At 42.4% G+C, this 288358-nt stretch overlaps 2 protein-coding genes across 12 annotated transcripts in view; one reads left to right on the top strand and one right to left on the bottom strand.

Annotated features, from left to right (window-relative positions):
* Positions 1-26209, bottom strand: part of atp6v1h (ATPase H+ transporting V1 subunit H) — a 127030-nt gene extending 100821 nt beyond the window's left edge. For both annotated transcript variants that reach the window (XM_048529381.1, XM_048529382.1), the window contains exons 1-4: positions 26069-26209; positions 7165-7316; positions 5871-5970; positions 3435-3524 (exon numbers count right to left, since the gene is read on the bottom strand). In XM_048529381.1, the coding sequence (XP_048385338.1) occupies positions 3435-3524; positions 5871-5970; positions 7165-7268 (294 nt within the window). In that variant the 5' untranslated portion in view covers positions 7269-7316; positions 26069-26209. The remainder of the gene's footprint in view (positions 1-3434; positions 3525-5870; positions 5971-7164; positions 7317-26068) is intronic.
* Positions 26210-56929: 30720 nt separating this feature from the next.
* LOC125451881 (regulator of G-protein signaling 20-like) lies at positions 56930-284107 on the top strand. Of its 10 annotated transcripts, XM_059646350.1 has the most exons (6): positions 56930-57179; positions 224485-224633; positions 246588-246674; positions 263566-263800; positions 266615-266702; positions 283221-283329. In XM_059646350.1, exons 1-5 carry the CDS (start codon positions 57063-57065, stop codon positions 266669-266671), a joined length of 645 nt encoding a protein of 214 aa, XP_059502333.1. In that variant the 5' UTR covers positions 56930-57062; the 3' UTR covers positions 266672-266702; positions 283221-283329. The 10 variants fall into 10 exon arrangements, with proteins under 10 accessions (XP_059502333.1, XP_059502329.1, XP_048385553.2 ...); XM_059646346.1 differs by lacking the exon at positions 266615-266702 and having other exon boundaries at positions 56936-57179; positions 246600-246674; positions 283221-284107; XM_048529596.2 differs by lacking the exon at positions 266615-266702 and having other exon boundaries at positions 56937-57179; positions 283221-284107.
* The last annotated feature ends 4251 nt before the right edge of the window (positions 284108-288358 follow it).

Raw genomic sequence — 288358 nt, 5'->3', positions numbered from 1 at the left:
AACTTGGTCAAAAAAAAAACTTAATATTGAACAACCCAGTCATCAATGCTCACTACAGAAGAGAATTCCACAGACTAACTACCTTCAAAAAACCTCACCTCAGTTTTACAAGTTATTATTCTATGTGCCCTAGTTCTAAGCTCCCTAAAGAGAGGGAACATCCTCTCAGGACACCTTGTCAAAATCTTATTGAAAAATAAGATCACCTTTCATTCTTCTAAATCCCAATGGGTGAGGCCCCAATCTGCTCAGAATTTTAAGATAGCTCCTTCATCTCAGGAATCAAGTGAATGAATCTCATCTGACCTGATCCTAATACAATTATCATCTGCTTAAATAAGGAGGCCAGAGCTGCACACAATACTCCATTATATAGTCTAAGCAAAGTCCAGAATAGCTTTACAAGCAATGTGATGTGATTTTGCCTGTAAAGAACACAAATCATTGGTTTTCTTCCTACCCATTTGATGGGCCCCATGCAGATGAAGCAGTGTGATCTGGGTGTCCTGGTAAATGAATCAAAGTCCTACAGTTCTACTCCTATCAAACAATATTCTGCTTTTCAAGTCTTCCACCCAAAACAAGTGCATGTCATCACATTTTGGTAAGTGATGCACATTTACCCACTCACTTAAACCTCTTTGCTTCCCTAATGCCACTTGACAACATTTCCACCCATCTCTATCATCAGCAAATTCAGCTTCCACATATTCAGTTACTTCATCCAAATCACAGAAATAGATTGTAAATTGTGTAGACTTCAGCACTGATCTCTATGAGTAACTTTTCTAAACTGATAGTGATACATTTGACAGTTAACTGATTATGAATAGATGATTATGTACACTTACTCTATTTGGACAAATAATTTACTCTAACCAGAGCTGGTTTTCTCAGTACCACACAAGTAGCATTATAAAAGGGACTTCTCCAGTTTAAGTTCTGCAAGTCCCAGACTAAAGCAAGGCTTTTAATAAGGCCTCAAGTGGAGGCACAGCTGGGCCTAATTTAAAAAAGTCAGCTAAAACTGGATCCTCATCAAGTCAACTAGACCTTATGTTTTAGGCATATAAGTCTAGTTAACTGTATTGTAAGTCACAGTAAGTTAGGTAATTAATGGACAGAGGAGAAAGACAAACAGGTGCTCTGTGAATTTTGCTTTCTCTAGATTTTACTATCCTTAACAATAGATTTTTCCAGGCTACAGAGAAGCAACTAGCAATTGGTGAGTATTACGCAAGAGATTAAGGTTAATTCCACATCCAAGTTTCAACACAACGTAGCAACCAGCAGTGAGGTTAATGAGCTGTATAAAAACACTGGTAATTATTCCATTCAATCACGTATTTGGAGTAGCTCCTCAGAGCACACTAAGGATGACAGGACAGGAGACATGTCATAGTTACAACATGCAAGAGCTTCTGGGTGGGAGTTTGGTCCAAAGCAAAGACAGTTGAACTTTGAATCCTTTCCGCTCAGTTTGTGGGCTGGAGGCTGAATGGGAAAAGTTACCTGGATTCTTTGTACCAGGGGACAGTCACATTTCTTAGGGATGGGTTGTCAGATTGGATTACTGTTCAGGGAAGGAGAGAGTGACATGAGCAAGGCAGGTGAAAGGGACAGAGGGCACGACCACAGGTGCCTTAGCTTTTGAAACTGGATACAGGTTGGAGGTTATTGGCAAAAAAGCTAGATGCTAGATGAGCTAACTGACCATGCATACAAAATATCTTGATGGAAGACAGAGTAAGAAGCAACAAAAAAGTGGTAGTCAAGGAAAATATACTGAGGGGAATTGACACCATTCTTTGAAAAGTACTTAAGTTCTGACTCTGTCATCTGCCTGGTGGCAGGATTCAGGACATGGTAGAACTAGAGAGAATTGGGTCAGCCTAGTCCATGCAAACACCGGACATAAGATAAGAAAGGAGGTTCTGCTTGGTCAGAATGAGGAGCCAGGTGCCAAAATAAGCAGTAAGACTGAGGATCATCTTTGGAATACCTAAGCCATGGTTAGCACTGCTGCCTCACAGCGCCAGGGACCTGGGTTCAATGCCACCCTCAGGCAACTGAGTGTTGAGATTGCACATGGGTGTCCTCTGGGTGCTCCAGTTTCCTCCCATAGCCCAAACATGGGTGGGCTAGGTGGATTGACCATGGAACATTGCCTATAGTGTTGAGGGGGTATATAGATTATGTGGGTTATAGGGGGAAAATGGATCTGGGTGAGACGCTCAGAATTGGTGTGGACTTGTTGGGCCCAAAAAAAAGGCCTGTTTCCACACTGTAGGGATTGTATGATTCCTCATTGCCATTTTTAATTTTCCCAGCGCCAAAGTTACACTAAAAAGGATCAGATTAGTGTGACTCAAGGACAGGTGTGGGAGAAGTGGTTTCTGGTTTGTGCAGCACTAGCACAGTACTAGCCAAAGTGTGATCAAACTCCATCTGAACCATCCTTAAGCCATTGTTCTTAAACTATATATTATGAAAGTAGAGATGTTTCAAACAAAGATGGATCAAATTGCAGAAGACATAACAAATCAAAGCCAAAAGAGAAAGGTATTAATTCAGGAAAAGATATACCCTGGCAAGGAAGATCAGAGTACAAATCTAATTAAACTAGTTGATTAGAATTTCTTTAAAAAAGGTAAAACTGAAGGACTGTCTGAATGGATGTATCATTTGAAATAAGAACAGGTGAACCAGAGCACAGATACAAGTACAGTAATAGCCATTACAGGGACAAGAAGAGTACCGGATGTTTAGGAAAGACAAAGCTAGGAATAAACAGAGCAGGAGCTCTGTCAATGGTGGTATTTGCACTTGAGAACAATGGCAAATTCAGGCAAATAAAATGCACAAGCAGTTCAGGTACGATTGAGAATTAAAGGCAAGTCACTTGGAGGGAACAGAGTATAATTATTTAATTAAGTAGTAATAATCTACACTGTTTTAGTCATTCATGGGATGTGGGCACCATTGGCTGGATCAGTGCTTACTGCCCATAGGTAGGTGGTGGCGAGATGCTTGTGTACAGCATTGGTCTCCATAAGGATAGGAATATATTCAAGGCAATTTAGAGAAGGATCACCAGATAATGTCTTAATTCAAGGGTTATTTTTATGAGGAACGGTTGAACAGATCATCATCTACGCACCTAAAGTTCAGAATACAAAGAGGTGACTTGCTTGAACTGAGATCCTGAGGTGTCTTCACAAGATCGGAAACATCCTCTCTGCATCTACTACAGGACAGCACAGAACTAAAGATCACTGTTTACAAATCAAGGGTCACCCCTTTAAGACAAATTTCTTGTAACCTCTTAAGGGTCACGAGTCTTTGGATCACTTCCTGAACATTTGGGGACTCTGCTTGTGCAATATTTTGAAAAAAGGCATTGCTCAAAACACATCCAGCAATAGTAAACATACCTGTAGCATGTCATCAATCATGGTCAGAATGTACTGCACTGTTTGCTCCTTGGATATGTGGGCCATCAAGTTCAAAAAGGTTTTGGCACACTAAAAAAACATTTATAAATCTTTACACACAGTTTTAACTGGATTCAAAAAATTGAAGTAGTACTTTCACTTGTACACCACTGAAAATACATCTAAACCACATAAACAGTGAGTGTGCATTCCTCCCAAAATACAATTCATGGTAGCCCCAATGACATTGCACCAATCATGAACCAAGTCTGGCTTCAGTTATGAACTTAAGATTCTTCATCCCAAACATCAAGACCTTTGGAAAGGACAGAATCACAGCTATTTATACAGTAATAATAGCAAAAATGAACTTATTTTCCTAATAGAAAATGGAACGCTCATGAATGTTTTGAAATCCACAAGGGCAAAGAGGGATATCTGTGTACTTTGGTAGTGTGAAAGGCTCCAAAATTGTGTATTGCCCAAGCTGCCTTCCATTTTTTCCATGTTCCTCAAAAGTTACAACTTTTAAACAAATGAAATAAAAACAAATAAGTGTAACTTTTATATGGAGGTCGTGTGCACACAGTGGTAATGGCCTTGCCAAAGTTAGAAGGTCCAGGTTTAACGCTCACTCAAGGGGCTTGATGACCAAGGAAGGTGTATTTATGATACAAGCAAACAGTTGGTATTATACCTCAAATTCTGGTCAGCTACATAATTCCCACACTCGAGAGAAAAAAAAACACTTTTGAACCACTGCCATTACAATTCATGGTTCCTAGTATTAGGATGTAGATAAGTGTGTAGTAGTTTGCTAGGAACAAAAACAAAAGGTTGCTGGGAAAGCTCAGCCAGTCTGCCAGCATCTGCTGAGGAGAAAAAAGTTAGTGTTTCAGGTCCTGTTTGACAGTACAGAAACCCAAGTATTGTTTTAAAAAAGTTTGCCCAAAGCCTTTTCTCTTGCACTTATCAGGTCAATTCACAAGGAGTTACCAAAGTAGGGGGGGGGGGGACTTTCTACGATAGAAAGAGGAGACTGCTGACTAGTTGGCAAATAAACTTTGCCCATTACAATGCTCTGACAAATTTATTTGTAGTTTATGACAACTCATACTTAACTGCTAAAACTTTAAAATTTTAATCCAGCTGGGTCATTTGTGGGGGTCAGGTTTCCGTCAACAGAACATTTCTAACCTGCTGAGGCACATTCAAGACCAGCTTCTTGGTGGAGATCACAACACTGAGGATCAGAATTGCCTTCAGACTGAGATCCGAAGGTGGATTTTTACATGTTAAACAAGAAAAAAATTGGCAGTTTTCAAAGTCAGACAATTTCTGCATGTTCTAAGGTGAGAAGATTTTTAAGCCTGTAATTAAAAGCAATTGTAATCATCCAGACCATGTTAACTAAAATATTTCAATGAAACTCAAATTCATTCCTCAGCAGCACAACACAGTTTTAGAAGTAGTCTACTAAATGCAATTCTTGTACTAAGTGACATCAACAATTTAATTGCCATTCCTGAGTGCACAAAAATTTACATCAAAACAGTAGAGCACAGAAACAGGCCAATTTTGGAATTAGATTCATAGTGCTAGATCCAGGTTAATTGCTGAAAAACATTGTTAAGCATTTACAGAAATAGTAGGAGCTGCTATTGCTGGAGAATCTGAGATAACAAGGGGGAGAGCTGGATGAACACAGCAGGCCAAGCTAACGTTTTGGGTCTAGACCCTTCTTCAGAAGTGGGGGATGGGAAGGGAAGGGGGCTCTGAAATAAACAGAGGGAGGGGGGGGGGGAAGACAGATGGCAGATAGAAGATGGATAAAAAAGGAAAAGATAGGTGGAGAAGAGACAGACAGGTCAAAGAGGCAAGGTTGGAGCCAGTAAAAGGTGAATGTAGGTGGAATTGCAGGAAGTGGGGAAAGAGTGGGGGGGGGAAATAGGTCAGTCCAGGGAGGACAGGCAGGTCAAGGAGGCAGGATGAGGCTAGTGGGTAGGAGGAGATGGGGGGGTGGGAGGAATGGTTAGGGAGGCAGGGGCAAGGTGGGCTGGTTTTGGGATGTGGTTGGGAGGGGAGATTTTGAAGCTTGTGAAGTACACATTGCAGCCCAAGGGTGTGTCAGAGCTCCCAAGCGAAATATAGGTTGCTGTTCCTACAACCTTCAGGCTGCACCATTGTTTTATTGTTTGAAAACAATAGATACGAAGGCAGGGAAACTTAAGAAAATTTTACATAAAAAGGGGAAATTCACTACAGCACAGCAAAGAACTCCTGATAAAATTTCTGCTATTAAACAGCATTATCAAAAAGGTTACTGGATTACCAATTATAAATATATTCTACTCAATGCATGAAAATCATCTGCTTTAACAAGTCCAAACATTAAAATTTTAAAACAGAAAGTAAATACACAATTTCAGAATTTACCTGGTGGCCTTCATTATCCAGTATCCGTTGTTTATCTTCCAAATGAGCTGCTTCAAACTTCTTAATGAAGTCACAATCTTCACCTGAAATCATCTGGCCTCTTAGGAAAAAAAGCACAAAGTGTCAGCAATTAATGCTCTGAATTATTAACATGCAATGTTAAGATCCCTGTGTAGATCAATAAAGATAAATTCATACTTCCAGCTAAGTGAGATGAAAGGTTTTGCTTTTTAAAAAGTAATGCTTATAGCATCAAATAACCAAAAATGTTATTGTGTACCAGAAACATTCACTTTAAACTACAGAATTAAAATTTAGTCCCAATCACTCTCCCCAGAGTAACAAACTTTGTTAAAAAACAATTGTGCTCCTGAGATGCTGCTTGGCCTGCTGTGTTCATCCAGCCTCACATTTTGTTGTCTTGGATTCTCCAGCATCTGCAGTTCCCATTATCTCTAAAAAACAATTCAGTTATGCCCAACTTCCAGTGGGTCATTTCTTTCGTACTTCCATAAATGAGTTTACTTCTAACCCCAGACTGTGGCAGTTACACCACAAAATTACTTCCTAGTACAAGCTAGACAAATCTTCAAACTTCAAAACACAAGCTGGGTCTTTAAATTGAAAGATAGCTCCCACCTGCTCTGAAAAAGAAAAGAGACAAGCATTTTCCTTGTCCAAGATATAAATCTCACTTGTCCTATATTCTAATTCATCTGGCCTAAATCCCTTTCTTACCTCATTGAAGTTGGCTTCCCCCTCAGATAATTCTTATTTTGGATTGTTCATTATCTTTTTCAACAGCCAATCTGAATCTTATGATATCATGATCAGTCATTTAAACATATTACTGACTCAGTTACTTCTTCCATCTCAGTCAAGTCTACCAGTGCATCCTTTCTTATTACACCACATTACTGTACCTTTTTAAACTTTCCCAGAAAATTTAATACTTTTGCATCCTTCCCATTTACTGGTGGTCTATAGGCTACATAAGCAATGAAATAAGTTTTTTTTGTTCCATGGCTTGAGCCAGAATCTGACACCTGTGACATGCTTCTTCACCAGAACTGCAACACTGTTCTTAAAGTCAATAGCAACATCACCTTTCCAGCTGGTCATCCTCCCCTAACTTTCCTGAACACCACGTATCCAGGAATTTGTAACACCTAGTCACTCCTATTGTACCAGGTTTCTGATAGCAATCTGCACCTCTCCTTCATAATTTTTAAATTTGATGCTTTTGTCCATAGTGGACACTGTGAATTAAATTAAATCATTTCTTTATACTCACTGAAGGTAGGACTGCCAGTTAACTTTATTTGCTCGAACTTCTGCAGCCTTTGCAGCAATAATATTGGTAGGAACTGCAGCATCCACAGCACCTCTGATGTCCATCTTGGCCAAAGTTATAGTGGATGCTTCAATAGCTTAGAAGACCAAACACTAGAAGAAAGCATGAATAATTTCACTGAGAGCAGTCAGTGTCTCTAGATTATCATCCAGCAAAGTAACTAGTTATTGGAAAGATATTTCCAATTATTGAACAGTAGGTCCACAACAAATTTCACTGCTTGGATTGATGTTACAGAGGAAAACTTAAATATCATGGTCAACACTTAAGAAAGCATTCTGTATATCTACAGTGTCAAGTAGATTTCCTTTGCTTTAACAGAATGGGCAAAGCAAATTATACTTTCATTTATATTCAATGCAAAAGCAGTTAGCAGCACTGTTCAAGTTATTGTAAGCCATCTAAATAATTATGTTGAAGTATAAGATCACAAACAGAACAATAAAAAGGTACCCTATTTAATTTGAGCTCAAGTAATTTTAAACATTCCAAAGCATTAGAAATTTGGAAAGTGTTCTGCAGTTACATTTACTACGGTTGTCAGTGTACTAGTTAAAGACAAATGTATCATAAAAGTCAAGTACACCACCCCAGCCCCCACAACAAAATTAACAACACAAGTCATTCAACATTTGGATTAGCATTCAACACACTGGAACAAGGCTGCAAACTAATATGATTAGGTTAATTTAGCATGGCTAATCCACCTAACTGGTGCATCTTTGGACTGAAGCACCTGGCAGAAACTGACAGACACAGGGAGAATGTCTGAGTCTGCAGTCGCCAGTGGGTGGAATCAAACCTGGGTGCCTGGTACTGTGAGGAAGCAGTGATAACCACTGAGCCATCATACCACCCTATTACCTAAGGTTAACTTTCTTCCAAAGTTAAAAAGTGGGATCTGTAAGTTGCAAACTAAGGGATGCTGATTGGGAACACTGTCAGACACTGCAGACTCAATGTAAACATCCAAGATGTTTCTCAATTCAAGGCACTGTCGACAATCACCTAGCATCACAGACAAGAGGTGAAAAGTGTGACTTTTATTGTCCACCTGTCTCATCTGTAACAATAAGGTGTAATTTTTTTTCCCCCGCCTGTAATAGTTGGTGACATGTTCCCAAAACACTGGTTGTGAAGTCAAATAGGGGGGGAGAGAGAGCGAGAGAGCGGGGCGAGAGAGAGCGAGAGAGCGAGAGAGCGGGGGGGGCGAGAGCGGGGGGGGCGAGAGCGGGGGGGGCGAGAGCGGGGGGGGCGAGAGCGGGGGGGGCGAGAGCGGGGGGGGCGAGAGCGGGGGGGGCGAGAGCGGGGGGGGCGAGAGCGGGGGGGGCGAGAGCGGGGGGGGCGAGAGCGGGGGGGGCGAGAGCGGGGGGGGCGAGAGCGGGCGGGGCGAGAGCGGGCGGGGCGAGAGCGGGCGGGGCGAGAGCGGGCGGGGCGAGAGCGGGCGGGGCGAGAGCGGGCGGGGCGAGAGCGGGCGGGGCGAGAGCGGGCGGGGCGAGAGCGGGCGGGGCGAGAGCGGGCGGGGCGAGAGCGGGCGGGGCGAGAGCGGGCGGGGCGAGAGCGGGCGGGGCGAGAGCGGGCGGGGCGAGAGCGGGCGGGGCGAGAGCGGGCGGGGCGAGAGCGGGCGGGGCGAGAGCGGGCGGGGCGAGAGCGGGCGGGGCGAGAGCGGGCGGGGCGAGAGCGGGCGGGGCGAGAGCGGGCGGGGCGAGAGCGGGCGGGGCGAGAGCGGGCGGGGCGAGAGCGGGCGGGGCGAGAGCGGGCGGGGCGAGAGCGGGCGGGGCGAGAGCGGGCGGGGCGAGAGCGGGCGGGGCGAGAGCGGGCGGGGCGAGAGCGGGCGGGGCGAGAGCGGGCGGGGCGAGAGCGGGCGGGGCGAGAGCGGGCGGGGCGAGAGCGGGCGGGGCGAGAGCGGGCGGGGCGAGAGCGGGCGGGGCGAGAGCGGGCGGGGCGAGAGCGGGCGGGGCGAGAGCGGGCGGGGCGAGAGCGGGCGGGGCGAGAGCGGGCGGGGCGAGAGCGGGCGGGGCGAGAGCGGGCGGGGCGAGAGCGGGCGGGGCGAGAGCGGGCGGGGCGAGAGCGGGCGGGGCGAGAGCGGGCGGGGCGAGAGCGGGCGGGGCGAGAGCGGGCGGGGCGAGAGCGGGCGGGGCGAGAGCGGGCGGGGCGAGAGCGGGCGGGGCGAGAGCGGGCGGGGCGAGAGCGGGCGGGGCGAGAGCGGGCGGGGCGAGAGCGGGCGGGGCGAGAGCGGGCGGGGCGAGAGCGGGCGGGGCGAGAGCGGGCGGGGCGAGAGCGGGCGGGGCGAGAGCGGGCGGGGCGAGAGCGGGCGGGGCGAGAGCGGGCGGGGCGAGAGCGGGCGGGGCGAGAGCGGGCGGGGCGAGAGCGGGCGGGGCGAGAGCGGGCGGGGCGAGAGCGGGCGGGGCGAGAGCGGGCGGGGCGAGAGCGGGCGGGGCGAGAGCGGGCGGGGCGAGAGCGGGCGGGGCGAGAGCGGGCGGGGCGAGAGCGGGCGGGGCGAGAGCGGGCGGGGCGAGAGCGGGCGGGGCGAGAGCGGGCGGGGCGAGAGCGGGCGGGGCGAGAGCGGGCGGGGCGAGAGCGGGCGGGGCGAGAGCGGGCGGGGCGAGAGCGGGCGGGGCGAGAGCGGGCGGGGCGAGAGCGGGCGGGGCGAGAGCGGGCGGGGCGAGAGCGGGCGGGGCGAGAGCGGGCGGGGCGAGAGCGGGCGGGGCGAGAGCGGGCGGGGCGAGAGCGGGCGGGGCGAGAGCGGGCGGGGCGAGAGCGGGCGGGGCGAGAGCGGGCGGGGCGAGAGCGGGCGGGGCGAGAGCGGGCGGGGCGAGAGCGGGCGGGGCGAGAGCGGGCGGGGCGAGAGCGGGCGGGGCGAGAGCGGGCGGGGCGAGAGCGGGCGGGGCGAGAGCGGGCGGGGCGAGAGCGGGCGGGGCGAGAGCGGGCGGGGCGAGAGCGGGCGGGGCGAGAGCGGGCGGGGCGAGAGCGGGCGGGGCGAGAGCGGGCGGGGCGAGAGCGGGCGGGGCGAGAGCGGGCGGGGCGAGAGCGGGCGGGGCGAGAGCGGGCGGGGCGAGAGCGGGCGGGGCGAGAGCGGGCGGGGCGAGAGCGGGCGGGGCGAGAGCGGGCGGGGCGAGAGCGGGCGGGGCGAGAGCGGGCGGGGCGAGAGCGGGCGGGGCGAGAGCGGGCGGGGCGAGAGCGGGCGGGGCGAGAGCGGGCGGGGCGAGAGCGGGCGGGGCGAGAGCGGGCGGGGCGAGAGCGAGCGGGGCGAGAGCGAGCGGGGCGAGAGCGAGCGGGGCGAGAGCGAGCGGGGCGAGAGAGAGCGGGGCGAGAGAGAGCGGGGCGAGAGAGAGCGGGGCGAGAGCGAGCGGGGCGAGAGAGAGCGGGGCGAGAGAGAGCGGGGCGAGAGAGAGCGGGGCGAGAGAGAGCGGGGCGAGAGAGAGCGGGGCGAGAGAGAGCGGGGCGAGAGAGAGCGGGGCGAGAGAGAGCGGGGCGAGAGAGAGCGGGGGGGCGAGAGAGGGGGGGGGCGAGAGAGGGGGGGGGCGAGAGAGGGGGGGGGCGAGAGAGGGGGGGGGCGAGAGAGGGGGGGGCGAGAGAGGGGGGGGGCGAGAGAGGGGGGGGGCGAGAGAGGGGGGGGGCGAGAGGGGGGGGGGCGAGAGGGGGGGGGGGCGAGAGGGGGGGGGGCGAGAGGGGGGGGGGCGAGAGGGGGGGGGGCGAGAGGGGGGGGGGGCGAGAGGGGGGGGGGCGAGAGGGGGGGGGGCGAGAGGGGGGGGGGGCGAGAGGGGGGGGGGGCGAGAGGGGGGGGGGGCGAGAGGGGGGGGGGCGAGAGGGGGGGGGGCGAGAGGGGGGGGGGCGAGAGGGGGGGGGGCGAGAGGGGGGGGGGCGAGAGGGGGGGGGGCGAGAGGGGGGGGGGGCGAGAGGGGGGGGGGGCGAGAGGGGGGGGGGCGAGAGGGGGGGGGGCGAGAGGGGGGGGGGCGAGAGGGGGGGGGGCGAGAGGGGGGGGGGCGAGAGGGGGGGGGGCGAGAGGGGGGGGGGCGAGAGGGGGGGGGGCGAGAGGGGGGGGGGCGAGAGGGGGGGGGGCGAGAGGGGGGGGGGCGAGAGGGGGGGGGGCGAGAGGGGGGGGGGCGAGAGGGGGGGGGGGCGAGAGGGGGGGGGGCGAGAGGGGGGGGGGGCGAGAGGGGGGGGGGCGAGAGGGGGGGGGGCGAGAGGGGGGGGGGCGAGAGGGGGGGGGGCGAGAGGGGGGGGGGCGAGAGGGGGGGGGGCGAGAGGGGGGGGGGGCGAGAGGGGGGGGGGCGAGAGGGGGGGGGGCGAGAGGGGGGGGGGCGAGAGGGGGGGGGGCGAGAGGGGGGGGGGCGAGAGGGGGGGGGGCGAGAGGGGGGGGGGCGAGAGGGGGGGGGGCGAGAGGGGGGGGGGCGAGAGGGGGGGGGCGAGAGGGGGGGGGCGAGAGGGGGGGGGCGAGAGGGAGGGGGGCGAGGGGGAGGGGGGCGAGGGGGAGGGGGGCGAGGGGGAGGGGGGCGAGGGGGAGGGGGGCGAGGGGGAGGGGGGCGAGGGGGAGGGGGGCGAGGGGGAGGGGGGCGAGGGGGAGGGGGGCGAGGGGGAGGGGGGCGAGGGGGAGGGGGGCGAGGGGGAGGGGGGCGAGGGGGAGGGGGGCGAGGGGGGCGAGAGGGAGGAGCGGGGGGGGAGAGGAGGAGCGGGGGGGGGGGGAAGAGGAGGAGCGGGGGGGGGGGAAGAGGAGGAGCGGGGGGGGGGGAAGAGGAGGAGCGGGGGGGGGGGAAGAGGAGGAGCGGGGGGGGGGGAAGAGGAGGAGCGGGGGGGGGGGAAGAGGAGGAGCGGGGGGGGGGAAGAGGAGGAGCGGGGGGGGGGAAGAGGAGGAGCGGGGGGGGGGAAGAGGAGGAGCGGGGGGGGGGAAGAGGAGGAGCGGGGGGGGGAAGAGGAGGAGCGGGGGGGGGGAAGAGGAGGAGCGGGGGGGGGGAAGAGGAGGAGCGGGGGGGGGGGGAAGAGGAGGAGCGGGGGGGGGGAAGAGGAGGAGCGGGGGGGGAAGAGAGGGAGGAGGGGGGGGGAAGAGAGGGAGGAGGGGGGGGGAAGAGAGGGAGGAGGGGGGGGGAAGAGAGGGAGGAGGGGGGGGGAAGAGAGGGAGGAGGGGGGGGGACAGAGAGGAGGGGGGGGAGGGAGGGAGGAGCAGGAAGGAGGTAGGGAATGGCCTAGTGGTATTAATTGCTGATGACTGTTCAAACAAGAACTCAGCTAATTTCATGGAATCCCTACAGCATGGAAACAGGCTCTTCAGCCCAACAAGTCCACACAGACCCTCAGAGCATCCCACCCACCTAATCCACTCATCCTTCAACACTACAGGCAATATCGCATAGCCAATCCACCTATACTGTGCATCTTTGGATTGTGGAAGGAAACCAGAGCACCCGGAGGAAACCCATGTAGACACAGGGAGACAATGTTCTGGGAGCCCAGGCTCAAATTCCACTACAGATCATGGAATTTGAATCTGATTTTACTAAAAAAAAATCTGGAACTAAGACTCTACTAACAACCACAAAATAATAGTCAATTGTTACCCTAGACATAAAATGATTCGGAGGAAGGTGTAGGTGGTCTGATCAAGTTTGCAGATGACACTAAGATTGGTGGAGTAGCAGATAGTGAAAGGGGACTGTCAGAAATTACAGCAGCATATAGACAGACTGGAGACTTGGGCAGATAGAGTTCAATCCAGGCAAATGCAAGGTGATGCATTTTGGAAGATCTAATTCAAGGGCAAACTATGCAGTAAATGGAAAAGTCCTAGGGAAAATTGATGAACAGAGATCCGATGGTGGCAACGCAGGTCAATAGGGTAGGCAAAAAGGCATACAGCATGCTTTCCTTCATTGGACAGGGCATTGAGTACAAGAGTTGTTAGGTCATGTTACAGTTCTAACAGATTTTGGTTCAGCCACATTTAGAGTAATGCATACGGCTCTGGTCACCACATTACCAAAAAGGATGTGGGTGCTTTGGAGAGGGTGCAGAGGAGGTTCACCAGGATGCTGCCTGGTATGGAGGAAACTAGCTAAGAGGTTGAGTAGATTATGATTATTTTCATTAGAAAGACAGAGATTGAGGGGGGAATCTAATTTGAGGTCTACAAAATCATGAGGGGTATAGACAGCATGGATAGCAAGAATTCCCCCAAGTGGGGGACTCAATTATTAGGGGTCAGGAGTTCAAAGTGAGGAGGAAACATTAAGGGAGATATGCATGGAAAGTTCTTTACACAGAGGGTGGTGGGTGCCTGGAACATGTTGCCAGCAGAGGTGGTAGATGCAGACATGTTAGCGTCTTTTAAGATATATTTGGACAGGTACATGGATGGGCACGGAGCAAATGGACACAGACCCTTAGAGGGATGACAGGTTAGAGAGGATCTTGATTGGCACAGGCTTGGAGGGCTGAAGGGCCTGTTCCTGTGCTGTAAATTTTTTGTTCTTTATCAGAAAAACCCATCTGGTTCACTCATGTCCTTCAGCAAAGGAAATCAACCATCCTCATCTGGTCTGGCCTACATGTGACTCCAGACCCACAATGTGGTTGATTCTCAGTTTCTCTGAAAGGTGTGGCAAGCCATTCCGTTGTACTAATCACTAGAAAAGGTCTCAAAGAAATGAAAACAGACGGATGACCTGGCATCAACCTAGGAACTACAAGAGACAAGCGGCAGAACCCACCCTGTCGACTCTGTGAAGTTCTCCTTTCTAACATGAGGGATACTGCCAAAATTGTAAGTTCTCTCAGACCATTCAAGCAACAGCTTGACAGTCAAACTCATGGAATGATACCTACACCATCCCTGGTGATGTCCTGTCCCACTGGCAGGCAGACCCAGTGGTACAGTCTGTTGGGAGTTGTGCTCAATATTGGCTTTGGACCTCAGGAAGGCTCAACTTCAGGTTAAACATGGATAAGGAAACTTCCTACTATTAGTCCTCCCTCAGCTGAGGAATTCATACTCCATGCTGAACACCACTTACAGAAAGCACCGAGGATGGCAAGGGCATAAAGTGTACTCTGGGTAGAGGATTTCAACATCCATTATGAGTGGTTTGGCAGCTGTCCTACTGTTGGTGTTCTAAAGGGCTTGGCTGTTGACTGGATCTGTGGCAGGTGGTGAGGGAACCAACAAGGAGAAACATACTTGACCACATCCTTACTAATCTGCCAGGTGTAGATGCATCTGTCCATTACAGTATTGCTAACTGTCTCCACAGGTCTGTATGGTGGGCACTAAGTCATGCTTTCACATTGAAAAAACCTCCATCATGTCTTGTGGCAGTATCACTGCACTAAAGCGGGGCAGACTTTGAATGGATCTACCAAATCAAGACTGGGCATTCATGAGACGCTATGGGCCATCAACAGCACAATCTGTAACTTCAGAGTCTGGCATATCCACCATTCAACTTATATCAAGCCAGGAGATGAGCACTAAGTCAATACAGCGTGCAAGAGGGCATGCCAGGTGTAGCACCAGACATACCTAAAAAATGGGGCATCAACCTGATGAAGCCAAACATGTGTGACAAGAGCAAGTAATCCCACAACCAATGGATCAGATCTATGCTCTGCAGTCCTGCCACATCCAGTTGTGAATGGCAGACAGACAGAATTGAACAACTCACTGGAGGAAGCTCCATAACATATCCCCATCCTCAACAACAGTAGAGCCCAGCAAAGTGCAAAAAGATAAGGCTGAGGCTTTCACAGCAATCTTCAGCCAGAAGTGCCCTGAAGATGATCCATTTCAGCCTCTTCCAGTAGTTCCTAGCATTATAGATACTAGCCTCCAGCCAATTAAATGCACTCCACATGAAAAAAACCGAGAAACAATTAGCAACACTGGATAATACAAAGACTTGGGGCCCTGACAACATTCCAGCAATAGTACTGAAGACTTACGCTCCAGAGCTTGCCACTCCCCCAGCCAAGCTGTTCCACTACACAAAGCTGGCATCTACGCGGCAATGTAGAAATTTGCCCAGTTGTGTCCTGGAGAGAAAAAGCAGGACAAATCCAACCTGGCAAATTACCAATTAGTCTATTCTCGATCAAATTGATGTAAGAAATCAGTAATGCTATTAAGCAGCACCTGCTCAAATGAAAAGCAGTTTGGGTTCTGCCAGCATCATTCAGCTCCTGTCTCATTCCAGAGATGAGGCAAGAGCGACAGCCCTTGACCATCATAAGTGCATTCGACAAGAGTGTGGCAAACTCCCCAGTGGTTAGAGTCATACTTGGCACAAAGATGGCTATGGTTGCTGGAGTTCTTCAGGGTAATAATCTTCAGCTGCTTCAGTGACCTTCCCTCTATTATAAAAAGGTCAGGCAGTTACATATTGTTCAGCACCATTTGAGACTGCTTCTGTATCTGAGGAGTCGATGGTCAAATGCAACAAGATCTGGATAATATCCAGGCTTGGGCTGACAAGTGGCAAGTAAATGTTGACACTACACAAATGCCAGAGATCAATCACACCAACATCTATTGACATTCAAAGGTGCTTCCATCACTGAATCCTTCACTAACAATATCTGGGGTTATCATTGACTAAAAAACTCAACCAGACTCACCACAAGTAGCTACAAGAGTAAGAGGTGAGAAATAACCCACTTCCTAGGATGGTGACGGTGACCATGAGGGGGCATAGCTTTAAATTGAGGGGTGAAAGACATAGGACAGATGTCAGAGGTAGAGGTAGTTTCTTTGCTCGGAGTAGTAAGGGAATGGAACACTTTGCCTGCAACAGTAGTAGATTTGCCAACTTTAGGTACATTTAAGTAGTCATTGGATAAGCATATGGACGTACATGGAATAGTGTAGGTTAGATGGGCTTCAGATTGAAGTGCCGACCTGTCATACCATCGAGGGCCGAAGGGCCTGTACTGTTGTATGTTCTTGACTCCCCAAAGCCTGTCGATCACCTACAAAGGCAAAGTGTGACGGAATACTCCCCCACTTGCCTGGTGGAGTGAAGCTCAGTAAAACGCAAAGGGTTTGACACCATCCAGGACAAAAGCAGCCCACTTGATTAGCACCACGTTCACAAGCATACACCCCTCCACTGATGCTCAGTAGCAGTGAGAATCATTTACAAGATGCGCTACAGAAATTCACTAAAGATCCGCAGTATCTTCCAGACCCATGACCTATCTAGAAGGGCAGCACGTGCACAGAAACAACACCACCTTCAAGTCGCCATCCAAGCCATTCATCATCCTGACTGGGAAATATATCACTTTATCATCACTAAGTTGAAATCTTGGAATTCCCTCAAATGACATGGTGGGTCAGCCCACAGCAGATGGACTGCAGTGGTTAAAGAAATCAGCTCACCACCACCTTCAAGGGCAGCTAGAGATGGAAAGTAAATGCTTGCCAGTCAACAGTGCCCACATTCCACAAATGAAGTGAATATTGAAAAAATTCAATATTAAAACAAAGTAGGATTTATTACTGCATTCAAGACATAGGTAAAGATCATGACATATTCCAAGACATACTGAAGAGAAAGGAAAGGTGAGAAGTTGCAAACTGTTTTAAAAAAAGATATCAGAACTACTTTCTGTGAAGTAGAGAATCCAATAAGTCAATGTCCGGTTCTATTAGTTGATTGCACAAATCATTTTGCAGTTAAATGGCTAATGAAGGTACAGGAGTTGTATGAAAATGGGAACTTGCTCACTTCAGTCTTTTCTGGAATTAGACACTTTGTGATATTGGCATCAGAGGCAGGTGATTAGCTAAAGCAGGTGCTTCTTACTGTTTTGGTGTTACTGGAAGACTCAAACACAAGTCAAAGCTGTAGAGTTAATGAAGGCCAAAAAAAAAATCACATAGCTGAGTGTCTCAGACTGAAGATCCAGTTGTAAGGTAGTTTTGTTCTCTTGTCAGAAACCATTGTAATTTATATCAGTTAACTCTGGAAACGTCTGCACCAAAAGTCGATCGGTTTTATGGTCTCTTGTTCATAACTGGCTGATGCAGACCTCATCTACTAGTCCTTTAAAACATGAAACAGACCCTTCAGCTCACTATATCTGCGCTGATAGTGTTATTCTCAACTGATCCCATCTGCCCATACACCTGTCAATGCTTCCTGAACTTTACTATCATATCTGCTTTTGCCACCTTCCTTGGCAGGATGTTCCAAGCACTTACCACCCTGCGTAAGCAAAAAAAAAAACACTTTTCCATTCTCACCTTAAAGCTACGCCTATGTGATATTTCCAACATGGGAAAGAGACTGACCTCCCACCCTAACAATGCTTCTCAATTTTATATACTTCTATCAGGTTGCCAGTCACCCCCCAATGCTGTAGCAACAATAAAAGGTTTGTCCAACCTCTTTACAACAAATACACTCCAACACATGCAACTTTCAGTAAACCTCTTCTGCAAAGCCTCCACATCTTTCCAACCAGAACAGCATGCAGTACTCCAAATACGGCCTGACAAAAATCTTATACAGTTGCAATATAACTCACCAACTTTTATAGTTCATGCACCCAGTGACAAAGGCAGGGATTCCATAACATAATTAACTCAGGCAGCACAGTAGCTCAGTGTGAAGCTGGGTGAACACAGCAGGCCAAGCAGCATTTCAGGAGCACAAAAGCTGACGTTTCAGGCCTAGACCCTTCATTAGAGCCTCTGATGAAGAGCGTAGGCCCGAACTGTCAGCTTTTGTGCTCCTGGGATGCTGCTTGGCCTGCTGTGTTCATCCAGCTCCACGCTTTGTTATCTTGGATTCTCCAGCATCTGCAGTTCACATTATCTCAGCGGTTAGCACTGCTCGCTCAGCACCAGGGACTCTGGGTCACCCAAGGTTGGAATTGAACATCTGTTTGGAGTGTGTACATTTTCATGTCTGTGCATTTCATCCAGCTGCTCCAGTTTCCTCCCACAGTCCAAAGATGTGTGGATTAGGTAGATATGCCATGGTAGATTGTCCATAGCATCCAGGGATGTGCAGGCTGGGTGGGTTAGCCATGGTAAGTGTGCTCTTACAGTGATAGGGTATGCTCTTCAAAGGGTTGGTGTGAACTTAATAGGCAAATGGCCTCTTTCCATACTGCAGGGATTCTATGCTTCTACAGACCTTCTTTACTAAATTCCAATTTTTGTGTCATCTCTAAAACATGGACCACACACATTTGCATTTACATGTTACAGATAACCATCAAGTGTTTCTCTGGAACACAATGCAAGGAATTCCACATTTCAGGAAGTAATGGCTTTTCACTAACTTGGTAAATTATTTGAAATTGTCAACATACTCAAGTTCAACAGCAGCCAATTCAAAAATCTGACAACAGCCCATTAAACATTTAAAAGTTGCTTAAATGATTTTGTAAGGAATTTAAAGATTCCTATTTTGTACTCAAGGCATTACAACAAGCCAATAATTAACAAGACCTATAGAAGTTAAAACAAGAGGACAAAGATTCTTTCTAGTCTACTCCATATAATCCTGCACTAACGCTTTATCAAGAATTTAGGCAAACATAAAACTGTCTAACATTTGAGAAGATTTACAGCTTGGATTGTGGATGATGTTGTAGATATGCTCATTGAGCCAGTGGATTTGGTTGTAAACGTTTCATCACCCTGCTAGGTAACATCCTCAGTGTGCCTCTGTTGAGGCATCAGTGTTCTGTCCTGCTCGTTATTTATATGCTGCTGTTTGCTGGGGTGTTTGCTATTACTTGCAGTTTTGTTTCTTACTGGTTTGTACAAAGGTTCCAGTTCTGCGTTTATTGACAGAATTCTGGTTGGAATACCAGGCCTCCAGGAATTCCCTGGGGTCTCTGTTTGGCTTGTGTGATTATCAACCCATTGTCCCAGTCAAGTTAATGCCCCTTGATGTTGGTATGTGGTGAGACAAGTGAGAATTAGTCATGTCTCTTTGTGGCTAGTTGGTGTTCATGTATGCATTAGTCAATTCTCTTGTTTGCCGCTATGGTGTTTCTCAGTCCTTGCATGGTATTTTGTATATTACCCCAGTTTTGCTGGTTTTTGGAATGGGATCATTTAAGTTTGTCAGTAGCTGTTGGTTTGTGGGCTACTGATATCTAGGGGTTTGAGTAGTCTTGTGGTCACCTCTGAAATGTCCTTGAAATATGGTAAGATGGTTAGTGAGTCCAGTCGTGGTGTCTTCCTGTTGTGGTCTGAGGTAAAGCAGGATTGAGATATTCAGATATCTGTTTCTTTTCAAGTCTCTGTATAAGTGCTCCTGTTCTGCTTTGTGCAGTTCTGGATGGCTGCAATGAGTTGTGGCTCAAAGAACAAAGAAAATTACAGCACAGGAACAGACCCCTCAGCCCTCAAAGGCTGTGCCAATCGAGATCCTCTGTTTACACCTGTCATTTTCTAAAGGGTCTGTATCCCTTTGCTCCCTGCCCATCCACGTACCGGTCAGGGATCAATCTTAACAGACATTATCGTGTCTGCATCTACCACCTCCACTGACATGTTCCAGATACCCACCACCCTCTGCGTAAAGAGCTTTCCTCCTCTCACTTGGAACTCATGACCCCTAGTAATTGAGTCACCCACTCTGGGTGAGAGCTTCTTGCTATCCACCTTGTTTATACCCCGCATGGATTTTGTCAACCTCAATCAGCAACACCAGCCCCCCCCACCCCCCCTGCAATTTCCATCCTTCTAATGAAAATAATCCTAATCTACTCAATCTTTCTTCATAGCTAGTACCCTCCATACTAGGCAACATCCTGGTGAAGATAGCCAGAGACTTTTCCCCAGGGCAGGATTGACTGTCATGAGGGGTCATAGTTTTAAGGTGTTAGGAGGAAGGTTCTTCACCCACAGAGAAAAGTGAGCACATGGAATTGTTTACCTGTGGTAGTTGTGGAAGTGAAGTCATTATGACATTTAAGCGATTGCTGGACATGCACATCAGTGAATTGAGGGGAATGTAGGTGAGGTTATTTTATTTTTGGATTAGGATTCGTGGGCCGAAGGGCCTGTACTGTGCTGTACTTTTCTATGTTCTATGAACCTCCTCTGAACCCTGTCCAAAGCAGCCACATCCTTTTGTTAATGTGGCGACCAGAACTATATGCAATATTCCAAATGTGGCCGAACCAAAGTCTTATACAACTGTCAAAATGTGGGCTCGTTTAAATAGCATCCTAATGTACCTCTATTTGTGGGTATTAGGGTGATTGCTAGTGTAATTGAGTATCTGGTCTGAATGTGTGGCTATACACACACTAGTCTGGAGTTCTTTTTTTTGGCATTCCACCGTTATGTCCAGGAAAGGTAATCAGTTGTTCTTTACTTGTGAATTTTTTTTCCTCTCGGTAAGGATGTTGTTTCTGTCAGTGGGTTTTCTAGTTTTGTGCATTTAATAACCACAAAAAGGTGTAATCTACATATTAGACCCAAACTTTGGATTGTATAGTGGGGAGCCCTGTCCGTTCTAACCTTTGCATTACTACTTCTGCAAATCAGTCCTGATATTGGGGATCCTACTGGATTCTGTTGATTTGTTTGTATAAGCTATTGTTGAAAGTGAAGTGGGTTGAGGCACAAATCTAACAGTTTCATGGTGGTGTCCTTAATGATAAGGTTGGTATCCTGCTTACTGGATTCGTCCAGTAGTGCAGCAATAGTTTCTTTGGCTAGGTTGCCGTTTATGGGTGTTAATAGTGCTGTGACAAAGGATATCATCGTGATGAGAAGCAGTAAAGTTTAGAACCAACTTTGTTTTGTTGGGAGCAACCTAGTCCTTGGGTCCAATATGGATCACACTAAACTGAAAGAAGCCCATCGACATGTAAACATCCTTACCAGGATAAGACTCACAAAAGCAGGAGGAGAGGAGAGAACAACCAACTACTTTTCCTGGACATAAATGATAACACAAAAACATGGAACTCCAGACTAGCGTGTATAAAAAGACCACACATATGGACCAAATACTCAATTGCACTAGCAACCAAAGCAGAACAGTAGCACTTACACAAAGTCTTCAAAAGAAACGGATACTGAAAAAGCACACAGTCTGCCATTACCTCCAAGACAGATCACAACAGGAAGATAACACAACCAGACAATTGAGTCACCCTACCATACCCAAAACCAGCAAGACTGGTAATATACAAAATACCATGCAAGGATTGAGAGAAACACCACATAGGCTAAACCAGAAAGGAACTGACGATACATATACATGAACACCAACTAGCCACCAAGAGACGCAACTAATTGTTAATTGTCTCATTACACATGGACAACAAGAGACATTACTTTGAAATGACATCAATAATTGCACAAGTCAAACAAAGACACACCAGAGGATTCTTGAAGGCCTGGTATTCCAACCGAAACTCCATCAACGAACATACAGAATTAGACCACTGTGTGCAAACTACTGAAAAACAAAACCAGAAATAATACCAATCATCCCAGAAAACCCAGGCATATAAGTAACAAGCAGGACTGAGTACCAATGCTTCACTGACGATGTTACCTAGCAGGGTGACGAAACATTTGCAACCAAACCCACCAGCTCAGCGAGCAGGTCTAGAACCTCGTCCACAACCTGAGCTGTAAAATCTTCAAACTTTAATGCCCTACATTTGTAAAATGTTGCAGTGAAGTGTAAAATTGCATTTATTCAATGAAGGAGACAGACAAAAGGCAGTAAACTACAAACTAAATTACTTAGCAGTCACAGAGAACATGTCAGAACCATAAAACTGAAGTTACAATGGCAGAGCAATTAAAGCTGAGGCAAACTAGAAACTGGCATCCCTGCTTTCAAAGCAACGGCTCATCCATTAGAGACAAACATTTAAGATGGAGACTTTTTGGTCACATAGGGTCATGAATTTTTGGAATGTTCTTCCATGGCGGAACCATTGCCTATGGATATTTTTAAGGCATAAATACATTGATACACAAGGGGGTGAAAGGTGGAATAAGCAGATCAAATCATGATCTTATTGAATAGCAGAGCAGGCTTGAGAGCCAAAAAGGCTACTTGGCTCCATGACAACATAGCCTGCTCTAAGCTGTCCTTAACCTAGACTTTGAGGCTATTGTTGCCTAAAAGTTGCTGACAAGCCAGAGATGTAGCCACTGTACAATTTGAGTAACATTTACAAAATTTTAATCAAAAGAGTTATGCAAAGTAGTTTTGTTTTTCATAAACTGGACATTTTATTAAACATGTCAGTTGCAACTCAAGTTCAATTTCAGGATTGACAGCATAGAAATAAAGGCCAGGCGTTAAAGCAGTATGGTGGTAGTAGTCTACTGGATGACACATATTTGCCCCAGGAAAATATGAAAGACCAAATAGCACCATTTTGAACAATAATGAGGAAATCCCTGAATCCCATCCACTATTAATCCCTCATTCCTCACTCAGGAATCTATCACATTGCTTCTGGCAGCTTGCATGCAAGTTGGTCTACATTACTGACTACTCTAACACACATTGATTTACTACACATTTTGGAACACCTTGTTATTACGAATGCTGTTCGCTAAATAGAGGTCTTTCTGTATTGCTATTTAGTGGGAGATTTTCTAGTCTTTTCTCTAAATTCAAAGTTTGGAACTCTGGCCTAAACCTCTCTCACACAGCACATCTAAATGCAGTTTCTAGGTTTTCAATTTCAGCAATATCAGACTTGATAATACAGACTTGCACAATGGGAAGTACCACATCCACACCGCTTCCCTTCCAGGAAGGAATTTGATAATGTTTGCCCTTTGTCATATTGACGAAGCAGAGTTTTGGTGGGGCTTGCTTTTTCAAGTTAGCCTGAAGTATTTATTTTGTGATTGACTGACCATGAATAATCCCTTCACTGCAAAATTGGTGATGTTGCCATAGTGCTTAAATTTTACTGTTTCATTAGTGTTTATATATTATTTCAGATAAACAATAACCACTAGTCAAGGGAGTGATAGGCAAAAATCATTTTTGCTCCTACCATTTTATCAACAGATGCACAAAAAAGTGGATAATGTTCACAAGCATACTAATGTCAAAAAAAATAAAATCACATAACTAGGCATAAGCAAGTCAGCTCCACAAGCCTGCTCTGCCATTCAATAAGGTCATGGCTGATCTCAAAAACAAATCTCAACTCCACGTTGCTGTCTGCTGTTCATAACCCTTTAACTAGTTAATCAAAATATCTGTTGTCTCCTTAGGTGTCCCAGCCTCCCCTGCACTCTAGTAGTGAATTCCAGATTTGTGACCATTTCAGAGCGGTCATAACTAACATCTTATTACCTAAAACTGATCTTGTCTCATTCTTCTAAACTCGATACAGTAATCAGTATAACAGCTCAATCGCTCCTCGTTAGATAAACCCCTCATCTCTGGAATCAGTCTAGTGATCCTTCTCTGAGCTGCCTCCAATGTGATCCTTCCAGTAGTAAGAGAACCAAAATTTTCACAATACCCCAGGTGCAGTCTCACTCATGTCTTGTGACATTGCAGTACCATTTCTTTATATTTACACTCTATTGCTATAGCCAAAAAAAGTCAAAATTCTAAGTCTTCCTTATTAGCTGCTGTGCCTGCATATTAGTTTTTTTGGCAATTCATGCACAAGGACACCCAAATCCCTCTACAAAGCACTGAAAAATTCTCCATTTAGGTAATAAAATTGCCTTTTGATTCCTGACAAGAATGGATGACTGCACATTTAGCGACATGAAATTTCATTTCCAATTTTTGGCCCATTCATCCTAACCTATCCACAATCATTTGTAAGTTTATTTTCTCATTGCACTTACTTTCCCCACCTATTTTAGTATCATGTGTAAATGTGGTTACAGTACTTCCTAACTTGGCATCTAAAAAAAAACACTAATATACAGATTGTAAGTAGCTGTGGCCCCTAAAACCCTGTGTCACACCATTAGTTCCTTATTACCAGCTGGGAAAAAACCTCTGCTGCTTTCTGTTCATTAGGCAGTTTTCTGTCCAAGTTAATGGATCACCCTAATACCATGAGATATTAGCTTGTGTACTAACATTATCAAATGCACATTCATCATATCCAGATAATTCTCAATCACAGTCAGTCAGTCAAACAAAAAGCAATTGGATAATCAGCACTTGCAATGGGCCATACCTGGCTAACATTGCTTTGGAGTGTAGCATAACCCACCATATTCAATGTGCATAATTCTCAGCATTCCTATTAAAGGATGGTAGAGTTCTCAAAGAAGAATCAAAAAAGAAACAGTGAAGAAAGGCTGGAAATGAGCAATTTAAACTCTTTATAAATGAGTTTCAGTTTCTTTTTTGGTGGACTGCAACAAATCATGGAACCATCAGTATAATGAGGAAATCTTCCCTACACCAGATACAATCATCCTAACTTCAGAGATTAAAAAGAACTGGTGACCTTATGTAAATGACAATACAGCACTGTTGCCAAAATACCACTAGATATTTCAGCTCAAAGAAAGTGGGTTTTAGCAAGTTAAGAGAAGCAAAAACATGAGCAGCTCAGCAACTGCGGGCCTGGAGTGGCATTCAAGGTGAAGGGAAAGGAGTTGGAGTCCTTGTTACTTCAGAATCACCGAACCAAAACAGGAAATCATTTGGCCCATGATAATAAAATATGAGGCTGGACGAACACAGCAGGCCAAGCAGCATCTCAGGAGCACAAAAGCTGACGTTTCGGGCCTAGACCCTTCATCAGAGAGGGGGATGGGGAGAGGGAACTGGAATAAATAGGGAGAGAGGGGGAGGCGGACTGAAGATGGCGAGTAAAGAAGATAGGTAGGGAGGGGATAGGTCAGTCCAGGGAAGATGGACAGGTTAAGGAGGTGGGATAAGGTTAGTAGGTAGATGGGGGTGCAGCTTGGGGTGGGAGGAAGGGATGGGTGAGAGGAAGAACCGGTTAGGGAGGTAGAGACAGGTTGGACTGGTTTTGGGATGCAGTGGGTGGGAAGAGCTGGGCTGGTTGTGTGGTGCAGTGGGGGGAGGGGACAAACTGGGCTGGTTTAGGGATGCAGTAGGGGAAGGGGAGATTTTGAAACTGGTGAAGTCCACATTGATACCATATGGCTGCAGGGTTCCCAGGTGGAATATGAGTTGCTGTTCCTGCAACCTTCAGGTGGCATTGACCTGTCCATCTTCCCTGGACTGACCTATCCCCTCCCTACCTATCTTCTTTACTCGCCATCTTCAGTCCGCCTCCCCCTCTCTCCCTATTTATTCCAGTTCCCTCTCCCCATCCCCCTCTCTGATGAAGGGTCTAGGCCCGAAACGTCAGCTTTTGTGCTCCTGAGATGCTGCTTGGCCTGCTGTGTTCATCCAGCCTCACATTTTATTATCTTGGAATTCTCCAGCATCTGCAGTTCCCATTATCTCTGAAATCATTTGGCCCATTGCGGCTACGTTGCCTCCTCAACCAGGCGTCATTACCTACTGCCAATCTCCAATTTTTCTCACCATAACCATGCACACTGTTTCTATCCAGATGATAGAAACACTGACATGGGTTGGTGGGGGAGGCGGGCAGAGAAAAAGGAAGAGCGGTGGCAGAAGAGACGGGACCTGGGCTGGTACAGACAGCCAACAGCAGCTGAGGTTGGGAGCAATAGGGTCTGGGCTGATACAGGTACTAACAAGGAGTCGGGTGATAAGTCCCAGGCTGGTGCAGGCTCCAGCAGCGAGTGGAGTTATGGCACACAGACACAGACACAGACACAGACAGGAGGTACTGGGCCCGGATTGGTACAGACACTAACGGCTGCGGTATGATCAATAACAATCCACACGGAAATGGAGACGAACTAGTTACATACCAAGAACAAGCAGCAACTCCAGCATCGACGGACCTCAGTAGACCAATTTGAGCTAGCGAAGCTAATACCTTCCGCCGAATCTCATCTACGGGATCCCGAGCAGTAGCTGTTACACACTACAAGACTACTCTGTCATGTGACGGGTCATATGATTGTCTCACGTGATCCTGCAGTTCTTAAAGGAGCAGGCGCATGTTAGATTATGAGTTGAAGGATGCTGAGACGGAGGATTCCTGGACAGAACACGTTAAGGTCTTGTTTTCTCGCCACAGGTGCTGTCAGACCTGCTGGGTTTCTCCAGTAATTTATGTTACTTGTTTCCGATCTCCAGAATCCGCAGCTCTTTGTTTTATGTTGTGCACCTGTATTCTCATCATTTCTCAAGTCATCTAAAGTGTTCTTGAAAGGTTCATTCATCCAATTATTTACAGATTGGGATGCCACATTTTGTCCAATCCACGTGACCAGAAATGGTGTGGAGCTGGATGAACACAGCAGGCCAAGCAGCATCTCAGGAGCAATAAGGTCTGGGCTGATACAGGTACTAACAAGGAGTCGGGTGATAAGTCCCAGGCTGGTGCAGGGAGGATGTTCCTGGTGGCCTAGACCCTTCATCAGAGCAGACCCTTCATCACCCTCCGATGAAGGGTCTAGGCCCGAAACGTCAGCTTTTGTGCTCCTGAGATGCTGCTTGGCCTGCTGTGTTCATCCAGCTCCACATTTTGTTATCTTGGATTCTACAGCATCTGCAGTTCCCATTATCACTGACCAGAAATGGTGGTGGGAGCGAGTTTTGAGAAGATTTGTAGCTCAGGTTGAGGTTCTGGATGTGAGTTTGCTCGCTGAGCTGGAAGGTTAGTTTTCAGACATTTCGTCACCATTCTAGGTAACATCTTCAGTGAGCCTCCGATGAAGCTTCCTCGGAGGCTCACTGATGATGTTACCTAGAATGGTGACGAAACGTCTGAAAACTAACCTTCCAGCTCAGCGAGCAAACTCACATCAATGGTGGTGGGAGCTAAGAATCTTAAAGTTTTTTTTTTAACAGGCATGTCACAAATGGATTCCCTCAACCCATTGTGGCTGATTAAACATAGAAACATAGAAGATAGGAGCATGAGGAGGCCATTTGGACCTTTGACCCTGCTGTGCTATTCATCACAATCATGGCTGATCCTCCAAACTCATTGGCCTAAACCTGCTTACACTGCATAACCTTTGATCCCAGTTGGCCCAAGTGTTATATCCAGCTGCCTCTTGAATATATTCAATGTTTTGTCATTAACTACTTGCTGTGGTAATGATTTCCACAGGCTCACTGCTCTGGGTGACGCAACGTCTCCTTATCTCCATCCTAATTGGGTTACCCCAAATCCTCAGATTGTGACCCTGGCTCTGAACACAGCAACCACCAGGAACATCCTCCCTGCATCTACCCTGTCTAGTCCTGTTAGAATTTTATAAGTCTCTATGAGATTTCCCCTTCATTCATCTGAACTCCAGCAAAAACAATCCTAATCCCGTCAATCCCTTCACATTGGTCCTGTCATCCCCAGAATCAGCCTGATAAATCTTTGCTGCCCTCCGAAGAGCAAGAGGATCCTTCCTCAGAAAAGGAGGCCCAAAGTCTTTATAGTTTGTTAGTTTGTTCACAGCAACCATAAGTGACGCCATTCAACAGATCATATCTATGCAAGTCTAGGAAATAAATAATCATTTAGTTACCACATCCTGCTGTTGACTTTGTAGCAGAACATTTTCATTTAATTTACAGAATCTGCAATTCCACCACTCTTCAGACAGCGCCTTCTGTTAATAGCTGAAGGAACAGGAGTGGTATTGAATTGCTATGGATTAATGATTGCTGCTCTTTCAGCCAAACGGAAAGTTGGAAAACTGGATCATTCTTGCAGGCATTGAGAATGCCTTAAAAGATCATTATTTGGGTGTGAGCTGTTCACAATATGTATCCATGATTTGGAGATGGGGATAAAATAATATTTCCCAATTTGTAGATGATAAGAATATGAGTGGAAATGTATGTTGTGAGGAAGATTCGGTCCATCAAGCTGGTCTCGCCATTCAATATGATCATGGCTGATCGAAGAATTCTTGTCTTTTACCCACCCCATATCTCTGTACACCATCTGTAATCAGAAATTTATCAATCTTGCCCTAAAACATACCAAAAGATTGAGCTCCTACAACCCTCTGAGTAAAAAAAATTCTGATGTAAGTTCTAAGTTGCACTCCCCCTTATTTGTAAATTGTATTCCCTTGTCTCCCTAACTTGGAAAAACATTTTGCTTGCATCTATCTTATCTGTCCCTTTCATTACTTATATGCTTCTAGAAAACACAAGCCAAGTTTACCCAATCTCTCTTAATAGAACAGCCCCACCATTCTCAGAAACAAGTCTGGTGAACTTTATTGCGCTTCCTTTGAAGCAGTAATATCTCTCCTAATGTGGTTATACCAAAATCGCAAACAATACATCGGTGCAATCTAACCAAGCTTTCATAAAATTGATGCAAGACCTCACTATTTCCGTACTCGAATCCCCTTGCAATAAACACTAGTATTCCATTAGCCTTCCTAATAACGTACATGTTGGTCTTCAATGAATTATTGACACCTAGATTTGTTTGTACCTTGCCTTTTACCAATTTCTTAAAGAAATATTCTGCGCTTATGTTGCTCATATCAAAGTGGATAACTTCATATTTTCCAAATTATACTCCATCTGTCAATGTTTTTGCCCATTCTCTAAGCATGTCCAAATCCTCCTGAAGACATTTTAGATCTTCCTGACAAGACACAATCCCACTTATCAATTGCAAATCTCCATCCCTAAATCATTGATATATATTGACCACAGCTGGGACCCAAATACTGATTCCTAAGGCAGCCCCACTTCTCACAGCCTGTGTGAGAATGTTCTATTTTTTCCTTCTGTGTTTGCTACCTGTAAGCCAGTCATTCATCCATGACAGTGCATTACTTCCTATCACATGTGCTTTACATATTCCTAACCAGTGTCCAGTTGGGGACTTTGTTCTTATACTCTGAATAATACTAACCATGGGCAGAATTTTCTGTACCAAACAGCAGGAGGATTTCTACATGGGGAAAGATTGGGTTTTCTTGACCAAATACATTCTTTTCAGTTCATTGTGTATGTCTTTAGGGATAAAATGCCAAAATTAACGCACAATACGTTCTCAAATCTGCCAGGAACTTCTGGGCTCTAATTATCTGCTGCCATTGTTAAAGGCTCCTGAACAGGACTTCATTTTCTGTAACTCAGGAATATTACTCAACATCTGTTCATCACTCCCACCCTCCCTTGGAGACGAGAGATCAGGCTCCATACTTTAGCAATGCTTCCCTAGAATTTTCATGATGTCCAAGGTGTCCATGAGGGCAGGGAACTGCTTTAGCCAATGAATGGCAATAATGTGCCATCCCAAATGATGAAGGCAAACCAGATAGAGGTGGCTGTAGGGGGTTTGCATCTTTGTGTGGCTCAAAAGAAACTGGCCCCAATGCCACAAAAGGAAGAATGATCAGCTGCATTTTGTCAGTGTACATACCACTGTCTATTCAATCCTTCGTTCTCCTATGTAAGTGAGCTAACATTATAAGATTCCAACTGCAGAGAACAGTCACACAAGAATTTGGGTGCCATGTATGTCCATTGTCAATTGCAGCCATCGGTGCAGCACAATGGACAGCATGGTGGTATTGCCTCTCACACTTCTGCTGTTCACACTTAATACATAGAAGTAGCTGCAGCTTTCAGAACTTCACATTACTATCAAGTCAGATGGACTGATAGCATTTCAGAATTGGAAGCTAATGACATAGATAATGGTATCAAAAAAGTATTAGCTCTCATCTATAAAATTTATCAAAAAACTGATTTATTGACTGCCTATGAAGCATGGTCAGATTTGTCAAATTCTAAAATAGTGAAGATAGTTCTGTAGAAGAGTACATGTTCGAATTCATTTGATATGTAAGACTGTAGAAATTCTATTCCAAAAGGTCAGATGTGGGGATGCTTCTGTTGTGGAGAATGACCAGGAGACGTAGAGAATTTTTCAAGAAGTTAAACTTCTATTTCCAAATAAAAGCTGTGATAATCAGAAAATGGTTTCCCAATCACCCCCGATCCTTGGGGCTTGTTATCTTTTATACCTTTTCAGTTATCGTGCTCTTTCTCAGGTTATCAGCAGAACCAATTGTGTTAATTAGCATTATCTCTCCAAGCTATTCATCTGCTGAATCATTTCTGCTACAATTATTTCTCAACTGTGTTAATCAGTGTTATCTCTCCAAGCTATTCATCTGCTGAATCATTTCTGCTACAATTATTTCTCAACTGTGTTAATCAGTGTTATCTCTCCAAGCTATTCATCTGCTGAATCATTTCTGCTACAATTATTTCTCAACTGTGTTAATCAGTGTTATCTCTCCAAACTATTCATCTGCTGAATCATCTCTGGTACAATTATTTCTCAACTTATTAAACTATGATTATTTTCTGCTGCAATGGTCTCCCACTCCGCACCTAATCTATTACAATAGGTCATCATGGCCTTCAGTATTTGATATTACATATCACATGATGGTACTATCCTAATCACACTGTGCCACCATTGTTCCAATACACCCGGTACCACCTAATGCAATACAATACCACCTAATCTATTACATTATGTCATTATGGCCGTCAACCTATTTACCTTTATGTCACATGATTTGACTTGACTAACCTACTCTTCCTGTCTTCCATTCATATATAGTTAATTTGTTCTACTTAATTTGTTCTGTGTAGCCTTATGTCATTATCTTATTGCTTTGTATGTTTCATTTTATTTTCCATACTTCCTGTTGTTTTTACAGTGTTTAGCATTACTCCTCAGATACTGAAGCAATCCATGTTTAAACCAGCAAGACCTGGATAATATCCAGGCTTGAACCGACAAATATCAAGTAATATTTGTGCCACAGAAGTGCCAGGCAATGACATCCTCAACAAAAGAAAATCCAAACATTGTCCATTGACATTCAATGGCATTGCTGATGCTAAATCTCCCACTATCAACACTCTGCGGGTTACTATTAACCACAGATTGAACTGGATTAAGCATATTATATCACACAGTGTCTACCAAAGCAAGCCAAAGTTTAGAAATCTTGCAGTAAATACCTCATCTCCTGTTTCTCCAAAGCCTATCCACTATCTACAAAGACAAGCCAGCAGTCTGATGAAATATTCTCCACTTATTCAGGTTGTTGCAGCTCCGACAAGTCTCAAGAAATGTAACACTATCCAGGGAAAGCAGATTGAAGTGTGCACCACCCACAAGATGAGCTGCAGAAAGTCACTAAGGTTCCTTTGACTATATTTTCCAAACCCATGACCAATAGAAGGACAAGGACAGCATATATATGGAAACACCATCAACTGCAAGTTCAATTCCAACTTATTCACCATCCTGACTTGTAAATATAACTGCCAAATCTTCAGTGTCACCGGGACACCGGGACGAAATTCTGAAATTCCCTCGCTAATGGCATTGTAGGTCTACCATTTGAACTGTAGTGGTTCAAGAAGTCTGCTCTCCATGTCCTCCACAAGGGCAAATAGGATCAGCAAGAATTGTTGGCCCAGTCAGTGATGCCCTCATCTCACAGCTGAATTTTTAACACCTTAATTTGTGCCAGCATACAAGTTATTAGACAGTGCAAAACATTGAGGTTAGATTGACTTGTAATTTTGATAGGTTTTAAATTTTCAGATGAAAACTCTGCTGGAATAAATGTTGGAAACATTAAAAATAATTGCTCACGAAAAGATCTCTTGCCAGCAACATTCACGGCACAAATGGAGCAATCAGCAATATATGGAGAACACAAGATTGACTGGCTGACCAGACTGACTAAATTCAGGCTAATGGTGACAGTACAAAAATAGAATTTTAATTGAGAGAAATTAAACTAAAACTTTTTTGTCAATTTTGAGTAGCAAAGAGAATTTCAGGCTTAGAACAAAATAATGCTAGGGTAACAAAAGCTCCTAAACAGCCGAAGTAACAAGCAGTTAAAAAAAAATTGTCTTCAAAATATTTACCCTATTATGTTAATAACACTTTAATTTCTTTAGAGGTTTGCTATTTTAAAGGAACGCAATCATGTTCAGATTGTGTAAATTGCAAACTCACAGAGCTTTCCACCATTATAACTTTGGTGTTTTATGTATTGAGTTTCGTCTGCATTCTTTTCATTGATTGGCTTCTTATTAACAAACATTTCACTGGATATTACATCTGTGTTAATTAAATTACTTATTTGAGCTATTTTACAGTGAATGACTATTCATTTTAAAGATTTTAGTATGTTATCATCCCCAAATCTGAAACTGATGGAGCTCAAATTCTTTAACTTTGTTCCAAACTTTATTACTCAGAGACAAGATGACATTTCACCAATTTATGCCATACATGTTACTTATATTCTTTGTCAAATATTAGGGGCAGGTCATATAGTAATAGAGTCATAGATATATACTTGTACTTGGATGGGAAACTGCCTAGGAATAGGCTTGTGTTGGCACAGTGGTTCAGTGGTTAGCACTGCTGCCTCACAGTGCCAGGGAATGGGTTTGATTCGACCCTCAGGCTTCTGTCTGTGTGGAGTTTGCACACTCTCCCTGTGTCTGCATGGGCTTTCTCCAGGCGATCCGGTTTCCTCCCACAGTCCAAAGATGTACAGGTTAGGTGGATTGGCCATGCTAAATCGCCTGCAGTGTTCAGAGATGAGTAGTGTATGTGGATTATAGGGAGATGGGTCTGGGTCAGATGCTCTGAGGGTCAGTGTGGACTTGTTGGGCCGAAGGGCCTGTTTCCATGCTGTAGGGATTCTATAATATGATATACTGCACAGAAACAGACCCTTCATTCTAATTTGTTTAAGCCGACCAGGACCAGATGTCCAGGTTCATGCTGGTCTGGTATTTCCTCCACAACCTTGCTCCAACATTATGCCAACATTTGGCACATACCCTTCTAAACTCTTTCTATTCATATATCCATCCAGATGCTTTTTAAATGTTGTAATTCTACCAGCATCCACCACTTCCTCTGGCAGCTCATTCCATAGACACACCACCCTCTGTGTGAAAAAGTTAACCCTTAGGTCCCTTTTTAAATCTTTCCCCTCTCACCTTAAACCTGTGCTCTCTAGTTCTGGGGCCTTCTACCCCAGAGAAAAGCCATTTTCTATTTATCCTATCCATGGCCTTCATGATTTTACAAAACTTTATAAGGTCAAACCCCCCTCAGCCTCCGACACTCCTGGGAAAATAACCCCAGACTATTCAGCACCTCCCCATAGCTTAAACCCTCTAATCCTGGCAACATCCTCATAAACCCTTTCTGAACCCTTTCAAGTTTCACAACATCCTTCCCCTCAGATGGTTTCCAAAACTGAATGCAGTATTCCAAAAGTGGTCTAACCAATGTCCTGTACAGCTGTAACATGACCTCCCAACTCCTATACTCAATGCACTGATCAGTAAAGCAAGTATACCAAAAACCTTCATTATCTTGTTTACCTGTAACTCCACTTTCAAGGAACTATGAACCTGCACTCCAAGGTCTCTTTCTTCAGCAACCTTGCCAAGACCTTACCGTTAAGTGTATAAGTGCCATCCTGATTTGTCTTTCCAAAATGCAGCACCTCGTATTTATCTAAAGTAAATTGTGTCCACCAGTCTTGGGCCAATTGGCCCATTTGATCAATATCCCATTGATCTCTGAGACAACATTCTTCACTGTCTACTACATCTCCAATTTTGGTGTCACCTGCAAACTTACTAACCATACCTCCTATGTTCACATTCAAATCATTGATATAAATGCTGAAAAGCATGAACCCAACACCAAACCTTATGGTACATCGCTGGTCACAGGCCCCCAGTCCAAAGAGCGAACCTCCACCATCATTTTCTGAAGAAGGGTGTAGAGACCCAAAACATCGGCTTCCCCACTTCTCTGATGCTGCTTGGCCTTCTGTTTTCAAACAGCTCCACACCTTGTTATGTCCACACTCCCTCTGTCTTCTACCTTTGAGCCTGTTTTGTATACAAATAGCTAGTTCTCCCACTATTTTGTGTGATCTGACCCCGCTAACCAGCCTGCCATGAGGAACTTGTCCCCCACTCTGCTCTCAATCCTCTTCATTACTTGTTTTTAAAAAAGGAAATAAAGTTAATGAGGCACAATGTCACACGCACAAGTCCATGTTGACTCTCCCTCATCAGCCCTTGCCTTTCTAAATACATGTAAATCCTGTCCCTCAGGATTCCCTCCATCAATTTGCCCACTACTGATGTCACGCTCACTGGTCTGTAGTTCCCTAGGTTTTCCTTACCACCTTTCTTAAATAGTGGCAGCATGTTAGACAACCTCCAGTCTTCTGGCACCTCATCTGTGGTGAGCGATGATACAAATATCTCAGCAAGGGGCCCAGCAATCACTTCCCTAGCCTCCCAGAGAGTTCTGGGGTACACCTGATCTGGTCCTGGGGATTTATTTACCTTTTTGTATTTTAAGACATCCAGTACCTCCTCTTTTGTAATTTGGGCACCCTTTTCAAGATATTGCTATTCATTTCTCCAAGTTCTCTAGCTTTCACTTCCTTCTCAACAGTAAACACTGATGTAAATAGTCATATAGTATCTCCCTCATCTGCTGCGGTTCTACACATAAGTTTAGTCAATTCTATTTCCAAATTTTGACAAAAAGGATTTTGTGAAGTTCTATTGCAGATGTATCAAAAGGTGTTGAAACTTTGAAGAAATCTGAAAATGTGTCAGATGCCTTCTCCCTTCCAACTCCTCCCAAGGTGCCTTCTAAAGGTCTGATATCCAGTGCTGTGTCCCGACTGGAGCAAGGTTGTAGAGGAAACACCAGGCCAGAATGAACCTAGACATTTAGTCTTATGGGTAACTCTTTAGTGTCATCAAATTTCTCCATTAATGCTTTTTTTTACTGACATTGTTTTTTGAATGCAAGTTCCTGATTATGAACAGTGCCTGTTCACAGTTTCCCTGGGAAAATGTTTCCCTTTTCTGTTGAAGGGTCTAGGCCCGAAACATCAGCTTGTGCGCTCCTAAGATGCCGCTTGGCCTGCAGTGTTCATCCAGCTCCATATTTTGTTATCTCAGATTCTCCAGCAGATGCAATTCCCATATCACTGGAAAATCTGTTGTTTTGATTTCTTCCTTTATGGTAAATGTCAGTTGAAGGTAATGACTGATCATTTCCTTACAAGATTAAAATAACTCTATGAGTGTCAGTACCCCATCCACAAGTCACCCTTTTAGAGTACAGATTGCATGACACTAACTCCTGCCAGGTCAGAGCCAGTTCCCAGAGTGAATAGAAACTCTGATACTGCTGTTTATTTTGGACCAGGTTAACAGACACATTCACAGAACTGATTCTATGAGTTTCACCTGTCTGACCTCATTCCAATCACTATATCCCAGCTCCTCTACATCCTGGGATATAGGCCCATTCTGCTTTTTGGAGCTTCTGCTGAGGCATTTTCAAACTAGATCCAGTTATTTCAACTCTACCTTGGATATTGGTAGTGTGTACCAGACCATAGCCAGCCTCTTGCATCCACAGTGTCTTGGTTGAAATTCATCATCTTCTTTAGGCAGTATTGGTATTTAGGCTGTGACATCTGCCACGTCCATCTTGTCCTCAGAGATTTCTTTGATGGAATTGGTGGGGGAAAGAACCCATCGGTTCTGAGAGCCTTGCTGGGTAGTCTGAGGGGCTGGGTAAGTTTTGCCCCTTCAATATTTGCAAGGTTGCAGCTTTCACATGGTCGATATGCTTGTTCAGGATTGCCTCTCTTACCCGAACTTTGTGCATGATGAGACTTGATTTTGTGTCTACTGTGCATCTTAATGGCAGGGCCATTCCTGTGGTTTTGACACCAAACTTTACCCCTGAAGTAAACTGCCTTTCTCGCTTAGAGGAGTCTTTAGGTGTTCCTCATGCCATTTCACCTTCCTACCCAGGTCCAGGAAAATCAGATTTAGCCCGGTAGGTAGTCTTCTTGCCAATATCAATTCGGTTGCAGCTGTCCCTATAGTTGCATGAGGGTTGGTCCTATAATAAAACAGAAACTGAGGCAGTTTGGTATCAATAAAGCTGTAGGCTATTGATGTAAGCCCGTCTTCAAAGTTTGGACTACATTTTCCACTAGACAATTAGACAATGCCTGGTAGGGATTGCCCTTACATGCTCAATGCCATTCAATTTTAGGGGATACTCAAATTCTGTGCTGGTAAAAGATGGTCCATTGTCCCAGAGTCTGTGTATTGCAAAAGATGCTCATAATTTTTCAAATGTCATCCCTGTGTTTGACGAATGAACTCCATGACATCCAACCACTTTGAATGAGTGTCTACAATGACCAAAAACATAGAGCCCATGAAAGGACAGGCACGGTCAATGTGTAATCGAGTCCAGGAGGAGCTGCTAATGGTAATTTCTGTCCTTTTTGGCACTGTGGGCATTGCTCAACTAACATGTTGTCATCCAATCCTGGCTACCAGACATAACTTCTCGTCAACATCTTCATTTTGGAAACATCTGGATGACTGTGTTGGAGTTCAGTCTAAAGAATGGGAGGGGGATTTGAAATGATTCGCGACTGGGAGGTGCAGTTGTTTATTGTGAACCGAATGTAGGTGTTCTGCAAAACGGTCCCCAAGCCTCTGCTTGGTTTCTCCAAAGTAGAGGAAGCCACACTGGTTACTTTTACCTCACAGTAGGTTAGACTTCTAATAACTGAAAAAGCTGCAGGTCAATAAGTTGTCAGAAGAATTATTCATGGCTTTTCATCTGTCCCCAATGTCATTTGTGTGAAAAAATATATGCTTTCCACAATAACAAAGTGTGGAGCTGGATGAACACAGAAGGCCAAGCAGCATCTTAGGAGCACTTTGTTATCTTGAATTCTCCAGCATCTGCAGTTCCCATTATCTGTATACATGCTTTCCATATACTGGATCCAATCTTTGGCAACAAAATGGACTGAGTCAAGCTTTCTAAATAGCGGAATGATGCCAGAAATGCTTACCTAACTCAAAGACAACCATTGCAAGCAAATCTGTTCAGAGACATGTTTTTCCTCTCATCATCACCGAAATAACGCCACAAAGCCCAATATCCCATCACCAAGTCACCCTTTATTTACACGTGTAGAGCACATCACTGACCCATTTAGCCTAAAGCCAGCTCCTAGAGTGAACAGAATCCCTGGCAGTCCTGTTAATATATCTGTCAGCCAGGGCTCCCTGATTGGACTAGGTTAACAGCCTTAATCATGAAACTCATATTCTGTGAGGCCCACCTCGCTGATCTTTTTCCAGTAATTGCAATTATCATTATCAGCTTTGCAGAGCTCACATTGCTTCTGATCACTTGCTTTCTTCCGATATAACTGAGTTCATGTTGACTTTGTTACACTTTGTAAGCCTATCACACTCCTTTCTTTAGGAACTCTTACTGATTGGATATTTTCTACCTTTCTCATTTACCATAATTTTGTTTTTGTTTTGCATTTTTGTTTGCTTCTTTCTTTCAATCTAATGTTGCTATATACCTCTCTTTTTAATTCTCCTTGTTTGACTTTTCTGGCAAAATAGAGCTGTTGTACTTTCAAGATATAAATTATATCTGTATTACATTGAAGTATTGTTTGAACAACAGCCACTTATCTGCTGTCGTTTTGCTGGAGTTGTAACTCTCATTTTTTCAAAGTCGTCATGTCATTCTTCATCAAGTCAATATCAAATTACAAGCTTTTTTTGAAATAATAATCACTAACATGTCCTGTTACACGCAGAATGTGTAGAAGCCGTTAGTCCATATTTTGACTAGAATAATAATCCTTGGCTTTCAGGTTCTCCCTGTTTTTAAATGAACTTTGCTCATTTTCCAAACAATTCTCTGATGTTATTGACAGGATATTAAAATGTAAATTAGTAGTTGTCTGTATATTATCCATAAATTTATACTGAAAACATTACAACTAATAATGTCTGAAATGATTCAGAATTATAAGTTTGGAAAAGACCAACATTTCATCAAACATGAGCATGTACAAAAATTGCATCAACTTCTTTTGAAAAGGGAAGCTTTCATTTCAGGATGCTTTTTCAGACAAAGTTATATGTTATGACTACCTTTACTATAAATCTAACAAATCGCCATTCCTTTTCTGACAAAGCTGTCAGAATTCTATAACCAAATGGGACAAATTTTGATTAGCCATGGAAGAACCTGAGGTGATTGAGGAAGGGCTGGATTCCATCACGCAAAAATTTGGGGCAACTGTGAAAGGATTAGGTCTGGATGGCCATGTCAGGGTAGGTGTGGTCATGGAAGAGTTGGAGGTTTTATATTTTTGTGTTTGGATTTCACAATTCAAGTCACTAACTCAAGTCAACAACTCTAAATTTTGTCTAATAACAGATTAATGCAGTTTAATCTGGAATGTCTGTTTCTCATGACATTGAAGTCAGCCCTACTTAAAACTGTAACTGTAACGTTTGTGTCTGTAATTAATTAAATTTGTTCAACCAAAACCAGGAATATTTTCTTCCAGTCGCATTCTAAACATATTTCAAATATTAAAATCAAAGCAGTTGTTAAAAGCTACAGTTTATGTTTGAGAATAGGTGACCTGCATATGTTCTAGTGTCATAAAGAACCATAATATACTTGACATTATTGTGTTTTATGCATTAATTAAAACTAAAGCTAGTGACTCTACTTAAAATTGATTGGCAAATAGAATTTAAATATTAATTCTGCTTTCATAAGTGCTGATTGAAAAAAAAATCAGCGTAATTTGAACTACGCAAGGAAGAAGAATATTGTTTTGAAATGAGAGAGGAGAGGAAAAAATGAATTGTGAGTAAGAGGACTTGGTGAAGACTTGTGTCAGTTCGATCTAAATGGCAGAATAGAAGAAAAAGAATAATTCTTATAAGGGAGCACATGTGTTATATTTTGAGAACCTCACTTTATTCATTATTGCCAACTACAGAAACCGGGATCTTTACTTAATATGGCAGATTGTCAAGTCAGTTTATCCAACATGAGAAAATGGCAACATAAAATAAAACAAAATTTTGGAATTGTAGTTAGCTTTATAATGTAGAAAATACAGTGGATTATTCATTTGTTACAACTCAAGAAAATCAGTTTCAGAGCTAGGAGGAGTTGTTTTCTGGGAATGTACAGATAATAGTGTTAGCGATCAATTCTTCTGGCTCAAGCTTCTTGGCCATCAGGCAGTTCCTCTTCGTTTATAAACTTCTGGCTGCATCTGTTGTTTTGGACATAGTTACCCTGATTCAGTTACAGGTTTATGGATTTCTTGCTTGATTATTCACTTTTACAAAATGTGCGACAGTCAGTAACACAAGTTTTAGATATATGATATCCTTAGAGAAATGGAGCAGTGATGCCTGGAGCCCAAGATAGGTTAAATAATGAACAATGTGTGGCTGAAGTTAATGATGTGTCGGGGTGTTGGGGCTTTCTCCATGTTGCATGACACAAGAGTTGCAAGAATCACAAAGGTACTACATGATTGGAATAACAAGAAAATGATAGAAAACCAAAAGCAACATTGAAGAAATAACAATTCAGAAGGAAAATGGTTTGAAAAAAGAATTAGAATCTCGAATGACTAGAAGTAGCCATGAATTTGAAATCTTGTCATCCAGCTCAAATCAAAATAACAATTCAGAAGGAAAATGGTTTGAAAAAAGAATTAGAATCTCGAATGACTAGAAGTAGCCATGAATTTGAAATCTTGTCATCCAGCTCAAATCCAGGAGTTAAATATTTAGTTGGAAATGATAAGGTCTTTGAAACAGGACACATAAGAAAAAAAAAAGTAAAGACTCTGAAAATAGGAGAAAAAAAACCTTAGAAAAGAATTACAAGGTACTACATGCCTTTAATCAAGTTTAGAAATTTAATCTAAATTTCACAATGAATCTTTTATAGTCAATCTATAAAATGTAATGGAATCAAGCCTTAACTCCTAACTTTAACACAGAAAGTGGTTAAGTAGTCATGTGGGATACTTGCCTTTATAATTCGAGGCATTGTGATTAACAGCAGGGAGATAATGCTGGAATAGTACAGAATATTTGTTAAGCCACTAATTAACAGTACAAGATACTAGTTACAGTATTGTGTGCATTTCTGGAATCCATGTTATAGGAGGGATGTGATTGCACTGGAGAGGGTGCAGAATAGATTTATCAGGATGTTGTCTGGGCTGGAGTTATGAAGAGAAATTAGATAGACAGGGTTGTTTGCCTTGAAGCAGAGGAGAGAGAGGAGGGATGTGATCGAAAAGTGCAGTAGGCATAGTTGAGGTAAACTGGAAAAGACTTTCATCTTTATGGAGGGAAACAATGGCCAGGAGACATACATTTAAGGTAAGGAGCAGAAGGTTTAAGGGATATGTGGAAAATACTTTTCTTCCAGACAGTGGTGGAAATCTGGAACTCACTGCATATGAGAGTGGTAGAAGCAGAAACCCTCAAAACTTTTAAGTATTTAAATGTGCACTTGTGATGCCGAGGCATACAAGGCTATGGTCCAAGTGCTGGAAAATGGAATTAGAATAGAACAGAAATATAGCTGAGAGGAGGTCAGGACTGACAGCTTAACATTGAGGAGTATAGATGGAATAGGATGGATAGAAGGGGAGACAAGAGAGGAGGGAGAGTGTCATTTTTGATTAAGAAAAATTCTACAGCTGTACTTCTTCAAATTTGGTTTATTATTGTCACATATACCTAAGCACAGTGAAAAGTTTTGTTTTGCATTCAGTACTGGCAGATCATACCATACAATATGCATTCGGATAATAGACCAGAACAAGGACTACAATGTTACATTTGCAGAAAAGGTGCACAGAGTGAGATCAACATTTAAATTTAAGATTTGAGATGCCCATGTAGAGCATTTGTACTTGGAGGCGATATTCCTGAGGGCTCATCCGGTGAAGCTATATGAGTGGAACTAAGAATTATGAATGGGTTAATTACTTTGATGGGAGTATGCAAAAGCACAAATTGAGGATAAAGTATGTTGAAAGATCATAGTTAGCTGTAAGAATAATAGGGATGTGATAGTAGCAGATTGTAACTTTACAAACAGATTGGGACTGTCATTGCGTTAAGGACTTTGACGGGGAGGAATTTCAGTGTGTTCAAGAAATCCTTCTCGATAAATAAAAAGATGGCTTGAGTAGAGAAGCTGCAAAAATTGACTTCCTCTTGTGAAATAAGGCAAGGCAAGTGTCTGAAGTGTTAGTAGGAAAGCATTTTGGGATCAGTGACCATAATTCTACCAGTTAAAGTTCTAAATTGGGGCAAGGCCAATTTTGAAGATATTAAACAGGAACTTTCGAAAGTTGTCGGGGGAAGCTGTTTGCAGGTAAGGTACATCTGGCGAGTGAAGGGTTTCAAAGCAAGATAACAAGAGTTCAGGGCCAGCATGTTTCCTGTTAGTGTGAAGGCAAGGCAGGAATAGAAAACACTAGATGACTAGAGATATCGAAGCTTATGTCAAGAAAAAGAAGGAGGCATATGTCAGGTACAGACAGCTGGGATTGAGTGAATCCCTTGAGGAGTGTAGCGAGTGTAGGAGTACACTTCAGAGGAAAAACAGAAGGAGAAAAAGGGGACAAGAGATAGCTTTTTATGGTAGAATAAAGGAGGATCCAAAGATATTCTACTAGTATATTAAGGGCAAAAGAGTGACTAGGCAGAGAATTGAGACCCATAAAGTTAAACGAGACCTGTCCATGTGCGAAACCACAGGAGATGGGTGAGGTCCCAAATGAACATTTCTTGTGAGTATTTACCATGAGGAAAGACATGGGAGTTAGGAACACTGGGAAATAAATAATAATATCTTGGAAAGAGTCCACATTACAGAAGAGAAGGTGCTGGAAGTCTTAAAATGTATAAAGGTAAACAAAACCCTGGGATCTGATCAAGTGTGTTGCAGGACATTGCAATTGTGAAGGTGTGGAATTTGCTTAATGTTGGATCTGATGTTATTGTCTTTAAATACCATTTTCCTCATTCAACCAAAATCTGCATTAGTACACAGTAGGCAGTGTTGGATCTCTTCATCGCCAGTTGTTTTGGCTGACAGGATACTCCTGAGATGTTAGAAATGGTCAACATTCTCTCAGGCTCCCCATGAACCTTGATAATTGGGAAATTACTCCCGAATGCCAGGCCAGGTTAATGGAGGACTTTCATCCTGCAGATGTTCAGAGTGAAACCCATGTTCTCATATGCATCCATAAAGGTGCTGACAATGGTCTGAAAGACATTTTCCAAAACTGCACATATGCATGTGCCATCTGCATGCTGCAGCTTGATGACACCAGCTAGGGTGGCTTTAGTTTTGGCTTGGAGGTGGCAGAGATTGAATAGTTTTCCACTGATTTTGTATGTTTGCTCTACTCCAGCAGGGAGCTTATTGGCAGTGAGTTGAGGCATTTCATCATGATAGATTGTGAGCAGTTTTGGAGCCATGGCACAACCCTCTTTGACACAGGTCTGAATGGGAAATGGGTTGGTAGTAGAGCCAGTCATCATTACTGCAGCTTTCAAATTATCATACAGCAAGCAAAGGGTGATGACAATCATGCAACCAAAGCACAGAAGGATAATTCACAATGCTCCCTGACTGATGGTGTCAAAGGTCTTTATAAGGTTGAAGCAGGCAATATACAGGGGCAGGTTCTTTTCTCTAAAATACTCCTGAAGCTGTCATGCAGTGAAAATCATATTCATTGAGCCCCTCTTTAGCCAAAAGCCACATTGTGAATCCAGGAGGAGTTCCTCAGCCATAGCAAGGGGACAGTTGAGGAGGACCTTGATGATGACTTTTCCAATGATCGGCAGTAAGGAGATTCCTCTGTAGTTACAACTGTTGGACTATAAAATTATTGGGGTACCCAAAATTATTGGGTAATTTTATAACAACCCCTCAATCCAGAGTTTTAATAAGCCCCAAACAACATTGTGCAATCATTGGTGAACATCCCCATTTCCAATCTAATGTTGGAGGCAAGGTCATTGTTGCAGCAGCTGAAAATGGTTGAGGCTAGGACACTACCTGAGGAACTCCTGCAGAGTGTCCTGAAGCTGAGGTGATTGCCTCCAACAACCACAGCTATCTTCCCATATGTCAGATATGATTCCAACCAGTGAAGGGTTTGTCCCTTGATAAGCATTGATTTCAATGTTGTGAAATGTCCTTGAAGTCTCATTGATTTGAATGAGGCCTTAATGTCAAGTGTTGTCTCTCTCACCTCATCTGCGAAATTCAGCTCTTTCATCCAAGTTTGAACCAAGTCTGTAATAAGGTCAGGAGCTAAGTAGTCCTAGCAGAACCCAAACTGGGCATCTGAGTTTGTTATTGAACAAGTAATTGCTGAACAGGTGCTGCTTGATAGCACTATTGATAAAACCTTTCACAACTTCACTGATGATCGAGAATGGAGTGATGTGACCGTAGTTTGTAAGAAACAAAAACAGAAGTTGCTGGGAAAGCTCTGAAAGTCTGGCAGCATCTGTGAAGAATTGCCGGAGTTAACATTTTTGGCTCTAGTGACCCTTCCTTTGTTCTGAGGAAGGGTCACCAATCCCGAAAATGTTAACTCTGGCTTTTCTTCACAGATGCTGCCAGACCTGCAGAGCTTTCCAAGCAACTTCTGATTTTGTTCCTGATTTACAGCATCTGCAGTTGAATTCAGTATTTGCAAAGATGTTATTTGCCATTTTGATATCAAATTCTAATTCAAAAATGTTTTTGGAGAGAGACAACCTTTATGTTCACAAAATCTCCTGATTCAGTTGCCAATTATTTGTGCTGTTTCAATTGGCTCCATAGTTGTCATGATTGTGAACCCAAAGAATGATTGGTTGCATCATAATGTGCAACAAATTGATGGCAATGTTGTTGCTAAGGGAACATTTATTATTTAGAACAAGATTTCTTCAGTAGTCAGACGTTAATCTAAGGTCACGTTCAGCAATATTCAAATGAAAGAAAAATTTATCTGCGTGTATGGTGCAATAGATTTTACATAAATTAATAAAAAAATGGGTTTACAATATTTTCACATACAGTGGAAAGTATAGAGGGGATGTCAGAGGCAGGTTCTTTACGCAGAGAGTTGTGAGAGCATGGAATGCGTTGCCAGCAGCAGTTGTGGAAGCAAGGTCATTGGGGTCATTTAAGAGACTGCTGGACATGCATATGGTCACAGAAATTTGAGGGTGCATCCATGAGGATCAATGGTCGGCACAACATTGTGGGCTGAAGGGCCTGTTCTGTGCTGTACTGTTCTATGTTCTATGTTCTATGTTCTATCACACAGAGGATTTTTTTTCTCAAAGAGAATAAAAATTATTCCAGTGAAAATTGCTTATGACAAGTATCATTTCGTAGAGCTGCATAGTGTGATCCACAAATTAAACCAGGCAGATTTATGTAATGTAGCAAATATACTTATTGGTGCATAGATTTCTCCAGACAACATAAGTTGGAGACATTTGTAAAAGTAAATGGCTGGCGTGGCCTTTGTTTAAATAAATTGTGTAATCTAGCCCTAACTGTAGTCTCAATTGGTTTCTTGTAATTACTGCTGATACAAATTAAGGGGATTGTGACTTAAAGTGACTTGTTCACAGTAACATTTTCAAGGATCCTTGGCCTCTGCTTCAAAAACAAGATCATGGTAATTTAGATCATTTTTGATAAATATTTCAGAATTTTCCAGGCTGGATGCTTTCCCCCTTCTACCATTTGTTCATTGTGATGTTTGGTAATCATTTTCCAAGGTTCTATAGATTCAGGATCAGTTCCTGCGGACTGGAGGGTGGCTGATGTTGTCCCACTTTTCAAGAAAGGAGGGAGAGAGAAAACAGGAAATTATAGACCAGTTAGCCTGACATCAGTGGTGGGAAAGATGCTGGGGCCAATTATAAAAGATGAAATTACGACTCATTTGGATAGCAGTAACAGGATAGGTCAGAGTCAGCGTGGATTTACGAAGGGGAAATTGTGCTTGACTAAACTTCTGGAATTTTTTGAGGATGTATCTATGAAGATAGACAAGGGAGAACCGGTGGATGTAGTATAACTGGACTTTCAGAAAGCCTTTGATAAAGTCCCACATAGGAGATTGGTGAGCAAAATTAAGGCATATGGTATTGGGGGCAAAATACTGACTTGGATTGAAAATTGGCTGGCTGACAGGAAGCAAAGAGTAGTGATTATTTCGGAATGGCAGGCAGTGACCAGTGGGGTACCACAAGGTTCGGTGCTGGGACCGCAGCTGTTTACGATATACATTAATGATGTAGATGAAGGCATTAAAAATAATATTAGCAAATTTGCAGATGACACAAAGCTGGGTGGCAGTGTGAAATGTGAGGAGAATGTGATGAGAATACAGGGTGACTTGGACAGGCTAGGTGAGTGGACGGATGCATGGAAGATGCAGTTTAATGTGGATAAATGTGTGGTTATCCACTTTGGTGGCAAGAACAGGAAGGCAGATTACTATCTCAATGGAGTCAAGTTAGGTAAAGGGGAAGTACAATGAGATCTAGGTGTTCTTGTACATCAGTCAATGAAAGCAAACATGCAGGTACAGCAGGCAGTGAAGAAAGCTAATGGCATGCTGGCCTTCATACAAGAGGAATTGAGTATAGGAGCAAGGAGGTCCTTCTGCAGCTGTAGAGGGCCCTGGTGAGACCGCACCTGGAGTATTGTGTGCAGTTTTGATCTCCAAATTAGAGGAAGGATATTCTTCCTATTGAGGGAGTGCAGCATAGGCTCACAAGATCATTTCCCAGAATGGTGGGACTATCATATGTTGAAAGATTGGAGCGACTGGGCTTGTATACACTTGAGTTTAGAAGGATGAGAGGGGATCTGATTGAGACATATATGACACTCTGGAGGCAGGAAGCATGTTTCCGCTGTTGGGTGAGTCCAGAACCAGAGGACACAGTTTAAAAATAAGGGGTAGACCATTTAGAATAGAGTTGAGGAAAAACTTCTTCACCCATAGAGTGGTGAATATGTGGAATGCTCTGCCCCAGAAGGCAGTGGAGGCCAACTCTCTGGATAATTTCAAGAAAGAGATGGATAGAGCTCTTAAAGATAGTGGAATCAAGGGTTATGGGGATAAGGCAGGAATAGGATACTGATTGTGGATGATCAGCCATGATCATAATGAATGGTGGTGCTGGCTCGAAGGACCAAATGGCCTACTCCAGCACCTATTGTCTATTGTCTATTGTAATGTATCAATTGTATTATCTTCCTCTAACTTGTTCAAATTCTGAGTGCAATAACATCAGCCCAGTTTTAAACAGTTGTAAACAAAAACAAATTAACATGCACTCCAAATGTGTTACCATTTTAGGCAAAGCAAAGAAATGTTTTAAGTTTTGCCTGCTTAAGTAAGCTTGGGAGAAGGCTACTCAACTTAATCTTGACTGAACGTAATAATTTATGATCTTTGAGAATGTCATCTTAATGTTGCACCATTTTAATAAGAGTTTCAGATTGAACGTGAAATACACTTCCATGTATTAAGTATGACTAAAGCTCAAGAAACATAGCTTGCTGTCTGATTACTGATCACACCAATCCTTGCTGAATTAGAGTGCTACTTTGGAATCTTTTCAGGAGAAGGCTCTCCCAATATTAGCTCAATAAGCTATTGTCCCTCTGGGATCCTGAGATGATTTTGTAAAGTAATCTATCACAACACTACCATATAAACCCATATTTTGGATTAATGTACAATAATTATTGTCACTTTGAAGGCTAAGCCTGAAGACAATTCTTGACTCGCCTTCTCCGAGGCCATGAACCCAAACTCAAGGTGTGGCATCAAACCATGCAATAAAAATGGTGGCAACCATGGAATTCACAGGCCACAAACTCAAGGCTACAGTGAAAATCAAGAAACAGTCCTGGAAGGTCAAAGAATTTAAAATATATTGTCAATACAGTTCCAAGGCCAGCCACCAGCCAGAAAAGCCACAAAGCTGAAGAATTACTATCAAGGAAACATCTCCAAACAGAAGACTTTGCCAGAGAAAACCCCAGTACTATAAATCACTAAGAAACTTTTACAGCAAGGATCAGGAGAAAAAAAGCTTTTTAGAAACCAGTTCGAACAGTAAAAGCTCAATGCCTGCTAAAGAGAAAAGTCCAAATTGAGTTTACATGAAAAGATACCAAACACAAGACAACCAAAGCAAATTTGATTTCTTGAGGAAAGGACCAGAACATTTAAGTTCTACCTAACCATCCAAGCTCAGGAGAAGAATTATAACAGTGTGTTAACTAATATCAATATAACAATATCAGGAGTAAAAAATCTTTATTACAATTATAAATTTCAGAGACCTAACAATGATAGTATTGAAATCAATGTCAAATTCAAAACTTTATTCGAAACTTAATACTTTTATCAATTTTATTAATTAAACAATAAAAAGCTAGATAAAGAAAAAGAATGTGTGTCTAATCATGTAGGGTTAAACACAATACAAAAAACCTCTGACACGGCATGATCTGCTGTCAGAGCAGCTGTATCTGATAAAGTCAGAAAAAATCATTGAGTCTTACTGAGTGAAGCCATTTTGAGAATATTTCACCCACAGATCTTTTCAATAATCTTCAGCCATCTTGAAAAAGACAGCATTTTTCTTCATCTCTCTGAAAACCCCATATCAGTAAAAGGTAACCAAATTTTATGCTGAAAACGGTGTATAAAACAAGTAATTTCTTGGCTTTTGGCTTTAGTGCTACAAAAAATAAAGATTCAACCACAAGTTTTCTCCTTTTTTGGCCTTTGTGGGGATGTGGGCATTACTGGCTTGCCAGCATTTATTGTTCATCCCTAGTTATTTTGAGAAGGTGCTGGTTAGCTGCCTTCTTGAACTTCTGCTGTAGGTAGAGGCATGATGTCATTCAGGAGCAAATTCCAGGATTTTGACCCAGCAACAGTGAAAGAACAGTGATATATTTCCAACCCAGACTGGTCAGTGGTTTGAAAGGGAAATTGGAAGGGCTGATGTTCCCATGTAACTGCTGCCTTTGTGTTTCAAGTTTGGAATGGTCTGTTTAAGGTAGTTTGCAGCTGCTGGAGCATTAGTGGTGGAGGGAGTGGATGTTTTTGGATGAGGTACCAACCCAATGAGCTGTACCTTCAAGCAGCTGACCCCAATCCAATTTTGCAATTCCTGCCTAATACTGTTGAAGTTAGCCTTCCCCCATTATAGCACTTTTACCCAAGGACTAGTCTTATCTTTTTCCATAGCTACCATAAAGCTTCCAGAATCATGGTCACTGTTTTGAAGATGGTCCCCCATAGAAACTTTGATTATCTGGCCTACCTCATTCCCCAACACAAGGTCAAACATGGCCCCTTGCTGCACTGTATTATATTGTTTCAAGAATCTCTCCTGGGTGTAGCTAACAAATTCTGCTCCATCTACATTCCTGCAAGAATATGATTCCCAAATCCTAATTCCTCCGTCTTTGCCGCATCTGCTCCCAAGATGCGCTCCAATCCTGAACATCCCAGATGTCCTCTTATTTGGAGGACCATAACGGCACCCTTAGGTGGTCAAAAATACTCTCGGCTGTATCTCTTGTGTCTCCAGCACCTCTACCCTCTGGGACAGCAAGGTGGCACAGTGGTTAGTGCTGCTGCCTCACAGTGCCAGGGAGCGGGGTTTGATTTCAGCCTCAGGTGACTGTCTGTGTAGAGTTTGCACATTCTCCCCATGTCTGCTTGGGTTTCCTCTGGAAGCTCCGGTTTCCTCCCACAGTCCAAAGATGTGCAGGTTAGGTGGATTGACCATGCTAAATTGCCCATAGGATGGTAGAAGGTGTATATTAGGTGGGTCATAGGGTGATGGGTCTGGGTGGGACACTCTGAGGTTCAGTGTGGACTTGTTGGGCCAAAGGGCCTGTTTCCACACTGTAGGGATTCTATGATTCTACCCCTTCCCTTCAATAAAAACAAAGAATCCCCCTTGTCCTCACATATTACCTCACTAACCTTCGTATTCAAAGTATCATTCTACACCACTTCTGTCACCTACAATCTGACCCCACAACCAAAGATATATTTGCCTCCCACCCCTACTGCCTTCCGTAGGGACCGCTCTCTTTGTGACTCCCTCATCCACTCCACACTTCCCACTAGCCCAACCACCACCAGCACTTTTCCCTGCAACCATTGGAAATTCTACACCTGCCCCTATGTCTAACCCCTCACCTCCATCCAAGGCACTAAACAAACTTTTCACATCAGTCAGAGGTTCACCTGCACATCCATCAATGTGGTCTATTGCATCTGCTGCTGCTCCCGATGTGGCCTCCTCTACATCGGTGAGTCCAAGCAGAGGCTCAGAGACCATTTTGTAAAGTACCTGCACTCTGTTCACAGCAAGCGACAACACCTTCCAGTCTCGAACTATTTCAACTGCCCCTCTCATTCCCTGGACGATATGTCATCCTGGGCCTCCTCCAGTGTCACAATGATGCCACCTGGAAACTGGAAGAGCAGCATCTCACAGTCCACCTTGGGAGCCTACAACCAAATAGCCTAAATGTGGACTTTACCAGATTCAAACTCTCCTCACCCCCAGCCTCTTCCCATGACCAACCTTCCTCCTCATGCCTGCCTCCTTGACCTGATACAATCTGTCTGTCTTCTCTCCCATCTATCCACTCCTTCCACCTCACTGACTAATCCCCACAACTACCTACCTGCACTCACCTATTACCATCCCACCTACCTTCCCCAGCCCCACCCCTCCTCTGTATTTATTTCTGAGCTCCCTTTCCCCGTGCCCATTTCTGAAGAAGAGTCCAGGAAATGCCAACTTTCCTGCTTCTCTGATGCTACCTGGCCTGTTGTGTTCATCCAACTCTGCACTGCGTTATCTAGATATTGACCAGATGTTGTTTCATCTGGGCATGGACTGCTTCAGTGTCTGAGGAATCATGAATGGTGCTGGACATTGTGCAAAACTTGGAACATATCCCCTGTTATGATGGGGGGAAAGTTATTGACGAAGCAACTGAAGATGTCTGGGTTTAAGATGGTGCCCTAGATAGTACCCTGAGAAATTTCTGTAGAGATGTTTTGGAGCTGAGATAGCTGACCTTCAACAACCACAACTGTCTTCCGTTAGGCTAGATGTGACTCCAACCAGCAGAGAGTTTGTCCTGAGTCCCATTGATTCCAGTTTTTTTTAAGGGTCTGGAAGCCACACTTAGCCTTGATGTCAAGAGCTGTCACTTTCACCTCACCTCTGGAATTCAGCTCTTTTGTCCATGTTTGAACCAAGGTTTTAATGAAGTCTGGAGCTGAGTAGCCCTGGCATAACCAAACTGGGCATCACTGAGCAGGTTATTGCTGAGTAGTGCTGCTTGATAGCATCGATGATGTCACCTTCTAACACTTCACTGATGATCAAAAGTAATCTGTTGGAGCTGGGTTGGATTTATCCTACTATTTGTGTATAGGACATAACTGGGCAAATTTCAACATGGTGAGGAAGATGCCAGTCTTGTAACTTGAATTGGGATGTGGAAAATTCTAGAACCTTAATCAACAAAGAATACAAGAAGGCAACAAAATGAGAAATCATAATCCAAACAATATTCTTCCAAATCAAGAACATAATTGGCAACTTCAAGTGGCTAACAATAATTAAACAATGCAAGTTCACTTTTACCAATCTTTCCACCTGAAAAAATTATACTTCCTAATCGATTTTGAGAGATTAATATGATCAGCAGAGGAAAACCCCAATTTCCAAAATTTCAGACACCTTCAGGACTGGGCACAAAATCAAATGCAGAACAGGTCAGCATGCTTCTTTTTGCTACAGGAAAGACATCAGATCTTACCTTATGTCAAAGACAGATCAATAAATAAAAGCTTATGGTTGATATCATTGTCATGACAAAAGCACTTCTAGAACAAACACAACACTGATGTCACCATCCTTCAATCGTAGATTCCAATGTCTAAGAAAGTCAGTAGGTGGTTTAATTGACAACTTTCTATCTAAACTATGTACCTGTGGAAACTTGCAATAAGAGCTCATTTGTGACAGAAATGTCTTTGGCCTATCAGATAAATCTTCTCATATCAAAATAAGATGTAGCTTTTAATCCCAGGCAACATCCTAGTGAACCTGCCACCTTCAGAGCAATCAGGTGCTTCCTTTACTGTGGTGAGCAGAACTGCACTCAGCAATTAATCAGTGACACAATCAATGTTTTCAGAAGTTGCAATAAGATTTCTTTGCTCCGAGATTCCACGGCCCAGGTAACCAATTTCGGCCTTCAATGTTAACAAATCGTTTTTTTTGTATCAGAATCCCCATCCTTATGGAAAGTTGTGCCTGATGAATGGGGTGAATATTTGAGTTATTCTTTTTACTAACAATGCGTACTGAATCTACACTTATCTTCTTCAAAATATTGCCAATTCATAGCTAGGCTTTTAAGTCTTCTGGGCTTCCTTTAACCCGTCCTTTGGAGCTTTCCCTCCCTGAGGCCCACTATTCAAGGTCATTTGAATAGCCTGTCTTCAGATTCTTCCTTCTTTCTTCTCAGCAACATCTTCCAAGTCTTCACAATGTTCTGTTTTCACAGTCTTCAATTTTCAGCTTTAGGTGTCATTTTAATTTTAGATACTAGTTCTGAAGGCTTTTAGTTCCCCCTCAGTGTCACCATTGTTAGACTCCTCTCTTCACAAACTCATTTACAGTCACTTTTCCCTTACTGTTAAGTTGAGTTTTTTGTTTATTTGTTCATTGGGTGTGGGCATCACTCACAAGACCAGCATTTGTTTATCCCTATTGCCCAAACAGCAGTTAAGAGTCAACTATATTGCTATGGCTTGGTGTCACTTGTAGGCCACACTAGACAAGGTAAAAAATTTCCTTCCCTAAAGGATATTAGTGAACCAGATGGGGTTTGACATCAACAATGATTACGTGGTTATCATGAGACTATTTCTTTAATTTCAGATTTTATTGTATTCAAATTTCACAAAATGCTATTAAACGATACAAACCCTTAGGCCTCTTTGCTTAATACCAATTAACCCATTCTGCTTGATGGGTAATGGATGGAGCTTGTTGTTTTTGTTTAGGAATTGGAGGTACTGAGTGCTGAATTCATCTGCATAATTTCAACATCGCAATACAGTGATGGATGAGGCACCCTCAGCCCATCGAGCCATTCATCTGTGATACGTTTCAGTTTTGGGGGAGCACTGTGGAAGCATTAATTGTAGTGAGTGTCAGGAATCTCAAGACCATTCAGCCTGGGTACACTTAAGCATATCATGACAAAAACTGTGTTAAACTCACATGCCCTGGCATTCTAAAATTTTTAAATTGGGATTCTGGGAAACGATAAAGTTCATGCACACAGTCTCAATGGTTTCAATGCATTTAAAAATGCTCAAAGTTTGTACCTTTAAGGGAGTGAACAAAATATTGAAATTAGACAAATTTACAAAGAGGTACTTCAAATATCTGGATTGAGTTATCAAGTAACATTTTTTAAAAAATGAGAAAGAACGAATGAAGGATGTTGTGCCTGAATCTAACAGAAATGTTTGACATTTGTTTTAAAATGTTGTAAGATTATATTCCATGGACTACAAATCTCTGCAGATCTCTGGAATTAAATATGGTGGTAATAGTTAAAATACAAAACTAGATGAAATGAAGTAATTAGGGTGGAGACTGGTGGCAGAAGACAAAAAGCATTAGGATAGTGGATTGAAATTACCATTGAGGTTTAAATGCATGTCAGTGAAAAGAAAGTTTAGGTGAGAGCACCAAACTGATAGCTTTCTCTTGGTGATGTTTGTGTCCTTGTCTTTTGTTTTAAGAGAACTGATTTGGTGATCAAACCATGACCTGAGACACCGGGACCATGCGTGGAGAGATAAGGAAAAACCTTACAGATCATTTGATAAACTCATGTGGTAGTTAAGAATGCATGACATGGTCTTGGGAAACCAATGTAAGTGTGCAAAAGTAAATGTTACCTCGAAGGTAACAAACATGAGATGGTAAAAAACATGGTCTAAAGAATGGGTCTCAGACATGTACACCTAGTTGACAAAAGGATTAATGTGGTTTGAAAGAGCACTAAAACATAGTATAAACAATAAGGCACTGACATAAAATCCATAGTGAAACTGACTTTAAACAATCAAAGTAGTATTAGTGAAAAAATATAAAAAGAATTACAAGCAAAATAAAAATGTCTGATTGGTCATTATGTCAAAATGTCAGAATTGAAAGAATATGGATTCTGGAAGGAACAATGGTGGCCTGAGTGAAAGGGTCCATCAGATGGCAATAAAAGGCCCCAACTTCAGCATTTATATGATGCATGTACGCCAGTGTTTAAACCAGTAGGTGAACTTGTAATGTGTTAGGAAAGTTAGTGCATGTGAAAGAAGGTGGAGCTAAGACTCAAGTGATGTTGGAGTCTGTGGTAAGGGAACATGACGAAAAATAAAAGATGTGAAGCTTAAGTTGAAGATAAAACCTGATGAACATTAAGAATTGTATTGTTTGATACCATGTAGATTATAGCTCTAAGGTGATATCTGCATTTGGAGGTAGTTACCACTCTATGGTCCAGTCATTCATAAAATTTGCAAGGAGGGGAACATATTGGAGCAGTATACTGAAGTCAGATGCAGATGAGGAGAGCTGGAGAAAGTTTGAGGCCATGAGTGATGTATTCTTACTGTTATTGGGTGAAGTGTTCTGTGGATGGGGAACTGGGGGATGAAGAAAAGCACACATATTAAGAAACATGAATCAGGAACATATGGAATTTTAGAACAAATTATGTAAATAGATTAACTGAAAAGTATGTAAATGCTACTCTAGTCACCTCAATCAGGTGGTACAACTTGCTGGTTCTGTCACAACTGACAATTAAATCTGCCTGTTAACCTTAAAAGAATCCCGAATGAAGTGTCCCAAGCTCTTTTCTGCTTCAGATTTCTGAAGTTTTTGTCCATTTCGAAAATAGTCTATGTTTCTACTCTTTCTATCAAAGTGCATAGCCTCACATTTGCCCACCCTATATTCCATCTGCAAGTTATTACCTCGGTCTCCAAGCATTTTCATGTCCCTCTTTAGCATCCCTGTTTTCTCAACACTACCTGTACATCTGACAATCTTTGGGTCGTCTACAAGGCACTGGCTGCCATCTTGGGAAAGACCCCTTTATCCCTCACTCTGCCCCTGCTGCCAGTCAACTTATCTTCTATCTATGACAGTATCTTGCCCCTAACACCATGGGCTCTTGTCTTGTTTATCAATCACCTGGTACGGCACCTTGCCAATTTACCTGCTATTGACAGTCAGTTATCTGTTATATTCAAGCAGTGGTGAGAATATTATAATATGTTTAAAGCTACATTTTATTTTATAAGACGAACATAACTGGTGGCCTTTTAAAATGGTTGTCACAAACCACTTGTCCTCTGGAACTACAAGTTGGCTAAATATCTGGGACCTTTCAAAATGTCGATTCCTATCAGATCTAGTTATTTTTCAGGAAGTGCTAAAAGCACTTTTATTGTGTCAAGATGCAGTTGTTACATGACCAAAACCCTTGAATCACAATAAGCCTTTTTATGACAAGTCTTGCTTGCTGCAGATAGCACAGCAACAGGGAGACAAAAGAGGCAGCTTTCCATGGATACATAGCTTTTAATAGCTAGATAGCATACATGTCTGATAGCCTGTGAAACACAAAGAAAAGAATAAGGAGCTTTAACTCACTCTCCAATGCTTGTTGTGCCTAATATGCCTAAATGCGTAAGTCCCCACTGACTATTCATCTACCATCACAGCTGTTGAGCACAGTGGTTCAATTTCAAACTTCACTTCAGACAAACAGCATTTTGACTGCAAGCTACTGACCTTCAGTGTTACCACAATTCTTTTTGGATCTATCCTACTGCTCTTGAAACTATCCCTGAGCCCCAACTATGCAGCACCAATAGGCTTTGCAGCAATACAGTTTAACTGGAGCACTTTTCTGCACTGAGCTTCCTTTATGCTTTCTCTCTTTACCATGGTCTCCAATATTAAAGTAAAAGTTTGTAGGAAAGATGCATTTGGAGATTCCCTCAAAACTGCCTGGTCCTATTCTTTCTGGTAGTTACTCCCTCCCTCCCTGTCTGCATTTCCTTAAGTTGCAGGTTGACCACATCCTGAAACAGATTGTCTACAAAACTCAGTCTCATGAATGCACAATACCATTGACAGCTGCTGCTCAAGTTCTAAAGCCAGGAGTTTGAGTTCTTCCAGCTGAAGGCACCTTCTGCACAATGGTCACCAGGCCACCAGGAGTATCTAAGATTTCCCATAATAGCACTGAGCTCCCCTGAAATATCTGCACTAGCCAACTCTTTTTGACATTCAGTGGTATTAACCTTGTTGAGTACACAGTTACGATCATTCCAGAGATACCATTGACCAGAGACTCAACTGAAGCTGCCTTCTAAAAATGTTGGCTATGACCGCGGTTAGAGGTTAATAGTCCCACGGAGTAACTCACGGCCTGACTTCTCAAAGCCTGTCTATCATCTACAGGGCACAAATTAGGTATGTGATGGAGTACACTCCACTTGCTTGGAAGACATTCAACTTCAACCATGTAGAAGACGTTTGACATATCCTGGGCAAAGCAGCTCACTTGATTGCCCCACCCACAACCTTTAACATTCACTCCACCACTGATGCGGACTGATTATAGTGTTTATCACATAATATGCACCTAGGCTCCTTCAACATCATTTTTGATACCTATAATCTCTACCACCAAAAAAGGACAGGGCTAGCAGATGGGAGCATCACCATCCTAACTTGGAACTATATCACATTCTTGCACTGTCGCTAGGTCAAAATCTGGAACTCCCTCCCTAACAGAACTGTGAGTATATATAGAATCAAATGGGCTAAAAGAGTTTCAAGAAGAAGCTAGCTAATGACTTCTCAACAGCAATTAGGAATTAACAACTAGCATCATCCACATTCTACAAAAGATTAAAGAAAATTAAGAAATGTGGATCTTTTTAAAATCAAATGACGTACAGTCCTCCTTTGTTTGCCTGAAAAAGTTATTATCCCTTTGCTATGCGAAATGATATTAATAGAAGTTAATTTTAGCTGGTATGTTAAATTTAGAAGAAACATGCCATGTGCAGTAAGCTGAATACCTTCAATTCTACTCAAAGGATTATCACTTAGATGAGACCATCTGTTCTTTAGAATGTACTAATACTAACACAAGGTATTACAGTGCAGAAATGGAGTACAGCCATGGATAAGCAGATTACAACTACATCATTTTACTGTCTAGAACTGTGACTAAAAATGAAGACAGTCTACGAAAGCTCAAATATATAGATTCAGATGGTGGATTATAGTTTATTATTTTATTTATCTCCAACTAAAGAGCTGCACGAAATAGGAAATAATTTGTAATCTTGGAGTACAATTCTAATGTGCATTGGATAAGCACAATTTCATTGATGGTAGATAATCCTATTTTGCCACTTCAATTATAAATGGTTTGTGTAGATTCAGCTTTGACAGATATGAACTTTCTCTCAGAGTAAAGAATATACAAATGGCTATCTATAAATGAACATTAATGTCAAAGTATAGCATAAACAAAGTGTCTTCTTATCAATCAAAATCTTATCTGGAGACCAGGAATACTTTTAACTTTCCTCAATGTGGAAAAGATTCTTCATTCGAGTCAGAGCTCATCACTATGCTGAAGGTTGCCAAGCAACAGAAATTATCCAAATCGAACGTGAGCAAAGAAATGAAGGGCTATGGCAACTTAAGGTAAGTGTTGAGTACGGCCACTTAAATAATCCAGCAGTGAGATGCTTTCAGTCAATAACATTTAAGTGATTTGTACATGATAAAGTTTTTTTTGACATAGTTATGTAGTCTATTTTATTTCAACCCAGTAAAATTAACAATCCATGCAATATTTTACATTTGCATTTGCAGACTTCTTTGTGACTAATATATGCGTAATTTACCAGAAAAAGGAAAACATAGTGAGCTGTAATAAATTGTGGCCTAGTAGATGAGATGTTATTGGTCTGGTGGCTATTTAGTGTTAAACTTTTCTTTCAAAATTGCGTTAGTAAAAATACACAACTAAAGTAGTGGTGTAATGTGGATAGAAAAATCTAACAATGTTTATCTGGGTTTAGTTCTACTCTGAGCATTCTTCCTGATCCTAAGTGACTTAGGAAATAGAACTGTTCATTTATTCAAACCTTCTTGTGGTTGATCTTGAAAATTACACATTTGAGGAAGTAACAGTAAAATGAAGCTTTTACTTTGGGTCACACTTGACATTAATGAACCTAATGAATGTACATCACAACAGCGATAGAATTTGGAAATATAGATGGGGTTAAAACTTCAGATAATATCGCTAGTGTTTATATACAGCAGCAGAACTATGCTTGTTACATACAATCACCAGATGGAATATTATGCAGCTGATAACATAGTCTTAGTATTGGAAATTGTTCATTGATCCTGTCTGCATCCAAATAAGTTGACTTTCCATGAACGTGAAATAATACAATATTGACAGTACTATGAAATTCAAAGATAGGAAAATGTCTGCTAACAGCCCTTACAAAACCAACATTTTTGTTATGTTGAAGGCTGTAAATTTGAAGTTTATTTACAAGATTTGGCATTTGATGATCCTAAAGAATTGGCAGCAAGGCAGATGCTCATGCAAGGAATCAAGGAGCATTTACAAAGTTATTAGATTTTCATACACCATTCAATTTCTGTGCTTCCGAATTTGATAAACAAACGGCACATAATTTATGTTGCAATTTAAAAGGTTCATGAGAAATCCATCAGCAATTTCAGTGAGTTCTTGACCGTAAGCCAAAAATTATCATGAACCGTGTAGCAAATTAAGCGCAAAAGCTTTGGAGCATCCTACCGAAAAAGTTCATTTTTATTGCTCACATGCAGCATAAGTTTCATGCTTAGATACAATCCATTATTTGGTACACATTATGTTGAGTAGTTTTTTTATTCACTCCTGCGGTGATATGCACTAATTTTGCTTTTAATGTAAGAGCATCATAGATTAAGATAATTGGCCCATTGGAATTCCTTCCTTTGGTACATTTTGTTTTTTGTACTATGTGATTGAAGTAATCCTTTGACATTTTCATTTACATTATAGTTGCTCTACCACTGATTAACTACCTCTCTGTGACTAAAATATTTTGCAAATTTATTTTATCACAGCTTTCCTTCATATAATTACATGTCAAATGATATTGTTATACAATAATAATACCATATTACTTTCTATTGTTTTGTAACATTATTGTTCTTCTTTTAAATTATATTTGACAGTTGTTTGAGAGCAACTTCAAAATCTCACTGATAAATTTTCATCTTCATCTTTGTATTAGCATAGTTGGTGTCGCTGGGTTGGGGTGCAACTTACAGTGCCTTTGTATACGTCCTGCCTCACTTTTATTCTGAGTATTTCAACCATTCTGCTTCAGATCCGTCACACCACTACACTCTTCAAGAAGTAAATTTGAAATCTAATGTATTTCTCTGCAACTTAGTCTCTTAAAAGTTATTTTTTTGAGAAGATTGGTAGTTCTGGTTGAAGATGAGGTTGTAGACTTGCTTGCCAAACCGGTGTGTTTGATTGCAGATATTTCGTCACCCTACTAGGTAACATCATCAGTGTGCCTCCAGTGAAATGTTGGTGTTCTATCCCGCTTGTTAGTTATACGCTTCGATTTGCTGGGGTAGTTGGCATCACTTCCAGTTTTGTTTTCCTGTGGTTTGCATATTGGGCCCAGTTCAATGTGTTTGTTGATGGAGTTCGGGTTGGAATGCCAGGTCTCCATGAATTCCATGGCATGTCTCGACTTGGCTTGTGCTATAACAAATGTGTAGTCTCAGTCGAACTCGTGACCTTCTTTGTCCATGTGTATTGAGACCAGTGAGAATTGGTCTTGTCTCTTGGTGGCTAGTTAGTATTCATGTATTCTTACTGCCAATTTTCTTCCTGTTTGGCCTATGTAATATTTCTCATAGTTCTTGCATGGTATTTGGTATATTACGTTAGTTTTATTGGTTGTGGGTATGGGATCCTTTATGTTCATCAACAGCTGTCGCAGGGTGTTCGTTGATTTGTGCGCTACTGTGATATCTAGGGGCCTGAGTAATCTTGTGGTCATTGCTGATATGTTTCTGATGTACTGTAGGGTGACAAGTGTGTCCGGCCATGTTGTATCTTCTTGTTGTGGTCTGTAGTGAAGGTAAGGGTAGATTGTGCTTTTAAAGCTTCATATAAGTGCCCCTGCACTGCTTTGCATGATTCTGGGTTGCTGCGGTGTGTTGTAGCTCATTTGAATAACATCCTGACGCAGGTCCATTTTTGGGCATTGGAGGAATTGCTGGTGTAATTAAATATCTGGTCCATATGTGTCGTCTTTCTGTATGCACTAGTCTGGAGTTCTCAGTTGTTCTTATGCTCTACCATTATGTCTAGGAAGGATAGTCAGTTATTATTCTCTTCTTCTTTGGTGAATTTTATTTCTGTGAGGAAGTTGTTTATGTGTCGGTGGGTTTCTTCTAGTCTTGTGCATTTGATAATCATGAAGGTGTCATCTACATTGAGGACCCAGAGTTTGGGTTGTATTGTAGGGAGTCTTCACTGGCCTAATTAGTAGTATCAAAAGCAACACAGAAGTGGCTACAAAGCATGTTCAAAATTTTATTCTTTGTTATCAGAAGGAGCAGGATTCTGATTCACTCCTCCAGTAATTCAGTATAGACTCTTTTTGGCTTGGGGTTAACCAGCACACCATTTCCTTCTTCAACTTTGGCATTGCCTCATTCCACCCCTATCCTAGAAACCCGGCAGCTACCTAAGCCAGCCTCAATTCATTATGCTTTCACTGCTCTAATCAGTGAAACTTTTTTCAAATGAGCTCATCAGTTTATCCCAATCAACACAGAAGTTAAATTCCCCCTTTAAAAGAAGACTGTATTTATGCACTCTTCTTTGCATTTATGCATTCTGCCAGTTCACTGCTTAGGGTACTTATACATAATGTTAATGAAAATCTTAACTCCTTTTCTATTTCTTAATTTAACTCATCAACTCTCTGCTGTCTGTTTACCTCTTGTTATGCCCTTTCTTACCAGTGAAGTAATTTCATCATTAACTGTCAAGATCATTTCTTCATCTTTTATCTTCGTCCTATCCTTCCTGCAAATGTTATAACCTGGTATGTATGGCATGTAGCCCTAACCATATCTCAGTAACCATTACAGTGTTGTGCTATTTAAGTTGAAATTGTGTATCCAAGTCATCTAATTTGTTCTTTCCAGATACTTTTAGTCAACTTGTTTTAGACATTTTATGACACACCTCAGGAATAGGAAGGACTTGAATCCAGGCCTTCCAGCTACCAATGCACTACAAGAGCCCTTTTACAAGGTGAAAGTCAAGGATGTGATTTGAACTTGTACTCTTAGGAAAGTGCCAGAATTCACCAGGCTTCAGCAAGGCAAGACATGAAACTTTTGAATCTAATGCCTTAGACCACTAAGCTATCTTAACAATTTGTTCTTCATACATTGGGTCTTTGTAAAAAGTACTCTTATTTTACCAACATACCCTAACCTTTGTTGCTCCAACTTTTCTCTCTCAAATTCTTTATTACTTGTCAATGATTCAATTACATTGAATCTTTTAGTTTTCCCTTTACCTCCAGAGTTAACATACAATTCCTGAATGTTATATCACTCACTTCCTTTACTGATGAAGGGCCTAGGCCTGTAAGATCAGCTTTTGTGCTCCTAAGATGCTGCTTGGTCTGCTGTGTTCTTCCAGCTCCACACTTTGTTATCTCAGATTCTCCAGCACCTGCAGTTCCCATTATCTTTCTCACTTCCTTTTTGTTTGTTTTGGAATTTTCTGGCTCAAAACTTCCCCACAAGTTGTGAGTTTAACATATTAACTGTCATTTTCCCCCATAGTCTTGCTATTTTTGTTTTTTTCAAGTTTGCATTCCGATTGAAAGTTACCATCAACCATACAGAGCATCAGTTTATAGAAAAAATGTAGAACTGCTCTTATCATATATGCGTGTTACATTTAATCACTGCATATTTCCAACTACTTTTATTGTCTCAGAACATTATAAATAAAGGAAATGCAGCTTGAGCTCCAAGAAAAGTATTCAGCCTGAGATATTTGATTCTTTGATCAAAGTAGATTTTTCTTCGGTAATGTCTCATAATGATAGTTTACTTTTGATCTTTAAGCACCATACTCAGCTATGTTCTTTCAAATTATATTATGACTAAATAATTTGTTTCTGAAAATCTTATGCAGTTCATCAAAATTGAATATTTAATTTGTTCTTAGCTATTATTGTCCATATATTTCCACTCCTGGTTACCAATAAATGCAGTTCTTCTTTAAGAGAACATCGCTCAAAAGAAAAATAAATCAGTTTTGCAAAGAGGAACATTCTGCCTTCTTCTGGCCTCCATTATGTTGTATGATTGCCAGCATAATTCCTGTGTATTTCTTGCTAAACGTTGTAATATGTCTTCTTGGCAACAATTTTGTAAAATAGTAAGTAGATTTCGGCTGGGAATCTTAATTTATCGCCAGCCAATTTTCATTAATCACAGTTATTCTATTTGAATGGTAAGAATGTTCTATTATTGGCCACACTATTTCTAACTGTATTATTATACTGTAGGACTGGATGTTATTTCTAAGTGCATTATTATACTGTAGGACTGGGTATCATTTCTAATTGCAATATTATACTATAGGACTGGGTGCCAAATTGTATAGGATTGGTGGCAGAAGGAATGGTGGTAGTCATAGAGAGGTGACTGATTTCAAGAGTTATTTCAAGAGTTATACGGTGATGGATGGGCACTGTATTGTTTTGTGTTCGGTGGTCATAAAAGGTGTGGATGCACATGTCCTCGAAGAAAGCAGGGCTGAGGGTCAGTCTCAAGCCAAAACTGTATTGAAACTGCAACACCCAATATGGGAGAAGATTTTTGAATCGCTGGAGGACATGATATCTTTTGGCTGCCTGAATTAGGAGTCCTGTGGATGGAGAACCATTTTCAGCTTAGATCCATTCCCTAGTACCACATCATTCAGAACTCAAAAGCATGGCAATTCAACAAGATCCGAGATAGTCATGATGCCATAGTACAACATGGGCTGACTATCAATTCATGATGTCTGTGGTCCAGATACAGCCAAACAGGTGGAAAAAAGTAGATAACATGCCCAGGTGTCAGAAGTCAGCCATATCAAGAAGTGCAAACTCAGTAATGCTGGCTGGGACAGAGAATGGGGTCAAGGGTCACAAGTGAGGTGAGGGAAGGAGAATTGTTGGTGGTAAGTCATGGTTAGACTAGATCAGCTTAAAATGTTTCTGTTCTAAGCTCCCTAATAGGAAACTAATTATTGTGATGCAACGCTTCACTGACAGACTTTAAGTACATGGCCAATGCAAACCATTTCCATGCACCTAACTCTTGTGCACAATGAGCTGTCTGTGGCACCATACAGATGCCTGTCCATGTTGCTCATTCTGGCTGGGGACGAAGCCAAAGAAGGAAAAATAATAGATCTTAGGCTTGGGAAGGGCAACATGTAGCAAGTTTAGAGGGTAAAGCTCAAAGACAATGATGACAACATGCACCAGGAAACTGTATTCAGAGTTCTCCTGAAACTAACAGTACAATGGTACAGAAGTACATTGTCTTTCTTCTGGCCATATTGCAGTTGAAGATGAGCCTCCTTAGGAGGATTTGGTGCAGAAATAGCAAGCACAGGATACAGACAAGCCTGCAGATGTATAAGATGCAAACAAGGACCACATGAGAAGCATTGACCAGAAGTAAAGTCTACATGGGTTACTACAGCTCCTCCAACTAACAATCAATGCAGAATAAGCCTCAAGGTGTGCTAGAAGGTTGTCTGCTGCATATGACAAGCGTACCCCAAGACTCATGGGATCATCTAATCCAACTGGCTTTGAAAATTGTAGTGGTCTTGAACTTGAAAAGTGGCTCATTCCAAAAATCTATTGTGGATTTGTACAGAATTTCCTAGTAAGCAATGCACAAGTGCTTATTATCCTCCTTTGATCTATCCTGTTTAAGACTTATGAGGATTTTGTACGTTTCAACCACGATGCTGCTTTCTCTTCTAACTTCCAGAAGATACAACCCTAACCTGCCTAAACTTTCTTCTTAAGGATTATCTCTGCTGGCTCAGTGACTCAAAGATAAATAAATTAAATTATTTGTCCTTTAATTTCAATGTGACCTAGTAATACAACTAACTTGCCAATGCAAGTTCTTATAAGTTGCACATTGTGAAAAGCTCAACTTGAATGATAAATACAAACATGAGAAGAATTGCAGTTTGTTACAATCATTTGATAATCATCTCCTTAGCAAACACCGAAGATATGAATATTGTCTAACATAAGAGTAATTTAACTAGCGAGGATCAAACAATAAATTAAAATCAAGTTAAATTTGCGCAGCAGAAAGTTCAGTAATACAGTAGTTTAAGGTATTGGGCTTATAATGATAATTGACTAGCAATCCAAAATTTCACTATAATTGACAATTTGGGTGCAAATAACACTCAATCTGCATTAGCTCTCTAAATTGATTTTATGGTTCAATTTCCAGATAAAGTTATTTTCATAATCAAAAATATAAAATCTTACGTCAAACAGTCCAACTTGACAGTGTTTCACAACATACATAATTTTCTTCCATTAAGGGCATTCTTTAAGGTTTTGGAGTAGATTTGTAGCTCTGGTTGTACATGTTGTGAATGGTTGGCTCGCCGAGCTGGTTTCTTGTTCCACAGACATTTTGTTGCCCTGCTGGGTAACATCATCAGTGCGGCTTCTGATGAAGCGCTGTTGTGTTTTCCTGCCTGGATTTTAAACTCTGGAGTCCATTGAGCTGGATTACCTCACTTCCGGTTTTCCTTCTATGTGTTGAGTTCTATGTGTTTGTTGATGGCTTTCTTCCTGGAGTACCAGGCTTCAGGGAACTCACATGTTTGTCTCTGCTTTGTTTGTCCCAGGGTCTTGGTGTTGTCCCAATCAAATTGGTGGTTCTTCTTATCCATGTGGTTAGAGACGAGTGAGTATTGGTCGTGTCTTTTGTACCAATCGGTGTTTGTGTGTCCTTGTTGTTAATTCCCTGTTTGTCCAATGTAGTGTTTTTCACAGTCTCTGCAGGGAACCTTGTATATGACATTGATCCTGTCCCTAGTGGGTCGGGGATCTTTGGTTTGGGTGAGCAGTTGTCATAAGGTTGGTGTGGCTTTGTGTGCTACTCTGGCTCCCTCTGGTCGTAGGAGTCTTGTGGTTAGTTCCGAGGTGTTCCTGATGTAAGGTAGCATGATGAGTGTGTCGGGACATGTAGTATCTTCCTGGTGTTGTTTGTGTAATAGACATCTGCTGACCCAGTATTTTGGATATCCATTGTCTTTGAATACCTGGAAGGGGTATTACCTTCTTCTCGGCATAATTCTGTGCCACAGCGGTGTGTTGTTGCCCATTTAAATAATGTTCACGCACAACTTCATTTGTGTGTATTAGTATGATTACCATTGAAGTTCAGTACTTGGCCAGAGTGTGTGATTTTTCTGTGCACTTTTAGAACATAGAACATAGAACATAGAACATAGAACAGTACAGCACAGAACAAGCCCTTCAGCCCACAATGTTGTGCCGACCATTGATCCTCATGTATGCACCCTCAAATTTCTGTGACCATATACATGTCCAGCAGTCTCTTAAATGACCCCAATGACCTTGCTTCCACAACTGCTGCTGGCAACGCATTCCATACTCTCACAACTCTCTGCGTAAAGAACCTGCCTCTGACATCCCCTCTATACTTTCCACCAACCAGCTTAAAACTGTGACCCCTCGTGCTAGCCATTTCTGCCCTGGGAAATAGTCTCTGGCTATCAACTCTATCTATGCCACTCATTATCTTGTATACCTCAATTAGGTCCCCTCTCCTCCTCCTTTTCTCCAATGAAAAGAGACCGAGCTCAGTCAACCTCTCTTCATAAGATAAGCCCTCCAGTCCAGGCAGCATCCTGGTAAACCTCCTCTGAACCCTCTCCAAAGCATCCACATCTTTCCTATAATAGGGCGCCCAGAACTGGACGCAGTATTCCAAGTGCGGTCTAACCAAAGTTTTATAGAGCTGCAACAAGATCTCACGACTCTTAAACTCAATCCCCCTGTTAATGAAAGCCAAAACACCATATGCTTTCTTAACAACCCTGTCCACTTGGGTGGCCATTTTAAGGGATCTATGTATCTGCACACCAAGATCCCTCTGTTCCTCCACGCTGCCAAGAATCCTATCCTTAATCCTGTACTCAGCTTTCAAATTCGACCTTCCAAAATGCATCACCTCGCATTTATCCAGGTTGAACTCCATCTGCCACCTTTCAGCCCATCTCTGCATCCTGTCAATGTCCCGCTGCAGCCTACAACAGCCCTCTACACTGTCAACGACACCTCCGACCTTTGTGTCGTCTGCAAACTTGCTGACCCATCCTTCAATCCCCTCATCCAAGTCATTAATAAAAATTACAAACAGTAGAGGCCCAAGGACAGAGCCCTGTGGAACCCCACTCACCACTGACTTCCAGGCAGAATATTTTCCTTCTACTACCACTCGCTGTCTTCTGTTGGCCAGCCAATTCTGTATCCAAGCAGCTAAGTTCCCCTGTATCCCATTCCTCCTGACCTTCTGAATGAGCCTACCATGGGGAACCTTATCAAATGCCTTACTGAAGTCCATCACGTTCAAGTAGATTGCAGGAACATAAACTACACTACATAGAACAGAGACTTCACTGCCCTCATCCAAACTTTTGTTTGGAATTGCCCATTTGTCCTGCATTCCAATCTGCATTTTTGGTATACACAAGTGTATTTTCTTAAATTTATCATATGATGTACAAACATACATGTTAAAAGCAGGAGTAGGCCATTCAGTTCGTCATTCTTGCTCTACTAATTAGATCATAATTCTCCTGACGGTGATCAAATCCAGATACCTGGCTCCAGCTAATAACCTTTCACACCCTTGCTTAATGAGGGTCTATTCAAGTCTGCTTTAAAGAAAGCTGAGGAGAGGTGTCAAGGGACTTGAGAATATCCAATGTGGTACTGTTATTCAAAAAGGAAGAAAGCAATAAGCCAGAAAACTATAGGCTACTCAGTACAAATTGAGTGCTGGTGAGTCTATTGGAAGCAATTCCAAGCTTCAGAATTAGTCTGTACTTGGAGAGATAGGGATTAATAAAGAACAGTCAGCATCATTTTATTAAGGGGAGGTCATGTCTGATCAACTTGACCGAAACGTTTGAGGAACTGATGAGGTCTGTGGATGAGGGCAGTGAAGTCTCTGTTCTATGTAGTGTAGTTTATGTTCCTGCAATCTACTTGAATGTCAGCAAGGCTTTTGATATAATCCTGCATGGGAGACTGAAAGCAAAGACAAGAACCCTTGGGATCCAAGGAAATTTGGCTAATTAGATCCAGAATAGTCTGAGTGGCAGGAAGCAAAGGGTGTTATTATGATTCAAAGCCTGTGCCCAGTAGGGTTCCACAGGGGATCATTGTTGGAACCTTTGCTGTATGTGGTATACATAATTGATTTTGCACATGACACAAAAATTTGTGGAGCGCTGAGTAGTGAGGCTGACAGGCATAGATTACAAGGATACTGACAGACTGGTTAGATAGGCTGATGTCAAGTGGAATTCAATCAGGATAAGTGTGAGATGATGCACTTGGGCAGCATAGACAAAGCAGGGTAATACATGATACACAGAAAACACTGAGGATCAGAGGGGTCTTGGTGTTGATGTCTATCAGTCCTTTAAGGTAGATAAAGAGGTAAAGAAGGCTTATGAGACACTTGCCTTTATTACAATCATAGAATCTTATAGTGTGTAAATAGGCCACTTAATCCATAAGTCCACATCAGCCGTCTGAAGAACATTCCACCCTATCCTCATAAACCCACATTTACCATCACTAATCCACCTAGCCTGCATATGCCTAGTTACTACGGACAATTTAAAACGGTCAATCTATCTAACCTGCACATCTTTGGACCGAGGCATTAGCTGGGGCAGAAACTTAAAGATCAGGGATGTTATGTGAGTGAGCCTTCTCTGGACTACCTCCAATGCCAACATACCTTTCTTTCAATAACGAGAATAAAACTATTCACAGTATTTCAGTAGTGGTCTGATTAGTGACTTGTATAATTCGAGCAAAACACACCTATTGTTATACTCCATTCCCTTTGAAATAAAGGGGTGGCATGTGGCTCAGTGGTTAGCACTGCAGCCTCACAGCACCAGGGACCCAGGTTCAATTCCAGCTTCAGGTAACTGTCTGCATGGAAGTTAGCACATTCTCCCCATGTTGCATGGGTTTCCTCCAGGTGCTCCAGTTTCCTCCCACAGTCCAAAGATATGCAGGCTAGGTGGATCAGCCATGCTAAATTGCCCATGGTGAGTGGGTTATAGGGGGATGGGTCTGCTCATCAACTGCTAAATCTTTCTGCAGTCTTTCTCCACTTAAATAACATTCAACTTCTCTATTCTTCCTGCCAAAGTGCATAACATCATATTTTTCCACATTATCAATCTACCAACTCTTTTCCCCATTCATTTAATCTGGCTATATACCTCTGCAGACTCCTTGTGTCATCCTCACCACCTACCTTCCCAGCTATTTTTGTCATGTACAAACTAAACTATACAGATTCACTTCCCTCATCTAAGTCATTGATATACATTGCAAATAATTGTGGCCCCAGCACTGGTTTCCTGTGATACACCACTAATTACAGGCTCCCATTCAGAAAATGTCCCTTTATTGCAACTCTCTGTCAATCCTCTATCCATATCAATATACCGCTTCCAACACAATGGGGTCCTATTAAATAGCCTAACACGTAATACAGTCAACGCTTCCTCTTTATCTATGCTCCTTGTAAACTAATCATAGAATTTTAATACAATTGTCAAGCATGATTTCCCCTTCATAAAGCCATGCTGACTCTGCTTGATTATATTATGTATTTCTATTTGTCAGATCAAAGCTCCAGCAATTTGCTCAGTGCCATTTTCCTGGTGATTATAATTTTCCTGAATTGTTTCCTCCTTTCTATTTTCTAATTTACAACTGTTTATGGGGTATTTGCATATTGTACAGTGAAAATCATTGCAAAGTACTTGCTAAATTCATATGTCACCTCCGTATTTTCCACCATTAATTCCCTAGATTCACCTTTGACTGGAAAAATACTTACTATGTTACGTCTTTCCCTTTTATAAATATTCCTCAGAGTTCTTAAGATTGAACCTTATGTTTCTTTACTTTAAGCAAGTTGAATCAAGTTTTACAGCTGTTTTATTGCTACAAGGTCTCTCTCCATATTGTACCAAACTTGCTTCTTCAACAAACTACTCTACTCCTATTCTATCCATCATATCCAATTACAGACCCATCTTACTTTGCACTGTTTCTGAAACCTTACCAGGATATCTTGGAATTAGCCAGTACAGCTTGATGGCAGAACTTCCTCTTCCACTAGGCCAAGGACTGGAGGTCAATGACACAAACCATGCTATTCTTCATCAAGATTGCCACCGGAATTAGAACAGTCTCAGCCATCTGAAGGCAAAGTTCAGGCAGAAGGTCAATGACTTTCTCCACTCTATCAGCATCTGTACCACCATTGACTTTCTGATACCTCACACTCACTCTACCTTTATTACTATACCCATGTCTCACCAAGGATCAAACTCTACCACTCTCACTACTGGCTGCAACATTTTTCTTCAGTTCCATTTGCCCACTCTAACCCTGACACCACTTACCCTGCATGCCCTCTGTCAGGTAACCCACTTTTTTGAGATGCCTGTATGGAAACTAATAGCTATGCCACTCACTTTCATCTTGTGCGATATCTGGCTCTCTCGGTCTAGCAGAACAGCCCCACCAGTGCAGAATGTGTCAAGACCACTGGCGAATTCCCTGATATTTGTCTCCTCATCCCTAATGTGCAGAACAACGTAAATGTGACAAATCCAAGTGGCTGACAGATGTTGATGGACCTGTATCAGATGCTGCCCATGACTTATAGCACTGGGACTCCCAGCAAAGGTTATACCCCTTGACTTGACTGAAGCCTGCCAATAAGCATGATGAAATTCCATTCTTTGTGTCTGCACTAACTGCATTGTAAGACAGACACAACATGATCTGGTAGCCCTGACTGAGGGGAGAAAATGCACAAGGCAATGCAATTAATGCAAAGCAGAGTTGTTGTGAGCATCCAGATTGGCTGAGAGTGAGTGAGCACTATGATAGTGAGTGAAGAGCCCAGAGATACAGTTTGGCCCAGCCCATCAGTTGGGTGCATGTCTCTGAGCGCATAATGACCTCGCTGCAGCATTGCAATGATAGTAACAAGTACAACCTGAGGTTCAACATTTAAGTGCAGAAATGCACTCATTTTATGAGTGTACATAGCCACACCAAGTTCTGACCACAGCCTAAAATGTAAGTGGCTGTGGTACTATTGTGCAATGGTGTAGCATTAACAGCATGATATAGCTGTCAACCAATCAGTACACATAATACATGTGGTGCTGAGGCTTGAATGCAAATCATCCAGTTTGACATCCCTCTGCACAGGCACAATTCTACTGAGAAATGTCCCTTTGAGTGTCACCAAGTGTACAGTGACACCTGCACTTATGGAGCACAGGAGATTGTTCATCTTCTACCTGCGCTGGATGCAGGTTCTTTTGTGTACCCCAGTAGTCCTGACCTGTACTGCCACATTAATCCAGGCCCTTGGTCTGACAGGAGACTTTGCTGCATTCCCTGGGAAAGAAGACTACTCTTGTATAAGACAAAAGCCATCGCTGAAACACAAGACCAGTTTTTGCCTGCTCTGAGCAATTGGGGTGCAGTGGTAGGATTTGGGTGATAAGCACAGGTTCTAATGAGCCTGAAAGTCAGTTGTGAATATTGGGCTGTCTGGGTGCCTTCAAATATGGCCTTGATCATCAACCTTAGTAGGTTGTTATGGGAATGAGAATCTTTTTCTCACCCGGTCCCTTAAAATTCAACATTTAATTCAGGCAACAACTGCAGAAGTTGTAACCACTAACATGGTCAATGCCAGTCTTAGACTCTGTCATAAAATATTCCATCTTAAATCTCTCCTCTAGCAGTCGACAGACCTGAATTTCATTCTGTCAAATTGTGATAGCAGGCCAGGGCATGCTGGCTTTTAGGCCTTGAAATTTTCCATTCTGGGGACAAGACCTTTTCAGTTTCAACATGTAGCTGAAATGTGAGGTATAATTAAGCTACATCACAGTTACTTCCATTCTGTTTCTGCCTGAGCAGTTTTATTCCTCTCCCCATTCTTATTTGGTATGCTATAGGCTGGATTTACACAACATGCACTCCCTTGTATATTTTTCAGTGCTGAATCAATAATTTATTGCAGTTTCAATATAATCAAATAGACTTTTATGCAAACATTGATCTGTCTATAGCTCCAGTGACATTGGATCTGAGCAGGAGAATTTGACACAAAATACCACAAGCAGATCAATTGGTGCAAAAAATATTATACTACACTCACTACAACTTAAGGGCCATTTTCTACCTTTTTTTCATTTATTTTAATATCTTTCAGAAGAATATTCAACCTAACAAATTAGTGAAATTTCCTCTCATTACATATTTCATTTAGAAAAATGTCAATATATTAATTGGTGACATTTTAATTATTTTCCCTCTTGTCATTGAAATGTTAGAGGCTGGGTGACCTTTTAGACATTCATAAAATCAAGAGGAACATGGATAGGTTGAACAACCAAGATCTTTTTCCTAGGGTAGGGGAGTCCAAACTAGAGGGCATAGGTTTTTAGTTGAGAGGGGAAAGATTTAAAAAGGATAGAGGGGCAATATGTTCACACAGAGGGTGGTGCATGAATGGAATGAGCTGGCCAGAGGAAGTATTGGAGACAGTTACTATTACAACATTTAAAAAATGTCTGGATGGATATATGAATAGGAAAGGTTTAAAGAAATATCGGCCAAATGCTGCAAATGGACTAGGTCAGATTGTCTTGTTGCTGGAGATCAGTTGAATAGAATGGTCTGTTTCTGTGCTGTACAACTCAATGACTTAAAAAGGTAATCAAAATTGGAATCAGTTTGTTATAACACATAGTAAGTGCTGTTGAATGAACATACTGAAACTGTCAAGTCTTAATCTTTTGCAAGAAATAGCCTTGCAATCTGGAAGAGCTTTGGCAATGTGTATGTTTATGGTGCTATACTGTTTATCCTTTAGTTAGTAATTCCCGGCAGCCACTGAAATTATTGTTACAATAATAATTGATTGATGCAATAAATTCTTTGTTATTCTGTTCTTCTTGAATTGTTTATTGGATTATGATGAACAGCAGTATTAAAGACATGAATCAGTTATCATTTGAACATTAAATAAACGTGCAGTTTATAAAAATTATTAAAATTCTGGAACTTCGAAAGAGATTTCGCATCGAATACCACATTGCATGATAAATCGATGTTTTCAGTCATTGAAGAAATGGGTTTCATAATGAGATGAACTACACCAGACCTCCTCAAAATATTTTTAGAAGATGGCATAAAACTTAACGTTTTCTATGTTTTAAGCTAAAGGTAAAGTGCCATGTTCCAGATCCAATATGACTGGTCAAACTACTTGACACAAAGTAAAAACACAATTTATTTTGATGCTATAGTTAAAATAGAACCAAAGAAAGAGGAATTCAGTTAACTCTATTAGAAAACTTAACAGCAAATAGACACAGTAACTATTACTTATTAACCATTCCACAAAGTAGCATCCCATAAAACATGCTTTGGCAAAAATGCAAATTGAGAAAAATAGGTTTTATCTTAGATGCAATCTAACAGCTGAGGAAGAGAACTCCTAGCTTTTGGATTTAATTGAAAGAGGGAAAAATAATTTCCATGTCTCCAAACCCCAAATAACAACTGTTTCAAACTAAACATAAAAAAACTTTTAAAAACCTAGAAATCCCAGTCTGTGAAAACTGGCCACACCCATCGAGGCTGCTTCTATTGTTCCAACCTTTGAAAATAATACACAAAGCGTCAGTAGCTGTTTATTCTTGTGCTTTTAGTCGACTGTTTATTGCCTCTGCTTTACAACCTTTCTTCAAAAAGAAACAGGACAAAGTAGCCACAGCATCATTACATAACAGCTCACTCTCTGTCCTTCAACTCTGAACCTCTGACTTGAATTGAGCCCAGACAATTAGAAGACAAAGATTTTAAAAGAACTTAGGCCAAATTCTTGTGTTACATCCCTGGTATAGGACTATTCAAAATTTGATATTAAATATGAAATTTAGAACAAAGATGGAGCCACTGGTGCTATTGCAAAACAATAAGGGGGGAGTTTTAATATGGAGGAGTTTATGAGTTTGAGATCTGTCTAAATCGATGGCATGTCAAAAATACAACTCCAATCTCATTATTTTCAGATTTCACATCAGCAATCAGTTAGTACATGTATAACTCTCTCAGGAGAAGTAAGTAGCAATTAATACATATTAATCATGCAGTTAGGGCTACAGTAGGGCAGATTTTGGCATTTATTGTGCAATCTACCTCCAATTTCCTAAAAGTTAGTAGTAAAAGCAAAGTGAGAGCACAACAATAAAAAAAAACTCAGGAAAATATGGCACGGCACATTTAGTATCCACAACTATTTATATACAATATTTATTTATTTATTTGCAATTGTTCAAGTGTGTTCATCAAAATTTTGCCGATGTTAGAGGATTCTTCCATATTTTAAAAAGACTTGATCTACACTTTGGAGATTTGATCTATCAGATCAGTGTCAGGGCGTCTTATGGTGGTTTAGATTGGACTGTAGAAAATTACCATGATAAGCAGAAACAGCAGCAGCATCAGCAACCTACTGGTTACAGACTTGAAGCTCCATGGGAGACAGGCGAACAGCAAAGAAAATTAAGGAAAAGAATGAACCAACGGACTGAGGAATGAAAATGCAACTCACAAGGAAGTGTACCTGATAGACAAGATCTACAGGCCAAAGGATTGGTTTCCTTGACATGTTGGCGCTGTGGTCTAGCAAAGGGCTCAAGAAGTCATATCAGGAATGGTAGACACTTTCTGCCTACTACCAGCTGGATCTGTTGATCATTTTTACCATTGGCTGTCAAAGTTATCCACTTCCCTAAACATTTTTGACAGACCATTCCATGGGTTTGCTAGAGATAAATACAGAACCTCCCAGTCAACAGCTTAGAAATAGACAAGAGTGCATTTCTCTGAGTTGGCCCAACACGTCAACATTGGATAAAGACAAAATCACTTCTTTGTGTTTCTTTTAATTGTGTGCTGAAATGAGAAGTGTTTTAAAATTTGGGGTTGTAAGGATTGTTGCGTGATTTTAAAGCAAGTTACTTGCTCCTCATTGTGCACTCAGTTTTCACGGCTGTGGGTTACAGCAATGGTTGCAGATGAAGGGTTGTGGACAAATGGCCCTTTGGTTTTGGTTGTGATTGGTTTGTGAAACAGTGACTGCAGAAAAACACCCTTTATACCTGAATAAATCCTGCTTATATTTCATTCATCTGTTGATCACATAGTAATCAAATTGTGCAGGGTAAAACTCTCCAGTCAGAGATCCTCTGTTCACCAGTTTCTGTTCCTTTCTCTCTCCCACTCCATTTTTCAGTGTTTTCACACCCCAACCCCTTAACTGTTTTTAACGTCAACTCGTTAACTCTAACCTGAAGAAAGGAGTCGCCTCCAGTGACTGGGAAGGAGCTGAGCATGTGGGCCTGTCCAGCAATGGCAGTGGAGTTAGCACAGGCCCAAGCAACAGTGAGGCCACGTACCCGGGGCATCATGGGAGCCAAGTTGAGGACAGATGAGTGATGGAGGTTGGCTTTGATGGGCTCTGGAGCAGTGTTTTTCGAAGTGGCGGCTGAGTCAGTCAGTTGGCTTGTAAGGCCTGGAGTGGAGGTCTCAATTTCCACATGGAGTAGGGTCCCGGCAGCGGCATGGCACAGACTGGTGTAGCCCGGAGCAGGACAACCTCAGTGGCATAGTATGCGCTAGAAATCCCGGAGCAGGACCCTAGCAGTGGTATAGTAATGAAGAAGGAAAGTTGGACTAAGTTATCTTTCTTTATTTTATTCTGTGAATGACACTTATGTACGAGGGATGGTGCACACTTATCACAGCATTTTATTTTGAAATAACCAGGTATAGAGCTGAATAAACACAGCAGGCTGAGCAGCATCAGAGGAGCAGGAAAACTGACATTTTGGGTCTAGATTCTTCTTCAGATTTTCTGAAGAAGGGTCTAGACCCGAAACGTCAGCTTTCCTGCTCCTTCGATGCTGCTTGGCCTGCTGTGTTCATCCAGCTCTATACCTTGTTACGTCAGATTCTCCAGCATCTGCAGTTCCTACTATCTCTGAAATGATTTTATTTTGAATGTATGTGATAATTAAGGATATTCTGTCTTCTTCAAATAAGAATTTGACAGAGCTTCACTCATTTTCAATTCTAACACTTTTGAATAAAATTTATTACATGTTTTTTTATGACTTTGCTAAACTGCAATACAATTTTTGTTAGTTGATGTGTTTTTTACTCTGAAGTCCATTTGTTCCTCTACTTCATTTGGACTTGCGCCTTACAAATAATAATTACCTCTCTATTCTTTCTGTCAAAATGTCCCACTTTACATTATTCTATTCTGTACTTCATTTGCCAATTTATTGTCTAATTCTCCAACTTTATTACTATTCTCCTTTAAGTAATTATCCTGTTGATTCCTAATGACCCTGTTTCCGTTAAACCTTTTTTAATGATGTGTCTGCAACATATTTTTCTATTTTTCATTATATTCCTTGAAAATTTAGTTTCATAGGTTCTCTTTTCCTTCACAATTGTTTTATTTTGACTTCTCTCCTTATCTCCTGCATACAATGTATTCTCTGCTGCCTATAAACTTAACGAATGTTTCTCTACTTGTATATTTGTTCATGTTATTTCACAAGTGTCTTGTTGGTTCTTTCCTTTCGGTGCCCAATGCTCTGTGAAACACCTCTGTAGACATTGTCCACTACAGACGGTTCTGGTCTATATCATTGTTTACCAATATAATTTCCCACTTTATTTTCCCCAAGCTCTGTCCTCAGGCCAAAAAATCAGTTCTTCTAGAATATAAGACCATAAAACCATAGACGTAAGACCGGAATAAGGCCATTTGGCTGGTCAAGACTGTTCTGCCATTTAATAGGATCATGGCTGATCTGATATTCCTCACATCTCCTTTCCTTTTCTTTCCCTGTAACCTTGATTCCAGGACTAACCAAGAATCTACCAATCTTGGCCCCAAATATACACAAGGACTCTACTCCACAGCTCTTTGCAGCAAGGAATTCACAGCCCTTTAAAAGAAGGCAATTCTCCGCATCTCAGTTTTACATCAGTGCCCCTTATTCTGAGACTCTGCCCTCTGGTCCTGGAATCTCCTGTGAAGGAAAACCTCCTCTAGTATTTACCCTATCAAACCCCTTAAGAATCTCAAATATTAACCTGGTTTACATTTGTCCTTATGTTTTAACATCTTAAAAGTATGTTATATTATGATCACTGTTGTCTTGATTTTCCCTTACTTCTATTTCTCTTATCTGCTCTGGTTCATTCCCTATTATCGGATCCAACAATGAATTCTCTGTAGACAAAAAAGGAGGCTGGAAGAACAAAGCAAGCCAGGCAGCATCTAAAGGAAAGGAGAAGTTAACATTTTGGGTATCACCCTTCTTCAAGATTGGATTTGGTGGTAGGGAGTTGCGGATAAAGGTGGGGGGATGGGATTAGCAGAATGATAGGTGGACTGCTCTTATATTGGTTTAGAAAGGAAAGCTTGTAGAAACTCTGTTCCCTTTGACCTGATTCTTCTGTCCAATTGATACTACGGTGAGTGAAATATCTCATGCTTATTATTCTATGTGGTTTTTTAAAATTCAATTTCATAATTTGTTTATGGATTTCTTCCTCCATTTTCCTTCCACTAATGGATATGCTGTAGACTATGCTGATTAACATGATGGATCTTTATTATCTTAAATCTTGGTGTATATTTTTCTTATTTAGTCTTGCTGTTAGTTGCACCCCATTAAGCAACTGCTGTTACATTATTTCAGGTAAATATAACAACTTCACCTCCATTTTTCCCCTTCCCATATTCCTACAATGTTTAATTCTCAATCCAGATTTTTCTATAATCATGCTTCAGAAAACCCTTTTGTGTATAGTCCATCCTACTGCATTATTGACTCCAGCTGTTTTATCGCAGGCAATGTGGTTATTACTGTGCAGTTATTTCAAATATTGTTAATGACATTTTCTTTCTTTATCTCGGCTATGCTTTTAGATTCATCTTTAATTCTATGTATTCCCTTACCATTAATGCCCTCCTTTACTTTATTCTTTTCTAAATTCTCCCAACCCATTCTGTTTATATTTAGACTGCTCTTCCATACTTTACTAGTTCATAGACTTTGCCACCTCAATACTTTTTGCTAGGACAGGGATTGCATCCTAGCTCAGGGAGGTTTCATCCGAACAGTACATCTCTTTCCTGTCCCAGAGCTGGTGAAAATGTCCCATGAAAAGGAAACCAGCTTCCCACAACATACTTGCTGATACCCAAAACCTTTGTGAATTTGTACATGGTTTGGCCAATATCTTGAAATCATGCATTTTACTTTAGAGTATAACTGCTAATAGTCCTCTCTGTTCTTACCTGTGTTGGTAGTGCTGCTGATGTTCACATATCTCCACAAAGATTGGTGAGAGGGTGGGAACATGATGGTGCTCTATCCCATTGTTTTAGTGCCTTTAAACCTGTTCCCATGGGACCACCAAGAATCAATTCAATTAATCAGCCATACTGGCCACTTTATGAAGAAATGTTATGTTAGTTGTAAAATATTAATTCTGTTTTTCTCTTAATAGACACTGTCAGACTTTTTCAATTTTTCCATAACATTCTATTTCTATTTCAGAAATCCAACATTTTCTGCATTCTGCTTTCCTAATATGCCTTGTCTTGTTAACATACTCCTTTGTCTAATTTGCCTTGTGCTTTTGCGCAATGACAAAGCCAAATAAAAACAGATATTGGATAAAATTTGCTGGCTGCACAAAGGGAAATCCATCCATTGCTTTGGAATCAATAGAAATCTTGCGGAGGTTATCTTCTGAAATTCATTTATAAGATATGGGTATCGGTAATTTAGGGTAGCAGTTATTGCTGATCCCTAGCTGTTCAGAGGATAAGAGTCAACCACATTGCTGTGGGTCTAGATTCACATATGGGCCAGATCAGGTAAGGGTTGCAAATTTCTTCTCTAAAGGACATTAGCAGACCAGATGTTTTTTTTTCTGATAATCAATAAAGATTTTTTTGGTCATCTTAGCACCCTTAATTCCAGATTTTCATTGAATTCAAATCCCACCATGTGCCATGGTGGGTTTCACACCCAGATCCTCAGAACATAACCTGGTTCTCTGAATTAATAGTCTAGAAATAATGCCACTTGGCCATCAACATCTCAATTGGGCACCTGGCTTTCCTCTTTTAGGTTTCCTGACTTGGCACTGCCAGAAATCTAGTGCAGGAAGAATGTCCTGTATTTGAGAGCTATTACCAAGCATTATTACCAAGCCTCCATTGATGTAGAATACAAGGTAGAAACACTCTCATGCTGTGGGCTTACATATCAGGCTATTCGTGAATGTTCATCCATGTCGTGTGGCCCCTGCTGGCTAAACATCACTGGGACAGCTTTCAGTGCATTTATTTGGCCTCTGGACAAGAAGGCCTTCACTGAGCTTTCCCACCCTTTCCTAATTTAAAGGTAGCAGATCTCAACATTGCACTTTCCCACCAAACCACACACCTCCCTACCCCAGACCTAATTCCACAAGGCAGAAGAAGAATATTAAATTCAGCCCAATGCCTTCACCTTCAGTAATATTATTATTTGTTTACATCTTTGAAGCTGTAACTATGCCAATGTATTCCAATTTTAGACCAAATTCTACTTTTGCAAGGTTTGTATCATCGAATGATTTTGCCAGCTGGAAATAATTGCAAATCACTCAATGGTATGCTCAAAACGTAACATCAAATGGATGTGGGGAAGGTGTAGTGTGGCAATAAAATTGCAGTATCATTTTCAAAAATTGGGGTAAGTTAATCAGGAAATAATGGTTCTTCCATTTGCTTATTTAATACAAATTATTTATGTTGTTCTTCAAGGATACTGTTAATCACTGCTGTAGGTTTTCCTTTTGACACAGTCTATGTATCCAATTGTGGGCACTGAGTTACTACAAATCCTATAGAACAAAAATGTGAAGTCGGAAATGGCATAGTAACCTAATAGGACATGGCGTAATGATGTTGCTCATGCATAATGTCGGGACCAAAGCATCACATTCATTTCTATATGACTCAATGCTGATAGACATGCTGAGCATCTTCTGTTTTTATTCCTATACACTGAAGGACTAGCAAAGGAATTTCTCAGCATCACGGTCAGATGTTTATTCATTTATTTGTTCATTTCCTTTGCAGCTTTCAAAAATGTAAATCACAAACATTTAAAAAGTGCCTAGTTGTGAACTGAAATTTATGAATGTCATTACATTGAATATATAGAATCACTCAATCAGGAATCTTGACAAATAGTTCTATCCCTCAATTTAGCGTAAAGAATACTAACAAGGTTTTTTATAAGGATTCATTGAATGAGTAGGCCTATAAGATTAGGAAACACATTTGTTTTCTCTTGTATAATTTTTGGAAATCACTGAACCCTCTTAAGGATGCATTTTATAGTGGATAAAACAACATTTTTAGGGTTTAAATATTGTCTAAAATGCCAGCTGCCATCCAAAATATTTTGCTCTTCTCATTCTAACTGGCAATCATTTCCAGTTTTGTCATATGTCTGTTCAAGTGTCCATTACTGGCAGTTTTAATTAGAACTCAGAACATGGAACAGTGCAGCACTGTACAGACTCTGCTCAGGACATGCCTAGTGTGAAACTCTATGATTGCCTAAACTCAACTGCTGTTCCCCACCTTTGGACAGGTAAGGGAATCCACTTCCAATTAGATGCCCTTTAGCTCCCTAGCTCCAATTGCCCCAGTTTCTAATGACATAGCCAGTTGCAGTGCCTATTTGAAGTCCAGTTGGGCTTCAGCGAGTAAGTTCTCCTGCATGGTTACATCATCAATCCCACACACCAAATAGTCTCTCCGCATCTCATTCAGGGTTAACCCAAAATCACATGCCTCTACCTGTCATCTCAACCTTACTAAAAATCCATGGTTCTCTAACAGCCAAATAAAACCAATAGTGTCTCAGAATTAAAGGAAGTTTGGGGTCATAATATTCTTTGTCCAACTCTGCCAAGTCTTGGAAGGTTTTACTGTCTGGTCCTCTGGGAAATTTAAGCCGCTTATAACCGAAAATGCTGCAGGTCCACAAGCAGTCAGAAGAAAATTCAATGTCAAGTGTCTAAAAAAAAACTGCATACTGGGACCAGAGTTCGACAGCATGATCAAATGTGTCACGCTTCCCAAGCTGGGGCAGCACAGTGGCTCAGTGGTTAGCACTGTAGCCTCACAGCGCCAGGGACCTGGGTTCGATTCCAGCCTTGGGCAACTGTCTGTGTGGAGTTTGCACATTCTTCCCATGTCTGCATGGGCTTTCTCCCAGTGCTCCGGTTTCCTCCCACAGTCCAAAGATGTGCAGGCTAGGTGGATCGGCCATGCTAAATTGCCTGTCGTGTTCAGGTGTGTGTGGGTTATGGGAGGGATGGGTCTGGGTGGGATGCTCCAAGGGGTAGTGTGGACTTGTTGGGCCAAAGGGCCTGTTTCCACACTGGAGGGAATCTAATCTAATCAAGGCACGATACCACAAATGCTTACGTAACTCCAAAATGACTGTTGCAAGTAAATATTCTCCAGGCTCAGCCTGTTTTCCCCCATCACCATTGAAATAACTGCACACTTTATATACCTGTGCACACTACACTGGCTGTAGTCAGCCAGCTTGGAGTCAAGTCCCAGAACTGAGGAATTTTAAATCTCCTGTGTACATTGGTCAGCCAGGGCTTTTCTGATTAGTAGAAACATTAACAAAGTTTAACAGACAGTTATTCAGACAAATGAACAAGCATAGAGAGATATGGAACATATGTGGGCAGTTGGGATTAGTTTAGAATAGCTTCATGCCTTGTGCAGACATTGTGAGCTGAACAGCCTATTCCTGTGCTGTTCTATGTTCTCTTTACTGCAGATGCAGTTTGATCTATGAACAAATTCAACAAATTATTCAACAGCAGTGAAATTAGACTCATATCTTGCAGAAGGTTTCTGGTGCATCCACTGGTCACTCAATTGGGGTGGCACGTTGGCTCAGTGGTTAGCACTGCAGCCTCACAGTGCCAGGGACCCAGGTTCAATTCCAGCCTCAGGCAACTGTCTGTGTGGAGCTTGCAAATTCTCCCTGCGTCTGCATGGGTTTCGTCCAGGTGCTCCAGTTTCCTCCCACAGTCCAAAGATGTGCAGGCTAAGTGGATCGGCCATGCTAATTTGCCCATGGTGTTCAGGGGTATGTGGGGTATGTGGGGTATAGGGGGATGGGTCTGGGTGGGATGCTTCAAGGGGTGGTGTGGACTATGTTGGGCTGAAGGGCCTGTTTCCACACTGTAGGTAATCCAATCAAGTATAGAACATAGAACATAGAACAGTACAGCACAGAACAGGCCCTTCAGCCCACAATGTTGTGCCGACCATTGATCCTCATGTACGCACCCTCAAATTTCTGTGACCATATACATGTCCAGCAGTCTCTTAAATGACCCCAATGACCTTGCTTCCACAACTGCTGCTGGCAACGCATTCCATGCTCTCACAACTCTCTGCGTAAAGAACCTGCCTCTGACATCCCCTCTATACTTTCCACCAACCAGCTTAAAACTATGACCCCTCGTGCTAGCCATTTCTGCCCTGGGAAATAGTCTCTGGCTATCAACTCTATCTATGCCTCTCATTATCTTGTATACCTCAATTAGGTAAAACCTTCATTATGTTATCAACATAGAGAGAATGCTTTGTAAATGTATCTGGCACTACCACTGTGCCAGGTGAACACATTCCAAACAGATCTAGCAACTCAAAATCATGCATGCATGAGGCACTGTGGGCCATCAGCAGCAGCAGAACTATATTCAACCATAATCTGCACCCTAATGGTCTGACATATCCTCCAATCTGCCAATGTCATCCAACTAGGAGATCAATCCTGGTTCAATGAAGTGCACAGGAGGGCTTGTCAGGAATAGCAAAATGCAAGGCAAAAACACATGACTGCTTGCCTGGCAAACAATGGAAACAGCATGTAACAGAAAAAAAAACGAAGCAATCTCCAACTAATGGATCAAATCTAAGCTCTACAGTCAGGGAGTCATAAAGTTATACAGCATGGAAACAGACCCTTCAATTCAATTCATCCACACCAATGAGATATCCGAACTTAAACTAATCCTATTTGCCAGCTTTTGGCCCATATCAGTCTAAACTCTTCCTATTCAAGTACACATCCAGATGCCTTTTGAATATTGTAATTATGCTCCTCTGGCAGCTCGTTCCAAACATACACCACCTTCTGTATGAAAATATTTCACCTCAGGTCCCTTTTAAATATTTTGCCTGTCACCTTAAATGGATGCCCTCTAGTTTTGGATTCCCCTAAGCTGAGAAACAAAAATTGGTTATTCATCCTTTCCATGTCCTCATGATTTTATAAACCTCTATGAGGTTACCTCTCAACCTCTGACACTCCAGAGGGAAAAAACTCCTGCCTATTCAGCCCGTCCCATAGCTCAAACCCTCCAATCCTAGCAACACTGTTATTTTCATCATGAATGTGATGATCAATTAAGCAATGCTCAAGACAAGACTGAAGTATTTAAAACCATTGTCAAGTGGGTAATCCATCTTGTCCTCCATCTTAGCTCCTCCAAATCACAGCTGCCAGCCTTCAGCCAATTTAATTCATTCCATATAATATAAAGAAATGGCTAAAGGCACTGGATACTAAAAATTATATTGAAGACCTGTGCTCCAGAACTAGTTGTGGCCCAAGCCAAACTGTTTTAGAACAGTTTCCAAAGTAGTATCTACCTGGCAATGTGGAAAATTGCCCATATATGACCTGTACACAAAAAACAGCATGAGTACAACCCAGTCAATTTACTACTTCAGAGTATTCTAAATTGTCAGCAGATTGAAGGAAGGTGTCATCAACAGGGCTATTAAGCAACAATTACTCAGCAATTATCTGTTCACTTGTGTTCAAATTTGGCTTCACCAGGGCCACTTGGTTCCTTACCTCATCGTAGCCTTGGTTAAGACAAAGGCACAACAGCTGAACTCCAGAAGTGAGATGAGGTGTCTGCCTTTCTAATCAAAGCTGCATTTGACTGAGTGTAGCAACAAGGAGCCCTAGGAAAATTGAGGTCAGTGGAAATCAGTGAAAACTCTTCACCAATTATGGTTGTACCTACCACAAAAAAAAATCATAGTTGTTGCAGGACAATTGTTGAAATCATCTCAGTCCTAGGACATTTGTGCAGAAGTTCCTCAGGGTAGTTTTCAACCACCTTCAGCTGCTTCATTAATGATCTTTCTCATAATGTCAGTGGCAGAGACATTCATCAATGGTTGCACACCATCATCACTATTTGTGACTCCTCAAATTTTGAAGTAATCTATGTTCATAAACAACAGTATTTGGACAACGTCCAGGTTCTGGCTGACATCTGGCAGGTAACATAAGTGGCAGGTAATGGCTGTCTCCAACAAAGAGAGATTATTAACTACCTCCTCACATTCAATGACATTACCATTTCTGAATCTGACTAGTGGCTACAAGAACAGAATGGGGCTAGGATCCCTGCATGAATAGCTCACCTCCTAATTCATCAAAACCTATCCATATTCCACAAGTCAGGAGTATGATGGAATGCTCTCCATTTGTCTGGATGAGTGCAGCTTTGACGAAGCTCAACTTGATCCTGGGTAAAGTAGCTCACTTTATTGGCAACCCATCCACCACCTCCAATATTCATTCCCTAAACCACCAATACAAAATACGTTTACAAAATGCCTTGTAGCAGTTCACGAAAGTTCTTCCAACAGCATCTTCCACGTTGTATGGATATTACTATGAGTAGCACTGTGCAAGAAAATGCAAGAATGTCAGAAAATGGGATTGGCTCCTGGAAATATTAAGCAATTCTTCTTTCCTTCCTACCTGGAGTCTTGGATCCTATTGGTGCATTGGCTCTGTGTTTAGGGGACCACGTATCTGCTCCTTCTATCATTTCCAAGGTTCATGTCACATCGTTGCTGCAAACCCTCGAATCCCTCTGCAGATCCCAAATTAAGAGCAAGAGATCCAGGAAACAACCTTCCCAGGTTTCCGTTCCATTCCTGTGGTCACTGGAACTTTTAAAAATCCAATTGTTTGTGAGCTCCTGTAATCCACGCCATGATGTTTTTTAATCATTCCTGATGAAATGGGTGTTATCTCAAACACTTGCAATTTTCTGGGAGATACTGGACATTTAATTTTAATGCAGCTTATCTGGAAAAGACTGTTACCATAGTCCACCCATTGGGAAATCAATTTAACAGTAGTGCTCCATTCTGGCAGGGATGAAGAGCATAAAATTTTGTCCACGGTTAAAGTACTGACTTGTATTGCCACCTTCTGACAAACTGAGATGACTGCATGACAAATTAATTACAGTAAGATTCTACGACATCTTCTGATCTTAATCATGACCATCATAATTTCCAAGTACAGTTTAATATAAATATCAAATGCATTTGTAAGGTACAAATGTAAATGCACATCACTTGTGATAAATATTCACTATTTTTCAACTTCTGTGGTTGCAAATTTCAATTCATTCTAGGAATGTTCATGTTCTATGTATCTCATCATCTATCATTTGAGAATTCCATATTTTATTGAAAGATTGTCTTTGTTTTCATTGTTAATTATTTGATCGTAGTCACCAAATAAAAATAACATTGGTGAGAGGGGTCTTTTAGCTGTGACTCCTGTTGTGTTCACTTTGTTTATAAATGCCTGAACACGTATAATCTTCTCAAATATGTAACTAAATATTATAAACAAGTTAGCCTTTTAAAGCTCATTAAATATGAAGTTTTGTCTTCACAGAAGGAATTATGCACTTTAAAATGTTAATGCTGCTTGGCATTGATGCAATGTCGGTTTGGTGAAACAATAACTCAGCATCTGCTTTTTCCCACCAGAAAATGGGTATCAATTTCATACAATACACAGACACAGGAAATAGGTAACATTTGAATGAATCATATGCTATATATTTATAGTTCATTGTAGATTGGTGTTCAATACCTTGAATGAAACACTAAGAATTTAATCTGGGTTGCAACACATCTGATTTCAAGGAGAAGATTCCAAAAGATTTGCGTAATTAAAATTTGTTTCAACTGGGGTGGCATTGGATGGAACAAAATCACTCATTCATTCAAATCAACAGAATGAAAATTAGAAAGGCTTTCTAATGGGTAGCGATGACTACCTGGGTGAAGGAGATATATGACTAAATCGTGGGCATTGAGGGCCAAAGGGGCTGTACCGCACTGTAATGTTGTATTTGTGGGTGTGGTGGCAGGTGACAGCATGTTTTGAGAAGATTTGTAGCTCAGGTTGAGGTTCTGGATGTGAGATTGCTCGCTGAGCTGGAAGGTTTGTTCCCAGGCGTTTCGTCACCTTTTTTTGTTTATTTGAAAAAATATACTTTATTCATAAGATGTACAAAAAATAAAACATTTATACATCTACCCAGTCATGTAAGCCACTCCGGTTTACCCAGGGGGTACGTACACCAACTAAAGGAAAAAAAACAAACAAAGAAGAAAAAAAATAAAGCAAAGAAAATGCCCCAGCAGTCGTCACCCCGCACAGTCCCAGTTGGCCCCCTGACCAGTTGGGGAAGGCACCAGCTGGGCCCAGTAACCAGACAGGGCCCTTTTTTCTATTCTGGACGAGGGGTTTCATACCGTGGTCTTTCCCCACTGCGCCTTGGCGGCGGCTGCCCCAAGCTTTAGCGCGTTCCTCAGCACATAGTCCTGGACCTTGGAGTGCGCCAGTCTGCAACATTCGGTCGGGGTCAGTTCTTTCAGCTGGCAGACCAGCAAGTTGCGGGCAGGCCAAAGAGCGTCTTTCACCGCATTGATGGTCCTCCAGGCGCAGTTGATGTTGGTCTCTGTGTGCGTTCCGGGAAACAGCCCGTAGAGCACGGAGTCCCCCGTCATGGAGCTGCTCGGGACGAACCTCGACAAATACCATTGCATCCCCCTCCAGACCTTCTGCGCATAGGCACACTCCAGAAGGAGGTGATCGACAGTCTCGTCCCCCCTGCAGCCGCCTCGAGGGCAGCGTGCAGTGGCGCAGAGATTCCGGGCATGCATAAAGGATCACACTGGCAGACCCCCTCTCACCGCCAGCTAAGCAATGTCCTTGTGCTTGTTTGAAAGCTCTGGCGATGAGGCATTCTGCCAAACGACTTTGGCAGTCTGCATGGGGAACCACATGACGTGATCCACCCTCTCCTTTTCCCAAAGGGTCGCGAGGATTCTACGTGCTGACCACTGCCTGATGGCCTTGTGGTCAAAGGTGTTTCCTTTCAAAAATTTCTCCACGAAGGACAGGTGGTACGGAACGGTCCAACTACTCAGAGCGTTCCGCGGCAACGAGGCCACGCCCGTCCTTCGCAACACCGGGGACAGGTAGAACCTCAGGAAGTTGTGACACTTGGTGTTTGCATACTGAGGATCTACACACAGCTTGATGCAGCCGCACACAAAGGTAGCCGTCAGGGCGAGGGTGGCGTTCGGTACGCCCTTTCCCCCATTTTCCAGGTCTTTGTACATGGTGTCCCTGCGAACCAGGTCCATCCTTGACCCCCAAATGAAGTGGAAGATGGCCCGGCTGACCACAGCGGCGCAGGTCCAGGGAATAGGCCAGGCCTGTGCCACATACAACAGTACGGAAAGCCACTCGTACCTGACAACCAGGTTCTTACCCGCGATGGAGGGGGACCGGAGCGTCCACCTGCCCAGCTTCTGCTTCAATTTGGTGATACGCTCCTCCCAAGTCTGAGTGCACGCCACAGCTCCACCAAACCAAACACCCAGCACCTTCAGGTAGTCTGTCCTGACGGTGAAGGGGATGAAGGAGCAGTCGTCCCAGTTCCCGAAGAACATGACCTCGCTCTTACCCCTATTGACTTTGGCACCCGAGACCAGTTCAAACTGGCCGCAGATGTCCAACAGCCTACTCACCGACCGACGATCGGTGCAGAAGACGGCGACATCGTCCACGTACAGGGAGGTCTTGACCTGAAGGCCTCCACTGCCTGGGATACTCATGCCCTTCAGGCTCATGTCCTTCCTGATGGATGCAGCGAAGGGCTCCACACAGCACACGAACAAGGCAGGAGAGAGCGGGCAGCCCTGCCTGACTCCAGATCTGATGGGAAAACTGTCAGATTCCCACCCGTTGATTAAGACTGCACTAACGATGATGGCGTAGAGCAGCCGGATCCAATTGCGGATGCCCTCCCCGAACCCCAATGTGGAGAGGACCTCCCTCATGTAATAATGAGACCCCCTGTCGAAGGCCTTCTCCTGGTCCAGGCTGACGAGGCAGGTGTCCATCCGCCTGTCCTGTACATAGGCGATTGTATCCCTGATGAGCGTGAGGCTGTCAGCGATCTTCCTGCCCGGCACAGCACAGGTTTGGTCAGGGTGAATCACTGACTCCAGGACAGACCTGACCCGGTTGGCTATGACCTTAGCCAGGATTTTGTAGTCCACGTTCAATAGTGAAATGGGACACCAATTGTTAATTTCTTCCCTCTCCCCCTTCCTCTTGTAAATGAGGATGATGATGCCCTTCATCATGGACTTGCACATTTGCCCTGCCCAAAGCGCACTATCGTACACCTCCAGCAGGTCCTGGCCAACCTGGTCCCACAGAACGGAATACAGCTTGACCGGTAAGCCGTTGCTCCCGGGAGTCCTATTCCTCTCCAAGGACTAGAGGGCTCTGGTCAGCTCATCCAGGGATATCGGCCGGTCCAGCCACTCCCTCGTGCCATTGTCCAAGACCTCCGTGATAGACGACAGGAATGACTTGGAGGCCGTGCTGTCCGTGGGCTTCGTGTCGTACAGTCCGGCATAGAAGGATCTGCTGATCCTCAAAATATCTGGCCGAGACGTCGTCACCAAGCCATCGTCCTCCTTCTAAGCACAGAGCTCTCTTTGTGCACCTTCTGAAAGAAGAAACACGAGCACTTCTCGTCCTGCTCCACGGAGCGGACCCTTGGCTGGAAGATTATCCTGGAGGCCTCCGCGGCAAAGAGCGAGGCTTGCTGGCCCCTCACCTCATGGAGGTCCTCCATGACATCGACCCCCATCAACTGCAGAAGGAGCAGGTTCTGCACCCTTTTCTGGAGTCACGACAGCTTTCCCCGCCTCTCTCTCGCCTTCTGAACACCCTTGAGGACAAAGAACCTCTTGATGTTCTCCTTCACCGTCTCCCACCAGTCGCCCGGAGACTCAAAGAGGGGTTTCACGGTTCTCCAACCGGCGTACTCCCTCTTAAGCTCCTCTACGTTCTCTGGGGTCAACAGAGTCAAGTTGAGCTTCCACGTCCCCCTGCTGGGCGGCTGGTCATCCTGTAAGTGACAGTCGGCCAGCAGGAGGCAGTGGTCAGAGAAGAACACCGGCTCGATGCCGGTGGACCTGACCGACAGCGCCCATGACACAAACAGGAAGTCTATCCTTGAGCGAATAGACCCGTCTGGCTGCGACCAGGTGTACCTCCACTGCGCTCCGTCTCCGGGGCGCTGAAGACGTCGAGCAGCTTGGCATCCTTCACCGTGCCCATCAGGAATCTGGACGTGACGTCCAGTTGACTCCCCCCACCCGCTGTCCCCACGCCGGATCTTCCATTTGCATCGATGATGCAGTTGAAGTCTCCGCCTAGGATGACCGGCCTGGAGGTAGCCAGCAGGGGTGGAAGCCGCTGCAGGACGGCCAACCGCTCATTCCATACTGCTGGGCGTACACGTTGATCAGCCTCAGGGGAGCATTCCTGTAGATGACGTCAGCCACTAGGAGGCACCCCACCCCAACCCACCACCACCTGAACTTGAGAGGTGGTGAAGTCGCGCCCCCGCAGCAGAATAGCCAGACCCGAGGAGCGACAGTCATTACTCCCCAACCAAATCGAAGGCCCACAGGTCCAGGCGCCGGAACATTTCCCGTACCTGCTGAGGTGCGGTATCCCGCACTCCTGCAGAAACAGGAGGTTCGCCTTGATGGTGGTCAGGTAGGCCAACGTGGACACACATCTTGCGGTTGACTTGACGCTGCATGCATTAATGCTCGCAACTCGTACCCCCATTGTGGGCAGTGACCGCAGTACCCTCCCCAAGTCCAAGGTCCAGCCCCTCCATCTGTCCCTTCATGCCCATTGCCCAGGCTAACTGCTGGACGCTCTCCGGGCTCAGGAAACCGTCCGTGCTGCCTTCCGGGTGGCATCCTCCCGTCAGGGGTGTGGAGGCAGGAGGGTCCGGCTCCCGGTCAGGCTGGGGACGTGCTGTTTCCTCCTTCCCGCCTGGAAGTTCTGGGGGGCCCTCCAGTGCCCCAGCGGCACTTGACTGGGTGTCGGAGGGAGCCTCAGGACGCCTCACGTCACCTGGAAGCGGGGTGCTGCTTTCCTTCTCCCTCGAGATTTTTAACTTCTGCTTCGGGTGGGCCCTCTCCGAATCCCCCTCATCAGAGGAGCTCTTATAGCCCCCCTGTAGCTGCCTCTTCCCGCCTGATGGTTGCAGTTCCTGGCCCCGTCGACGCACCTTCCTCCTCGCTTTCCGGACTGTTGTCCACTCCCCTGGGTCGCCTGTCGCTGCCTCCATCGACTCCGGGTTGTCGGGAGGGAGCGGAGCCAGCAGGGGTGCTTTGCTGGCCTCGGGCCCATCCTGCGGGGCTGGGCCCTCCTGCGCAGCCTGGCCCTCCTGCTCATTAGTGAGGTCCTTACTGGGCCCTGGTGCCTTCCTCTCCTCCGGGGGGGCTAGCCCCGCATTTCCCCTGCCGGCGACCTGGGCGCAGGTGGTCCCCCGCTGCGGGCATGCCCTATAGAGGTGGCCCGCTTCCCCGCAAAGGTTGCAGCTTTTCTCTTGTGGGCAATCCTTTGCAAGGTGTCCCTCCTCCCTGCAGTTCCTGCAGATGGTGGCTTTGCAGTCGGCCGCCACGTGACCTGACCTACCACAGGCATGGCAGACTTTAGGTTGCCCTGCATAGGTCAGGTAGCCCTTGCTCCCGCCGATCGCAAAGCTGGACGGTGGGTGTACGACATTCCCGTCCGCACCCATCCTCAGCATCACCTTGACCTGCCTCTTACTCGTCCAGATGCCAAAGGGGTCCATGATGTCAGTTAAGTCCCCTTCCACCTTCACGTACCTTCCAAGGAAGGTCAGGACATCAACTGCTGGCACATGCGGGTTGTACATATGTACAGTCACCATACGGCTCCTCTGCGCTGGCATCACAAACAGCGGGACAGCGGTCAATACAGAGAGGGGGCACTCACCTCCTTTCTCCTTAAAAACCTCCAGGAAGCGCTCGCAAAGCTTGGCACTCCTGAAGGTCACGTCATAAAAACCTCCTCCGGGGAAATCCTGCAGGCAGTAAATGTCCGCAGCAGCGAACCCACAACAGTCCAACAGGACCCTCTTCACGAAGAAGGTGCGGTCCACAGGTGCACCTTCATCCACCTTCTTTACGGAAACACGGATGGTGTTCCGGACCCCCTGACCTGGGGCACGAGCACTTGCCGCAGCCATCGTTGCAGGTTGGCTGCTCCCCTAAACCAGCGTTAGGCCGAAGCCAGCATTAAGATCCACTGGTCGCAAGGGTGCACAGCCAACCCGATGTCCTCCTTTCACCTCCAAGACAGGACTCTCCTCCTCTCGGTCCACAAGAGAGTGGTTCTTTATTTTGTTCCAGATGTAAGCTGGTTCACTGAGCTTGAAGGTTTGTTCCCAGATGTTTTGTCACCATTCTAGGTAACATCACCAGTGAGCCTCCGACGAAGCACTGGTGTTATGTACCGCATTCTATTTATCTGTTTAGGTTTCCTTGGGTTGGTGATGTCATTTCCTGCATTGGTGATGTCATTTCCTGTTCTAGCTCCAGTGGGGCGAGAAGAGCTCCTCTGACAAGGGAGATTTGGAGAGGGCCTGCCCAATGCAGAAGGTAAAGATCTCAAGGGAGAAGGAAAGCAGCACCCTGCTTCCAGGTGACGGGATGTGTCCTGAGGCTCCCTCTGACACCCAGTCACGCGCCGCTGGGGCACTGGAGGGCCCCCCGGAACTTCCAGGCGGGAAGGAGAAAACAGCGAGTCCCCAGCCTGACCCAGAGCCGGACACTCCTGCCTCCGTACCCGCGACGGGGGGATGCCACCCAGAAGGCAGCATGGATGGTTTCCTGAGCCCGGAGAGCGTCTAGCAGTTAGCCCGGGCAATGGGCGTGAAGGGACAGATGGAGGGGCTGGACCTTGGACTTGGGGAGGGTACTGCGGTCACTGCCCACAATGGGGGTACGAGTTGTGAGCATTAATGTGCGCAGCGACAAGTCCACCGCATCATGTGTGTCCACGTTGGCCTACCTGACCACCGTCAAGGCGGAACTCCTGTTTCTGCAGGTGTGCGGGATACCGCACCTCAGCAGGTACGGGAAATGGTCTGGCGCCTGCACCTGTGGGCCTTTGATTTGGTCGGGGGGTAACGACTGTCGCTCCTCGGGTCTGGCTATTCTGCTGCGGGGGCGCGACTTCACCACCTCTCAAGTTCAGGTGGTGGTGGGTTGGGGTGGGGTGCCTCCTAGTGGCTGACGTCATCTACAGGAATGCTCCCCTGAGGCTGATCAATGTGTACGCCCCAGCAGTACGGAGTGAGCGGTTGGCCGTCCTGCAGCGGCTTCCACCCCTGCTGGCAACGTCCAGGCCGGTCATCCTAGGCGGAGACTTCAACTGCATCATCGATGCAGATGGAAGATCCAGCGTGGGGACAGCAGGTGGGGGGAGTCAACTGGACGTCACGTCCAGATTCCTGATGGGCACAGTGAAGGACGCCAAGCTGCTCGACGTCTTCAGTGCCCCTGCAGACGGAGTGCAGCGGAGGTACACCTGGTCGCAGCCAGACGGGTCTATTCGCTCAAGGATAGACTTCCTGTTTGTGTCACGGGCGTTCTCGGTCAGGTCCACAGCGTCGAGCCGGTGTTCTTCTCTGACCACTACCTCCTGCTGGCCGACTGTCACTTACAGGACGACCAGCCGGCCGGCAAGGGGTCGTGGAAGCTCAACTTGACTCTGTTGACCCCAGAGAACGTAGAGGAGCTTAAGAGGGAGTACGCCGGTTGGAGAACCGTGAAACCCCTCTTTGAGTCTCCGGGCGACTGGTGGGAGACGGTGAAGGAGAACATCAAGAGGTTCTTTGTCCTCAAGGGTGTTCAGAGGGCGAGAGAGAGGCGGGGAAAGCTGTCGCGACTCCAGAAAAGGGTGCAGAACCTGCTCCTTCTGCAGTTGATGGGGGTCGATGTCACGGAGGACCTCCGTGAGGTGAGGGGCCAGCAAGCCTCGCTCTTTGCCGCGGAGGCCTCCAGGATAATCTTCCGGCCCAGGGTCCACTCCGTGGAGCAGGACGAGATGTGCTCGCGTTCCTTCTTTCAGAAGGTGCACAAAGAGTGCTCTGTGCTTAGCCGGCTGAAGGAGGATGATGGCTCGGTGACGTCGTCTCGGCCCGACATTTTGAGGATCAGCAGATCCTTCTATGCCGGACTGTACGACACGAAGCCCACGGACAGCACGGCCTCCAAGTCATTCCTGTCGTCTATCATGGAGGTCTTAGACAACGGCACGAGGGAGTGGCTGGACCGGCCGATATCCCTGGACGAGCTGACCAGAGCCCTCAAGTCCTTGGAGAGAAATAAGACTCCCGGGAGCGACGACTTACCGGCCGAGCTGTATTCCGCTCTGTGGGACCAGGATGGCCAGGACCTGCTGGAGGTGTACGATAGTGCGCTTTGGGCAGGGCAAATGTGCAAGTCCATGGGAAGGGCATCATCATCCTCATTTACAAGAGGAAGGGGGAGAGGGAAGAAATTAAGAATTGGTGTCCCATTTCACTATTGAATGTGGACTACAAAATCCTGGCTAAGGTCATAGCCAACCGGGTCAGGTCTGTCCTCGAGTCAGTGATTCACCCTGACCAAACCTGTGCTGTGCCGGGCAGGAAGATCGCTGAGGGCCTTGTGCTCATCAGGGATACGATCGCCTACGTGCAGGACAGACGGGTGGACACCTGCCTCGTCAGCCTGGACCAGGAAAAGGCCTTCGACAGGGTCTCTCATGCTTACATGAGGGACGTCCTCTCCAAGTTGGGGTTCGGGGAGGGCATCTGCAATTGGATCTGGCTGCTCTACAGCAACGTCGTTAGCGCAGTCTCGATCAACGGATGGGAATCGGACAGTTTTCCCATCAGATCTGGAGTCAGGCAGGGTTGCCCGCTCTCTCCTGCCCTGTTCGTGTGCTGTGTGGAGCCCTTCGCTGCATCCTTCAGAAAGGACATGAGCCTGAAGGGCGTGAGTATCCCAGGCAGTGGAGGTCTTCAGGTCAAGACCTCCCTGTACATGGACGATGTCGCCGTCTCATGCACCGATCGTCGGTCGGTGAGTCGGCTGTTGGACATCTGCGGCTAGTTTGAACTGGTCTCGGGTGCCAAAGTCAATAGGGGTAAGAGCAAGGTCATGTTCTTCGGGAACTGGGACGACTGCTCCTTCAACCCCTTCACCGTCAGGACAGACTACCTGAAGGTGCTGGGTGTTTGGTTTGGTGGAGCTGGGAGGAGCGTATCACCAAATTGAAGCAGAAGCTGGGCAGGTGGACACTCCAGTCCCTCTCCATCGCGGGTAAGAACCTGGTTGTCAGGTGCGAGGGGCTTTCCGTACTGTTGTATGTGGTGCAGGCCTGGCCTATTCCCTGGACCGGCACCGCTGTGGTCAGCTGGGCCATCTTGCACTTCATTTGGGGGTCGAGGATGGACCGGGTCCGCAGGGACACCATGGAAAATGGGGGAAAGGGCGTACTGAACGCCACCCTCGCCCTGATGACTAACTTTGTGTGCAGCTGCATCAAGCTGTGCGTAGATCCTCAGTACGCAAACACCAAGTGTCACTACTTACTGAGGTTCTACCTGTCCCCGGTGTTGCGAAGGATGGGCCTGGCCTTGTTGCCGCGGAACGCTCCGAGTAGTTGGACCGTCCCGTACCACCTGTCCTTCGTGGAGAAATTTTTGAAGGGAATCACCTTTGACCACAAGGCCGTCAGGCAGTGGTCAGCACGTAGTATCCTCGAGACCCTTTGGGAAAAGGAGAGGGTGGATCCCGTCCTGTGGTTCCACACGCAGACTGTCAAAGTCGCCAGAACTTTCAAACAAGCACAAGGACATTGCTTAGCTGGCGGTGAGAGGGGCTCTGCCAATGAGATCCTTTATGCATGCCCGGAATCTCTGCGCCACCGCACGCTGCCCTCGAGGCGGCTGCAGGGGGGACGAGACTGTCGATCACCTCCTTCTGGAGTGTGCCTATGCGCAGAAGGTCTGGAGGGGGATGCAATGGTATTTGTCGAGGTTCGTCCCGTGCAGCTCCATGACGGGGGACTCCGTGCTCTACGGGCTGTTTCCCGGAACGCACACAGAGACCAACATCAACTGCGCCTGGAGGACCATCAATGCGGTGAAAGACACTCTTTGGTCTGCCTGCAGAAAGAACTGACCCCGACTGAATGTTGCAGACTGGCGCACTCCAAGGTCCAGGACTATGTGCTGAGGGACGCGCTAAAGCTTGGGGCAGCCGCCGCCAAGGCGCGGTGGGTAAACACCACGGTATGAAACCCCTCGTCCAGAATAGTAAAAAGGGTCCTATCTGGTCACTGGGCCCCGCTGGCGCCTTCCCCAACTGGTCAGGGGGCCAACTGGGACTGTGCGGGGTGACGACTGCTGGGGTATTTTCTTTGCTTTGTTTTTTTTTTCTTCTTTGTTTGTTTTTTTCCTTTAGTTGGTGTACGTACCCCCTGGGTAACCCGGAGTGGCTTGCATGACTGGGTAGGTATATAAATGTTTTATTTTTTGTACATCTTATGAATAAAGTATATTTTGTCAAATTTAAAAAAAGTGACGAAACATCTGAAAACCAACCTTCCAGCTCACCGAGCAATCTCACATCCAGGTTACTGTTAATTGGATGGGTGAGTGGGAAATAGGGGACCCTAATCACATCCCACCTCTATCCCAATTGAATCTAGAATGGGAAGATCCTTGGCCCTTCCTCTCCCACCAACCATCCATTATACTAGATACTGTACACCCTCTCAAGGACCTCATCCATCACCACTGGCAGACAGGGTGTGTGCCATGTAGGAAGTATAGCAAGCAAGTTGGAACTTCTAGAGAGTCAGGGTGGTGGTAGGCAGAGGTGAGTGTAGTGGCCATCAACAGGGGAGGTGTTTAAGAGGCTGAAAGGTCTGAAGGTGTATAAATCACCCAGAACATATGGACAAAATCCAGAGTACAAAAGAAGATAGCTGAAGAGATTGTGGCATTGGTGGTGATCTTTCAGGAATCATTAGAGTCAGAATGGTCCCAGAGAACTGGAAAATGGCTAATGTAACACCCTTATATAAGAATGGAAGGAGGAGGAAGACAGGAAACTATAGGCCAGACAGCCTGACCGCAGTCATTGGCAAGATTTCAGAGTCTATTATTAAGGATGAGACAGCAGCATTCTTGAAAGCGCACAGTAAAACAGGGCTGAGTCAGCTCATCTTCGTCCAGATGCAGTCCTGCCTGACAAATTGCTAGAATTTTTTGAAGCAGTAATGTTGAAGTTAAACAAAGGAGAGCCAGTAAACATGATGGACGGTGGTTCTGATATAACGCGATAGTTCCATTCTCATGCGATCTTACATTTAAAGAAAATTGCGCAATACATGACATTTGAACTGATGGCGACTCAATCACAGTGTAGCCGATACAGGTAGAGAAATTTCACGTTCTAAAAATAGCATTCTATAATTTTTCAAATGCATTAAAACCAATTCATTTTGAAGAAGCAAGCATTATATCAGAACTGACTGTATTGGGATTTCCATCACCTTTGACAAGGTGATGCACAGGAGTTTCTGAATAAGATGAGAGCCCATGGTTTTAGGGGAAAGCTGCTAGCATGGATAGAGGAATGGCTGACTGGCAGAAGGCACAGGATGGAAACTTTATTCCCGATCCAATCATTTCTTTAATACCTATAACCTACAGTTTTAACCTTGATTTAGTTATACTTCTTTGAGTAAAATAAATTGAATTAACTTTATCGCTACAATCTTTGTAGTATTGCAAAACATTGCTTACATCGAGGCCTCCTCCAATTGTTCCCAGCACTACAGGTAACAATCTTCAATCAATTTGATTCACTTCATTTGACATCAAGAAGCATTTGAAGGCATGGATAGTACATAAGCTATAGACCCTGATAATATTCTATCAACAGCACTGAAGGCTTGAGATCCAGAACTTGCCACTCCCCCAGCCAAACTCTTCCAATACAGTTACAATATTGGCATCTACATGACAATGTGGAAAATTGCCCAGGGGTGCCCTGGTTGGTCAAATCCAACCCAGTCAAATACCACCTAATCAGTCTACTCTCAATCATCATTAAAGTGATAGAAGGTGTCATCAACAGCGATTCAAGCAGTGCCTGTCCAGCAAAACCTGCTCAGTGTTGTCCAGTTTGGGTTCAGCCAGGGCCATTCAGTTCCTGACCTCATTACAGCCTTGCTTCAAACATCGGTAAAAGAGCTGAATTCCAGAAGTGAGGTGAATGTGACAGTCCTTAGCATCAAAGCTGTTTAAACCGAGTGTAGCAAAAGTCTAATCAATGGGTAACAGGGACAAACATTCTGCTGGCTAGAGTCACAACAGGCATGCAGGAAGATGGTTGTGTTTGTTGGAGGTCAGTCATCTCAGCTCCAAGACATGTCTGCAGGAGTTCTTTAAGGCAGTATCCTACGCTTAACCATCTTTAACTGCTTCATCAATGACCTTCCCTCCATCATAAGGTCAGAAATGGGGATGTTCACTGATGATTGTACAATATTCAGCATCATTCATGACGCCTCATATGCTAAAGCAGTCTATCTTCAAATGCAACAAAGTCTGAACAAAATGCGGCTTGGGCTGACAAGTGACATTCATGCCACAGAAATGCCAGGCTATGATCACCTCCAATAGCTAACAATCTAACCACTGCTCCCTGACATTCAATGGTGTTATCATAACTGAATTCCTCTCTATCAGCAGGGGGGGTGGGGATTACCATTGACCAGAAAATCAACTGGACCCACCACATAAACACAATGGCTAGGAATACTGTGATGAGTAAATCACATCCTAGCTTCTCAAAGCCTGTCCACCATCTACACGGCACAAGTCAGGAGTGTAATGGAATAACACACCCCACTTGCCTGGATGTGAGTGTAGCTCCAACAACAGTCAAGAAGTTTGACACCATCCATAACAAAGCCGTTTGATTGACACAACATCAACAAACATCCACACCCCCCATAACTGCCACTCAGTTGCAACAGTGTGTGCTATCTACAAGATGCACTGCAGATATTCAGCAAATATCTTCAGATAGCACCCAAAAGCCATGGCCACTTCCATCTAGAAGGACAAGAGTAGCTGACCATCACCACCTACAAGTTTCCATCCAAGCCACTCACCATCCTGATTTGGAAATATATCACATTTTCTTCAGTGTCACTGAGTCAAATTCCTGGAATTCCCTCCCAAATGGGATTGCAGCTGTACAAGAATGAATGAATGATGATTTACAGTCACTTGTACTCATCAATGAACAACACAGTATGATATGGAAAGCTTCAATTGTTACCACGATATGATGCCATCAAGTATTTCAAGGATAAAAAGACAAAGCTGAAAGAAAGTCCACCTTTGTCCCAAGCCCTGAGCCAGCCAACCACAAATGTTCATGCTCGTCTTTGCACCAGACCTACCAACGTTTGAGTTGCCACTCTACAGGTGTCATCTCTTCATTGCTGGGCCCTACCTGCCAATGGGCCACTGATAGGCCACTGATCCCAGGTCCTGTGCTAGACCCAGACTCCGCCTGCAACCAAGAGTGTCTGGCTCTGCTCCTCCTTCACCAATGCCTGGAGTCCCTGCTCCGGCCCACCACAACTAGGATTCTCTGGCTCCTCTAACAGACCAGGCTGCCACCTCACCAAGATCCCTGCTCCAGCTGCTCCCTTCTAAGATGGCACTCCTTCCACCACTGATGTCAGGAAGAAGACAAAGCAAAAGAAAAACAAAAAGAGAAAGAAATTAAGTAGATAAGAAGATTAAGGAAAGAAGGTAGGAAGTGGCTGCCTGAAGCAGGCAGGCCCAGGAGCCCAGAAGCTGCCTACCTTGCCGGCGCCACCATCTGAGATCTGTAGGCAGCTCACCACCACCTTCTCAAGGCTAGCGAGGGACAATAAATTCTGGTGCTATGTTGCTGAGGTCCTACCCTATTAAGGTTCCACTAACTGATTCTTCAAAAGTTTATTTCAGAATTGAAGGTGCATGTTTAATTTAGAGTTGTGATTTACCTCCTGCCTGGCATAGCTGGCAAAATTTGACCACAACTTTATGTAATCCTACCCCAGAGAAAGGCTTTAATGTTTTAGCCTATGTTTCCTGAATACCCACATGACATGCCACAGTAATTCAGTGAGCCACTCAGACGCCGAAGCAGATCATGATCATATTCAGAAAGACCTGGGCCAAATCCAGCTTTAGGTTGAGAAATGGCAAATGATATTATTATCACAGAAGTATCAGGCAATGATTATGCCAAGCAAGAGAGAATCTAACAATTTCCCCTTGGTATTTAGTGGCATCATCATCGCTGAATCATCTACAATAAACATCTTGGAGTTGCCATTCATCAAAAACTGAATTGGGCCAGCTATTTAGTACATGGTTGCGGGACAACATGGATTGAGACCCGAATCTTGAAAGGAGCAGGACACTAATGAATGACAGGAATACAGTTAAAGGTGGTATTATAGCAATAGAGAAGAAGACCTAAGTTCAGGAAACCAAGATGTTGACATAGTTTGAATAAAAATAATCAATTATAAAGGCAAGGAGTCACTTGTGGGACTGGTGTGGAGGTCCCTTAACAACAACCACATAATAACATAAATCAGAAAGAAAGAAATAATGAAATCGTGTCATTTATACATCAAATGGGAAGGTCAGATGAACAAAGTCTAGATGAAGAGTTTACAGAATGCTTTCAAGATAGTTTCTTAAGGCAATGCATTCAGAGCCAATTAGAGACCAGATAACACTAGATACTCTGAGGAAAGGTCACTGGACCCGAAATGTTAACTCTGTTTTCTCCTCCACTGATGCTGCCAGGCCTGCTGAGTTTTTCCGGCAACTTTGTTTCTGTTCCTGATTTACAGCATCCGCAGTTCTTTTAGTTTTTAACACTTGATGTATTATTGTGCAATGTGATACATTAAGTTCTCACAGTGAAGATGCCCTTCGGTAATGGAGATCATGATATAACCAAATTTCATATTCAGTTTGAATAAGATTATTCAGCTGACAATATTTGAAAATATTTAAAGGGCATATACGAGGGAGTGAAAGCAAAGCTGGCTAAAGTGATTTGGCAAATTAGCTTTTACAAGGATAGGTCACTATAGATGTTGTGACAGACATTTAAACAATATTTCACAATATGCAGAATATTCCAATCAATATAAAAGCTTTTAAGGAACAGACCTAACATCCATGGCAAGTGAGAAATGTTAAACATAGTATTAAACTTAAAGAAAAAGCATATAATTGTGAAAAGGCTGGTGAAAGTCAGAAAAAAGAACAGAATATTAAAAATACAAACAAGGACCAAAAAAAAGCTAAGAAGAAAAATTAGAGTACAAGAGAAAGCTAACCAGAAACACAAAAACAAATAGTGAGTTTCCATCAATGTTTAAAAAATAAGTTAACAAAGTTAACAAACATTGGTCTGATAGAAAATCAGACCCGAGAATTAAGAATGAACAATAAGGACATGGCAGGTGAATTGAACAGGAAGTTTGCATCAATCTTCACTATAAATTAACATCCCAAAGCAGTAATAAATTGACAAATGGAAAGGGAGAAGAATATCAATGAAATCACAATCACCAAAGAAGTGGTCCTGAGTTAATTTTTGAAACAGTTTATCAGTGGCCTGGGTCTGAATGGATTTCATGCTCAGGGCTTAAACAAAGTAATTAATGAGATAATTAATGCATTGGCTTTAATTTGCAAAACTTCTTTAATTCAGGGTTAATCCCATCAGTTTTGAAGATAGAGATTGTAACTCCGTTAGTTAAAAAAGGGGACTGAATGCAAAAACTACAAGCCAGTTATCTTAGCATCTGTCTCAGATAAAATATTAGAAACTATTGTAAAAGAAGTTATAGCAGTGCACTTGAATACGTTCAAGGTGAATAGGCAGAGTCAATATGAAGGTGCAGGTTTAACTGAGACTTGACGTTGTCCTACTAACTGACATGTATGACCTGTACAAGTACTCAACTGACAGGACATGGTTCATGGTATCCCACAGGGATCTCTGTTAAGACCTCAATTATTCACAATATTCATTGACAACTTGGATTATTGTATACAAAGTCAAATATCCAAATTTGCTAACAAAACCAAATTGGGCAGCATTGTACATATTGCTGACAACAACATAAAATTCCAACAGGATATTGATAGAGTAGGTGAATGGACAAAGCTGTGGAAGGTGGATGTTAATATAAGCAAATGTGAGGCTCTCCATTTCAAACTGAAAGAGGATAGATCAGTGTACTGTTTGAGAAGGTATAAAGTTAAATACAGTGGATGTCCAATGGGATATGAGGGCTCAGTAACTCTTTAAAATGCCATGAACAGATGCAGAAAATACTCAAGAAGTTTAATGGAATGCTGGCCTTCATAGCTAAAGGTCTGGAGTATAAGAATGTCCCTGTTATGCTGTAGTTAGACAAACCCCTAGTTAGACCCTACTTAGAGTACTGTGGAAAGATCTGGGGACCATACCCTAGGAAGAATATTTTAGTCCTGAAAGAAGGCCAACATAGGTTTACAAGACTGATACCTGGACTTCAGGAGTTAAGTTCCGAGGAGGGCTTTGACAAATTCTCTAGAATTTCAATGGTTGAAGGGTGATTTAATTGAAGTCTTCAGGGCATTAACAAGGAAAGACAGCGTAGATAAAAATAAACTATTTCTACTGGTTGAAGGGTCTAGAACCATGGAGCATAGTCAAACAATTAGGGCCAAGCAATTGAGATGAAATGTTAGAAAGTACTCCTACATGCAAAAAGTAGTGGAGGGATTGGAACTCTTCCCTCAAATGGCTGTCAGCACTAATTCAATTGTTAAATTTAAATCTGAGATAAACTATTTTTAATTAAGCAACATTTTCAAGGGCTGTGGGCCCAAGGCAAGTATATAGAATTACACAGCAGGTCATCCATAATCTTATAAATTGCCAGAACAGACTTTATGGGCTGAATGGCCTACTTTTGTTCCTATGTTCTAATGTGGCATGCAAAATTCGATTATATCTTTATGTAATCCTGCCCAATGGAAAGATTTTAATATTTTAGCCTGTGTTTTCTGAATACCCCTAGAGACCTGCCATTGTAATTTATTGACCCACTGAGACACTGAAGCAGGTCATGTTCACATTCAGAAAGACCTGGACAACATTCAGGATTGAGTTGATAAGTGGCTTCACAAGTATCAAGCAAGAAAAAAATCTAACAATAGCCCTTTGATATTTAATGGCAAGGTCAACTTAGTTTTATGAAAGGGCAATCATGTTTGATCAATCTATTGCAGTTCTTTGAGCAAGTAACATATTAGATTAGATTGCCTACAGTGTGGAAACAGGCCCTTCAGCCCATCAAGTCCACACTGCCCCTTGAAGCATCCCACCCAGATCCATCCCCCTATAACCCACACACCCCTGAACTCTACAGGCAATTTAGCATGGCCAATCCACCTAGCCTGCACATCTTTGGACCATGGGAGGAAACCAGAGCACCTGGAGGAAACCCACGCAGACACAGGGAGAATGTGCAAACTCCACACAGACGGTTGCTCGAGGCTGGAATCAAACCCGGGTCCTTGGCACTGTGAGGCTGCAGTGCTAACCACTGAGCCACTGTGCCGCCCAGTTCTGCATGTTTTACATAAAGATGGACCAATGGATGTACTGCACTTAGATTTCTAGAAGGCATTTGATAGGATGCCACATCAAAGGTTATTGTGGAAAAATAAAGGTTGCAGTGTAGGGGCAGCATGAATAAAACATTTACTGGTTAATAGGAAGCTAAAACTAGGTGTAATTTTTTTTTAAGTTTCAAAAGATATAACAAGTAGTGTACTGCAGGGATTGGTGCTTAAGCCTCAACTATTTTACAATTTTATATAAATGATTTTGGTGAAGGTATGTAAGGTATGGCTGCCAAGTCTGCTGGTGACGCAAAGATAGGTCGGAAAGAGAGTTGTGAAGAGAATGTAAAGAGAATCCAAAAGGAATTGATTGGTTCAGTGAGTAGAAAATAATGCAGAAAATAGTTTATAAATCTGGAAAGTATGCAATTGTCCATTTTGATAGAGGAATAAGTAGGAAGCATTTATCTAAATGGGAAGAGAAAGAGTTTGTAAAGCTTTTATATGCTGAGGGAACTGGCTACCCTATAGCATAAATCATGAAGGGTTAGTATACAGCTATAGTAAATAATTTGGAAAGTTAATAGAATGTTGTAATTTATCGCAAGGGAAATTGAATACAAAAATAAGGAACTGGTGAGACCCCATCTGTGCACAGTACTGATCACCTGATTTAAGGAAGGATGCCAATGAAGAAAAGACAGCTGAAATAAATTTTACTCAACTATGTACCTGGAATGAGTAGGTCGTTTCATGAGGAAACGTTGGACAGACTATTCTGTATCCACTGGAGTTCAGAAGAGTAAGAAATGATTTGTTTGAACATATAAAGCCATGAGGTATCTTGACAGGGTGAATGTGGTGAGGATGTTTTCTGAAATGGAAAAATCTAGAACTAGGGGGTCACTTTCAAAATTAGAGGCCAAAACTGAAACTGAGATTAAGTGATTCTTTTTTTCTTAGAGGGTTATATCTTTAGAACAGCCTTCCTGAAATGGTGGTAGAAATGCAGAGGGAGACAGAAACTTTATTACGAAGCTGTCAAAAGGTTATCAAGATGGCAGATAGAGTTGATAGCCAGAGACTATTTCCCAGGGCAGAAATGGCTAGCACGAGGGGTCATAGTTTTAAGCTGGTTGGTGGAAAGTATAGAGGGGATGTCAGAGGCAGGTTCTTTACGCAGAGAGTTGTGAGAGCATGGAATGCGTTGCCAGCAGCAGTTGTGGAAGCAAGATCATTGGGGTCATTTAAGAGACTGCTGGACATGTATATGGTCACAGAAATTTGAGGGTGCATACATGAGGATCAATGGTCGGCACAACATTGTGGGCTGAAGGGCCTGTTCTGTGCTGTACTGTTCTATGTTCTATGTTCTATGTTCTATGTTCTATGGCAGGAATGACAGTTTGAGGTTGCAAGCAGATCAGCCATGACAGAACAGGCTCAAGCAGCTGAATGGCCTATTTCTGTTTCTGATTCATATGATCACGTGTATGTTTCTATAAATATTGTGGCTAAATGAAAAGGTCAGAACCTGGGGATTCAGCAGAAAGAAACTCAACCCCTTACTTTTAAGTAAAGTCTGAAATTACTGCAGATGTTGGAGTCAGAAACAAAAGCCGAAATTGCTGGAAAAGCTCAGCAAATCTGGCAGCATCTGTGGACAGAAATCACAGTTAACATTTTGGGTCTAGTGACCCTACCTCACAGCTAACTGTAGCTAGGAAAATGTTGGTTTATATGCAGAAAATAGGGTTGGAGGAGAGACTACGGAATAAACGATGGATGGAGTTGGAGCCCAAAGAGAGAAGAATAGTTGGACAGACACAGATGTGGATAGCAATCAGGCTGTGACTGTGAATAGCTATTGTATATGTCTTTAGACTGTGGGAAGAAACCAAAGCACCCAGCAGAAACCCATTTGGGTGCACTGAAAGTGTACAAACTCCTCAGAGATAGTCACCCAATGATGGAATTCAACTCAGGTCCCTAGCACAATGAGGTAGCAGCGCTAACCACTGATCCACCACACTATCCAAGCTAACAAAGTGTGAAGCTGTATGAACACAGCAGGCCAAGCAGCATCTCAGGAGCACAAAAGCTGACGTTTCGGGCCTAGACCCTTCATCCTCTCTGATGAAGGGTCTAGGCCCGAAACGTCAGCTTTTGTGCTCCTGAGATGCTGCTTGGCCTGCTGTGTTCATCCAGCTTCACACTTTGTTATCTTGGATTCTCCAGCATCTGCAGTTCCCATTATCACTTACACTATCCAAGCTATCAGGCTTCAAGGTGGCTACAGGCCATCCTTGTTGGCCATTAGATCTGAGGAAAACTTTCAAACATCTTCATGATACATGTTAATAATTTCTTATATGATGGTACTTCAAATTTGTGAGATATGTTATTCATAAGATTAAATTATAATTCACATTTGGGAGTCAGGCTTGTCAAACTTTTAAATTAAATCAACAGTACTATTTAGTGAATGTTATGACTCATAAATCACATTAGACCATTACAGAAAGGTCCAAAGACGAGACCGAGGAGTCATAAACCTGTTTAAATCAGTTAAACTGCTTGTATACTGAGATTAGACCAGATACCAATTTTGATGTATTGGACTTAAAAACTGAAACACCCCCGAGAATGTTTTAAAGGAAAATGTAACGTGGAGAATGTTACATCTGGAAGAATGCATTCTTAAGCTCGTGTTTTTAGGTAACATTAGGAACATGACACTAGTTACTTCTTAGTGATGGCTGACATGTGAAACTTTCCCACGGGTATACTATTACAATTAGTTTCAGAATATTTCCAATCAATAAGAACAGGAATTGTTGCCCTTTGGCTTGGGAAGCTAAGAGAAGAAAAAGGGTTATTCAAAGGACCCTGGCTCCCATGTCATTAACTCTTGTAGAAGTAGTAGATGTAGCTACAATTTACCACACAGTGTAAGTGAGATTTTGTACAAAGGGCATACTGAAAATAGTATACCATTGATTATTATTTTGAGAAGTTTTCCTTGTGCGATAAGGTATACTTTTAAGTCTGAGTGAGAAAAATTAGGGACTTTCTTTGCTGGCTTCAACAAATGTTGAAGAGAAAGAAACGGAGTTAGCAACAACTTAATTTTACAAAAAAAGGAATGTACGATGGAATTGTTCAGTCCTAAATGTAAACTTTGCATAGAATATGAAGGCTTTTTATGTGAATTGATCTGAAATTTTGCTTGTGTATATCAACTTTCATTTTCATTATAATTTGACAGATGACATATAACATGGGAAAATGTGAGGTTAAAATGTGAGAGTTCCCACTTTAAGACCAAGGTGAGGAGAATGTTTTTCTTTCTGAGGCCATTAGTCTTTGGAATTCTCTTCTCCAGAAAGCATTGGAGGCAGAGTTATTGAATATTTTTTAAGGTTGAGGTAGATAATTTTTTGACTGCTGAGGAATTCAAAGAATACAGGGGCTATACAGCAAAGTAAACTTGGAACTATGCTGAATGGCTTACTCCTGCTCCTAATTTGCATGTTTGTATGTTTGAAGGCTATCTAATTTTACCCCACTGTAGGTACATGAAATAACTGCACAGAGGCCATTGTCCTGTCACCAAATCACCCCTTATTTACTAGAGCACAATACACTGTCTGTGGCCAACCAGCTCGGAGTCAGTCCTCAAATTAGGACATTCTAATCTCCTGATTTTTTTTAATATTGTTTCAGATTTATTTTATCTCTCATATCTAATGCATATTGTCTTTTCAGATGTCTAAAAGCCACATCACTGGGCAAAACATATTGATTGGCTGAAATCACAGTTACCTGTTTTGATGGGAAAATGAACCAATAAAGAAGAAGAAACCAGTCACAAAATAATGGACGCAAATTGCACAAAAATGAATTTTTCCAAGATTAATTTTCAAGATTGGTTTTGCTGCTTACTATCCAATACACCTAAAGCTACATTCATAAATGTACCAAGATGTTGTCAAAAATCATGCCCCGTGTCAACTAATTGAAATAACTGTACAAAGGCCAAGTCCCATCACCAAATCACCCTTTATTTACTAGTACCAGAGGCCAGACAGCTCAGAGTCAGTCTTCAGCTGAGGAGATTCTAATCTCCTGATTATATTGGTCAGCCAAGGCTTTCTTGATTGGCCCAGGTTAACAATCCCAAACAAGAACCTCATAGTTAACATGGTCCACATGGTTCCTATCATAACACGCTTCCCGCCAAGTATGGGAATGTAGGCCCATTCTTTTGTTTGTAGTTTCTCTTGCAATACTTTTGCCTCAGATGCAGTTCCTCCGACTCAGTCTCAGGCACAAGTGGCATGTACCAGACTGTGGTCCATCTCTCACACCCAGAGAGTATCAGAAGAGTCTCCTCCTCTTCTTTCAGTGGAAATAGTATCAAGGCTCCATGCATTTCATACTCTACTAGGCAGAGGGGGAGCACTTGCAGTTTCTGCCAAGCCTTCGGGCTGTTCTGAGGAGCCATGTATGTTTTGCTCCTGCCCCATTTGCAAGGTAACGGCTTTCAGTTCATCCATGTGTTTACTCTGGACAGTATCACTTATTCAAACTTTAAGAACATGACCTCGCATCCACCTCACCTTGTACCCATACACGGCCATTCCATGGTCCCAGCACCAAACTTCATCCTCTGAATTAAATTGTGTCCCTTGCTCGGAGGAGGCATTTGGCTGGCATTGGTGTTCCTGCCACTGTTTCACCTCCTTGCCGGGTCTGGAAATATCAAGTGTAACCCAGTGCAGAATCTTCTCCCCATCAGCAAGTCTGCTGGAGCTGTCCCTGTTGTTGCACGTCAGGAGGTCCTACAAGAGAACAGGAACTGGGACAGTTTTGTCTCAATTGACATTGTAGGCTGCTTCTTTAAGCCTGCCTTCAATGTTTGGACTGCTCTTTCTGCTAGATCATTGGACAATGGATGTTATGGAGCTGTCCTTATGGACCAAATGCAATTGGACTTTAAGAAATGTTCAAATTCCCTGCTGGTAAATGACGTCCCATTACTACTGGGAGTCCATGTATCGTGGACAATGGTCACAGTTTCTCAATCTCATCTTTAAGTTCACTGAATGAACCCTATGCACATCCAACCACTTTGAATGGGTATCTGCAATGACCAGGAACATCGAGCCCATGGAAGGAGAGGGATAGTCGATATGCAACCAAGTCCAGGGTTTACCCATCCATTCCCATGAATATGGGGACACTGTTGATGGCAACACTAGTGCTTGTTGACACCATGGGCAATGCCCCACCAATACAGGTATGTCAGCATCCAACCCTGGCCATCAGAGATAGTTTCTTGCTAGTGTCTTCATCTTGGAAACCCCTGGGTGACCCTGGTGGAGTTTAGCTAGTATCTGGTGGTGACCTTTACTTGAAACAATTACCTTTGTCCCCCACAGTAATATGCCATCCTCTATGGTTATCTGGTCTCACCAGGTCCAGAAAAGTTTCAATCCTGGTTGCAATGGTCCTTCTATCTCTCCATTACCACCAATTGTTTCAGTTTCGCTAGGACAGGATCTTTTTGTGTCCACAATCGGACATTGTCCATGGTGATTGGAAGGGTGTCCAGAATGCTTAAAACTAAAATGGACTCTTCCAAGCGAGGCACCACTGGTCAAGTATCTGCCAGGGAGAAGTGGGTCAAGGCATCTGCATTATTCACTTGGCTATCTGGGCTGCATTCTAAATTGTGCTTGTGTGCGCTGAGAATAAGGGCCCAATGTTGAATTCTATCGGGAGCTACAGATGGCATTGACTTGTCTTCCTTCAGTAGCCTTGGCAGGGGTTTTTGATCGTTACTTTGACAAATTCTCATTTGTAAAGATACTGGTGGAAATTTCTCACACCAAAGATGACTACAAAACCTTCCTTCTCTATCTCAGCATACATCTATTTGGCATCTGCCAAAGTCCAGGAAGCATATCCTATTGGGTGTTTCTCTCTGTTGGGCCACCAGTGAGCCAACTCTATCCCAATACCATGGGGAGGCAGTGCATGTCAACACTACTTCTCACTTCAGATTGTAGTGGGCCGACACCTTTGATGACAATGGCTGCTTTTTCACTTCTCTAAAGGCTGCTTCTTGTCTTCACAATCATTTCCAAGGCTGACCTTTTTCTAATAGTAGGTGTAAGGATGCCAAGATAGAGGCCAGGTTACACATGAATTCTCCATAATATTCACTAACCCAAGGAAAGACCAAAGATCTGGCACAGACGTGGGAGTCAGGGCTCCTTTGATGGACCTCCCTTTCTCTTCCAACTCATGTAACCTGGTTTTGTCAACTCTGTAACCCAAGTAGGTCACTTGGGGAACCTGGAACACACATTTTTCTGAGCTATGATGTACGCCTGCCTGGGAGAAACATTTAACCACTATGTCCAAATTCTCCAAGTGCTCTTTATTGGTCTTCCCTGTTGAAGTATGTGATACTATCTAGAACAAACACATTATTCTTACATCATCCAGATAAATGGAAGCCTGGGTAACCCTTGCAAAATGTTCTCCATGGTCAACTGGAAAAGATTATAGGTTGATGATACGCCAAATGGTAGTCACATATATTGATGTAAACCCTTGGGTATTATTTGTAGTATACTTCTGGGACTCCTCATCCAGTCACAAGTCAGGTGGATGTGGCCCATGTCCAGCTTCATAAAAGACAGCTCCCCTGCCGAGTTTGCATATAAGTCCTCTATGTGAGCGATGCGGTATTTATTCACAAAAGCAAACTGAGTTGTCAGGCTTCACAATTGGTATAACCGGTGCTGCCAATTCTGCAAACTGCACTGTTTGATGATTCCTTTGCTCTCCAGCCTCCTGATTTCCGCCTCTACTTTTGCCCACAAGGCAAATGGCATGGAGTGGACATTGTGAAATCTCAGAATTCCATGTTGGTCAATGTGTAAAGTGGCTTCAGCCCCTTTATAATCCCAAGCCATTCTTAAAAAAAATCCTGGGTATTTCACCAGGTCTTCACTGAGGCAGCCATTTTCCAATTGAAAAGTGCTGCTCCAATTAAGGTGAATCTTTCTCAAGAAATTCCACTCCAATAGGCTTGAGCCCGAGCCTTTTCCTAATAACAGCGGTAACTGTACAACTGCTTCTCATTAGACACCAGAACCAGAGCCAAAAATCTAATTTGCAATGATTCCCCCATGCTTGTTCACAATCTGGCTGAGGTCTTGCGCAAGCTGAAACGTTGAAGTCCTGTCCGAATCTTGTTAATGACAGATTCTGCAACCACAAATGCTACTGCTCTGGTATCAATTTCCATGGGAACTGGGTGACCATTCAACCAAACATTAGTTCTAATTGTCTCCAATTTGGGTGTCACTAAGCAATTTAATTGTTCCATCCACAAGAGTTTTCCAGGGTTTGCACTCCTGGGTACAGGCCTCCGAGTTTTCCTACTCAGTTTAGGCCCTATAGGGGTCATTTGCTGTCTCAAGTCTGCATACCAGCAGCAACTACAACAGCTCACAGGCCCTGATCCTGAAGAACTGTTTAGCCATTTCGCTGAGGCTCAGCTTTGTTGTGGGGTTCTGTGTGCGTTGGCTTATGGTCCCTCTGCTCAGGGCAGACCCTGCATGAGGCTCTGCAGTTGCCTACACTCAAGCGGTGTTCCCAAAATCAATTGGATAGATAAGGGTGTCCACTTCCATTGGGATGTCCTTTAGCTCTCATGCTCTACTTGCCCCATTTTCTAATGACAAGGTCAGTTTGAGTGCTTGTTTGAAGTCCAGTTGGACGTCAGCTAGTAGATGCTTCTGCATGGTCCCGTCGTTAAACCCACAAATGGTCTCTCAGCATCTCATTCAGGGCTAATTCAAAATCACATGCCTCTGCCAGCCATTGTAAACTCATCAGAAATCCTAATATGGATTTCCCTGATTCTCTAACAGCTGAATAAAACCAATAGTGTCTCAGGATTAGCGGAGGTTTGGTGTCATAATATTCCTTAACCAGTTCTCTCAAGTCATGGAAAGTTTTATTGTCTGGCGCCTCTGGGAAGGTAAAGCCCCTTATAATCGATAATGGTGCAGGTCCACATGCAGTCAGAAGGATTACTTGTTGCTTTTCATTTGCCCCTATGTTATTTGCCCAGAAGAAACAGCATGTCCTTTTGATATATTGTGCCCCATTTTCAACAGCAGATCAAAACAGTCAAGCTTCCCAAATAGAGGCATGATGCCAGAAATGCTTACTCAACTCCAAAATGACAGTTGCACATCCTGCTTTCTGTTGTCGCCACTGAAATAACCACAGAGGCCGCTGTCCCATCACCAAGTCACCCTTTATTTACTAGTACACAGTATACTGGCTGTGGTCAGTCAGCTTGGAGTCAGCCCTCAATTTCAGAGATTCTAATCTCCTGGTTATATTTTTTTTCACTCAGTCCATCCTTGAAGCTTGGTCCACTTGCAGAAACACAGCAGACTCCCTGGGGCTCAGTCTACACTTGAAGATACGGCCCACCCATGGAGGGTCTGTCTACCCACAGAGGCCTGGTCCACCCACAGAGGTCTAGCCCACTCACAGAAACATGGTACACTCACAAAGGCACAGCTGACTCATGGAGGCTTAGTCCAGATACAAAAGGATGAAAACATGCAAAAGTAAAGTGCAAATATCATTGCGCGAGGAGCAATCCTTCATCCCAAGTCATCTTTGCTACGGTTCCAAAAATAATAATACACTGGTTGGAACCACCCAGTTTAAAAAAGCAGTTGCCCACTGAGAATTAAAATCCAGCACTAACATTGGCTGTGAACCAGCCAGCCTGGTAATCAGTTCTCAAAAAGTGAAAAAAAAACACAGCCTTATGCAAGCCAGCTCAGAATCAGTCCTCCTCTGAGGAGATTCTAATCTCCTGGTTATGTTTCTTTCTTTTCACTACTACCATGCAGCAGTAGTGCTTATTTTCCCCACCTGTGTGTGCAGGTGTGAGACACAGATTAAAAAAAAATCAGGCGTGCAAATAACTTTATTAATATTACACTACTAAAGAATCAGTATCAAGTAAAGCCCCTACAGGCAAAGCCTAGGTGAAAGAAAAAGTAAGGGGCAAGGTAGGGATCAAATCAAAATGGAATTGGAGGGGGACATAAGGCACTTTACACCCTGTGGTGCTTACCTCTCCTGAAAGGTATCAGGTGTATTGGTAAACACTGCATGTTCCTTCTCCAGGGACACCTGGGCATCAATGTAGCTAAGGAAAATGGGCAGGCAGTTGGATCTCCTGATTATATTGGTCAGCCAAGGCTTTCCTGAAAATTAAAACCCCAATCAAGAACCTTGTATTTTAATGAGGTCCACCTGATTCCAATCACTACAGTTCAAACATGCTATTGGAATGATTAAGAATTATAAAACGTTAAGTGAATGGAGAGAAGATTAAATGTAAGAAGTAGGGAGCAGGGAAAACCTTTTCATACAATGGATTGTGAGGCATTACCTGAGTTAGTAATCAACACAAAAATAGTATCAATTGTTCAGTAAACTAATTGAAATACAGAGTTAGAAATGATCATTGGAACTGAGTGAACACAAGGAGTTAGTGCTACTGCTTATGTGGAGGGTGAATACAGATTTAGATTGTTTAGGCCAAAGGAAAGATTCCATTAAAATTCTTTGAGCTGTGAATCATATTTCACAAAAGGGGTGGAATGGCACTAACTGCTCAAGTCATGTCTCTCAAGATTGCCTATTCTTCTTTTGCTAGCATTTCCTTTCTGGAATAATAGAGACTTTCTCCTCTTGATGCTATCTGTGACAACATGAACTCTATGACATCCTTGGAAGATCTTTTGGTTCTGGGCTTTGCAGATGATTTTGTTTCTTTTCCTTTTATATTAGAATTGCTATTTGTGCTGTAGCACCTGACCTTTGAACTGTTGCAGCTGTATCCAACATTACTTACTTTCAATAGCAGAAAATCAGTCAGGAACGGGGTTCCTACTACAAATATTAAACTCAAACTTCCTTTGTAAATTAGCATTCTGGCCAGACTGAGTAGCAAGATCACATGGAAAATGAAAATGTTAACCCATTATTTCTTCAACAAAAGAATACAATTGTTTTCATTTGTCAGTGTATTTAGAATAGGTTTATGGATATACTAGGAATTATAGCCACCAGGTGGCACTAGTACTTGCTATTGTTTTGCTATTTAGAAGTCAAATACAATTACCTTTCAGTTCCCAAACAGATGTCTTCACAATTCATGATTTCTGAGAATATGTTTTTTAAACAAATTGTTATGAAGTAAAGAAGATTTTTTCTTTCATTAAATAGCAACTTTACATCAGTGAAATAATAATCAATTACTTTCTAATGCGCTTTTAGGAATAGAAATACTTAACATGCAATCACCAGTGTTTATTAATCTGCCGTGATAAAAAAACAAGATAAAGTTCAATCGAAACAACATATGTTGTGGGATACATTGCACCACATTGAAATTACTCTGTAGCGATCTTGTTGTAGCTATAGGATAGCTTCCCCAGCTTGGAACTTTGAACAGTTGGAGTGAACAATTAGAATTTGACGTCGGTGTCAGAAACAGCCTTCAGAAAATTGCACTCATTAAAATTCATGGGTAACAAAGACCTCTGGTTCAAGTTTTTGATGCTTGCAAAGTAAAGGAAACTATCGTTTTATCTGAGATGAGTTCAAATTCTCAGATCTATGCCTGCATCTAACATGCCTGAGTTGATCAGTTCTGATCCCGGAAGAATTTTTGCAGGCTACTTCATTTTAATAAACAGAGCAAGCAATGGTCCATATTAGCAAAACCTGGGCACAGGTCCTTATTGGAAGCTCTAAAAGGATGCAACAGTTACATTCTTAGGCTTTCGCTCTATTAGACTTTTCAGTTCTAGTATCTATATTACAATTAAGAATCAATCTTGGTAGCAGTGAGAGCCACATGCATCTCCTCCTGGTCTATCCTTCAAATGGAGCTGAGTGTATACATGGCTAGTGATTGAGCAGTCTGAGATATTAACTGACAAGAACATCTCTGAATAATTTGGGGATCTTAATTTGTGGCCCAGTGAGAAGAGTGTAAAGAACCGTGTAATATTATATGGGAGACAGAGAAACTGGAACTCGCTCACATGCTTTGGATTGTAAAACTCCAGGATACGTGTAACATCACTGACATTTTCCCTGCCCAGAGGTTAGCTTAATTGACAGGCTCGGTTACCAGTCAGTTATTGGATTAGAAGTGACAGAAATATATGAGTGTAAAAGCTGACCATTTTCTGGGGGCAGAGTTTCTATCCTGAGGTGGTTCAAACCCTTACCCTGGAGCTAGATATCTGGTTTGGTCAGTGATCTCACTTTTAGCGAAGGTCAATTAATTTCAAGAGTGGAAGGAGGAACCAGTGAGAGATCAATTATTATCTTTGACTGGAAACCAGGTCCATTTCTAGGTAAAAAGAATGTTTGAAGACTGGAATAATCAGAGTATAGTGGGAAGTGAGTGTTAAATGAGTGAAAATTAAGGGATTGGGGAAGGTTGGAGAACCATAGAGAGTCATGCGGTCTGAGGTCTGGAGTTCTCACAGAGGTGGTAGAGGATGGGAATCAGAGCCCTAGGGCCACGCAGGGAAATTTGCAAAGATTGGAACCGTTGATGATAAGTTGTCTAATCATAGGGAGGGTACGGCAAGACGGGTCCACAGGATCCAGTAGTTATTCTTGCATAGACTTGCCTTTCTGTAGTTGCTGTTTTCCAAGCTTTGAGAAACACAAAAAAAAACTGTAGATTCTGTAAATCAGAAACAAAAGCAGAAATTGCTGGAAAAGCTTAGCATTTCTGGCAACATCAAAGTTAATATTTTGGGTTCACTTACCCATCTTCAGAACTGATGATAAAAGATTGGTAAAAAGAAAAGGTTGGTATTTATGCAGAAGAATGGGGTAGGGGAGATGGAGGAGAATAAACAACAGGTGGAGATAGAGGACAAAGAGAGAGAAAAACAGTTGTGTAGACAAAAACAGAAGTTGCTGAAAAAGCTCAGCAGATCTGGCAGCATTTGAGAAGAGAGATCAGAGTTAACATTTCAGCTCTGGTAACCCTTCCTCAGAACAGGCAAAGAAGAGGGTAAAGATCAACCTGGGAGAATGAATAGCTACCATTGGGAACTATTAGGAGCTTACAATTGGTTGTGTGTGGTATCAGCCCATGTGATGACAAGGCCTGGTGTATGGGTTGGTGTAAGAATATGGGACAAGATGTTCAGGCCTTAAAATTATCAACTTGATATTAAGTCCTGCAGAGTTTGCCAGCCAGAAACTGAAGTCCTTTTCTTCCAGCTTGTACTGAGCTTGGCTAGAGCTCTGCAGCAAACCTGATGCAGAGATGTTGGCCAGGGAACTCATTGTCTGATGAAGTGACTGGTAACTGCTAGCTCAAGGTCTTTTTTGCAGACAGACTAAAGGTGATCTGCAAAATAGTCACCCAGTCTATGCTTCATTTCTCCAATGCAGAGAAGACCACATTGTGAGCAGCAAATATAGTAGGCTAGATTGAGTGAAGCGCAGGTAAAGTGCTGCTTCGCCTGGAAAGTGTGTCTGGGGCATCGGATGGTGAAGAGGGAGGAAGTAAACAGTCAGGTCTTATACTTTCTGCAATTGCAGATAAGGTGCTGTGGGAATGTGGAGACATGTTGGGGGTGAAGAAGGGTAAATCATGGTATCTCAGAGAGAACGGTACTTGTGGAAAGCTAACAAGGGAGGGGAGGGTAACATTTGTTTCATGTTGGCATCTCGCTGGAGGTGGCAAAAATGACGGCTAATGATCCTTTGGATGTGGATGGTGGTGGAATGAATAAGTCACCCTTCTAAAGGAGTGACGTTGTTAAACTTAAGAGGTTGCAGGAAAATTTACAAGCATGTTGACAGGAAATTAGTTATAGAGAGAGGTTTAATAGGCTGGGACTTTTTAACCTGGAATGTCAGTGACTGAGGGGTGACCTTATTGAGGTTCATAAAATCATGAGGGGCATGGTTAGGGTGAATAGCCAAGGTCTAAGGTGGGCAGTCCAAAACTAAAAGGCGTAGATTTAAGGAAAAAGAGAAAGATTTTAAAAGAACCTGAGGGGTAACTTTATTATGTAAAGGGTGGTGTCTGTATGAAATGAGCTGCCAGAAGCAGTGGTGGAAGCGGGTACAATTGCAGCATGTAAAGTGCATCTGGATGGGTATATGAATTAGAAGGGCCAAATGCTGGCAAATAGGATTAAGTCAGATTGCGATGTCTGGTCAGCACAGACGAATAGAACCGAAGACTCTGTTTCTGTGCTGTATGCCTATAACAAGGAAGACCCTATTGCTGTTGTGGGGGAAAGAGAGGGAGTGAGGGCCAATGAGCTGAGATGTGTCAGACCTGGCTGAGGGCCCTGTCAACTACAGTGCCAGAAAATCTTTGCTTGATGAAGATGGTGGGCATTTCAGCAACCCTATTGTCTAAACTGGCATCATCAGAACAGATGTGATCGAGAAAGAAGAACTGGAAGAATGGAGTAGAGCCTTTACAGGAAGCTGAGTGTGAGGATGTATAGTGAAGGTAGCTATGGGAGTCAGTTGGTTTGTAGTGGATCTTGGTGGCGAGGCTATCTCCAGAAATAGACAGCTTGAAGAAGACAAGGGAGGAGTCTGCGATGGACCATATGAAGGTGAGAGCAGGATGGAAATTGGGAGCAAAAGAAATAAACGTTTCCAATTCCGTACAAGAGAGGCAAGCAGCACCGATGGTGTCATTGAAATACAGGAAAAAGAGTTGTGGATAGACGCCAGTGTAGACTGCATCGAGGAATGTTCCACCTACTCCACAAAGGAACAGGAATAACTGTGGCTCATGCAAGTATCCATGGCCACACTCTTGACCTGAAGAAATTAAAATCAGTTAAAGGAGAAGTCATCCAGAGTGAGGACGAGCTCAGCCTGACAGAAGAGGATGGTGATGGATGGACATGGTTCCGGCCTCTTCTTCCAGGAAGACGTGGAGAACCCTGAGACCATCCTAATGGGGGGCAGATGTTCAAAGAGGTTGTGTGTCCATGGTAAAGAGAAGGCGGCTAGACCCCATAAACTGGAAATTCTGAAACTGACATAAAGAATCAGAGAAGCTGCGGATGTAAGTGGGAAGGGGCTGGACAAGGGGAGAAAAAAAAAACCATGAGGTAGGAAGGGATGAGTTCAATAGGCCAGGAGCAGGCAGAAACAATGGATCTGCCTGAGCAGTCCTGGTTGTGAATTTTGGGAAGGAGGTAGAAGCAAGCTGTGTGGGTTTGGAAGTCTATGAGCTTAGAGGTAGTGGTGGGAGATCACCCCATGAAATTAGGTAAGTGACCATTTTGGGCATAATAGACTGGTGTTCCATATTGGGGTTGTGGTCCAAGGGGAGATAGGAGGTGGTATCTGAGAGCTGGCACTCATTCGCAGCAATGTCAAGGTCAGTCCATCAGCAACAAAGCAACAAACTTGTCGGCTGACTGGATTACAAAGTTAGGGTTGGATCTGAGAGCATAGAGTGCAATCAATTCAAGGAAGTTACGCTGGAATGGGTAAGAGGGCCAGAGAAATTGAGGCAACCTATGACATGTCGACAGTTCTTAATTAATAGATTAAGTGCAGGTAAAAGGCCTGAGGGAGGGATCCAGGTGGAGGAAGACTGTTGGAGGTGGGTGACAGGGTCTGTGGGGTAGGGAAAGGAATCTTGTCCGAAGAAATGGGTACAGAGGTGAACGTTTGTCCTCACTCTCAATTCACTTTCTTCGGGTCAAAGGGTGACTATGGGAAACTGCACGGGCCCCAGTCATGCCTATTTCTTTCAGGGGAACATTCCTTGATCCAGTCCTACTTTTGCCCCTACCACAACTCTTTCTCCAGTAAATCAATAACATCATCGATGTCGCTTCCCTCATTCATTGACAAGATGAGAGCATCACTGGTTTGGTAGCATTTATTGTCCATTGCTAATTGGCCAAATGGCAGTTAAGAGTCAACCACATTGCTGTAGGTCTAGAGTCACGTATAGGCCAGACCAGGTAAGGATGGCAGTTGCCTTCCCTAAAGGACATTCGTGAACCAGATGGGTTTTTCTGATAATCAACAATATATTCATGGGTCATCATCAGATTACTAATTCCAGATATTTATTGAACTCAAATTCCACCATCTGCCGTGGTGGGAGTCAAACCCGGGTGTCCAGAATGCTATCTGGGTCTCCGGAGTAACAGTGCATTGATAACACTACGAGGTTATTACCTCCCTTCTTGTCTGAAATTGGAAAAGTTTATCTAATTGGCTTCGAATTTCCACCTGCTCTCAACTTCACCTGGTCCCTTTCTGACTCTTCCCTTCCCTTCCTCCTCTGTTTCCAGCTTCCTATAAAGAATCTATTTTATTTTCCCAGTTCCTCCATCTCTGTTGAATCTGTTCTGATGATGCCAACTTCAACAAGGGCCACCTTACATCCACATTCTTCCTCAACCTTGGATTCTCCTGCACCATGGTTGATAGGGCCCTCAGCTGAGTCTGACCCATGCCCCACACTTTGGCTGATTTTTTCCCCCCACAACAGCGATAGGGTCATCATTGTCCTCACTCACCATCCCACCAACATCCAGACCCAGAGGATCATTAGCTGTCATTTCTGCCATCTCCAATGGGATACCACCACCAAATGCATATTCTCCTCCCCTTCCTTATCAGCCTTCTGCAGGGACCATTACCTTTGGGGCACCCTGGTCCATTCCTCTTAAACTCCCAACGTGCCCCACAGCCCTACAGCACCTTCTCCTGCAATTGCAGAAGGTGTAAACCTACCTGTTTACTTCGTCTGTCTTCGCTAGCGAAGTCCAGTGCGAGTTGGAAGAGTAGCACCTCATTTCTCACTTGGGGAACTCTGCTGCCTTGTGGACTTAATATTAAGTTCATCAACTGTAGAGCTTGAGGCATCCTCTCCCATTTCCTGACCCCAACTCCCACAATCCAGGGTTTGTTATCATGTGGGCTGTTCTACACACATTGTTGCTCCTGGTAGTTCCCATCAGCAGCTATTCATTCAACATACTGATCTTTGCCCGCTCATTTGTCCGTCCAACTCTTTTTCTCTCTCTTAGGGTTCTATCGCTACCTATGGTTTACTCCTTCTCCCTCCCCCATCCCTTCTTCTGCATATTTACAAACCTTTTTTGAGCTACCATCAGTCCTGAAGAAAGCTCAGTGGACCCGAAATCTCAACTCTGATTTCTCTCTAGGGACGCTGCCAGACATGCCGATTTCATTTTCCAGCGCTTTTTGCTTCTGTTTGAGATACAAAGCTGTCTAGAATTAAATAAGAAATGATGAATAAAAATTCAGCATAAAGCAGTCTCATATTTATGTTGCCAATCTGCCATCTGGGAGCATATTGGCTGTCCAATCCTCCATCTCCTGTCTATTAAACCAAGAAATGGGCAGATAAGAGTGATGTGTGGATATATGATTTGGATTGTGGGCACATTGAATTCCCACTTGATCCAGTCTAAAATATGTTTTGTTAGGATAAATGCCCTAATATAAGATTGTTATTTGATTAATATGTCGGGCAGTGCTCCCACATTGGACACCAGTCATGTTCACGAACTTTGCAGAGCCAATAAGGTTAGAATTGACTGAGCCTTTCCCTGGATTATTGCTGATGTGTCCACCTGATTTTTTTTTGTCATGATTTCATACAGTAACAAAGTGTAGCAGGTCATTGGGTGGCTGGAATGTAGATGAATGAGAGGTGACGTCCCTGAAGCACAAGGTGCTGAAGGGGCATGATCTTGAATATAATGGCATGTGTTTTCAAAGTTGTGGATCTTTTCCTAATCTAAGAGCATGGAAGAGAGCCATATCAATCACTCTGAGAGTCTACAGGATACATGTAAAATCCTTTCATACCCATCACCCCATCAGTTGGTTCTTAGGACTGAAAGCATGGAAAAAAAAGGCTACGGAGGACCTGAAGCTGTCTTCATGTACCCTTCCTCACATGTGACAGGGCAGTGCCAAGAGGCAATGAGGGGGAGGTGGAGCCACATAAGCCCTCAGAAATCTCCTCTCAGAACGCAACGGAGGGCGCAGGGCCCTCTACCTCCATCCTGCCTTCCTTCTGTCCTCCCCAACCTTGGAGGATTAAGTTAGGAGGGATCACATGATTCCAAAGCAGTTTCCAGATTGCAGAGATGTTACAAATGATTGAAAGATCATGCCGTGCACTCAAGTAAAACATTACGTATGTCTATTCACTAACATATAACCGTTAGCTCAGATTTTCATACTGTCTTTTGTAACTTGAACATAGAACATATGCACTAAGAAGAACTAAAATGGTCCATATTTATTATATAATAGTTAGAAATGACATATTTTCACTGCTTTTGTTTTTCTTGTGGCCACATGAAATATATTCATTTCAACTTCACTTTTCCAGGCAAACTGCTCATTTAGTGGGATTAGTTAGAATGATGTCAAGCTTATGTTGGCCTTAGATAATCAGTGTTATGTCGCACTTTTTGGATGTGAGATAATCCTGCTTTGGTTGAAACCAAACTGGGAAGGTTATTGCTGCCAATGTTTCCCCACTGAAAAAACTTTCCCTTTATCTTCGTTGGGATAAGATTGAGCTGCAAACAGGAAAGAAGAAGCTGGTGCATATGTTTGTTCTTCTGCTTTGCCTGTGTAGTATAATTCTGCTTATTGAAATGTATTGTTATTATTATTCATATTCTGCATGTGGGTAAATATTGATTTTATCAGACCAAGGCTCAGGCTATAAATTTAAGATTAAATGATTTAATAGCTAGGCCTGTAAATGAACAGATGTCAGCGTGCTTCCAGTAGTAACAACCTTTACAGGCCTTACAGAGTGAATGCAGCGAAAAATTGTACTGTACTACCTATCAATACAAGATTCATCTTTGAAACACAATTGTTCAGATTTTATGTGGTGAAATATCAGTGTATAACTCAATATGTCTCCTAGCTTCTGATCAACTGCTAATAGAAAATGTTAACCATGAATAAATAATTCAATGCTTTGTGAAAATACTGAAACCAAGAATGTTGAATGTGTTTTTTCATCGACATTGGATGTGCAGTTTAACAATTGCAGGGCATGTTTCAATTGACAGACCTCAATTGATCAGTGCTCAGCACTTTGACGTTTTTAGACATGTCTCCACTATTTAAGTACAATTTTAAAAACAGTGGCCTTCCTGAACTGTACATGAATATTGCCAGCAAAAAAAAATCACAGTAGTTGAGTATTCTATCCAATGGCTCTCAAACATTTTTCTTTGTTTACCACTTAATTAGGACAAACCTGGTATGATTTACTTGGAGCAAAAGAACCCATGAACCATTTGTTCTATCTATCACTTGCCACTACAAAAAAACTCAACAGCATTAACTGGAAGAATGGCAGTGCTTTTGATAAGACACTATTCAAGTGATGTCTTATTCAGTCTCATACCAGACTCCAAACTCAGCTGGTCCCTCACCTTGTTTCTGCCACACTTATTGAAAACTTGATCTTGGAAACAGGTCATTTTGATTTAAAAAGCAGCATTGCTGTTGTTTGGATTTATGGCAATTTTTGCCTCACATGCAAGAGCTGGTCAGATTGGTTGATACCAGGTAGCTGATGAGGAATCAGTTTTTGGTCAGTTATCTTATTGGGAGATTGATCATTGTGTTGCACATCAGAAACTTGTATGTTGGACCATTTCACAGAACACACCTGGAAAATTGTTGCCTATGTAACTCATACAACCTGAATTCTGAGACTTCTATCTTCCTGCCTATCCTTGGGAAAGTTTACAAACTGCATGTTCATCAAGGCGGAAAATTTTAATTGATGGCTCATAGAGTCATAGAGCTTTTACAGCATGAAAACATGCCTCTTGGCTCACATGTCCATGCTAGTCTTCAAACTTCCAAGCATTTTAATTCGATTTACCAACACAATTCCCATAGCCTTGTAGGCTCTACTGCTTCAGGTGTTCATCGGATTGGTTCTTAAATATCTGGAGGTTTCCTGCCTGCGCCACCCTTCTGGCAGTGAGTTCCAAATACCCACAAACCTCTAGTGAAAAACATTTTCCTCAACTCTCCTCTAAACATCCTCCTCCTTACTTTAAATCTGTGTCCCATTGTAATTGACTCTTCTACTGAAGAGACAAGTCTCTCCCTGTCTATGCTCCTGACAATTTTGTATGCTTCAATCGAAGGCCCCTCAGCCTTCTCCACTCTGACAAAAACAGCCTCCATCCTATTTAGTTTCTCTTCGTAGCTAAACACTCCAGCCCAGACAGTGTCCTGGTGAATCCCTTCTGCTCATTTTCTAGTGCAATTACATCTTTCCTACAGTGAGCCAGAATTTCACCCAGTATTTGATTTGATTTGATTTATTATTGTCACTTACAAAGATATGCTGAAAAGTATTGTTCCATTTGCAAATCAGGCAAATCATAACTTACATAAGCACATCAGGGTAATAGAGCAGAATTCAGAATATAGTGTTACAGCTACAGAGAAGGTACAGAGAAAGGTCAACTCTAATATACGAGAGGTCCATTCATACGTCTGATAACAGTAGAAAAGAAGCTGTTCTCGAATCTGTTGGTATGTATTTTAAACTTTTGTATATGCTGGATGGAAGATGATGGAAGAAAGTATCACTGGGGTGGGAGGGGTCATTGATTTGCTGGTTGCTTTCCCAAGCTAGCGAGAAGTCTAGAGGAGTCAGCAGAAGGAAGGCTGGTTTTCATGATGGTCTGGGCTGCATTCACAACTCTCTTATTTCCTGTAGTCTTGGGCATAATTGTTGCTATGCCCAGCTAAGATGCATATGGATAGGACGTTTTCTATAGTACATCTATCAAAATTGGTAAGAGTCATTGTGGACGTGCCTAATTTCTGTAGCCTTCTGAAAAAGTATGTTTTTTTTTACTGTAGTGTCAACACGGATAGACCAGGACAGGTTGTTGGTGATATTTACTCCTAGGAACTTGAAGCTCTCAACCACCTCTACCACAGCATCATTGGTACAGATGGGTGTATCCTCAACTCCACTTCTTGAAGCTCCTTCATTTTGCCAACAGTGAAGAAGAGTGCTGTATTTTCACCATACCACTAAGCCCTCTATCTCTTTCTTATGCTCTGTCTCATCATTGTTTGAGACACAACCCACTATGGCAGCAAATTTGTAAATGGAGTTACAGCTAAATTTGGCCATAGTTATAGAAAGGCACTGAGTGCACAGCCTCGTGGGCACTAGTGTTGAGAATTATTGTGGAGAAAGTGTTGTCACCTATCCTTAACAATTATGGTCTGCAGGTCAGGAAGTTGAGGATCCAGAATGCACAGGGGCTTCATTTGGGGTCTAATCAATGTTACATATAGCACCAGCAGAATGTCTTTGCTCTTGTATTCATTCTTGTATTATGGAGGGATGTATCCCATATGTTTTCTTAACAACCTGTCCTACTACCTTCAAGGATCTATGGTCATTATTATTAGTTTTTAAAGGAAGTCTTAATGAGAGTGAAGAGGGGAATCAGTAGATGCATTGTATTTGGACTTCCAGAAAACAAGATACCTCGCAAAAGGTAAAGTCAAAAGGTAAAAGACCATGGTATTGAAGATGGTACAAAGGCATGTATAGAGAATTAGCTGATGCCAGGAAAAAGTGAATTGGGATAAGAGATGTTTCTCAGGTTGACAGACTATAACCAGTGAAGTTTCACAGGAAGAAAGGCAGGGCTAGTGGTCTGAAGTGTATTTGTTTTAATTAATTAAAGCGAGTTTATTTTAATACTAGGTATAACAGGTAAGGCTGATGAGATTGGAATCTGGTTTAGTACATGGGACTACAATGTAGTAACCATTGCAGAAACTTAGTTGAGAAAAGAGCAGGACTGGCAGCTCATCATTCCAGGGTTTAGATGTTTCAGCCAAATCAGATGGGCGTATAAAAGGGGTGGGGGATCTGCAATACTGATTGAGGAAAAGTCACAGCTGTACTAAGGGAGGACATCAAAGAAGGTTCATCTAGTGAAGCCACATGGTTAGAATTTAGGAATAAGACCTCCCAATAACCAGTAGGAGATAGTGGAATGGGCAGGTAAGTAGGTCATGGAAAGACATCAAAACAACAGAGTTGTTGTTGTTGTTAATTTTAACTTCGTCAATATCAACTGGGACTCTCTGATTGCCAGGTGCATAGATGGGACAGAATTTGTCAGGTGCTAAATTGGGGGAAGGTTAATTACAAAAGTATTAGTTTGGGGAAATTAGAACAGGACAGCTGAGGCTAAATTCAAACCTGGGATGTCAGAGTATTTTAAAGGACAATTGACTAGAGTTCAGGACCAGCACATTCCTCAGAGTATTCAAGATTAGGATGGCAAGATTTGGGAACATTTGGGTGACAAGATAGTATTTGAACTTTAGTCAAAAAGAGAAAGGAAGCATATGTAATGGTTAGGAAACTGAAACCAAACTAGGCCCTTGATAGGTACAAAGAAAGCAAAAAAAGATCTTAAACAAGGAATTAAGAGGGCTCAAAAGGACTATGAAATATCCTTGGAATGTAGAAATAAGGAGAATCCCAAAACATTTCATACATATATTAGGAGCATGAGGGTAACTAGGTAAAGGGTAGGTCCACTCAAGGACAAAGGCAGAAATTTACATGTGGAGCCAGAGAAAGTGGGTCAGATTCTTAGTATGTTGCATTGATATTCATCAAGGAAAAGGGCATGAACGATGGTAAGATTAGAGGGTGTCTTGCAAAACGTTAAGTTAGATAAATCCCAGGGCCAAATGGGATCTATCTCAGGATACTGAAGGAAACAATAGAGAAGATTTCTTGGGCCTTCATAAGGACTTTTGTATCCTTTTTGACATAGATGATATCCCAGAGGAGAGGAGAATAGCCAAAGTTATTCCTTTGTCTGAGAATGCAACAGGGATAATCCAGGAAATTATAGGTCAATGAATCTTACATCAGTGGTAGGGAAATTATTGGAGAAGTTTCTTAGAGTCAGGATTTATTTGTATTTACAGAAGAATGGACTTATTAGGGATAGTCGCCATGGTTTTATGCAGTTGAGGTCTTATCTTACAAACTTGCTTGAGATTTTTTTGGAAAAGTGATGAAAATGGTTGATGAGAGGCAGGCAGTGGAAGTAGTCTACAAGTATTGAATGAAAGAATTTAGGGCCCTTCATGATAAGCTGGTCCAGAAGATTAAATTGCAGGAAATCCATTGTGACCTGGCAAGTTGGATACATAATTGGGTCAGTCATAGATGACTGAGGGTAGTTATGGATGGGAATTTTTCTGCCTGTAACTCTATGACCCACAGTTTTCCCTAAGGATCAGTGTGGAACATCTGTTGCTTGTAATATATCTAAATGATTTGAATGAAAATGTAGGTGGTCTAATTAGTAAGTTTGCAGAGGCCACAAAAGTTACTGCAGTTATGAATGGTGAGGAGGGTTGCAAAGGATATAGCAGGATATAGATCAGTTAGAACGTTTGACAGAGAAATGTCAGATGGATTTTAATCCAGATAAGTGTGAGATGATACATTTTGGGAGGTCAATTGCAATTTTAAAGTATATAGTAAATGGCAGGACCCTTCAGTTAGGCCACATTTGGTGGAATGTAAGCACCACTGGCTGGCTAGCATGTATTTCCTGTCCCTAGTTGCTCTTGAGAAAGTGGTGGTAAGCTGCCTTCTTGAATTGCTTCAGTCCACCTGCTGTAGGTTGACCAATGTTCAGCAGGGACTTCTGGGATTTTGACCCAGCAACATTGAAGAAGTAGTGACATATTTCCAAGTTAGGATGGTGAGTGGCTCAGAGGGGAATTTGCAGGTGGTGGTGTTCCCACGTATTGGCTGTCCTTGCCTTTCCAAATTGAAATGGCCTTGGGTTGGAAAGGTGCTGTCTGAAGATCATTGGCGAATTTGGTATTTTGTCCTGCTCTAGTCACCATGCTAAAGGAAGGATGTGGAAGATTTGGAGAGAGTGCAAAGAGGATGCTGCTTGAATTGGAATGCATTCGTTATAAGGAGAGGTAAAAAGCTTGGATTGTTTTCATGACAGAGTCAGAGGCTGGGAGGTGACCTGTTAGAAAGGTAGAAATATGAAATATTTGATGGCATAGGCTTAACAGGAGAGGGAAAATGTTTAAAAAGAGATGTGTGATTCTAGTTTTTTACACTGGCGTAGCCCGGAACGTGCTGCTAGGAGAGGTGGTAGAAACAGGTAGGTTTAAGTTTAAGAGGAAGTTAGATAGACACATAAACAGCAGGGAAGGCAGGGATACAAACCATTTGAATGCAGGTGGGATTAGTTTAGAATGATATCATGATCAGCACAGATATGGTGGTCTGAAGGACCTGTTCCTGTGCTGTACTGTTCTATATTCTACATTATCGTACACAGGGATCAGTGCTAGGACTGCACCTGTTTACAATATATATGTATGACTTTGAGGAAGGAAATGAATATACTGTAGCCAAATTTTCAGACGCACAAAAATATTTGGAAAGGCAAATTGTTAGAGCAGTACAGAGTAATTACGAAGAGATACCGTTCAGTGAGTGGATAAGAAGTTGGCAAATGCATTATATTATAGGAGAATGTGAAGTGATTCACTTTGGAAAGGAGAACAAAAGAAGAAAGTGTTATTTAAGTGGGCAAAAACTGCAGAAATCTAACACAAAAGATCTTGGGAGTCACTTGCACACAAAACATCGAAAGCTGGCAAATAGTTGCAACACATTTTCAGGAAGGCTAATGGAATGTTGGCCCTTACTTCAAGGGGATCACAGTATAGGAAACAAGAAGTCTTAATGTAACTGTACAACATGTGGGCCAGACCACATCTGAAATACCATGGCCAGTTTTGGTCACTTTATTTAAGGAAAGATATCACCTTATTGGAGGCAGGTCAGCGAAAGTTCATCAGGATGATTTCTGGTATGAAGGGATTGTTTCATGTGCAAAGGTTAAACATCTTTGGGACTCTACTCATTGAAGAGATATGATCTCAATGGAATGTACAGATTTTTTAAGGGCTTGACTGTGAAACTACTGAGAGATGTCTCCATGGGACAGTCCAGGACCAGAGGGCATAAACATATAATGAAGACATGGAAATTTAAGAATAACTTGAGAAGGAATTTCTCCTCTCAGAGGGTTGTGAGTCTTTGACACTCCTTGTCAAGGTGAACTTTGGGGACAGAGTCCTTGTGCATATATAAGGCTGAGATGGATAGATTCTTGGTCAGTAGGGTAATCAAGGGTTAAGCAGAAAATTGGACTTGAGGAATACTGGTCCAGCTGTGGTGATGTTGATTAGTAGGAGTGTTTCAAGGCACTGAAAAGCCTACTCCTGTTCCTATTTCATATGCTATTATGGTTTTATGTAAATGTACATCAAGGCCCGTCTCATCCTCCATGCTTCCTTGGATCCTACAATTAAACAATGATTCCTTTGCCTGGCTAGTCTTCCCAAAACATATCATCTTACATTTTTCAGGATTAAATTCCATTTTCCACTGCCCAGCCCATCTGACCAGCCTATACGTAATGTCCTTTAGTTGAGGGCTTTCTTTGTCTCCACTTATCATCCCACAAATTTTGATGCTGTCTGAAAACTTACCAATCACACCTCCTACATTCATGTCTAGATTATTATGTGCACAACATACTGCAAGAAACCCGGCACCAAACCCAGTGGCATACCACTGGACACAGGCTTCCAGTTCCAAAAATATCTTTAATTCATCACCGTCTACATCTCACCAATATGATTCATTATGATTGTTTATGGAAACTTTTGGCATGTAAAGTAGTGAAGGTACAAAATTTGCTTTTGCTCTCAGAAAACAATTTCTCGCATTATGCATTATCCTTGGAAAATATTCTGATTTAAGGTAACTTCCCAATGGTGATCCCAGTTTCCACTAACGTGTCTTTTACCTTACCTTCTATGCTACTTGATTCTGTAATGGTATTTATCTGTTGTCCGCATAGACTTTTCTCTTCCCTGTTATAATACATTTTCTAAACACTACCTACTGATTGAAATGTGAGATGTGGCTATTATGGTAAAATCCTATGAATATTTTGTTCCTTTTCTCAGGGCCCTGTGTCTTGGGATGAAAGTAAAGTACCTGCAATGTTGCCATGTTGTCCTGCAAATATGAATATTTCTGTGGTAAGCCAGTCTTTGATATTGCCTTAATTGGAAGCACTTCAGCTTTTCTACTGGAACAGAATTCTGATACCATTGGGTGGTATGAGGCTGAGTCACATGAAAACAGAAAAGTCCTTAAATCCCTGAAACTGAATCAATTAAATATCATTTACAGCCTCAGAAACTGATCCATTTACCTTTCAATGGAAGATAGTTGGGGTTGTTAGAGGTCAGTAATCTCAGCGCCAGGACACCTCTGCAAGAGTTCCTCAGAGTAGTGTCTTAGGCCATACCCATCTTCAACTGCTTCATCAATGACTTTCCTTGCATCATAAGATCAGAAGCGGGAATGATTGCTGATGATTGCACAATGTTCAGCACTATTCATGATTCCTCAAATACTCAAGCAGTCCATGATCAAATGCAATAAGAACTGGACAATATCTAGACTTGTGACATTTGCACAACACAATTGCCAGGCAATGAAAATCTCCGATAAGAGGCAATCTAACCACTATCCCTTGACATTCAATGAAGTTACCACGACCAAATCTCCCCACTATCAACATCCCAGGGGTTACCATTAACCAGAAACTCAACTTGACTCACCAAATAAATGCAATGGCTACGAGAACAAGTCAGAGACGAGGAATACTGTGATGTGTAACTCACTTCCTTTCTCCCCAAAGGCTGTCCACTATCTACGAGGTACAAGTCAGGACTGTAATGGAATACTCCCCACTTGCCTGGATAGATGCAGTAACAGTAACACTCAAGAAGTTTGACATTATCCAGGACAAAGCAGCCCATTTGATTGGCAACACATCCACAAACATCCATTCCCTCCTCCACTGACACTCAGTAGCAGCAATGTGTACAATCGATAAGATGCATTGCAGAAACTCACCAAAGATCATTAGTTCATTAGTACCTTCCAAACTCACAACCACTTCTATCAAGAAGGATAAAGACAGCCAATACATGGGAACACCACCTACACCCCCTCCAAATCACTCACTGTCCTGGCTTGGAAATAATCACTATCACTGCATCAAATTCCTGGAACTCCCTTCCTAAGGTCATCATGGGTCAACATATCGCACGTGGACAGCAGCAATTCAAGAAGACAACTCACCATCACCTTGTCAAGGACAATAAATTTTGATCAGCCAGCAATGCCCACATTCTATGAATAAATAAAAACACTGATAAAAGGAAGTGTATTGTGATTGTCACAGACCTATCATCATAGCTACATGACATCAGTAGAACAGTTTGTTGATCAAGTGCACCCAGTATAGTAATTTTTCACAGATTCCACAGCGATCAACTCTACTAACAACTCCTCTGGTAATAATGCAGCTCATATCAATGAGTATTAGGCCCTGCATAACATCAAAGCTCTGGCTGACATGTGGCAGGTAACATTCAAGGCACTTAAGTGCCCAGTAATGACAATATCCAACAAACAGGCCTGACCAACTCTCTTTGACTTTGAAAAGTAACATAATTGCTGATTCCCATGCCATTTACGTTTCTGAGATCACAACTAACCAAAGGTTTAACGAGACAAACCCTATTGACAATGTTGGTACAATTAGCTGTCTAGAAGTTGAATAATCTGCAACAAGCACAATGGCTGTGTGATCCTTAAGTGGTTCTCCACAATTTACAAGGCCATTGTCAGAAGTCTTTTAGAATAACCCCAACTTTCCTGGATGGATTAGCTGTAAGAAGACATAAGAAGCTAAACAGTATCCAGGATAGTGTACATTTTTTTGTTATGATCCTAGCTCGTAGGTTACTTAATAGTTTTTTTTTGTTGTTGGCTAACAGTGATAGCCACTGAAACATAGTCACACAAGGTTGCAGATATTCACTAACACAGAACGTAAGTTTATTACATAAAAGAAGAAATAAAAAAGAAAGCTGTACACATACAGAAGAACAATTGCAAAGACTTAACAAACATCAAAACAGAATTTCAACCATTTCATCCATTTCAGACTCTCAAATTTTATGAAATATCACTCCTGTTTTAGCTTTTACAAATCTTTACTTAACGACATTTTCAACTTTCTTTCCCTTGGACTGCTGAGGCCTTATTTTTTAATAATTCCTTTCCATTGGTATGAATATTTTGCAATTGCAATCGCTTAAACTTTTTCAGTTTTCACAATTTGAATATTGCTATCCAATTTGTCCTGACTTGCAAGCTTCACAAACAAAAAACCACTTCTGCCAAGGTGACTGGTTGCCCTGAACTGAACTGAAAAATTTTGTTTTCCTTCCAGAAGAAAATGTGTAATCTTCTGCACTGGATTTGAATTCTTTGTGGCTGAAACATTGAACCTTCTCTTCTTAAGTCAAACTAAATGAATTGCCTTAATGCACTTACTCTGACTTGCTAACCCAACAGTATAAGCATTCCATCCATTAATACCACAACGGATTCTCCCAAGTTCTCAATTTCAATCATATGCTTTCTTGGAACTGTTAATATTAAGGTTTCTATTTGAATGTGACTTTCTAACCATTAAAACAAAAACATTCACGGAATGTATCTAAATCTGTCTGTCTCAATTTTGAAATCCAAATCTAAAATCATTATAGATGTATTAGACACCTCTTATCACAACTTGATTGATAATCCAATTATTGGATACAATATCCATTCCCTTCATCATCAGCAGACAGTAATTCCAGAGTGCAGCTGCAGACAGCAATATAGCAACTTTCTATGTTATTTCTCCAGTGCCTCTCAAATGTAAAACATTGATTATCATGAAAGTCAAAAGAATGCTTACAAGTTCATTTCATGTCACATACTAACCTCTCCTGGACTCATATTACAGTTTCATCAATGACACTGGATCATAATCCATGAGCTCCCAACTAAAATATGAAGTACAAAAAAATTTGAATACAGATACAAATAGTGAATAGGAAGACAATTGCGATGTGAACTTTTAATGCAGAGGAAATTAACATAACATTAAAAAGTGTAAAAGCAGTGAAGGTTTGCAACAAGTTTACATTACCACATGGGAACATTGGGTTTTATTTTGATTTCAGTACATAAGAAGCTCATATTTATATATGAAAAGCAGCTCAGAGAAGGGCACAAATCTGATTCCTGTGATGAAGATGTTGAAGAAAGGCTTGACAAGTTGGGCTTGTTCTGAAGAGCCTGTTTCCACACTGTGGGGGTTCTGTGATTCTATCCGCTGGAATTTAGAAGACATTTAAAATCCTGAGGGGACTGTAGAGGATAAATTGTGAAAAGACGTTTCTACTTATGAGCAAGACTAGGGAGCTTAATATAGCAAAAAGACGTCTCCAATTTATTGTCAAAAGGCAGAGGGTGTAGACAGCGAAGCACAATCAAGGCCACATTCAGGTCAACCATGATATTATCAAATGGTGGAGCAGGTCTCAGTGGCTTATCCACCTATCCCTGCTACTAAATCATATGTCATATAAAGTTAGAGAGGGATAACAATCAGTATAAGAGACGTAGCAAGGAGAAGTTCCTCCACTACATTTTGAGATAAATTTGAGGTGGTAATGTGAACACACCATTGTCACTGTTATCCACATTCCAAGAACAAATTTAAACAAAAGACAATGGAATATCTGTAACCTGCTCACTGGTGCCTAAGACTAAATTCACGAAAATATTCTTTTGATTATCATGGCCATCAGGAATCAAATCTATTTGTCCACACTATTGCTATTCCACCCAACTATCAAGCAAATACGACTAAAAGTCATTGGATGTACTCAATTAAAGATGCGTATGACTTCTTTATGTCATAATTCAATTCTTGATTACTGCTGCTGTATTTGTATTGGTTTGAGCTTAGCCTCACTCTTGCTTTCCCCAACTGGAATGAAGATCTATACTGCCTCTACAGTATAAAAGGGAACTGCTTGGCAGTGACAGTACAACCATACTACTAGAGATCCAGTGACAACCCTATTGCATTTTTATCGTAAGTTAGATTCATAGGGACAAGCTCATTATTGTGCTTTTAGAAAACACCCAACTCATAACATTCATATCATGCAAATGTCAAGCAGATCACTGGCAATAAGAGGCAGTCCAACCCCTGCCCTTGACAGTCAATGGTGTTACCATCGTGAATCCACCACTATCAACATCCTAGGAGCTACCATTGATCAGAAACTCAACTAGACTCACCACATAAAGACAGTGGCTACAACAGTAGGTCAGGCACTGGAAATATTGCATGAGTAACTCACCTTCTGGCTCCCTAAAGCCTATCTGCTATCTACAAGACACCAATCAGGAATGCAATGCAATATGCTCCACTTAACTGGAATAGTGCAGCTTCAACAACACTCAAGAAGCTTGACACCATCCAGGCCAAAGCAGCCCATTTGATTAGCACCTCCACATACATCCATTCCCTCCATCATTGCGCAGTAGCAGCAATCTGCACAATCTACAAGATACCCTGCAGAAATTCACCAAAGATCCTTAGTCAGCACTTTCCAAAGCCACAACTGCATCCATGTAGAAAGACATGTGCAGCAGGCTCATGGAAACACCATCACTGTGAGTTCCCATCAAAGCCTCTCAACAATTTTGCTTTGGAAATATATCACAATTTATTGACTGGATCAAAATCCTGGAATTACCTCCCTAATCGCATTGTGGTTTGCCTACAACGTATGGACTGTGGCATTTTGATAAGGCAGATCACCGCCACTTTATAAAGTACAACACAGGAACGATCACTAATTGCTGGCCAGCCAGCAATGCAAACGGTTCACAAGTAAAGAAAATGTGAAGGCACCTGTGCCACGTATAATTCGATTTATACAACACAGAAGTCTTGGCAATAAGCTCACGGCCTGAAACACAAAGCCAGTTTCTCTTTACACAGATTTTGCTTGATCTGCTGTGAATTTCCAGCGTTTTCTGATTTTGTTTCAGATGTCCAGCATCGGCATACATTTTTAAGTTGTACCCGGGTCCATCCATAATCTTGGCCAATTCTTGTCACGTAGCACAGCAAATCATTCGAAAGAGAAGGGAGAAAACCATAACGCAGACAGACGATATTTTTTGTCCATTCCAATCCGATTTTGGCAATAAATACTGCATAAGTTACTCTTTGACTTCATCCATTAAGGGTTGGGGCTCCAGCAGTTTTCACTGAGCTCGTAATTCATTGTGATTTGGTCAATTTTGATTTATACCAGATTTGCAGAAGAGAGCTACCTGGTAATCATGAAAGAGGAAAAGAGAAGCAGATATAAACTTGATGGGTTTTAGTGCTCACTAATGAACTTTTCCGTAATTGGTTTCGGTGCATGTATTGACCTTTTTTAAATGCTAAAAGTTTGTTATGTATACTTTGATTTTGTTTTAACAGTTAAGGTTTTCCTGAGGACGCTTTGAATTACTCAGAAATACTTCTTTTCTGCCGTACTGTAAAAACAGTGCAGGTTCCACCCGACACTCATAACGACCAAGGATCAAAAGGTGCTGCCAGGCAACCACAGGGTAGCATCTCGGCCCCTATTTCTGGCTGCTAAGTTTCTGAGACCAAAGAAATTCCCTTCTGGAGCCGCTGAACCCAATCGAATCATGAGTCTCTCAATGCAATTAACCCCAATCCCAAATTAGCTCAAACCATACGGACATCTTGAAAATGTATCCTCCCCGGCCACCTGTCCAAAGCACGTTTCGTTTTCACACTGATTATGTTGATACGATTTTGCATTAAAATATGTTTAGATAAAGCATGTTGATAAATTATTAATGACCGATCGCCCACCTGTTGCAATATTGACATATAGTTTCAGCTCCAAATGGTAATAATAACTAGGCAGATACGAAAAGGTTCCTTGGGTATGTACGGGAGATTTTAATGTACTGCGGATGGCCCTGCTGTCAGAAAAATAAGGGGTGGGTGGAACAGTCTCTTGTTTCTGAACATAGCTAACTCCCAGGCGCAATAACCGTCTTTCTCGACTGATTCGCCCAACGATATTATTGCCGGATGACCTGACTTTTCGCTCATTATTCCTTCTCTCTCCCTCTTTCTACATAAAGGAGGGGGTAGGGGTGGGAGAGAGAGAGAGCAATACCTTCCGGGCGAGCTGAGTCGTGTTCATTGACAACAACGAATGAACGCAGCGAAAAATCCGTAAACTTAAACACAGCTCATGCGCCGAGTGCTTTCACCGAGTGAAATAATTTAAACCAAAGAAAGGTGAGTGTAAGCATAGACATCTAATCACTTAATGGTTATTCTTGCCGTCATTTTTCGTTTGAGCTTCTATTGTTGTTCATGTTCAAGCGGATGCTCCGATTAATAAAAAAAATCAATTGGCGGTGTTGCACACATTTGGTTTGTAATTATACATGGCGCAATTTGATTTGACAATTATTTGTTTCTTTTGTTATGTTAGTATGTCTCAGGGTCTGATCTTTGCGGTCTTTGTGGTTGTGTATGACATATTTCTTTTTGATATATACATTGAAATGATCATCGTATTTAGCCTGATACAATAGATAACAGCTTAGTGAGCAGGTTACTTGGGTCCCTGGCTGGCGTCTGCGTTATCTCTGTCACCAGGGAGCCCCGGTTCTAACTCGGACCAATTCAAGGAAGTGACGTGAGTGTTATTTTGTATCAGGTAGTTTTTTTAACCTGAGGAAATATTCTATCATTCGTTTATATAAATTACTATCTACCTCAGCAATACCCGGGGACAATTGCTGCTTTAAATCTGACACCGTCCATTTTATGGTTGCCTGCCGTTCCCGTGGACCATTTGTCTATATTTTCAATTGCATTTTAATTCCTCGGGATTTGTTGCTGTTGTTGTGATTTTTCACTTGCGATTCGACGATTTAAAATAGTCTGTAGTCACACCAAGAATCCTGCAGTAGACGGCAGAAACCGGCCGCCTGCCCTGTTTATGTTATGCTGCTGAGCTATTTGTAGAAAATGGCAGGGAGGAATGGTTCACAGATCTTCAAATTATTGTATTTTAAGAGGGAATGATAAGAAAACCAAATGCGGTGTTTGAAATGGGACCGCAGTCAGAGTAGATAGTCACACAGACCACGCCACAAATTTTTAGCTGTTGTCAGATTTTAGTATAATTGATCATAAATTAATTTGAGTCTGTCCGTATTTATGTAGCGCCACTTTAGACAGCTGTTTAAATATGGACAGATCTGTTAATAATAAACAAGCCTCGTCATCGCCAAATATAGGATGGTGATTGAAATTCGATTTTTGTTCGCGAGGGAGCTTATTCCGCTGGGATGTGCTTTGCGGATGCTGGTGTTTCGGCTTTGTACATGCTGCATCCCTAACACACATATCTGCGCTGAGACCTCAAAATATTTAATACGGTCTCAGGAGAATTTTACATAACTTAAGTGAGAGAAATGAACCGCCGACAGTAATCGAAGGCATTGTATTCCTTGGGGATTAATTTGAGCTGGGTGGCGGGGGAAGGTGGTGAAAAATGGGCAGTTTTAAGCGGTCCTCTATTGCATCCACGGTTCACTTTAGAATTTTATTCCAGACGGCCTGGCTAGTTTCAGAGATACAGGGTGTGCCCTGCAGTTGTACAAACCAAGGGTTGGATAATGATAAAACGAAGACAATGAGGAAACAGCAAAGAGAGGGAATATGGGAATTTCTGGACGGAGAGACAGTTTCCTATTTCTTTGGTCTCTCGAATGGGAGGGGGAATTCGCGCATGCGTGGGGGAGGTGAATGTGGGTGTTGCTGATTGCGGAGCCCCCGGAGGCGCGGGCAGAAGGAGTGGTTGGAGCTGCTTGCTTGGAGTACCGTGAGTACTGGGGCCGCCTCCTTACTTCCATCCACCCCACACTTCCCTCAAGGGCGAGAGCGCGCGTACTGTGGTCCTCGAGTGTCCAGTCCGGATGTCGGGTCAGCGAGGGAGGGAGCCGAGTGAGGGGGTTCTCCATCCCCTCATTGGAACCAGATGGGTTCGGGAATAATTATAGTCAAGCTGTTGTTAACTATTATTGTTTTATTTTTGTCGTTGGCGGGGCTCCGTGGCCAGCTGACCGTGGTGTGAAGATTGCAGCATGTATCCTCCACGCGTGTGGAGCATGTGGAGTAAGGCTCCCGGCTGTAGTCGACGGCAGTTCCCGTTTTGTTTTTTTTAAAACTACAGTATTTGGCAATCGGGAGTATATAAACTGGGTGCAGCTCGTTACGCGGCCTCTTGCAGTCGCTGCTACTCAGCCGTGTGAGGCCAGCAGTTATTTGCGTCCTTACCAACTCTCGCCCCCCAAAACAACATAAATCAGACCCGTTGATGTAGTTTCTTCCTCTCTGCTGATTCATGGCGTTTTATCGTCCCAGATATTGAAGTTAAACAATCCGAACCGCCCTCCACTGCTTCTTCCTATCCCAACCCTCCACTCCCTAGCCAACACCGTGCTGAAGGTAGCTAAACCACCTCTCTTGGTTAGCACGTTTCTATTCAAGGCTTGGCAGCAGAGTGCAAAATCCGTATTGCTGAATTGAAAGGAGAACTTTACCTGAATTATTGTTACATTTAATTAGCAAGGAAAACCTGAAACCCTGAAATATAGTTTCATTTGTGTTAATGATCCCAGGTGTGAATTTTTTTTTAGTGGGGAGTCGGAGGGAAGGATCTTTTGGAAATGAGGTGGCTTCCAGCGTTTCCACTTGCCTGGCTACATTAATGATCAGTAACACCATGCCGTGACAGCGTATATTGTGGCGCAAGTGTGCGCACCTTTCAAAGTTTAGACAGCTGCGATGTAATACGGAACACGGCAATCATTGCGGTGCAGCTTTGTGTACGCTGAGGAGCCTTGGGCTTTGGCTGCAGGGCGGAAATCGCATTCCACGAAATGCAGCTAGGACAGAACTGTGATATTCGGCTTTCTATGGATTAGGAAGTTGTCAGCGAAAATCGTAACAAGCAAATGTGTGCTTGAAATACAGATTGGCTGTGTCCTTGGGAAATAGAACCTGCGCATGTCTTCCCTGTTTCAGGATGTTGGAAAATTAGGGGACGATCCATTAATGTATGTAACACAATTACCTGATAATCATGTAACAGAGCAGACGTGAGACACTTAACGGTACTGAACCTGATCAATGCATCAGAGAACGAACTACAAAACAAGGTTTTGCCTCTGTTTTCACTGTGAGTTGATGTTTAGAAACACATGTCCAAATCTCTTTCTCACATGGGTCTATGATTGTATGTTCGTCATATTTTAAACGTTTAGATTGTCATTGAATCATAATATAAATAACTTTGGTTGAAAAGCCTTAATGTGCTAAATAGAGATTCTGAGATTATTGCAAATTTCGTTATGATGGTGTTGTGCACAGCTTACTATTCCCACATTTGAAGGTGAAAAAATTGCTTTTAATTACTTTCAACTAAGGACAAAACAATATTTGGCTGGACTGCAGATTTCAAATTATAATTGTATAACTTTTTCAACAATACCCTTTCATTCAAGTCATACAACAGCTATCAAGCCTATCAAATAAATCAAGCAAGATGGGTTTTGTCAAGTTAATATTTTGTAATGTGTATTTTTTCATAAACTGCTGTCCTGAATGCTCTAAGAACATTCATATTTATTAAAACTAATAATTAATGAAATGTAAGTAGCCAGTTAGAGATTTACATTTACATTCAGGCTTAACATTTAGACAAAGATGAATCGCCATCTTGCCGTCAGTGAGCAATTCACTATCGTATTTTGCTATTGCTGTAATTTTTTACAAAAAAATTCAGTGTGTTTTAAGGATATGCAGCTATACACATTTCTGTCAGTTCAAGTTAAGTGTTTACACTTAGCTGTACTAAAGGTTCTAGGACTGTACTGTTGCTATTACGAGCTGAGTTGAAGAGGTGCTTTTTGGAACCTGAGATAGTAAGAGCTGCGGATGCTGGAGTCAGAGATAACACAGTGTGGAACTGGAGGAACACAGCAGATCAGGCAGCAAAAGAGGATCAGGAAAGCTGATGTTTTACGCCAGGTCTGAAGAAGGGTTCCAAACCCTTGTCAGCTTTCCTGTGCCTCTGATGCTGTCTGGCCTGCTGTGTTCCTCCAGCTCCACACTGTTATCTCTTTTTGAAACCTGATAGTGGAAACCTTTTGGAAGCTGTAAGCATGAAGTGCATAATCAGACTTGGAATATTTTGTTTACAACTCCATAAAAGAGAGATGATATTTTTGACATATAAGAAGTGGAGTGGGATGGAGGATAAATTATATGCATGAAAACTGTAAGTTTCAAACCTGCTGTGTCAGGATTTCCATTCATTTTTCAAAGATCAGCATTATAACTGTTTTTGGCAGGCTGCCTGCAGTTTTCCTGTCTCCACTTGAGAGATTGCCTTCGTGAAGAGAGATGGTAAATAGCTGCAGGATTCAAATCCCTGCACAACACTTCAAAAAAACCTAGCAAACTCCAGAAAAATGTTATATATGCTACCTTCATATCAAATCTGATAATTACGTAGTTCTGCACATCAATGGTGCTGCACTGACTTGATGACCTGTTTTGTCATCTTTAAATACTTTGTGGCATTTCCCTTGCATAGCAAAGCCAATTAACTATTGGATGCAGATCTTCCTAACATCCATTTTTACAAAGGCAGTTATTTTATTTTGTTGCCTTCCAACTAAGAGACTTGTGAACTGGTGGCTTCAGCATTCCCGTATCAATGCTGGTGGAAAATACAATGAGTATAGCATTTTCACCAAGTGTAAAGATTACACTAGCGAAGAGTGAGAAAGAAAGTCCTGAGAAGAATAGGGGATTTTATAAAGATTGATGGGGTTGAGCAAACATGGAAAAAATGGAGTTGAAATATGGAACAGACAGTAGAGGTGTATGGCTTTACGAATAGGTGCAATTCAGATTTTAGGTAGAATCTTGTGGAGACAATGGGATCTTAGCCACCAGACCAATGGCCTCATGATATTGTTGCTAATCTATTAACCTGGGATCCATGGTACATTATAGATGGTGGAATTGAAATGCAACAAAAATATGGAATTAAGAATTTCATGATTTACCATGAAACCATGGTCAGTTGTAGAAATAAAACTGATTCATTAATGTCTGTTAGAGAAGGAAACTACCTGTTCTAGCCTACATGTAATTCCAGACCCAGACCCACAAAAATGTGGTTGACTTGTTACCGCCATCCTCTCGGCAGTTAGAAATGGGGCAAGAAATGCTGGCCTCTGTAGTGATGTCCTAATCCTGTAACTGAATTCTAAAAACTGAAAACTGCCAAGCCTTCCCAACACCTCTGTTTAGGATGACCTCTTGTGTCAGTCAAATGCTTGACAAGCAGTTCTTCTCAGGGCCTAAGTCCTCGTTGCTGAGATCTGCTTTCCATTTAAGAGAAAGCAACACCACTGGCAAAATGGTCGTGGCTGGTAGTTCAACACCTACCCAAGGCCTTGCGTCAGGAGGAACCCAGAAACTGGTGACTGCTGGCATGAAGCAGTTCATAGCAGAAGGGTGTCAGCAACAAGAACATGAGCTGGTTTTCATTGGTCTAAGCACCCATCCCTACCCTCTTTCAATTGCAGTTCCAAACCTACCACAGGAGGGGAGCATGATAAATTATTCAGTTCATTGAGAGGATGGTAATGAGAAATCAGAAGAAAATGGAGAGGATTTAATACAAATAAAATGCACAGAGTTTCAGGAACCAAGATATTGCAGATATTAGAGGAAAAGAATCATGTTAAAGGCAGAGAACAGGAGGATTATAAAAGACATGGTTCATATAGAATAAAGACCTAGCAAACATACCTTCAAAATCTCTTATTTTTCTTTGTATGGTGCTTGACAAGTAAGTTGACTTTCAAGTTTGAATGTGACTGGAAGAGGCAGTCCATATAGATGTATGGAAAGAATAATACCAATGCATAAAATAAATATATACAGCATTCTTTATTCATATTGGGAAACATTATTCTTCCACTAATGTTTAGAAATGATTAAGCTTATCCAGAAGACAGTTTATGATTTCCACATCTTTATTGAACAGGATATTACCTCTGTATGAATTAGAAATACTGCATAATCGAGCTAACAAAGATTACTGCATAATCTTGAGTAAAAGCTTTATTTTCTTCTCCAGCATATGCAGAATACAAATAGAAAGTGATTGGGTAGAAGTGAGAAGTGTGACAGATGGTTGCAGAAAGCCAAAGCATTCTGACTTAATCATCATAGAATCCCTACAGTGTGGAAACAGGCCCTTTGGCCCATCAAGTCCACACGGACCCTTGGAACGTCCCACCCAGACACATTCCCCTATAACCCACCTAATCTACACATCCCTGAACACTATGGGCAATTTAGCATGGCTAATCCAACTAGCCTGCACAACTTTGGATTGTGGCAGGAAACCGGAGCACATGGAGGAAACCCATGTAGGGAGAATGTGCAAACTCCACACAAACAGTTGCTTGAGTTTGGAATTGAACCTGGGTCCCTAGCACTGTGAGGCTCCTGTGTTAACCACTGAGCCACCATGTGGACCCTAAAGTTAGGATCAGTTTTCAATTCTAGTCATGTGACTATTTCAAGGTATTTAATCATTGGGAAAATAGCAAAACTCCGGGGTAAATAGTTAGTTAAATTGTTTTCTGGTACTGTCTTATTCATGTTGTATGAACCTCAAGTTAATTGTATTTGCAATTTCTTGCTCATCAACTTAGAATTTACATTGTTTCCTTCTAAAGACATTACAGTAAGTTGCACACTGCATAACTGAGTCACTAGACATATTATACAATAGATCTTGCTTGTGATTCCAGTAGTACCCTGTTAAAACCATTTCTTTTGTGGAATTATATTTAAATGTAAGACAATGGACACCAGAAAGGAGGACATATGGAGTGACGAAAGGCTGTTTGACCTTTTTGAGTCTTTTTCATTTACATATTAATAACAGTAACAAATAAATTTTTGCATCCAGGAAGAGTATTAAAAGTTCAAAAGCAAAATACTGCAGATGCTGGAAATCTCTAATAGAAATAGTAATGCTGGAAGTCGGTAGCAGGTCAGGCAATGTCTATTGAGAGGAGAAAGTTTTTTTGATGAAGGAAACATCAAACACTTCTCGCTGTAGAATCTGCCTGGCCTGCTGAGTATTTCCAGCCGTTTTTGTCTTTATTTAAAAGTTATACAGAATTTATTACTCAAATGTGGATCAATATTTAAACACTATTCTATCGCGTAGCGCATATCCTCAATGGATCTCTTTCATAATGTAAACCTATATGGTTGCAGTAACTCCTAAAACCAAGGACAATTTGAATTGGGCAAGCCTTGGCTGTAGTACACACAATCCATTGAAGAATAAAGAAAGAAACATTGTTAAATTACCTTAGGTTAGGTCACACTAGGTGGCTAACCTGGTGAATCCTACAATTTGTATATTTACATGATTACCCTGACAGTAATGCTACGCTAAAGAAATATATCTTGAGTGTTTATAACAGAAGAGATAAACACCTTTTGAAATTTTAAAGACATATTAGCAAATCAAAAGTTATCAATAACTTTAAGGAGCTGACAGAAGAATATTTATGAAACATTGATCAGTAGCTGAGGAAAGTTCTGACAGACTAGAAAAAGTCAAATGTGCTAACCCTGTTCAAGTACGGCAGAAAATAATCCTTCACAATTGCAAATTTGTTTGATTAATCATAATTTTTAAAAAAACTGTTGGAATCAATCAAATAAAATGTGGGAACAGTGTCCAGAAATATAACCTGCAATCAGACTTTGTTCAATTTACTTAATAGCCACCTTTTGAAGAAATAACATTTCAGGGTGTTCATCAAGAGACATACAATTTAGCACATACATGTGCATTCTGATAGTCTTTCACTTGTACTTTATCGAAGATCTAAGGTCAGTGGCTGTGCAAGGCAATTTGTACATTAATTGGTAAAATGGAGGAAGGAATAAGCTATGAGCAGACCTGGAATGCATGAGTGAAGAACTAATGCTGCCTACAGTGGGACTCAGTTATTCCTAATCCACATAAACATCTTAGATTTGCAAGGTAGTTACAGCTGCGATAGTATCAGAGATAATGGGAACTGCAGATGCTGGAGAATTCCAAGATAATAAAATGTGAGGCTGGATGAACACAGCAGGCCAAGCAGCATCTCAGGAGCACAAAAGCTGACGTTTCGGGCCTAGACCCTTCATCAGAGAGGGGGATGGGGAGAGGGAACTGGAATAAATAGGGAGAGAGGGGGAGGCGGACCGAAGATGGAGAGTAAAGAAGATAGGTGGAGAGAGTGTAGGTGGGGAGGTAGGGAGGGGATAGGTCGGTCCAGGGAAGACGGACAGGTCAAGGAGGTGGGATGAGGTTAGTAGGTAGCTGGGGGTGCGGCTTGGGGTGGGAGGAAGGGATGGGTGAGAGGAAGAACCGGTTAGGGAGGCAGAGACAGGTTGGACTGGTTTTGGGATGCAGTGGGTCGGGGGGGAAGAGCTGGGCTGGTTGTGTGGTCCAGTGGGGGGAGGGGACGAACTGGGCTGGTTTAGGGATGCAGTAGGGGAAGGGGAGATTTTGAAACTGGTGAAGTCCACATTGATACCATATGGCTGCAGGGTTCCCAGGCGGAATATGAGTTGCTGTTCCTGCAACCTTCGGGTGGCATCATTGTGGCAGTGCAGGAGGCCCATGATGGACATGTCATCTAGAGAATGGGAGGGGGAGTGGAAATGGTTTGCGACTGGGAGGTGCAGTTGTTTGTTGCGAACTGAGCGGAGGTGTTCTGCAAAGCGGTCCCCAAGCCTCCGCTTGGTTTCCCCAATGTAGAGGAAGCCGCACCGGGTACAGTGGATGCAGTATACCACATTGGCAGATGTGCAGGTGAACCTCTGCTTAATGTGGAATGTCATCTTGGGGCCTGGGATGGGGGTGAGGGAGGAGGTGTGGGGACAGGTGTAGCATTTCCTGCGGTTGCAGGGGAAGGTGCCGGGTGTGGTGGGGTTGGAGGGCAGTGTGGAGCGAACAAGGGAGTCACGGAGAGAGTGGTCTCTCCGGAAAGCTGACAGGGGAGGGAATGGAAAAATGTCTTGGGTGGTGGGGTCGGATTGTAAATGGCGGAAGTGTCGGAGGATAATGCGTTGTATCCGGAGGTTGGTAGGGTGATGTGTGAGAACGAGGGGGATCCTCTTGGGGCGGTTGTGGCGGGGGCGGGGTGTGAGGGATGTGTTGCGGGAAAAATCTCCCCTTCCCCTACTGCATCCCTAAACCAGCCCAGTTCGTCCCTCCCCCCACTGCACCACACAACCAGCCCACCTCTTCCCCCCCCACCCACTGCATCCCAAAACCAGTCCAACCTGTCTCTGCCTCCCTAACCGGTTCTTCCTCTCACCCATCCCTTCCTCCCACCCCAAGCCGCACCCCCAGCTACCTACTAACCTCATCCCACCTCCTTGACCTGTCCGTCTTCCCTGGACCGACCTATCCCCTCCCTACCTCCCCACCTACACTCTCTCCACCTATCTTCTTTACTCTCCATCTTCGGTCCACCTCCCCCTCTCTCCCTATTTATTCCAGTTCCCTCTCCCCATCCCCCTCTCTGATGAAGGGTCTAGGCCCGAAACGTCAGCTTTTGTGCTCCTGAGATGCTGCTTGGCCTGCTGTGTTCATCCAGCCTCACATTTTATTATCTTACAGCTGCGATAGCACTTTTATAGGTAAAGCTGTGGACTCAGACAGACCAAACAAGACCTGTAGTTTATGCAGTTTTAAAAAATAAATTAAACTGAAATGTTTCAGAGTGCACAACAGTATAGGATGTACACTTAGAATATGACTTTTAGTGAATACTGTCAGAAAATATATCTGCTTCAGTTCTCCATCCCAAAGGCAAGTCTGACCCATTGCGTCACAGTCCCCACCACAGGTAGGCCAAGAAGACAGATCTTGATCCATCAAAGCCAGAATAGGGATTGAACTTCATCCTGTTGGCGCTAATATGGTTTTTGGTTGCTGTTCAACCAAATGAGCCAGTCGCTCCTGTCCCAGAAAATCAGGTTGCTGTGGCATTATACACTTTTATATGCAATTCTAGCCTGGAGCTTTGGATAATGATAGTAAAGGCTGTAATCTGTTTCTACCACATGACTGACCAGGAAATTCTGTTGCTGTTATCACCAGACATTGATGAATGTTGGAAGAATTTTCAGATTGTATGCAAAGTGTTTGACCATGTTACTAATGCTTCTCCCTCTGATCACCATTTGCTCGAGTTTTCTAACATCTGGGGCCTAGCGTCAAAATTGGGAGAGCTGTCTCACTGACTAGTCAAGCAACAGTCTGAAATAGTCATTGTTACAGAATCATAACTGACAGGTAATGGCATAGATGCCACCATCACTATCCCTGGATATGACCTGTTTCATTGCCAGGACAGAACTAGTGTGGCAATACAGTGATACACAGTCAGGAGGGAGTTGCCCTTGGAGTCCGTAACATTGACTCTGTACCACATGATGTCTCATGGCTTCAGGTTAAACATGGGCAAGGAAGCCTGCTGCTGATGACCACATACCAAAGAGTTTAAAGGAATATGGGCCCAATGCTGGCAAATGGGACTAGATTAATTTAAAATATCTGGTCAGCATAGATGAGTTGGACTGAAAGGTCTGTTTCCATTCTTTACAACTCTATCAGAATCAGTACTCCTACACTTGGAACAACATTTGGAGCAAGCATGGTGGGAGGCAAGGGTGCAAAATATACTCTGGGTGGGGGCATTTCAATGTTCCACCAAGAATGGCTCAACAGTAACACTATAGATTGAGCTGGTTGGGTCCTAAAGGAGGTAGGGTCAATGTCAGGCGGGTGAGGAAACCAGTGAGAGGGAGAAATATACTTGATCACGTCCTTAACAATCTGCAGGGTGCAGACGTATCTGTCCATTGCAGTGTCAGGAAAAAGTGACCACCACACAGTTCTCATGGAAACTAAGTCTTATTTCACATTGAGAATACCCTCCATTTGTGCTGTGGAGGGCTACCAATGTGCTAAATGGGACAAACTTCGAACAGATCTAGCAACTCAAGACTGGCATCCATGAGGTGCTGTGGACCCTCGAGCAGTGGAATTGTACTCCAGCACAATCTGAAACTTCATGGCCTGGCACATCCCCCTTTCTACAATTATTATCAAGCCGTGGATCAACTTTGGTTCAGTGTAGTGTGTAGGAACGCATGCTAGGAGCAGTACCAGGTGTGCATAAACATGATAAAAACCAAAAGAACTGTGGATGCTGTAAATCAGGACCAAAAAAAGAAGTTGTTGGAAAAGCTCAGCAGGTCTGGCAGCATCTGTGGAGGAGAAAACAGTTAACATTTCTGTTCAGTTCTAACTGAATCAATTCTGAGGAAGGGTCACTGGACCTGAAGCATTTTTGTTTCTAAACATTGTACTGAAGAGAGCTACTTGCATGTCAAACAGTATCAGTAATAAATAACAGGGCTAAGCAATCCCACAGAGAATGGATCAAAGCTAAGCCCTGCAGTCCTGCCACATCTAGTCATGAATGGTGGTGGACAATCAAGCCAGAGGAGGAGGTTCCAGAAATATCCACAACCTCAATGATGGAGGAGCCCAGTACATCAGTGCAAATGATAAAGCTTAAGCATTCACAGCAATTTTCAGCTAGAAGTGCCAAGTGGATGATCCATCTTAGCCTTTTCCAGTTGTCCCCAGAATCATACATGTCAATCTTAAGCCAATTCAGTTCACACCAGGTGATATCACAAAATGGTTGTCGGCACTGGATAATGTGAAGGCTTTGGGCCCTGACAACATTCCAGTAATAGTACTGAAGACTTGTGCTCCAGAATTTGCTACTTCCTGAGCCAAGCTGTTCCAATGCAATCACAACACTGGCATCTCCCTGAACATTGCCCATGTACATTCTGTGCACAAAAGCAGGTCAAGTCTAACACTGGCCAATTACTGCCCCTATCTGCCAACTTCCAGTCACCAGTAAAGTGATGGAAAGTGTCATCAACAGTGCTATCAAGCAGCAACCTCACAACAATAACCTGCTGAGTAGTGCCCAGTTTGGGTTCTACCAGGGCCAGCCAGCTCCTGACCCCATTACAGTCTTGCTTCTGACATTGACAAAATAACTGAACTCACGAGGTGATGTAAGAGTGGCAGCACTTGACTTCAAGGCTGCATTTTACTGACACTGGCATCAAGGATCCCTAGCAAAACTGGGATCTGGGTATCAAATGGCAAACTCTCCACTAGTTGGAGACATAACCTGGCACATAGGAAGATGGTTGTGCTTGTTGGAGATCAGTCATCTCAGGTCCAGTATATCTCTGCAGTAGTTCCTCAAGATAATGCCTCAGGCCCAACCATCTTCAGCTGCTTTATCAATGGCCTTCCCTCCATCACAAGGTCAGAAGTGAGGATGTTAACCAATGATTTGAGCAATGTTTAGCACCATTCGAGACCCCTCAAATATTGAAGCAGCCCGTGTTCAAATGCAACAAGATCTGGATGATATCCAGAATTGGGCTGACAAGTGGTAAGTAACATTTGGCCCACACAGATGCCAGGCAGTGACCATCTCCAATAAGAGACAATCTCATCACCATTTGACATTCAATGACCACTTTTGGCATTTGGCATTCAATGACCAATATCACTGAATCCCCCAGTATGAACGTTCTTGTTTATCATTGAAACGCAACTGGATTCATCACATAAACACAGTGTCTACAAGAGCAGGTCAGAGGCTAGGAATAGTGCAGTGAGTACCTCCCCTTTTGTTTCCTGTTCACTGTCTACAAGTCAGGGGTGTGATAGAATACATGCCACTTCCCCCAAGCGTGCAGCTCCAACAAAACTCAAGAAGCTTGACACCATCTTGGACAAAGCAGCCTGCATGATTGCCACCACACCCACAACATCCACTTCTTCAACCATTGACACTCAGTACACATTGCTGCTGCTATCTACAAGATGCACTGCAGAAATTCGTCAAAGATCGTTAGCACCTTCCATACCTACAACATGTAGGAAAATAAGGGCAGCAGATACATAAGAATGCCACCACCTGCAAGATCCCACCCCCCTCCAAGCAACTCACCATTCTAACTTGGTATATATTGGTGTTCCTTCACTGTCACTGGGTCAGAATCCTGGAATTCCCTCCCTAAGTGACTTAAAAAGACAGCACATTACCACCTTCTCAAGAGCAATTAGGGATGAGGTAACTAAAGCTGGCCAGCCTAAGATGCCCTCATCCTACAAATCAATAAAAACAAAAACCAACTCAGAACTTAACGTCTCAGAAGGCAGAGGTACTATCCACTGCACCAAATGACAACCTCCTAAAAGTTACATGAAACATAAATAGATCAAACAGCATCTGTGTTGGGGGAAAATAGATGTTTAGATTTCAAGTTGTGGTGCCTTTTCATAGAACTGAAGAAAGAGCTTTTAGAGTTGCAAGACAATTCAAGTTTAAAGTTTTTAAAAACTCCTACATTTATACCTTGTAGCAGTTCTGACAAGGTTATCTTGATAGGAAATATTAACTTCCTTGTAATGACAGCATGTTCTAACTTGTCCATGCCAAACAGATATCCCAAATTAATCTTGTCCCATTTGCCAGCATTTGGCCCTTATCCCTCTAGACCTTTCCTGCTCATGTACCCATCCAGGCACCTTGTAAATGTTATAATTGTACCAGCCTGCACCACTTCCTCTGGCAGCTCATTCCATACATGCACCACGCTCTGCCTGAAAAAATTGCCCTTAAGGTCCTTTTTTAAATCTTTCCCCTTTCACCTTTAGACCTATGTCTTCTAGTTTTGGACTCCTATACCCTGGGAAAAGACCCTTTCTATTCACCCTATCCATGCCCTCATGATTTTATAAACCTCTATAAGGCCACCGCTCAGCCTCTGATACCCCAGGGAAAATAGACCCAGCCTATTTAGCCTGTCCCTGTAGCTCAAATCCTTCTAACCTGGAAATATCCTTAAATCATTTCTGCATCCTTTCAAGTTTAACAACACTTTTCCTATAGTGGGAGGCCAGAATTGAATGCAGTGTTCTAAAAATAGTTTAATGTTCTGTACGGCTGCAACATGACATCCCAAATCCTAACACAATTCACTGACCAGTAAAGGCAAGTGTACCAAGTGCCTTCTTCACTACCCTGTCCACCTGTGACTCCACGTTTAAGAAACTATGAACCTGCACTCCAGTGTCTCTTCCTTTGCCAACACTCTCCAAGATCCTACAGTTAAGTGTATAACATCCTGCTCTGGCCTTACCAAAATGCAAAACCTCACAATTAGCTAAATTAAACACCATCTACCCGACCTTGGCTCATCTATATTAAGGTCGCTTAGTACTTGGAGATAACCTTGTTCACTGTCCACTACACCACCAATTTTCTGAATTTACAAACTTACTAACATTCCTCCTGTATTCACATCCAAATCATTAATACAAATATAAAAAGCAGTGGATCTGGCGCTGATCCTTGTGGTACATTTCTGCTCACAGGCTCCCAAGTCCATATAACAACCCTCCACTACTACCCTTTCTCTCCTCCCTTCAAGCCAATTTTGTATCCAGTGTCTAGCTCTCCCTGAAATCGTGGGATCTAACCTTGCTAATCAGTCTACCAAGCAGAACCTTGTCAAGTGCCTTGCTGAAGTCCATATAGACAGATCCACCACTCTGTCTTCATCAATCTTTGTCACTTCTTCAAAAACACTCAATCAAGTTTGTGAGATACAATTTCCAATACACAAAACCATGTTGACTATCCCTACTCACTCATTACCTTTCCAAATACAAGTAAATTCTGTACCTCAGAATCCCTTCCACCAACTTACCCACACAGACGTCAGGTTCACCAGTCTGTAATTCCCTGGAGCTTCCTTACCACCTTTTATAAACAATGGCAACAAATTAGCCATCCTCCAGTCTTCCAGCATGTCACCCATGGCTATCAATGATATAAGTACCTCAGCAAGGGGTCCAGCAATCACTTTCTGAGCTTCCCATAAAGTTTTGGGATACAGCTGATCAGGTCCCAGAGTTTATCCATCTTTATGCATTTTAAAATGTCCAGCACCTCATTTGTAATATGGACACTTTTCAAGATATCATTGTTTATTTCTCCAGGTTCTCTAGTTTCCATCATCTTCTCCACAGTAAATACTAATGTAAAATACATGTTTAGCATCTCACCTATCTCCTGAGGTGCCTTAACTACCACAAACAAAACTTGTGAAAGCTAACTTTCTGACACTTTCACTGATTACCAATCACATAAGATTCATGTCACAACCTGGATTACTGATTCCTGACCAAGTGCTTGTCACAAAAATCCGTTCACGACTATGCTCTGCCTTGAACTTATCAGTCCTGCTCATAACAAGAAAGTTTCAGGAAGTAATATGGACAGCATTTGATCGAAATCTTCTCTAATCTCAATTCTGACTTGGAGCTGTTTTAAAAACTTATGTTGTTAATTTTTGATCTTTCACCAGTCGGTATTCTTTTCTGAAGAAAAGTTAGTGTCAGGTTAACTCATGATTTAAATTTACTGGAAACATGCTGTATGAATCTATGACCATCCCCTGTGAGGGTTAATTGTAGGCTCCCGATCTGTCTGACTTCTGGGTAGAAAATAAAAAGGATAATGATGAGGACCTTTCCTTAAATTCTTGGCCCTCTGTGTTGCCAGGTTGGTTGGGACACCCCCCCACACTGTTGCAGTCCCCTGCTCCCTTATAACTCTTGTAAATGTAGGACCCTCTTATTTTGGAACAACAAACTTTGTAAATTGAATTTCCCTGGGGCATTGAGAAATACAGTGAATATGTATAAATGGTACTTTTGCTGAAGTACAAAATAGATTATCATTTTAATTATGATTTACTTCCTTTACAGTGCCCCAAATCAATATTGTCATACTGTAAAATGTTAAATCAGTTGGAAAGTACAGAATGCATGCAATTTTCATACAGCTTCAGAAACATTAATTTCTTACTGAAACTTGATGCAATGAAGTCAAGAAAATGAAAACAAAATACAAACTTAAAGAAGAAACAAGCATTAAATTATGCATTAGCATAATAAAGTGAAAATGTTTGTGACACTCTTAGTATACTTGATCGTCATTTCTGAACAAATGTGATTTTGCCAAAATTCATGGTAAATATACAACTTTCGATACAGTCATTAGTATTTTGTATTAATAGAAAGTAAACTGATAATATAGTTAAGTAAATTCACATTTAGCTGGATAAACAGTTCTCCCCTAATGTGAAGCTAGTTTCGATGGCCAATGAAGAGTAACATTAGAATGAGTGATCATACTATGTGAAGCTTACTTAAAAACAGTTCATTGTAGTACTTCTGTATATCAAAAATCAACTATGTTCTTAAATATCCTTAATGTTATCTTATTTAAATGTAAATATTCCATGTAACGGTAGCAGAACTCCACAAAATAGTAGACTTAACATCCAAAGTAATTAGTTTAATCAAAGTAGTTAAATCATTTTCAACGCTTTTGTATTTAAATTGATCAGTTGCAGCCAGAATAAGGCATTTCAGTTACAAAAGATTCTGTTTAAGTTTTTAATTATTTAAGTGTTTAACCAAATGTGTCTATTTTAAAACCAAAAATATTGAGAAAATTCTCTTGTTCATTTTAAAGTTGAAAGTACTGTAGATTTGGGAACCAAGCAAATCCAAAATGTTTTAAGATAGGGCTTTATATCTAAGGAGTGTTGCATTAGAAATTTAATTGATGGATGACAGCAGAGCAAACAAGATGTTTCCCCAATCCTGTTGATTTCACTTATGTTGCTTGTAATAAGGTGTTTGTATTGTGGAGGGGTTTTTTTGCACTCAACAGTCTGAAACAGGGTCAGTACTTGTCCCCATTATCCCACCTGGAGAAAATGGGAAAAGTTTGGGTGGTGAATTTGGCATAGATCAATTCTGCTTGATTGATTTCTGCCGATATATGGTCCATTGAATTTCCCTGTTTGAAATTCTAGATATCTATGTTATGAAGACTTTATTAGGATTAAAGTGTTTCAGTTACATCATTTCTTGATATGTATTGTTGTGGCTGAGAGCAGACCCCTTCAAAATATTTTCAGAAGGTGGCCCAAACCCTAACTTTTGTATTTTAAAGGTACGTGAAGTGTGCGTTCCAAATGTGAGGCAGCTGGTCAAATTAATTGACATTAAGCAAAAACAATTATTTAAACACTATAATTAAAATGCAAACGAAAGAAAGAAGAATTTAGAACATCTTCACTACTGGAAAACTTAACTGAATAATAGGTACAGTATCTGTTACTGTTTAACTGTTCCAATACAGTAACATGCCATAAACACACTCCTTAGCAAAAGACAAATTCTGACACAGGTTTTTACATGCAGTTCTCTAATCTAGAAAGAAACCACATCAAGAGAGATTTCAGAGAAAGCAATGGCTAGGAATCAATTGCTGAAGCTTTCATCTCTTCTGGGACCCCAAAAAGCTTATGATTGCTAGAAAAAAAAACTCCCAGAAATCCTGACACGTGAGAGCTGACTGCACTCATTCAAGCTGTTGTTTAAAAAAAATCCAAGGTCTCCTAAGCTGTTTACTTAAGCTGTCTTAAGTGGCTAGTTCTGAACCTCTGCCTTTACAATCTGTCTTCAAAATAAAGGGCAAAGTAATCTCTTAAAGTGACAGCAGTATCAGTTTGCAGAGTATCAGGTAAAACAAAAGCTCTGGAAAACTGACCGTGAACAATTATTGGATTTTTGGCAGATTGGATTTGACAGATTAGGTGAAGTTTGATTTTATGAAGAGAGTGGAAGACTGATTTACATTTTTTCACTCATTGGAAGAGGAATGGGCCTGTGTGGGAATTCTAGACAATGTCAATCCTGTGACAGCCAGTCTGCCCTCTCACTGGCATCTGCAATCCTCATTTGCAGGCAGGGATTACATTATCTTACTTTAGCTGACATAGTGGTAGTGGAAGGTCTGTTTTCCAAAGGAAAGTTTGACAATAGATTTCCTGATAATTTAGAAAAGCTGTGTGAAAGTCTCTGATGAATAGTTCTTCAGAAACCACCAAATGGCAATGTGTCATGCTTTAGAGAGTAGCTTAGAGAGTACATGCTGGGCTGTTTTTGTGCCAGTATTATCTGATTGGCCACATCTGTCATGCTGTAACCAACTATTTCTTGAGGCACTGACAGTGATAATGGAAGTTATGCTTCTCACAATATGAATAAGCACAAAACTGGTGTCCACCTGGGCTATCTCGTGTAAGGTTATATTCAATCAGATGTAGCAAAGGACAAGCAGTAATAATCAGCTTTTGAGAGTGGTTGTCAGTGCCAGGATTGCTCCAGTTCTAGAGGGAAGCTTGCTGTAATGGAGCTGGATTAAGGCAGCCTCCACTGGTTACAGGGTGCCTGCAAAGATGGCAAACAAGCCTTTGACCAGCATCAGTCTGCCTAGTGAAATGTGATGGGCTACAGCCTTGATACTGGCCTCCTGCCATTATAAGATGCTGTGTAAGGTGATAGATAAAGGTCTTTGATTCCTAATTAGTTGTTTAACGGTTTCTTTTGGCCTGTAGTTGGACGTGTTACCCCACACCTCTCCCAGCTCTGTAAAATTGCCGCTAGAATAGGGATGGACAGGTATTTTCAATGTGCTCATGGCATTACTCCTCTCCCAGGTGTCAACACGCCTCCAGTAAAATCCAGCCAAAGGTGCATGTTGTAACAATAATTCAACAGCAGTTGAGATCTGGCACTAATTAATGATGTATTACACATTTCACATTTCAGAACTATGGATAGTCCCAGCTTTGACTCTTTCTGGTAATCTCTGACCATGTTCCACCTTTACCAGCCCGTATCAACCAGTATCCTGATTGTTAGACACCTGATGTATGACTCCAGATTCAAGTTGGGATCCTGTGTAAGTCTCAACATGTTGATCACTATTGAAATTTCCAGGGAAGTTGAACTTCTGACTGGCAATTCACACATTTCCAGGACCCTCTGAATAAGTCTCCAAATCTGAGTTTGAATTGGAGACTTTGGACACTTCATGGCACTTAGTTGGGTAGTTAGCTAGGAAATGTTAGACAGATTAAAACTTGTCATTAAATAATTACAGAAATGACACCTCCAATCACTTAGACTAACAACACACCAGGATTGCTGACTAGCAGGTGGGTGAGGTTTTAGGAGTGTAGTTTGGCAAGCGGGTAGGCTGCCAGGTGTGAATGATGATAGGTAAATAGAGTATCAAATGAATAGAGTCAGGATGGTGAGTGGCTTGGAGGGTAAATTGCAGGTGCTGGCATTCCTCTGTGTCTGCTGCCCTTGTTCTTCTAGGTGGTAGTGACTTTGGAAGATGCTGCCTAGGGAACCTTGGTAAATTTTGTTCATTTGCTGTACTGGCAAACCCTCCCTTTGGGAGGCCTTTAAGGTCTCCTTCAAGTCTTTGTGCAAGCCTCTCCACCTGGTCAAATTTGTTGCAGGGTGATGTGAAGCTGATCTCTCATATCTGATTTCATGATTTTTCTGGTACACCCCAAATGCTTTTGCTACAAACTGTGGACCATTGTCACTCAGTTTTTTTTTTCTGGTTTCTCGAACTTGTCAAACATTTCAGTCAGTCTACCATCGCTTTTGCTGATCCTGTACCAACTTCATAACTACCACTTCAGGACACTTGGAGTGGGCATCTATGACCTCTGTCCCTTACTATTCCATGAAATTGAGGTGAATCTGCTGCCACGGTGATTGATAATGACGGTGCCTTCGTCACTGAAGCGCAGGATTTGCATGGTCCCTTCATCCTTAGTCAGGGAGTTCACTTTCAGCCACCACAATTAGCTCTTGGCTACTTCTTTCATGGGGGTACTCTTGGTGGAATTGTTCCAGCAGCTTTCTGCGGGTGGGTGGTGGAGGAGAAATAACATCTCTTATTCACCACATTAAAAACCCATCTGATATGGACAGCTCCCACCTCCTGGACAGGTAATTGTATAATTCTGGGTGGTTGCCATGACTGCTCTTCTCTCTCGGGATTAGGTCGACCATTGGCTGAAAACAGGGTCATTCCTGGTAGCATTCCCCACTTGACTGACACCGATACCTTGGATACCTTGTCATCTTGGGAAAAGTACAGTTTTCAGGTACTTCCAAATCCTGTGGTAGTAGCATCCTTGACAAGGTGTCTGCACTGCCATTTTTCTGACTGTCAGTATCCGATTTCATGTGAGCAGGTTGACAGAGCTAATGCCCATCTCTGCAAGCGTGCTGCCGCCATTGATGGTATTCCTGTATGTGGCCCAAAATGGAGGTTAGCGGCCTGTGGGCCATCGGCAAATACCTGCCACAAAGGAAATGGCTGAACTTCTCACTGCTCAACATTATGCCCAATTCTTTTTTCCAAACTTGGGCATAGTTCTCCAAGTTTGTTAGTAACCTCTGTTGAAAACACAATGGGCCTTTCCTTTCCATTTGGTAAGGTGTGTGACAGTGCAGTGCCAGCTCCATAGGGCAAGACATCACAGGCTAATTCTAGTGGTAATTTCAGGTCAAAATGAGCTAACACTTATGACTTTTTAAGATTTGCTTCCCTGATAAACTTCTTCTTATGTCCGTGTTCATTTCTATTGATACTCTTTTCCCAATAACTGATGCAGGGATTTAAACATGGTTGCTAGACCCAAGACGAACTTGCCGTAATAATTGACAAATGCCAAGAATGATCTCAATCGAGATGCATTCCTTGGCCTAGGGCCCTTCATAATGGCCTCCATCTAGAGTACCTTGTGTAGTCTCTTGTCATTGATTACTTGACCCAGGTATTTGATTGAGTCCCTAAATAAACCCTCATTTCTCCCTTTTTACTTGTAGGCCAAGCTGCTGGAAATTTTTTGGAGTTTCTTCCAGGTTTCCCACATGCTGTTCTTGGTAGGAGCCTGTGACCAAAATATCATCCCGATAATACTGGACTCCTAGCAATCCATTTAAATTATGTCCATGGCCCTCTAGAATAGAGCTGGCGCTGACTTGATGCCAAACGGAAGTCACGTGTAGCGGAAAAGTTCCCTGTATATCACTATTGTCAGCAGAGGTCGAGACTCTTTCACAAACTCCATTTGTAAGTAGGTCTATGATGGATCCATTTTTGCAAATTTCTTTGCCCATGCCTGTCTACTGGATAGGTAAGTGACCATTCTATGAGTGGAAGTGGGTATTGATCTGCAACCAGGACTAGGTTGACTGCGACCTTCAGGTCATCACAAATCCTGTTTTTAAAATCGGAATGATGTGAGTGGCCTATTCACCATTTGTTACTGGGTCTAATGCTCCCAGATTCACCAGCTGTTCAAGTTCCATCTCCACTTTAGGTTGAATGGCATGTGGTACCAGACACACCTTCAGACCCCTAGGACAAGCCTGTAGCTTCAGATCTATTTTAATTCCGATTTTCTTTCATTTCCCCCAGGGTTCCCTTGAAGACTTCTTTATGTTTGTCCAGAATCTCTTGCAAACTCATTTTGAGTCCATGAGCCTATTAACTATGTTCCAATTTAATTTTTATAACCATGAATATTGCAAGGTGGTCACCTTTTACCAATGGCAATTCTGCACACTGGTCACTTCACATGATTTTCACCAGTACATTGCCCTTCAGTGGCACCGCTTGTTCCATGTATGTCTGTAATGTAATCATGGCAGGCTTCAATGGGGGTGCCCTTAATTTCTCTGTATAGACTGATTCAGGAATCAGAGACATTTCTGTGCTGGTATCAACTGCCATCTTTTCTGTCTTTCCCTCTTCTTTGAGAAGAACCAAGAAACGACCAGCTTCACCTGAACTGACAGGATGATTAACCAAAAGTCTGCTGACTGTCTTGTCTATTTCCTGGCTGGCATTCCGTACCTTATGCCTTGTCCTCAGGATTGTTTCTTTTTAACTCTTTTTTAATGTTGTAATCAGCAATTTCAGATAATATGACCCACTCAGTTACATTTTCAACATTTGGGCTTCCTGAGTCCAACACATCAAATCCTTGCCAGATCAACAGCGTTCAGTGCTTGGTACCACACTGTGATGAGCTTTCACTATGCAACCAGGCACTGACACCTAACTGTGTGTTGCTTCTCGATAACAAATTGTGAAGCTGGATGAACACACCAGGCCAAGCAGCATCTCAGGAGCACAAAAGCTGACGTTTCAGGCCTAGACCCAGTTGCTTCACTGGCTGCCAACTCCATTGAAGTAGTGATTTCAAAAGCTGCCTTGAAATCTAGATCTGTCTTTGTTGGCAATTTGCGTCAAATGGCTTAATATTGGAGGCCACAAATAAATTGGTCCCGGAAGGCATCTGGAAGATCCCTCTGAATTCGTAGTGTTCCACTAACCTCTTTAAGATGACCACAAATTGGGTGATAGATTCCCCTTTACACTGTATCTGTTCATAACAACAAATGTTCTGCAATCATCAGTGGTTATGTTGTAAAATGACTTTCCAACACTCCACATAGTTCTTTAAAGGTCTTCTCCGCTGAGTTCTCTTGTTGCACCATAGTCTTAGAATTGCAAAGGTCTTGCTTCCAAAGCTGTTCAGTATAATGGGAGCATTATGTCTTCAGCCATTCTGTTTGCCTTCAAGTATGAATTAAAATATTTGGTTTACAGAATCCAAGTTTCTATCTCTTTGTTAAACAATTCCATTGCTTCAAATTGGCCTGCCAATTTGTTTTGCTGCTGGAATAGTAATATAATATGATAATTATACGATAATAATACTGTCTGCTTGGTGAATACTCTGAGACATTTTCTGTAAGCTCATGGGTATACACTCCCCTCTTCAGCCAATGGTGGCAGCCCAAGTCATCTCTTAACTGCCACTCTTGGCCCACTTCCTGATGAATACACTTCGGACTGAATCCCCTCGTGACCACCTCCCTTCACCCTTTGGTCTGTCTCCCAGCAAGTCTGCCGTGCTTTCTCCTAATCTTGTACCAGTTTCAAAGTCCAGGCAACATTCACTTCCTTCCCTCCTGAACATTGCGGTAGCACATTGTTAGTGGGTCATGACTCAGCCTTATTACCAGTTTTTTTTTGGTCTAATAACTTACAAAAAGACCTTGCGATAGGCCTGGAGAAATTTGAACAAGGAACCATTTATTATATGTATTTACAGCTACACAGTCAGACCTAGACTGCCCCTGAAACTCACCCCTCTGGGTGATCTGATGTAGTCTCTTCAAGTGACAGCATGCAGCCCCAACTACGTACGTAATAGATATGGTAGATGGTGGGCCACAGGAGGGGTATGTTAATATTTTGGGTCATGTAAGTATGAGAAAGAAGGATATTTTGGGTGTTTTAGAAAGCATTAAGATAGACGGGTCCCCAGAACCTGATGCAGACTTGAGAATAGCCAGTAATGTTCCTTTGTTGAAGAAGGACAACACTGATAATCTAGGAAATTAACAGCCAGTGAACCTTACGCTATTGATAGGGAAATTATTGGACAAAAATCTTAGGGATAGTATTTACTCACATTTAGAAAAGTGAACCTTTGAAGAGCAGGTGTGCATGCTGGAATGGATAGAGATAGAGGAAGCTGATGTGCTGAAAATTTTGTCAAATATTAAGATTGACAAGTCGCCAGGCCCGGACCAGATTTGTCCTCGGCTGCTTTGGGAAGCGAGAAATGAAATTGCTTCGCCACTTGCGAAGATCTTTGCATCCTCCCTCTCCACTGGAGTCGTACCTGAGGACTGGAGAGATGCAAATGTAATTCCTCTCTTCAAGAAAGGAAATAGGGAAATCCCCGGCAATTACAGACCAGTAAGTCTCACGTCTGTCGTCTGCAAGGTGTTAGAAAGGATTCTGAGGGATAGGATTTATGACCATCTGGAAGAGCATGGCTTGATCGAATACAGTCAACACGGCTTTGTGAGGGGTAGGTCATGCCTCACAAGCCTTATCGAGTTTTTTGAGGATGTGACTAGAAAAGTTGATGAGGGTCGAGCTGTGGATGTGGTGTATATGGACTTTAGTAAGGCATTTGATAAGGTTCCCCATGGTAGGCTCATTCAGAAGGTCAGGAGGAATGGGATACAGGGGAACTTAGCTGCTTGGATACAGAATTGGCTGGCCAACAGAAGACAGCGAGTGGTAGTAGAAGGAAAATATTCTGCCTGGAAGTCAGTGGTGAGTGGGGTTCCACAGGGCTTTGTCCTTGGGCCTCTACTGTTTGTAATTTTTATTAATGACTTGGATGAGGGGATTGAAGGATGGGTCAGCAAGTTTGCAGACGACACAAAGGTCGGAGGTGTCGTTGACAGTGTAGAGGGCTGTTGTAGGCTGCAGCGGGACATTGACAGGATGCAGAGATGGGCTGAGAGGTGGCAGATGGAGTTCAACCTGGATAAATGCGAGGTGATGCATTTTGGAAAGTCGAATTTGAAAGCTGAGTACAGGATTAAGGATAGGATTCTTGGCAGCGTGGAGGAACAGAGGGATCTTGGTGTGCAGATACATAGATCCCTTAAAATGGCCACCCAAGTGGACAGGGTTGTTAAGAAAGCATATGGTGTTTTGGCTTTCATTAACAGGGGGATTGAGTTTAAGAGTCGTGAGATCTTGTTGCAGCTCTGTAAAACTTTGGTTAGACCGCACTTGGAATACTGCGTCCAGTTCTGGTCGCCGTATTATAGGAAAGATGTGGATGCTTTGGAGAGGGTTCAGAGGAGGTTTACCAGGATGCTGCCTGGACTGGAGGGCTTACCTTATGAAGAGAAGTTGACTGAGCTCGGTCTCTTTTCATTGGAGAAAAGGAGGAGGAGAGGGGACCTAATTGAGGTATACAAGATAATGAGAGGCATAGATAGAGTTGATAGCCAGAGACTATTTCCCAGGGCAGAAATGGCTAGCACAAGGGGTCATAGTTTTAAGCTGGTTGGTGGAAAGTATAGAGGGGATGTCAGAGGCGGGTTCTTTACACAGAGAGTTGTGGGAGCATGGAATGCGTTGCCAGCAGCAGTTGAGGATGCAAGGTCATTGGGGACATTTAAGAGACTGCTGGACATGCATATGGTCACAGAAATTTGAGGGTGCATACATGAGGATCAATGGTCGGCACAACATTGTGGGCTGAAGGGCCTGTTCTGTGCTGTACTGTTCTATGTTCTATGTTTGATGAACTTACTGTTGATAAGCAACATGGCTTTGTGTGGGGGAGATTGTGTCCCTCAAACTTATTGCATTTATTTAACAAAGTGACAAAGGTGTTGAATGAGGATAGTGTGGTAAATGTTGTCTGCATTGAGATTTTGCAAGGCCTTTGACAAAGTTCCTCAGAACAGGCTGATACAGAAGTTGAAGTCATATGGGATTTGTAATGAGTTGGTAATATGGATATAGAACTGTATCAGAGATAATGGGAACAGCAGATGCTGGAGAATCCGAGATAACGAAGTGTGCAGCTTGATGAACACAGCAAGCCAAGCAGCACCTTAGGAGCACAAAAGCTAACGTTTCATGCCTAGCCCCCTCATCAGAAAAGGGGGATGGGGAGAGGATTCTGAAATAAATAGGGAGAGAGGGGGAGGTGGATAGAGGAGAAGATAGGTAGAGAGGAGACAGATACGTTAAAGGGGCGGGAATGGAGCCTGTAGAGGTAGGGAGGGGATAGGTCAGTCCGGGGAGGACAGGCAGGTCAAGGGGGCAGGATGAGATTAGGAGGTAGGGAATGGAGGTGCGGCTTGAGATGGGAAGAGGGGATAGGTGAGAGGAAGAACAGGTTAGGGGTGTGGGGATGAGCTGGGCTGGTTTTGGGATGCAGTGGGGGAAGGGGAGATTTTGAAGCTTGTGAAATCCATGTTGATACCACTGCACTGCAGGGTTCCCAAGCGGAATATGAGTTGCTGTTCCTGCAACCTTTGGGTGGTATCATTGTGGCACTGCAGGAGGCTCAGGATGGACATGTTGCCTGAGGAGTGGGAGGCGATGTTGAAATGGTTCACGACTGGGAGGTGCAGTTGAGTGTAGGTGTTCCGCAAAGTGGCCCCTAAGCCGCCGCTTGGTTTCCCCAATGTAGAGGTAGCCACAACAGGTACAGCAGATGCAATATATCACATTGGCAGATGTGCAGGTGAACATCTGCTTGATGTGGAAAGTCATCTTGGGGCCTGGGATGTGGGTGAAGGAGGTGGTGTGGGGGCAAGTGTAGCACTTCCTGCGTTTGCAGGGGAAAGTGTCGGGTGTGGTGGGGTTGGATGGGAGTGTGGAGTGGACAAGCGAGTCCCGGACAGAGTGGCCTTTCTGGAAGGCAGACAAGGGTGGCCAAGCAATGCCTGCTTCTTTGTAGGTTACATGGAACAGTCCCTCTTCCATACCTATACTGGCCCTAAACCCCACCTCGTCCTCTGTTACATCAATGACCGACTGCATCGGTGCCGCCTCATGCTCCCAAGAAGAGCTCAAACAGTTCATCCACTTCACCAACACCTTCCACCCAACCTCAAGTTCACCTGGAGCATCTCCAACACATCCCTCCCCTTCCTGGACTTCTCTGTCTCCATCTCAGGCAACCACCTAGAAACAACCCCACTGACTCCCACAGCCACCTGGAATACACATCCTCCCACCCACCTTCCTGCAAAAATTCCATCTCCTATTCCCAATTCCTTCACCTCCGCCACATCTGCTGCAAGGATGAGGCATTCCACTCGTGCACATCCCAGATGTCCTCGTTCTTCAAGGAATGCAACTTACCCCCTGCAGTGGTCGAGAACGCCCTCGACCATGTCTCCCACATTTCCCACAACTCAGACCTCCCACCCTGACCCCGCAATAACTGCCAAAAGAGAATCCCCCTCGTCCTCACATACCACCCCACCAACCTCCGTATACAACGCATCATCCTCCGACACTTCCGCTATCTACAATCTGGCTTCACCACCAAAGAGATTTTTCCATCCCCACCCTTGTCTGCCTTCTGGAAAGACCACACTCCCATCCAACCCCACCACACCCGGCACCTTCCCCTGCAACAGCAGGAAGTGCTACACTTAACCCCACACCTCCTTCCTCACCCACATCCCAGGCCCCAAGATGATTTTCCACATTAAGCAAATGTTCACCTGCACATCTGCCAATGTGGTATATTGCATCCGCTGTACCTGTTGTGGCTACCTCTACATTGTGGAAACCAAGCGGAGGCTTAGGGACCGCTTTGCAGAACACCTATGCTCGGTTCGCAACAAACAACTGCACCTCCCAGCCGCGAACTATTTCAACTCCCCCTTACATTCCTTAGATGACATGTTCATCCTGGGCATCCTGCAGTGCCACAAAGATGCCACCGGAAGGTTGCAGGAACAGCAACTCATATTCTGCTTGGGAACCCTGCAGCCCAATGGTATCAATGTGGATTTCACAAGCTTCAAAATCTCCCCTCCCCCACTGCATCCCAAAACCAGCCCAGCTCGTCCCCACCTCCCTAACCTGTTCTTGCTCTCACCTATCCCCTCCTCCCACCTCAAACCGTACCTCCATCCCCTACCTCCTAACCTCATCCTGCCCCCTTGACCTATCAGTCCTCCCCGGACTGACCTATCCCCTCCCTACTTCCCCACCTATACTCACCTCTACAGTCTCCATTCCCGCTCCTTTAACTTATCTGCCTCCTCTCTACCTGTCTTCTCCTCTATCCACCTTCAATCCACCTCCCCCCCCCCATTTATTTCAGAACCCTCTCCCCATTCCCCTTTTTCTGACGAAGGGTCTAGGCCTGAAACATCAGCTTTTGTGCTCCTAGTATGCTGCTTGGCCTGATGTGTTCATCCAGCTCCACACTGTTATGTTTGATTATAGAACTAGCCTGGTCATAGAAAACAGAGTAGTGGTGGAATCGATGATACCAAAGTGTGAAGCTGGATGAACACAGTAGGCCAAGCAGCATCTCAGGAGCACAAAAGCTGGTGTTTCGGGCCTAGACCCCAGATTGGTGTTTTTCTGACTGCAGATAGCCATATGAATAAGTTTCCAGATGACATGAACATAAGGGGAGCTGCAGGTAGTGATGATGGTTGCTAGAGAATAGGATACAGGATACAGCAGGAAATAGGTAGGCTGGAGACTTGGGTGGAGAAATGCAGATGGAGTTTAATCAGGACAAATATGAGATGATACATTTTGGAAGATTTAATGCAGGGGTAAATATACAATAAGTGAGAGAATCCTAAATAATATCAACATTCAGAGGGATCTAGGTGCTCATGTCCACAATTCCCTGAAATTGGCAACACAAATGGATAAGGTGGCCAAGAAACGTATAGCATGCTTGCATTTATCACTTGGGACACAGAACATAAAAATTGGCAAGTTGTCTTGCAGTTAAATAGAACTTTAGTTAGACCACTTTTAGAACATTATATTCATCTTTGGTTGCCATGCTACAAAAAGTATGTAGAGGCTTTGGAGAGTGTATTGAAACCGTTTACTAGGTTGTTGTCTGTCTGGTTTGGAGAGTATTAGCTATGAGGAGAGATTTGACAAGCTGAGTTTTTTTAATCACTTAAAGGATGAGGGAGCAACCTGATAGAAGTTTATAAAATTATGAGAAGCATGGATAGTAGGAATTTTTTCTCTTCCCAGGTAAGATACGTCAGTTTTTTGGGGACATATGTTTAAGGTAAAAAATGGTAAGTGTAAAGGAGATGTGAGAGACAATTTTTCTTACAGTGGAAAATAAATGCCTGCAACATGCTATTGGAGGAGGTCGTGGAGGAATTTGCCATACCAGCATTTAAGAGGCATTTTGATAGTTATTTGAATAGGCAGGGAATCCAAGGATATGGACTGTGTGGACGTGATATGGTCGGTGCAAAAGGTTTTTGGCTTAGAAAGGCATTATTTGTTGGCTCTGCCTTCATGGGCCAAGGGACCTGTTCTTTGATGGAAGATATCATCAACTTGCTCAGTAGTGCTCATTGACACCCATTTTGAGTTCCTCCAGGACCACTCAGCTCCTGACATAATTGCAGTCTTAGTTCAAAAGTTGTCAAAAGAGCTGAATTCGAGAGGTGAGATGAGAATGACAGTCCTTAACAACAAAGCAACATTTGACCAAGTGTGGCATTCAAGGATCCTTCACAAAACTGGAGTGATTGGGAATTGGAGTTAAGCAGCCTGCTGGTTGGATTCATAGCTGGCATATACCGTAAAAAAGGGAGATTTCTTACCAAAAATCTGTAAAAATAATAGTGGATTGGGGACAGAAAGTGAATAAAATTAATGTAAATAAAACATCAGTAATGAGGACATCAATGGAATTAAAAAGTGACAAATCCCAAAAATCTGACGGTTTCCATCTGAGGGTGTTAAAGGAAGTAGGGGAAGGTGCTGTAGACACCCTAACTATAGAGTTTTTGAATTCCATAGATAGGAGTTGTCCTTTTGGATTGGAAGATTGCACATGTCATTCTGCTTTTTAAAAAAGGTAAAGAGGAATACCAGAGAATTACAGATGAGTTAGCCTAACATCTGTCATGGGGAATTTGTCGTAATCCATAATCAAGGCTGGGGTAACTGAACTCCTTTGAAAATTTTCAGTTCATCAGGGAAAGGCAACATGGATTCAAGACCATTTGGTCATACCTGACAAAACTCACTGATTTTTTATTTGAAGGGGTGACTAAGGTTGTGGACAGGAGAATGTCTATGGATGTTGTTTATATGGATTTCCAGAAGGCACTTGATAAAGTCCCACATAAGAGACTGTTATTGAAGGTAGAAGCCCATGGAAGCTGGGCAATGTGTTGAATAGCAGGTGTCAAAAAGTAGGGATAATGGGTAGATATGCAAATTGACAACATGTGGTCAATGGTGTCCCACAAGGATCTGTGTTACAACACGTTACTCATTAATGACTTGGCTAATGCTGATGACACAAAGTTGTGCAACATTGTGGTCAGAGCACTTGATTGAATAAAGTTACAAAAGGATGTTGATAGACCTGGTGGATGAGCAGATAAGAGATCAGCATAAGCAAGTGTGAGGATCTCCATTTTTAAACCGAAAAAAGATAGGTTAGGGTACTTTCTAGATGGTATGAAATAAAATACAGTAGTTATCCTAAGAGACTTAGATTCAGGTGCACAGATCTGTAAAATATTGTGAACAGATGCAGAAAATAATCAAGAAAGCTGATGGAATGCTGGTCTTTATTTTGAGGGGACTGGAGTAAAAGGATATAGAAGTTATGCTGCAGTTATAATAAACCCGTAGTCAGATTCCACTCAAAGTACTATGAGCCCATCTGAGCGCATTTAAGGAAGGAGTGCAATGTAGGTTCTCAAGAATGGTATTTGGACTTGAGGGGTTAATTTATGAGGAGAGATTATATAAATTAGACCTGTTCTCCCTTGTTTAGTGATCTGATTGAAGTCTTCAAGGGGTTAGCAGGAAAGCCTGGGTAGATAAACTATTTCCAGTGTTGGAGATTCTAATACAAAAGGGCATAGTCTTAAAAATTAGGGCCAGACTGTTAAGGAAAGATGTTCAGAAGTATTTATGCACACATAGGTTGGTAGATGTTTGAAACTTTCTTCCACAAATAGGAGTGGATGCTAGATCTGTTGTTAATTTTAAATCCATAATAGATTTTCTTTGTTACATAAAGGTATTAAGGGATATGGGCCAAAGGCGGGCATATGGAATAAAGACCACTGAACACACGAACAGGCTGAAGGGATTGAATGGCTATTCCTGTTTCTATGTTTTTACAGGAAGTTGGTTGTTCTTCTTGGAGGTTATTCATCTTAGCTCCAGAACTTCTCTGCAGGAGTTTCTTAGGGTAGTGTCTTCAGCCCAACCATCTTCAGCTGCTTTATCTTACCCACTTCTGACCTAAAGATTGAGGGAATGTTTGCTGATGATTGTGCAATGTTCAGCATCATTCATGACTTCTCAGATAATGAAGCAGCCTGTGTTCAAACGCAGCAAGACTTAGACAATATCCAGAATGTTAAAAGTGACAAGTAACATTTGTGCCACACAAATGCTAGGCGATGACCATCTACAGTAGGAGACAATCTAACCACTGCTGCTTGGCATTCAATAGCGTTAACATTACTGAATGCCCAACTGCCGACATCCTGGCGGGCTACCATTGACTAGAAACTGAACTGGACCAGCCAAATAATACAGTGACTTGAAGAGCTAGTCAGAAGTTAGGAATATTGCAGCAAGTAACTTGTTTCATGACTCCCCAAAGGTCATCCACCATTGGATGTTTCCCAAGTGCCTGGATGAGTACCGCTGAAACAACACTCAAGAGGCTTGACCCTATCCAGGACAAGGCAACACACCTGACTGGGACCATGTACCTCCCCCATCAGTGCTCGGTAGCAGCAGTGTGTACCGCTACATGTAGTGCAGAACTTCACCAAGGCTCCTTACACAACACCTTCCAAACCCATGATCACTTCTATCTAGAAAGAAAAGGATAGAGATACATGGGAATATCACCTTTACAATTTCCCCTCCAAATCCCTCACCTTTCTGACTTGAAAATATATCACTTTTTTCTGTGTTGCTGGATGAAAATTTTGAAATTCCCTCCCTAACATCATTTTGGATCTACTTATAGCACATGGGCTGCGGTGGTTCATGAAGGCAAATCACCACCACCCTCTCTGGCACCAAGGCGAGTGCAATAATTGCTGGCCTAGCCAATGATGCCCACATCCCGTGAGTGTATTAAATAAAAAAAGGTCTCACAACACTGCCTTTCACTCTTTACATTTTCTTTTTACCTTTTTTGCGATTTCATTAATCATTTTGAGTAGCTTACACCATAAGGCTAATCAGTATGTAACAATATGTAACTATGATAACTAATGCATGAGTAATAACTCAGATCCCTGGTTGGTCTTGGTATATTTGAAACCAATTACACCATTGTAGCATAGTGATGATGTTGATAAAATCAGTCATACTGTTAGCTTTCTTTCTAGCTGATAAGCGTGGCATGATGGCTCAGTGGTTAGCACTGTTGCCTCAGTGCCAGAGACTCAGGTTAAGTTTCAGCAACTGTCGGTGCACAGTTTGCATGTGTTCCCTGGGTTTCCTCCCACAGTCCGAAAATATGCAGGTTAGGTGGATTAGAATGCTTAATTTTCCATTGTGTCAAGGGATGTGCTAGCGAGGTGGATTAACTGCTGGAAATGCAGGGTTATAGGAATAGGGTAGGGGGGATGGCTCTGGTTGGGATGCTGTTTGGAAGGATAATGTGGACTTGATAGGCCAAATGGCCTGTTTCTACACTGTAGAGACCCTATGATAAGAATGCCACTGGCTTCATTATTTCAACATATTTTTCAGTAATAATGGAACATCATATCTGAACCTTGGCATGTATTCTCTCTGTTCCTCATTTGGAATAGTCTTATTGATACTCAGTTTTAGCATGTCCATCTTAATATATGGATCGTATTCATATCTGTCCCATAACAAATTCATATTCAAGATGCAGATAGAAAATGGGTTTTCTAATTTGACATTCCTTTTTCCCATGACAATTTCTTTCCTGGGAATAATGATAATACATGTATTGAATCATAGAATCCCTACAATGCAGAAACAGACCGTTTAGTCCATTGAATCTGCACTGATCCTCTGAAGACCATCCAATTCTATCCTCATAACTCCGCATTTACAATGGCCAATCCACCTAACCTGCACATCTTGGGAAAATGGGAGGAAACCACAGCACCTGTTGGAAACCCGTTCAAAACTCCACACAGTCACCCAAGGCAGGAATTGAACCTGGTTCCCTGGTGCTGTGTTAACCTCTGTTACCCCAAATATTTGAATTTAAGTTTAACAAGCTGCTTTCATGAGATTTGATCTCATATCTTCCAGAGCATTTGGAGTCCCAATCCAGTAAAATTACCTCTACACCACTACCACTTCCTGATTTTCGAAAGCAAGATAAACAACATGTTGTTTCCTACATAAGATAACTGTGGAGGCATCTGTTTTGGATATGGTTGCTATTGTACAATTTCTTTTTACCAATCCTTTAAACTCTCAGGAAGCTTCAGAACTTGGATCCAAATGGTCACAATACCAGGTTAAGACCCCTTGTGGTAGTGATTAGATTCCCTACAGTGTGCAAACAGGCTCTTCAGCCCAACAAGTCCACACTGCCCCCTGAAGCATCCCACCCAGACCCATCCCCCTACAACCCACACACCCCTGAACACTACGGGCAATTCAGCATGGCCGATCCACCTAGCCTGCACACCTTTGGACTGTGGGAGGAAACCCACGCAGACACAGGGAGAATGTGCAAACTCCACACAGACAGTCACCCGAGGCTGGAATCGAACCCGGGTCCCTGGCACTGTGAGGCTGTAGTGCCGACCACTGAGCCACCGTGCCGCCTGTTCCAAACTTATTACTTGCTCATACATTTCTACAGCAGAGCGGTTTAATAGAGTACATTTCACAGGTATATTAGCCTGCTCCTTTTATGATGTGTTCCAATCTGTACAGGCTGAGAACTTCCTCTTTTTCAAGAAGGACAGGTTTGTACGTGACAATGCCGAACATTCTGCTGCCAATTCTCCACACTCAGGTAGTATTGGATAGGCCTTGGAGGCAGTGCATAGTTGACAGGTAATTGCTGCGAGCTTTTAGGTGTTGAATACTGATCCAGTCAGGAGCCTGACAATCCACTGATTGTTTTGTTTTCCCTAGCCTAGTCAAGGAGCCAGAAGCCCTACATTATGCTATCATTTCCCATCTCTTGCACAAAAGCAATTTTATCATCTTAGATTTTGTCATTAATAGGTTTAGACATGTTTTGCAACTGGCCTACTATCACTTTTTTAAATGGATGGTCATCATGTAAGCCTCTCTCAACCCAACTGATGTTGGGTTGATTTTGGTTTGCACTGAATCATCTTTACACTTTGTTTTAGATCATTAAACTGCAACTATAATACTGTATTACCTATGTTATTTATTAATGCTGCCCTGTATTATGGACCAGACCAGACACCCTCAAAATATCTCAAGAAGATAGCCTAGACCCTAACTTATTTTTAAAGGCAAATGTGAAATGCCTGTTCCAGATGCAATGCAACTGTTTAAACTATTTAATGTTAAGCAAACCACAAATTATTTAAACACTGTAGTTAAAAGACAACTAAAGAAAGAGGAAGTTATAATAACTCTGGAAACTTAACAGAATGATAGATATAGTAACTTTTACCAATTAACTGTTCCAACGTAGCAAATCCCATAAACACACCCCTTGGCAAAAAGAAAAATTCAGACACATTCTCACAAGCATTTCTCCAATCCAGCAGGAGAAAAAAAATTGAGAAAATTCAGAAGTAGCAGCCAGGAGACAGTCACTGAAACTCTGAGAACCCAGTGGTTCTAATGCTGCTGATAAACTAAAACCCAGAAATCCTAATCTGAGAGCTTGCCACACCCAATCAGGCTGTCCTTTAAAAAAAGACCCAAGGCCTCCCAAACTGCTTACTCAAGTGGTCTTAACTAGCTAGCTTGGTGCTGCTGCCTTATAACCACTCTTCCAAATAAAAAGAACTGATAACTTCATAAATTGATAGCATCATCATACCTGGTATGATGGCTACATAATTTGGGTGTTCCCTTTCTCACCTAGTCTGATTACTCTGAAATACCCATTTTCTTTCAATGTTTGCATATCATACTCAGTTTTGATTAGATTTCTCATGACAAATGATCATAGTGAACTTCATGAAACAGGATCACTTTATTAGGAACCATTATCAACATTTTAAGTCCAGGCAATTTGAACAAACATTATAGCTTATTGTCCCTGTGGCCATACAAAGATTTAAATGGAGCAGGTTTAGTTTGCAGCATTAATTCCACAACATTCATGATTATCTTTCAACTGTGGGTGATGCCAATGTTTACATTTGTTATCCAGCCTATACCAGAAGATCTGGGCTGTTGCTATTTTATCCTCCGGGTCATAGAGAAGGTTGATTGGCATTCTTGATTGTTTCCCTTAAAACACAGATATATGATTACTTTCGCTGAACCCGAAACATACTCTGACTTCTCTCCTCCACAGATGCTGCCAGACCTGCTTAGTTTTTTCCAGCAATTTCTGATTTTTGTTTCTGATTTCCAACACCTGTGGTTTTTTTGGTTGTGAGCGATTGCTTCAGATTGCCTTTTTTTTATTTGGAGTAGCTTAGACTAGTCACCTTCAACATTACTGTTGTTCTGAACCATTTCACACATGGAGCTGGAGTCATGTCTATTACCAATTTCTTGGCCCAATTATGATGTCCTATATTGTCCAGGCTTCGTTAACACCATGTATTCTTCACTTTACTAAGTAGCCGATTTGGATTTGTAACGGTGTAGTTCTTACATAGATTGTTTAAATCTCATTTTCTCAGCTTTCCACATTATGAATTCCAACTTCCATCCCCCACCCATGTTTTCGTTCCTTGGTTATGAGAGATTGTTCTGTATCTTCTCGTGCACTGTGTCCACAGAGAGATGATCACCTTGTTGACAATTTCTCCTGTTGCAAATAGAATAAAGAAAATAAAATAGAGGGATTACTGAGTGATTTCTATTTGCAGGCTCTTTCTAATATTACATTTCAATTATTTACAACTGTCAGATATGTCTAATAGATATTTCTTCCACTTTCATTTAGCACTTTGAATGGAAATCTGTTGGACCAGGACTATAGAGATCTCTGGTGGGAACCATGGTTGGAGGAGTTTGCAAACTCAAGTACTCTTTCTCCTAGAATCAAAAAGGGGCGCTTGTGGTGCAGTGGCAATGTCCCTACTTCTGTGATAGGAGATCCAAGTTCAAGACCTACCTAATCCAGAGGTGTATAATGATATTTTTGGATAGGAAAATAGATGTGGGGATCATGTAATGTTTTCAGATGATACAAAACTTAATGGGAGTGTGTTAAGCAACTTCAGGAGGATTTGGCAGTCTTAGTGAGTGAATAAGAATATGGCAGATAGAACACAATGTTGGAAATGTGAGATTAGTAGAGGAAGCAGATGTGCAGAGTATTTCTTAAATTGTGAAATGTTGAAAAGTGTGAATTCTAAGCGATCTAGATGTCCTTGTTAGTAAATCACTGAAGGTTAACATGCAGGTGCAGCAAGGGATTAAGAAGGCGAATAGAATGCAGGAGAAATGGAGTCTTGGATCAATCGTATAAGAGCTTGATTAGATCACACTTGGAGTACGATGCGCAGTTTTGGTCTCCTTTATATCAGGAAAAATACTGGTTCCATAAAGGAGTGCAACAAAAGTTCACTTAACTTGTTCAGAAACTGGACCTATATTCTCTTGCATTTTGAAAAATGACCGGTAATCTCATTGAAATCTACAAAATCTTTTTAGGGATAGAAGGGATACCGACAGGAAAAATGTTTCCCGTGATTAGAGTGTTCAAAACATGGGCTTAATTTAGAAGAAAGGTGTTGACATGAATTTAGGACTAAAACCATAGGCTGGCAATTCATGTTTGAGGGGGTGGCTCACCAAAGTTCAGGCCTCTATGTAGTATTGAGCTTCCCCATTTGTCATTTAATCAGGTTTGCTGGTGATTTCAGCCACTTCATCAGTCTGACTTCAGACATCAGAATTATTTCTGAGATACCTGCAAACATATGTTGACTCTAGTTCCAAACTCTGAATTTCATGTGGAAGAGGCTTTTGGGAATTTACAAGAAATTGAAAAACGTCTTCAATACATGCACTGAGAGGAAGTTAGACAGCACAGGAGATTTATCCCTGCTATGTTCTCAATCTCCTCCAATGAGATCAATCTTGCTGGGAGCTTTGCGCTTTTAGGCGCTTTTAGGAATATATATGAAGCAGAACTGAATACAGTGTCAAGATTGGATTGGTTTGATCAATACATAATTCATTACTCCTTATAACACACATTACAAGTTCTTCATTAACAGCCCCAATATAATTACCATCAACTGCTTAGTCAGTCCTTCAGCAATGGAGTAGACCTGTAATGGTGGGTGATTAGCCTGCTGTTACTTGCTGCTGTCTTCTTGATGTCTTCTTCATTTTTATTTTATCTCCAAATTCTGCCTTTGCCTGTGGGGAGGCCAGCTTATATAAGGTTTAATTGCATCAGCATATGGCTGCTCTTTTGACAGAGATATCAAAAATTGTAGACGCTGAAGTCAAAGATAATACAGTGTGAAGCTGGAGGAACACAGCAGGCTAGGCAGCAGCAGAGGAACAAGATCACATTTTGGCTCAGGGCCTATCTTCAGAAATGGGGAGGGGGAAGGGAGCTGAGAAATAAATAGAGGAGGGGTGGGGCTAGGAAATGTCGGTGGGATGGCAAAGGGTGAGTGCAGGGTGATCAGTGGGGTAGGTGGGGTGCATGGGTGGGACAGGAGATGGACAGCTTGTGTGGGTCAAGGAGGGAGGATGGGTGGGGCTGGGCAAAGGTAGGTGGAGTGGTGATAGTTGGGATGCAGCTAGGGGATAGGGTGGATAGATGAGGAAGAAGATGGACAGGTTGTATCAGGTCAAGGAGGCGGGGATAAGATTTTGTTTTTTACCATCCCAGCAATTTCATGTGCCTACATGTGGATAGGGCCTTCTCAAGACCACATTAATGGAATCAAGCCAGTGATACAATTGCTGTCTTCTCATGGCCCATTGAGTCCTATACTGCCCCTACAAAGAGCATCCCACCCAGACCCCTCCCCTCTCCTTGTAACCCTGCCTTAACCATGGCAAATCCCACTAGCCTGCAAATCCCTAGAGACTATAGTGAAATGTAGCATGGCCAATGCAACTAACCTGCACACCTTTGGACCATAAGAGGAAACTGCAGCACCCAACAAAAACCAGCACCAACAAGGGAGAACTTGCAAACTCCATACAGACAGTCACACAGATGGGATTTGAAACCAGGTCGTTAGTACTATGAAGCAACCGTGCAAACCACTGAGCCACCAGGCAGCCCAGATGCATGCTTAATTATCCAGGGCCTCTGTATCACAGTCAATTGTTCGATCCAGGAATACAATGAATCATTGTTCAACCATGCCCAGCAATTCAGCATTTTCCGTCTATTTGTGTATCAAAATACCATCAGTGATTTGCTGAGTCCGTTGATTTATGGTCAGACTTGAACAATCCATAAGTTTACTGAATTCACTGGTCTTCTACAGGGAGCATTTTCCATAGACTGAGATCAGGAAGGGGAACTGAATAGTTACTTTTGAGGGCTGCATGTGTATCAATTGAAAAGTAAGGATCTGCAAGAGAGGTATGAGGGTAGGATTCATTGCGAGAGTTTGAGAAGGAAGCTACGAAGAAGCTCAGCAGGTCTGGCAGCATCTGTGAAATAATGAACTAGTTCTGAGAAAGGGTCACTGGACCTGAAACATTAACTCTGTTTTTCCCTTCATGGATGCTGCCAGATCTGCTGAGCTTCTTAAGCAACTTTGTTTTTGTTCCTGAATTACAGCATCTGCAGCTCTTTTGGTTTCTACAAAGAAGATGCATCAGTTTTAAACCTGTCAGCAAAAGACTTAGTTAACAGAGTTCCAAGAAAACTTTCTAACTCTGAATTTCACGCAAATGAATGTGGACTGGCTAGTTTTGATTTGCATGAATTCTGGAGCTGTTGTACTACAAAAAATGTCAGGATCCTACTGTAATGAACAGTGTTGCTTGTTAAATGTAAATTTGATATTGAGATCCAAAATGCTGCAAAGAGAGTTGTCATGCACACTTAAAATCTTCCAACTTTGTATCCCTGTGACAGTGAATCATTAGTTGTCATGTTCCATTCTGTGGAATGTATGTTAATGGTAATGATTTTTTGTATGTAGAAATGTGTGTCAGTTATTTTGGAAAAAAAAACCTGTGCTCACATATGCCTGTTGTTTATCAATTTAAACACTGTGAATAATGCAAATTAATTTTCTTTGGTATTGTAGCTTTAAATTTAATGCAGCATTAATAATTACTGAGGATGTTGATGAATTATTCTTACTCTCTAAGGTTTTGGAGTAGATCTGTAGCTCGGTTTGTGGATGTTGTGGTTGGTTGGCTCGCCAAGCTGGTTTGTTGTTCCGCAGGTGTTTCGTCACCCTGCTTGTTAACATCATCAGTACAACCTCTAATTAAGCATCGGCGTGTTTTCCTGCCTGGTTTTTAAGCTCTGGAGTCTATTGAGCTGGATTGCCTCATTTCCGGTTTTCCTTCATATGGGGTTGAATTCTGTGTTTATTAATGGCTTTCTTCTTGGCGTGCCAGGCTTCAAGGAATTCCCATGCCTGTCTCTACTTAGCTTGTCACAGAATTTTGGTGTTTTTGCAGTTGAATTGGTGGCTCTCCTAATGCATGTGGATTGAGATGAGTGAGTATTGGTTGTGACTTTTTGTAGCCAGTTGGTGTTCATGCACCCTTGTTGTTAGTTTCCTTCCTGTTTGTCTGATGTAGTGTTTCTCACAGTCTCTACAGGGGATCTTATAGATGACATTGGTCCTGTCCATGGCAGGGAGTGGGTCTTTCGTTCGGTTGAGCAGTTGTTGTAGGATTGATATTGGCTTGTGTGCCACTCTGATGCCCAGCGGTTGTAGGAGTGTTGTGGTTAGTTCCAATGTGTTCCTGATGTAGGGTGGTGTGATGAGTGTGTCGTATCTTCCTGATGTTGTTCATGTAGGCATCTTCTGACCCAGTTTTTTGGGTATCCAGGTAGAGTTCCTCTTGGTGTAGTTCTGTGTTGCTGCAGTGTGTTGTTGCCCATTTAAATAGTGCTCTTACTCTGCTTTTACGTGAGTTTAAAATACCCCAACAGTCAGCAGAAATGTAGTAAAGATTGCTACTATGTGACTTAATGATCCAATTAATGAGTTATTCAGAATAATAAAAGGTTACATCAAAGATCGAAATAGAGACGTGCAAAATTCTGTGCAGAATCTGGCCAAAACTCCCTTGACTGTACTTTCCAAACTTGTCATCTCTGTTGCCTAGAAGAACAAAGCCCCTGGAAACATCACCATTTGCAATTTCCCTTTCAGCCCAGAAACTATCCTGACTTGGAACCATATCAGAGTTTCTTTATTGTCATTGCATCAAAATCCTGAATACTTCTCCCTCACAGTGTGAGTCTGCCAATCTCCTCCTTAGGCAGTCCTTCAAGAATATGGATGACTTTCTTCCATTCCAGAGTTGTGGATCATGAAGACTAAACAGTCCAATTTTGGATTCCATGCACATCCTGCAACAGGTGAGGCGGTAGGTATTTGAAGAGGTAGGTACATGACATGCCTGAGTTTTTGCACAGTCCTTTCTTTGTTTGGGTTTGGTCTGCAGGTAGGACTGTCAGAGATGTTTGAGATGGCTTGCAGATGGTTGATCTTTAGTTGGATGGGTTTGGCGACATGTGTTGGTGACATTTATTCAGGGATGTTTTAAGGAGGTCCTTGAGCCATTTTCTGTGCACTCCTAGAAATTGTTTGCCATGAGGGAGGTCAAATGCAAAAGGAATGAAAAAGAAAACTTGAAGAAAATGAAAATTCCTATTGATAAATCATGCAGAATGTGTGTTTTGAAGCAACCAGAAATGGTACTATAAGAAAGAAGTTATAGCAGAGAATTTGCTGAGTGACAGTTTAAAAAAAAAATTCTGTCATTGTCATTGCATACCAGGAATTTTCAAAATAAGAAATGGAGTAATCATAAATAGTACTATGGCTACTAAATTGTAACTAAGTAGGATAGCAATGAAATTGACTGATTGTAAATTCACTTTCGGGATGATGAGATGAAGGAATGATTTGACAAGTTAGACTTTGTTGAAGGCAACAAGAATCTTGTGCACTGTCTCAGTCATATAATTGGACAGTGGTGGACTTTAACCTACGAGGTCAACGCCAGACCCACCAAGAACTGTGAGCCAATCAGAGGCACATGACTCTAGAGAATAGTAGCATTGTTTACAAGGCAGTGCCTGAGGTCTAGTATTGTCACTAGATCCCAGGCCACAAATAAGCAGGCTAGTGGCCAGGGGATGAGGTGAGTTAGCAGCAAAGAGATGGTTCTCAGTGACCTCTCTCCCTTTCCCAATGCTTGGCAGAAAGTTGGCAGGTTCCCCAGGCCTCCGCCTAATTAAATGTCCTATGCAACAAAATCAACCACATGGGAGGAGGTTCAGTTCTATTAATAGAATTTCAGGATCAGAATGAATAAGAATCAAATACTTAAGGCATTTGATATCATGCAGAAGTGGGCAAATAGAGTTTAAGTTATAATTGGAGTAATTAAGATGAAAACTTCTAAAGTCTGAAAAATGATGAAGCAACTCAAGACAATTACTACACTTTAGGATTTTATCGGTTACTATTGTTACAGATGAAAAAAATGTGCGGGAGTATTTACAATCAGAAACTATCATGGTTGAGTGCGCACATCTTAAATTTAGCTCTCATTTCAATCTTTAGGCAAAGATATGTTTATACTCTGTGGGAATTTCTGGTTTCTACAAAGCAAATTGTGATGGGAATGACAAATGGCCCAATGGGAAAAGGATGAAGGTTCCCAAACTGAGCTCTTAAGTGTGTCATACTTATTTTTGCATCTTCCATAAGACCTATTTTTAACATTGATAGAATCTTAATTTATATGGAAGGTCGTAATTAGTTGAACTAATTAGTCTTCACAAGGAAGGAACTAATCTGAAAACAAAATGGCTTCCCTCAGAAATACACCGGAGGCTTATTATGTACTGTTTATTAAAAATAAAGGATACTTCGGGCTCTTACTGAATAATTAATTTATCTTCTATGTTTTATTTCTACATTTATACATACTGTTTATTGCTCTGTTTGCTTCTGCAGAGCTATTTTAAATAAAATTACTACAGTGTGGAAACAGACCCTTTTGCCCAACAAGTCCACACTGACCCTTGCAGCATCCCACCTAGACCCATCCCCCTATAACCCACACACCCCTGAACGCTATGGGCAATTTATCATGGCCAATCCACCTAGCCTGTGCATCTTTGGACTGTGGGAAGAAACTGGAGCACCTGGCGAAAACCCATGCAGACACAGGGAGAATGTGCAAACTCTGCAGAGACAGTTGACCGAGGCTGGAATCAAACCTGGGTTCCTGGCATGGTGAGGCCACAGTGCTAACCACTGAGCTACCATGCCAGCCCACTTTGGAGCCAAGGAAGGAAAGATTAAATATGCCACCGATATAAGAATGAAAATGTAACAGAGGTTACATAGATCTTAAGTTGGAGTTAGATGCTTGCATTAGTAAAGAATTTACATTGAGATTTTGCTGCTGCAAATGTCAGACTGATTGTAAAAGAAAATTGGCCAGGGAATCAATTCAAAAACAAAATTCTTTGAGAAGTGGTGGTAAAGTATTCATCTCCACATTCTTGCTTCATTGAATATTCATAAATGCATCAGACACTTAATGAGCAGTGAGATATAAATGTGTAATACTCGACTGTTGTATCTAGAAAACTTTATAGTGTTATAGCAAAGACCACTTGTTAGCAAGAATCTATTCATTCTGGAATTTGAAAGGTAGTGAAAATCTGGAGAATGTACAAGTCAAAAGCAAGGAAAAGATATGAAGATTTTTGCAAGCAAAGAAATATTTTTGATCTCATGAATTAGGAGCAAATGTACGCTGATAAGTCCATTGAGCCCACTGTGCCTTTCAATAAAGTCATGCCTGCTCTGATAACTGTACATGCCTGCCTAGCCCCAATAATTTTCTATCTTTTGACTATCAAGAATTTATCTACCTCTGGTTTAAAATATTCAAAGATTTTGCTTCCACTATATTTTAAGGAGACAGTTCCAAATACTCATGACATTCTTTGAGAAAAATTTTCCTTTCATCTCTGTGTAACATGGATGACCCCTTATTTTTAAACAGCGATCTCTCGTTTAAAATCCTCCCACATAAGTAAACATCTTTTCCACTTCCAACCCGTCAAGACGTGGCAAGAGGTCTTGCCCAGCCTATCCAACCTTTCCTCATAAGACAACACACACATTTCAGCTATTAGTCCAGTAAACCTTCTCTGAACTGCTTCCAATTATTTTACATCAATTCTTGTCTCTGGAAAACAATGCAACATACATTACTCCAGGTGTGGTCTTACTAATGTCCTGTGTAACTGAAGTATTACCTCCATACTTTAGTATTTAATTCTCCTCATAATATATGATAACAGACTGTTAGTTTTCCTAATTACTTCTGTATCTGCTTGTGAACCTTTGCCACTCATGTTAGGATATCCAGATCCATCTGCATCTCTCACAATTTAGATAACATGTTTCTTTTTAATTTTTGTTGAACAAATCTCCCACATTTTTCCATATTATGCTCCATTTAACAGATTTTTGTCCATCCACTTAATTTGCCTATATCCCTTTTTTGTAGCTTCCTTTACATACCCTTCACAACTTGCTTTCCTATTTATCTTTATGTCATCACCAAATTTGGTAAAGATACTTTAGCCCTTGCATCTGAAACATTTTTATAAATTTTTAAAAATTGAAGTGCCTGCATTGATCCCTGTGACACACAATTCAATATGAGCTGCCATCCAGAAAATGACCTGTTTATGGCTGCTCCCTATGTCATGTTAGGTAATCAATCGCCAATAAATGCCAATATATTCCTCCTTACACCATGAGCTAAATAGGCTATTACTGTATATACAGTACATCTTTATGTAAGTTGTACAATTCCAAATGTTTTGATCGTATGTCATTCCAAATTACTTCATGGTGTATCACGATAAGAATTTGTAAGAGTTGGTAATTGCAGAAAAGGAAACAACTTCTAAATATGCTAGTGGAAATATTTACAAGCTAATTGTTTTGTCACAGATACAAAGCCCATTCTAAACTTCTATCAGGCCACCACGTAACCTCCTATGTTCCAGTGAAAACAAACTCAGTTTATTCAACCTTTCTTCATAGCTAAAATCCACCATACCAGGCAACATCCTGGTAAACCTTTTCCTGTACCCTCTCCAAAATATCCACATCCTTTTGGCAGTGTGGTGACCAGAACTATATGCAATATTCCAAGTGTGTCCTAACTAAAGTTCTACAAAGCTGCAGCATAACTTGCCTAACCTTAAACTCAATGCCCTTCCAATGAAGGCCAGTATACCATAGGCCTTTTTGACTATCTTATCTACCTGTGCTACCACCTTCTGTGGATTTGTCTATGGAGGTTATTTATACAAACTTCCAGAAGGCATGAATTCTCCCATACAAAGACTAATGTAGAAGTCCACAGAAGTGTGGACAAATTACTTTCATGGCCAGGAAATTGATTAAATGGCAGGCATTGGAAAGTCGTGGTAATGGGTACATATGCTAATTGGCAGAATGTGATCAGTGGTGTCCCTTAAGGAATTGTGTTAGAGTCTGAGTTATTCACATTATTTATTGACAACTTGGATAATGCCACAAAGTATATATCCCCATTTGCTGATGACACAAAATGCACAGTATTGTAGACAATATAGATGATAACATTAAATCACACGTTATTGATAGACCAGTGAGGGGACAAAAATGACAGATTGAGGTCGGTGTAATCATCAAACATGGGTTTATCCATTTTGGACGGAAAAAAGGATAGATCAGACTATTTTCTAGATGGTATAAAGTGAAATACACTGGATGTTCAAAGAGACTTTGGGATTCGGGTGCATAGATCTTTAAAATGTCATGAACAGGTGCAGAAAATAATCAAGAAAGCTCATGGAATTCTGGCCTTTCTATCACCAGAGGATTGGCCTACAAGATGCAGAAGTTATGCTGCTGTTATATAAAACCCAAGTCAGACCCCATTTGGGTACTGTGAGTAGATCTGGGTAACACACGTTGGAATGGCTTTGCTGGTCTTGGAGGGAGTACAGTGTAAGTTTACAGGAATGATACCTTATTTCAGGAGTTAATTTATAAAGAGATTACACCAATTGGGCCTATTTTCTCTAGAATTTAGAAAATTGGGGGCGGGGGGAATCTAATCAAAGGCTTCAAGATAGTAACAGAAAAAGACGGGGTCAATAAAGATAAACTATTTCTGCTGGTTGGGGATTCTAGAACTCCAGGGTGCATAGTTGGGGCCAGACTGTGCAGGAAGGATGTTAGGTAGCGCTGCTGTACAGAAGAATAGTAGATGTTTGGAACTGTCTTCCACAAATGACAATGGATGGTAGATCAGTTATACATTTTAAATGAGATATTTTTGTTAAGCAGACGTATTACGGAAGATGAGTCAAAGGCAAATAAATAAATGTAGTTCAGCCACAGATCAGCCATGATCTTTTTGAATGGTGGATCAGGCTCAAGGGATTGAATGGCCTGCTCCTATTCCTGTATTCCTAATGCCCTTCCTTTAGGAAAAGATGTCTGCTGCCTTTGAATGGTATGTGTGACTCTAGACCCACAACAATGTGAATTGTTCTTAGTTGCCCTCTGAGGTAGCCTAGCAAGCTACTCAGTTGGCATTTGATAAGGTTCCCATAGCAGGCTGATGGAGAAAGTGAAGTCACATGGGGTTCAGGGTGTGCTAGCTAGATGGATAAAAAAAACTAGCAAGGTGACAGAGTAGTAGTGGAAGGGGGAATCTCAAATTGGAGACCTGTGACCAGTGCCGTTCCACAGGGATCTGTGCTGGGATCACTGTTGTTTGTGATATACGCAAATGATTTGGAGGAAGGTATAGGTGGTCTGATTAGCAAGTTTAGAGATGACATGAAGACTGGTGGAGTAGCAGATAGTGAAGGGGACTGTCAGAGATTACAGCAGAATATAGATAGATTGGAGAGTTGGGCAGATAAATGGCAGATGGAGTTCAGTCTGAGCAAATGTGAGGTGATGCAATAGACAATAGACAATAGGTGCAGGAGTAGGCCATTCAGCCTTTCGAGTCAGCACCACCATTCATTAAGATCATGGCTGATCATCCACAATCAGTATCCTATTCCTCCTTATTCCCACAACCCTTGATTCCACTATCTTTAAGAGCTCTATCCGTCTCTTTCTTGAAAGTATCCAGATAGTCGTCCTCCACTGCCTTCTGGGGCAGAGCATTCCATATATCCACCACTCTCTGGGTGAAGAAGTTTTTCCTCAACTCTGGTCTAAACAGCCTACCCCGTATTTTTTGAACTGCGTCCTCTGGTTCTGGACTCGCCCATCAGTGGAAACATGCTTCCTGCCTCCAGAGTGTCCAATCCCTTAATCTTATACATCTCAATCTGGTCCCCTCTCATCCTTCTAATCTCAAGTGTATACAAGCCCAGTCACTCCAATCTTTCAACATATGATAGCCCTGCCATTCTGGGAATTGACTTCGTGAACCTATGCTGCACTCCCTCAATAGCAAGAATGTCCTTCCGCAAATTAGGAGACCAAAACTGCACACAATACTCCAGGTGCGGTATCACCAGGAGCGGCGGTGACAGGAGGAACATATAGCCCAGCGCAGCCGACAGCGAGAATGGTAACAGGCAGCCCAAGGCTAAATTTATAAGCCCCTTGTCCTAACCTCATGTAGATCATGTCTCCATGCAGGTCCATTTCCATAATTCTTGCACCAAACTTTGCCCCCTGTATTAAACTGCCTCTCATGCTCAACAAGAATCTTATATTCAGCACTGGAGTTCCTAATGCTATTTCACTCCCCTTCCCCCATCCCATACTCCCAGTCTAGGAAGCCTGGCACAGAATCTTCTACCCATTAGCAGCTCTACTGGTGTCATCACTGCAGTTGCATATGGGGTGGTCCTACAATTAAACAAGCACCATGGCAACTTTGTATGTAGTTAAGCTATAGGCTATTCCTTCAGTGCAGCCTTCAGATTTTAGCCTGCTGCTTCTGCCAGGCTATTGGATGATGGGTGGTATGGGACTGTCGTAATATGTCAAATCCCATTCGACTCTAGGAAGCAACTAAAGTCCCTGCTAATAAAAAGTGACCTGTTATCTGTGAATAGTTCCTTTTGTGACTCTGTGCAACATAAAAGATGTGCGCAGTTTTTTTAATGTCGCTCCAGTGATTAACGAATGGACTCCGTGCATGTTCAGTCACTTTGAGTAGGCATCTACAATGATTGGAAAAAATTAAAAGAAAGGGCCTGAATAGTCAAAATGCAACCAATCCAAGGTTTACTCAGCCATTCCCACTGATGTGTGGGAGTTGTTTATGGTAATTTCTGTCCATGTTGACACTCTGGGCATTGTCCCATCAATGTGGCTGTGTTAGCCACCAGACATAACTCTTCGCCAACATCTTCATTTTGGAGACCCCTAGATGGCCCTGACAGAGTTTATCCAGTTTTGATGGCAGCCTTTGCTCAAGACAATCATTCTTCCTCCCATAACTATATGCCTTCCTCTGCCATGAACTGGTCTCTCCCAATCCAAAAAGGTTTTAACTCTAGCTGTGACAGCCCTTTGGTTTCTCCCATTAATACTATTTGTTTCAGGTTGAAAAGGATTGGATCTTTGTGTCCAAAATCTGATGATGTTAATCATGACTAGTGGCTTATCCAGAAAATTCAATGTCATGACAGACTTTTCCACTAGGGGGAGTGGGTACCATTGGGAGTATATCTGTTAATAGAAGGCAGCCTAATAGATCTGCATTCATTATTTGCCCTCCCAAATTGTGTTCTAACTTGTAATTCTAAACATTTAATATTAGAGCCCTCTGCTGAATGTGGCCTGAGGTACTGTGGCACTGCCGTATTCTTTTTAAGCAGACAAACAGGGGTTTGTGTTTTTGGATTATCACAACTTTTTGCCTAGAACAGCATTTTGTGCAGCTTCCTGACGGCACATATAACACTACTTTTTTGATTTGGGTGCATTTACACTTTGCATTAACTAAAGCCCAGGATGCATAAGCTATTGGGCATTCCTCTCCAGTGGGCCACCTATGAGCTAATGCCACTCTGATTCCTAATGGGGTGTCATTGCATGCCAATGTTAGATATTTCTTGGGATTATAGTGTGCCAATACATTTAGGGGATGATAATTGGTTCTTTACTTCATTTGAAAGTTAGGGCCTATCTGTGAGACCACGTTCAAGGCTGACCCCTCTTCTCATAGCTATAGAACAAAGAAGACTCGGGTCTAGGCCCGAAACATCAAAGCGACAGCGGGAAAGTGGGAAACTTTCAAAAATGAGACAACGAGAGTCCAGACAGTATGTTCCTATTAGTATGAATGACAAGGCTGGTAGGCATAAGGAATGCTGTGTGACTAGAGAAATTGAGGCTCTGGTCAACACAAAGGAAGCATATGTCAAGTACAGAAAGCAAGGCTTTAATGAATCCCTTGAAGCATATAAGGGCAGTAGACATGCAATAGGAAGATCAAGAGGGTAAAAGTGGGCATGAGATTGCATTGGCAGATAGGGTTGAGGAGAATTCAGAGATTCTACAAATAAATGAGGGACAAAAAAGTAAATAGCGAGAGAATAGGCCCCCTTATAGGTCAGCAAGGCTGCCTATACAAGAGATGACCAAGATACTAAACAGGTATTTCCAACCAGTGTTTACTATGAAAAAGAAATGAAAGCTGAAGAATTTGGGGAAATACATTGTGATTTCTTTAGATGTGTCCATATTACAGAAGAGTTGCTAGATATCCTAAAATGCATGAAGGTGAATAAATACCCTATACAACCTAATCAGGTGTATCGTAAAACTTAGTGGGAAGCTGGGGAAGTAATTGCTGGGCCCCTTGCTGAAACATTTGTATCATCAATAGCCATGGGTAAGATGCCAGATGACTGGAGTTTGGCTAACATGATGGCATTATTTCAAAAAAGTGGTAAGGAAAAGCCAGGGACTATAAACTATTGACCAGTGAACCTGATGTCAGTCATGGGTAAATTGTTGGAGGGGATTCTGAGGGACAGAAGTTACATGTATTTGGAAAGGCAGGGATGAAGAAGATTAATGAAGGCAGAACAGTGGACGTTGTCCATGTGGGCTTCAGTAAGGCATTTGACAACATTCTGCATGGTAGATTGGATCTAACATTGCTAACCAATGGAATCCAAGGAGGGCTATCAGTTCAGATACAGAACTGGCTCAAAGATAGCAGATAGAGGGTGCTGGTGGAGGGATGCTTTTTGAACTGGAGAGCTGTGACCAGCGTATACAGCAAGGCTTGGTGCTGAGTCCAATGCTTTTTGTCATTCATGTAAATAATTTGAATGTGAATATAGGAGCTATGGTTAGTAAGTTTCCCAATGACACCAAAATTGGTGGCGTAGTGGATAGTGAGGAAGGTCATCTCAGAATGCAACAGGAATTTGATCAAATGGGCAAATGTACTGAAGGGTGGCAGATGGAGTTTAATTTAGATAAATATATGCTGCATTTTGATAGGGCAAATCAGGGCAAGCTTGTTCAGTTAATGGTGAAGTCCTGGGGAGTGTTGTTGAACAAAGAGACCTTGGAGTACAGGTTCATAGTTCCTTGAAAGCAGAGTTGCAGGCAGATAGGGTAGTGAATAAGGCATTTGCCTTTTTTTTGGGTAGTGCATTGAGTGTAGGGGTTGGGATGCCATGTTACTGCTGTACAGGACATTAGCTAGGTTACTTCCGTAATATTTCTTTTAGTCTGGCCTCCCTACTATATAGGAAAGATGTTTTGAAATTTGAAAAGGTTTAGAAGAAAAATTACAACGATGTTGCCGGGGTTGGAGGGTTTGAGCTATAGGGAGAAGCTGAATAGGCTAGGGCTATTTTCCCTGGAGCATCAATAGTTGCAGGGTGACCATCTAGAAGTTTATAAAGTCATGAAGGGCATGGATAAGGGTAAATAATCAAGGTCTTTTCCCAGGGTAAGAGAGGCCAAAACTGGAGGGCATAGGTTTATGGTAATGGGGAAAGATTTAAAAGGGACCTAATGGACAACTTTTTCATGCAGAGGGTGGTGCATGTATGAATGAGCTGCTGCAGGAGGTGGTGGAGGCTGGTACAATTAAACATTTAAATGGCATCTGGATGGGTATATGAATAGGAAAGGTTTAGAGAGATATGGACCAAATGCTTGCAAATGGAACTAGATTAATTTAGAGTCAGACCAAAAGTTTCCATGCTGTACATTTCTATAACTCATGTTATATTTTGGGATATGGGCATATCTGGCCTAGGCAGCATTTATTGCCCAATTGCACTTAGGGGATGGCAATTATGGCTTACTTGACAATTTCAAAGAGCAGTCAGAAGCCAACAACTTTGCTATGGTCGCATATATGTCAGGCTAAATGAGCATTTTAAACTGCCTTCCCCATAGATTTTACATGAACCACATTTACTTTTAATTGACAAGAACTGTTGTAGTCAGCTGCTGAGACTAGCTGTGTGATATTTGAACCATCCACACATTGATGTGGCTTGACATCACAACATGCCTCTCAAAAATGGTAAAAATGAATATTCCCTATGGGCATTTATAATATTGGTCTGTTTGATATTTCACCCTTATTTTTGCCCATTTTCCGTTGATTAATAATGAGATTTCTTAAAATAGTGTCTACCGTAATAGTCCAGTAATGTGTTTTAACATATATATCCAGGTCAGCCACTTTGTTAAGAATGCAGATAATCAAAATAACCCAATGTGTTTTGAAACATTATAATGTAGAAGCAAATTTATTTTTGTTATTGATGAACATTTGCACCCTTATTGTAACTCAAGAAGAAAAATAAATATTTTACCTGCAAATGAGGGAGAATTATGTCTTATCATTATTTCTTGTTAGGAAATAAAATTTTGAAGATTCATAAACAAGTTTGAAAAAATGGAAAAGTTAAATATAAGAAGTTTAAAGTCCGTGGAATATAGACACAAGTTGAAATGTAATCAAAACTCCTTCCTTGAGCTTTGCATCAAAAAGACTTCAAACTATCCACTGGATGATTTGTTTTTCTTGTTTTTCATTATAGACAAAATACTGAAATGGAAGCATAAAGATTTTGACTTCCCTGTTAATTTGCAAAGATCTCATCATCAGCGTATATATTATAATATTGCATGAACATTGCCAATTAGCAGACATACACTGCAGGTTGTTATTGTTGTGCTATGTGAGGCATTTTTGATATGAACCCATGTTGAACTTTCATATTTATTAATTATTGCCTTTTTCTTCCCTGACCTGTAATCATTAGTTTTCTGAAGGAAATTGCTAGAAATTCCAATCTTTAAAATGCTGCTCAGCCTTATTTGATCAATTTTCATGTAAGAACTAGCCTCTCACATTATACTTTTTCTTTCAACCTCACTTTGTATTATTTTTACTCGTGACAAATTTGACTTAGCCAAATCAATAGCTGCACAGTATCAAAAAGGCAATCTAAACTGAAGTCTGGTCTTCAGTGAGAAAAATGTTCTCAATAAATTGAAACTTGTTTTACTGGCCTAGTTTGATAGAGGGTCAAACCTGGTTAATTGTGTTCATCAGGAGAAAAAACCTCCTATTAGATAGAAATAACTGTTTTCAAGGTGGGAGTTAAATAATTCAGTAAATATTTATTTTACTCTTCTTGGAAATATTTTAAGGCATTATAGTTCATTTGTAGAGGATATTGCGGATCTGTCTATTATAGTAGAATTAGAGAATCCCTACAGTGTGGAAACAGGTCCTTGGGCCCAACAAGTCCACATCACCCCTCAGAGCATCCCACCCAGACCCATCCCTCATAACCCAGTTAACGTACACATCCCTGAACATGATGGGTGCTTTGAGGCAGCAGTGCTAACCACTGAGCCACCGCGCCACCCTAATATTTGGAAATGTGGAACAAGAGCACAATATCTTTTCAACAAATTTGGAATATAGAACCCCTACAGTATGGAAACAGGCCCTTCGCCCCAACAAGTCCACAATGTTTCGGGTTCAGTGACTCTTCTTCAGAGAGTTGCTCCATTGCTTCTTGTTCATGCTTTGAAGTTTTTGAACTCAAATGAGCCCTCAAGGCTAGAAAATGCCAAAGCAGACAATTGCTAGATATTAAACAGATTAAACTAGATATTAAAACTCCATAATGCATTGACAAAAAAAAACCTCCAAGTCCTTTCACAGTAACTGCTTTTCAAAATTGATCCACTGTAAAGTTCTTTTGGTATGTTCTGAAGGTGTGAAGAGAGCGTGGGTCAGATATTCCCCTCAACAGTGAATGATTGGTGCCAAATGTTCATTCAATAGCCTTTCCATAAGATATTGCACTGGGATGTACTGTTATTAGAGAGCAATTTCACCATATTACCTTCTACAGTATGGGGCTGTGGGATTAATATGAACAGGTCAGGAAGTTAGAGGTAACAAGGTGTAGGGCTGGATGAACACAGCAGGCCAAGCAGCATCAGAGGAGCAGGAAAGCTGATGTTCCGGACCTAGATCCTTCATCAGAAAATTTTCTGATGAAGATTTTCTGATGAAGGATCCAGGCCCAAAATGTCAGCTTTCCTGCTCCTAAGATGTTGCTTGGCCTGCTGTGTTCATCCAGCTCTACACCTTGTTATCTCAGATTCTCCAGCATCTGCAGTTCCTATTATCTCAGGACAGGAAGTTATACATTTCTGTAATCAGACAATCAGACAACCAGATTTTCAGCACTTTGAAATCATGCTGCATTAATTTTGTGTAAATGCATTAATAAAATTTCTATTTGTCTCCATTTTATGTGAAGATATTTCAAATATGTAGAATTAAGTAATCTAGTAGAGGAAGGAGTGCATTAATAACTTAAAGCAAAATATTTTGGCCCTCATTTTAAGTGTATTTGCAATTGGTGTTACCCACATTATAATTCTCACACTTTACATTTTCTAGATGTTAACTGGTCTGACTCCTGAATGCTTGCTTTCAGCTAAGTTATGAATTGTAAAAAGGAAAATAAATTTTCCTGTTCATTAAATATGACCCACAGACTTAGTGATGTAAATGGTTATTCCGTGAAGTATTGATTTCGCACCCATTTAACATCTTGTTTGTACATTTATTGAGTTTAACTAGATTATGTTCAACTACATAAATTTGAATATATTTATTGCATTAAAACAAAGTGCTCGTAAAACTTCTATCAGAGAGAATGGGAACTGCAGATGCTGGAGAATCCGAGATAACAAAGTGTGGAGCTGGATGAACACAGCAGGCTAGGCAGCATCTTAGGAGCACAAAAGCTGACGTTTCGGGCCTAGACGCTTCATCAGAAAAGGGGGGTGGGGAGAGGGTTCTGAAATAAATAGAGAGAGAGGGGGAGGCAGATTGAAGATGGATAGAGGAGAAGATAGCTGGAGAGGAGACAGACGAGTTAAAGGGGCAGGGATGGAGCCTGTGGAGGTGGGGAGGCAAGGAGGGGATAGGTCAGTCTGGGGAGAACAGACAGGTCAAGGGGGCGGGATGAGGTTAGAGGTAGGAAATGGAGGTGCAACTTGAGGTGGGGGCGATAGGTGAGAAGAAGAACAGATTAGGGAGGCGGGGACGAGCTGGGCTTGTTTTGGGATGCAGTGGGGGGAGGGGAGATTTTGAAGCTTGTGAAATCCATATTTATACCATTGGGCTGCAGGGTTCCCACGCGGAATATGAGTTGCTGTTCCTGCAACTTTTGGCATCGTTGTGGCACTGCCGGAGGACCAGGATGGACATGTCATCCAAAGAATGGGAGGGGGGGTTGAAGTGGTGTGCAACTGGGAGGCACAGTTGTTTATTGCGACCCGAGCATATGCGTTCTGCAAAGCAGTCCCCAAGCCTCCACTGTTTGGCCTGCTGTGTTCATCCAGCTCCACACTTCGTTATGCTGGTAAAACTCACAGGTCTGGCAGCACCTGTGTAGAAAGAAACAGTGACTCTACTTTGAAGTGGACTGGAAAATGATACTTTTTATTGTGTTGACAAAGGGGGAGGAGGAACAACTGGAACAAATGGTGAGACTCAGAAAAAATCGTAATGCAAAATGTTTTTATGGTAGGTTTGAACAGAAGAAAATAATTTAGCTGTGTTGAGAGCACGCCCAAGCATATAAGACAATGGTGGTGTTGGTGGCAGTGTGGTGTCATGAAGGGGGCACAAACAAAATGAAGAGCAATGTTAAACTAAAACAGAAATTGCTGGAGAAACTCAGCAGGTCTGGCAACATCTGTGGTCAGTAGGTAGGGGTTAATGTTTAAGGTCTAGTGACCCTCCTTCAGAGAATTGCTCTGCTTCTTCTTGTTCATGCTGTGAGGTTTTTGAGCTCAAGTGAGCCCTGAAGGCTAGAAAATGCCTTAGAAGACAATAAGCTGCTGTGCCTCCAGTTTGTATGGGATTTTTCTGGAGCACTGCAACAGACGTAGGACACATACATTAGCATAAAAGCAACATTGTGTGTTAGTATTGGGCGGAGGTGGGGTGCAGAAGAAGTGTTAGGAGTGAATAACGACCTTTGGGTGGTCCTTTCTTCTCACCCCACTAGCCTCCATAAACACCTTCCTCCACCATTTCTAGCACCTCAACAAATGATGATGGTGATGCATCGTCAAACACATCTCCCCTCCCCTTCCTTTTCAGCATTGAAACACTTGTCCTTCTACTTACTACCTCATCACTATCCCAACTCCCAAACAAACCTTCCAAATGAAACAGTGCACTTCTTTCATTCTACTCTGCATTTGCTGTTCAGTGTCGCCTCCTGTGAACTGAAAAATAAAAAAATGTGGGATTACCTTGTGAAACACATTTGCTTTCTCCACAATAATTGTTTGTCATTTCAATGATTCACCTTGATCTCACGGTAATGTTTCCATACTAGGCCTGCTGCAGTTCTCTAGCATGTTAGAGGAACAGCACTTCAATTTTTTGCTTAGGTAATTTTCAGCATTCAGGACTCAACATTGAGCTCAATGGTTAAGAGAATGAACACTGCACTTCATTTTGATTAAATCCACTTCACCACCAATACACTGCCACTCTCATCATTTGTTTACATGAGTTTGTTCTCAGTAGGTTGGCACAGTGGTTAGCACTGCTGCCTTACAGCACGAGGGACCTGGCATTCAATTCCACCCTTGGGCGATTACCTAGGTGAAGCTTGCATGTTCTCCTCGTGTCTGTGTGGGTTTCCACCAGATGCTCTGGTTTCATCTCAGTTCAAAGATGTGCAAGTTAGGTGGATTGGCCATGCTAAATTGCTCATAGTGTTCTCGGATGCCTGAGCCACGTGCCAATTGGCATAGGGATAAGAAAGTTAGGGAAGTAAACACGTGGCTAAGGGATTGGTGTGGGAAAGAGGGATTCCATTTCATGGGGCATTGGCATCAGTTTGGGAACCGGAGGAATCTGTACCATTGGGACGGTCTCCACCTGAACCGATCTGGAACCAGTGTCCTAGCGAAAAGGATAAATAGGGTGGTCAATAGGACTTTAAACTTCTGAGTTAGGGGGAAGGGAAAGCTTAAGTGACAGGGAATATGGAGTTAACTGGAAAGATAAGCAGCAGGATAGCATGTGTCTAGGTGGGTTTAAGCTCGAGGCAGACTAGGAATACAGCAAAAAGGAAGGATAGCTGAAGACATTTTAGGATTTTCAATATCTCTAATAATGATAAGAAAGTTAGCATTAAGGCACTTTACCTAAATGCTCGTAGTATTTGTAACAAAGTAAATGAATTAACAGCACAAATCAGCTTGAATGATTATGATGTGGTAGGCATCACAGAGACATGGTTGCAGGGAGTTCAGCACTAGCAGTTAAACATCCAAGGATTCACAACTTATCGAAAAGACAGGGAGATGGGCAGAGGGGGCGGGGTTGCCTTGTTAGTTAAGCCTTGTTAGTTAAGAATGAAATTAAATCTACGGCACTGAATGACATAGGGTCAGATGATGAGGAGTCTGTATGGGTGGAGTTGAAGAACCACAAAGGCAAAAAAACCATAATGGGAGTTATGTACAGACCTCCTAACAGTGATCAGGACCAGGGGTCCAAGATGCACCAGGAAATAGATCGGTTATGTCAGAAAGGCAAGGTCACGGTGATCATGGGGGACTTCAATATGCAGGTAGACTGGGTGAATAATGTTGCCAGTGGATCCAAAGAAAGGGAATTCATGGAATGTTCACAGGATGGCTTTTTGGAACAGCTTGTGATGGAGCCCACAAGGGAGTAGGCTATCCTGGACTTAGTGCTATGTAATGAGCCAGCCTTTATAAAAGATCTTAAAGTAAGGGAACACTTAGGAGGCAGCAGTCATAATATGGTAGAGTTCAGTGTGCAGTTTGAAAGAGAAGAAAAAATCGGATGTAATGGTGTTACAGTTAAATAAAGGTAATTACAGGGGCATGAGAGAGGAATTGACGAAAATCAACTGGAAGCAGAGCCTGGCGGGGAAGACAGTAGAGCAACAATGGCAGGAGTTTCTGGGTATAATTGAGGACACAGTACAGAGGTTCATCCCAAAGAGAAGATGATTATCCGGGGTGGGATTAGACAGCCATGGCTGACAAAGGAAGTCAGGAAATGTATCAAAGACAAAGAGACAGCCTATAAAGTGGCCAAGAGCACTGGGAAATCAGAAGATTGGGTAGGCTACAAAAGCAAACAGAGGATAACAAAGAAATAAGGAAGAAGAGGATCAAATGTGAAGGTAGGCTAGCTAGTAATATTAGAAATGATAGTAAAAGATTCTTTCAATACATAAGAAGCAAACAAGAGGGAAAAGTAGTCATTGGGCCGCTCCAAATTGATACTGGAAGGCTAGTGATGGGTGATAAGGAAATAGCTGAAGAACTTAAATACTTTGTCAGTCTACACAGTGGAAGACATGAGTAGTATCCCAGCAATTAAGGAGAGTCGGGGGGAGAGTTGAGTATGGTAGGCATTACAAAAGAGAAAGTGCTAGAAAAGCTAAAGGGTCTAAAAATTGATAAATCTCCTGGCCCCGATGGGCTATATCCTAGAGTTCTGAGGGAGGTGGCTGAGGAAATAGCAGAGGCGTTGGTTGTGATCTTTCAAAAGTGACTGGAGTCTGGGAAAGCCCCAGATGATTGGAAAATTGCTGTTGTAACCCCCTTGTTTAAGAAAGGATCAAGACAAAAGATGGAAAATTATAGGCCGATTAGCCTAACCTCCATTGTTGGTAAAATTCTAGAATCCATTGTTAAGGATGAGATTTCTAAAATCTTGGAAGTGAACGGTTGTGTTAGAACAAATCAGCATGGATTTAGTAAGAGGAGGTTGTGCCTGACAAACCTGTTAGAATTCTTTTGAAGAGGTAATGAGTAGGTTAGACCAGGGAAACCCAGTGGATGTTATCTATCTAGACTTTCAAAAGGCCTTTGATAAGGTGCCTCACGGGAGGCTGCTGAGTAAGGTGAGGGCCCATGGTGTTCAAGGTGAGCTACTGGTGAGGATTGGCTGTCTGACAGAAGGCAGAGAGTTGGGATAAAAGGCTCTTTTTCGGATTGGCAACCGGTGACAAGTGGTGTCCCGCAGGGTTCAGTGTTGGGGCCGCAGCTGTTTACTTTATATATAAATGATCTGGCTGAAGGGACTGGGGGCATTCTGGCGAAGTTTGCTGCTGATAGAAAAATAGGTGGACGGGCAGGTAGTACTGAGGAGGTGGGGAGGCTGCAGAAAGATTTAGAGAGTTCAGGAGAGTGGTCCAGGAAATGGCTGATGAAATTCAACGTGAGCAAATGCGAGGTTTTATACTTTGGAAAAAAGAATACAGGCATGGACTATTTTCTAAACGGTGAGAAATTTCATAAGCAGAAGTACAAAGGGATCTGGGAGTGTTTGTCCAGGATTCTCTAAAGGTTAACTTGCAGGTAGAATCCGTGATTAAGAAAGTGAATGTAATGTTGTTGTCTATCTCAAGAAGGTTGGAATATGAAAGCAGTGATGTGCTTCTGAGACTTTATAAAGCTCTAGTTAGGCCCCATTTAGAACACTGTCCAATTTTGGGCCCCACACCTCAGGAAGGACGTACTGACACTGGAGCATGTCCAGTGGAGATTCACATGGATGATCCCTGGAATGGTAGGTTTAATGTGTGATGAACGGCTAAGAATCCTGGTATTGTATTCATTAGAGTTTACAAGGTTGAGGGGAGATCTAATAGAAACTTACAAGATAATGTATGGCTTAGAAAGGGTGGACACTGTGAAGTTGTTTCCATTAGGCAGAGACACTAGGACCCGTGGGCACAGCCTTAGAATTAGAGGGGGTAAATTTAAAACGGAAATGAGGAGATCTTTCTTCAGCCAGAGAGTGGTGGGCCTGTGGAATTCACTGTCATGAAGTGCAGTGGAGGCCGGGACATTAAATGTCTTCAAGGCAGAGATTGATAAATTCTTGAACTCACAAGGAATCAAGGGCTACGGGGAGAATTCAGGGAAGTGGAGTTGAAATGCCCATCAGCCATGATTAAATGGTAGAGTGAATGCGATGGGCCAAATGGCCTTACTTCCACTCCTATGTCTTATGGTCTTGTGGATGTGTGGGTTAGATGTGTTAGCCATGAGAAATGCAGGGTTACAGGGAAAGGATAGGAGGCTGGTTTTGGGTGGGATGCTCTTTGAAGGATCAGTGTGGACTTGTTGAGCTGAATGGCCTGTTTCCACACCGTAGTGATTTTGTGAACTCTGTGGAATAGCCTGGGCTCAGTTCTGCCCATGGACAATCCTCTGTGTGGACTTTGCACATTCTCCCTTTTGTGTGTGTTTTCCTCCGGGTGCTCTGGAGAAATTTGTAAGGTCTGGCAGCATCTAGGGAGAGAGATTAACATTTCAAGTCTGACATGAATCATCTTCAGAACTGAAATAAACAAATGGAAGTTGCAAAACTGGAATTACCATTTTAATCACATAGCACTGAAACTAAGTGAGGTGTCGAGAAATTTGCATCTTTTGTTTACTGGCAGTTAAAGGATAACCTCACATAGAGAACATAGAACATAGAACAGTACAGCACAGAACAGGCCCTTCAGCCCACAATGTTGTGCCGACCATTGATCCTCATGTATGCACCCTCAAATTTCTGTGACCATATACATGTCCAGCAGTCTCTTAAATGACCCCAATGACCTTGCTTCCACAACTGCTGCTGGCAACGCATTCCATACTCTCACAACTCTCTGCGTAAAGAACCTGCCTCTGACATCCCCTCTATACTTTCCACCAACCAGCTTAAAACTATGACCCCTCGTGCTAGCCATTTCTGCCCTGGGAAATAGTCTCTGGCTATCAACTCTATCTATGCCTCTCATTATCTTGTATACCTCAATTAGGTCCCCTCTCCTCCTCCTTTTCTCCAATGAAAAGAGACCGAGCTCAGTCAACCTCTCTTCATAAGATAAGCCCTCCAGTCCAGGCAGCATCCTGGTAAACCTCCTCTGAACCCTCTCCAAAGCATCCACATCTTTCCTATAATAGGGCGCCCAGAACTGGACGCAGTATTCCAAGTGCGGTCTAACCAAAGTTTTATAGAGCTGCAACAAGATCTCACGACTCTTAAACTCAATCCCCCTGTTAATGAAAGCCAAAACACCATATGCTTTCTTAACAACCCTGTCCACTTGGGTGGCCATTTTAAGGGATATTCAAGATAAAATATTACGTTTGGAGTATGAAGTTTGAAAAAGACAGTGGAGTTAAACTAAGAATATACAAATAGAAACATACCATATTCGCTTGTTTTGAACAGCAAACACAGACTGATAACTGAAGATACTGTAAGCTCTGATCTCTCTCTCCTCTCTCTCAATTCTGAAAAATAAGACTGGTGAAAAAGCTACATGGAGAAAACGTAGCTTACTGAGAAATCAAGGGATTTCTACAAGTTTGACTGTTCCTGAGGGGACAGGCCAACAATTTCACTCTGGCAACTGAAGAATTCCAAAACCTTTAAGCTACAATTGCCGGTATCTTCCTCAAAAAAAAAACAAAAGGACTGCGGAAGCTGTAAATCAGGAACAAAAACAAAGTTGCTGGAAAAGCTCAGAAGATCTGGCAGCATCTGTGGAGGAGTAAACAGAATTAATGTTTCAGGTCTGGTGACCCTTCCTCAGAACTGGTGACTGGGAAAACATCAGTTTATATGCAGAAAATAGGGAGGTGGGTAGGGTAGGGCAGGGAGTAAACGATAAGAGAGCCCAAAGAGAGAGAAAGACAGTTGGACAGACAAAAGAGTTGCTAACGATCAGCCTGGGAGGGTGAATAGTGGTTAATGGGGACTGTTAGTGAATAACAATGGGGGGTGTGTAGTGGCAGGCTGTGTGGTAACAAGGCCTGGTGTGTGGGGCAGGGGGCTGGGACATGGGGGAGTTTAGGCCCAAAAATTATTGAACTCAGTATTGAGTCCAGAACACTATAGGGTTCCCAAGCAGAAAATGAGGTGTTGTTCCTCCAGCTTGCGTTGGGCTTCGCCGGAACACTGTAGCAAACCCGAGACAGATGTTGGCCAGAGAGCAGGGTGGTGCATTGAAGTGGCAGGCAACAGGTAGTTCAGGGTCTTTTTTGCAAGCAGAACGCAGATGTTCTGCGAAGTGGTCGCCAAGTCTACGTTTCGTTTCCCCAATGTAGAGGAGACCCCAATGTGAGCAGCGAATGCAGTGGACTAGATTCTTGGAAGTGCAGGTGAAGTGTTGCTTCACCTGGAAGGTATAGAACATAGAACAATACAGCGCAGAACAGGCCCTTCGGCCCTCGATGTTGCGCTGACCTGTGAATTAATCTAAGTCCCTCCCCCTACACTGTCCCATCATTATCCGTATGCTTATCCAAGGACTGTTTAAATGCCCCTAATGTGGCTGAGTTAACTACATTGGCAGGCAGGGTGTTCCACACCCTTACCACTCTGAGTAAAGAACCTGCCTCTGACATCTGTCTTAAATCTATCACCCCTCACTTTGTAGCTATGCCCCCTTGTACAAGCTGAAGTCATCATCCTTGGAAAGAGACTCTCACTGTCCACCCTATCTAATCCTCTGATCATCTTGTATGTCTCTATTAAATCCCCTCTTAGCCTCCTTCTCTCCCTCAGAGACCCAAGTTCCTCAGCCTTTCTTCATAGGGCCTGCTCTCCAAACCAGGCAACATCCTGGTAAATCTCCTCTGCACCTTTCCAACGCTTCCACTTCCTTCCTGTAATAGGGCGACCAGAACTGCATGCAATATTCCAAATGAGGCCGCACTAAGCGTTTTGTACAGTTGCAGCATAACATCACGGTTACGGAACTCAATCCCTCTACTAATAAAACCTAAAACACCGTAAGCCTTCTTAACAGCACTATCAACTTGGGTGGCAACTTTCAGGGATCTATGTACATGGACACCAAGATCCCTCTGCACATCTACACTACCAAGAATCTTTCCATTGACCCAGTATTCTGCAGTCTATCCAAGTCTCCCTGCAACATTCTTCCACACTCTCCACCACTCCACCAACTTTAGTGTCATCTGCAAACTTATTAACCCATCCACCAATACCTGCATCCAAGTCACTTATAAAAATGACAAACAGCAAAGGTCCCAAACCAGATCCTTGAGGCACACTACTAGTAACTGGACTCCAGGCTGAATATTTTCCATCAACCACCACTCCTGCCTTCTTACAGAAAGCCAGTTTCTAATCCAAACTGCTAAATCTCCCTCAATCCCGTGCCTCTGTATTTTCTCCAATAGCCTACCGTGTGGAACCTTATCAAAGGCTTTACTGAAGTCCATGTACACCAAGCCAACTGCCCTACCCTTATCTAGATGCTTGGTCACCTTCTCAAAAAACTCAATGAGGTTTGTGAGACACGACCTGCCCTTGATGAATCCATGCTGACTATCTCCAACCAAATTTATGCTTGCTAGGTGCTTATAAATCCTATCTCTTATAATTTTTTCCAAAATTTTTCCTACAACAGATGTAAGGCTCACAGGTCTATAATTACCTGGGTCATCCCTACTGCCCTTCTTGAACAAGGGCACAACATTTACAATCCTCCAGTCCTCTGGTACTAAACCTGTAGACAATGAGGACTCAGAGATCAAGGCCAAAGGCTCCGCCAACTCCTCCCTAGCTTCCCAGACAATCCTCGGAAAAATTCCATCTGGCCCAAGGGATTTATCTACCTTCACACCTAGAATTGATAACACCTCCTCCTTACTAACCTTAATCCTTTCAATTCCAGTAGCCCGTAACTCAGTCATCTCCTCTATAATACTCTCCTGTTCCTCAGTGAAAACAGATGAGAAATAATGATTTAGCACTTCTCCAATCTCCACAGGGTCCACACAAAAATTCCCACTTCTGTCTTTGACTGGCCCTATTACTACCCTGGTCATCCTCTTATTCCTCACATACCTATAAAAAGCTTTAGGGTTCTCCTTTATTCTACCTGCCAATGTCTGCTCATGTCCCCTCCTTGCCCTTCTTAAATCTCTCTTTCAATCCTTCCTAACTAAACTGTAACTGTCCATCGCCTCATCTGAACCATAAATATGTTTGGGTCCTTGGATAGTAGGGAGGGAGGAGGTAAAAAGGCAGGTGTTGCACCTTTGGTTACAAGGGAAGGTGCCATAGGGCTGTCGGGAGGTGTTGGGGGTGAAGGAAGTGTGGACCAGGGTGTCGCGGAAGGAATGGTCCCTGCGGAGGGCGGACAAGGGAGGGGATGGGAATATGTGTCTGGTATCTTCCTGTCTATAATGACACAAGTCACACATTTATTGCAGATTATTACCCATGTGTATTGTCACGAACAGAGTTAAAATCAATTTTTAATACATGCATGTATATATTTAGTGACGCATTTAAAAATATAATAAATAGCCAAACAAAAATTGTTGCAATAATCATGTGACTAGACATAGCATTCACATTCCAGGAAATTCTCAGATGTCACTGTCAGCCAATCTATATTCCTGAACCTCCAAATGAATCTGAAATGTTGCCTATTGTAATGTTGTAACCTGCTACACAATAGATCATCACCAAGAAAAAAGAAATCTACCCACGGTACTGAATCCAAATGCCTGTTTAACCATAAAATTTGAGTTAAGAGTCAGTGCTGTTCCATTCAACATTTACTGACAATATTAACAGTTCTAACATCAGGCTGTAAAAAAGGCATCCACAAAAGCAAACAAAAAGAGCTTGTAAAAAGCAGTCAACCACCTGTATTTAGGCTCTCTGCAATTAAAACTATTTCTTTACTTTTCTGACAAAGGTTACATTTCAGTAAATGTACCTCAGAAGACTATGGAAGAGATTTTTAGAGAGGAAGCTGTCTCTCGCTCATCATCTGCTATTTTGCCAAATAAGCATAACCTGAAAGGAATTCTAGACTGCAAATTCCTAGCTGTGGACTTTTTGATTCTATCATGGAAGCAAGGACATTGTTAAACTACTGTACTTTGGGTTATTTTATATTTACGTTGTTACGTTGTTAAATAATCTGTTTACCCATTCTGGTCCTATCTTGCATGTATATTTGTCCATTTCATGTAGTGTCCCTGGCGTCTAAGTTAGTTTGAATTAAACCCTCCTTTTGGTTTCATTTTACAGGGTGGCAGTAGGAGGCTATTTGTGTGACTAGAGCCCATTGCGCAGTGGTGTACCATATGAATCAGTGCTGGGTCCTGTATTGTTTGCGATATTTATAAATGATTACATGAGATTGTGGGATTCATGATAAATAAATTCGTGGGTGATACAAAGAATGGCCAGGTGATTGAAAGTGAGTAGGAAGGTCTTAGGCTTCTGGAGAATAATAAATGGATTGGTCGGATGGGCAAATCAGTAGCAGGTGGAATTTAACCCTGATAAATGTGAGGCGATGCACTTTGAAAGAAGGAACAAGACAAGAGAATGGTACTACACTAGCAAGCTCAGAGATACAGAGAGATCTTGGGTTACTTGCCATAGATCCTCGAAGGCATTAATAGGGTGGTTAAGGAAGCTTATAGGGCATTTGCTTTTATTAGTAAAACATAGTTTATAAGATCAGGAATGTTATGTTCGAGTTGTGGAGAACTTTGTTTAAGCACAGTTAGAGTTACACAGCTGGAGTACAGTGTGCAGTTCTGGTCACTGCTCTACAGGAAGGATATGATCACACTGGATTGGGCTACAGAGAAGGCACATCAAGATGCTTTTTATATTCATTCATGGAATGTGGACATCACTGTCCAGGCCAGCGTTTATTACTGTTCCCTATCATCCAGAGGGCAGCTAAATGTCAACCACAACTGTGGGTCTGGGGTCAAATGCAAGCAAGACCAGGTGAGGATAGCAGTTTCCTTCACTAAAGAACATTAGAGAACCAGATGGGATTTTTAGATTAGATTACCTATGGTGAAACAAGTCCTTTGGCCCAACAAGTCCACACTGCCCCTTGAAGAATCCCACCCAGACGCATCCCCCTATAACCCACACTCCCCTGAACACTATGGACAATTTAGCATGGTGAATCCACTAGCGTGCACATCTTTGGACTGTGGGAGGAAACCGGAGCACCCGGAGGAAACCCACGCAGACACGGGGAGAACGTGCAAACTCCACACAGACAGTCGCCCAAGGCTGGAATTGAACCCGGGTCCCTGGTGCTGTGAGGCTGCAGCGCTCACCACTGAGCCACCATGCTGCCCCTGAACTCAGATCCCAGTGGTCAGAAACCCATGTGCTCACCATTACACCACGACAACCAGAGCCAATTTCTATCAATTTTCTTGACAATCGACAATGGTCATCAGTAGACTCCTAATTCCAGATGTTTATTAAATTCAAATTCCACTCTCTGCCATGGTAGGATTCAAATCCAGGTTCCCTCGAACAATGGATTAATAGTTTAATGACACCATCACCTCCCCACCTGTTGCCTGAGCTAGGGCACTTCAGCTATGAAGAGAGGTTGGATAAGCTCAGGTTGTTTTCTTTGTAGCAGAGAAAATTGAGGGGGGAACCTGAGAGGTGTGTATGATTATAAGGGGTATGAACAGGGTGAATAGAAAGCCACTGTTCCCCTTATTTGAAGGGTCAGTAATAAGTGAGGCATAATTTTAAAGTAAAAGGCAGGAGGTTTAGAGTGGATTTTGGTAACAACCTTTTTCAATCAGAGGATGATGGGGCTGGAATGCACTCTGAGAGACTAGTGTGGGCAAGTATTACTAGTATAAGTAGTGGTGTATTTTTGGGGTATAGATTTGTTTGGCTAAAGGTCCTCCTGAGTTCTGTATGATTCTTCTACAGTGTTGTTACAGTCCTAAAGAAGTCAGAATCCACAATCAAAGGAAATTGGGACAACATGCCCTTTGATAGAAAGCAGAACATAAAATCAATGGTGGGGTCATTAGCCACTGCAACACAAGAACCATGTCCTTTATTTTGCAGCTGGCTAACTAAGGTTGATTGATGCGTGATAGTTGCATGCTAAAAAAGGAATGAAAACATTTGCTGCATCTGACCCAAAAGGTGTTTAAAAAAATAGAGGAGGCAATCTCCCCTCACCTAGTCATAATATTCATTTAAAGGCTAAACCCTCCCGTATTTTGGCCAAGTATCGATTTCAGGGAGTTTCTTGCGTGGTTTCCCTTTGTGAGACTTGGCAATTTTTGTCACACAATTCCCTGCCACTCGCTTTATTAAGTATGCATCCCATCTCCACAATGTTGCTGTCACACAATCTTGTGATCACAGATGCTGAGACCTTTCAGCATTCACACCTTGAGCACTATAATTAAATAGTAGTTGTGCCTGGAATTGCCTTCAATGGTGCACTGCTGCAGAGCTCCAAAGAACATGGCTGAGAGAGAGAAGTCAGCACTCCATTCCATGCACAGGAACTTTCAGGACCTGGTAGATGGGTTGCCTTACAAAATAGCAGTCTGTTATCCCCAGAACTAAGGGACCATGGTAACCAGGCACTGCTTAGCTGGTCTGAAGTAACTATGCAGTGCATTAACTGTGGTTTCGAGGCAATGTCACAAGAAGGTGAATGACCTTCTGCACTCAGCCAGGGTAAATAGACCATTTTCCCTCTATAACCTCATATTCACTCCAACTCCACCACTGCATCCACCACTCACCAAAATTCAATGTCCTATAACTCATTATTTAGTGCACAATTGTCCCTTAGTGATTCTTACCCAATCTATCACCATAAAATGCTAAGACCTTTCTGACTTTCATACTTTCTATTCAGTTCCTTGTGATACCTCACCATCATTTCTGTACACGCACCAACATTAACATCTCCACAAGCCACCTCTATCTCACTCAATTCTCCCTTTCCCACTACAGGAGAAAACAGCCTACAATAGGGCTGAAAGAACCATGAGAGAGGTCAGGGTGGTTATCATTTGTCTCCTCACACCCTATGAAGAGGAGACACTTCAGCTCATGGCAGAAGAACATGACTGCTTCCGTGCAGACATTCCACATCCTTGCAACCAAGTAAGCCTCATTGTGTTGCTTTCCGATTATCTCCACTATGAACATGTTCTTATCCAGTTCAAGCTTCACCTGTCATTATGCGAATCATTCCCTCGCTCATTTTATGCAGGTACAAGAGGCATACAAACAACCTGTGTCTGCAAGAGACCAGCCTTTCTAGACATCAGCTCCTTCTATATCTCTGAGGGAGAAATTCAGCATGGCAGCCTCCTGCACCCCTCACTAGCTCAAATATTTTCACCTCGGTGTGTACTTTATATAGAGAAGACATGGGAGCACTTTCTAGAAATCACATTTGGCATGTCTCCAAAGTTGGCAGCATGGTGGCTCAGTGGTTAGCATTGCAGCCTCACAGCACCAGGGACCCGGGTTCGATCCCAGCCTCGGGTCATTGTCTGTGCGGAGTTTGCACATTCTCCCTGTGTCTGCGTGGGTTTGCTCCGGTTTCCTCCCACAGTCCATAGATGTGCAGGCTAGCTGGATTGGTCATGCTAAATTGCCCATAGTGTTCAGGGGTGTGTGAATTATTGGGGGATGGGTCTGGGTGGGCTGCACCAAGGGGCAGTGTGGACTTGTTGGGCCAAAGGGCCTGCTTCCACACTGTAGGGAATCTAATCTAATCTTGCAAAGGAAGAAATGACCTCACTTAAGGTTTCCAGAGACCAGACACCTGTTCAGCTAAGACAGGCTCAGCACATTTTGTAAGCCATTAATGACTGTGCAAATGCAGACAAAACACAGGAGATGTAAGCAGTTTTGTCAGAGATATTTGGCAAACTGAATTGGATGTTACAGCAGTCCACTAATGTTCCGGTGCTGTTTCTGGCATACATCTGGCTGTCACCATGAACAGGTTGGAGTTTATCCATGACTGTCATGGAAGACAGATCCAGCAAAACATATATTTTCAAATTCCAGCTGCCAGACTTGCTTGCCAATACGCTCTCCAATCAGTCTAGCTATTGGCACTCAACATCACCGGCATGATGCTCATGGTTCGAGGGATCTCATCCAAGTTCCATTCTTCTCAATGAGACAGGACAGTGTCAACAGGTGCCCATTCAGTGAAGAATACCACTCTTGTCTCAGGATGATTCAGAAGTGCCCAGCCCCTTCCCCTGAATCCTGCCAGTGTACCCCACCCTTATTGAAATTCAAACCAAGAAAGATATGCCTGCATCTGGGAAAGACAGTCTCAGTACATTTAGGCTTTCTAGTCATAAACATCCCCAAAGCCATCTATCCAAACGTTCAAGGCCAACAGGCCCCACAATTGGACATGTTCCCTGCACCCCAGCTCTGGACATCGGAACAACTACCTCAAATTTAGTCAGTAGTCAGGCAAAGGAGGGTCTAAGTATGAGTACAGCAATAAAAGAATCCAGGAGTAAAAGGATTGCCTCTTGTTCTTCTAAACTTCATCAAATACATGCCCAGAGTCCTTAACTGCGCTTCATATGATAAGCCCTTCGTTCCTGGGATTATTCTTGTGAACTTTCTCTGGACCTCTTCCAAAGCCAGCATGTCCTTCCTTAGCCACAAGGGCCCAACTGTTGACAATGTTCCAAATGTGGTCTGACCCAGATCCTTATACAGCCTAAGCAGTACATTCCTCGTATTCCAGCCCCCTCAAACTGAATGCTAACAATGCATTTGCCTTCCTAAATGTCAACTGAACCTGCATGCTAGCTTTAAAAGAATAATAAATTAAAACTGCTGAGTCACTTTGTGCTTCAGAATCCTGAAGCCTTCCTCCATTTAGAAAATAGTCTGTACCTCTATTCTTCTTATCAAGGTGCATAACCGCACATTTTCCCACAACATATTTCATCTGCCCACTTCTTCACCCACTCTTCTAGGCTGCTCAAGACTTTCTACAGCCTCCCTGCTTTCTCAACAGTACTTGTCACTCCATCTATCTTTGTGTCATCTACAAACTTAGCAATAATGCCCTCAGTTTCTTGGTCCAGGCCAATGTATAAAATGAATGGCTGCAGTCCAAACACTGACTCCTGTGGAACTCTACTAAGTCACTGGATACTGTCCTGAAAAAGACCCTTTTGACCCCACAGCCAATCGGCTAATACCTTGTCACAAACGACACGGTCTCTTATTTAGTAGCCTCCCATGTGACACCTTGTCAAATGCCTTCTGTTAATCCAAATAGATCATGTCCACCAGCTCTTATTCACCTGAATTACTCCTCTTGACAAAGTAATGCCAACTCAAGCCTATTTTACCATTCACTTCCAAGTACTCTGCAGTCTTTTTCTTAATAATGAAACTCTAAAATCTTACCAACAACAAAGGTCAGGCTAACTGATTTACAGTTTCCTGTCTTCTACTTTCCTCCCTTCTTAAACAGGAGTGTTACATCAATCATTTTTCAGGCCTTCTGGGATCCCCCTAATTTCTGAGACATCACTATAAAAGCCTTTACAAACTCCTCAGCTATCCTCTTCAAAACTTTGAGGCGTAGTCCATCCAGTCCTAGTGATTTATCAACCTTAAGACCTCTCAGCCTCCCTAGCCACTTCCCCTTAGTCTGCTACACTCACCTGTCCCTCCTGACTCCCTTGAGTTTCAAATATGCTGCTGGTGTATTCTGTCATGAGGATTGGTGCAAAGTACCTATTCAGTTCCTCTGCCATTTCTTTGTTTCTCATTCCAACATCTCCAGCCTCCTTTTCCAATACTGCAATATCTGCTCTTGTCTCTCTCTCTCTTAGCTTTTATATATCTAAAAAAAACTCTTGCAATCTTCTTTTATTTTACTAGCTAGCTTACCCTCATATTTCATGTCCACCCCCTTTATTCTTTTTTAAAATTGATCCTCTGCTGCTTTTGAAGGATTCCCAGTCCTCTGGCTTCCCACCAATCATCACCACATTGAATGTTTTTCCGTTTGTCCTTGACTTCTGTTGTCAGTCGTGTTTGCCGCAACCTCCTCTTAATATGTTTCATCTTTCCTGGAATGAATTTCTGATATGCCTTTTGAATCACCCCCAGTAACACCTGCTGTTGCTGCTCCACCATCTTCCCTGCTAGACTTCCCTTCCAACACTAGCCAACTCCAAAAAGCCATTTTGTAGGCATTCCAAAAATTCCTTTTCTTGGGGCCCACTATCAACCTGATTTTCCCAGTCTGTTGAAGTCACCCAAGATTATTGTAATGGTGCCATTTCTTACAGGCCTCTTGCATCTCCTGATTTATTTTCTGCCCACAACCTGAATACAGCTAGCAAGCCGGAAGAAATCCCATCAGGGTCTTTTTTACTTTTGCGGTTCACCTACCCACACAAATCCTACTCCTTCCAGCCAAATGTCGCTTCTTGTTATTGATTTAAATTCATTTTTTACAAGCAAGGCAACCCCACCCCATCTGCCCATCTGTCTGTCCTTTCAATAAGATGTGTTTTCTTAAATATTTAGTTCCCAGCTTTGACTGCCTTGCAGCCATATCTCTCTGATGCCCACTACATTGTGCCTGCCAATTTCAATCTGTGCTATGAACTCATTTATCTTGTTTTGGAGACTTCATACATGGGTGTACAATGCCTTCAGTTGTGTACTGAATGCCCCTTGACCTAGTTGTCCCATTATCTGGTAAGCTTGAAGTTAGATTCATAATCTTTTCCATATTCTTTATCTAATTGCCTGATCTAGAAATTTTAATCACCCCTCCTGTACCTGCCCCCTCTCTTGACTAGTTTATAGACTTTGCCTTTCCATTTGGATCCAGGTCCCAGATCAGTTAAGGTGGAGCCTGTCCCGAAGGTACAGTTTCCCCTTGTCCCAGTACTGATGCCCGTGCACTACAAGATGGAACCTCTTTCCCATGCCACTCCTTTAGCCACATGTTTACTTCTCTAAACTTTTATCAGGTAATAGTCCAAAGATTACAACCTTTGAGTCCTGTTTTTAATCTTTATTCATAATTCTTGACATTCCCCTCTTGCCTACTCTTGCCTTTGTTGCCAACATAGACCACAACAAATGTATCCACCACTTCCCTTTCCAGTGTCCTTTCATGCCAACTCAAAGCATCTTTCACCTTGGCACCAGGTAGGCAACACGCCATGCGGGATTCTTGATCCTGCTCACAAAGGATGCTATCTGAACTCCTAATTTTAGAATCCCCGACTATTATCATTTGTCTTTCATCTCCCATCACTTGAATGTCTTCCTGGACCTCGGTGCAGTGGTCAGCTTAACCTTCCTCCCTGCAGATTCTTTCCTCATCCACACAGGGAACAAGTCCTTCGTACCTATTGAACAAGGTAAGGAGCTGAGACTCCTCCAGTACTATATTCAGGATCCCTCTACCTGCCTTATTCCCGTCCCGGACCAATGGCCAAATTTGAAATGTTTAAGCTACAGAGTATGTCTGCCTGAAAATCAGCATCAAGGTAACTTTACCCCTCCTGGATATGCAGCAGTATCTGAAACTTGAATTCCAATTCATCCACTGTGAGCCAGTTTCTCAAGCTACAGACACTTTCTGTAGATGTGGTCACTGTAGCTCCCACATCATGCAAGAACAACACATCACTTGTACTGCTATTTCTAATTTAGTTAATTATTTGTTGTGAAAAGATATTATTCTTGGATAGTCACCAAATTATTATACTCATTTCTGAATCTACTACTTTTTAGCACTAATCCTTACTGTAGGTCCCTTACCAATCAGACTACAGCTTCTCTGTGATGTCACTTTCGCTGTTGGCACTGCCGTTCCCCCTCTCAAGTGAGTCTGGATGAATTCTCTGCTCCTTCACTATGACATCAAACTTGAAGGCACCCTTCTCAGACCGCTTTTCTGTGACACCAACTAAAAGGATGCCAACACCAGATTTTTTAAAAATTTCAACAATATTCATAACATCATATTTAAGTACATACAAGGTTCAAAATCATATCTGTACAGTCTACAGGGAAAAGAAGGAACAATACATTGGAATTTTTACATTTTTTCAGAGTTTTATTATAGTTGCAGAAGGAAAAGACATTTTCTACTTGTGCAAGTAACGTTTTATATTCATTTTGAGGCACTGAGGGTCTGATAACTGAATGAACCCACAGTATTCTTTGGCAGAAAGGTGGAGGTCTTTCCCCACTGTACCTTGGTAGTAGCTGCCCAAGCTAAAGTGTGTCCCTCAGCACATAGTCCTGAACCTTGGAATGGTCTGCAACACTCCAAGGTCAACTTTATACATTGGAAGACAAATACGTTTTAGGCTGACGAAAGAGCATCTTTTGACCAAATTGCTGGTCCTCCAAGCAGTGTCGACAGTTGTCTCAGTGTGCATACCAGGGAATAACTCATAGAACAGAGTCCTAATCAAGGCACAGCTTGGGTCAAACTTCAACAAAAACCACAGCATCTGTCTCCAGATCTTCTTTGCAAAGGCAAAGAAGGAAATAAGTGACCACTTCAAGGGCAGTGTGTGATGGCGTACAGAGACCAGGTGTGCATGAAGGCTGACCGCAAGGACACCCTTCCAACTGCTTTTTCATGATGATGCTGACTGTGAGGACACTTTTCCCAGACTCTTAAATAAAGGGAATTACATTAAAATGAGGTTAAATATAGCTAAAGTGAACTGGGCAGATAGATTAGCAGGAATGACTAAGCAAGTAACGGCAGATATTTAAGACAATAATTCATGACTATCAGCAAAAATATATCTCAATAAGGAGGAAAAATTCTAAGAAAGATAAATGAACCATGGCTCACCAAGGAAATTAAGAATATTAAGGTGAAAATTAAAGCATAAAATGAGGCAAAGGTCAGTTATAGTGCGGAAAATAAACTTAAAAGTCAGCAAAGATGGGCTAAAGAGACAATAAAAACAAAATAAACTAAGGGCAAACTAGTGAGGATTATTAAAACTGACACTAAGAGCTTCTTTATAATAGAATAGAATATCTTTGATTGTCACTTGTACTCCAGTACAGGAGCACAGTGAAAACTTTCAACAATGGCTGCATTTTATTGTTGCCATTTTAAGTACAAATACCTAGGTACAAATCTTACAAACTTAAAACAAAAGTTGTTTTACAAAAACGGATTAAACAGTAAGGATTTACATTTACAGTCTGGTACGAGTATCAAGCAGCAGCAGCTCAGTAAGTGATGCCAGGCCCAAGTCCAACAACTGTCCTGCATCACACCAGCCTCTGTTCAGTTCCTCACAGTACTTAATGGTAACAAGTAAGTCACACTGTGCTGGGATTTGCCTCCTTCACGCCGCTCCGTGACTTGGGATTCCCCATGCAATGTTTCGGGTTTCGGAGCCCTTGTGCTGTACCAGCTCATTCCCTGCACTGCTCCAGAAAACACAGCTGATGCAGTGTTCCAGCTCGTTTCCCGGGCTAGCACGCTAAAACTTGCTGCTGCTGGCGCCTACCAGTATTCATCTCCGGCACTGAGGGAAGATGATGGGAGGGAAGAAGAAAAGAGAGGGAAAAAAAGCAGAGGAGCTCCAGTAGGAGCATTCTATTCTGCTGCCGTCTTGTTATCAAGATGGTTATCTTTAAGTAAGTAAGAAGGAAGAGAGCAATCAAAGTGAGCATAAGCCCCTTAGAAAATGAATTGGGGAGATGATTATGGGGAGCAAGGAAATGACAAAGGAGACTAACAGATATTTTGCATTATGATGGAGGATACTTTGAACATTCCATTAATACTAAAGAACACAGGGGAGGAAATAGTACATTCACAATCAATAGAGAAGTTGTATTTGTCACCTAACTGGGTTGAAGGCAGATATGTCCTATGACCCTGATGGTTTGCATCTGAGGATCCTAAAGGAAGAAGCTACAGAGGTATTGGATGCATTGGCTGCAATTTTCCAAAATCCTTTGATTTGGGAGAAGTACTGGAGGATTGGAAAACTGCCGGTGTGACACCCTTTTTCAAAAGGAAGGGAAGGGCAAAAAGCAGCTAACTATATAGGTTGATTAGCCTAACATCTATTGTTAGAAAAATGTTGGAATCAATAATTAATGAAGTAATAGATCACATTTAGAAATCATAATATAATCAAGTAGAGTCAGCATGGCTTCATGAAAACGTAATTTCAACCCTACTAATTTAATACCGTTTTTTGAACAATTCTCAACCAGAGTGGATAGAGGGGAATCAGAAAATGTGTTGTATTTAGAATTCCTGAAGGTGTTTGACGAGGTACCCCACAAAAGGTTGAATCATAAAAGCCCATGTTGTTGGAGGTATTGACATGGATAGAGAATTTGCTAATGGGCAGGAAACAGCGAGTGGGGATGAGGGGTTCTTCAGTTTGGTGAGCTGTTACCAAGGGGGTTCCATGGATCAGTGCTGGAACTGCAGCAGTTTACAATACATGTTGAATGACTTGGAGGAAAGAGAACAAATGTATTGTAGCTAACTTTTTCAGATGACACAAAAATAGGCAGAAAGGCAAGTTATAAGAAGGATAAAACAGTTTTTAAAGAAATACTGATAGTTTAAGTGAGTGGGCAAAGTGTTGGCAAATGAGGTAAAATGTAGAAAAATGTGAAATTGTTCATTTTGAAAGTTCTTTTTGATAACAAAAAGCAGTATTATTTAAATAGGGAAAACTGCAGAAAGCTGACATGTAAAGGGACTCGGGGGTACTTGTACATGAAGCATAGAAAGCCAGCACAGAGGTGCAGCAAGTAATCAGGAAGGCTAATGGAATGTTGGTCTTATTTTAAGGGATTTGAATATAAGACTAAGGAAGTCTTACCGCAACCGTATAAAGTGCTGGTGAGACCACAACTGGAATACCGTCAGCAGCTTTGTTTCCCTTATTTAAGAAAAGATACCATTTTACTAGAGGCAGTTCAGAGAAAGTTCACCGGGATGATCCCTGGTATGGGAAGGATTTTCTTATGAGCGTAGGCTGAATAGGTTGGGAGTCTACTCACTGGAGTTTAGAAGAATTAGAGGTGATCTGATTGCAACATGGGATTCTTAAGGGACTTGACAGGTAAATACTGAGAGAATGTCTCCTTTCATTGGAGAATCTAGGACAGAGGGTGTAGTCTGATAATAAAGTAGCGCCAATTTAAGAGAGCGATGAGGAGGAATTTCTTCTCTCAAAAGGTTTGAGTTTTTGGAACTCCTTGCCACAAAGAGCTGTGGGGGCACATTCCTCTTGTATATTTAGGCTGAGATCATTTCTTTTATCAGTGAATCAAGGAATATGGGGAAAAAATCATAGGGAAGTGGATTTAAGAATATCCGATCAGTCATGATCTTATTGAATGGCAGAGCAGGCTTGATTGGCCAAATGGCCTACTCTTGTTCCTATTTCTTATGGTCTAATGTGCACTTGGATTTAGTGGGTAGGCAAGGAAAAAGCAAACCTTCTGAGGGCCCATAGATATGTTACATGGGTAACACATCATTGTAAATTGACGATCACATTAGTAAATATATTAGCACTTTAAAACATCACATGTCTGATAGCATTAGTATCAAGAATTAGGTTGCAAAAGCTATTAGCATCAATCAATTAGAACCCTGTCTGAAAGAGTCTGTTAATGACATGTTGTTATTTTTGAATGTAGGTGCATCTGATGTTATGAAACATTCCAACAATTGGTAACATTAGCCATAATTACACAACAGGAAAACTGCAGGTATAATAACCAAAGAAAATTCAATTTGTTTTGGGGATTAAACAGGGACTTCTTGCCTCTGGAGCAGAAACAAGTTTACAGTCAATGAATGATAACTTCGCCCAGTTCAGATCTCTGGAAATGGGTGTTAATTAAGTCCAGTCTGGCTTACTGCACCCAACATTGAACCATTCTATTATTGTGAATGTAATGCTCTTCCCTTTCAGAATATGAAGAAGAGAAAAGAGAGCTGCCATACTGAAAGCAACAAATGCTGGAAATCAGAGTGGGTGAGACAGCATCCGTGGAGATAGAGCAAGCTAACATTTCGAGTCTAATGACTCTTCTTCACAGCTGAAGTGAAGTGTGGCAGGAGCAGCATTTATGCAATAGTTGTAGGGAGGATGTTGGGGATGTGGTGGGGTGTAGGCTGCTGGGGGAGAAAAGATGTTGATAGTTCACATTAAGTGATCATAATGTGAGAATGGCAAAACAATGGTGTGTCTAACCGCCAGACTTGGAAGAACAGCCAGGTCCACTCAGGTGGGGGGACGAAAGAGGGGACAAGGTAATGGAGAATGTAACAAGTAAAGCAAAAAGAGAAGGAAGAAATGAGAGTTGTTTCATAATGTGAAGGTGTTGAACTCAAATATTTAGTTCAGAAGGCTGTAAAGTGCCTAGACTGTAGATGAGATGTTGTTCCTCCAGTCTGTGCTGTGATTCACTGGAACACTGCAGCATACCAAGGACAGACAAGTGGACATGCGACGAGGATGTGTTGTTAAAATGGCTACCGTTGGAAGATCAGGGTCATGCTTGCAGAGACCAGAAGTGTTCTGCAAAGCAGTCACCCAGTCTGTGATTGGTTTCTTCAATATAGAGTAGGCCACTTTAGGTGCAGTGAATACAAAACACAAGATTGGAGAAGGTACAGGTGAAATGCTCCTTCACCTGGAAAGACTGTGTAGGCCCTTGGATGGTGAACAAGGCAGAAGTGAAAAGGCAGATGGGAGTGAGGGGAAGATGTATTTGATGGTGGTATTCTGCTGGAGTTGTCTGAAATGGTGGAAAATGATCCTTTGAATGTGGAAGCAGGTTGGATGAAAAGTGAGGACAAGAAGTTGTGTGTGATGGGGAAGGGCAGAAACAGAAATATGGGTGCTTGAAGGCCCTGTCACTCTCTCCATCCCCGACTCCAGTGTGACTGCCTGTTCTTTCAAGTCTGGCAGTCAGACACACCATTGATCTGCCATTCTCACATTGCGATCACTTAATCTGAACCATCAACACCCTTTTGTCCCCCAGCACTGTACACCCCACCATCCCCACATACAGCCCTTTAAAATATAGCATAAATGCTGTCCCCTCTACACTTGACTTCAGCTCTGATGAAGAGTCATTTTGAATTGAAATGTTAGCTTGCTCTTCCTCAATGCATGCTGTCTGATTTAGTGTGATCTCCAGCATTTGTTGTTTTCGGTACAGATTCCAGCATTTGCAGGAATTTGGTCCTGCATGACATGGTCAGAAATTCCTGCGACCATGATTTCTATGCACATTGTTGTTCAATGCATATGTAGGCTAGTGTAATGAAAGCTGTATATCATTTTGCATGAATGAATGCCTGATTAATGCAGTTACCTTTGAAGGGCTTCATCTCAAGTTGATCCTGTCCACAAACCAAAAGGCTTATTCCACACACTGGGTTTGCTGGCAGCCGTTTTTAAGTTTTATTTTAAAGCATGGATTTGGTTGAAGATGGAAGGCTTTTGAGTTGCTGGCTCTGGCCTACTGCATAGCAATGCTCAACATCGATATCAGCAATGCACTGATCAAGACCAGGGTGCTGGTGACTTTGAAGACATCATACTCTTCTATCCTATTATCAGCGCCCACCTTTATATCTGATTTTGCTCTCCTTCACACTCATTTGTACCAACTATGTCCTAGAATACTGACTCATTATGATAACTTCCCTTGTTTTTTATTTTGCTGTCCACACCCCCAGTGCTAACGATATCCCACCCCCTGGAACTGACTTGGGAGGCCAGCCCCTTTACTGAGGATGGCACAGCCCCTGACTGACATTTATGCAACCACATAATTGACATCCTAATAATCTTTGCACTGGTTGAACTTGACCTGCAGGACTGATCATAGCCCAATCCCTGAATTGAAAGTACACTGATCCCTGGACCCTGATCGCACCTAGCATGCAACTTACTGTGGCAAAACCCTGGTTTAAGATTGAATGATGCCTTTGTCCAACTACGGCAACATCCTTAGCTGATCATAGTCCCTCTTGACTTGACTAAGAACAACTCTTCTGAGATGTCTCGACATGGCTATTTGCTTGGAACACATGAGGTGTGCCTGCCATATAAGCTGCTGACATATACTGTAGGTGTGACATTGATGTAGAATGACAATGTACACCGATATGTCAGTCCACTTAACTGCTCAATACTCGCAAGTATGGCAAGCTGCTCAGATTTTGGACTACCGAAAAGGCAGGGCAGGATAGAGTTAGCCTTTTTTTTACTGTGAGCCTTTTAGATCTGCATGAGCAGCAATGCACAAAAAGACACAACAATGCAAAACTACTGTGGACATTCTAATTAACTGCAAAGTGAGTAAGTATTAAGAATGCAAGCTAAGAGGGCTGAAATGCTCACTGTTCTGATACATGTGATGGATATATGTCCCTCCAAGCAAAGCAGCCTGGCAGGTGCATTGCAATGTAAGGTGTGAGTGAGCTCCAAATGCAATTTTGATCTGCTGAGCTGCATCATATATTAGTCTGACATATGAAGCTGTTTTCTTTCCCTGATGCCAACTTCTATGCGTGGAGTGTGCCCTGAGATGTTGGGCAAAGTAGGTCAACATGGAACCTAGAAGAGAAAACTGGTAAATTGTAGCCACCAGGAAATGCTCTGATTTTCAAATCGGATACAACTGCCATTTAGTTTTCACCAGGGGGGAAAAGCAAACTGCATGGAAATGAATCAGAAATAATGTGAACTGCAGATGCTGGAGAATCCAAGATAACAAAGTGTGAAGCTGGATGAACACAGTAGGCCAAGCAGCATCTCAGGACCACAAAAGCTGATGTCTCAGGCCGAGACCCTTCATCAGAAAGGGGGATGACGAGAGAGTTCTGGAATAAATAGGGAGAGAGGGGGAGGCGGACCGAAGATGGAGAGAAAAGAAGATAGGTGGAGAGGAGACTATAGGTAGGGAGGGGATAGGTCAGTCCAGGGAAGACTGACAGGTCAAGGAGGCGGGATGAGGTTAGTAGGTAGGAAATGGAGGTGCGGCTTGGGGTGAGAGGAAGGGCTAAGTGAGAGGAAGAACAGGTTAGGGACGTGGGGACAGGCTGTGCTGGTTTTGGGATGCAGTGGAGGGAGGGGACGAGCTAGGCTGGTTTTGGGATGCAGTGGGGGAAGGGAAGATTTTGAAGCTTGTGAAGTCCACATTGATACCATTGAGCTGCAGGGTTCCCCAGCAGAATATGAGTTGCTATTCCTGCAACCTTGGGGTGGCATCATTGTGGCACTGCAGGAGGCCCATGATGGACATGTCATCTGAGGAATGGGAGGGGGAGTTAAAATGGTTCGCGACTGGGAGGTGCAGTTGTTTATTGCGAACTGAGCAGAGGTGTTCTGCAAAGCGTCCCCCAAGTCTATGCTTGGTTTCCCCAATGTAGAGGAAGCCACGCTGGGTGCAGTGGATACAGTATACCACATTGGCAGATGTGCAGGTGAACATCTGCTTAATATGGAAAGTCATCTTGGGGCCTGGGATGGGGGTGAGGGAGGAGGTGTGGGGGCAAGTGTAGCACTTCCTGCAGTTGCAGGGAAGGTGCCGGGTGTGGTGGGGGTGGAGGGGAGTGTGGAGCGGACAAGGGAGTCACGGAGAGAGTGGTCTCTCTGGAAAGCAGACAAGGGTGGGGATGGAAAAATGTCTTGGGTGGTGGGGTCGGATTGTAGATGGCGGAAGTATCGGAGAATGATGCGTTGTATCCGGAGGTTGGTGGGGTGGTATTTAAGAAAGAGGGGGAACCTCTTGTGGCGGGGGCGGGATGTGAGGGATGTGTTGCGGGAAATGCGGGCGACGCGGTCAAGGGCGTTCTCGACCACTGCGTGGGGGAAAGTTGTGGTCCTTGAAGAATGTGGACATCTGGGGTATGCGGGAGTGGAATGCCTCATCCTGGGAGCAGATGCGGTGGAGGCGGCGGAATTGGGAATAGGGGATGGAATTTTTGCAGGAGGGTGGGTGGGAGGAGGTGTATTCTAGGTAGCTGTGGGAATCAGTGGGCTTGAAATGGACATCAGTTTCTAGCTGGTTACCCGAGATGGAGACTGAGAGTTCCAGGAAATTGAGGGATGTGTCGAGATGGCCCAGGTGAACTTGAGGTTAGGGTGAAAGGTGTTGGTGAAGTGGATGAACTGTTCAAGCTCCTCTGGGGAGCAAGAGGCAGTGCAGATACAGTCATCAATGTAACGGAGGAAGAGGTGGGGTTTGGGTCCTGTGTAGTTGCAGAAGAGGGACTATTCCATGTAACTTACAAAAGAGGCAGGCATAGCTTTGGCCCATGCGGGTACTACCATCAAGACATTAATTGCCTCAAACTCTCCACCCCTGTCACCCAGTCAAACCTCTCCCCCACAGAATGAGCAGCCCTCCACTCCCTCCGCTCCAACCCCAACCTCACCATCAAACACGCAGACAAGGGAGGCGCAGTGGTAGTATGGCGCACTGACCTCTACATCGCCGAGGCTAAACGCCAACTCTCCGACACCTCCTCCTACCGCTTGATCATTACCCCACCCCCCAAGCATCAAACCATCATCTCCAATACCATCCATGACCTCATCACCTCAGGGGACCTCCCACCTACAGCCTCCAACCTTATTGTTCCCCTACCCCGCACAGCCCGTTTCTATCTCCTTCCTAAAATCCACAAACCTGCCTGCCCTGGTCAACCCATTGTCTCAGCTTGTTCCTGCTCCACCTATCTGGACTCCATTTTCTCCCCTTTGGTCCAGGAACTCCCTACGTACGTCCATGACACCACCCACGACCTCCACCTCCTCCAGAACTTCCAATTCCCTGGCCCCTAACACCTCATTTTCACCATATACGTCCAGTCCCTATACACCTGTAATCCTCATGCAGATGGCCTCAAGGCCCTCCGCTTCTTCCTGTCCCGCAGGCCCAACCAGTCCCCCTCCACCGACACCCTCATCCGCCTAGCCGAACTCGTCCTCACCATCAACAAATACTCTTTCGATTCCTCCCACTTCCTACAGACAAAGCGGGTGGCCGTGGGTACCCGCATGGGCCCAAGCTATGCCTGCCTCTTTGTAGGTTACGTGGAACAGTCCCTCTTCCGCACCTACACAGGCCCCAAACCCCACCTCTTCCTCCATTTATATTGGCTGTATCACCAACACCTTCCACCCCAACTGCAAGTTCACCTGGGCCATCTCCAACTGCCCCTCAGTTTCCTGGATCTCTCAGTCTCCATCTCAGGAAACCAGCTAGAAACTGATGTCCATTTCAAGCCCACCGACTCCCGCAGCTACCTAGAATACACCTCCACCCACCCACCCTCCTGCAAAAATTCCATCCCCTATTCCCAATTCCTCCGCATCCGCCGCATCTGCTCCCAGGATGAGGCATTCCACTCCTGCACATCCCAGAAGTCCACGTTCTATAAGGACCGCAACCTTCCCCCCCACAGTGGTCGAGAACGCCCTTGACCGCGTCGCCCGCATTTCCCGCAACACATCCCTCACACCCCTCCCCGCGACAACCACCCCAAGAGGATCCCCCTCGTTCTTCCATACCACCCCATCAACCTCCGGATACAACGCATCATCCTCCGACATTTCGGCCATCTACAATCCGACCCCACCACCCAAGACATTTTTCCATCCCCACCCTTGTCTGCCTTCTGGAGAGACCACTCTCTCCGTGACTCCCTTGTCCGCTCCACACTCCCCTCCAACCCCACCACACCCGGCACCTTCCCTGCAACTGCAGGAAGTGCTGCACTTGCCACCCACCTCCTCCCTCACCCCCATCCCAGGCCCCAAGATGACTTTCCATATTAAGCAGATGTTCACCTGCACATCTGCCAATGTGGTATACTGTATCCACTGCACCCAGTGTGGCTTCCTCTACATTGTGGAAACCAAGCGTAGGCTTGGGGGACGCTTTGCAGAACACCTCCGCTCGGTTCGCAATAAACAACTGCACCTCCCAGTCGCAAACCATTTTAACTCCCCCTCCCATTCCTCAGATGACATGTCCATCATGGGTCTCCTGCAGTGCCCCAATGTTGCCACCCGAAGGTTGCAAGAACAGCAACTCATATTCTGCTTGGGAACCCTTCAGCCCAATGTTATCAATGTGGACTTCACAAGCTTCAAAATCTTCCCTTCCCTCACTGCATCCCAAAACCAGCCCAGCTCGTCCCCTCCCACCACTGCATCCTAAAACCAGCACAGCCTGTCCCCACGTCCCTAACCTGTTCTTCATCTCACCTCTTCCTCCCACCTCAAGCCGCACCTCCATTTCCTACCTACTAACCTCATCCCGCCTCCTTGACCTGTCAGTCTTCCCTGGACTGACTATCCCCTCCCTACCTCCCCACCTATACTCTCCTCTCCACCTAACTTCTTTTCTCTCCATCTTCAGTCCGCCTCTCCTTCTTTCCCTATTTATTCCGGAACCCTCTCCGCATCCCCCTGTCTGATGAAGGGTCTCGGCCCGAAACCTCAGCTTTTGTGCTCCTGAGATGCTGCTTGGCCTGCTGTGTTCATCCAGCTTCACACTTTGTTATTTTGCATGGAAATGAGGTGAGATTAGTAACATTAAGATGCAAATGTATGGTAATAAGAACCTCACCACTTAGTAGCAAGGATTTCATTTAGTCGTTGAAACATTAAACTGAAAATTGGACAACTATTTTCTTGTTTTTCCATTCTTGCCTTATTTTCCCAACTTTCTCACCACTGGCCATGTCATTTAAATCCTGAGAAAATTAGAGTCATCGAGATCCAAACCACCAATAAAGGCCCTTCAACTTATCAAGTCTGCACCAATCAGAAACAACTATCTTGCTATTCTAATCTCATTTTCCAGGACTTGGCCCATAGACAGTATGCCTTGGCATCGCAAGTACACATCTAAATACTTCTTAAATGTTATGAGGGTTTCAGCCTCGAACACCTTGACAGGCAGTGAACTCCTGATTCCCACCACCCTCAGTGGAAAAAAAAATTCCTTATATCCCCTCTAAACCTCCTGTCCTTTGCCATAAATCTAATTTCCTTGGCCATTAACCCTTTCCTGTCTACCTATTTGTCCTCTTCATAATTTTACACATTTCAATCACATGCCCTCTCAGTCTCCCTTGTTTCAAGGAAAACAAACACGGTCATTTAAGGTTAAGATGCATGGGATCCATGATGACTTGACCATGTGGATTCAGAATTGGCTTTGCCATAGAAGCCAGAGGATGGTGATGGAAGATAACAAAGTGTGGAGCTGGATGAACACAGCAGGCCAAGCAGCATCTCAGGAGCACAAAAGCTGACGTTTCGGGCCTAGACCCTTCATCCGGCTCCACACTTTATTATCTTGGATTCTCCAGCATCTGCAGTTCCCATTATCACGGATAGTGATGGAAGTTTGTTTTTCAGGCTGGAGAGTTGTGACTAGTGGTGTTCCACTGGTACAGGGACCCCTATAGTTTGTGACATAATATAAATATGTCTAAATGATGTGGATGAAAATGTAGATGGGTGGGTTAGTAAGTTTGCAGATGGTATAAAGTTCACTGGAGCTGTGGCTAGTGCAGAAGGTTGTTAAAGGATACAGTGGAATATAGATAAGTTGCAGATGTGGGCACAGAAATGGCAGATGGAGTTTAATTTGTATAAGTGTGAGGTGCTGCACTTTGGGAGATCACATGTTAAGGAAAAGTATTCAGTAAATGGTAGGACCCTGAACAACATTGATGTACAGCGGGATCTTAGGGTTCAAGGCCATTACTCCCTGAAAGTGGCTTCACAGGTAGATAGGGTGGTAAAGAAGGCATATGGCATGTTTGCCTTTATTGGTCGGGCAATTGAGCACAAGAGTCAGGATGTCATGTTGCATATAAAACTTTGGTTAGGCCAAAGAGTACTGCATTCAATTCTGGTTACCACATTACTGGAAGGATGTGGAGGCTTTGGAAAGAGTGCAGAAAAAGTTACCGGGATGCTGCTTGGATTAGATGGGATGCACTGTAAGGAAAGGCTAGAAAAGCTCAGGCTATTTTCTCTGGAGCGGCGGAGGCTGAGCGAAGACATGATAGAAGTCTATAAAATTATGAGATGCAAAGAGTTGATGATCAGAATCTTTTTCTCAGAGCTGAAATGCCTAAACCAAGGGAACGTGCATTTAAGGCAAGAGGGGGAAAGTTCAAAGGAGATGTGGGGACAATTTTTAGATTAGATTCTCTACAGTGTGGAAACAGGCCCTTCGACCCAACAAGCCCACACAGCCCCTTGTAGCGTCCCACCCAGACCCATCCCCCTATAATCCACACACCCCTGAACATTACGGGCAATTTAGCATGGCCGGTCCATTTAGCCTGCAATCTTTGGACTGTGGGAGGAAACCCACGCAGACATGGGGAGAATGTGCTAACTCCGCACTGCTCAAGGCCGGAATTGAATCCGGGTCCCTGTTGCTGTGAGGCTGCAGTGCTAACCACAGGGCTACTGTGCAGCCCATAATTTCTTTACACAGAGTGATAGGTGTGTGGAGCGTGCTGCTGTGGGTGGTGGTAGAGGCAGATAAGATAGTGGCATTTAAGGCACTTATAGATAAGCACATGAATATGCAAGGACTGGAGGAATACGGACCAAGGGCAGGCAGAAGGGATTAGTTGAACGTAGCAACATTATCAGCACATCGTGGGCCAAAGGGTCAATTCCTGTGCACTGCTCTATGTCTGTCTTCATTACTAGAAAGCCCCGCAACTTTCTGGTAAATCACCTCTGCTCTTTCTGCTTATAGTTTGAAAAGAAAAGCAACATGCTTCTTAATCATGCCATGCAAGTTATAAAATTCTTACCACTTGAGTTTGGAATAGAAGTAAGATAAATCTGTTTACAAGTATCTGTTGGTTATTTACTGATTCTAATTCTCGATGTTTTGAATGAAAATAAACATGCTGGAAATAATTAGAGGTCAGGCATAACAGGGCTAACATTTCAGGCCAATTACTATTTCTCCCCATTCACAGGATGTGGACATTACTGGCAAGGCCACAATTAGTGCTATTTAACAGTGTGCCTTGCAAGGCAAGCCAGATGAGGACAGAATATTAAAAACTGCAAGAACTGTGGATGTTGTAAATCAGAAACAAAAACAGAAATTGCTGGAAAAGCTCAGCTGGTCAAGCAGCATTTGTGAAGAGAAATCAGATTTAATGTCTCTGGTCCAGTGACCTTTCCTCAGAACTGATGATAGCTCGGAAAATAGCCAAGACAGCATATTCCCTTTACTTCATAAACTTCATAAATAGACTTCATAAACCAAACAGGTCCTTTTTTTAAACTATGGTTTTATAGTCACCATTAGACTAGCCTGTAATTCCAGTTTTGTTAATTGAACTTCAGCCGCTGTGTAGAGATTTGAATCCATTACCTCAGAATATTAGTCTTTACCTCTAGATCAGTGACATTATACTGTATCCTCCATCACAACTACAGGGGCTAAAGTGAAGGACAGATTTAACCTATAAGGTGTGTCCAGGAGGGTTTTCTAGAGCAGTATGTATGTAGTCCAACTCGGGAAAGGGTCATACTGGACCTGATGTTGGGGAATGAACCCGGCCAGGTGGTTGATATTACAGTAGGGGACTACTTTGGAAATAGCGACCACAATTCCATAAGTTTTACAAAACTCATGGACAAGGATAGGAGTGGTCCTAAAGGAAGAGTACTAAACTGGGGGAAGGCCGACTATACCAATATTCAGCAAGATCTGAGGAATGTAGATTGGGAGAAACTGTTTGAAGGTAAATCCACATTTGATATGTGGGAGGCTTTTAAGGAGAGGTTGATTAGCGTGCAGGAGAGACATGTTCCTGTGAAAATGAGGAATAGGAAAGGCAAGATTAGGGAGCCATGGATGACAGGTGAATTTGTGAGACTGGCCAAGAGAAAAAAGGAAGCATACATGAGGTCTAGGCAACTGAAGACAGACGAAGCTTTGCAAGAATATCGGGAATGTAGAGCGAATCTGAGAAAAGGGATTAAGAGGGCTAAGAGAGGACATGAGATATTGCTGTTAAACATGGTTAAGAAAAATCCCAAAGCCTTTTATTCCTATATAAAGAGCAAGAGGGTAACTAGAGAAAGGATTGGCCCACTTAAGGACAAAGAAGGAAAGTTATACGCTGAGTCAGAGAAAATGGGTGACATTCTTAACGAGTACTTTGCATCGGTATTCACCAAGGAGAGGGACATGATGGATGTTGAGGTAAGGGATAGATGTTTGCTTACTCTAGGTCAAGTTGACGTAAGGAAGGAGGAGTGTTGGGTACCCTAAAAGACATTAAGGTAGACAAGTCGCCAGGTCCAGATGGGATCTATCCCAGGTTACTGAAGAAAGCGAGAGAGGAAATAGCCGGGGTCCTAACAGATATCTTTGCAGTGTCCATAGACACGGGTGAGGTCCCTGGGGACTGGAGACTTGCTAATGTTGTCCCCTTGTTTAAAAAGGGCAGCAAGGATAATCCAGGTAATTATCGACCGGTGAGCCTGACGTCAGTGGTAGGGATGCACTGGAGGAGATAGTGAGGGATAGGATCTATTCCCATTTGGAAGAAAATGGGCTTATCAGTGATAGGCAACGTGGTTTTGTACAGGGAAGGTCATGTCTTGCCAACTTAATCGAATTCTTTGAGGATGTGACAAAGTTGATTGATGAGGGAAAGGCTATAGATGTCATGTACATGGACTTCAGTAAGGCATTTGATAAGGTTCCCCATGGCAGGCTGATGGAGAAAGTGAAGTCACATGGGGTCCAGGGTGCGCTAGCTAGATGGATAAAAAACTGGCTGGGCAACAGGAGACAGAGGGTAGTAGTAGAAGGGAGTTTCTCAAATTGGAGACCTGTAACCAGTGGTGTTCCACAGGGATCTGTGCTGGGACCAGTGTTATTTGTGATATATGTAAATGATCTGGAGGAAGGTGTAGGTGGTCTGATCAGCAAGTTCATCATACATTAAACTTACCATTCCAGGGATCATCCGTGTGAATCTCCGCTGGACACGCTCCAGGGCTAGTAAGTCCTTCCTGAGGCGTGGGGCCCAAAATTGGACACAGCATTCTAAATGGGGCCTAACTAGAGCTTTATAAAGTCTCAGAAGCACATCGCTGCTTATATTTTCCAAACCTCTTGATATATACCACAATATATTGTGGCCTCAACTACTTTCTGTGGTAGTGGATTCGACACTTTCTGGGTGAAGAAAAGAATTCTCATTTTAGTCCTAAAATGTTTAGTCCTCATCCTTAAACTTTGACCCTTGGTTCTGCACTCCGTTAGAATTTTATAGGTTTCTAGGAGGTTGTCCCTCAGTCTTCTGGTTGTTGAGACACAATCCTACCCAACTCAATCTCTACTCATGTCAAATCTAGAATCATAGAATCCCTACAGTGTGGAAGCAGGCGATTTGGCCCATCAAGTAACACAAACCTTCCAAAGTACATCCCATCCAGATCAACTCCCTACCTTATCTCTGTAACCCTGCATTTCCCATGGCTAATCCACCTAGCCTGCTTATCCCTGGACACGAGAGGAAATTTAGCATGACCAATCCATCTAACCTGCACATATTTAGATTGTAGGAGGAAACCAGAGTACCCAGAGGAAACCTACATGGACAAGGTGAAAGACAGAACATGCAAACTCCACACAGACAGTCACTCGAGACTGGAATCAAACTTGGATCCCTGGTGCTGTAAGGCAGCAGTACTAATCACTGAGCCACTGTGCTGTCAATTCTGCAGAGGATCATTTTGGTAAATCCTTGTTGCATTCACTGCATAGCTAGAGCATCCTTCCTCAGATAACAAGACGAAAATTGCACATAAGAATCCAGGCGTGACCTCACCGAAGCTCTTTATATTTGTAGCAAGACATTCTTGTTCCGATACTTGAATCCTTTAATTATGAAGACCAACATATAGATTGCCTTCTTACAGCCTGCTGCACCTACCTGTTTACTTTCAGCAACTGGTGCATGAGGACACCCTTGTCTCATTGAATATTTCTCTCTCTTTCAATTGGCATTCATTCAAATCGTAACCTGCCTTTCTATTTTTAGTACCAAAGTGGATAACCTCACATTGATACACATTTTACTGCATCTGTTATGCATTTGCCCACTCATTCAGCCTTGTCAAATTAAACTGCAACATCTGTGCATCCTTCTCACAGCTCAACCTTCCACCCAGCTTTGTGTCACCTGCAACTTTTGTGATATTATATTTAATCCCCTCATCTACATTATTAACATATATCGTGAATTACCAGTCCCTGCTCAACCCCCACTGGTCGCTGACTGCTATTCAGAAAGAGACTAATTTATTCCTGCTATTTGTTTTCTGTTTCTCTCTATCTCAATAGGTCAACCCCAACCCGATATTTTAATTTTACACATTAATCTTTATGTGGGCCTTTGTTAAAAACTTCTGAAAATACAAATAAACCACATTCACTGGCTCCCCCGATCAACTCTACTAGTTACATTCTCAACAAATTAGAGTAGATTTGTCAAGCATGATTTCTCTTTTATAAATCCATGTTGACCGTGTCTGATTCTACCACTGATTACTTAGTGATCTGCTATATATTCCTTTATAATGAAAAAAACTCCAACATCTTCCCAATTACCAATGTCAGGGCTACTGGTCTATAATTCCCTGTTTTCTCTCCAGTCCCATTTTTTAAAAATAGTGGGATGACATTTGCTATCCTCAAATCTGTGGGAACTTTTCCAGAGTTTACAAAATCTTGGAAGATGATCACAAATGCATCCTTTATTTCTCAAGCCATTTCCTTAGCTTCTATGGGATGTAGATTATCAGACCCTGGAGATATATCAGCTTTCAGTGCAATCAGTTTTCCCAATACCATTCCTCTATTCATACAGATTTGCTTCAGCTCTTCCCTCTCACAAAAGTCTATGTTGCCCATCATTTCTGGTACCTTATTTGTCTCCTCCTTTGTGATGCCAGAACAAAGCATAAATTTGGTTTGTCAACCATTCCTTTGTTTCCCATTATAAATTCCTTTGTTTCTGACTGAAAAGGTCCTACATGGTTTACACCAATGTTTTTCTCATCACAAATCTATTGAAAATTTCATAGTTAGTTTTTATGGTCCCGGCAAGCTTCATCTCAGACTCTATTTTCAGCAAGTTTGCTGATGACACTAAGATTGGTGGAGTAGCTGATAGTGAGGGGGACTGTCAGAAATTACAGCAGAATATAGATAGACTGGAGAGTTGGGCAGATAAATGGCAGATGGAGTTCAATCCGGGCAAATGCGAGGTGATGCATTTTGGAAGATCAAATTCAAGGACGAACTATACAGTAAATGGAAAAGTCCTAGGAAAAATTGATGAACAGAGAGATCTGGGTGTTCAGGTCCATTGTTCCCTGAAGGTGACAACGCAGGTCAATAGGGTGGTCAAGAAGGCATATGGCATGCTTTCCTTCATTGGGTGGGGTATTGAGTACAAGATTTGGCAGGTCATGTTGCAGTTGTATAGGACTTTGGTTCGGCCACATTTGGAGTACTGTGTCCAGTTCTGGTCGCCACATTACCAAAAGGATGTGGATGCTTTGGAGACGGTGCAGAGGAGGTTCACCAGGATGTTGCCTGGTATGGAGGGTGCTAGCTATGAAGAGAGGTTGAATAGGTTAGGATTATTTTCATTAGAAAGACGGAGATTGAGGGGGGGACCTGATTGAGGTCTACAAAATCATGAGGGGTATAGACAGGGTGGATAGCAAAAAGCTTTTTCCCAGAGTGGGGGACTCAATTACGAGGGGTCATGAGTTCAAAGTGAGAGGTGGTAAGTTTAACGGAGATATGCGTGGAAAGTTCTTTACACAGAGGGTGGTGGGCACCTGGAACGCGTTGCCAGCGGAGGTGGTAGATGCAGACACGTTAGCATCTTTTAAGATATATTTGGACAGGTACATGGATGGGCAGGGAGCAAATGGACACAGACCGTTAGAAAATAGATGACAGGTTAGACAGAGGATCTTGATCAACGCAGGCTTGGAGGGCCGAAGGGCCTGTTCCTGTGCTGTAGGTTTCTTTGTTTCTTTGTTTGTTTCTATACTTGGATTCTGTGTTCAGTATGTGGATTCTGTGTTTCAGTTGTACATGTAATTGGTGAGACATCATCTCAGTAACCACATACACAGTTTTGGTCTCCTTATTTAAGGAAGGATGTAAATGCATTGGTTCGGAGACAGCTTGGTAGATTTTACCGGAGTTCAGAAGAATGAAATCAAATTGTGACATTTAAGATGCCAAAGGGGATTGACAGAGTTGATGTAAAAGTATGTTTCCTCACGTAATCGAGAATTTTAGGATAAGAGTAGCAGATTTAAAAATAGAAATGAGTGGAAACTATTTCTCTCAAGGCTTGTGAATGTGTGGAATTCATTACACCAGAGTGAGATAGATGCTGGAACATTAATTAAGTTCAAGGAAAAGATAGACGATTTTGAATCAGTGATGGGTTGAAGAATTATGGAGAGTGGTCAGGAAGTGGAGTTGAGGCTGAAATGAAGTCAGCTTGTTTTCACTGGAGTTTTGAAAAGGAAGACATAATTTGATAGTATCTTAGATGACAGAATCATCTTGTCAAGATTGATATAGAAAGGATGATCCTTGCAGGTGATTTCAAACAAGAGAACATTGTCTTAAAATTAGGAGACCCCCTTTTTCGAACAGCGATAAAGTGGACATGTTTCTTTCAGAATGTTGTACGATGTTCAAACTCTCTACTTCAGAAGGTGGCGGTGGCAGGGTCACTATTTTTAAAGCGGAGGTAGCTGGGGGTAGATGGGATGTTGAATTCAGAATACAAACAAATCGGCCGTGATTGTATTAAATGGCGGAGCAGGATCAATGATCTGCTCTGCTCCAAATTTGAATGTTCGTGTGCATGTTTGTGTGATTCTAGCTTGTCAATCCAAATGGAGAAACCACCACCACAGTCCTTGGACTTTGATAATGGTTTCAAACAGTTAATTGATTAATATCATCTTTACATGTACCTGTGCTGCTTCCTGAAGGCAAATAATACAAATTTTCCGTCATTTTAATAGGTTTGTCAATATTAAGAAAACATCGGGGAGAAAGTTATAGTAAAAAGTGTCAAATACTTCAAACTCATTTAAACAGAGATGTGTTTCCAAAAATGATTTACAATGTAGATTAAATTTTAAAAATAGCACCACTGCTAGTGATTAAGAACTAAAAGTTACAAAATAAAATTATTGTACAGTTACCACATTGCATTTTTAATGAGTTATTAGTTATTCGATAACAGTCGCGGTTTAGTGGTGTTCAACAGACTTTCATTTTTTAAAGCAGTTTCTTGTTTTCTCCATAGCCCATGGGATCGGAGCGGATGGAGATGCGTAAGCGGCAGACATCGTTGCAGCAGGAGATGCCAGGCTCTGCACAGTCACAACAGGGTGCTGGTAACCGTGGTTCGAATGCTTGCTGTTTTTGCTGGTGCTGCTGCTGCAGCTGCTCATGGTACGTCTTTCAGTCTTTTATCCTGCAACTCTGGAGAATGGCTGGAAGGTAAATGCCAGCGCACGTAATCTGTACTCATATGACTAAACATCAGTATTAGTACTGTTGCCTCACAGCGGTAGGGACCCAGGTTCGATTTCACCCTCGGGCGACTGACTGTGGAGTTTGCACATTCTCCCCATGTCTGCATGGGATTCCTCTTGGTGTTCCGGTTTTCTCCCACAACCCAAAGATGTGCAGGCTAGGTGGATTAGCTGAGTTAAATTGCAGTTATGGGAATTACATAGTGGGCTGGGGCTGGGTCTGGGTCTGAATGGGATGCTCTTCAGAGGGTCTGTGCAGGGGCAATGAGCTGAATGGCTTCTTTATGACTTCGCAGATTTTAAAATTCTATCATAATATGTTCACTCATCCCTAAAGGTTCTTTTATAACCAGATTATTAGTTAGCTCTTTTCATTACACAATACTAGATCCAAAATAGTCTGTCTTCTAGTCAGCTTCTGAATGTGCTGCCACAATCATCTTTTCGAAAGCTATACCTAAGACACTATGGAGACTTGATCTCCACAGCTTTAATGCCCAATTGGTTTATCCATTCAATATGCAGAGTGAAGTAACTTATGATTACTACATTTCACATGCTACAAGCTTCCGTCATTTCCTGATTAATACCATGCTAAATATCACCACTACTGTTTTATTCCCCATGGATAATTCTAGTCAATGTCAGTTGTCCTTTGATGTGTTTTAGCTAGAGCTAAGAAACATTATTCTTCTGATTTGAGACCCTCCCTTACTACTTCATCTTGTATATTCAATGCAATACACCTCATTTACCTTCTTGTCTGTCCTTCTTAAACTTTGAATATCTTCCCAGTCCTGGTCACCACACAGCCATGTTTCTGCAATGTCAATGATATATAAGCAGTTAGCTCTATTTCTTCCTTTAAATCATCCATCTTATTGTAAATGTTACAAGCATTTTGGTAAACTGCCCTTTGGCATCATTGCACATTCAAGGCACATTCAATGTGTGGCTTTGTTTCTTCTGTCTTCTGGCCCACCTTGTACCTTTTTATACTTTCTGGTACCCCTCAGGTTCCTATTTCCCTCACAAACTAGTTTAAACCAACCCCAACAACACTTGAAAATCTCCCTGCAAGATATCAGTCCTTGTTTTGTTAAGATGTAACTTGTCCAGCCTGTACAGCTCCCATCTATCCCAGGACTGGTCCTAAAGCCTCAGAAATCTGATGCCTTCCCTCCTACACCAACTCTTCAGTCACATGTTCAATTGATCGATCCTCCTGCAAGTTAATCCCAAGAAAACTTGTCTTGAGAGCTTGCTTTTTAATTTTCCAAACTACCTGAATTCTGTTTTCAGGATCTCATCCCTCTTCCAAACTAAGTTGTTTGTACCAATGTGGACCATGACTTCTGGCTGACAGACCCTCCCCTAGGAGGACGTCATGCAGCCTCTCCATGGCATCATTAACCCTGGCACTGTGGAGGCAGCGCACCATTGTGTGCATGGCAGTGTGTGTTTCAATCTGCAGAAATGCCTTTCTGATATGCTAACGATGGAATCCGCTATGACTGCTACCCTTTCATTCTTCTTTCTCCCCCACCATGCTCAGCCTTATACCCTTTGTGTCACGGACTTGTCTCTGGCTGCACTCCCCCGAGGAATCATTGCCTTATGTATTATGCATTACCTTACTAGTATTTAAAATGGAATACTGATTGGTAACCATGATTGACTCAGGGGACTCCTATACGACATGCTTGACTTTCTTAGATTGTAGGTAGTCCCTCATTCTCTCTCTGTCTATATGCTTCTAATCTACAGTGTGACCACTGTCCTATACGTGCCATAAAAGCTATCTAAATAGTTTTTATGCCACATAGGTCGCAACAGAGATTCCAGCCTCTGCTCAAGTTCTGAAATCTGAATATCAAGCTTGTGTAGCTTTTAACACTTCCTGCAGATGACTTGTATGGGACACAGAATATGTCTATGACTTCACACATACCGCAACATGCTGGCTGAGGTGATATGCCGCCTGTAACTCTGAAAATTATTTATTACCTTTAGAACAGTTTACTATAAAATAAATTCCTAGCCATTTCATTTTACTTACATTCGCCTTATTTTTCTTCAGTTTTACTTTATTTTTCTTCAGCTTTACTTTATTGTACAACTTTACTTTGACTTGATTTAATTTTACCTCTCTTTTACTAGCATTCCTTCCCTAAGTCCAAGTACCTGCAACTTCTTTACAAGCTATTACTTTTTGTAGTTCTAAGCTGTTGAAACTCTCTCTCAAAAAGCAGCTTCCCACAAACCAAAAAAAAACTTGCAGATTTCCAGTAGTGTTACTGTTATGTCTTTTTATACTGCCTTATCTCAGTGCTGTATTTAGAAGGAAGCCTCTTCATGCTCTTGTTTTCTTTCCTCTTGACACTGTGTTCAGAATAAAACCACCCCCTTGCCTCTGTGCTGTTTTCGAACCTACTGTCTCCTTTCTTGGCACTGAGTTCAAAATGAAACCTCTCAGTACTCTTTTTTTTAAAATTTGCTTCCCTGATCTAAAACAATGGAGTTGAGGTGGAAAGGGTCAAGAGTGTCAAGTTGTTAGGAGTGATGATAACTGACAATCTGTCCTGGAGCCCCCATGTGGATGCGATGGTCAAGAAGGCATAACAATGCCCCTTTCCTCAAGTGTCTAAGGAAATTCAGCATGCCCATAAGGACTCTCGACAACTTTTACAGATGCACCACTGGAAGCATTCTATCCAGCTGCAAAACAGTCTGGTACAGCAGCAGCTCTCTCAGGACCATAAGAAACTGCAGAAAGTTGTGTGCACAGCGCAGACCATCACGGAAGCCAACGTCTCATTCATTGATAACAAAGTGTGGAGCTGGATGAACACAGCATGGCCGAGCAGCACCTTAGGAGCACAAAAGCTGACGTTTCGTAGCTAGACCTTTCATCAGAATGGGGCGGGGGGGGGTGGGGGGGGCGGGGGCAAGGGTTCTGAAATAGAGAGAAGGGGGAGGCAGATCGAAGATGGTTAGAGGAGAAGATAGGTGGAGAGGAGACAGACAAGTTAAAGAGGCGTGGATGGAGCCAGTGGAAGTAAGTATACGTGGGGAGCTAGGGAGGGGTTAGATCAGTCCGGGGAGGTCGGACAGGTCAAGGGAGGGGGATGAGGTTAGTAGGTAGGAAATAGGGGTGTGGCTTGAGGTAGGAGGAGGGCATTGGTGAGAGGGAGAACAGGTTAGAGAGGTGGGGATGAGCTGGGCTGGTTTTGGGATGCATTGGTGGGAGGGGAGATTTTGAAGGTTGTGAAATCCACATTGGTACCATTGGGCTGCAGGGTTCCTCAGCGGAATATGAGTTGCTGTTCCTGCAACCTTCGGTGGCATCGTTGTGGCACTACAGGAGGCTACAGGATGGACATGTCATCCAAGAAATAGGAGGGGAAGTTGAAATGGTTCGCAACTGTGAGGTGCAGTTGTTTATTGCGAACTGAGCATTGGTGTTCTGCAAAGCAGCCTCCAAGCCTCCGCTTGGTTTCCCCAACGTAGAGAAGGCCACAACGGGTACAGCGGATGCAATATACCACATTGGCAGATGTGCAGGTGAACATCTACTTGATGTGGAAAGTCATCTTGGGGCCTGGGTTGGGGGTGAGGGAGGGGGTATGGCGAGGTGGGGGGGGCGCGCAAGTGTAGCACTTCCTGCGGTCGCAGGAAGAAGTGTCGGGTGTGTTGAGGTTGGAGGGGAGTGTGAAGCGGCAAGGAAGTCATGGAGAGAGTAGTCCGTCCAGAAAGCAGACAAGGGTGGGGAGGGAAAAATGTCTTTGGTGGTGGGGTCAGATTGCAGATGGCGGAAGTGACGGAGGATGATGCGTTGGATCCAGAGGTTGGTGGAGTGGTATGTGAGGATGAGGGGGATTCTCTTTTTGGCGGTTATTGCGGGGACGGGATGTGAGGGATGAGTTGCGGGAAATGCGGGAGACACGATCAAGGGCGTTGTCGACCACTGTGGGGGGGATGTTGCGGTCCTTGAAAAACGAGGACTTCTGAGATACACGGGTGTGGAATTCATTATCCAAGGAGCAGATGCAGCAGAGGCAAAGGAATTGGGAATAGGGGATGGACGTTTTGCAGGAAAGTGGGTGGGAGGAGGTGTATTCTGGGTAGCTGTGGGAGTCGGTGGGCTTGAAATGGATGTCGGTTTCTAGGTGGTTGACTGAGATGGAGACAGAGAGGCCCAGGAAGGTGGTGGATGTGTTGGAGATGGCCCAGGTGAGCTTTGAAGTTGGGGTAGAAGGTGTTGATGAAGTGGATGAACTGTTCGAGCTCCTCATGGGAGCACGAGGCAGCGCCAATATAGACATCAATGTAACAGAGGAAGCGGTGGGGTTTAGAGCCAGCGTAGGTATGGAAGAGTGATTGTTCCACATAACATACAAAGAGACAGGCATAGCTTGGGCGCATGTGGGTACCCATGGCCACCCCCTTTGCCTTTAGGAAGTGGGAGGAATCAAAATAGAAATTGTTGAGGGTGAGGACGAGTTTGCCTAAGCGAATGAGGTTGTCGGTGGAGGGGGACTGGTTGGGCCTGCGGGACAGGATGAAGCGGAGGGCATTTAGGCCATCTGCATGCGGAATGCAGGTGTAGAGGAACTGGATGTCCGTGGTAAAAATGAAGTTTTGGGGACCAGGTAATTGGAAGTTCTGGAGGAGCCAGAGGGCCTGGGTGGTGTCGCAGATGTAGGTAGGGAGTTCCTGGACCAAGGGGAGGAAATGGAGTTGAGATAGGTGGAGATAAGTCCGGTGGTGCAGGAGCAGGCGGAGACAATGGGTCAACCAGGGCAGGCAGGCTTGTGGATTTTAGGAAGGAGATAGAAGCGGGCGGTGCGGTGTTGAGGAACAGTGAGGTTGGAGGCTGTGGGTGGGAGGTCACCTGAGTTGATGGGGTTGTGGATGGTTTGGGAGATGAAGGTTTGGTACGTGGGTGTGGGGTTATGATCCAGGGAGCAGTAGGAGAAGGTGTCAGAGAGTTAGCGTCTGGCCTGAGCGATGTAGAGGTCAGTGCGTCATACTACAACTGGGCCTCCCTTGCCCACACGTTTTTTGGTGAGGTTGGGATTGGAGTGCAGGGCTGCACATTCTGCGAGGAAGAGGTAGGAATGGGTGAGAGTGGTAGAGAGGTTGAGGCGATTGATGTCTCGACAGCAGTTGGAGATTAAGAGGTCAAGGGAGGGTAGGAGGCCTTAGGGTGTTGTCCAGGAGGGGGGCTTTGTTGGAGGCAGGTGAAGTGGTCAGTGGAGGGAGGGTTAGGCTCACAGTTAGAGAAGTAAGTATGGAGGCGAAGACGACAGAAAAACTGCTCGATGTCATTGACTCCATTTACACTTCTCATTGCCATGGAAAGGCAATCAACATCATCAAAGACTCCTTCCACCTCAGTAATGCTTTCTGCTAACCTCTTCCGTCAAGCAGAATATACAGAAGCTTGAACACATGTACCAACATGTTAAAGGAAGCTTCTTCCCTGCCGATATTAGACTGCTGGATGGACCTCTCTAACTTCAAAGAATGTTGATTTTGCTAATATTGATCTTGCTTTGTGTGCCTCCTGTGCAGCAGTAATCTTGTATGCCTCACTCTGTCTAAGCACCGTATGATCTGAAAGTCCTTGTTTGCTATGATATGCCTATACTGCCCACAGAACAAAGCTTTGCATTGTAATAAGGCACATGTGACTACAATCATTCAAATCAATTCCTCTCATAGAACTGTATTATCTTACAGTTGCTGTCAACAGCAGGCTGATTTGTCTGAGAGTTGTATGTCATGTTACTTGGAGCAAGCTGATATTTAGTTCTGTCATCAAATGTGTGGAATGCACCCCATCACCAGGTTCCAATCCGGCCAAGATTCTATTGTTGTTTGATGCCTTTTCTTCTACAGCTAATTGTAAGATGATTTTTTTTCTTTCATGGGATGTGAGCATCCCTGGCTAGACCAGCTTTTATTGCCCATCATTAGGGATGGCAAGGTGTTTGCTTGAACTGCTGCAGCTTTTGAGTTATAGGGGCACCCTATGTGCTATTTGGAAGTTATTGCCAATATTTGGCCCTAAAAGCTGAAAGAAGTGTCAAATATGGTTTCCGGTCAAGATTATGTGTGACTTGGAGGGAAATGTGCAGATAGTCGTGTTCCCATCCATCAGCAATCTTGTACTTCTAGGTGGAAGTTGTCACAGGTTTGAAAGGTGCTATCTGAGGAGCCTAGATGAGTTGCACTGCAGTGTATCTTGTAGATGGTGCATTCTGTTGCAACAGTCAGTCAGTGATGAAGGAAATGATTTATGAAGGTGATGGATGCATGTCAATCAAGCAGGCTACATTGTCCTGGATGGACATTCATGTTTCTTGAGTATTGTTGAGCTGCAGTCATACCATGCAAATGTAAAGTCCTCCATTAAAACCCTACCTTGTGCCCTTTAGATGGTGGACAGAAATTGGTGAGTTGAGATACTTGCCGCAGTGTTCCTACCTTCTGTCTTGCTCTTGTAGTCACAGTAATTAATAGGCTGGTCCAGTTCACTTTCTGGTCAATGGTAATCTCCAGGGTGGGAGAGGGACTCAGCAGCTGTAATGCAACTGAATATCAAGAGCATGATAGATCTTTCTTTCTTGTTAGAAATGGTCATTGTTTGGCATTTGTGTGGTGTGAATGTAACTTATGACTAATAGATAATGAGGTTACAGATTGTGAGTTGAGTATAATTCGGCTGCTACTCATAGCCTGCAATGATGCATGACTGCCCAATTTTGATTCCAATTTAGCACAGTGATAGTGCCACACAGCATAAAGGAGAATATCCTCAACCTGAATATTGTATCTACGAGATTAATGTGATGTTCATTTCTATTGACACTTTCATGGACAGATATATCTGCAACAGATAGATTTGTGACAATGAGATCATGTAGGTTTTTGCATCTTGTTAGTTCCCTCATGATTTACATGACCCAGACTAGTAGCTGTGTAATTTAGAACTCGACCAGCCCAGTCAGTAGTGGTGCTGCCTAGCCATTCTGGGAGATGGATGTTGAATCTCCAGCCCAGAATAAATTCTGTGCCCCTCTTTATGGGGGAATAGTGATTTATTAGCTCTGTAGGTTGGTAGGAGGCAATCAACAGGTTTCCTTGCCCATGTTTAAACTGATACCATAAGATTCCAGAGGATCTGGAGTCAATCTTGACAACTGCCAGGGCAACCTGTTGTCACTGTAAACCACTGTCCCACTACCACTGCTGGGCCTGTCCTGCTGGTGAGACAAAACATTCACTTGGATGGTAATAGTGGCGTTTTTTGACATTGTCAGTGCAGATGATTTTGTAAAAATGACATGTAAGGATGTTATATAATTATCTATTGGGCAGCACTCCCAATTTTGGCACATACCTTCAGATGTTGAGAAGAAGGACCACAATGCTAATTCCAGCTCTCTCCCTAGTTTTGTCAGTTCTCTTTACCTGCAAGGAGGGACAGAAAAGATGTGTGAGTGAGAGGAAAGAAATGTTTTCACACATTGGATGGAGCCTACAAATGAGAAGCATGACTTTGCATAAAAATCTATTAGTGTCAGATGAATTTGGTTCCTTTAAATATTGAAGTTGGAAGTATGTTATGCAGGTTCTCATCATGCCCACTGCTGGTTGACAGGAATCCCAAAGGTAATTCATTAATTGATTCTATGAAAAAGCCACTAACATGTGTTGCAAATATATTCTCAGATTCCTGCATGATATTAAATTTAATTGGACCAGCCATAAAAATATTGTGGCTACAAGATCAGGTCAGAGGCTGAGCCTTCTGTAGGAAATAACGCAACTCCTGATTGCCAATCTACAAGGCACAAGTCAGGAGTGTGATGCAAAACTCTCCAATTTTCCAGATAGGTGCAGGTCCAGCAATACAAATGAAGTCCAACACCATCCAAGATAAAACAGCACTCTTGATCAGCAACTCATTACCAACACACAGAGGCAGTGCTGTGTACCATCTACAGAATGTGCTGCCACAACTCACCAAAGGTTCTTTGACAGTACTTTTTAAACTTGTGATATCTACCAGCGGAAAAGACAAAAACAGTAGATAGATGGCAACACCAACACCTGCAAGTTCTCATCAAAGCCACACAACATCCTGACTTGGAAATATTTTCCTGTTCCTTCACTGTCACTGGTTCAATATCCTAGAAGTCTGTTTCTGATAGCACTTTGAATAAACTTACATTACATTGCAGTGATTTAAATGATAGCTCACCACAACAGCTGAAGGGTAGGGATAAGAATCAGCCTTGCTATTGATGCTCACATCTGATGTGAATACAAAAATGCAAACAGGTCAGGAACATGGAATTAAGAGTATAGTTCATATTGTTATGATCCAAGTTATGAAAGTACTAGATAATCCAGATATTTGTTAGGATCTGGCTTGATACACCATAATTGTTAGGTTTATAATTCTCTGGGGACCAGGAATTATTTACAAGGGAAACACAGATAAAACTCTGAACAGAAATACTTTATTTCAGATGCGCTCACTTCCACAGCTCCAGACAGAGACCCCCAGCTCATTGACCAGCTCTCTCACTGACCAGCTCTCTTAAACAGGCAGTATCAAAACTACATACATAACAATAATTATTTTAAAAATGTGATTTTGATGACTAACAGTATAACTGAACATTTTAGTAACTGAAAGTGATAAATGACGTAGAAGAACCGAGAGCAAGAAATAAGGATTGAATGGAAACATTAAAATGATCTTTATGATATGGATTTGGAACAAAGCAAACAGATGCAAAAATGGCTAACTAGGTACACTGAACAAGTTTGATAATTAGCTAAGTGAATTTTCATTGAGTTTCTTGAAGAGGTCCTAGTGAGTTATCTCATGCCATCATCCCAAACCCACCTCACTAATTTGGTGCCATAGCTCTGTGGTGTCCCTTTCAACTGATGCTAGCCAATTCTCCCACTCGCCATAAATGAAAGTACTTGCCACTGCTAAGATATTCTGGGATCCCTGACACCAGCTTTAAAAAACTATTGTGTATCTGGTCAGGTAATATCAGTCCGGAGCTGTCCTGGAGATTAGGATAATTGCCCCAAGTGTGGCAGATAGGGTGAACCTAGGAGGTTCTAGTGGATGGAGTGGTGGAGAAGTGGGCCATCTTCTTTCTCCAGCACTGGCAGAGGAGGCTGTGACATCAGGATGCTACCAGTTTGACCCATCTGAGACAAGGTGGTCTCAGCCATCCAGAAGAACATCTAACAATATAAGAAGAAGGTCAATGACTGTCTCTGCTCCACCAGGGTAAGTGCTGCCATTTTTTCTTTGCTACCTCACTCTCTATCTCTGCTACAGCATATACTACCCACCAGGTCATATGGTCAACTACCCTCATTGCATTTGCTAACTTCTCTCACTCAATTTCATCCACCCAAGCCCCTCACCCTTCGAGCATGTGCTGTCTACACTGCTTACTCATCAGGACACTTCGCCACTCGTCCCTACACCAGAACTAACAGCCATGCCATCCGCTTTCGTCTCACCCAATCCCTACCTTCTCACATTCCAGAAGAAAACAGCTTACAATAGGGCAGAAAGAGCCGTGTTTGGTGGTGAGTATCCTAATATTCAGCTCCTCCCAAAATGAGGAGAGGATCCTGATTCAGACTGCCTTTTGTGGTGGACTGATTATGCCCAAGGTCTTAGACTTATATTGAAGGCTTCCTTGACTTACTGTGCTGGGAATCCCTGTCTGAAGAGTGTCTCCTGTAATAACACATGGCCATTTGCTTGAAGCGCATGTCGTGTATTTGTCGCCTGAGTTGCTGGCATATGTAGCGCAGCGCCATACGATGATATATCCATGCCCTTGACTGATGACTGCTGACAACCATGACAAATTATCTGGCTTTGTGTCTTCACTCAAAGGCAAGATGACTTAGAAGTACTGTGAGCCCCTTACCTCTGGCTGAGGGGTCAAATACTGAAAAAGGGAAAGCATGATAAGCCAAAGCAGAGATGTTGTGAGCATCCAAGTGTACTCAAAGTAAGTGGTTACTGTGGTAGCAAGTGAGGATTTAGCCTGGCCCAATTCCTGACTTGGAGCCCTGTCCCTGCATTATCAGGGGTCCTTGCAGCAGAATTATAATGAAAGGTTCTGATGCACTCCAAAATGTAGCATTAAAGTGCAGAGGCATATTGTAAATGTGTTGGAGATGAGCCATGATAATGCAGAGATAACAAGGTGGAGTGTTGGACGAACACAACACAGAAGGGTCTAGACCCAAAACATCAGCTTTCCTGCTCCTCTAATGCTGCTTGGCCTGTTGTGTTCATCCAACTCTACACCTTGCTATCTCAGATTCTCCAGCATCGACAGTTCCCACTATCTCATGATAATGCAGAGACCAGTTTGTGTTAGTGAAAAAATTGATGGACTTAGATTATCTGTGGATGCCGCCTAGGCCCTTAGATGTTGCTGCCTGGTATCCAAAATACAGGTCCAGAGGAACAAATGGTGGCCTGGAATCGCCAGGTAAACACTCTGACTTTCATGTTGAGAATTCTTAGCATCTAGTTTCTCTCCAATGGACAATGGAATGGGAGACTGCATAGAAATACGGCAAGATGAGGTAATAGTGGAGGGTTCCATTGATCAATAATCTTTGCGTCAGTATTCACCATAGAGAAGGACTTGGTGAATGATGAGTGTAGGTAAGGGTGTGTAGATAGTTTAGGTCATGTTGAGATCAAAAGGGTGGAGGTTTGGGCCTCTTGAAAAACATTAATGTAGACAAGTCCCCAGGGCCCGATGGGATATACCCCAGAATATCGAGAGAGGCAAAGGAGGAAATTTATGGGGCCTTGAGGGAAATTTTATATCCTCACTGGTTACAGGGAAGGTCCCAGAGGATTGGAGAATAGCCAGTGTTGTTCCTTTGTTTAAGAAGGGTGGCAAGGAATATCCAGCTAATTACAGGCCGGTGAGCCTTATTGGAGAGGATTCTTCGAGACAGGATTTATTCCCACTTGGAAATAAGAAGGCGAATTAGCGAGAGGCAACATGGTTTTGCAAAGGGGAGACTGTGTTTCTCATGAAATTGGTTGAGTTTTTTTGCAGAGGTGACAAAGATGATGGGGGGGTAGGGCAGTGAATGTTGTCTACATGGACTTCAGTAAGGCCTTTGACAAGGTCCCTCATGGCAGGCTGATACATAAGGTAAAGTTCCACAGGGTCAGAGGTGAGCTTGCAAGATGGATAAAAACCTGGCTCGGTCATAAAAGATAGAGGGTAACAGTGGAAAGGTGTGTTTCTGAATGAAGGGTAGTGAAGGTCTAATCCAGATGGAAAATATACAGTAAATGGCAAAACCCTTAAGAGTACTGATTGGCAGAGGGATCTAGGTGTACAGGTACACAGGTCACTGAAAGTGGCAACACAGGTGGAGAAGGTTGTCAACAAGGCATACAGCATGCTTGCCTTCAGAGGCTGGGGCAGTGAGTTTAAAAATTGGCCGGTAATATTGCAGCTTTACAGAACTTTAGTTAGGCCACATTTGGAATATTATGTTCAATTCTGGTCGTCACACTACGAGAGGGATGTGGTGGCTTTGGAGAGGGTTCTGAAAAAATTTACCAGGATGTTGCCTGGTATGGAGGACATTAGCTAAGAGGAGAAGTTGGAGAAACTTGGGTTGTTATCACTGAAACAACGGAGGTTGAGGGGTGATCTCATAAACATCTACAAGATTATGAATGGCATGGACAGAGTGGACAGTCAGAAGCTTTTTCCCAAGGTGGAAGAGTCAGTTACCAGGGGCCATAGGTTCAAGGTGCAAAAGGCATAGTTTAAAGGTGAATATACAAGGCAGGTTTTTTTTACACAGAGGGCGGTGGATGCCCGGAATTCTCTGCCGGGGGTGGGGGGGTTAGTGGAAGCAGATACAATAGTAATTTTTAAAGGGTGCCTTGGCAAATACATGAATAGGATGGGAATGGAGGGATCTGGTCCCTGGAAAGGAAGGAGGTTGTAGTTGTGATGGGAAGCATGTTGGCGCAAGCTTGGAGGGCTGAAGGGCCTCTTCCTGTGCTGTAATTTTAATTTTGTTCTTAATTGTCTCTTGTTGTTCACTCAGGAGAAACTCATTTCAATGTCAAGCACTTGGTTGGAAAATGAGACTTTTCAGCCTTGACATTGAGCTTTACTGGATATCTCCTTTGCTTTTCTTAGTTACTCCCTATCTATCTATTACATAGCTGACCTTCTCTCCTTCTAGAACTACTTAGTCCAACCCAACTATTTCTCTCTCGAAAAGTAAAAATGAAGGTATTTGGTTAAATTACAGACTACATTCCACAGCCTCCAGTCAGCTTTCTTTCTACTTATGTTTTTAAACCAAAGAAATGCCAGATTTTGTTTAGAACATATGTGAACACTCAACAGTAAACCCTGTAGCAACTTATGGCATTTTTGCTTCTGAAAGCAACTCAAATGCGTCAAAGGTTCAAACACTGTTTTCTTCGCTCTCAAAATCTCTCAGTTGGGTCAGGAGTAGAAGTATTATTTGTAACCATATTCAGGCATAATAAAGCAAATAGAAAGTGAAAACCTATTAATTCACCTCATAAATTGAAACCAGAAATCCACATTTTACACCTAATGCAACCTACAAGTTATATGATTACAGCAATATGGATTATAAATACTAACATGAATTAGTTGTAATGTACCATGTTGTTTCTTCTAAATATTTGAAGTATACACAGTTACACCTCTGCTGTTCATTAAATTTAGCCTACTTAGTCTTTCTTATCACCTTGGAAGATCTGCTGATGCCACATAACACAACGACAATCATCTTCTGCTTTCTACTTTCACTGCTATTTTGCTGTTTTAAGCCTCGAATTTGTTGCAGTGTGTTTAATTTTGTAAATTTCCTGTTAAAATGCTGCTGATTAATTTCATGCTGATTCAATTTCTGGGGAACTCCTTTATTTCTAATCAGTGTCTGTCACCTTTCCTGTGACTCCAATTTAATTGATATGAAATAGGACTTTAGGTACTGTGCTCCATCCTTAAGGCTCCACTTTTTTATCTTAAGGATTTGCCTCTGACTGTATTTGGCCTATCACTTTTTCCTTCTAACAGTCTTTAGAATTTACGAATGTAAATAAACATAAGCTTTGAAGAACTTTGCAGCTACTTCAAAGTAGTTTTCTCCACAGCCTTTAAAGGCAATGCCAACCTTGTCACTGCTCCTTCCAGTGTATCAGAATTGGAAAGTACTGATTATATCTCTGAAATTTCTCATATAAAATCCCAGAAGTAGCAGAAAAACTCCAAAAATTTATTTTGCTCAGTTTTGCTGGTCTTTCATAAACCAAATGAAAACTCCAGTTCCCTGTTTTGCAAATTTGGGAAGACGAAATACAGGTTGGCTATTGATACATTTGGTGTTGTCTTTTGTGTTTGTGGAATGGTGGCAAAGTTACATAGAGGGCAAATTTGTAAGGAGTTAAGTATTGGACATAGACTACATCTTAATGTAGCTTGTAGTAGATAGTAAGCGAAAACACATTTATTTGTTTAGAACATTACAGCACAGTACAGGCCCTTTGGCCCTTGATGTTGTGCCGACCTGTCATACCGATCTCAAGCCCATCTAACCTACACTATTCCATGTATGTCCATATGCTTGTCCAATGACGACTTAAATGTACCTAAAGTTGGCGAATCTACTACCGTTGCAGGCAAAGCGTTCCATTCCCTTACTACTCTCTGAGTAAAGAAACTACCTTACTTATTTCCCACAATGTTATCAATAAACATATTATTATTTGCTTTCCAACAGAGAAATAAACATTATGTATGTGCACTGTGTCCTCACCAATTATGTCTTGCAAATTTTGAGCTTAATAGTTTTTACGATATATGTACTCCTAAAGGATAAATATGATATGGAAATGAAATTCGTAGCCTCATATAACTTGTAGTCAAATCTACCCAATAGTATTTGTATTTCATTTGATATTTCCTATTAAAATATTAAGGTACTATTCAATCACAATTATTTACAGTTATTATTTACAATTCGCAATTGATTTCAAGCAGAATTCATACGAACAAAGCAAATATAACAAACTCCTTTGATATGAAATAAATTGTTTTTTGGTTTCATTTAAAAGAAAGAAAAAGTAGAGTGAAGGGAATCATCTTTATAGGTGCTCAAAATTGTGCTTAGAACAAGTGTTATAAATCTTCAGTCTCTTGTAATTATTTCAAAATAGATTGACAGAATTGTTATCTCAGTCCCATGTGGGTGTCATATAACAGGAATTATTCATATTTATGGTTTGTGAAATTGGAAGGATCTTTAAAAACCTCTAAGTAAAGGAGATTAGAAATAAGAAATCTGTGCATGACACAGTATTCCAATGATTGGATGCCATTTATAATTCTATTTATATACTATCACCATTTTACAACACATTTTATGAGCAGATATATAATGATAAATTGAAATATAATCTGCTTTCCTCACCAGTTTTTTCTTTTCAACTTGATCACTACATATTGAAATCAAATCTCCTTGTTGCGTCGAAAGCTAATATTACATTCAAGAAAGCCCTTTAATTTCAGTACTGAATGCCCCAAAAAGAAATGGTACAAAAGAATGAAAAATTTCATATACTTTTTGTTCACCTTGCTGTGTTTGCATGTATATGGGGGTTCAGTGGTTTCCACTGCTGCCTCACAACACCATGGACCTGGGTTCAATTCCGCCCTCAGGCTGTCTGTGTGGAGCCTTTTGTCAGGTGAAGATAAGTCAGGCACTTCACCTCACAAAGGAGCAGCACTCCAAAAGCTTGTGATTTCAAATAAATCTGTTTGACCGGTGTCATGTGACTTCTGACATAGACTGTGAGAGGTGGGTGGCAGGTGAGTGTCGGCTGTAACCCATTGTTATTTGGTTGTGCTGCATTTACAAACAAGAAGTCTCAGGACTATTCTAGAAGATCAATGGCTGCGTGAAAGGCCAACTCAAAATAAGCTATAACTGGGAGATGTTTCACATGTTCTCGATACAGAGTGCAAGTAATGCAAGTGGGCTAAGAGTCATCATGCTGTGAATATTCCAAAGAGAAATGGATTTGGCACCTCTAGTCAGGAACAGGATTGGAAAGGAAGGTTACATCAGCCACATGAGGAATAGCAGGAATATGAGGCTCTTAAAGGACGTAATCATGGAGGGCATAGGAACAGCAAGCCTGTAGAATGTTTAAGAATATGATACCCAGTGCAATGAGTGTTCAGAGAGAGATTTAAGGTCAAGGAGGTGTCAAAGTATCTATGTTTCTAAAGGCTATGTCTGTGAAGGCAGGTGGTCCCTTATCTATGTAAAATTCTGGAGAAGGAGTTGGTGCCACTGGGGTTTGATGGCCATCTACTACCTGTAATAACAGAGATGATGATGTCACTCAACATTTTCACAAAAGACTGCTGGCTGGATTTTACTGGGAACATTTGTGGAATCTCAGACAGTGGACTCCCTAATGTGGATGACAAATATTTTGTTCAAAAGGATAAAGAATATACATCAGAATTTTAATTGATCTGGCTTAGTCAGGCTGAGCAATGAATTGAGTTCATGCTATTGCACAATACCTCAGGCCCAAGGAGTTATCGACTTTATACATAGGCATCAAGGTTCTGAGAGAGTAATCAGGAGCATTTGTGAACACAAGTGTTCCATTCCCTCAATGTTCAAATTATTGGCAACTACAGGGCAGGACTTATATATTTGGTGGTGAGGTCCTGAGGAGTGATGCTGAATGAACAAACAAAGTTTGTTCATTCAGGTTCATATGCCTTGAAAGTGGAGTCCCAGTAGACAGGTTGGTGAAGAAGGTGTTTGGTATGCTTACCTTTCTTGGATAGATACTGGATAATAAGCATTATCCACTAAAGACACAGCTGCTTGCACCGGTATGGAACTACAACACCAAGAGGAAGCATACAATTGTATGAGACTACATGGATGATCAGCAAGCAGGCAACTGCCATTCTGAAAATATGATGCAAATGCATCGGCCATTCTGGAGGAACTCCCTAAAATGGCTACTCGGGGGTCTCCTGTATTGTAGTGGTGTCCTAGTGCAGCATAGAAGAGCTGAACTGGTGAGAGCTAATAATCACTAATGTGTCACCAGCTCTGACGAGGAGAATGAGGTGTTAGTGCATCTGGACTTGGCAAGCAATGGCTGTGAATTGATATGAATTGATAATGGCCACAGCATTCAAGTGAAGCATGCAGCTTCCTCATCTTCAATGGACACTCCATCACTATGTCAGAAGACCCAGAATTTGACCATTCCAAGAGCACAGTTCATTACCATAGCCCTCTACTCATAGGCCAGTGGGGGTATAAGAAGCAACGTGCTGTCTAATATGTGTTTCAACAAACGTTGTGTTACACAAAATAAAGCGTACAGAAAATAAAACATTTTGAGTCACATGTGCAACTTGCAGCTTTTGCATCACAGCTTCTACCTTGTGTTGTCCAGGTCATTGAAGCTGATGTGAAAGCAGGCTGCTGGCTACCCACTTGTTGCCTTTCCAAGACCAGGAGCTTCATGTTATCATTAAGAACTGTGGGCAGCGCTACAAAAAATTAGTGAGAAGGTTTGGCACTTGTACCCATCACTCTCCTTACTGTCTGAGCTCTACACTTGCTTCATCTTCTATGACAGGATGACCTGCTGTAACCCACCCTATCTCCGCTGCTGTCTTTGCCAGCTTATTATTACAGTAATGATGCAGACTGAATCCTGTGTCTCTGTTCTCTGGCTTTATGAATCCATTTCTTCTTGTATAACTTGGAAACCTTCTCCAAGTGGCCATTCATCCTTAGCATTTCTGATTAACTGGAATCCTAGATGTGAGGCCATTCCACAATTCATGATACGCAGAAATCCTCAGTGTTCAATCCAAGCATTAATTTGTCTTATCACCTCATGTCTCACAGCTATCATATATTCAGAGCGGACATCATGAACATCACCCACATTGGCAGATTTCACTTTGTCAGTAAATCACTTCGGACACTGAACCTATCTTCACATGACCACTCCATGCAGCTCACTTCCTTGGACCCCTCCAACCAAAACTTCACCCTCAGAACATTGAACCTTTCTCTAATTGATTGAAAGGTAAGAAGATCACCGCAAAATTAGTGCTTGTGTAGCCAAAGGACGCTCAAATAAACCCTGCATTCAGATTTTTTATTTAATTGGTAGCTTACTTAATATTGTAACTTCTTGTGTCATGAATTATTTTTTGAATACAACAGTCTTCATTGCTGCACAAGAAATCTAAGTATTGTTTTAAAAGTAATTTGAAAGCATCAAACCACAACCATTTGAATAAAGGTAAAGTACCACAGACGCTGGAATCTGAAACCAACACAGAGAATTCTAAAAAACCTCAACAGGTCTGGCAGTTTCAGAACTGGAGAAGAGTCACACTCTACTCGAAAAATTAACTCTGCTTCTCTCTCCACAGATGTTGCCAGACCTGCTGAGTTTCTCCAGTGTCCATTGTGTTTGCTTCAAGACATGACCTTTGATGAACATTCAAATTAAGGTCTGTTTAAATATCAGGAGAATAGCTTGTATGCATACTTGAGGGAAACCTGGATAAGGCCAGAAAACCCAATCTATGGACTGCGATACTTGATGGACTCATACCTATTTGATGTGATCCTGCCAGCCCATAAACCTCGTAATACTGACTAAATGATAGTAGCACTCAACTCAGCATGGTGTGCACTGTTTGACGGTGGCAATTCTCAACAGGGGTCTCAAGTTTGTATGACACAATGTGCCTAAAAGCTTCTCTATGCTAATTAAAGCTAATTTAGACTGCAGCAGGTCTTAGAACAGTTTGTCAAAGAAAGCCTGAGCAACAAGAAGAATGGAAATGGTGTAACTGGACAGACATGCCTGTCTCATAGGGTAAAATAATGCACAAACACATGTGCCAGCAGCTAATGGGCAAAGGACACACTCTGATGCATGTTCTTATTCCAATGGCACTTTTACTCACTGTATTTGCCACATTTATTTGTTACTCCAATTTGGGTAAAGTCAATAAGTTTCCCCATTGGTACACTAAGATCTACTGTGCATCTACCAACAGAGTAAGGATACCTGAGTTTTGGCCCAAAATAATCTAAAAATAATACAGTACCATCTATTCTTGGGAAATTGCTTCTCATAGATTTTAAGTTTCAGAAATGACACCTCACTTTTAACCAGCTGATCACTAATATTCTAATTACTACACGTTGTTTGGTTTTATTCAGAAGAAATTTATCAAAGGTAGAACTTTAATTGAGTAATATTTTCACAACAGCATTTATTTGTAGTATGGAAATATAACACCCATCAATTTGATTGCACATTTTATTGTTAAACATTCATTCAGATTTAAAAAGCCTGTGTTGGATGCACAGACGAAAAGCTCATGTTTATGTTGGCTTTGACGGAGTAGATAGGCAATGTTTTGATTCTGAGAAAACAGAAAATGCAGGAGAAACTCTGTAGGTCTGACAGCATCTATGGAGAGAAAATCAAGTGGACATTTTGAGTTCAGTGATGCTTCATCAGAACAGGGTCCTGCTCCTGAACCTTCTTCAAATATCGGTTCACTCGTTGTTCCTGCTCACTTTATCATATGCAACTATTCATCCTCCGTCCTCTGGAGTGCTTTCCCTTAGCACATCTGTCTGTTTTCAAAAACTTCCTAGACCCTTCTCTTTCAATCTTTTCATTGGCTTGTAAAGCATTTTGTTGTGTCTTTTTGTACATGAGCAGCACTCTAAATATGCTATCTCACCCCACATATGGGGTCAAATGTTCAAAGACTGGAAGTAGGACTGCAACATACATCAGGATCCAGTGGAAATCCTAACAAATGACCTATCTGAGGATTGCCCAGGAGGTTTCACCTTCAGAAGGCAAATCCTGTGTTCCCTACAACTGACCACCTGACCTGTCACCCCCACTGATGGCAAGACAATCATCCCTAATCTCTCGCACACCCTAAATGACACAACTAAATCCCTAATTCAACTACCCTACACCAATCCAATTACCTTTTTGACAACACAAGTATCCTTGTACCAACCTGACCCAACTAATTCCTGAACAAATTGTCCCAAGTAGACCGTCCCTCCAACCTGATCACTTGTCTAATTTCCCAAACTATTACCAACCATCGACTAGCTCACCTATGTAAGCCACTCACCTCAACTTCTCTACCCACATCAGCCATTCACCCACCTATCTACCTCACCCACCTATCTACCTCACTCATTTGCTCACCATCCACATCATCCACTTACCCATTCAATGACTGAACCTTTACAGTTTTCATAGCAGCTAGTGCCAAAAAAGGGTCTCCTGCATTGATCCTCTTCCCAGGTTTTTGTGTCAGAACTATGCTAAGGGAGTTCTTCAAGATACTGCATCAGAACTTAGATCTTTATAGATGTAACCAGGTAAGTGTGCAGTTTTCTGACTGATCAGTATTGGATCCAGTGATTCTGAAGCTGCTGAAAACATTTGAGTTGATTAAGTAATAATGGGAACTGCAGATGCGGGAGAATCCAAGATAATAAAATGCGAGGCTGGATGAACACAGCAGGCCCAGCAGCATCTCGGGAGCACAAAAGCTTTTCGTTTCGGGCCTAGACCCTTCATCAGAGAGGGGGATGGGGTGAGGGTTCTGGAATAAATAGGGATAGAGGGGGAGGCGGACCGAAGATGGAGAGAAAAGAAGATAGGTGGAGAGGAGAGTATAGGTGGGGAGGGGATAGGTCAGTCCAGGGAAGACGGACAGGTCAAGGAGATGGGATGAGGTTAGTAGGCAGGAGATGGAGGTGCGGCTTGGGGTAGGAGGAAGGGATGGGTGAGAGGAAGAACAGGTTAGGGAGGCAGAAACAGGCTGGACTGGTTTTGGGATGCAGTGGGTGGAGGAGAAGAGCTGGGCTGGTTGTGTGGCGCAGTGGGGGGAGGGGACGAACTGGGCTGGTTTTGAGATGCGGTGGGGGAAGGGGAGATTTTGAAGCTGGTGAAGTCCACATTGATACCATTGGGCTGCAGGGTTCCCAAGCAGAATATGAGTTGCTGTTCCTGCAACTTCCGGGTGGCATCATTGTGGCACTGCAGGAGGCCCATGATGGACATGTCATCTAAAGAATGGGAGGGGGAGTGGAAATGGTTTGCGACTGGGAGATGCAGTTGTTTATTGCGAACCGAGCGGAGGTGTTCTGCAAAGCGGTCCCAAGCCTCCGCTTGGTTTCCCCAATGTAGAGGAAGCCACACCGGGTACAATGGATGCAGTATACCACATTGGCCTCTTTTGTGCTCCTGAGATGCTGCTGGGCCTGCTGTGTTCATCCAGCCTCACATTTTATTATCTTGAGTTGATTACGTAACCAGTTTAACTGGCTAAACAGTGAAGTGATAAACAAGAGATAAAATTTTTCTCCGGTGAAATCATCCTGAATTACTTACTTATGCACGTCTTCAGTCTCTGATAATGACGACAACACCCCAAGCAAACATTTATGGGCATAATGTTGAATTAGGCAATAATCAAGACACTAAGGACGCCAGCTGCAAAAAGCATCCTCATGGGATAAATCATCCACTCGTTCCAGTCACTTCCTCATCTAACTGATCCATCTCCAATGAAAATTAAAATAAATTATTCCTCCAGTGTTATGATTACTGTATGTTAGTTGTAGTTACACCTATAGTAATCAATAGTGAGGTTGTAGATAGACTTTTTGTTGAGTTTGGACATATTTGTCTAGTTCCATGAGAAATTTAATGTTTTTTTTAATGTGTCTTCTTGGTGGTAATTTCCCAATAGCTGAATAAGAATCATGGAGAAAGCAGACTGAGTTCCTGATCAGATAAATAAAAGTATTTGAACCCCTTGGTGATCCAATGATGTTTAAAGTCATCTTCAACAGAACACAATGGGAATTTTTTTCCTCCAAGGGTTATTCAGATGTGAAATGCCCCATCAGAATTGCTGTGGGAAATGAGATCTATGTCATAGGAGAAATGGATAAAGATCTTTTTTTAAAAAGTAAATGGCCAGAGCAATGAAATTGTCAGACAGCAACCGTAAAAATCAATGGACTTAATAGATTTCTATATTGTTAGTTTCTAAGATTTTAAGTTATTAAAGACTTGGAGACAGATAAAGGGATGTGAAAGGTAGGTAGCAAGAATAATACTCACATAGTGTGAGAGACTAGAAGAAGAAAAAGATATCAATATATAAAAATGCTATAAAAGGGAAACAGAAACAGGAAGACAGATACAATAGAAAACCAGTAAGTCACAAATACTTTAGGAAGGGGAAGATGTGAAAAGGCATCATTCTTTGAAATGGAAGAAACAGATAGAAATTGATTTATATCTATTTGTGAGCAAAACCATGAGAAATCAATTAATGTATATGAAAAATAATAAAATTGCTTCAAGTTGACTGGCTTGCTGTTTTCAATACATGTAATAAGTGATTACAATATGCAATTTAATTTTCCTCGTACAACCAGTAAGGCCAAATAGTTTTGCCAGTTTCTCCTATTAATTTTGAAAACTACTACACTAGTCTGAAGGAAAACAAATTTGTGGATTCAACCTCGTCTTCATTTTCAGTAATTGAGAAGATTACTGCAGATCAGCCTGAATTTATTTTGTGAGTGACACCAATTGCATCTGCCTCCTTTATTCAGATAAAAAATGATTTTATTTACTACCTTGCAGTCTTACTGTTAGGAATGAAGATGATGAACGAGCAAGAAGGATGTCTCAGGAAGCTAGAGGAGAAAATCTGCCAAACTGTGAAGAAAGGTACATTATTCTTTACCAATTTCTTCTTGTACTGAAACTTATCTTCTTGTTTTGTGCTCCATATTATTGTAACATTATGAGGTGAAAATAGTTGTATTGTGTATCCACAGCAAATATTTTATGACTGTGACTCTGATACTGAAATTCTATGGTTTATCCCTGAAATTGGATCTTCAACTGAACACAGGTAACTTTTGGTGCTGAGAGGAAGTAAGTGGTAGCAATCAACTTCCTAATACACATCACCAGATATACCTCTGCAGTGATTTCAACACAAAGGTTTACCAAATGCTTCTACAATGAGAACAGAAAACATTACAATTCTTTCTCAGATGGTTATGAGTCTTTGGAGTTCTTCCTTAAAAGGCGGGGGAAGCAGAGTCTTTGAATCTTTTTAAGATAATTAATTATAATTAAGATAATTAAATGAGGGGATTAATGGTTATTGGGGTAGGCAGCATTGTGGAATGATCAGAGCAGCAAGATCGGGTCTTATTGAATGGCAAAGCAGGTTCAAAGGGCAAAACAGCCTTCTCCTGCACCCAACTCATATATTAGAATATATGTCTTTTCATGCTTGCTGGGTCATTCAGTAACACTATGGCTATTCCTCAACTTCAACTCAGTTTCCTGCCTCATCCCAATGTAGCTCCATGCACTTACAGCCTAAATAATTACCCATCCCAGCCTTGAGCATTCAAGCCCTAGCATTCATAACTCTCTAAGATAAAAAAAACCCAAAAATCCATTAAACTTTTTAATGAAAAATTTTCGACTCATGTCAGTCCATAGCTATCCCTTTAAACTGAAACAATGCTCCCAATTCAAATTAAAAGTAGAAAGAATGGTGTATGCTGTAAATCAGAATCAAAAACAGAAATTGCTGGTAAAGCTCAGCTGGTCTGACAGCATCTATGGAGAGAAATCAGAGTTAACATTTTAGGCAGAGTGACCCTACCTCACAACATTCTGAGGCAATTTATGTTTTGTCCCAGTTCTAAAATTGTCAGCTAAATAAAATAATCGCTCAACACCAATCCTCTCAGAATGGTATAGGTTTCTATGAAACCAGCTCCCATTCGTCTTAGCTCCAAGATGTGCAGGTCATGCAGCTTACTTTCTCCTAATTGGTAGGCTCTCTCATACCATGAATTGATCTAGTGAACCTTCAAAACATCTTCAATAAGACAAATATATATTTCCTTGGGTATGGAGACCAATGCTGTACATCCTACTCTAGGTATTGTCTCACCAAGTTCTGAACAGTTATGCCAAGCCTTTCATGCTCATTTTTTAAATTCCCCTGCAATAAAGAACAACATACCATTTGCCTTAGTTATTGTACCACCCTGTTTCTTGTACCTAGCCCCTGTGAACACCAACAGTTAAAAATACCCAAGTAAATAACTACATATTTTCCCAGTTTATACTTCATTTCCCACTTTCTCATCCTCTGTATTTACTCTTTGTGCCTTCCTCAAGGCTTACCTTCCAACCTCGTGTTAAATCACATTCGACTCCCCTCTTTTAAGTTAGCTCTTTAGCTAAGGCCTCATCATTGATCATTGTGGCACCTTACCAAAAACAACATGTCGAAATAAAATTGAGCCAATTATTCCTACTCTTTGTTTTCTGCCTTTTAACCAGTCCTTGGTTAAGATTATTATGTTTCTGAAGCAGAATGCTGTGGAGTGCCAGAGATGAAGACCTCCTAAAAGGCTGTTGAAGCTATGAGTTTAGCAACCATATTAAGCAAGAAGTGAGCTGAGTTAACATTTGTTTTATGGCTCTTGTGAGAAACATTAACTGAAAATGTCTGTAGTGAATGTGCAACAATTTTCCGAAAAATCCAGTAACTGTGGTAACAGCTGAACAGGAAGCTTTTGTGTGCAGAGAGGAGTGATTCTTCATTGAATTCTGACTACCTGTTAGGGTATTACTGGAAAAAAATGGAATGAATCACTATGTTTGCACTGAAATTGTTCCAATAGTGCTTGTCTACTATAGCATTGTTCCTGTTTCTCTTTTGTGATAATCTTTAATATTCTTTTGTAAAAAAGTACATTGGCTGACTTTGTGAATCTGTTCAGTGACTGACCTTCACAGTAAACAAAGAGAAGATAAAACCTATGGCCTATGAAGCCAGATTTCACTCTGGGATATGATTTGTCCAACCAACATCTTCAGTTAGAATCATAACACAGGCTTTATTAAACATAATTATTTATAAGACATGATGAGAGAATACTTGTTTCTGTAGTGTTACAGACTCAGGCTTCTGATCTGTATAATTTGATATGACTATGATATAAATCCTTTCACGCATGCTGAGTAGCTACTGTATAAGTAACAGTATATTTTACCCTTTACTGTACAAACACTCACTTAATATTAGATTCCAGTATTTTCCTAATGTTTGATGTCAGATGAAATGTATTTTTTTCTCCTTCTTCCTTTCCTGAACTGCAATGTTACTTTTGTTAATCCCTACTCCCTGGGGATCATTCAGAATTTAGTGTACTTTAGAAGATCCCAACCAGTCCATTCACGATTTCTGTAGCTTTTAGAACACTTGGATATGTGGCGTTAGGTTCAGTGGATTTGCCAACTTCCAGCCCAATTAACATCCCTGTACTTTTACCTTACCAATATGAATTACAGGTATTTCTCCTATAATATAGATAGTTGCATTCTCGTGTGACCTTGTGCGATAGAAAATTGCACTATAGAAAATCAATATAACTGTATAGTAAAAAATTCATGTTATCCAAACAGCATCCACTATTTATCAATCATGTTATAGCCAATTCGCGTTAATGAAACACGTGTTATAACAGAAATACCTGTACTGCAAAGTTTGTTTCAACTGGCACCTAATGAACTGGCACACTCAATAAACTGGAAAAAATTATATACCTCACATTCTGGATGTTTACAGTATTATCATGATTTTAAAGTAATGAGTAAAGGGTGCAAGTGAGAAGGCTCTCTGCCAGTAAGTTTTATTTAAGCAAAGTTGCATTGTTATTTAAGTGATTTCCAAGTAAAGTAAATCAGTGATGTGTATACCCCCAGTATTATGTTTCTATTACTTAATCTGTGTTTTTGCACTGAATATATGGACCTCTTGATTATCAGAATATTTGATCAACCAGCACCCTCCAGGTCTCATATGTGCCAGTTATAAAAAAGTTTGCTGAACTCTACATTTCACACAGGGGAGGCAATGGCCTAGTCGAGTTATCACTGGACTATTAAACCAGAGACCCAGATAATATTCTGGGGACCTGGGTTTGAATCTTACCACGGCGGATGGTGGAATTTGAATTCATTAAAAAAAAATCTGTAAGTAAATGTCTAACGGTGATCACAAATCCATTGTCAATTATTGGAAAATCCCCTCTGGTTCACTAATGTCCTTTAGGGAAGTAAACTGTCATCCCTACCTGGTCTGGCCTACACGTGACTCAAGACACACAGCAATGTGGTTGACTCTCAAGTGCTGTCTGAGCAATTAGGGATGGGCAATAAATGCTACCCAATGAGAAATGCTTTCTTCCCATCAATGAATAAAGAAAAAGAACTCTCATTATAGCCTGATTTTTCACTATTTCCTAGCCCTTCTGATTTTTTTTTATTTCTGTCCCAAGTTCATTTACATAACAGATAACCAAAACAATGAATATTTTTACTTTCCCCTGTTCTGAAGTCAACATAAATTACATTACTGAAGTTAGGTACAGTAGAGAAAGATGAATTGACTTACATCTGTCCTTGGGCCTCTACTGTTTGTAATTTTTATTAATGACTTGGACGAGGGAATTGAAGGATGGGTCAGCAAGTTTGCAGACGACACAAAGGTCGGAGGTGTCGTTGACAGTGTAGAGGGCTGTTGTAGGCTGCAGCGGGACATTGACAGGATGCAGAGATGGGCTGAGAGGTGGCAGATGGAGTTCAACCTGGATAAATGCGAGGTGATGCATTTTGGAAGGTCGAATTTGAAAGCTGAGTACAGGATTAAGGATAGGATTCTTGGCAGCGTGGAGGAACAGAGGGATCTTGGTGTGCAGATACATAGATCCCTTAAAATGGCCACCCAAGTGGACAGGGTTGTTAAGAAAGCATATGGTGTTTTGGCTTTCATTAACAGGGGGATTGAGTTTAAGAGTCGTGAGATCTTGTTGCAGCTCTATAAAACTTTGGTTAGACCGCACTTGGAATACTGCGTCCAGTTCTGGGCGCCCTATTATAGGAAAGATGTGGATGCTTTGGAGAGGGTTCAGAGGAGGTTTACCAGGATGCTGCCTGGACTGGAGGGCTTATCTTATGAAGAGAGGTTGACTGAGCTCGGTCTCTTTTCATTGGAGAAAAGGAGGAGGAGAGGGGACCTAATTGAGGTATACAAGATAATGAGAGGCATAGATAGAGTTGATAGCCAGAGACTATTTCCCAGGGCAGAAATGGCTAGCACGAGGGGTCATAGTTTTAAGCTGGTTGGTGGAAAGTATAGAGGGGATGTCAGAGGCAGGTTCTTTACGCAGAGAGTTGTGAGAGCATGGAATGCGTTGCCAGCAGCAGTTGTGGAAGCAAGGTCATTGGGGTCATTTAAGAGACTGCTGGACATGTATATGGTCACAGAAATTTGAGGGTGCATACATGAGGATCAATGGTCGGCACAACATTGTGGGCTGAAGGGCCTGTTCTGTGCTGTTCTGTTCTATGTTCTATGTTCTATTATTTCTAAGCTCATCTTTATTTTAAAACAGTGATGCTAGGGGTGAAAAGATTCTCAATTTGGCTGGCTCAGTTGCAGGGCTGGCCACTCTGGAGTTGCAGCAAACCAACAAAGAAAAGTAGGTGCTGCTGAGGCAGAACACCAAGATGCCTGAATGTGGATTTGTCCTTTGAGAAACCGGGCTTGCAGGGCTGCATGGTGATTGTACTGTTCCCATCTGCCCGACTCCTTTCACTTACTAAGAGGTAGATGTCAGGATTGGGTGGGGCTGTTAAAACGCCTTGATGCAATTCTAAATTAATCAGGTTTTGCTGCGTTTGGAGGTGGATTGCACCCTGATCTGCCCTGAATATTACTGAACACTGTGCAATCATCTGAGAACATCTTAACTCCTGAACTAATGATGAAGTAAATGCCATTGAATTCCAACTAAAAATCGTCAAGTCTGGACATTGCTAAATAGATATCCTGCATTGAGATGATTATCAATCAAAATGACAAACATTTTTTTTTGCGGTAAGCATGGAACCAGTCAACAAAGAGTTTACTCTGATTCCAATTTAATTTACTCTTCCTGATACCAAATAATAAAATACTGTCTTAATGTTTAATGCACTCTTTCTTACCTCGAGAAAAAAATTCTTTTGTCCACGTAATGAAGTTAGGTGATAGGTTTCCAAGGCAGAACTCAAAGTGAACATCATTAGGCAGGTTATTAGTAACTTAGGATAAAATTTTCCTATTTTTATTGATGGTATTTTGTCAAGTGAAATGCTAGGCAACTAGTTTGCCAAGGTTTGGAGAAACCTTTCTCATGCAATTTTCTGGCATCAGTGCCACTGTGCCAGGTTTAAAGCCTAGCTCCACATTACTTCAGGCAGTCCCAGCCAGGAACTGGCCCTTACACTGTGGTGCTCAAGCACTATCACTGACAACATGGCTCCGAAAACAAATTCTCTCCTTGCTTTGCAGAGGTTGTGGTAAAAGAGGTAGTGGAGAGGACAGCTGTCTTTCTTATTGCTGACTGCTCCAGGAGGCTGAGTCACCAGAATCCTCATCCTTTACAAGGAAAAAATTCTCAATCAGACAACAAAGAGCCTGGGCTCATTTGACGACGGGAGGCCCTAATTGCCAAGTTGACCCATTATATTTATTGCACTGTACTGTGTGGCTCCCCCATTAATACCAAGCAAACTCATACTTAATCTGCAAAAGCTTTTCTCCCTTTTTACATTACATTTCTTGTAATGTAAAAGAAATTACATTACATTTGTAATTAACAAATGTAATTGTTAATTACATTTACATTTCTAATTACATTTCTTCTAAATTACATTTCTAATTACATTTCTTCTCTTATGCAGGCACTGGTGGAATCCAGCAAACCTCTGCCAGAAACAGGTCAGCGCCAGAGACCTCAGCTTCCCCTCTACCTCTGAGGAGGAAGTCACTGAGAGGATAGCCCAACAAGGCTTTCACCTGTACCCTCTACCAGCTCAGAGACTTTCTCACCTTATTGAGTTGTCTATCTAGATTAGACTCAGGATCACACACTCTCATATCTCTGCAGCTGGCTAACAAAGAACACTCTAGGTTTCTGGCATTTAGATGACTGCTGAGCCCCAAGCAGATGACAATCTCATGATGTCAGTCATGAATGAACTTATAAAAGTACAGCCTCAGAAACAATAGCAGGTTTGTCAGAGGTATTCTGCCAGCTGGGTTAAAGGAAGGAGCAGTCCACCAGCTTTATGCTGTGGTGAGCATGCATCTGACTATCTCCATGGGCAGTTTGGCAATCACCATGGCGACTCAGGTCCAGCACACTCAGGGTTGACTGGATATGCACACAGAAAGCACTCCATTGCTTTAGACATAAGTACTCTCTATAAATAGCAAGGTAACAGAGGAAACAAAGGAAATTGATCTAACTGCACGTGTCTGTTCCTTCCATAGACACAGGGTGATGCTACCAGGTAGGAGAAACAATACAAAGAACGCACCTCCACCTCCACCCACCTCACCCCCATTCACAGGCTTCTATTGGGACAGTCCAGAAGTGCCTGGTTCCTCCACTCCCCTCCAATTATAAATCTTGCAACAGCTATAACTGAGGGGGCTGAGCCTGCAGCTGGGCAGGACACTCTCATAAAGCTTTGACCCTCCAGGCCCCACTCTCCCTGGGATGACAAAATCTTTAAGATCAAAAGGTTCAATTGGAGGATGTGTTCCTTCCACCCTAGCTGCAGAGTTAGGATTGCTCTTAGACATGGTTGAAGGGTAAGGAAGAAAAAAGTATCTCGTTTAAGGCACAGTTGATATGATACAGTTGATATGTGATTAAAACAACTGCATTTTTGTAAACACAGTGTGGAGCTGGAGGAACACAGCAGGTCAGGCAGCATCGGAGGAATAGGAAAGTCGGCGTTTTGGGCGGGGACTCTTCTTCAGAACTGGGCCCTGTCCCAAAGCGTCAACTTGCCTACTCCTCTGATGCTGCCTGAGCTGCTGTGTTCCTCCAGCTCAACACTGTGTTGTCTCTGACTCCAGCATCTGCAGTTCTTGTTATCTCTGAGAGCATTTTTAATAAATATGTTTTCACTTGCACTTCTAAGATGTCTGGCCGAGTGTAATTTCCTGCTGGTGGACCTTGTTCAGTTGAACCAATGTGCGACATAATTGGTCTCATTAGACACCCCAAGAATGAAAGAAGTTGTAATCTCCAGGCATTGCTCATCTCTCACAAGTAGCTAACTCTTTCACTGCAGATATCCCAACTGGGATGCTCAGGATTATAGCCGAAGTATCAATCTGGACAGCACTGAAGTTAAAGCAATGAGGAGTTTTTTTTCTTAAATTTAGAAATTGAGGATGTGGCTTACTCAGTGCAGTATTCCAAACCTCTGACCTGTTCTTGCAGCCACTGTGTTTATATTATTATTCTAGTTCAGTTTCTGGTCAGTGGTATTACCCAGCTTGATGATAGTTGGGATTCATAGATGATAACACTAATGAATATCATAGGGCAATGGTTGGAAGCTCTCTGTTAGAGATGGTCATTGCCTAGCACTTACATGGTGTAACTGTTAATTGTCACTTGTCAGTTCACGTTTCGTTATTGTCCTCATCTAGCTATATTTGGATATGGACTATTTCAGAATCTGAGGAGTCTTGATTGATACGGAAAATTATGCTGTCATTGGTGAACATCCCTACTTCCAACCTTATGTTGGAGTGAAGGTCATCGATGAAGTATCTGAAGATGATTGGAACTAGGACACTCCTGCAAAGATGTCCTGGAGCTGAGATGACTAACCTCCATCCCCTGCATCCATTTCCTTTATGTTAAGTATGACTCCAACCAGCAGAGAGTTTTTCCTGATTCCCACTGACTCCAGTTTTACAATCATTTTGCCGTGTTGTCACACTGAGTCAAATGCAGGCTTAATGTCAAGGACCGTAGTTCTCACCTCACCTCGGTAATTCAGCCCTTTTGCCCATTTTTGGACCAAGGTCATAATGAAGTCAGAAATTGAGTAGCTTTGCAGAACCCAACTCGGCACCAGTGAGCAGCTTATTGCTGATCAAATGCTTCTGTATAGCACCTTTCATCAGCTTGGTGATGATTGAGAGTAGAATGCTGGGGCAGTAGTTGTCTTGTTTGGATTTGTACTGTCTTTTGTGAAAAAGACACACCTGACCAATTTTCCACATTGTCAGTAGATGTCAGTGTTGTAACTGTACTAGAAGAGCTTGACTAGGGGCGTAGAGGTTCTGGAGCACAAGTCTTCAGTACAATTGCTGGAATATTGTCATGGCCCATAGCCTTTGCAGTATCCAATACCTGCAACTGTTTCCTGATATCATTTGAATCAAATTGGCTGAAGACAGATATCTGTGATGCTGGGGACCTCTGTAAGATGCTGAGATGGGTCATACACTTGGTACTTCTGGTTGTAGATTGCTGTGAATGCTTCATCCTTATCTTTTATACTGTTTGTGGAACATCCTTCTCCAATACCTGCAACTGTTTCTTGATATCATTTGAATCAAATTGGCTGAAGACAGATATCTGTGATGCTGGGGACCTCTGTAAGATGCTGAGATGGGTCATACACATGGTACTTCTGGTTGTAGATTGCTGTGAATGCTTCATCCTTATCTTTTATACTGTTTGTGGAACATCCTTCTCCAATGACCTGTTTAATTGCCCACCACAATTCACGATTGGTTATAGCAAGAATGCGGAGCTTAGACATGATCCATTGGTTGTGGGATCATTTAGTTCTGCCTACCACTTGCTGCTAGTGTTGCTTGGCACACAAGCAGTCCTGTTTAGTAGCTTCACCAGGTTGTCACCTCCTTTCTAGGTATGCCCTGTTGCTGCTTCTGGCATGCCCGTCTGTGCTCTTCATTAAACTAAGGTTGATCCCCCTGCTTAATGGTAATGGTTGAGTCGGGGAATATCCCAGGCCATTTGGCTTCAGATTGTATTTGAAAACAATTCTGCTTATAATGGCCCACAGCACCTCACGGATGCCCAAGCCTTGAGTTGCTAGATCTGTTTGAAGTATATCCCATTTAGCACATTGATAGTGCCACACAACACAACAATGTAAGGTATTCTCAATGTGAAGGCTTTGCATCAACAAGCACTGTACAGTCGTCATTCTTACTGATCCCGCCTTGGACAGATACATCTGCAGTCAGCAGATGATTGAGAATGAGGTCAAGTAAGTTTTTAATCTTTTTGCTTCCCTCGCCATCTGCTGCAGACCCAGTCTAGCAACAATGTCCTTTAGGACCTGAATTGCTTGGTCAGGAGTTGTGCTGCCGAACCAGTCTTGGTGATGAACATTGAAGTCTTCCACCAAGACCACATTCTGGCGCTGGCCACACTCAGTGTTTCTTCTAAGCTCAGTTCAAAGTACAATTAACAATTAACACTTCAATAGCCAAAGAGGTGAGAGGGGTGCTTGGGAGCAAGCAAATAGTTTCTTTGCCCTTGAGATCGCATGGTACTTTGCAGGTTGCGAGAGGGATACAAACTGTTTACAGAGAGATGTTTATAGATTAAATATGTGGGCAAAAGTGAGTATAATGTAGGAAAACCCGAAAGTTGTTCATTCTGGAAGGGAGAACAAAAGTTTAGAGTATTATTTAAATGGGGGAAAAACAGCAAAAAGCTGAAACCCAAAGGAATTTGAGGGTACTTGTGCATGAAATGCAGGAAGTACCCAAAGTGCAGCAGGTAATAAGAAAGGTTAATGGAATGTTGGCCCTTATTTCAAGGTGATTAGAGATTAATAGTACGGAAGTTTTAGTCCAAGTATACATGGTGCTGGTGAAACCATACCTGGAGTGCTGTGAGCAGTTTTGATCTGCTTATTTAAGAACAGATTTCATGTCATTGGAGGTAGTTCAGAGAAGGCTCATTATCATGGCCGCAGGCATGGACAGATTGTCCTATGAGCAAAGATTAAATGGGTTGGGACTGTACTCATTAAGAGATGATCTCATTGAAACATGCAGAATTCTTAAGGATCTTAATAGGGTAAATGCTGAGAAAATAGTTCACCTCATGGGTGATAACACATCGTGGAGCTGGAGGAGCACAGTAGGCCAGGCAGCATCAGAGGAATAGGAAAGTTAACATTTCAGGATGGGACCCTTCTTCAGCCCATTTCTGAAACGTTACCTTTCCCACTTCTTTGATGTTGCCTGGCCTGCAGTGTTCCTCCAGCTCCACAGCTACCTAGACTACACCTCCTCCCACCCACCTTTTTGCAAGAATGCAATCCCCTACTCCCAATTCCTTCGCCTCCAGAGTGTCTGCTCCCAAGATGGGGCATTCCACTCCGGAACATCGCAGTTGTCCTCTTATTTGAAGGACCGCAACTTCCTCTCAACCATGTCTCTTAACGTTTCCCTGCACCTCTACCCTCATATTCCCTTCCCTCAACAAACACAAGGACAGAATCCCCCTTGTCCTCGCATACCACTCCACTAACTTTCATATCTAACATATCATTCTCTGCTACTTGCGCCACCTATAATCTGATCCCACAACCGAAGGTATATTTCCCTCCACACCCCAACTGCCTTTTGTAAGGACTGCTTTCTTGATGACTTCCTTGCCCACTCCACACTCCCCATAAGCCCCACCATCCCCTGCACCTTTTCCTGCAATCGCAGGAAGTGCTACACCTGCTCCTACAACTCACCCTCAAATCCATTCAAGGGACCAAACAAACCTTTCACATCAGACAGAGGTTCACCTGCAAATCTGTCAATGTGGTCTATTGCATCTGCTACTCCCAATGTGGCTTCCTCTGCATTGTTGAGACCAAGTGGAGGCTTGGAGACCACTTTGTAGAGCACCTGTGCTCTGTTCACAACAAACAACAACGCCTTCCGGTCGCGAACGATTTCAACTTCCCCTCCCACTCCCTGGGTAACATGTCCATCCTGGGCCACCTCCAGTGTCTCAATGACACCACCCAAAAACTGGAGGTGTCGCGCCTCATATTCCACCTTGGGAGTCTAAAGCCCAACGGCCTAAATGTGGATTTTACCAATATCATTACACCCCTGGCCTCATCCCATGATCACCTCTCCCTCTCATCCCCACCTTCTTGACCTGACACAACATGTTCATCTTCTCTCCCACCTATCCGCTCCTCCTACCTCACTGACCAATCTCCACCACTCCCTACCTGCCCTCACCTATCACCATCCCACCTACCTTCCCCAGCCCCAAGCCTCCTCTCTATTTATTTCTGGGCTCCCTTCCCCCTCCCCCTTCAGAAGAAGGGTCTTGACCCGAAACGTCAACTTTCCTGCTCCTCTGATGCTGCTTGGCCTGCTGTGTTCTGCCAGCTCCATACTGTTTTATCTATAGCTATGAAGTATTGTCTTCCAGTCTTATCTATGGAACATATTTTTGAAATGCAAAATTCAGGGGACATTTTTAAGTGTGTTTCTCTGGCTACATTTACTTTCATGACACGACAAGGCGGCATTAATGTGTACACCGTAATGGTCATGATTGCTTGAGGCAATTTTTCTTATTAAGCATTATTGGATGATCAAAGTCCTGCTGATGAAGTGAAGCCAGATAGTTGGCAGTTCTGAATCATTGTAGTAAGTACTACCATAGTGACCCTTAACAGGGTCTCAAATTAGACACGGCACCTGGAGAAAACACCAGCAACTTTCTTCACCCACTTTTCTTTCAGTATCAGCTATTTTATGTGGTTATTGCACGTTTGACTTCCAGTGTTCCAACTTGATGTTCTTGTGATTGACTTGCAAGCTCCTTCTGAGACACGATTACTGCGTCCTGTCTGTCATGTTCCCTTTTATGTTGTTGGCCCCCATAGCCTTGTGATCTTTGAGCGCCTCCCTTTTTCTGTTAAATCGCTTTGTACAGTTATTAATGCCTTTCCTTTACTCCCAGAGCCCATGGCTTTGATTAGATTAGATTTGATTCCCTCCAGTGTGGAAACAGGCCCTTTGGCCCAACAAGTCCACGCTGCCCCTTGATGTGTCCCACCCAGACCCATTCCCCCTATAACCCACACACCCCTGAACACTACGGGTAATTTAACATGGCTGATCCACCTAGCCTGCACATCTTTGGACTGTGGGAGGAAACCGGAGCACCTGGAGGAAACCCACGCAGACATGGGGAAAATGTGCAAACTCCACACAGACAGTCGCCTGAGGCTGGATTCGAACCTAGGTCCCTGGCGCTGTGAGGCTGCAGTGCTAACCACTGAGTCACCGTGCCGCCCCTTTGCAAGTTCCTGAGCCTTAGCTGGCACTTTACCCTTCCCATGAGGAGGCCAAAGTGAATGTAATCAATGTGAATGTATTCCACCAGCCTCCATACCTTCCAGAACCCTCCCACAGTCTATGAGATCTCATCTTTCTATCTAGAATTGTATTATTTCATTGTAATCATTCCCTAGTGACCCAATATAACAATCAAAACTTGTACTTTGTATTTGCTTACTGGAGTTGATCATCATGAGGATGGGGGTTTACATGGACAATTTTCTTCCAGTTAGTTGTATAATTTTCCACAACCATTCATTGCTGGGCATAGCAGGACTGCAGAACTTTTATCTGATCCATTTATTACTGGATTTTTCTGACTCACTCTATATTATGTGGCCTCTAGGTGTAACATGCATATTCATTACTTGATTGGTACTGTAGTTTAGATTTGCCTAATGCTGCCCATGCCATTCTCTTGAAACTCCTTTTTGAACTTTGGTTGAGCCCTTGGGTTGGTGGTAATGATACAGTGATATGCCAGGCCATGAGGTTAATATGTTGATTGAATATAATTCTGTTACTGTTGATAGTTCACAATATCTGATCGATATGCAACTTTGAACTGGTAGGTCTGTTCTACATCTTTTGTCTTGAGCAAATTGGTAATATTGATTGAGGTGCGCGCAGTGTGAGGACAAGACTTCATCTGTACAAAGACAATGTCATAGTTATTCCTTCCAATAGTGTCAGGGACAGATACAGCTCTGACAGAGGGATTAAGTGGACAAATTCTGTTTTGTTGGTTTTCTCACAATGTGTTGCAACCCCAATGTGACAGGTGCGTCCTTCTGATGCATAATAAATGCTTGGTTAGCCAATAATAACCAGGAACAAGTTTTTTTTTTAAATACCAAGCCATCAAAAGAAAAAGCCTTTTGTAGTCATCTGGTTGCTATATACCAGGTTGTCACGCACAGGAAGTACTTAAATTTACATTTGTAATCCATTCTGTTATTTTACTGGATGCTGATTTGATTTGATTTGATTTATTATTATTATATACACTGAGGTGCAATAATATGTATTGTATAGTGTGCTAACCAAGACAGATTATACTTTACGTAAATACATCAGGGTATTAGAACAGAATACTGAATATAGTGTTTCAGCTACAGAGATATGAGCCTTCTAGATTATTTGATTTTTGAATCACTTTTTTGAGAATAATTTTTACTTTATGCTGTTTCCAATGGAACAAGACATTCAATCATAGTAATCCTTATGATCTGATGGCCAGAATTTTCTGCTTCTGTGCTCAACAACTAGGATTTTCCAATCAAACTCTTTAATGCAGACTGACAAGGACAGAAATGAAAATTTCAGTCAACAATTTTTTTTTCCTCTCTCACAGTAGCCTACTACTTCTCCAGCCTCCTCTTTGAGCACGCCAATGTCCACTCTTGCCTCTCCCTTACAGTGAGATGTCTAAAAACTCTTGCAATCTTCTTTTACATTCCTAGCCAGCTTACCCTTATGTTTCGTCTCTCTCCCCACTACCTATCCAACCCAAAACCTTTATTGCTTTATTTGTTATCTTCTGCTGGTTTTTCAGCTTCTCAGTTCTCTGGCTCCTCATTAATGCTCATCACACGGTATGCTTTTTCTTTTGCTTTGTGTTGTCCCTGACTTCCATTGTCAGACATAATTGCTGTATATCTCCCTTAGTATGTTTCTTCTTCCTTGGGATGAATTTCTACTGTGCCACCTGAATTACCCCCAGAAACTCCTGTTCCACTGTCTTCCCTGCTAGGGTCTCCTTCCAATCAACTCTGGCCATCTTCTCCCCCATGTCTTTACTCTGATTAAAGGTGCTCCCTTCCAACTACAAGGTGAATTCTGTGAAATTTATGGTTACTACTCCCTAAGTGTTCCTTCACCTTAAATTCCCTAATCAAGTCTGCCTCATTACACATCATCAAATCTAGAATTGCTTGTTCCTTGATTGGCTGTATCACAAGTTGCTCCAGAACAGTCTGATCAATATTCGACAAATTCCTTTTCTTGACATCCACTACCAATCTGATTTCCTCAGTCCACCTACACGTTGAAGTCTCTCATGATTATTGTAATGATGCCTTTCTTACATGTCTTTTTGATTTCCTGATTTATTTTCTTCCCTGACTACTGTTATAAGGCCTACATATAACTCCCAACAGGGACTTTTCTCCTTTGCAGTTCTTCAACTCTACCCACACAGATTTTACACCCTCTCACTCTATATCACTTCTTGCTGTCGATTTAATTTTATTCCTTTTTAACAAGGCAACCCCATCCCCTATGCCCATCTGCCTATCATTTTGATAGGATATGTAACCTTGGATATTTAGTTCCTAGCCCTGATCTCCTTGCAGCCAAATCTCTGTGATATCTACAACATCAAACCATCAATTTCAATCTGTGTTACAAACTGATTTATCTTGTTTTGTATATTGTGTGCAACACCGTCAGTTCTCCGTTGACTACTCCACTTTTCATAGTTGTCCCCTTATCTACTCTGCCTGAAGCTAGATTCCTGAACCTTTCCATTCTCTCTATCCTGCTACTTGTTCTAGAAACTTTAATATATTCTGTTGAACCCTACTCCACTTTAACTCTTTATGTAATATACTATGCAACTGAACCCACTCCCCCACTATTTAATTTAAAGCTTTATCCATAATCCTAGTTATGCAGATTATCAGGTCTCTGGTCCCAGGATGATTCAAGTGGAACCTATCCCATTGGAATGGCTCCCATCCTTGCCAATATCCCTTGAATTCAAACCCACTCTTCCCATACCAATCACTGAGCCACACATTTACTTCTTGCCAATTTGCTTGTGGCTTAGGTAGTAATCCAGAGATTAATACCTTTTTGGCTCTGCTTTTTAATTTATCCCCAGCTGCTCATATTTGCTCAGCAGAACTTTTTACTTCTTTCTACCTATATCGTTGGTACCTACATGGACCATCTACCATCCAACTTACCCAATACTGATCAGAACACAGGACAGAGGTGATGGGATAAAATAAAAGCCAATCATGTAATGTTCTCAGCATCTCTTGTGGACTGAACTATATAAAAATAATCTCATTTATTTCTGCATTTACTACATTCACCTTTCTTCAAGTATATACTACCTTATAAGAACAAACATTTCATCGAGTGCTCAGTTGCTTATAACAATAACCATTAAAGTTAATTTCTGCTCCCACTTCAAAGTGCCTATAATCATTTGGAGCTGTCAACTAAACTATGAAATATTAGACAACTCTTTTGATAATTAATGGTGCTGAAATCAGTCATATAACTGTAATGCAGTAATGGAAACCCTCAGGCATATCTCAACAAAGTGAAAAAGCAAACAAAAGTATTTTAACACTCCATATTTTTTCAAAGTTTTGAAGGGCAGGACAGCTTAACAACTATACACTTGCTTTTGACAGATATACTTTAAATATTTAACACTTTATTTCTGCAAGTCTGTTGGCAGTTGGATTGCAATTCATGAAGTTGAGATGACTAGTTGGAATATGGAATTTAAACATTAGAAGTGTCATGTGTGGACTTGTATTGACATTAATTAGCACTCCCCAAAATGTTTTCCATTCCTGAAAACTGCTATGACCCTAGACTTGAGAAAACATGGGAGGTGTGGAAACTTGTGATGGTGAGATTAGGGAAGGAGGTGAGAGTGGGTGAAAGGATAGGCGCTGGACGTGTTGCTGTTGAAGGTGGGAAGTTGTTAAAGCCACACGTTAACAAACATGTTTCCACTGGATTTTACAAGACAATAGTAATGCCTTGAGGATTGGCCAGCTAGGTCACAGCAGCTATTGATAAAGGCTATAAGAATTTAAAACAGCTGACAGCACTGAATCAAAGCCCCAGCCAATGTTGCCTCAAAGCTGACAACCAAAAGGGGTCATGACTCAGGAAGTTCTGGAATAAATGCAGTGGATGGCAAGTAATGGCCTCACTACTGCTAATGCAAGCATCCTCATCGCTTAAAATTCATGCATGCATGCCTCTATAACTTCACGTTTCCTATCAGAATAAGTAACAGTGTAGAATACTGTTGCCCTGTTTCTGTATCTGTGTTTGTTTTTTGCTTTTGCTTTTCGTATTTATATTTGTTTCCTTTCTATCATCTGCATGCATCCAAAATCACTACAGAGTCAGCAGGATGGGTGACAAGGTGGAGAGTTTGAAAATGTAAATGGCTGCCAACTGTATCATTATAATTTGTGTTTTTTAATTGACTTTCATTTGATTCTTTAAAACATTCTTAAGGTAACCAATGTCTTCCTTCACTTGTGATTTTTGCTGATGCAGTTCAAAGCCGACACTTGAAGAAGTACAGTCCTGGGGTCAGTCTTTCGACAAGTTAATGAAAAGCCCCGCAGGAAGAAATGCATTCCGAGAATTTTTACGAACAGAATACAGTGAGGAGAATATGCTGTTCTGGCTAGCCTGTGAGGATCTAAAGAAGGAAGTCAACAAAAACCTTGTTGAGGAGAAAGCAAGATTAATATATGAGGATTATATATCCATTCTTTCACCTAAAGAGGTGAGTTTATAGTACAATAAATATTTTTGAGATTATTAAACAAAATATAGCAATAACAGTACCCAATCCCTTTTAAAATATCTAGTTTCATCAATTAAAACTTATGCATTGCCTTTATAAGGCAACAAAACTTGCCCTTTACTTCCAGAAAGAGTAGGCAGCACAGTGGCACAGTGGTTAACGCTGTTGCTTCATAATGCCAGGGACTCTGGCTTAAACCAAACTTTGGATTAATACCTGTGTGGAGTTTGCATGTACTTTCTGTGTGTGCATGAGTTTCTACCAGCTGCTTTGGTTTCCAGTCCAAAGAAATGCAGGTTAGGTAGATTAGCTGTAGTAAATAATGATTGTGGGCCTGGGTGGGAAGCTCTTTAGAGGTTCACTACAGACTTGGTAGGTCAAATGGCCTCTTTCTGTACTGTAGAGGTTATATGGGGAGGCCATTACAGCTGGAAAGGGCAGAATAAGTCTACAGACAAATCATACATAGTTTGGAGCATTGCAGCAATATAGATCATAAAGAGAATTGCCTTTTAACTGTTGAGCAGACTAATATGGATGTTCATATATTGAAAACACAATTCAACAGACACTACTACAGGTATGCAATGAATTTATTTACAATAGGCTCGTTACTATCTGATCCATGGATACAGCGTTGACCGACCCTGTTCTATGAAAATCAAATTGTAGTGCCATAGGAAAGCAAGTAATTGATTGGCTAGTATTTTTCTCATTTGTCTTTCAAAATTTGGGTAATTTTAGGAATTACAAGATTTCATTTTGCAGTCGTAAATTTTGCCTAAAGTTGTAAAACTTATTAGATTGGCTAGTGAGGTTCTCAATTGATCTTAATTAAAGAATTTCAATCAGTTTAGTGGAATGTTTATTGAAAATAATAAGAATGCTTTGGACACTTGCCCTCAAGCATCTTTGGTGAATAGCAGCAGTTAATGCAATAAAGTTCATACCGAGAAAAATTTACATGGCACTTGCAAGATGCAGTTCAGATTCATTAATTTCTTGGCTCCTGCCTGAAGGAGCATAGAGACCATAGTTAATTTCTGGATGAGTTTGTTCTTCCAGCGGATGAATTTAACCCTGAGGATGGTAAGATAGATAAAAGTAATCAGGATGAACAACACAGCCAGGTGTGATTGAAGATGTATCCATGGGTACGTCTACACATTTGAGCCCCAGCCACAGAAGTCATCCCATCAATTAATTACTTTGATTTTCCTGATACCCTTTGAATTTGCTTTGTCTTCTGGATGATGGTAGCATTTATGTGCATTTGCCAGTAGTGGACCTGCTATAATTTTTCTAGCAATGTACATCTGGAAAAACTTCAGTTCAGAGTAACTGCGGTGCAAACACACTGACCCATTGTAGAAGGGCAACATTATCCAGATAATGTTCCAGGAGGTAGTCAAAACACTTAGGAAAGTGATCTGATTTCGTCAGTAGTCAGTGTAGGGAGGGTGTGACTGCAAGTAAAGCAGGAATGGGGATCAAGAATATTGAAGTGGAGGAGCCTCAGGTTTTGCAATTAGATTTTAGTTTCTTGCAGCCTATGTAGATGAAAGCAAAGGTTGCAAGTCGGATGAGGAAATTAAACATGGCATCATGGCACAGGAAGCCATTCAAGCAGGGGAAGTTGTTAAGAAATTAGTTTCAGTGCAATTAAGAGAATGGACAGAGTTACAAGCAGCCGGCAGTATGCCAGTAGACTTGTCTAGAGGATGTGAAACATATAAAGACAGCATTAAAGCAATCTATTTCACACAGCATCCTTAACAAGGTAGTCTAATTGATGACACAAGTAGAAGTAAATAAGTATGACCTCATTGCCATCTTGCCGATGTGTCTGTAGAGTAGCCGAGGTTGGGAGTCGAATGTTCAAGGGTATTTGACATTTAGGAAGGATAGGGGAAAATGGAAAAAAAAGTAGGACAGTGCTGTTAACAAAGTATGACATCAATAAATTGAGACAAGTTCTTAGTCCAGAAGGTCAACTTGTAGGAATATTTTGTGAGGAGCTAAAAAACAGTAAGGAGCAGCAAACATAGCTAGGAGTTGTTTGTAGGCTACCAAACAATGTGTAGTGGCAGTGTTAATGTGAGTGGCATTTCTTACTATGTGGTCACAGAGACATGATAATGGCACTTATCCTTGCACAATGCAGAAGGTCATTAACCGTCTTTCTAAATTGCTATGCATTCCATTTAACTGAGGACACCGTACTGAACCAAGCCACTATCTGTATCCACACCACTTATGTAAGATGGCATGGCCTCCTTTGGCTTCCTGCAGGAAATAGGATGGCTCTTGTCTCTGCTGCCCTGTCCTCCAGCACCTCCAGGTTCCTTTTCACAAAGCAAGGACCAAGTATGACTTCTTGTGCCATTTCCTCCACGTTTGTGATGCAGGATCACAGTGTAAGGGCCAGTTATAGGGTCATATGGTCATACAATCATACAGCAAGGATACAGACGCTTTGGTCTAACTCACCCATGCTGATCCAAACCAAACTAGTCTCACTTGCCTATATTTGGCCCGAATCCCTCTAAACATTTCCTATTTTAAAATAATTTAATGGTACCTGCACTCACCGCTTCCTCTGGCAGTTCATTCCATGTACAAAACTGCGTAAAACAATTGTGCCTTGTACCTTATAAAATCTTCCTCCTCTGACATTAAAAATATGCCCATAGTTTTGAACTCCCCTATCCAATCTAACTTTAGAACTCAAACCTTGTATTCCTGGCAAATCTTTTCTGATCCCTCTCCAATTTAATAATATCCTTCCTATAGCAGGGCAGTCTGAAGAGGCCTCACCAACATCTTATACAACTTCAACATTGCATCTGAACTCCTACACTCAAAAGCCTGAGCAATGAGGGTAAGCATGTTAAATGCTTTTTTAACCATCCTTTCTACATGTAATGCAAGTTTCAAACAATTATGGATCTGAACCACAAGGTCTCTGTTCTACATTATCCAGGGCTCTATCATTGTTTGTATAAGTCCTGCCCTTATTGTTCACCAAAATGTTTACCAAAACCTTGCATTTGTCCAAATTAAACTCCATCTGCCACTCCTCAGTCCAATTGATCAAGATCTGCTTGTAATCTTAGATAGCCTTCTTCAGTACCCACTATACCACCAGTTTTGATGTCATCCACAAACTTATTGACCATGTCTCCTAAATTCTCATTCAAATCATTTATGTAAATGACAAACAAAAGTGAACCAGCACTGATCTCTGTGGAACACTGCTGGTCACAGGCCTCCATTCTGAAAAACAACCCTCCATTACACTGTCTCCTACCGTCAAGCCAATTTTATATCCAATTGGCAAATTCCCCCTGAATCCCATGTGATCTAATTTTATGAATTAGTCTCCATGCAGAACCTTGTCAAAGGATTCACCAAAGCCCATGTAAACAATGTGAACCCCTCTATCCTCATCAATCTTTTTGGTTACCTTGTCAAAAACTCAATCAAGTTTATGAAACCTGCTTTCCATGAAAAAAGTCATTCTGACTATTCTTAATGTGACCTTGCCTCTCCAAACGCATGTAAATCCTATTTTTCTGAATCACCTCCAACAACTTACCAACCACCTTTGTCAGATTCATAGGTCTATAGTTCCTCGGCTTCTCCTTACAGTCTTTCTTATATAAAGACACAATGTTAGCAACCCTCCAGTCCTCTGGCACCTCACACTTGGTTATAGGTGATACGAATATCTCTGCTAGGGGCCCAACAATTTCTTCCCTAATTCCCCACAACTTCCTGAGATACACTTGATCAGATCCCAGAGATTTATCCACTTTTATGTTTTGTAACACCTCCAGCACTTGCTCTTCTATAAACTGAATTGTATTCAAAATATCATTATTTATTTCCACGAGGTCTCTAGCCTCCATTTCTTTCTTCACAGTAAAAACTGACATGAAATATTCATTTAGTACTGCTCTCGTCACCTGAGATTCAGCACATAGACCACCTCATTGTTCTTTAAGGTGCCAAATTCTCTCCCTAGTTGCTCTTTTGCTCTTAATGTACTTGTAGAATATTTTTGGATTATCCTTAAGTTTATTTGACAAGGCTATCTCAGATCATCTTTTTACCCTTCTGATTTCCCTCTTAAGAATAGTCCTATGTCCTTTATACTCTTTAAGAGATTCATTTGATCCCAGCATCTATATCTAATAAGTGATCTTTCTTGCTCTTGACCAGAACTTCAATATCTTTATTCATCCATTGTTTCCTACTGTTATAGCCTTATCCTTCACTCTAACAGAAACACAATGCCACTGAATTCTTGTTATCACATTTTTGAAAGCTTCCCACTTGTTAGTCATAGAACTTCAAACTGTACAGCTCAGGAATGGGCCATTCGGCCCACGATGTTGTGCCAAACATTACACCAAATTTAACTAATCCCTTATGCATGTCCTCAGTCCATATCCCTCCGTTCCTTGCATATTCATATGCTTACCTAAAAGTTCCTTAAATGCCCCTATCATGTCTGCCTCTGCCAACCCCTGGCAATATGTTCCATTTTCCTATTACTGTCTGTGTAAAAAACTTACTGCTCACATCTCCTTTGAACTCTTGCCCCTCACCTTAAACGCATGCCTCTTGTTTTAGATATTTCAACTCTGGGAAAAAGATTCTGACTGTCAAACATATCAATGCATCTCATAATTTTGTAGACTTCTATCAAGTCTTCCCTCAGCCTCCACTGCTCCAGAGAAGACATCAAGTTTTTCTAGCCTCTGCTTATCGTTCATACCCTCTAATCCAGGCAGTATACTGCTAAGATAATAAAATGTGAGGCTGGATGAACACAGCAGGCCAAGCAGCATCTCAGGAGCACAAAAGCTGACGTTTCAGGCCTAGACCCTTCATCAGAGAGGGGGATGGGGAGAGGGAACTGGAATAAATAGGGAGAGAGGGGGAGGCGGACCGAAGATGGAGAGTAAAGAAGATAGGTGGAGAGAGTATAGGTGGGGAGGTAGGGAGGGGATAGGTCAGTCCAGGGAAGACAGACAGGTCAAGGAGGTGGGATGAGGTTAGTAGGTAGATGGGGGTGCGGCTTGGGGTGGGAGGAAGGGATGGGTGAGAGGAAGAACTGGTTAGGGAGGCAGAGACAGGTTGGACTGGTTTTGGGATGCAGTGGGTGGGGGGGAAGAGCTGGGCTGGTTGTGTGGTGCAGTGGGGGGAGGGGACGAACTGGGCTGGTTTAGGGATGCAGTAGGGGAAGGGGAGATTTTGAAACTGGTGAAGTCCACATTGATACCATATGGCTGCAGGGTTCCCAGGCGGAATATGAGTTGCTGTTCCTGCAACCTTCGGGTGGCATCATTGTGGCAGTGCAGGAGGCCCATGATGGACATGTCATCTAGAGAATGGGAGGGGGAGTGGAAATGGTTTGCGACTGGGAGGTGCAGTTGTTTGTTGCGAACTGAGCGGAGGTGTTCTGCAAAGCAGTCCCCAAGCCTCCGCTTGGTTTCCCCAATGTAGAGGAAGCCGCACCGGGTACAGTGGATGCAGTATACCACATTGGCAGATGTGCAGGTGAACCTCTGCTTAATGTGGAATGTCATCTTGGGGCCTGGGATAGGGGTGAGGGAGGAGGTGTGGGGACAAGTGTGCTTAATGTGGAATGTCATCTTGGGGCCTGGGATAGGGGTGAGGGAGGAGGTGTGGGGACAAGTGTGCTTAATGTGGAATGTCATCTTGGGGCCTGGGATAGGGGTGAGGGAGGAGGTGTGGAGCTTAATGTGGAATGTCATCTTGGGGCAGCTTAATGTGGAATGTCATCTTGGGGCAGGTTAATGTGGAATGTCATCTTGGGGCTGCTAAACCTCTTTTGCACCATCTCCAAAGTCTCCACATGCTTTCATAATGTGGCAACCAGAATTGAATGCTATATTCTAAGTGTGACCTAACCAAAGTCTTTATAAAGCTGCAACATGGCATTCTGACTCTTGTACTCAATTCTGTCACCAGTGAAGGCACGCATGCCATGTGGCTTCTTTACTACCCTGCCTCTTTCAAGGAGCTACGGACTTGAACCCCAACATCCCTCTGTAAATCAGTGCTTTTCAGCATCCTGCCATTAACTGTACACTTTTCCTTAACATTTGATCTCTCAAAGTGCAGCATCTCACACTTAACCAGATTAAATCCCATCTAACATTTCTCCACCCATATCTGCAGCAGATCTATATCCCACTGTATTCTTTGACAATCTTAAATAAGTCATCGCTTTACCTGCAAACGGTCTGCTCCAATCAACTTTTGGAAGTCCCCATCTCATACCATAAGAATAGACTGGAAATGTTTGTAGAGGTACACTATAAAGGAAAAATTAACAGTAAAGACAAATGTAAGCACAGTGCAGGCAATAATGGGAGAATATATAATGGGAAATAAGGAAAAGACAGAGAAATTAAATAAATGCATTGTGTCTAATAGAAAAAGATCTCCCAGAAATAATAGTAAATAAAGTAAGCAGTGAGAATAAGCAAGTAAAAGAAATTAATATTAGTATTTAAAAACAGTACTGAAGAAATTAAAGGGAATAGAAGTTTTTAACGCCCACAATGTTAAAAATTGTGGCTGTAGAGATAGTAGATGGTCATCCAGATAGTTCCTAAAGATTGTAAATTAGCACATGTAGCCCCTCAATGTAAGAAAGAAGCAGCCAGGGAACAGAATATAGAGCTGTTAGCCTGAAAATGCTAGAATCTATTATGAAGAATGGAATAACTAGACACTTAGGAGAAATAGAGATAACAAGGTATAGAGCTGGATGAACACAGCAGGCCAAGCATCATCAGAGAAGCAGGAAAGTTGACATTTCAGGTCAAGACCCTTCTTCAGAAAATAATCATAGGATTTAGCAGAATCAACATGTATATACGAAAGAGAAATGATGTTTGAAAAACTTGTTGGAATTCTTTGATGATGTTGAGCAGAATAGGAAAGGGGAAAATGAATGTGATGTATTTGGATTTTCAGAAGACTTTCAATAAGATCCCACACAGGAGGTTAGTGAGAAAAAGTACCCAGTTACCTTCACATGAGATTAGGGAAAATATAGTGACAAGGAGTGAGAATTGGTTATTTGACAGAAAAGAGAGATCAGTTAAAATGGGTCATTCTCAGCTTGTCAAGCTGTCACTAGTGGGATACTGCAAGGATCAGTGTGTGGGCATCAGCAATTCAGAAAAATATCAATAATTTGGATTTGGGGACCAACTGAGGTGGTTGCAAAGAGGTTTCAAGGGGATTTAGACAGGCTGCATGAGTAGACAAAAATATGGCAAATGGAGTAAAAAGTGGATAAACAAGAAGTTATCCAAATTGTTCAGAAAAACAGCAATGCAGAGTATTTCTTAAATGGTGAACAATTATGATGTACTAATATTCAAAGGGACTTATGTGCCCTTGTTCATACATTACTGAAAACAAATAATCAAGAAAGCAAGTAGTATGTTGGTGTTTGCTGTAAGTGTATTTGAGTAAATGGATAAAGAAGTCTTGCTTCAACTATGTAGAGCCTTTGTGAAACTGCACCTGGTGTACTGAGATGCTGCTTGGCCTGCTGTGTTCATCCAGCTTCACACTTTGTTATCCTGGAGTACTGTGTACAGCTTTTGCCTCCCTGCCAAAGGAAAGGATAAACTTGCCACTGAGGAAGTGTAACCACTTATCAGACTGGGTCCTGGGATATTGGAATTGTCCAAAGAGCATAGTTGAGGAGACTATGTAGAGGTACTCTCTGGGGTTAAGAAAAATGAAAGTTGATGCAATTGAAATGTACAGAATTCTTACCGAGATCATCGATGTAAGTGCAAGATGGATATTTCCCCTGGCAGGGTCCTAGAAACCAAGAGACAGACTCAGATCAAATGTAGGCCTGAGGTGAGGAAGAATTTCTTTATTCAGAAGGTGTTGAATCTTTGGAATTCTGTGCCCCAGAGGGCTGTGGAAGCATTAGGTTGTTGAGTATGTCCAAGTCTGAGCTTGATAGATTTAAATAAGTTAAAGATTTCAAGAAATATTTAGAAATTGAATTTAAAGAAAAATATGAATTATGATCTGTTTAAATAGTGGATGCAGGGTCTGTGGACTGAATTGTTTACTCCTATTTCCTTTACTTTTGACTTTGGTAGTGAATTTCCAATTAACTGAAATGTTTGGTGTCAACTAGCCTGAATGCCATGTTTCAGTCCTTGTTCAGCAGACAGATACAATCAAGCATCATGGTTAAATAACAGGCGTCATTTATTGTAGCACCGTGTTTGGTTTTGCAATTTGAATACACTGATCCCTTTCACTTGTTCTGGTTTAAGACTAACAAGATTTTATATGTCTGATTTCTAAGGGAAATATTTGAGCTGTTACATATATTCTGGAAAATATTGATCACTTATGCCTGCAAGCATGTTTCGAGCCCACAATACAGTTCATTGATATAAAGGGAGTTAACATTAAATGTGGGCATGATGGAGGAAAAAAGGAGTGTTTTGTAATCTCTAGCCAGTTAATTCTTTAGACAACTTTCTACTGAAAAGGAATTTTCTACAGTAAATTAACAAAGTAATCACCTAACCATATTTAAAGCGAGACTTTTCCAGAAGCCAAGCCTATCTAAAAAATTCCTTAGTGAAGTTTCTACAACACAAATACCTGAACTTAGAAACAAAAAATTCAAATGTTAGTTGATCATTCTTATAATAACAAAAAAAATCTAAAAATAATATTGGTGCAAACAGCAAAGTCACCCCAGTAAAGGACCAATAATCTTTCCTTTGGACTTCTCAGTGAGTGAATTAACGGCTAAAGGTTTGCCCACTCTATCATTTGTTATTGACCTTTAAATTAAAATAAAATTACTTTTTTTTAACCTAAGTAGAACTATTTGGCTGTTGCTATACATTCTGTTTCCAGTAACTAGTTTCTCAGATACATTGTGGAGCTAGTACTGACATGACAGAAATAATTGATGCATCCATTATGTACTTAATACAGTGACAAAATGGAAAGGAACTTAAAGTTGAATCGCTGGTATATGAACTTAGCTGTTAAAATCAAATATCTTTAAAAAGAGCCAATTTTTAAAATCCAATGTAGAAATATTTTAAGCTGTGAAGTAAAAACTGTTTCTTCTAATCACACACCACCTGTTAACTGATCATGTGATATAGCTGGAAATTGCGGGTAACATTTCTCAGTACTTTACCTGTAGAGGGAAGAAACTTTATTCCTACTTCCTCATGTGAACAATTTCGAAATATAAATGAGAATTTTCCTGAATGGATTTGCAAATAAATAGTTCTAAACTTTTGACAATTCTGTGCTGAAATTCAATATAATAGTATTGTGTTATAAGTATATCAGTTCTACATTTTCTCTTTTGTTTCCATATCCACCATTTCCTTAAAATTAATCCCATTTTCTCTCTGTTTTGCTCTACTCAAAAGCCTTTGTTATACCCCAACAATTGCTCCAACCATTCTTCCTTCCCTGCCATGTTCTTGTTGAAATGTGAGAGATGTAGGCTATTTATTCTTCTCTTTCCTCATAGTTGTCCTGGGCCCCAAAGTCCCTTCCAAGTAAATAGCATCTTACGGTGTTTGCCTTTCATGAAATGGTCTTCTCCATAGCTCTGGGGAAATCAATTATAAATAAGTATTGCTCTATAACTGCAACAGTGACGGTGGTTCCATTGGATGACTTCAGAGTAATTTGGATATAGGACTTTGGAGAATGTTGGAACAGAGTGCTCAACAGAATAGATGTAACTGGGCTAACAAAGTGTGAAGCTGGATGAACACAACAGGCCAAGCAGCATCTGGAGCACAAAAGCTGACGTTTCGGGCCTAGACCCTTCTTCAGAGAGGGGCATGGGGAGAGGGTTCTGGAATAAATAGGGAGAGAGGGGGAGGCGGACCAAAGATGGAGAGAATAGGTGGAGAGGAGCATATAGGTGGAGAGGTAGGGAGGGGATAGGTCAGTCCAGGGAAGACGGACAGGTCAAGGAGGCCGGGTGAGGTTAGTGGGTAAGAAATGGAGGTACAGCTTGAGGTGGGAGGAAGGGATACGTGAGAGGAAGAACAGGTTAGGGAGGCAGAGACAGGCTGAGTTGGTTTTGGGATGCAGTGGTGGGAGGGGATGGGTTGGGCTGGTTTTGTGATGCTGTGGGGGGAGGGGACGAAATGGGCTGGTTTTTGGATGCGGTGGGGGAAGGGGAGATTTTGAAGCTTGTGAAGTCCACATTGATACCATTGGGCTGCCGGGTTTCCAAGCGGAATATGAGTTGCTGTTCCTGCAACCTTCGGGTGGCATCTTTTTGGCACTGCAGGAGGCCCATGATGGACCTGTCGTCTGAGGAATGGGAGGGGGAGTTAAAATGGTTCGCGACTGTGTTGGATGGCTCCTGTGGCACTCAATCCCAAATCTGTGGTGGTTACGGTGATGATTGTGATAGTGTGGTGTGGTGATAGTCATAGTGATGGTGATGGAGTAACGGTTCAGCAGCACTCAAGGCTGAGCTGGGAGCTGTCCAGCAGCACTCAGGTAAAATGGGGGTTTCAGATCCAGTGGTGCACAAACCTGAAGAGGAAGAAGCTTTGGTAGGGTCCAGGAAGGAGGGGTTCTGCAGGCCTGTTCATGCATTAACTATATATAATCTTGCTCCCCATCACCTCCTCTATGTATTCCATTTGTGACTCTTCACTTGCCTTGACATCCTCTCCGTATAATTAGCTTTGAACTTCTCACATGCGAAGACTAAAAATAATTGTTGGGATTAGGTTCTTAGATTATATTCTTCCTGCTTCAATCACTGCATGGACCCTTTTCCTTTGTAGTAATTTCTATTATCCTGATCTGCTCTGATGAGTTTACTGTCCAAAGGATCTGAATTACTGGGGGTTCTGCTATAACATATGTTTCAGCAATGCAAATTGGCTATAATGTGACTGAAGAATAGGGGAATGCTACTTCTAAGCAAGAACTTGTGTTGTCTATAACATGATTCCATCGGTGACCTTATGGCTGATGTTTTGGAAAATATTTTTAGAAAGTAGTGCAGGAAATAAATGTATATTTCAAGATTCGCCTCATCCTGGATAATGTGCCAAGCCATCCTCCCACCATTGGTGAGCTTGCTGAAAACATCAAAGTGCGATTTCTACCCCCAACCGCAACCTCTCCCCTTTCGCCCATGAACCAGTGTGCAATAGCAACTTTTAAAGCTTATTATTTAAGGCACACATTTCAGAGGCTGATTGTAACCACTGAGGCATATAAGGACAGTATTATTCAATTTTGGAAGAACTTTAACATCAAGAATGCAGTTGACATTATCATGGAGGCCTGGGGTGATGTCAGTAAGGACTGCTTGTTTGCAGTTTGGCAGAAGCTTCTCCCAGATTTTTTTCAAGATTCTAAAGCCTCTGATCTGTCAGAGGAGCTCCCAAGAATATAAGAACATTGTGTTCATTTTGCAAAGCAAGTTGGATTTGAAGAAGTGGAGAGTAAGGATGTTGAAGAGCTGCATGAGCCACACTGAAGACCTCTCTACAGCTGTTCTGCAACAACTTGCTGCTAATGGGGAATTGGAAGCTGGAGATTAAGATGAAGTCCAGGATGCAACACCACGAGAACGTTCCACTTCTGTTTTGTCTTCTATCCTGAGGGAAATTGAGAAACAGTTGTCCTCTAACAATAGAGCAACCTCAAAACTTCCTCCCCTATCAAGTCGTCTTGACATTTTTTTCAAGATAAGGTGTTAAATTTAGTTTTATTTCATTATTAGATGCGTATTAATTGTTTATTCAAACTGAGCTGTCCTTTATGTTAGACTTTTGAGTGATTTTTTTTGAGCGGTTTTGAGTGATTTTTTTTGCTGGTCTACCTCTAACCCTGCTTTTCCATAGATCCCATTATTTCTATAACACAATTTTCTATAACACAATGTTGCGCAGGAACGCAACAATCCCATTATAGCAGAACTCCCTGTATATTTTTTAATTAACTGATGGTCCATCTTTACTGTCACAGACAGGCACTCAATCAAATTTGTCACATTTCCTATGCATCTGCTGTCAATCCTTCTCTTTCCAACTTGACTCTTCTCAAGGTTCTCACTTTTCACCTCACGTTGCCAGGTTATCTCTCACCATTTCCATCACCTCCAATGCGATATTAGCATCAAACACGTCACTCCCCTCTTTTCTGTTATATGAAAGGACCAAACTTCTGCGAGACCTGGCTCACTATTACTTCAAATATTTCCCCCCACCCCACCACCTTGTTCTTGTTGTAACGTAAGAGATTCAAAACTATTTATTCTTCTCTTCCCTCACTATTTTCCTGGGCCTCAAAGTTCCGTCCAAGTGAGATAGCATTTTACTTGTCACCTAGTATATGGCATCTGCTTTTTTATGAAATGGTCTTCTCTGTAGTTTTGATAAAGTTAATTGCAAATCAGGGATCTGATTTACCGAGTGATTCCAATCTGCAAGTTCAGACCAGAGCTTCCCTGTCAATTTGTCATTTGAATGCCATCTCCCAATTTCACTCTGGTCTCCTTGTCTTTAATCTTCCACACTTTTCTAATGAAGATCACAAAGGCTAAGGGATGATATTTTGTTTTTCTCTTTGGCACTCTGGGCTTAACAATGATGTTAATCATGTCAAATATCGAGGCTTAACATGCTCATGTTGATGTTGTTCCTAGGAGATAGTGGATTGGCAATCAGGATGGAGACTTCATGGGAATACAGGCTGGCGAGGCTGTCTGTCACCATGACATCAACCTATTCTTTTTTCTTTGAATAAGATTTCTAAATACTATCCCATTTTGACAACATCTCTGTTTCCATTTCAAATGTGCTGAAAAACTCACAAAACTCTCTCAGCTATTCATCTATTATCTTGTCAGTTAAATTCCTTTAATCTTGCCCAATAACTACTACTTAATATATATTAATATCACTTCAGTCAATTAATTATCTCTTGTTTCCTTCAAAGCACTTCACAGGTTCTTCTACACATACATAATATCACATGGGTGTGAATGTGAGTGTTTTCCTTTCCTTCAATCTTCCTTGTTTCCAGCTCCTTTTTCATATGCTGCTCATCTTTTGTTTTTTTTTCTTGATAATATACAACTAATCATTCTACATATAAGCCAATATTCAAAACATTAGAATAAGCAGAGTAATCTCAGGATAGGTATTCAATTTGAAAATCAAGTTGTTAAAAATAACTTACAATTTCCACCATCTTTTTCAAATAGCTGATTTGTCTTTAAAACAGATGAGCTGAAGACATGCATGGAGCAGTTATGCAGATGAAACTGAACCTACCTGTAAAACTTGAAATAGATTCAGTATGCTTCACTAACTATGTCATTAGGGTGTCAAGGCATCAGTGTTACAAGAGTTACAGGGTGGCTCAGTGGTTAGCAATGCTGCCTCACAACGCCAGGGACCTAAGTTCAATTTCAGCCTCAGGCGACTCACGTTGTGGGGTTTGCACATTCTCTCTGTGTCTCCTTGGGATTCCTCCAGGTGCGCTAGTTTCATCCCACAGACCAAAGATATGCATATTATGTGGATTTTCCATGGTAAATTCCATGGTGTCCAGGGACATGCAGGCTAGTTGGATTAACTATGGGGAAATACAAGTGGGATGTCCTGTCACACTGTAGGAATTCTGTGATTATGCTGTGTTGATTTGATTATTTTCATATCACTATCCATAGCAAGCCGTTCAACTCTACGTTACATCTGTGACTGGAAAGCACCAGCTAATCGAACAAGTCAAATAAATGACAGGAATAGACCAAAATAACGTATCAGCTTAGATTTTGCTGTTGCAATAACAGTGAGACTATCAAGGCTCAATCATTAAGAAATAAATCAGACAGCAATGTCTGACATCCCCGTATGCACAGTTGAAGTTAAAAATCTAGAAGTTGCTACTTCAATTGTCCTGCCCCTCAACAAGCAACCAATGGAATTCGTTATCCCCAGTGTGTGGTGGATGCCAGAACATTGAATAAATTTAAGGAGATAAGCAGGTTTTTATTTAGTAATGGGTTAAAGAGCTATGTGAAGTGGGCAGGAAAGCAGAGTTGAGGTTGAGATGAAGTCAACCATAATCTTATTAAATGACGGAGTAGGACAGTTGGGCCCAAATTGTTTACTCCTGCTCCTTGTTCCAAACTCTACTGCGTTGGTGGAAAAAGGCAAAATCTGTATTTGTGTCCTTTCTGGCTTGCCATTGTCATATGATCCCTATCACGATGCACTGACAAAGGGATGAATCCCTTGAGTATAGGAGTGGTGTAGGAATGCGGTTAAGAGGGAAATCAGGACGGCACAAGGGGGACAGAGATTATGTTGGCAGATAGGACAAAGGAGAATCCAAAGCGATTCTGCAAGTATATTCAAGGCAAAAGTGTAACTAGGGAGAGAATAGGGCCACTTAAAGATCAATGAGTGTGGAACCACATGGGATGGGTGAGAACCTAAATGAATATTTCGTGTCGGTATTTGCCATGGAGAAAGACATAGAAGCTAGGGAACACGGGGAAAAAAATATCGATTATGTTGAAAAGAGTCCACTTTACAGAAGAGAAGGTGCTGGATGTCTTAAAATGCATTAGGGGGCATAAATTCATGGAACCTGATCAAGTATATCCCAGAATATTGTGGGGGACATTAGGGAAGAAATTGCAGGACACCTAACATTTGTATCATTGACAACCAGCTGGAAGACGAGAGATGGCTAATGTTGTGCCATTATTTAAGAAATGCTACAAGGAAAAACCAGGGAACTACAGACCAGTGAACCTAACATCAGTAGTGGAAAAGTTGTTGGAGGGGATTCTGAGAGACAGGATCGGCAAGCTTTTGGAAAGGCAAAGACTAATTAGGGATATTCACCATGGCTTTGTGTGTTCAACATCATGGCTCACAAATCTGAGTTTTTGAAGAGGTGACCAAGAAAATAGATGAAGACAGAGTGATACATGGATTTTAGTAAGACCTTCGACATAGTTTAGCATGGTAGACTGGTCAGTAAGATTAGATTTCATGAGATCCAGGGAGACCTAGCCATTTGGCTACAAAATTGGCTTGATAGTAGGAGACAGAGGATGGTGGTAGAGGATTGTTGCTCAGTCTGGAAGCCAATGATGAGCAGTATGCCACAAGGATCGGTGCTGGATCCACTGTTGTTCATCATTTATATCAACAATTTGGTTGAGAGTAAAGGAGGCATGGTTAGTAGGTTTGCAGATGACACCAAAATCGGTAGTATAGTGGACAATGAGGAAGGGTGGTCTAAGAGTACAATGGGACCTTGATTAGCTAGGCAAAAGGGTCAGGAAATGACAGATGGAGTTTAATTCAGATAAATGCAAGGTCATAGAATCCCTACAGTGTGAAAACAGGCCCTTCAGCCCAACAAGTCCACACTCAGAGCTTCCCACCCAGACCACCCCCCCCCCCCCCCCATAACCCACCTAATTAACACATCCCTGAACACCACAGGCAATTTAGCATGTCTAATCCACCTAACCTGCACATCTTTGGACTGTGGGAGGAAACCGGAGCAAACCCATGCAGACACAGGGAAAATTAAGGTTTAGTAAGATGAAATAAAAAACCTCTGGGCCTTGTGGTGGACATCTCAACACAATTTAGACTTGACCAGAAAATGTAAGATTCAGCCTGTAGAAACTGAACTAGACTAGCCATGAAAGTACTGCTGCTTTACAGCTGGTCAGAGTATAGGAAACTGCCAATGAATAACTCATCTAACTCCCCAATGCCTGTCCACCAAGATGCCACAAGGCACAAGTTGAAAGTGTGATGAATTACTCTCCACTTTCCTGGAAAATGCATTACCAACAATACTCAAGAAGTCTGACATCATTCAAGACAAAGCAGCCTGCTTGATTGGCACCATATCCACAAACGTGCAGTTACTCAAAATCCTGGAACCGTGGGTTTTCTCCGGATGCTCCGGTTTCCTCCCACAGTCCAAAGATGTGCTGGTTAGGTGGATTGGCCATGCTAAATTGCCCATAGTGTCTAGGGAGGTGTAGATTAGGTGATTTATAGGGGGATGGGTTTAGATAGGCTGCTCTGAGGTTGGGTGTGGACTTGTTGGGCCAAAGGGCCTGCTTCCACACTGTAGGGATTCTAATTTTAATTCTAATTCACTGTGTCAGGTACTTAGACCACATTCGCTGCAGTGGTTCAAGAAGGTACTTTACTAGTACTTTATTAAGGGCAACTAGGGATGGGCAATAAATTCTGGACAAGTCAGTGATGCCACATTACATGATTGATTAAAAATAATAAGTGCCCAATACATCTGCAATGACTGGCGAGAATAACAACCTATTAATGCATGAGAACAGTAATAAGTATATTTGGTACCTTGGGAAACACAAAATGTGCAAGAGAATGCATGTGATTCTTTTAGTACAAGAATGGGCCTATTTGGAAAAGAAATGCAGTCTGCACCAACGTGCCTCCTAGTTTAGTTCTTGTTGGACATATTTAAATCAAAGGTACTTTTCCTTCCATCTGTTCTCTGTCAATCCCACCTTTGTTTTCATCTCTTTATATTATTTTCCAACCACTATTTCCTCGAATAAATTATTGTAACTTGCATTTCCTGCTTTTAGGTTCAGCATACCTCAGCAATGATTCTTCAGTCTGTTTGATTAATAGACAGGAGGAAAATCTTTTCTCCTCTATCATCACTTCAAGCAACGCTATGCACAATACACCAATTTTCAGGGCAAATCCAATTTTGCCAACCAGTGTGGCCTATGAGGAATTTTTCAATTCTATCAATGAGTAACCTTTGTGGGCTGCAGAATTATTGGCCCACAACACAGTCTACTTCACAAAGAATGCATTTAGAGATTATTATGTACCTTGAATTAGGACAACATAAACAAATGTTTCACCTTTGCTATTGCTTACTCTTTTCACGCTGGTCTGAGATCCCTTGTAGAGGGTGCTGTCATTCAGACTCTCAATTACTAAATTATTGCTTAAAAATCCCACAAAAAGTTTTTGCACAGTTGTAAGTAATTTTCAGAGCTGGGTGCAAAATTCTGGCTATGCCATATTATTGGGCTCTAGATAATTGAGTTTTACCTTCATTTAATTTTAAACCACCTCCCAGAATAATCATGATGTTGAAACAAAATAAGCCATTTTCCAGTCAGGTATTAAGATATCGTAAAGAGATTTAACATCTAGATTTGGATGAAATCATCAGATCAGTCATATTCATTTTAATGGCTGAAGATGACACAACTTTTCTGCACTAAAGTGAATAACGTTAGAAGGTTAAGCAAAGTGCTAATACAAGCGGTAGATGACTGATTTATTTTCAAAATAATAATCAGAAAAGTGCAATTGAAGTTTTACTAGATCAGGAGCTGAACTAAAAGAATGCCTTATTAAACATAATGCGCCTTTTTCATTATCCCAAAATTCAGTGCAATTGAATATATATATATACACAAAGAGTTTGAAATGGTATCACAAAACAGCAAAAAAAAAGAGTCATCGAGTCATACAGCATGGAAACAGACTCCTTTGGTCCTCCTCATCTGCGTTGACCAGAAATCCCAGTCTGACCTAGTTCCATTTGCCAGCATTGGCCCATGTCTCTCTAAACCCTTCCTATTCACATACCCAACCAGATGACTTTTAAATATTGTAATTGTACCCACCTACACCAATTCCTCTAGCAGCTCATTCCATTCATGCACCACCTTCATCATGAAAAGGTTACCTCTTAGGTCCTTTGTAAATCTTTCCACTCTCATCTGAAGCCTATGCCGTCTAGTTTTGGACTCCCCCCCCCCCCCCCACCACTCTAGGAAAAAGACCTTAGTTCTTCACGCTATTCATGCCCCTCATGATTTTAGAAGCCTCTATATGGTCACCTCTCAGCCTCTGATGCTCCAGGGAATAAAGCCCCAGGGTATTCAGCCTTTTCCGTGCCTCAAATCCTCCACTCCTCGCAACATCCCAGCAATTTTCAGAACTTGTCTCAATACCTTAGGTCTGGGAACATCAGGAAAGAACAATTTTATCAGAATTGGAAAGAATAGAATCCTAGAGTAAATTCATTGAATTATTCTCCAGACAGTACTGAAAAACATAATGTTAAAAAGGAGAAAGGGCAAGTATTGATCTTCATCAGATTTAGATATCCTTATTTTTCTTGAGTTTTGATTGCTGTTAAAAGGTGTATTGTGTTGTATTCTGCTCTTTTTCCTGAGTGATTTATATTGGATCCAATTCTGTACTATCTATAAATGTCCACATGTACTCTATCCAATTTCTGCAATTTACTCCAATACTCTATCCACGCTGAAGCTCATCACTGTTCTGATTTGACATCCTCCCCACCCACCCCAACCTTTGACCTGTCACCCACAATTGCTGTTCTAGAATTTTCAAACACTTCAATCTTAATTTTGTGAGATCTATGAATCATTTTACCCGGCCTTCTAGTCATCTCTGTCATTCATTTAACCTTCTTTCTGGAACAAAAACAAAGTTTCTGGAAAAGCTCAGCAGATCTGGCAGAATCTGTGAAAGAGAAAACAGGCCTAACGTTTTGGGTCCAGTGAGCCTTCCTCAGAACAGAGGAACATTTGGGGTCTGAGGAGCAGTCACTGGACCCAAAACATTAACTCTGTTTTGTCCTTCACAGATGCTGCCAGACCTGCTGAGCTTTTCCAGCAACTGGCTTTTTGTTCCTGATTTACAGCATCCACAGTTCTTTTGCTTTTTAACCTTCTTTCTGGTTCGGTAACAAATTGGAGCATTTCTTTTTTAAACTTCATTATTAAGTAAATGCCAATTGTTGAGATTGTGCATGCCAGTTTTTTTTATTTTTTGAAGTAAGTACCTAAGGTTTAATAATTTTAATTTATTGAACAAATATTTTTCAATATTAAACATTAAAGAGACAGCCACTTAAGCTGCCTGCTTCTTCCTGTTTTCCGGGCTATGCGGAAATAGTCTAAAGAAGATTTTTTTGACTGAAATTTTGAAACCTAAAGCAACAGCTTGTTTTCTGCAGTCTATTCGAAATTGATCATGTGAATCTGCCTGAAACTGGATACCAATAATTTGTACTGCATAATTGATTCAAATGCAGAATTACACTACTTTTGCTTTATGTTTATCTGCTCCACTATAAAAAAGTTTCAATAAAATGTTTTTACTGAAATGCATTAAGAAATACATCTTGGAATGTGATATTTCACAGATTAATGTGAATACCACTTTATATTCTGAATTGTTGATCCTTATTTGTATTTTTCCAAATATAGGTTAGTCTTGATTCCAGAGTACGTGAGGTCATCAACAGAAACATGCTTGATCCTACCCCTCACACATTTGATGATGCACAGCTTCAGATTTACACATTAATGCACAGAGACTCTTATCCAAGATTCCTGAACTCTGCAGTCTACAAAACCCTGCTTCAATCCTTAACTGATACATCATCAGAACCTTAAGACCTTTTGACTATGTTGCTAAAAATAAAAAAAAGAGGAGGTATCTGTGAACTGTAGCTGCTCACAGCGACACTGGAACTGTATGATCTTCACCAGAAAGTAATACTCAGGCATACTTTACTAAGGATTTTAATGTCTACCTGCAGAAAGTTCTGAACACAGGCCAAAACACAGCTTCAGATCAACGCAGCAAGATTTCTCCAAAGGATGACTGATGAAATGTCAGTCATTTTAAAGCCTGTAGTTGTATTTTTTACATAATATAGTAATAAGATGTACTCGAAGACAAGACTTTGATAGCGGAAGTGCCTTGATATTCCTCTACTGACTCCTCACCTGAGCTACATATGCTATGATGCAGTTTAAAATTCTTCTACCATTCCATACTGTGATAATGATGCCATCATCACAATCAGCATTATTTTGGGCGGTACTTCCACTTGTCTTGGAGTATATATACTTGATATATGTAAACATAGTGCTGATGGAAACAAAATGGATCAACTTCAAGTATCTAAACCAATTGGTTTGGAAAAATACTGCCTATAAAACATGTTCAGTTGTAAGACTGCTATTATTTTAATATCAAAATTTTGCTTAAAATGCAATTTTTTTAGCTACAATTTGTGAATGTTTATAAAATTTAATTTTAAAGATTTTATGAATGGTTTTATTTTGCAAATGGAAAATGGACAACATGTGGGCATTTCAATTCTTTAAAAAAATAAAGCACAATCATTTTAAATGATGGTCATAAGTAATTTGTTTTTTGTACATAATTTAATTACTCTTTAAAAATAATGTCATGCACATTGTACAGAGATTTTACAACTTAACCTAGCTCTCATTTGGAAGAAGAATTGTTATTGGTCACCTTGCTCTGCTACAAGGAAAATGCTAATCTAAATGTGCTTTTGATAAAAGTCATAGATAATCCACATATAATCCACACCACCCTTCCTTCCAGTTTCAGTAAGATAGTTAGAGTTAACTAGATATAGTGTTGCTGCTGTATGTCCTTGTTTTCAAATCAATTGCTTTTATTCTTTAATCAATGAGTTACTTGTGAATTTCATTTTTAAATATGGCTTCTGAAAGTCACCTGACATATATCAATCTAACGTGCTGTCACATTTCCTGATCAAAGGTCAAAAATGAGATATATTATGTTTGAAATCAGAATGATTGAAAACAGTTTCTTCCCACAATATACACATGACAATTTTGTATGCCAACAAATGGAGGATTCACAGTTACAAAGATAACTTCACAACTAAAAGAGGCATAGAAAGGCCTGATTAGTAATTAGTGAAAAGAGTACCCAACAAAGAGATGACAAGATTGAAGCATATTTCAAAATTATTCACCATAAAGATGCTGTATAATATATGATACAGTTTATATTTAGCTGGTGTTTTGAGTAACAAGTTAAAATTGCCATCATAGCCAGCTGTTGCCTAATTAATGAGCTTCAGTTCCAAAAACGTGCATAAATCTATTATGTTTTCTATAGTTGTAATCTGGCAAAAGACTGTTTATTTTCAGTTTATGCCCTCATTAAGACATTCTGAGCACTAAACTCCAACCTAAGTTTAGTGCTGAGTCCACATTTCTCAATGTTACCAGGTAACAAAGTGTGAAGCTGGATGAACACAGCAGGCCAAGTAGCACCTTAGGAGCACGAAAGCTGATGTTTAGAGCCTAGACTCTTCATCACCCCCGAAACTTTAACTTTTGTGCTCCTAAAATGCTACTTAGCCTGCTGTGTTCATCCAGCTTCACACTTTCTTACCTAGGAACACTGATCAGAGATAATGGGAACTGCAGATGCTGGAGAATCCGAGATAAAAAATTTATCTACAGTTCCCATTATCTCTGATCAGTGTTCCTAGCTAACAAAGTGTGGAGCTGGATGAACACAGCAGGCCAAGCAGCATCTCAGGAGCACAAAAGCTGAGGTTTCAGGCCTAGACCCTTCATCAGAAAGGGGGATGGGGAGAAGGTTCTGGAATAAATAGGGAGAGAGGGGGAGGGGGACGGAAGATGGAGAGAAAAGAAGATAGGTGGAGAGGAGAGTATAGGTGGGGAGGTAGGGAGGGGATAGGTCAGTCCAGGGAAGACAGACAGGTGAAGGAGGCAGGATGAGGTTAGTAGGTAGGAAATGGAGGTGCGGCTTGAGGTGGGAGGAAGGGATAGGTGAGAGGAAGAACAGGTTAGGCAGGCGGGGACAAGCTGGGCTGGTTTTGGGATGCAGTGGGGGAAGGGGAGATTTTGAACTTATGAAGTCCACATTGATTCCATTGGGCTGCAGGGTTCCCAAGCAGAATATGAGTTGCTGTTCCTGCAACCTTCGGGTGGCATCATTGTGGCAGTGCAGGAGGCCCATGATGGACATGTCATCCAAGGAATGGGAGGGGGAGTTAAAATGGTTTGCGACTGGGAGGTGCAGTTGTTTATTGCGAACCAAGCGGAGGTGTTCTGCAAAGCAGTCCCCAAGCCTCCGCTTGGTTTCCCCAATGTAGAGGAAGCCACACCAGGTACAGTGGATACAGTATACCACATTGGCAGATGTTCAGGTGAATATCTGCTTAATATGGAAAGTCATCTTTTGGCCTGGGATGGGGGTGAGGGAGGAGGTGTGGGGGCAAGTGTAGCGCTTGCTGCGGTTGCAGGGGAAGGTGCCGGGTGTGGTGGGGTTGGAGGGGAGTGTGGAGCAGACAAGGGAGTCTCGGAGAGAGTGGTCTCTCCAGAAGGCAGACAAGGGTGGGGATGGAAAAATGTCTTGGGTGGTGTCTCTGATATCAGTGTTCCTAGGTGTTGTTTTCCTTGTAGAATGGCCATGTGTGCACATTTCCAATACAGTTCGTGTTCAACACTATTTTGGTGAGATCATTAGTGTCGCAATTTAGGCATATATATCAGGACTATGTAGATTCGTGGACTTGTAACAATAACTTGAGCGTATCAAGGCTGTATCTATCAGGTGTCCAGGCTTTCAACAGTACACTCATGCCTTCATGTATAAGGGCATTTAAGATCATCTAATTTCTTAATTGGTAGTCATGTTTGATTTCGATGTAATAGTCTAAAGTTTCTATTGATTGGAAAAGAAAGTATTTAACTGATTTTCGAGATTCTTTACATAGCAAAGAGCATCACAGGAGCTGGTAAAGGTTATTCACACATCATGATTTCTGTGCCAGTTTTCAGTGCTTATCCAATTTTTTCCTGTGCAAATCTTATTGATAAAGATAAATAAAACACAAACTTATCATTAACTGTTAAAAAAAAATCAGTTTAAGCAGTAAAAATATGTTTTCACTAACATCTGAAAACATTGTCAATAAGATAACAATGCTGACTAGATGTTCCACCCTTGGTCACACAGGAATGAACATATTTTAATTGGCATTGCCCTGTTCTCTGCATGCAGAAAGACTATGTATAGACATTGCACCTATTTCAACTTAACAAACTAGGTGCCAGTCATTTGCTAGTTTATTCCTCAGGGCAATGTTTGACCAATCAAAGTCAACCTTCCTGGTTTAAATTTAAACAAGACTTTACAGTTAACTGTGACTGTTTTTTATTTGTTTATGTGGCGTAGGCATTGTTGACTACACCAACATTTATTGCCCATCTGTAATTGCCCAAAGAACAGTTAAATGTCAACCATATTTAACTGGCATATTTTCTGTGGAAATGCTTCTACAAGTCAGAGTCTATTTGTGAAAGTGTTCTCTTAGACAATATAAAATGTCCCATTTCACCTCAATAGTCTTGTAAATATCGTGATGACTGCAAGATGAAAAACATTGTTAAAATGTGTCTTTTTTTTCTGAATCTGAACTGGGAATGACATGGCTAAACATGAGACAGTTGAAGGCATACAGGTTTTTTTGATGCCATACTGGGTGAGATAAGTAGTTGGAAAGGAGGAAGGACGCCCTGCATACAGAATCAGTGCAAAGGCAGTCGGAGCAAATTATCGGAGAGTTCAATGTCAACGATTTCGCAATAAGAATGTGGCTGTGGTGCTCAAACAGTTCAATTATGTTATACAAGCTAACAAGGTCAGTGAGTATATCTGGAAATGTTTTATTCTCCAAACTGTCTCCTAAGTCTCAACCAATGCCAAATTAACCTACTGCTATTGCTCACCTACCAAAAATTACCATCAATTTGACTCATATCTCCCATGTAGATTCTTCACTAACCCAACACTTAGCAGTCAACCTTATGCTCATCTGCCAGCTTGCATTTCCAGTTATTCAATCCATAGCAGCAATGTTACACAAGCATATCATATTACAAGCATTGACATCCCTCAGGCAAGTTAAAATGGATGCAATGAGAGGAAGTAGGAATGAACTGGAGTAGGAGGTAAGCTTGCAAGCACTGTATTCCGGGAAGGATACAATCCTAGCTATTAACAACACAGTCTTTGTTTAGGTCATATCTGCAGTGGCACTGAAGCCATAGAAGATGATAGTTCTCTTAGACCTAATCCTCATCCTCATATTCCACTTCCAATCTCCCATAACCTCTTCCGAGTTGCCAGCTAAATATGTTGTAAGCATGCACTATTTACTTTCCCTCCCACATATCATCACAGCATTTGTACATTGTATCTTTATCTCATCAGATACCAAAGAAGTACAGGTAGGTCAGGCATTGGAAGAACACCAAAAAAAAGTGTTCACCACTTGATTTCGCACTTTAGCACTATATTTCTCTCCATATGTTTTGCAGAATAGATTGGAGATGAGATATGTATGTGATTTTTTAAAGTATATTATTTCATCAGCTGCGGGCACTCCTAATAAGATAATCACTTGATGTCCATTCTCATCAGCCTTGAGAAGATGATATTGAGTTGCCACAGGTGAGACAGTGGGACCAAGTGCATTGCAATCAGGAAAAAGGACGCAGATTGCTCAGTTATCAAT

The sequence above is a fragment of the Stegostoma tigrinum genome, chromosome 5, assembly GCF_030684315.1.
Source record: "Stegostoma tigrinum isolate sSteTig4 chromosome 5, sSteTig4.hap1, whole genome shotgun sequence".
Classification (NCBI taxonomy): domain Eukaryota; kingdom Metazoa; phylum Chordata; class Chondrichthyes; order Orectolobiformes; family Stegostomatidae; genus Stegostoma; species Stegostoma tigrinum.
Note: the sequence above shows the minus strand (reverse complement) of the source record. Positions and strands in the feature narration are given on the sequence as shown.

Coding starts and splice junctions, on each gene's coding strand:
- LOC125451881 (XM_048529596.2), top strand. CDS start 57,063: ATGTGGAAAAGATTCTTCATTCGAGTCAGAGCTCATCACTATGCTGAA. Junction 224,634..246,587: donor TGCTGCTGCAGCTGCTCATG/GTACGTCTTTCA, acceptor ACTACCTTGCAG/TCTTACTGTTAGGAATGAAG. Junction 263,801..283,220: donor CCATTCTTTCACCTAAAGAG/GTGAGTTTATAG, acceptor TTCCAAATATAG/GTTAGTCTTGATTCCAGAGT.